We start from the raw sequence: 288,358 nt of genomic DNA, 5'->3' as shown, positions 1-288,358 counted from the left end.
TTGTTAAATATTTATAAATATTTAATTATAATTCGATTATTATTATATATTAACTTGATATAAATAAAGTAATCTTTAAGTTTTAAATTCCGAATTCGCTTTTGTATATGCAAACATGTTAAATCATTGAGGTTAAGTCTAATCTTCAAGCCTTTCAACATTTCCCTGTTTGTATTATCCTTTACGGAATGCTTCCAAAATCCCCCAAGATTATTTAGAGAATCCTTTGTCAGCTCCCGTTTGGCCATAAAATTTGGAAGTTTTTTTTTTAAATACTTATTTTTTTATTATAGATTTTAATCATTTTTAACAGATTTTGAAACAAAATCTTCAAATCCCAAAAAACAACCCTAGAGTAGTTTTCGAAGTTTTCTACTCACAAAATTTTAAATTCTTTTCATGTAAAATATTTTAACTTTCAAATAGCATTTTTTATCTCATCATTAAAAGCTCATTTTTTTCGAGTTTCAACCAAATCTATGTCCAAACAGTAGTTTAGTGAAAGTCCTTTGTCTTTGGACCTTTTATCCGAGCTAAAGGAAGACATGGAACGTATTTCAGCAAAAAATTGAGAAATATGACACTTTTTTGGGTCCTTATACAAAATTGCAAGAACAAAAGTTAACTTTTTTGTATGGTTTGGTTTGTATTTTGAACCGTATTACGCTATTTAATAATTTGATTTATCCTTACAAGTTCATCATATTGAATCAAGTCAACATACAGATCACAATTCAACATGTTTCAAGTTGTGTGTTCCATCAAATTACTGAAAAAGATTGATTTGTGAACTTATTTGGAATTCGCTGTATAATACAATCCACATTATATATTGGAGTATTTTATGGTTACCAAGCAGAGGCGGAATCAGGATTTCAAGATTATGGGTTCGGAATTCTAATCGTTTAAAGTTACTGGGTTCTAAATTAATAATTTCTACGTATTCAATAGAATTTTTAAGACAAATACAAGGTTCGAACTAAAGCTACTCGGTTCGGCCGAACCCGCTTTCAGTACTCTAGCTCCGCCCCTGAGCCCATAGGCTACTGTCTGAACTATCATCTATGTCATTTTACCCTTTAAAAATATTTCCCTCCAAAATATTTTCTTAAAAAATGAATGATTTTCTTACTTAGTTTCTATAGTTTGATTAGTTAACAAAAATATTTTTTAAAAAGATATAATCTAGACATACACTATGAAAGACGAACTGAATGAAGGCAAGCAAGGGGGAAGGGTGGGTGTGTGTGTGGGGAGGGGGGGGGTTAGGATGGGACAGAGGAGAGGGAGGAGTGTGTGGTGGGCCGAGGCGAGGGTTAGACGATGAGTGGAGGGTTCCATGGTGGGTACGATGTGGCTTAGGGTGAAGTCTGGGTGCAGGATGGTAGGTCGGGGTAACGGGCCCGAGGTGGCAAGGATGTGGATTAAGGGGTAGGGTGGGGTGGGGTAGGGTGGGGGTGGAAAAGGTTGAAATAGAATTTTGAAAATTGTTTTTCCTCCTCTTAGTATGGAGGAAAATGAGTTCATAAGAAAAATATTTTTCAAAATATTTATACCAACCAAACATGATAAAATTGAAAAATATTTTTCACATTATGTTTTCCATCATACTAAATACGCCCAAATGGGAAAAGGTCTAAAATTGCCCCTTACTATCTATATTGTTTACTTCTGCCACCCGTTATACACTTATATTATTCGTCCAATCTAGCCCCTACCCTTAATAAACTTTTAAAAATTGCCCAAAACCCTAACGGATCTACACCGTGACAGCTGACCCACTCTATTTTTTCTACCAATTCACACGACCCCGCCACATAACGACTATCCACAATGGCACCCAACCCCTCAATCAAATGGCACATAAGCGTCAATGTCACTATTTTAATATTCACTTATTTACTCAATAAAAAAAATTAAAACATATCCCACAACCTCACCCCCTCAGGGCTCCTACTTCCTCTTCTTCCATGAGTTCTTCATCTTTGCTTCAAATTTTTCAATCCAAACTAGGCCAAGTTCTTCATTAAACTGACTCAAGTTGCAACCATAACTTCTCAACATTAATATTTTCAACAAATTCCAGCTAACACTTTGCTTAAATTTAAGCAAATTAGAATACCCATTTTATGTTCTCAAGCATTCTTACAAATCCTTTGATGGTGATTTTTTTTTCCAAATCTATACTCCAGTTTTTATTTTTTTCACTCGATTTCAGTAGGAAACAAACAAGAATTTCAGATTCTTAAATCTTTTTTCAACTTCAAATTTCGGCAACCCAAAAAATGGAGTACAAATTTGTTCTTCACTTAAATCCACGAAATTAATGTTTGATTCACGATTTTAAGCTCCAAACAACAACATCCAGCTGATTTCCTCCATATATAATCAACAAATCGAATTGTCAACTTCAATTTTTCGACACCCAAAGAACACACCATAGTGGGTTTCGAGATTCTCACCATTGTTAACTAACTTGAATGACGCGGCATAGATAATGAATCAGATGCATCTACTCCTTGTAACCTAAATGATGAGCTCGCCAATGCTTCATCGACCATCGTTGCCAAAATAAGTCGAGCTCTTGGTTTCTTCCTCTTTTGGGCTCTCTAGGAGATGTTCCCCATGAATTTCTCATGAAGTTTGTTATGAAAATCCAATTTTGAGATTTAAGAATTTGTGATGTTTTGAAGTTTAAAAACTAAATGAAAATCACTTTTTGAGCTCAAACAAAATAGCCATTGCTTTTGAAGAGTTCGGTGGTTAAATTTTTCAAGAAAACCATTGTTGAAAGGTCTTGAATTGTGATTCCTCTTATGAACATTAGTGTTTCAACATTGATGATTTATTAATGGAGAAGAATAGATTTAAGTGGATGATTAAATTTAAGTGGGTATAGTTATTTATATTTAAACTAGTGACATGGACTCTAATGTGTGGCATTTTAATTGAGAAGTCGGGTGTCACTTCGTCAATTGAGGATGCAAAGGAGTTTATGAGATTTTAATTTGGCGGGGTCGTGTGACTTGACTGCTAATTTGGAAAAAATGGAGTGGGTCACCTGCCACGGTGTAAATTTATTAGGGTTAGGGACAATTTTTAAAAGTTTATTATCGATAGGGGCTAGATTTGATGAATAGTATAACGGGTGTCAGAAGTAAACAATATAGTATAGTAGACAGGCAAATTTAGGCCTTTTCCCAAAAATCATTGCAAACAAAGGACAGATACATATATTCCTTTCTACTTTTTTTACATGACTATCTTACATATCATTTCCTTTAGAACACCATACAGATTCTGTATTACATAAGAGTTCATTTCAACTCATTGTTATTCACAGCACAAAGGTGCACAAAAGTATAGTTCACTTCTTCCTGTTTCCTTTTCGCTTCTTGAACTTGCCCTTCCCTTTTCCCTGCTTCCTTCCCGCGCCCTGATCACTAACTCGGGTCTCAGAAGTACTTGTAAATGGAAGATCCGTTGTAGCAACTTCATTACTCGCTACATAAAGCATTTCCTCGCATTGGTTCTCTAATGCAACGCTCCGGCTGCTATCCTCGGGCACAATGAACTGATTCAAGAAAGCTTCTAGCTTCGGCTTTTTTGACAACAAGCTCTCTAAAAAAATTTCAATGCTTCCCCTATCCAGAGGGCTGCATAACATTAAGCACAAAACTTTAGCCCCTTGCTAATCTAGTCAAATTAAATGTGTCGAGGGGCGGGTGGAATTCCATTTTGTTGACCTAAGAGCATACTCTTAACTACAGGTAGCGTGGTATAATGCAGCAGCGTAAATTCGAAGAATACAGTGGTTAAGAACAAGATCGCACCTCGTATTCATCAATGTATGGAGTTGTATCAACTCCTGAAGCATATTACGCGCTTCCTCCATCAATTCCTCACCAGCACAAAGATTCTCTCTCGAGGACAGGTTGATTGCAGCAGTCAAAAAGTTCACATTAGCATTCATTTCCTCCTTAAAACAACAAAAGAAAAGTTTAGTAACTTAATAGAAAAAGAGAAAAGCATGGGCAGCCCGGTTTACTAAACTCCCGCTATGCGCGGCGTCAGGGGAAGGGCCGGACCACCAGGGTCTATTGTACGCAGCCTTACCTGCATTTATGCAAGAGACTGTTTCCACGGCTTGAACCCATGACCTCCTGGTCACATGGCAGCAACTTTACCAATTACGCCAAGGCTCACCTACCCGAGTACACAGTTTAACTGAGTTCTAGATCATAAGACACAGAGAATTAGGATTAGCTTCACCTTCAAATTACGAGTTGAGAAATCTGCAGAAGTTCCAGAGTCATCGCCGCCACTAGACTTCAAGACATCTGATATTTCCTGAAACAAGGCCCAATTCATTTGCATTGGTTGATTACCACAATGCGAGGAAACGTTGGCGCATGGATCAGTAATGACTTCTGTAACAGTGAAAGTCTGAACTATTGAACTGCCAGTTCTGGTCGGAAACAACAAACTCAGGATGTCTTCTCTGCTGCAGTTTGTTCCCAACTTGACAGAAATAACATTGGTATACTCAACTCCCGTAGCAATCTCACCAAGGTTGACAACCAGAAGAGCGTCACCGCCTTTTTGAAAAGCTTCTCCAATTTCATTGATCTGAAGATAGTTATTCTCCGTTCCTCGTTGAAGAATGGAATAAAGTTCCTCTGGAAGTTGGTTCCTAACATCATCGATACTGAGCACTTTGAAAAGAACATCATAGTATTTCTCACAGTTCACACAAAGTATGCATAGGATAAGAACCAATCTCAAGACCATTTGCTTATAGGACAGATCGACATTAATTTTACATCGGGAAATCCACTCAGTTGTACTAGCTTTATCATAAATGAATACTTGCACCATTGCAAGAATGGAATCAAAAAATTCTTCTAAAGGCAGTGTGTTAATTGCATGCCCGGAAGTTGGTCGGGCTTCAAACTGCTCAGAGATCAGCCATTCCACAAATGAAGATTTCGCGGTGAAGAAGAATCCACGACACAGAGATACCAAAATCAGAAAGCGCTCAAGAAGATACAAGAAGCAACAAGGAGATAAACAGTCACCTATTTTCTTCCTGTTCGCACTAAAGGTATCCTGTAAAGCTTCAAAAAATATCTGCAATAATGTAACCTCCGCAGTTTTAACTGGATTATTCGAAGATTCCAAAGAACATTCAAGATTACAGTTGCTTGATAGAACTTCTTGAAATTCTAACAATTTGCCTCCACGAAAAGAATCGCCCGACTGAAAATCTTCCAAGCCCCCTCTCCGTTTCGTGCAACTGAGAATTTCAATGAATGATTTCCACGGAACATCTGACGGGATTCTTCCAACAATTATCTTGTACAGCTCGTCGGAAATATTTCCGGAACTAAGCCATATGATCACAATCCTTCCAATCTGTCCGTAGCTAAGATGATCACTGGTGCCAATATCTTGAACGACGAATTCTTGAAGTAAGTCAGAGGAAAGCTTTGTTCTCCTTAAAGAAATCATACTTTCAACCATTGACTGTCGGGGGTCAAGGGGGAATACCTTTTCAAAGTACTTTGTAGATAGTGTCAGAAAGTTCTGTATTCTACTCTCAAAATTTTTAAAATCATGGTGTTTGGACTCACTTAAACACTTTGCAATCTCGTAAATATTTAGTAGGCACATGCTTTGACAAAATAGAGGCATGGACTTTGCAGCCAATTCATAGAGGAATGCAAGAGTTTCAAGAACATTCAGACCGACTACGAGTAGTTCTGTATGCCAATGAGTCCGAGCAGCAGAAATAAAATGCCGAGCATCAACAAATACTGTCTGCTTGTTCCGTCTAACGACAAAGTTTTGAATATTTTTGATCCATTCGGCTTCTGGATGCAGCAGAACATATGTGACGTTGAGACCATTCAACTGCTGCCTAGCACCAAAGTATTTTAAGCAAAATTCACCAACTCCCTTAAATTCGCCAAAATTTACTTCGCCGAGGCACTCGAGAGAATCAAGAACGTAAAAGACATTTTTCTTCCACGAATTCATAAACTGAACCAGCGTTCCAACACTAACCTGACAGCACGAAATCAGTTCTTCTGAACTCTGTAGATTGACCGATAATTTATCATCCCAAACATACTTCGTTGCATCATTTTGAAAATGAAAATCCAAGATCTTTCTACTGCATAAAATTTCACCTACGAGACATCTACATTCCTGAGAGGCGCTGAAAATATGCTTCAGGTCAGACCAATCACCCGACTCATTTGATAAAACTTTAATTTCAATGCTCGTGGTCTCAAAATTTGTCCCATGACTCGCAAATGACATCGCCTTCTTTAAGAGATCCTCCTTTTGCACGAACGACTTCAAAGGCCAACCTTTGCTTCCGGCCATCCATAAGGAGTGAGAGAGCACATACAAAAGGATGAGCGAGGACGCCTTATCGAAATCCCCTCCCTTCCCGGTCATATCAGCTTCACAAAGAATATCTCCCTTCAGCCGCGCGATTTCTGCAGCTTCAGCAAAGTTTCCTGACTCTTCTTCTAATAGAAGCAGCTCGTCAAGGCACTTTCGAGACATCAAGAATTTGCGCTTCATGTCCATTGATGGAAAAGCTCTGACGAATTTCATCATAGATGCTTTGTCCTTGAGCTCAAAATAATTATATGCACAATTCTCTAGGAACTCCTTCCCAATTTTGTCAATTTCAACAGCACTTTTCCCAATATTATCCCCCTGGACAGCCTGTTGCTTCCAGTACTCGATATATTTCAGACCTAAGTCATAACATTTTCCTTTGGAACAAACTGACAGACATTCTGCGAAATAATTTCCTTTTGCATAAACTCCTGCTGCCCGCTTATAGCGACCGGCCAGTAAAAAACATTCAGCAGCTTTTATCAGTTGAGATTCACCACACTTGTCCAAATAAATACTTCCTGCATATAAGATTGGCACGTTATACAGATTAACCAAAAACACCATCACATATGAGACTTATGTAGAATTAATGATGACGAGTTTATATGCATTTTATAGCACTAAATACCAGAGATAACCAACGCATTAAGACAGAAGGCTTTTACCATTTTCAATTGATTAGTGAACAGGTATACTAATGTTTTTCATTAAACTAAAGTACTAAACATATCCTGCGTCAAAGAAAAAGTCGCATTATCCTTTTTTAATTTCATTTCAGGTGGAGGAGGGAAGGTGCTAAAGCTCAAAAGTGGATGTCTAAAATTTAAGAAACGGAAGTGCAAAAATGACTTCAAAATGCAAACACAAGAAAGCTGCAGAGTTGGAAAAGAAAAGGAAAAAATCCCAATAGGTTAGGAACTCCGGGGGAAACGAGGCAAATTTACAGGAAAGATCACCATTATCATACCTGCTCTTTCATAGTCCCTCAAGTCATAAAAACATTCAGCTGCAGACTCGAACCTGCCAATAGAATAAAAGATTTCAGCAGCCTCGAGAAGATAGGTGCGAGCCTTTCCAGGATCTGAATAAAGAACTCGTTCAGCAGCTGCCCTGATACCAGCTGCCTTAGCTCTTTTTTCCCAATCCGTTTCTCCCGCTTGCTTGAAACACATTAGTGCCATCTCATAATTTTTCTCCCAAAACAGCTGCATTAGAACATCAACCACTTAATGAGGACAGGGAAAAATTGAGATGCATATTTTAATGACATAAGACTGAAAAATGGAACGTTGAATCAATGGAACAAGGAAGATCAACTTGACCTTCATTCCCCTTGATTTCCACTCCTCCGGAGTGCTAAATGTTTGCATAGCTTCTGCGATTGAATCATCTACCTCCCTTACTTCTACAAGACACAACCTTCGCCAGTACTCAAACATAGGCCTAGAAAACTCATCTACGCTTTCACATATCCATAATCTTTGCCTTGTTCGAGTAATTGCCACATATAGTTGCTTCAGTTCAGAACACAAGACATTATGTCTTGTATCAGAGAAACTTGGGAAGGATAAATCGGCTAAACTTTGTTCATTCAGGAACTCATATACGACTCTCCACTGATTTCCAAGTGGCGACGAGCTAAAAAAATTGTATAGGAGTACGTCCTACAAATGATCAATGAAATATGAACATGAGAAGAATTCAGTAAAAGACAGCAGAAATGTAATATATTCAGCAACTTTTCCAAGTAGAATTAAAACTGTAGCAAGGTAAGTTAAGTGCCGCAAACCAACCTATTCCGTCTTATAATGTATACCAACATTTCAGTCAAATGAACTTTATGTGTGTGTGTATAGTATGTATAATCTTCAGATAGTCATGAAATCTAAATCTGCATTAGTTCCAATATAATTTAGTCATATAAACCCCTTAGAATAAGGAATTTACTGTTCTAGAATAATGGGATCAAATGACAGATTTGCATTGTCTCTCTAATTATTGTACCAGATTTTATTGGCCATATGCGAGAAAAAATTGATATTATTTCTTCTCAACTTTAATTATCACACAAAAAGACACATTGCACATGAATAATACCTATCGCGGACCATTTAGAAATCACATTGCACATGAAAGTATTTTCTATGTACTTCCAAAGCATGTGTCTAACATGTACGACCACAGATTAGAGGTACTGTTTTTGGTTCCTTCAAAACAACAGAAACTTGCTAGTGTATGATAATTGCGCCACAGGCTGCCTATATTTAGGTCAAGAAAGGCAGGAGAAAGAGGTAAACAGCTTGCTATTCAAGCCTTAGAGTAGTAAGATCTCATTACTCAATTTTTCAAAAAAAGAAAGAAAGAAAGAAAGAAAGAAAGAAAAAAAGAGATCAAGCAGCTCACTTTTGGGGATAAGTATACTAATCCATGTGCATTAATTATCCGATTTGTTAAACCCTCGAGTTAAGACATGTAAAGGTTCTACACTAAGCTCTTAAATAATAGCCACGCGACAAAATTCTGTCAATTATCACTGAAACTAAAGGAAAAAAGAAAAGTGAATTCTAAGTTTAACTGAAATCTTAAGCACAACAAGCAAGCAGAAGACTTGCCTGAAATTCCAGCCCTTTGCATTCCACAATGGTCAAAACAAGAGCTTTCTGACCAATTAAACCAAAGATTTCCTTCTTAGCAGATTCATCACGTACTAATATTACCTGTTCCGCACCAAAGCCTACTATTTTGCCAACATTATTGCCCCTATTCCCAAAAATAGTTAAAATAGCATTTTCATCATCTCCGGGCTTGAGCAACACTGGAGCCGCACCATCTATAAGACTTGTCTCGGGTTTCAAGACATCTACAGATTGAGGGAAATAATGACGAAGCAGATCAATCACACTCTGAGCAAGTTTGAGTACACCAGTATGTGTGCGGAAATTTTGAAGCAACTGAAAAACACATGACAAGTGTCCTTTATCTTTTCTTTTGGCAGCTTTGTCACCCTTTGAGTCCATGACAAACTCATTGTAGAATAGATTCCTTATGTCTTCAAACCGAAAATCTATTCCCCTTGCAATTGTCTGGGCCGTATCCCCAGAGAAAACGAAGCCTTCTTCAACATTCCTACAAATGTATTTGAAAAGAGAAATCTGTCTCATTGTTAGATCCTGAACTTCATCAATATACACAAAGTCTATCTTGTCACCGTCCAAATGATGACATTTTAGCCGATGATGGAGATCATTAACTACATCAGATATATCAAATTCACCACGCTCCATCTTCATCTCTTCATAAGCTCGGAAAATATCATAAATTCCATTTCTTTTTTCCGCACTTATATTGGAGACCCGATATTCAGACATCGAAATATAGGCGTCTCTGTTTAGCTTCCCGTCATGAAAATCCCCTGCTTGTAGCCCTCCTTTTATATGAGAGATTATTTCAGTAAAGACCCTTGAAGAATCAAGATTCTTGGTCAACTGACTACTGAAGCGAGGCCAATACAAGCAACAGAAACGATCATAGTTGATCTCCTTCTCTCTTATGAAAGTTTGTAGAGCGACTGACCTCAAATTTCTATCATTGGAAAGTTTCCACTTCAAATTGAATCTATCAAAGTAGGAGGAACCTACAGTTCCATCAAGCATCATTAAGAATTTATGAAATGTGATTACAAGAGGGTATTTTTTGTATGGAATGTCAATAAAGGAATTCGGTATGTCATTAAACTGCTTCAATCCATCTAAATCATCAACTTCGAAGCTACTTTCCGCCCAAAAACTTCCTCCACAGGCAAACCTGCAGATTTATGAGTGGTAAGTGTTAGAGGAACACAATTACGATCAACAAATTTTACGCCTATCAGGAACACAACTAAACATCCATGTCACTAATATCACCTGCATCATGTAAACATTACTAAAAAAATTCTTAAAAGCAACATGCACTAAGCTAATAAGTTTGCACCATAGAACGCTATAAAAAAATAAAAAGGGGCGGCCCGGTGCTCTAAGCTCGCGCTATGCGCGGGGTCCAGGGAAGGGCTAACCACAAGGGTCTATTGTATGCAGCCTTACCTGCATTTCTGCAAGAGGCTATTTCCCCAACTCAAACCATTGACATGCTGGTCAAATGCCAGCAACTTTACCAGTTACGTCAAGGCTCCCCTTCAGAACATTATAAAAATTATAGAACACTATAAAAAATTAAAAATTAAAAATAGCATAAGATGAAGGAATTATAATGATGAATGAATTATACAAATAATGATATTAAGAATATACTATATAATAATTATCCTTTTCCTATTTTCACCTCTAACTCAAAACAAATTGCATTTGAATAGAGTAGCCAATGATTTTAAACACAATAGTTTAATCAAATTAGAAAAAAAAAAAGAGACTTGCTCAGTTATTAAAGTCCCTAAAACTGAACGTCAGATCATTCTTCCATTTTCTACGAAATTGTTAACCTGTATCATCATAACAGCAGAAACAAAACAAAAACAACAGAAAAACTAAGTTGGAGCCTTCGAGGATAAGACATGCAGCTCATTAAAAAAGGTAGTTCCACCAGGGAACTCTCGAACGCAGATTAGATCAATCACCTTTGTAGCTGAGAAACTTGTTTTTTGACAGCGTAACATAGTTTGGGACTAACTGTCACAAATAGCTGGCGCAAGGTTGTCCTGCTAGTCTCTCCAATACAGCGACTCGCTTCATTATCCTCGTATGAGCTAATTCTTGTTTCCCCTGCAAATTGACTTACCTCCTTTCCTGCCGCTACATTAAATCCTTGAACAGAACTATGGTGTTGTTGCTCCTTTTGGAACAACTTCATTGTCAACACAGTAGTTTTACCTGTGCCTGAGCGGCCAAGGATGAAACTGCTTTTACTAAAACGGATTACCTCCCTCTCTTCATTAGTAACTTCAAAAGGGATATCTACTTCTTCACCATGGTGATCGGAGAGCAAATGCGTGACAACACCAGATGACAGGGAGTAAAACTTCATTAACAATAGGCTTTCGCTCACTCTTGAATTTTCAACATAACCATTGTTATCGAGTGTACTAGTCGAATCGTGATTCAATTTGCTCTCGACATCCTTTTTATACTGAACTACATCACGATGAACCTTCCAACTCTTTGGAACTTCCAGATCCCTAAACAGAAGATGAAAAGTTAAAATTAAAGAAATTTTTAGAAAGACAATTCAGTCTATCATAATATCGAGCCCAATGGAGCGTAAAAGAGCTAGTTTACCCCTCAAAATACTTCTCCTTACAGAGGCTGATGAATTCATCGGTGTACATTAAATATATTCTATCAAGACGTCTTAAGAAACCCGCAACCTCCTCCAAAGGCAATAAATCCCAAACCTTTAGAACTTGTGTATAAAAGAACTCTTTTTGAATTTCAACTGTACAAACAACATAACGCCCTTCAACCACCTTGAACTGCTTAACCACCTGAGATGAGCTTTCACAAACTAACTCTACATTCCTTCTCTTCGGCCGCCATCCACTAGCAAGCTTAACCAGAAGAGTTAACACATACTTTCTCAAGCAGGAGGATGCCAGCTTTCGAAATGATTTTCTAAAGTTGTCGCTGAAAACGACCTGAAGAACCAGATAGAAGACAATACAGCTGAGGACCAAGTAAAAGGATTGATACAGGACTGTTTTAGAACACCACAAAAAACAAAACAAAAAACAGTAGTTGCGGGTGAATAATGATACTGACCAAAGTTATTTACACAATGAACGACGCCCACGTAAAGAATGAATAAATATTTAAAACAGAATAACAAATGTTTCAAACTATAACCAATGTAAGTTAGAACATACACCAACAGTTTGGTGAGTGAAGCTATAATGATAATGGAATGCTAATTGCTTCTACTAATGTCTAGAGATGAACCATAAGAAAGGCCACATAAATATATGAACTGTAAAAGATACATATTTCCGCGAACAAACAATCAGTAAAAGGAGGCAAGATATTTATTCCTAATGAAACATTGAATCTTCAAAGGGTTTCTTCTTTTGATAAGGTAAGATATTTTCATTAAATAACATACCAAGGAGGTAAGACAAAACTATGTTGCTCGGATACTCCAAAAATGTTGTCACACCCGTGTCGAATCCTCCAAAAATGCAGTACTTTGGAGGATCTGACATTCACCTGGTGACATTTTTGAAGAATCTGAGCAACATAGCTACAAAATACAAAAAGATATCAGCAGTTGCATTGTTACATCGTTTGGCCGTATCTTCCAAAAGAACAAAAAAATAATCCGTCCCCTTTTATGTAACTATTCTTACACCAATAATATAAACAATATAATCCAACAATTAACTACTTTCACGCTTCACTGAATTTCAGATACAACTTTACTCATGTATCCTAGAAGAAGCATATATCCTTTCTAACTGTAATGACCCAACCGGTCATTTTGACTTTTAGAACCCCGTTCCACTAAATAAAACTCCCCGTATGTCTTTTTATAAATTTATGACTTGCGGGGATGGTTGGTTCGGGATTTGGAAGTGTTCGGGTTGAAATCGGAACACTTGATTCCTTAAGTTGGCCTTAAAATGCTAAGTTTGACTTCGGTCAACATTTTGAGGAAACGACCCCGGAATAGAATTTTGATAATTCCAACAGCTCCGTATGGTGATTTTGGACTTAGGAACGTGTTCGAAATTTTATTTGGAAGTCCGTAGTTAAATTAGGCTTGAAATGGCTAAAATAAGAATTTAAGTTTGGAAGTTTGACCGGGGAGTTGACTTTTTGTTATCGAGGTCGTAATCCAGTTCCGAAAATTATCATAGCTCCGTTATGTCATTTATGACTTGCGTGCAAAATTTGAGGTCAATCGGACTTGATTTGATAGGCTTGAATCTATGTGTGATTCGTGTTTTTAGTGTTGTTGGATGTAATTTGAGGACTCGACTAAGTTCGTATGATGTATTAGGACTTGTTGGTATATTTGGTTGAGGTCCTGAGGGGCTCGGGTGAGTTTCGGATACTTAACGGATCATTTTGGACTTGGCTTGATAGCTGAAGTTCTGGTTCTGCAGGTTCTCGTTTCCTTCTACGCGATCGCGTGGCATTGTTTGCGATCGCGTAAGGTTAATTGAGGGCTGCTGATTTTTGTGCTTCGCGATCGCGTGGCTTTGATATTTTGTGACTCGCGAACGCGTGAAGAAGGTCGCGTTCGCGTAGAGTAACGGAGCAGGAGCTGGGCCACGCGCTTGATGCTTTGCGGTCGCGTGAGAAGGTTCGCGATCACGTAGGTTTGCGGAGTCAGTGCTTCACGATCGCGTGGGACTTTCCGCGATCGGGTAGGGTTATTTTCTGGGCAGTAAAAATTTGTGCTACGCGATCGCGTGAGCAAGTTCGCGATCGCGTAGAAGAAATCACTGGGCTAAGAGTTTAAGTTTTAACGATTTGGAGCTCGAATTGAGGCGATATTTGGGAGATTTTCATAGAAAATATCGGGGTAAGTGTTCTTAACTCAATTTTGGTTAGATTACCCAAATCCATCACTGTTTTTATCAGTTAATTGGTGATTTAAGTTGGAAAATTTTGAAAACCCTCTTGGATAGATTTGAGGATTTGAGGGTTGAATTGTTATTGGAATTTAGTCATTTTGGTATGGTTAGACTTGTGGTTGAATAGGCGTTCATATTTCGTAACTTTCGTCGTATTCCGAGACGTGGGCTCCACGGGCAATTTTTGAGTTAATTTCGGATTTTATTGGAAAATGTAGTATTTTCTTATGGAATTGATTTTATAAATTTTGTTGACTGCATCGAATTAATTATGACTAGATACGAGTCGATCGGAGTCGAAAAATCGAGGAAAAGGCATACTACGTGATTAAATTGGAGCAAGTCGAAGTAAGTGACTTTTCTAACCTTGTGTGGGGAAAATTTCCCCTAGAATTGATATTAATGTGATTGTTGAAACGTGTTGAAAGTCGTGTACACGAGGTGACGAGTGTGTACACGGGCTAAATGTGAAAGATTATGTTTTTAAATTGTGTACATCACTGTTGCATTTTTAATTAAATTATTAAACCTTGTTATATTCTTCATTATTGATTTAAATGTTTATGTTTTAAGTTTGCTTGACCTTTTCCTGCTAATTGTTTTACCTGTTTAATTGAAACTTGGTTTCTTTTATTCTGTGCATTATTTGAAGGTTGTTTTTCTTTAAATTAAATATTATTAATATGAGTTATTGGATATTTTAAATTTGGTATTGAAGCAACGTATTAAAATTTTGAAATATTATTTTGTTGAGTTATTTATTCCCGAATAATTTTTTGGTGAGATCTTTGTACTTATTGTGATAGAGCCGTGAGCTCCTTATTGTGGAAGAATATTATTGTTGAATTATTTTGGCATGAACCGTGAGCTCTTTATTATGGAAAAATATTGTTGTTGATTTATTTTGGCAATTTGGGCACTTGAGATGCAAATTGTGATATATTGTGATATTGATACGCATGCGATGGTATAAGGTTTGGGTGCTGAAACGCATGCGGTGAGATAAGGGGGCTTGATACGCGTGGCTAATAGGGAAACTACTAGAAGTCATGCGATGTGATAAGGATGGCTAAAACACGGGATGCTATTTCGAGAAAAATATTTTCTGTAAAATAAATTGTGAGGGCTCCCGCGGTGAGATAAGGAAATAAGATATTGTGAATTTATTTATGATTTGGGACTACGAGGCGGTACCTCAGAAGTGCCCTTGTTGATATTGATTTATGGGCGCAGTTGCCTTTGATTATTGTTGTGATTTTCTTAAAGTTGAAAAGAATTCTATTTTGTTTTCACGAGGTATTAATTTCCATTATTTGGTGTAATTAAATGGTGACATACTACTTGACTCATTTTCATTGTCATTTTATCTTATTATATTTATAAACATTTTACCATGCTATTATTTATTTTCCAGTAGGGCATGACCTGACCTCGTCACTACTTTACCGAGGTTACGCTTGGCACTTACTGGGTACCGTTGTGGTGTACTCGTACTACGCTTCTGCACATTTTTTTGTGCAGATTCAGGTACATCTTATCAGACCAGGCACCAGTAAACTAGCTGTACGAGGAGACTTCGAGGTATATCTGCCAGTCCGCAGACTCCGGAGTCCCCTTCTATCTTACTATGCTGTTTTCCTTATTTGCTTTAGATTCTGATGTATAGAGACAGAGAGAATAAATTCTTAGAAGTTTGTGACTTATCTCTACCGGGTTTTGGGAGTTGTAATTAAGTAAATTTCAAATTTATTTATTTCATATTTCTATTATTATTCCGCATTGATAGACTTACCTAGTCTTAGAGACTAGGTGCCACCACGACATCTTACGGAGGGAATTTGGGGTCGCAACACTAACGAATAAGGCCCGTGCGAACAATCAATGGGGTTCAATATACAAGAAAATAACTAAGATAACAGACAAAACGAGCTTCAAAGCCCAAAGATTCGAGTGCATGTAACATTCACAATGTCATGAATTCATTATAAAATGATCCTTCTGTAATTCTTTCAATTCCATGTCTATCCAATCTCATATCATATTCAATTACACAAAGCTGTATTCAGAAAAAGTTATGTAAAACACCAAAATATGACTTTCTCCATTTATCTATGTAACAAAAGCAAACAACAACAGCAACAAACCTAGTGAAATCCCACAAGTGGGGTCTGGGGAGGGTAATGTGTACGTAGACCCTACCCTATGAAGGTAGAGAGGTTGTTTATCACAGACCCTCGACTCAAGAACAGTGAAAAGGAAACAATGTAACAAATGCAAGAGATTAAATGTGTGTACCTTCCATCTCTGTTCTTTGAATAGAATATTATCCCCATTTAGTAAATCATCCAGTTGATCAAGTTCTTTCTTCACATCTAAAATTGTTTTCCTCATGTCAGTATCGTCATCTGCATGAAAGAAGCATTGACGATCCTTGGCATCGAGAACTAGCGCTTCCCAAATGGAGTTGCTAGCAAGTAATGTTTGCTCATTTCCCAATATCCAGAGACAATGCCTAGAAAGAATTGCATATCTTAGACATCATATTAGAACTAGAAAGATCCAATGGTGATGAAACGGAATATTAATTTGATCCATACCGAGCTCTGGTTAACGCGACATTAGTCCAATGAAGACTTGACAAGAAGCCAATGGACCCAGCGCGATTAGATCTCACTGTAGATATTATTACAATATCTTCTTCCCCTCCCCGAAATGCATCAATCACGTTCACTTTAACTTCAAAATGTGCGTTGTTATTATACTTCTGCCCAAGTCTATCTCGTATGGCTAAAACTTGAGAAGCATACGGTGCTATAACACCAATGCTGAGTTTCTTCTTGGAGGCACTCCAAGCTGCAAATTTAGTATCGGCCAAACATTAATTCAAGTGTTTGAAGACCTACTCATTGAGAGAGCGCAATAATAACAAGCAAGGAAACAACAAACCAAGCTATATATTTCAACTTGCCTAAGTTGGCTAGCGGAGATCCCGCAATCATTAGACAGACAAGCCCAAGAATAAGATCATTCGCATTTTTTGGAACACCACCATCACATCCTCATCCACAGATAAAAATTTCGATATTAGGCAATGCTTCCTTAAACGCAAGAGCAGTCGTCCGTTGGCATAATTTTAACAATATTAGTAGATGAAATCACATTAACAAGCAGATGTAGGATTAAAAACTAATTAATTAGTGTCGAGAAAGATAAATTAAGAAGGTAAAAAGACGAGGGGAGCATTCATGAAAAACTTAAACAAATGTTTTAAGTTTTCATCAATATAATTATACCTTTGAACAAGCTCTCCAGTAATCGCAGTACCAAAGCAACCTCAACTAAGTTTCGCCTGTATCCAACATTATCCAGCTCTTCTTCTCCCCACGGTACATTTATAAAGGAATACGGGCCAAAACACTGTCCCGTAAGATATATTTTCTCATAGGCTTTACGCGTTACATCAGGCGCATCAAGGATTTTCTTACGATAGAAAATTGAATTTGGGAACTGGCTTATTGACGGATGCATTCTGTACTGTACGTTAAGCAGGTGATTTGCATGACCAAACGAGACGAGTCTTTCGAATAAGCTCCTTCCAAATCTAGCTACACGAGAAATCTAGAATGGAGTAATAAAATAAACCTCTATTAATAAAAATGTGGTAAAAGTACTATCAATTGAAGTTCCTATAAATTGCACGTAGAAAAGGTGTACGTACTCTACTCTTCAATGTTGCAGACAATTGGCACTCGTCTCCGGACAGAATCGCATTCCTCAAACCTCGAAGTTGAAGAGGTATTACTGCTTCACACTCCTTCAACTTGTCGGCATCATCAACAACCAATAAGTCAAATGGCTTCGTATCCACTGAATGTAGCTTATACGACGTAGAAGCATTGCAGAAAACCAAGGAAGCCATTTGGATACAGAACTCCGTTATACGACCCTTACTCGTTGCACTAGGAAAATCCAGTTTCCCGAGAGATCGCTGAAGATCTTTCAGAAGGACAAGCAACCGGCTACAAGAACCGCGTAAAGATTTAGAAGACACTCCAAATGCTTGCTGAAATAGCATCCCCTCGAGAAAATCCAATAAGGAGATAATGTCCAACATTCTTTCAACGTTCTCTTCTCGAATAAAACATATTGGTAAATGGGTACAGATTATAAGCATGCATCTTCGGAGAGATGCAGCTGTCGAACTGAACCCTGCTCTGGCAAAATCAATCAATGAGCAATCCTCCAACAAACTGATCATAGAACTTACACAACCATTCCAGCCAGTTATTGGTTCAAAGCACTCCGACAGCCTGTCAACACGATAATTGGAGGAAATCTCCGCAATATCTTCACCATCTTCATAGTTGTTATTCCCAAACAAGAGAATTTCACCTAAAGGACAAAAGCCTTCAAATTCATTCTTAGATGACTCCCGGACCAGTTTAACCAACTTTGAAGCAACTTGGGCTGTTGCTACGTCCGTTGGAGCGCAAGTAACAGTTCTATACTTCATTTGCATCAGCGTAAAGAGCATTACACTTAGCGTCCGAGTCTTTCCTGTACCAGGCGGACCCGAAATAAGTTCAACGGAAGCCTTGTGGTGGCATTTCATAGTGGCAAGACATGTAAAGATTGCATTAGCCTGGGAATCGTTCAACTTGGACAACAGACTACCCACAACTTCTCCAACTGATAGCTCATTAGTGGATGCAGAACAAACATCGCATTTCTGTTTGATCCGTTTCTGCAAGAAGAAAAATATCAACAAAAGTTTATATCATTCTTTGGTTTCCATTTATCCAAAGATAAAGAGAGAAGAATAGAAGCATATAGTCCAAGAGAATGTGTTCTAATCCGTAAATTAACAAGGGACAAAGTGTTTTTAATGTCCACAGAATACATATTGGTGCATCAACATTGCAAGGTAATGATAAAAGAACATTCATAAAGCAAAAATACAACTTTGAAAACTCTCTCTCTCTCTCTCTCTCTCTCTCTCTCACACACACACACACACACACATATATATATAATATATACACAACTAACACCAGTTTTTCTTTTAATTTTGGAAAGAATGCTAAGATAACTCTGTTAAAAACTTTACTTATCACAATTGAGAGACAAAACCGTCACACACTAACTTGAAACTAATCATACTGATCATTTCAGACCAAGATGCCATTTTCAATTCAAAATCCACTTTATCATAGCAGCAACAAATCAAAAGGCTAAAGGGGGCATTGCTTTCATCGATATTCAAATACATATTATGAATAAGAGAGGGACCTCGAGATGAAGCTTCTAAAAGAAACTAAAAATAAGTAAATCACCAAGATTATTTACCTCGTGCACGGGGCGGAGGACTTCCTCAATTATATTCAAATTCTTTCTCATACTCAATGCATTCCATACGTTGTTATTAGGCATCACATTTACCAAAAACACTATATAGACTGCTCGTCGCATTACATTATGAGGAGGAAAGCTGACTTTAAAACTAGCTGATGCATCATTCTCATTCTCATTGACATCAGTAACATATGCAAACGTCCAATGGCATCCCGGTCGCTGCAAGTCATTAGTAGTTTCAGGTTTAACATTTGAGATAACAACAATATCTCCCGGCGACGTCCTATAACGCGTACCATCACTACATGTATTCCTCCAATAGTCAACCTTAACATCAAAAACCAATGATCCATTTGGATTTACTACATCAAAGGAGATCAACTCGGCGAAAGGTGATTCGTTTATGTCTTTTAAGGAAGCAGCAATATCTGCTCTTGTTTCTTCAAGTAAGGGGAAGAAAAAAGAACCAAGGTAATGCTCCACTGATCCAAATGATTGTGGAATCTTCTCCACCTAAACACCAACAAATTAAATTGAAAGTAAATTCACATGGTAACAAGAGCTAATGAATGAGACAATTACAAACATACTATTTACTAGGGGGCAAAAATTTACAACATTTTCAGGTTCTATCTTTAAAGTTGAAAAGCAAAGTAACCTTTTCTCAAACAGAAAAAGAGAACTTTTTGAAAGTTAAAAACTTACGCCTTGTTTGGATAGTTGTTACATGTCGTTTCATAATGTATTGGACTGTATTGTACTGCATTGTATTGTATTGTTTGATGAATATAATGTCTGGATAGATTTTATCATTTGCCGCCGTTTCATGATGTCAAACACCAACAATATGAAGAATAAACTTGTAAGATTACTAAGAAAAAATAGCATATGGAGTAGAATATTATGTAAAAAAAAATAGAGTAAAAGATAAAATATAATTATTTAATAATAAGAAAGGGCAAGATGAGAGAAAAAGTAAGGTAACGATGCCACTACACCAAATCCGTCGTTACATAAAAAGGCAATTTTTGTTGTTACGTCACGATGGATTTAACGATACGAAATAATAAAATTTAAGTAACAATCAAAACAAACATTGTATTTAAATTAACAATACGACACAATACAATAGGTAACGACCATCCAAAGTTATGCAAGGAATATAATGCATGGGATTACAATATTATGATTAATAATTCCTAGATTTTTTGTAATAGTGCCTTTTTAGATCATTGAATTGAAAATGAGATACACGGTGTATAATCCATAACACATGTTTGGTTTGAATTAACCTGAGTAAACATAGATTAATTTTTGTTTCCACTTTCAACCTTAGATATTTCAATGATGACAATGGAAAGAATCTTTGAAGGGATAATATTGTCATTTTGATAACTTTATCCCGGTATAGCTAATCTCGGTTTTATTATGAATGGCGTGGGATAAATGTGGATCGTTTGGTTTAGACATTGTTGTGCAGGGATTGTAGTATATGGATTAGTAATACATAGATTAATAATGTAAGGATATGATTGTAATGCATGACTTATTATACTTGTATTATTCCTTGTAAAAGAACATTGATGTTATTTTGGTTATTCTAGTTGTTTTTAATTCATGTATTACTAATACTTGCTTAAAACAATACATAAACTCCTGCATAGCTTATACAAATATTATTTATGCGAGCAATAGAAATGATAACCAAACGTCAGATTGGTAATGTTGAATGTAATGCCAGGTACCAAAGAGCAACCAAACGTTGTATTATTAATGCTATATTTTATGCAAGTTTTAGTAGAAATGACACCAGGTAGCCACTTTACAGGGTTGCTAACAAAAATGTCCTCAATTGTCCGGCAGTTAAGATTTTTTTGTTTAAAATTTCAAGACAAAATAAGTATTGGTTAATCTCTAAATAACATCCCTCGGAATGACTATCTATGCACTTGCCCCCAAGTTTTATCATGCCCCATGTATATGAAACCAAATGGCCCATGAATAAACTTAATCCTAAATTTTATACCGGGTTTAGAATCCTAAACCAAATAACCTAAAGGCCACTTAAAGAAAAATAATAATGAAAAAAGGAAAAGGAGATAGGCAAACAATTATATTCAGTTTTTGGTCATCTTAAATTGCATTTCATATTTCTAATCGTCTTTCTCTTTATTCAAATTGAATACACCTCTAGTTCCCTTTTAGATTACTGTTTATAAAAAGAAAACAAAAAAAAAGTGTACGAAATTACATATCCACCAACTTCGTAGTCTCACAATCACAAACAAAAAAAAAAGTACAGCATCAGTCGTGCAAAATTTTCATTTTGATAATTCCAAAATATTGCTATAAGGTTCGCCATTATTATACTTCTATAGAATACAAAAAAATGCAAAAAGACCTAATATACCACATGACTTGAAGTGGAAATAAATAAATAAATATAACTATGTATATAAGAGTTTTAAATTAATTATAGAATAAAATTTCTTTATATTGATTGTGTATAAAACTTAAACTCTACAAAAAAGAATTTATTACAAGCATTTTATTCTTCAAAGAGATAAACTCTTCCCGTGGTACTCAACTTATATACCAAACTAAAATAAGTAAACAAAAAGAAAGATGATAAAGCATTAAAAATGTACTTAATTACCTGATTTTCATATAAAGTCTCATCAAGAATATCTTTAACAGACCATTTGAAGATCAAATCAATGAATTCATCTTTAGGCCATTCTCTCTTCTTCTTCTTCTCCATAGAAGAACTCCCTCCCATCCCAATAAGAAATCACTCAAATCTTCTCAAACAAACCTGAAACACACATTTAAAGAGAAAAACAAAACCCCACATGAATATTACTGTCAAAACTGCTACATGCAAACCATACACACAAAACAAAATAGCCCGATATATAAAGTATCATGTATTCATGCAACATCGGGAAGGACCGCAACTCAAGGAAGTGGCGTAGATAACCTACCCTATGCAATAATTAGTACAATGACGTACATAGGAATTTTCTTAAACGGCCTCAATATTTGAGGAAGTGAACAAATGAATAAATTACTTTAACGGTAATCAGTGTCATTTTTTATATTTAACTATATCTAACAGGAAAAAAACCCCACATGAATGTTAGTGTCAAAAGGTCAGCCTGACATACAAAATATCCTACATTAACATAACATCCGAGTAAGGACCAAGGGTGTGATATAGACAATCTATACTAACCAGTCTAGTGGTTGCTTTTATAGCTCGAATCAGTGACATATAGTTTGCACGTAGATAACATACCGTTATTCCAAGGCTCCCGTTCGCAGACCGTACACATAGATCACTGAAAATAAAAGAAGCAAATTTCTTCGTCATGAATTGAAGCGGAAAAAAACAGAAATAACAATATAGGAGAAGAGAAATCAATCTCAAGAATATGTACCAGTAAAAATGACTGTCAAAGAAGAGATATATACTCCAAAGGAATGATAAAACTTTCTTTTCTTTAGCTTTCTTTGTATACTTGGTACTCCAACTTAACTCTCTTGCTTTCTTAACAGCAAAGGAAAAGCAAACCACAGCAATCCTCCCTTTCTAAAAGCAAAAGGAAAAAAGGAACTAGTCTAGTCTAGAGTAAAAGGACACTAGTTCTTGGAATACGAAAGGGTCGGTCTTTTCATTTTCCTGTAGATCTACTCCCTTTCTAAAAATAAAAAATTGTATTCCCTTAATCTCGTATTATCATCGGTGTTACTAAAAATAGTTGTCTAAAATTATTTGTCATTTTAAAAGTTCAAAATAAAGTTAAATTTTTTTTTTAATTTTACCCTTAGTAATAATTGTTCTTGTAGATGGAGATAACATATAAATAGAATAAATATTTAATAAAAAAATATTTTATTTTAAGACATAAATAAGGATAAAATAGTCTAATCATTTTTTTATTTAATATTTCTTAAGGGGCGTGTATAAGATAAACATGACAAATAATTTAAAACAGAGAGAGTACTAATTTACTCTTTGTTCTCATTTATGTGATGCAATTTGAATTTTAAAATTTAAATAAGTTTTTCTATCGTAATTTCTTATATGACTTTTAAATGTTTAAAGTTGTTAATTATTAGGAGTATAATTTAAAATAGTTTCTTATATAATTTTTAAATATATAATTATTTTTTAAAAAATTAAAAAGATTTATATTCAAATTTACGGATAAAATTAAAAAATTTAACTTTTGAAATTCGAGTACACATAAATTAGGAGATAGCGTTTTGAGTAACTTGCGTCCACTTTTCTTTAACCATTTTCCACGATAATATTCGTTTGATATTTTAGGTTTTTCTTATCATAACTATTTTAACATTTGGTTTCAAAAATAGTATATTTGAGTTATGGTATGAAATCATTTAGAATAAGATGAATAGTGAAAATAACTTGCTCGTTCTTTAGGGTTTACGTATAATTAATTCACACACCCCAAGTGTTCTTTTAGAATGCGACCCTTTTTCGAACTCTGCGTAAATACAAAATGAGGTGCACCAGGCTGCCCTCTAAATACCATTCAAGTACTCCTATTATTTACGACCATAGTTTATACATGTCGACCGTGGCATGTAAGAAGGATGGCCTCACTTGAGAGCCCGTTTGGCATAAGAAAAATTTTGCTTTTTTTTGAAGCTTTTTACTTTTTTACGAAATGAATGTTTGGCCATAATTTTTAAATTTTCACTTGAAGATGGATTTTTGAATTTTTCAACAATTTGAAAAATTCCAAAAAGCTATATTTCAAAATTTTCACTCATATCATTCACAAAACTTCAAAAACAACCCAAAATTATATTCATATCCAAACACAACTCTAGTTTTCAAATACCATTTTCTCTTGAAAAACAAATTCACTTTTTTTCGGATTTTTACAATTCTTATGTCCAAATGCCCAATAAGTCTCACAAGCTAACTTTACCTGTATCTGTCCATCATATCATATAAAAAATACTTATTGCGTCTCACTTTTTGCGTTATACTTTTATTTTTAGCCACATAAAAAATAGCTTATAGCCACATAATTTTTTATGACTTGTTTAGACCCAATTTCGAATTACTTTTTTTTTTAAAACTTTGTTTCTAATCAAACACAACTTCATAAATTAGGACTGAACAACAAATAAAATTTTTCTTGTGTTAATTTATGTGATATACGTTTTCCTTATTAGTCTTTAAAAAAAATGAATGACAATTTTTTATATTTAAAAATAATTTAACTATAACTTTTTATTTTACGTACTTTATCATTAGAAACAATTTATAACCACATAAATTAAAAATCATATAAAAAATTTTAGCCTTTAAATTTTTAAGACCATAAATTTTATAAATCTTTCTTTTTTCTTAAGTTTTATGCTGAATTAAACTACATTTTATTTAAATAAAAAGGGAGAAAGTGAGTGGAACAAGGCTGCCATATGTAAACTGTTATGGAATTTAACTCAAAAAAATGACAAGTTATGGGTACAGTGGATTCATATTTACTATGGGAAAGGCAGAGATATAAGACATATTGAGCCCAAACAAGCTTCAGGACTGGTGAAAAAGATATTGAAGGCAAAGCAATACATGTTAGATGCTGGTGTTAACATGACAGAGATATTTGAGAAGGAGTACATAACCATCAATAGCATACACAAGCAGTTAAGAAGTGAACAACAGAAGATGCCTTGGAGGAAACTGGTATGCAATAATGGTGGAATGCCAAAATGGACTTTTATTCTATATTTGGCTATCCTAGGCAAGCTGAATACAAGAGATACACTAGCAAGATGGGGGTGACCAATGAGCTATTGTGTCCTCTGTGCAATATAGAAGAGGAAAGCGTTGAGCAATATGGAGGAAACTACTGCAATAGATGGGTATCAATAGGCAAGCTATGAAGTAGTGTCATGAAGTAGAATGGGCATACAACAATGCAAAAGACAGATCAGCAAATGTGCTGAGATATACAGAATGGCTCTAGCGGGTTGTGTTTACTATGTGTGGCAGGAGAGAAACCACAAAATTTTCAGAGCTCAGCAAAAGCAAGCAGGGATAATGATAGAGTAAATTATACAAATGATACATGGAAGGGGCTATATGATGCCAAGACTAAGAAGAATGCTTGAAGAGTTAAACTTCTATCCATGAGCAAAAGATGAAGTACTGGCAGTTCATACAATTGATACAAAATGGACTGATAGTCACTAGGTAGTATAGGGAGTTTTTTGGTGATACTAAGGCCTAGGAAGATGTCCGGACTTGGTAATTTTTATTTGAGCCGTAACTTTCGCGCTTTGGTAATAAAATATGATAATTACCAAAAAAAATAAAAAAAAATAAAAATAAAGGAGAAAATAGTAACATGAAGAAAGAAGTTACATCGATTCTAGCAAACAAAAAAAAAGAATCATAGTATCGAGCCTATGATCACAGGCTATACATAACGTGGCAGGTAACAATCATAGTATCGTTTTGGGTTAATACATCAACCCCTTCAACTTTTTATGCACAAACCATAGTAGCTTTTGGGGTTAATTAAATCTGTTTTAACACCCTACCTATGTAAAATATTTGAAAATTATCCAACGGAGCAAAATTATGCGAGAGAATTTTAACAAAAATATAAAACAAGTAGGCACAACATTTTCAGGAAAGTATCTTTAGGATAGTAATTACGTTACACCGTGCAAAAGGCTATTTGGTTCGTTGTGTTAAAAATTATTCTTATTATAACGTATATTTCAAAAGAATTTTATTTTATTAGCAAAATAAACTGGTTATTACATCAAGAATTATTTTGTTATTTAATTATTTAGTCCATGTATTACTAATTATCGGATCCTTATTTTATATTTTATCTCGCATAAAATAATAGATAAATCTCGCATAATTTATACTGATATTTGTAATACAAAAATAAGAATTAAAATCAAACAATAATGTTCATATGCATCTGACTCATCTTGAACAAGTTTTGTAATTAGGCATATTAGTAGCTATAATTGTTTAACTACATCAAAACATGTGGCGTTTTCTGAGACCTACTGATGAAAATGTCATATTTGAAACTAAACAATTATCTGCCTAATGCCACGGATTAATGAATACTTCCTCGTTCTTTTTGTTTACATATATGCAAATATGTTGTTACCAGAATCTGCGTTTTAAAACGTAATGCTGTCGTCTAGCCAGTAGCCCCATGAATGTTTTTTTTTTTTTTTTGGGAAAATGACATTGTCTAGCCGCTCTCAAAATAATAGTTGAAAAAAATATATTTTTTGTATATATATATACATTTTGTGTGTTATATACAAAAAATAAATAAATTTTATACACTTTTCAGCTAATGAATATAAATAATTTCTAGCGCAAGCTAAAAGTAAAAAAAAACTCATGTTTTTATGCCAGGCTTTCCACGTTCACGGCCTTAGAAAATGCAGTCACATTCTTTCACTCTTGTGTTCTTTTGAAATTTGATCAACTGAAAGAGCCATAAGTATTCAGAAATAGCCTTTTCTACTTTCACAAGATAGATGTAAAGTTTGCATATACATTATTCTTCCTAAATCCCACACTGTTAGAATATACCGGGTATATTATTGTTGAAAGAACCATAAGTGTCCAAACAAATCTAGAAAATACTTCCGGAGCATGGAAACATGAAACAATAGGTGAACTTCCGATAAGCTGGGTGGCAATGCAAGTCTCAGAAAAAAAAGATCACTTTTCTATGCATATCGTCTCAGAAGGTCACTGAATTAGATTTCTCAAACTTTCGATGATCAAATACCTACTTTACCCTCTAAATTATCAACATTTATCTTCTTCTTTTTTTTTTTTTATAACTTTTTAATGTTATAATATTTTTCTCTTTTAGTCAGTATTATGAACTTACCTATATACGATAAATCATATTTAAAGTAAAAGAGTAAAAAATATTTTTCTAGGATATATAATATTAAAATAATAAAATAATTGAGCACAGTCTTATTTCTTTACTCTCTCTCACACAATCATTTCTCTTCGAGCTTGCTTCACTCATCAATGGTAGACGTAAGGTAAATTAAAATTTAACACATACAAGAATTCACGAAGACGACTTGAAAAATCTAAAAAGTCTAACAAAATTAGTAACATATAATTTAGAGATTTTTTACAAAATTAACTAATAATATACATATAAATTATACATGAATTATATGACACAAATTATTTTTAGTTTAAATGGTTGGACAAGCAGCTATTTAGGTTAATTCTTCTATAAATTATGATTTATGAACATAAACCATGTTAAGTAACTGAATGCACCAATGAAGATAGAAGCTCGAGAGAGAAGGAAATAAAAATTTGATGTTTCATTTATTTCAACTAACTGAAGAGAGGAATACAGTGTTTGACATATAAACAACTAACCGACTAACACACTTTAACTTTCAGTTGTCACCACATAATTGGACAACTAGCTAACTAACTAATTATCAACTAACTACCTACTTAATACCCTCCCTCAAGCTGATGGTTTGAAAATATCTTTCAACCCAAGCTTGGATATCAAGTGATCATGTTGTAGTTTTTCCAAACTCTTAGTGAGAAGATCATCAGCCTGATGCTCTTTTGTAGAGATATGATGAGTTTTGACAGCCTCCTATATGATATTTTCATGTACCAAGTGGCAGTCAATGTCGATATGTTTAGTCATCTCATGAAATATTGGGTTAGTTGCAATTTGGATAACAACTTTGCTATTACAGAAAAGATCTACTAGCATATTTACAATAACTCCTAACTCTTTGAAAAGTCCTGTTAGCCAAGTTATCTCAGCAACTGTAGAGGTTATGCTTCTAAATTCAGCCTCAACAGAACTCCTTGCAATTGTATCTTGTTTCTTAGATTTTCATGAGATCAAGGCATTGTCAAATTTCATTAGATAGCATGTTACTGATTTTCTGGTCTGTAGGCATCCTCCCCAGTCAGAATCACAGTAGGCTTCAAGCTTACCTGACCCTTCTGATGACATCAATAGACCAAGACTTAGAGAGGTTCACAACCCTTAAGGCAACTTCCCAATGAGACAGCTTAGGCTTGTGCATGAATTGACTAAGTACTTGTTTCACAAATGTTATATTTATCCTAGTCATTGTAAGATATATAGTAGTATCCCTACCAATCTTTGATATAAGCCTATATCATCAAACAACTTGTTTTCCGAGTCAGGCAAATTTATAGTAGTGTCATACTCAATTGAAGTGGGTTTCAAATTTGTTTCTAGAGGTGTTCCAGCAGGTTTAGCACATGCAAGCCCTATTTCAGAGATCAGCTCCAGGGCATATTTTCTTTGGCTCATGACAATTCCATTCTTGGACCTTGCAAATTATATCCCCAGAAAGAACTTAAGTTCTCCTAAGTCTTTCATTTTGAACCTAAGTTTCAGGCCATTCCTTGTCTGAGTGATCAGGTCTGGACTGCTAACACTAATAATCTAATCATCCACATAAACTAACACAACAACATGCTCATCGTGTATATTCTTTGTAAATAGAGAGTAATCAAAATGGATTTGAGTAAAGCCTAAATGCAACAAGGCATCAGTCAGTTTCCTATAACATTGCCTAGGTACTTGTTTTAGGCCATACAATGATTTATGGAGTTTGCAAACCTTGTGAGACCCTTCCTGGCTTCCAAACCCCTAAGGAACATCCATGTACACCTCTTCTAGAAGCTCCCCATGCAGAAATGCATTGTGCACATCTATTTGGAAGAGATGCCAATTCTTAGTTGCTGCAACTGCAATCACAGATCTGACAGTCACCAGTTTGGCCATAGGAGAGAAAGTTTCAGTGTAGTCAAGTCTTTTGACTATAACCTTAATCCACTAATCTGGCTTTGTATCTTTCAACATCTCCTGAGGATGTGTACTTAACTTAAACACTTATTTACATCCAATGGGCACCTTGCCAGCAGGTAGCTCCATCATAGTCCGTGTGTGATTGTCTTCTAAAGATGAAATTACTTTCATGGCTACAATCCACTTGGGACACTTCAGCTTCAGCATACGACTGAGGCTCCACAACTACAGAATAGGAGTCCGACGCATTCTCATAGGACTTAGACACATTTGCATATCTGACATGTGCAGAGAGAGGGTTGGAGCAATTTGCTTTACCTTTTGGTTTTGTGACGTAGTCTTTCAACGAGATGGGAGGTTTACTAGGACTTCCAGATCTTCTATGAGATGAGGATTCTTTCATAGGATCAACAACAATTGTAGGCTAATCAGTCTAGATCATGAGTAGGCTCAGCCACTATATCTGACTCAAGCTCAGCAACCGCTGGAGTGTTTTGATCTAGGTTGTTATGATCTATGACAGGAATAGGTAAAATGGTTTCAGCAAATGAAAGAGCAAGGAGTATATCTGATTGTATTGGTCAAATGTGAATTGAGGAACCCCTGCAATTAATCCCTGACCACCCTGACTAGTAGAAGTGAGACTATTTAGCTGAGTGTTTCCTGCAAAATTGGCTACTGCCTCAAACCCTCCATTACTTGAACCAGTGCTAGTCTGAACCCTTGGGTATTGAGATGCATTGTCAGGTCTAGGCTTTCTTTGAGGTCTGCAGGATAATCATGAATTTTATAGCAAGTGCCTTTTGTGTGACCCTTGTAGTTACAGTAGTCACAAAATAGATTGTTCTTCTTAGACTTATAGTTGGTGGCAGACTGAGAATTCCTTTTCCACTGAACATAGTTACACCTCACTTACTTTAGATGTTTGAGTGAAATTACTCTCTTCTGCCACAATCATAGAATAAGCCTTGTTTATAGTTGGAGTGGGGGCTCATCACCGTAATTTGGTTACTAGATTGAGAGTAGGTCACATTTAAGTCCATCAGAAATTGCAACAACATGTGAGTTCCAAAGTGCTCTGCATATCTCTTCGATTCTTCACATCCACAACCAGGACAAGGCATGAGTGCATCAAACTCTGCCCAGAGTTCCTTCAGTTTTGAGAAATAAATTGATATAGATGAAATGCCCTGAAATAGAGTAGAAAATTTGCCTATGTAAAAACAAAATTCTAGACCCATTGACTTTATCGAAACTCTCTCTGAGATCAGCCCACACTTTCTGAGCACTAGATGCATACACCATGCCACTTAGCAATTCACTACTAACAAAGTTCATGATCCATGACAGAACTATGGCATTACATTTTTTCCACAGTTCATATAAAGAATGAGGAAACTTCTCCTTAGTGTATCTACCATCAACAAGCTCTAACTTGCTCTTTCCAAGTAAACTAACTCGCATAGAGCTACTCCATAAAGTATAATTCTCATGTCCAGTCAACTTAATTGAAATAAGAGAGTTACCTGGAGTATCATATGATTGAAGAAATAATGGATAATGTTGATCAATAATTATAGGAGTTGTAGAAACTTCTAGAGACACTGTGTTCAAATTAGTTGTGTATGAACCTCTATTTGAGCTATTTTCTTTGATTGCCATTAATGAACAGATTAAACTCAGTTAATTGATCTACGAGAAACAGAGATTCTACTGTTCTAAGACAATTCAAACCCTAACTCGGATAAATTGAAAACACGCAGAGATTAGTGGATAATTCAGTTGTATCAATTGTGAAATTAACTCGGTTGAGTTGAGATTTGAGAGATCGGTATAGCTTGGATCAATTACGTAGGCTCTGATACCATGTTAAGTAACTAAATTCACCATTGAAGCAGAGAAGCTCGGGAGAGAAGGAAATGAAAATTTTCTATTTCATTCATTTCAACTAACTGAAGAGATGAATACAATGTCTAATATATAAACAATAATCGACTAACACGCTTTAACTTATATCTGTCACCATATAATTGGACAGCTAGCTAACTAACTACCTACTTAACAAATCAGAAAAGAGAAAATTCCATAACCAAATTCGTCCCTCCCCACCGGAACACTTGATGTCCTCACTTTATTAAGGAGTATAACATGTGTTAGTAAACAGGAACTAAATCAAATGGATAAAGAAAAATGATGTTGACCTAGAAGAAAACACAAATAGAGATAGGTCAACTGATTAATAGATATACTTGTCAAGCGACATAGACACAGGTACATAAGGAATCACATCATCACCTCCTTCTTGCTCTTTAGCTTTTTCTGAAATTGGAACAAGAACTTGAATAGGAAAACAAATAGACACACTCGCAAGGAAACCCATCTCGAAACCAACAAGTTGCCTAAGCCACTAATCATACCGCTAATAAAATTAAGTCGGTCAATACTGAGACAACTCATAAAAGTCGTTTCAGGGGCTGAGCGTACCTTCCGCCCAGGAACAAGAAATGAAGCTATTAAGTGAACAAGAATTCGTTGGTATAAGCACCCCAATAAGATATCAAAATTTAGACCACAACCGCTAAACGCTCTTTAAAGTCGAGCATCATATGTTCACGGGAAAGGAAGGAATATCGAAACAGGAGGATAAAAAAAAGGAATAATTTTGGAGATATTTGCTCACATTTTACTTCATAACACTAAGTTTTTCTGTGGTTTACAATTATTTTTACCTTCCTTATTTTAATTTCTTATAGTAATTCTATTAACCTATTTATTACTAATGTAAAATATTTATGATAATATTTCCATCTTACATTTTAAGCATTATTTTGTAGCTTATATAATATGTTCTTGTTCTATAATGTAAACTTTGATATAAAGGTGGATGATAAAGTATATCTTATGGGTTTATTCCACTAGTACTTTGGCTCAGACATTGTATATGTCTTAGAAAAATATTTAAATACTTTTGAATCCAATAAATCAAATTGGGTATGGTAAAATTCCAAACTCCAACTCCTGAAATTAAACCTGGAATCCGCATATGCTTTGGTACATATTTTATTATTCCAAGTATTTTGAGTAATGTTTCATTTTTGGAATTTTTACCTCCTATACTATATATGAAACTTTATTACCCTCCATAATCAAGTTTTAACTTAATAACATAGGCATATACAATTTACCAATTATATACAAATTAGTATCAATGAGTATCCTTTTATATTAAGAATTGAATATGGAATCAGTTATTTCTCTCTCTCCGTCTTTCGCTCCTCCTATGTTCTTTCCCCAATTTTTCTTTCTGCATTTCTATGCTTTTTATCCTTTCTCTCTCTATTAGCAATTTTCCTTCATGTTGCATAATTGGTGTTCGAATTGAAATTATCAATCAATAAATTTTGAATGTGTTTGAATCTCCACCATTGACAATCATTAAAAAGTTTCGAAACTTTGAGTTCGAATTTGGGTTTTCAAAAACTATTATTTGTTTGGATTGAGTGTTGTTACAAACAATTAGAAATATTCTTTGAAGCTTATACCTCAAATTTGAAGTTGTTTGTTGTATGCAAATTATATTTAAATTATACTCTGCTGTAATTATATATATAATTTTTTAAATATTGTGTGAAAGTTAAAAAATAGTTGGAGAGTGTATGAATCGTTGTATAAAATTTGTATTTAAGTTATCAATACTATATTTTTACATAAAGTTATTGATATGTATCTGTCACACCTCCTTTTTCCGAAGAATATGGAGTTTTTCAATTAAAGTGACATTATTCGAAATGAGATTATTTATTTAATTAGAGTCGCCACTTGGAATAACTATTATGGTGTCTCAAGTTACCGGTTTATTTTAAAATCCCAAATCGAAGAAATTGACTCTATTTATGGTCCATGAACACAGAAGATCGGGTAATGAATTCTGTTAACCCGAGAGAAGGTGTGAGACACTCCCGAATTCCGTGGTTTTAGCACGGTCGCTTTACAATTACACCTGGCTTAATTATATGAATCATTACACGTTTAAAACATTTTATGCATTACCGCTTCTATACCGATTTTAATTGAATATTTAACTGCTTTTTAGTATTTATGGAGTTATTTCTTGAACAAGTTACGATGTCGTACACTTGTCATTTTGGTACACATTCAAATTGTACCACGTGAAACGTACCCGCGATTTACAACATATTTATTATTATTATTATTATTATTATTATTATTATTATTATTATTATTATTATTATTATTATTATTATTATTATTATTATTATTATTATTTGAAGTTATGGTCAAGTTGCGTGAAACACGCACTTGAATTGGGGTTACATATCATGAATATGCCACGGGAACTATACTCATAATCACGATGATTTATTAATCGCGCCTAAAACAACTAGCGCGTGTTCATTTCCTAAAACTAATTTAAGATTGTTGTAGAGGTCATGGTTTATGGACATGGGTTTATTGAAATAAATAAGCTTATTGCTTTCGAAATGATTGTTTACGTATATTACTAATTCATTTGATAAAATGCATGAATATTTAGATAAATTAACAGGAGATGTAAAAATACTATATATTTCATGTGCTTACCTAACTAAACAATGCCTACTCCTTTAAGCCAACAACGAAAGGGAAAGAACCAAGAAAACGAAGTCTCCAGTACTTCATTAAACTCATTCAAATCAAAGTGGGCAAAATAGAAAATGCCAAAAACAGTGAAGATGGACAACTAAACATGGCATACTAATACAACAATTTTGAACTAATTTAAAACAAAATAAAATAAGGGAAACGTGATTTCAAATTAGAAAAAAAAAGAAACTTACGATTACTAACGGAATTAAATCAGTAAGAGAAATAAATGATTAACGCAACATCACAAACACGAGGAACTCACTTCACAGTTCAACCATTCATCAAATCAAAGTCATATATTAACATGCTTAAAAGTAACAATGGAGAAAATGCACCTCAAAGTTGAATCTGGACATTAAATGTTTTATAGCTCTGAAATTCAAAAGCGAACACGACTATGAATATTGAACATGAAGAAGGCAACTGTTGGAAGTTGTTTTACGGCTGAGTAGGGTGACGTTTTGGGGCTGATTTGGAAGCTTTATGTGGTGGTATTAATGGAGTTTTGGTGGTGGATCTGTTAGCTTGAGAAAGAAGAAACGGACGAGTAAAGGGAAAAATTCCTGAAGCTAATGCCTTACCCCTCTTTTGTGAGGTACGTGTTTTTGTTATTATAGAAGTATAGAACTCCGACCAGATTAATGGGGTTGGAGAACAAGAAAAGAATATTAAAAATGTGTGGTCCCTCAAAAGAAAAATGCAACAATTAACATCAAAAGGAATCAAATTCCGTTATGGATGAAATGATTTTGAGGGAGAATATGGAGGAATATCAATTTAGGAAGTGGGACCCACAAAAAAAGAATAACAGATTTAAGGAAGAACAAAATATAGGAATGGGAACCGGGTTCATTTGGAGTCAAAACACTGAAATATGTTAAATAAAAAATTGGGCATCATTTTATATATAACGCGATTATTTATCATTATATTTGAACTTAAAATGAGTGGGAGGGTATAACACGCTATACTTATATAAAAAAGCGTGTCATCTCCTTTCCCCACCAAACAATCGGTCCTCCCCTCCATTTTTAAAGGAAAAAAAACTCAGTAGAGCCCATCCGTCCACAAAAAATGTATCTTGTCCATATTGTAGCAAGCTAACACCGGATCTACGGCGTTATCATGTAGTGGTTTGCTCGTTTCGGCTCCTAAATCATCAAATTTTCACCTTTCAAAAAATTGTAAATCGAGGTATTCAGACTTTTTTTTTTTTTTTTTAATCAAAACTCATGTATAAAAAATACGTATTAGTTATTTTTTTTACTGTTGTCTATGTTTTTTATGATTGTTTTGTGATTCATTAATTTGTTATTTTTATCTAGATTAGATTTTTTGTGTGCTAAATAATTAGTGAAATATAGTAATTGTTATTTTATGAATAATTAATGTTATTAGATGTTATAAAAAATATTTATTAGTTGTTTTTAATGTGGTATATGTATTTTCGTGGTTTTTTTATGATTAAATTAATTTGTTATTTTTTATCCAGATTAGATTATTTATCGTGTAATTATTTTTTAACCGCATTTTATTATTGTACATATATTAATATATGACTTTATTGTTGTTTAGTGCCCTTTAGTGTTATGTTGTGCTCGTAATTTTAATGTAGTGCATGTAATTGTAATGTAGTGGCCTTTAGCGTAGTTAATTGTTGTAACGACCCGACTTGTCATTTTAAGAATTTATGCCTCGTTCAGCGACTTAAGGTTTCGAGCAGCTTCGTAATATGTATTATGTCCCGCGTGTGTTGTCGAGTTTTGTTTTCGGAAGATTCAGAATTTAATTTAAAGAACAATTCTAATTTTTGAAGCTTAAATGGAAAGAGTTGACCAGAGAGTTGACTTTTGAGTAAACGACCCCGGAATGAAATTTTGATGATTCCAATAGCTCCGTATGATGATTTTGGACTTAGTAGCGTGTCCGAATTTTTTTTTGAAAGTCCGTAGTGAAATTTTACTTGAAATGGCGAAAGTTAAAATTTTGGAAAGTTTGACCGGGGAGTTGACTTTTTAATATCGGAGTCGGAATCCAGTTCTGAAATTTTTCATAGATCTGTTATGTTATTTATGACTTGTGTGTAAAATTTGAGGTCAATCAGAATTGATTTGATACATTTCGGCGCAAAATATAGAAGTTGAAAGATTTGAAAACTCATAATTCGATTTGATGCACAATTCGTAATTTCGGCATTGTTTGGCATGGTTTGAAGCCTCAACTAAATTTGTATTGTCTTTTGGGACATGTTGGCATATTTGGTTAAGGTCCCAAGGGCCTCGGGTGGATTTTAGAAGGTTAACGGAATGGATTTCGGACAAAATGAGCTGCTGGAATTTTTCTGATGCATAAGCTGTTTTTGGACAGCAACTGGTACAATCGTAGAGCCGACTTTGGAAGCTTATATCTCAAAATTTATAAGGAATCTGAAAATTTTTAAAACATGAAAGTTGTAGCCCTTTGATTCAAGTTCCAGAAAGTTAAACCATTCATAATTTGGACATTTGTACAGAAAGTTATGATCGACTGAATAAAGGTTGGTAAAGCAGTTTCGCCAGAAATTTCTGATGCGTGGAGCCGACTTTGAAATCTTATATCTAGAAATCTATAAGAAATCCGAAAAGTATCAAAACATGAAAGTTGTAGCACTTTGATTCTAGTTTCCAGAAAGTTAAACCATTCATCATTTCGACATTTGTACAAAAAGTTATGGTCAACTGAATGAAGGCTGGTAAAGCAGTTTCACTAGAAATTTCTGGTTGGAAAGTTGAAGTAGGTCGCATTTTAAAGATGCGACCTACCTTGGCAGAAGCTATATTTTGGAGTTTCGGCCATTTTAACATATTTGGAGCTATGGAGCTCGGATTGAGGCAATGTTTTGGTGATTTTCACCATATGAATTGGGGTAAGTGTTCTATATCCAAAAGTGATTATATTTCATAGATTTATGGTTATATTCATCATTTATTTCGTATTTAAATGGAAGAAATCAAGATTTTTGCAAAACTTTTCAAGAACGAAAATTTTAGATTTGGAGGTCGAGTTGTTATCGGAATTTGATAAAATTGGTATGGGTAGACCCGTAATTAAATGGTTTATCGGATTTTGTGAGTATCGTCAGATTCTGAGACGTGGGCCCCACAGGCAATTTTTGAGTGAAATTTCGGATTTTGTTGGAAAATTAGTATTTTCATATGGAATTAATTCCTATAATTAGAATTCATTGAATTGAATTAATTTGGTTAGATTTGAGCTATCCGGAGGTCATTTCAAGCAAGAAGGCGATTTTGGAATATCAGCCTAACTTCAAAAATGTAACTATCTTGCCTAACCTTGAGTGGGGGAAATTCTCCTTAGGCATTGAGTCCTATGTGCAATTCGTGTAATTGAAAACCATATACACGAGGTGAAGAGTACGTACTTGGTTTATATGTACAAATTACGTTGATTAAAATCCTTAGACGCCCTTATGTATTAAATTAAAAATTATTGGCATTTATTAAATCCTTTAACTGTCTTACCTAAATCCTTGTTTTGTTGGATTTATTTTTATATGATGATTTGGTATGATTGCCACCTTGATTTTTATATGAAATATTATTTTATTGAGTTGTTCATTCTCGGATATATTTGTTAAGATTTTGTGCACATTATGGCTCTGGTCGAGCCATGGGCTCCTTATTGTGGAAAAACTTATATTTGAAAGATTTATACTTGAAGTACTTACATTGGAAAGACGTATATTTAAGGGACTTGATTGATTAGTTGTATTTGTGTTCCTTATTCGTTTGAGCAATATTTATGGTGTTCTTGTTGCCTTGTTGTTTACATCATTTATTTATTCTTGTTGCCACATTGCCATTTATTTCTATTATTATTATTATTATTATTATTATTATTATTATTATTATTATTATTATTATTATTATTATTATTATTATTATTATTATTATTATTATTATTATTATTATTATTGTTATTATTATTATATACTGCTACACTGCACATGTTAATTGATTAGTGAGTGTCTTGACTGTACCTCGTCACTACTCCACCGAGGTTAGTCTTGATACTTACTGGGTACCGACCGTGGTGTACTCATATTACACTTATGCACTTTTTGTGCAGAGCCAGGTATTGGAGATATCAGACTCAGGCATAGTTAGTGTGTTGATCACATGGATTCAAGGTAGAGCTGCTTGGTTGTCGCAGTCCCTTGGAGTCTTTCCATTTTATTGTACTGTTAATTATTATTCAAACAATATTGTATATTCAATCCTTGAGATCATTCCGTAAATTCAGTTAGAGTTCGTGACTCAGTATTACCAGTTTTGGGATATTTTTTTTAAAATTATTTCCGTTGTTGGTTTCGACACGTGTATTAAATTATATCTTTATAAAAAAAAAGGGATTGAATTTTAATTGTAATCGGCTTACCTAGTCTTAGAGACTAAGTGTCATCACGACGCATGTGGTGGAATTTTGGGTCATTACAATTGTAGTGCCCTTTAGCTTAGTATCTTAGTAGTTATTGAAATTAATTATTTAATTATATGTTAACCCCAAAAATATCTGAAAAATATGATAGTTCAAACACAGTCTCTCTCAAATTTTAGTTAACAAATATAAGAAAATAACATAAAAAATAACAATATTTGTCGAACTAAGTATTTTTATATGAGTAGTTATTAATTATATCACGTATAGTTATGAAAATTAATTATATCCTTCGCTAGTTTGGTCGATCGCAGCTTGTACCTATTCCGCCCGCTTGTCTTAGGACACATTACCGGCGGGATGATCGCTCCAAGGCTGACCAGACATACTTGGACTCGCTAGAGGCCCAGATTGAGATTTGGGACTAGAAGTATAACCTGATTCCGTCACCCCCTCCACTTGAGTGTACGGATGACGAGCATGAGTATATGGGCTGGAATCGCAGTGTTACCCGAAATCTCGTCGGGAATCTCGTTCATCGCACTGATGGTCGGTACATTCCATACGCCGGGAGGCATGAGGCACTGGTATGTTATTTGTTATACTTACTTATAATATTAAATTATCCTTCCTTAATTAATATTTGACATGTTATGCAGGCTATTGGCTTAGATCAGTTCTACCAGTTGGGACTGCAGATGCAGCAGCATACCGGCGAGGGAGCGACAACTTTGCATGAGTATGGCCGACATGTTACAGATTTGGATGCCCAGACATTGAGGCGTGCCCGAGATGATGAGCGATTAGGATACGAGGTTTCTTATGTGCCGCCAGAGGAGTACCATCGTGGGCCACCGGTAGAGCCTAAAAGTGATAGACGTAGCAGGCGTGGCCAGAGAGGAAGGGTGATCCACGAGGTCGTGGTGGTCGCCGAGGACGGGGTCCCCAACAAGGGGGCGTTGAGGCACCCGTGGAGGATATTAAAGATGATGAGCCGGGTGACCACCCTGAGCCACACGATGTTCCTCATGATATGCCTTCATTCAGCATTCAGATCTCGCTAGGGACTTCGCAGTTGACCCCGTCAGCTCTATTGTTGATCGCGGGCATGCCCATTACGCAGGAGTGGGATCAGTATTTTCCTGATCCCCCAGAGCCATCGACGGTTGCTGAGAATCGTCCAACACGAGACGTGCATAGTGGGCGACGACTCAGTTATGGATCATCATCGAGGGATGTTGAGGATCTAGCACATACTTCATCTACTCCAGTGCACCTTGATGTCCGACAGAGCATTGTGGCGCTACTCAGGCGCAAGTTTGTTTGTATTACTATTATTTTTATTTGTTTTTTATCATTGATTAGTCAGTAATATCTAAAGCGTTTTTATTTTGTTTTAAAGACATCGGCATCGCCCGTCACGGAGGCTACACTGCGCGATACTGAGATGCCGGAGACAGATGATCTAATTTAGGAGCTCGTTGAGACCATGGTATGACCATTAATTTTTTTTCGTAACACGTACGTTAGTAATTATTATTTCATATAGTAAAATATCTTATTATTTTGTAGGTTACTGCCGGCCCGACGACCGCTTCTACCGAGTCTGCCAGTCTTACCGACAATCATGCGGCAGCGCATCCTCCAATAAAGAGGAGACATGATGAGGATGATCCTGATAGCGTAGCCGGACGGGATGGGATACACCTCAGGCCAACCAATGCTTTAAAGCATGCATGTTGTGGGACACATTGATATTTATTATTATTTGTATATATGCAAGAAATATATAGTAGCAATATTATTTATGTTTTACATAATTTGCGAATGTGTTTTTATTTCTCGAGATATTTAGTAGTTTAATAGTACAAAAAAAAATGACAGATTAACATAGAATTTAAATTCGCTACGAATTAAAGATAATATATGATACGTACAACATAAAAATAAAATACTACACTCAACGCATCAATGTGTTTGTTTAGTCACTATCGCCTATTATTCTGTGTTTCAACCACTTAAATTTCTCCTCTAACCTATTTTTTTCTTCTTCTGCCTCTTTTAGTTTCTCCTGCAATGCCGCAAGTTGTTCTTGTAGCTTCACGATCTGAAATTCGTATTCACCGGTCAGATTCCAAATGTTTAGCAAACATGATTTGTCGTATTCCTGATTAATGGGTTCATCATACCATTCATCAAAACCACATTTCTTTTCGTCCTACCAATGAGAAAATAACGCAAGACTATTAATTAACATGTTATATAAAAAGTATTAACAATCATTTCTTCCAAGAATAATAACTTCCAACTCGTTTACACATCCAACGTCTGCGCCCCAATTGCAATTTGACTAACATGGCTTCAAAATCGCACGTTTGCCACAGTAACACCTTGGTACGTAATTTCGTCCAAACATGTCGTAATGCTCGAAAATGGAAAATTATTGGAAAGTTTTTGTTTTCATTTCGTTACAACGCAAATAATAACTAAAATGCGCGAGGTTTTTATAGGCAGCTAAGAGTGATTTTAGGTTACATAACGCATATTGGTGCGACGCTATGTTTCGCGTGATAATGATTCTTTCGGGTACAAGTGGGTCTAGCTTTGTCAGTACGTCAACTTTTTCAGGTCAGCAGCTTTTTCAGGCCGACATCTTTTCAGGTCAGCAGCTTTTTCAAGCCGACAACTGTCACGACCCAAAATTTTCCACCGACGGGACCGTGATGGTGCCTAACATTTCACTTGCCAGGCAAGACAATGTTAGAGAATCCTTAAACCAATTCCTTATTTCCATTCAGTAAATAACAATAATTAACTAAAATAAAATAAAATAAGTGCGGAATTTTATAAAACTGTATTAATTACTACCACCCGGATCTGGAGTCACAATTCACGAACATTCTAGAATTTACTACGAGTAATAGTCTGAAAGAAATACAATTGTTTGAATGAAAGAAAACAGTAGGACATAAAAGATAGATGGGGACTTCAAGGTCTGTGAACGCCGACAGATCTACCTTGAGTCTTCGGACAGCGGACCAGTAGCAAATATCGATCAACCTGAGCCGGTATCAAAATCTGCACAGAAAGTGCAAAGTGCAGCATCAGTACAACCAACCCCATGTACTGGTAAGTGTCGAGCCTAACCTCGGTGAAGTAGTGACGAGGCTAGGACAAGACTTCCACATATAACCTGAACAGTATAATCATGCTAGTGGCAACAACAGTAAGTAAAGCAATAACGCAAAAATAATGGGAAGGGAACATACAGTGGGGGAATACAACATAAAGAGTGAGAATAATGAAAAGACAGAATTAAACAAAAAATCCGTAAACGAATTGAGCAATTAAAGCAGCAAAGGAAAACTGCACGGCATCACCCTTCGTGCTTTTACTCTCAATCTCACCAAATAAATAAATAGAACGGCACGACATCACCCTTCCTGCTTTTAAACCTCTCATAATATACACGGCATCACCCTTCGTGCTTTACACTCTTCCGCACAATATAAATAATGCATGCACGACATCATCCTTCGTGCTTTACATACCTTCTCACAAATCACAGAATCAATAACAACGGATAGATAAGGGTATCACAAAGAAACCAGTATTTTTCCCATAATCAATAGCACAATGTAATCTCAACCTCGAATCAATATTCGAAAGTTACCAAATATGAGTCACCCAACATTTCAAATAACCCGCTAAGCATGGATAGTAGGATTTAAGGTTAAAAAATAAACAAGAATAGAATTTTACTCGCATGCTATGACTCCACAACGACGCATAGATGCTCGTCCCCTCACCTATACATCACATTTAACAACCAATCACGTAGCAAATGAACACATAATACATATTCCATCAAGCCAAAGTTAGACACGACACTTACCTCGCTCCGAAGGCCACTTAATTCTCAATCACCGCTTTTCCTTTGGAATTCACCTCTAAATCACTCGTATCTATTAAAAAATAATTCAATAATATCAAATATTGCTAAAGGAATCAATTATATTTCATAAATTAAATTTCCCAAACTTTCCTCCAAAAAGTCGGAAAAAAATCGATCCCGGGCCCGCTTGGTCAAAACCCGAGGTTCGGACCAAAATCCTTTTACCCATTTACCCCCGAGCCCAAATATGTAATTAGTTTTGGAATCCGACCTCAAGTCGAGGTCTAAATCCCCAAATTCCCGAAATCCCTAATTTCTACCCTAACCCCTAATTCTATCATTAATACTCTAGATTTTAGGTTGAATTCTAGTAAAATGAAGTAAAAGATTGAAAGAAACAAGTTAGGGAACACTTACCTATGATTTCGGGAAGAAAATGTCTTTGAAAAATCGTCTTAGGCCTCCTATCCTTTTGAAAACGAGAAGAAAAATGGCTGGAGTCCGAATTAAATAAACTCACTGCCCAGCGTCCTTCGCACCTGCGGTGCTTTGGTCGCACCTGCGCATCCGCATGTGCGGACAGTATGTGCGCTTCTGCGAAAAAGGACTGGGCCAACTGGGGCCGCACCTGCGGACAGGGTTCCGCTTCTACGGTCCCGCTCCTGCGGAGAAAAGTCTGCATCCGCGAAAAAATGAAGTCCAGGCCTGGGTCGCACCTACGGGGCTATCGCTCGCACCTGCGACCAAAGGCTCGCAGGTGCGGGTACACCAGATTTGGTGCACCAGCAGCCTTGTTGAGGCTTGAACTCAACTCGCGCATTGCCCGAATGGCACCCGAGCCCTCGGGGCTCCAAACCAAACATGCGCGCAAGTCTAAAATCATCATACGGACTTGCTCGCATGATCAAATATCTAAAACAACACCTAGAACTACGAATTTAGTACCAAATCAAATGAAATTCTCAACTGGACGTCCGAATCATGCCAAATCAACTCCGTTTCTCACCAAATTTCACAGACAGGTCTTAAATATCATAATGAACCTGTACCGGGCTCCGAAACCAAAATACGGACCCGATACTAACAGTGCCAAATATCAATCAATTCTTAAAAACAAATAATTTCCAAACTTTTAATTTTCATCAAAAAATCATAACTCAAGCTAGGGACTTCCAAATTCGATTCCGGGCATACGCCCAGGTCCCATAATTCGATACAGACCTACTGGGACCGTTAAAGTATGGATCGGGACCCGTTTACCAAAAATATTGACCGAAGTCAACTAAAATCAACTTTTATGGCAAAAATTCTTATTTTCATTAGTTTTCAACATAAACGCTTTTCGAAAACCTGCCCGGACTGCGCAAGCAAATCAAAGAGGGTAAAAATGAAATTTTTAAGGCTTAAGAGCACATATTCGAGTTCTAAAACATAAGATGACCTTTTGGGTCATCACAACAACTTTTCAGGTCAGCGGCTTTTTCAGGCCGACAACTTTTTTAGGTCGACATGACAAAACACATAGCGCATATTGGTGAGGCGCTATGTTTCATGTGATAATTATTCTTTCGGGTACAAGTGGGTCCAATTTCTTCAGCACGACAGCTTTTCAGGTCAGCAGCCTTTTCAGGCCGACAACTTTTTTAGGTCGACATGATAAGACACATAGCGCATATTTGTGAGGTGTTATGTTTCGCGTTCATACAGGTCGACATGTAGCTTAGTTCTTCTTAAGTTGAACCAAAAGATCAATACTCAAATACCATTTGAAGAACCAGAACATCATCCAATTCAAAAATGCCACTAACATTTAATAAGTGGTTTACGAAGAGGCAAAAAGGTAAAGGTAGTTCAAAAGATCCAAATGGAACACATCATAACACAATCGATCTCTACCTTGAAAACAATATGCTAGGTTGCTATACCGATTTGGTTGATGACAAGTGGTATGGTGTTCTACATCCCTAGGAAAATAAGCCTATCAATATATACACTGATCTAAAAGTTACAGGGTGTCGCGCCCCATTTTCTCGCGAAAGCGGGTTTCGACATGTGACAACTCTTTTAAAATGAGTATTAAAAGAGAAGAGTCGCCACCTAACGATTTTTAAGATGCGTTAGGACACCTATTTGTGAATAACTCTGTTTGACTAGTCAACGTCACCAAAGATCGGGTAAGGGCTCAAATTACCTCGAAAAGAAGGTGTTAGGCACTCTTCGAGGTCCACAACTGTGGGTCCTGGCAGAATTTTATGCTATGTGAGATTATTGGGTTAAACTAAGTTGTAGGTTGCTGAGTTGTGAACTAATCCTAAGTGGTCAAAGCAATTAATTAAAACTAGTAACGGAAAAAATATAAGAATTGTAAATCGTAAAAAATCCTACTTAATTACATAAAAGGGGACCTAAATTTTTAAGTTTGATGGATCAACTCCCGTGCAAAGTCTGCTAAGACTTTTATAGCCAAAAGTGCAATGGCTATTCGAAAAATTTGTGTATCATGTCCGCTACCCTCATTACTATCTTTAAGTTGTTAACTTAAGAGCGTAGTAATTAATTCTAAACCGCATCTTAATAAATAAAAAATAAAATAACTACCCGTCCCTTCCTATAGTCCAAGAGACTTTGGACACTATTCTAAAGGGATGGTTCTAGACTTAAGAAAAATCTCAGGTTTCTATTTCTGTCCTTATTAGCGTCACATAAAAGGAGCACATTGGGACTTAAACAAGTAACACATAAGACAATAAGGGCTCATGTTAGCCCCGAATTAGTTAAGTGAAATAGACTCTTAAGAAATGCGATTCCTTATTTAATATTCAAAGATGCATAACAGTCAACTTAAACATAGCATATGGGTATGTGCACGAGTAGTAAAATGAGATAAATCAAAGCTTATTCCGAGAAATAGTCCAGACCATTTAAATTGGAGGTACTGATCATTGAGATGAAACTAGAGTATCGTGCGTAGACATTAAAAGGAAAAAGAAACAGTTGCCAAAATCCCAAAGATGTATTCAAGCTGGATAAAAAAATTACTTCATTTCAAAAAAATAAGCAAATGATAATGATAATAATAATAGTGATAATAAAGTTTACCAACATAAATAGGTTTTGCTCGTCTTCTACAAGTAGAAAAGTTTAAGCCCTCGAGATTCTTATTTGAAAGCTAGTAAAGTCAAAATAATTTCTTTTACTAAAAATCGAGTACCAAAGTGACTCATCGTCGGCATCAAGCAAATAACATATGACAAATTGATCACAGTTAGTCATACCCTATAAACATGATATCTAAGAGTTGAGATTAAAAACTAAGCCAAAGCATATTGCTAGAACAATAAAGAGGAAGGCAGGAACTAAACAACTAAGACGAGATAACAGTTAGAGCATACAGTTTGCCCTTTCTCACATTACCTCCTTTTTATTGTTACAAAATCTTTATAAAGTTATTACACAACCACAAATAGATATAGACTAATTAAAAGGAACTTCAGACACTAAAGGGCAGTCATGTATCCTTGAACCATCCAATTCCCGTGCGACTCCGATATTGGCCTAATACTCGAATTAGACCTCTTGTAATCTCAAAATAACCAGAATGCACAAAGGACATATATGTCACTTTTTTGGAGGCAAATTTACATGAAAATCTATCACTTCCTAATACCATATCCATAGTAGTCAGTTATTTGATAATTAATCATGCAAGGACACATTATACATACAACTGAAAAGCTCTTATTAAAAAACAGATAATCAACCTTCAATATTAATTCCTAAAGGAAGAATCTTTAGTTGTTCATATTGTCCATAACTTAAACTAAGTAAAAGAAGGAAATAAGTAGCAATCCAAATCTTATTGATTTTAATAGAAGCATGAGGAACATACAACATACACATCTCACAGACATTTCACATAACGGATTTAAGCCTCTTACTTTACGAAATAATTACCTTGTTAATCATACAAGCAGCGATGTCTAATTATCAAATTCTGCATATCAATTAAAATTAAGAATGCCGATGCTCGAATATAATACATTAAGCAACTCTCTAGTTTTATCAAAATAATAGGTTTCAACCGCTTTAGCAATTCTCAGTCCTGCGATCATGCTTTCTAGTATGGATAGGGATCACAGAACTCGAGCAAAACACATAGACAAGAAGAGGAAGAACTGACCTACACGCTTCCTAGCAGAATGCTTTACACATTCGGGCAACTCAAACATGAATAAACTTGTGTATAGTCAAAACCGATCCTCAGTCATAAAGACCGGTCGAGACGACGGCGTTTCGATCAAAGGATATCTACATAATGAGCTTGGTCGAATTCCGAAGTAGGGACGTCGAGCTTCGAGCCAATAGACAGATCAACGACAAGACTCAGTATCATTATCGAGCCCATATCCAAATCGAACTACGAGATAATTCGTAGTTCATCGAAGATGCCTAGACCGACAAACACTCGCCCCGAATATCGATGCTCCAAGGAAGAATCGAGCTCGAACCAAGACCGGGGGCTCGATCTAATACCGAGCTCGAGCCAGTATCAAGCTCGGAGACAAGAGTCGTTACAACCGCACCAAGGGAGAGAATCTTGGCAAGAACTGAGGAAGAGAAAAATCATCATGGGTCCTCCACTATATGCATTATTTTATTATGTTGTTATAGATAAAGCAATGACCCTCTATTATAAAAGGGAGCATCCTTGTAAGCTAAAGGGACACGGCAGTAAACACATCCTTTTCTCAGATACATTGAGTTTTCTTTATGCTTGTTTCATCTCAACTTATTCAATTTACCAGTATTGTTATTTTTGTATCAAAGAAACTTGCATATCCTTAGAACTATACCTAAATTTAACGTTATCCGATTTTTCGGGTAAATAGTTTGGCGCCCACCGTGGGGATAAGGGTAACAGTGATTGTTTGATATAAATCTACAGTACACTTCAGCTTACAACTTCAAGTCAGCAATGGCCCTACCTATCGACCTTGAAGCCGGCCTTCAAGATGAAACCAACAACTTGGCGCCCGGGGCCGGAAGGTTACCTGACGATGGCAACGACGCTCGAATCGAAAAACCCAAAATTCGAGCCGAAGTACCATTGGATGTCAATTCACAAATAGCTCTGGAGGTGAATCAGCGTTCCGAACCGGAAAGAAGCATTCAAGGCGGTGCTCGACTCGTAGCCCGAGACACCCACAGCATGGGGAAAATCGGGGTTAGCTTGCGTATGATTTTCGAAATGCTACAAGCCCAACAAGCAGCGATAGCTCAGTTGTAGAGCCAAACTCATATACAAAGCTGGCCGAACTCCAATCCACTTCTTCGAGAAGTCACCCCCAGAACGGAGCCCGCCATAGTGAAATCAAACGAGCAAGAATCGGAGACCGCTCCTGAAATTGCTAAATTGCTCGAGGAACTCACAAAACGAGTCGAAGCCAACGACAAGAAAGTGGAAACGTATAATGCTAGGGTCGATCAAATCCCGGGGGCTCCGCCAATGATAAAAGGGCTTGATTCGAAAAAATTCATACAAAAGCCATTTCCCTCGAGCGCGGCCCCAAAACCAATCCCCAAAAAATTCCGTATGCCAGAAATTCCCAAATATAACGGTACGACCGATCCTAACGAACATGTCACCTCCTACACATGTGCCATCAAAGGCAACGATTTGGAAGACGATGAGATCGAATCCGTGTTGTTGAAAAAGTTTGGAGAGACCCTCGCAAAGGGAGCAATGATCTGGTATCACAACTTACCACCAAATTCTATCGATTCTTTTGCCATGTTAGAAGATTCGTTCATAAAAGCACATATTGGTGCCATAAAAGTTGCAACAAGGAAATCAGACCTCTTCAAAGTAAAACAAAGGGGTAACTAAATGCTGAGAGAATTCGTATCCCGATTTCAAATGGAACGTATGGATTTGCCACCGATCACGGACGATTGGGCCGTACAAGCTTTCACCCAAGGGTTGAACGATCGAAGTTCGACAGCATCACATCGGCTGAAAAATAATTTGATCGAGTACCTAGCAATAACTTGGGTAGATGTACACAACCGTTATCAATCAAAAATTAGGGTCGAGGACGATCAATTGGGAGCTCCGTATGGACCCGTGCATCAGAACCACACAACCACTAAAATCCAGAGGAAAATCAACAGAGAACCAAGGTCGAACAGAGACCGATATCAACCGTACGTCACAGATCGGGCGAACAATAGTTCAGCACTTGATACAGTTCAGAACAGTCAAAAGACTGATAGAGGGCAAAATTCTCGGGGACTTATGAGCAAGAGCGGCTTTGATAAATATGCCGATCCTATAGAAGTTCCTCGATTATCGGAATATAACTTCAACATTTATGCATTTGCCGTCGTGTCGGCTATCGGACGTATCAAAGACGCCAGGTGGCCTCGACCCATGCAGACCGATCCTGCCCAAAGGAATCCCAATCAAATGTGCGAATATCATGGCACCCATGGCCACAGAACAGAAGATTGTAGGCAATTAAGAGAGGAAGTAGCCCACTTATTTAACAAAGGGCACCTTCGAGAATTTCTGAGTGATAGGGCAAGGAATCATTTCAAGAATAAGGACTTCGGCAAGCAAAACGAGCTAGAAGAACCGCAACACGTCATTCACATGATCGTCGGCGACGTCGATACCCCTCAGGGACCAGTGCTTAAACGCACTAAAACATCGATTGTGAGGGAAAAACGATCTCGAACTCAAGATTACACACCCATAGGGACTTTGTCTTTCAATGATGAAGATGCAGAGGGAGTCATCCAACCCCATAACGATGCACTGGTAATATCCGTACTCATGAATAAAACTAAGATTAAGCGTATGTTAATTGATCCAGGTAGCTCGGCCAATGTCATCAGATCGAGGGTCATAGAACAGCTCGGCCTGCAGAACCAGGCCGTACCCGCCACTCTGGTTCTAAACGAATTCAATATGGCATGTGAAACCACCAAAGGCGAGATAATCCTACCAATAAACATGGCCGGAACCATCCAGGAAACAAAGTTTCACGTGATCGAAGGCAATATGAGATATAACGCCCTTTTCGGAAGGCCGTGGATCCACAACATGAGAGTTGTACCTTCGACCCTACACCAGGTCCTCAAATTCCCAACATCGAGAGGTGCCAAAATAGTGTATGAAGAACAACCGGCCGCAAAAGAAATGTTCGCCGTCGAGGAAGCAAAATCAATATCTTCGTCTTCACTGATAAAAGGAACGGGTTCAGAAGGAGATACAATCGAAGAACAGAACGCCAAATAGCAATCACAGACATCGGCTTCGACCCAGCCAGGTAAGCAGAACATCGAAGAAGATGATGATCAATGGATCCCTCGATCCTTCGTGACCCCTGATGATTCTGATGCCACTAAATCAACAATTGAGGAACTAGAGCAAATCATACTAATCGAACACTGGCCCGAACGAAAGGTATACCTGGGAATGGGTTTGAGCCCCTGACTCAGGAAGAAACTCATTCAATTTTTTATCGATAACATCGACTGTTTTGCCTGGTCCCATAACAGGGATACCACCGGACATAACGACGCATCGGCTGAGCTTGGACCCTAGGTTCAGACCGATGAAGCAAAAAAGAAGACCCCAATCAGAGGTAAAGCACGCATTCATAAAGGATGAGGTAACCAAACTTCTCAAAATAGGGTCCATTCGAGAGGTGAAATACCCCGAATGGTTAGCCAATGGGGTTGTAATGCCTAAAAAAGGGAACAAACTTAGAATGTGTGTGGACTATAAGGACTTGAACAAAGCATGCCCTAAAGATTCCTTTCCACATCCCAACATCGATCGCATGATCGATGCCACGACCGGCCACGAGATCTTCACCTTTCTCGGTGCCTATTCCGGGTATAATCAAATTCAAATGAACCCGGAGGACCAGAAAAAGACTTCATTTGTGACCAGATATAGAACATATTGTTATAATGTAATGCCCTTCAGGCTAAAAAAATGCAGGAGCCACTTATCAATGCTTAGTAAATAAAATGTTCGAAGAACACATATGTGAATCGATGGAAGTCTATATTGATGACATGTTAGTTAAGTCCCTGCGTGCGGAGGACCATTTGGCCCATTTGCAGGAAACGTTTGAGATTCTGAGAAAATACAACATGAAGCTCAACCCCGAAATATGTGCTTTCGGGGTCGGTTCAGGCAAGTTCCTTGGCTTCATGATGTCAAATCGGGAAATCGAGATTAATCCCGACAAAATCAAGGCCATCGAGGACATCACCATCGTGGACAATGTGAAAGTCATACAAAGGTTAACAGGAAGAATTGCAGCCTTAGGCCGATTAATTTCAAGATCATCAGATCGAAGTCACAAATTTTTCTCTCTACTCAAAATGAAGAATGACTTCGCTTGGACACCGGAATGCCAACAAGCATTACAGGAATTGACACGATATCTATTGAGCCCACCACTGCTTCACACTCCTAAAACCAACGAAAAACTTTACTTGTATTTGGCAGTATCAGAAGTCGCCGTAAGCAGTGTCCTGGTTCGAGAAGAGCAAGGTACGCAATTTCCCGGTTATTACGTAAGTCGGACCTTAGGAGAAGCGGAAACTAGGTATCCTCACTTAGAAAAATTGGCACTTACGCTAATAAGTGCCTCTAGAAATTTAAGACCGTATTTTAAATGTCACCCCATAAGCGTATTGACCACCTGCCCACTTCGTAATATTTTACATAGGCCCGAACTATCACGCCGATTGGCCAAATGGGCTATCGAACTCAGTGGGTACGATATCGAATATCAACCCCGTACGGCAATCAAGTCTCAAATTTTAGTAGACTTTGTGGCCGACTTCACGCCAACCTCGTACCCGAAGCCGAAAAAGAACTCCTGTTAAAATGAGGTATATCGTCGGGGGTATGGATCCTTTTTATGGACGGGGCTTCGAACAAAAAGGGGTCCGGGCTAGGCATAGTTTTGAAACCCCCCACGGGCAACATTATTAGGCAAGCTATTAAAACTATCAGGTTAACTAACAACGAGGCCGAGTATGAAGCCATGATTGCTGGTCTCGAGCTAGCTAGAAACTTGGGAGCAGAGGTCATTGAGGCTAATTGTGACTCTTTGCTGATGTTGAGTCAAGTAAACAAAACCTTCGAATTCCGGGAAAGTAGAATGCAAAGGTATTTGGACAAACTGCTTATCACTTTGCACCATTTCAAACAATGGACTCTACGGCATGTTCCGCGAGAACGGAATAATGAGGCCGATGCGCTTGCAAATTTGGGATCGTCGGTCGAGGTAGATGATTTGAACTCGGGGACTGTCGTTCAACTTTCAAGATCGGTAATAGAAGATGGGCACGCCGAGATAAATTCTACTAGATTAACCTGGGATTGGAGAAACAAGTATATTGAATACTTAAAAAACCGAAAGCTCCCACCAGACCATAAAGATTCCAGGACCCTACGGACTAAAGCTGCTCGATTTACGTTGGCCATAGACGGAACACTATATCAAAGGACATTCGATGGACCGATGGCAGTATGCTTGGGTCCGGGAGATACCAAGTACATCCTACGGGAAGTACACGAGGGAACTTGTGGGAATCACTCTGGTGCCGACGCATTAGTTCGAAAAGTGATCAGAGCGGGGTATTATTGGATTGATATGGGCAAAGATATGAAAGAATTTGTTCGTAAATATGATAAATGTCAAAGGTTTGCACTGATGATCCATCAACCCGGAGAGCAACTTCACTCGGTCCTATCCCCATGGCCGTTCATAAAATGGGGAATGGACATCGTCGACCCTCTGCCATCGACCCCAGGTAAAGCCAAATTCATTTTATTTATGACTGACTATTTTTCTAAATGGGTTGAAGCACATGCGTTCGAGAAAATAAGGGAGAAAGAAGTTATAGACTTCATTTGGGATCATATCATATGCCGATTTGGGATACCCGCCGAAATAGTATGCGATAATGGGAAGCAATTCGTTGGCAGCAAAGTCACAAAATTCTTCGAAGATCACAAAATAAGAAGGATACTATCAACACCATACCCCCCAGTGGGAACGGACAGGCCGAATCAACAAACAAGACTATTCTTCAAAACCTGAAGAAGAGGTTGAACGACGCTAAGGGGAAATGGAGAGAAATTCTGCCCGAAGTCCTTTGGGCATACCGGACAACATCAAAATCTAGTACGGGGGCGACCCCATTCTCCTTAGTATATGGTTCCGAAGCATTGATACCAATCGAAGTCGGTGAACCTAGTCCCAGATTTCGATTCATGACGGAAGAATCAAATAACGAGGCTATGAACACCAGCCTTGAATTATCGGACGAAGGATGAGAAACTGCCTTCATCCGATTGGCCGCCCAAAAGCAATGAATCGAAAGGTATTATAATCGAAGAACTAAGTTTCGCCATTTCAAGCCCGGGGACTTAGTGTTAAGAAAAGTCACCGTCAATACCCGGAACCCAAACGAAGGAAAATTAGGACCGAACTGGGAAGGACCATATCAGGTGCTCGAGAACGTCGGAAAGGGATCATACATGCTCGGCATCATAGACGGCAAACAGTTATCAAGCAGTTGGAATGTATCACATCTAAAACGGTACTACTGCTAAGGTACAACCTTTCAATATTCATTTAACTGACCCCTGCAGAAGTCCGAACAAGAACTGAGGTGGATCTTTCGCCTAAAGGCACGTGTTGCACTCTTTTCCCCTTAGACCGGTTTTATCCCAAATGGGTTTTTCGGCAAGGTTTTTTTAATGAGGCAATCATCGATCGTGATGCACTTTTAACAGTATCCGAGGCCTCTTTCCAATCGACCTCGAATACCGAGGGGGCATCAGGCCCTCAAATACATCAAGTTCAGATGCAAGAAAGTCATTTCACAACAATAGTGTTCCAACAGGAAAAATTGTAAGAGCCAAAATAGTCAAAACGAACCATGCTCATGTAGATTGGCCCGAACATAGGCGCAAAACATGACCACATGTACTGTGACTTGAGATTTATTGTGCAACCAGAATTAAGATTCACTCGACTATTAAGACTACAGGCTACTTTTATTACGAGTTCGAGCAAGCACTCACTCGACCATTACGCCTAAGGGCTATATTATTTCGAGTTCGAAAGTTCGAAACATTCACTCAACTATTAAGCCTACGGGCTACTTTTACTACGAGTTCGAGCAAGCACTCACTCGACCATTAAAGCCTACGGGCTACTTTTACTACGAGTTCGAGCAAGCACTCACTCGACTATTAAGCCTACGGGCTACTTTTATTACGAACTCGAGCAAGCACTCACTCGACCATTACGCCTACGGGCTACATTATTTCGAGTTCGAAAGTTTGAAACATTTACTCGACTATTAAGCCTACGGGCTACTTTTATTACGAGTTCGAGCAAGCACTCACTCGACCATTACGCCTACGGATTATGTTTCTTCAAAGTTTGAATCATCAACTCAACTAGCAAACCTAAGGGCTACATCACTTCAAATCTGATCGATCAGAGAGACTACGAGATCAACATTTGATTAAAGGTCTTCACAAAACAAAAACAAGTCGACCTTGTTATATATATATATATATATATACAAGATTGCCTACATGATTAATTTACAAACATGAAGAATTAGAAACTAAGCTTCCTGGTCACCCACTGGAGCATTCACTCTACTGTCGAGCTATTCCCCATCCTCGGATCCGCTTTTGCTACCATCGTCATCATCATCATTAGAAGCCAAGGCTTCAGCTTCCGCTTCGAGCTCTTTTGCCTTTTTTATCTCTTCAGTAAGGTCGAAACCTCGAGCGTGTATCTCCTCGAGGGTCTCCCTCCGAGAGCTACACTTAGCAAGTTCGGCAACCCAATGAGCTCGAGCATCGACAGTATTCGCCGCCTTTCGGGACTCCATCTGAGCAACCTCTGCATCAACCCGATATACAGCAATGGACTTATCCGCCAAAACTTTCGATGACTCAACCTCTGCCTTAGCCTCAGCAAGCCGTGTTTCAAGCTCATCGATCTTCTTAGCTTGAACCGAACCCTTTAGCTTGATGCTTAGAAATTGAACGTCGGCCGATAATAATTTTGTTGAGATGGTTTCTTTTTCCGCAGCCAAGCGATCGATAGTCTCCTTCCACCGATTGCATTCAGCTCGGATTTGATCAACTTCTTCTCGAAGTAACCCGATCTTTTCGATCTTTTGCTGCAACTGAGACAACGAAGGGTTAACTTCCACAGTTGAGTCAGACCCATACTTTAACAGAACGAGGCTCACCTGCTTGTCAAGTTCGACCTTTTCTTCACGAACCTTAATCAAATCCGCTTGGAGATCTTTTATAGCCTCGTCCTTTTGGCTGCAAAGAAGCCGCAGGGCGTCTCTCTCACTTGAGACCTTCCGGAGCTCGGCCTCACACTGGCTAAGATCGACTCGAAACCTACTAATGGCCTGCATAGTAAGAAACACAAGTCAAGAATAAAAAAAATAAAAAAATAAAAAAACAAAGAAACCAAGTGTGGAAGAATCATTACCCGAGTAATGAAACGTTGAGCCTCCTCTAATAAAAGAGAAGCGTCACCGATATCGGAAGCATCATCGACTCCAGTAAAGCAATCCCAAAAAGGGTCCCCTACACCAGAGCCTGCCCTGATATCGGGAGTCATCAATTCTCGAGCTTCCTTTAACGCCTCTTCAGAAGAAGTTGGGAGAGAAGGCGAATGACCTATTTTCATAGCCCCGAGCAAAATCACTCGGAGCACTCCGGTAAAGACTAGCGACTTTAGAACCAACCCCGACAGGCACAACCGCCATCGATTCGGTAGCTCTAACAACCTTGATGGCCTCCGCAGATCGGATTACCAAAGCCGAGGAGTTATCTTCTTCTTCTTCTTCTTCTCTCAGTCGTTGGACCGAGTCAATCGAAAGGGAAATTGATTTTCTCCTCACCCTCCGAGTTTTGGGCTTGGGGTCCTCAGACCGAGAGGAAGCTCTTCGCTTCTTACCCTTCCCCGATTGCGGAACCAGGGATTTATTTCCTTCTTCGCCGCTCGAAGGCCTCAAAGTGGCATCCCTGGTTATGCCTGCATAAGAGGAAATCGGTAACAAATAGAACGCAAAGAATACTTCGAAGGAAACAAGAAACAAACCTCACCATGGTTCTTGGCCTCCCATCTACCTTTAGCCAAATCACGCCAAGCGCGTTCGGCATAAGAGGAAGTCAAGGCTAACTTCCGAACCCAATCCTCGAGGTCAAGCACCGCTTGTGGCATCCAAAGGGTAGCTGAACATCAGGGAAAGACATTAGAAAAAATTGGAAAAGGACATGAAAAGCAAACAAGAATCACTTACGGTCAAAATTCCATTCTTCGGGGAACGACATCTTCTCTTCCGGAATAAGATCACTGGTCCTCACTCGAATATAACGACCCATCCAACCCCAATCCTTGTCTTCATCGATGCTCGACATTAAAGCCTTCGATGCCCGACGATGAAGTCTGATTAGTCCTCGAAAAATCTGAGGCCGGTACAATCGTATGAGGTGGTTCAGAGAAAAGTCCAACCCCCCGGCTTTGATAGAGAAGAAGCACAGTAAGATCTCTATACACCATAAAGAGGGATGAATTTGACCGAGGGTGACCTGATACCTTTTACAGAAGTCAATAATCACTGGGTCGACGGGTCCCAATGTGAAGGGATAAGTGTAAACACTTAAAAACCCTCCACATGAGTGGTGACGTTCTCTTCGGGAGATGGGATCTGCAATACAACCTCGGGACCCCAGTTGCAGTCTTCTCTGACGGCCTCGAGATAACCCTCCGTTATAGAGCACATGTACATCGACACGTGCTCACATCGACCCTGAACGAATGAAGGATTCTCAACCTTAAAGTCGATCTTCAGAGTGCACGAGCTATGAACATAGTCGTGAACGAACAGCTCCGCCGACGCCTTATCATTGGACGGCTGCGAGGAAGAAGCTTTCTCCTTCTGAGGTACGGTTTTTTTGAAGTTTTTGCCATTGATAGGAGAGGAAAGAATGCAAAGGAAAGTGAAAAATTGACAACACCAAAGCTCTGGTGTGGGCGGCTCTGAAGCAACGAAATGGATAGGATAAATAAGAGAATTTGGAAGAAGAGAAGGCGCAAAAGTGGTAAAGGTTGTATGGAAAGGCTATTTATAGACTGAAGCTTGACGGTTCAGTATCAGCGGTGGCCGACCACCGTCTGACATGTATTAAATGCCTCGGTAAAATCAAGCCGATGAGAAAGCTATCACATACGTCATGGTCGGGATCGAGAAAAATGATAGCATTAATTTGATCGAGCCGTAGAGAAATCATATCGTTTCCCGCCACATCCTTTTCCGAGAAACGAGGGTACTATCTGTGTACGGTCAAAACCGATCCTCAGTCATAAAGACCGATCGAGACGACGACGTTTCGATCGAAGGATATCTACATGATGAGCTCGGTCGAATTCCGAAGTAGGGACGTCGAGCTTCGAGCCAATAGACCGATCAACGACAAGACTCAGTATCATTATCGAGCCCATATCCAAATCGAACTACGAGACAATTCGTAGTTCATCGAAGATGCCTAGACCGACCAACACTCTCCCCGAATATCGATGCCCCAAGGTAGAATCGAGCTCGAACCAAGACCGGGGGCTCGATCTAATACCGAGCTCGAGCCAGTATCAAGCTCGGAGACAAGAACCGTTACAACCGCACCAAGGGAGAGAAACTTGGCGAAAACCGAGGAAGAGACAAATCATCATGGGTCCTCCACTATATGCATTATTTTATTATGTTGTTATAGATAAAGCAATGACCCTCTATTATAAAAGGGAGCATCCTTGTAAGCTAAAGGGACACGGCAGTAAATACATCCTTTTCTCAGATACATTGAGTTTTCTTTGTGCTTGTTTCATCTCAACTTATTCAATTTACCAGTATTGTTATTTTTGTATCAAAGAAACTCGCATATCCTTAGAACCATACCTAAATTTAACGTTATCCGATTTTTTGGGTAAACAAAACTAAAGCGGCTACTTTATAGAGAACTACCATATAGAGAAAAAGAATTAAAAAGATTGCATTGGCAGGAAGCTAACCAGTTCGTGAAGTGCCGAATTAATAAGAAAACCAGGAATCCAAATAAATTGCCCCCGCGAACAGAGTTTCAACAGCAAAATAAACCCAATAATCGTAGCGATGCACTTCGAACAACAATAACAACAAGAAAGAATCCGACTGTCGAGAGGAATGAAAAGCAACAAACTTTGCCTCGACTTACAGCCGGCAAAGCAAGAATAGAAAAGCAACTCGTGTGACAAATCTTAATAAGAATGTTATAATGGTTGTAAATAAGTAAATCTCAGAAGTAATTCTTCCGTCCCCACCTATTGTATAGAGCTATTGGTATTTATATTTTATAGTAGTAAATTAGACTTAAGTCGTGTCACTATAATGGAAAAGAATCATCCAAATAAAGAAAGATTTAGAATATAAAAACAAGAATTCGAGGATTGGGGCGAGATTTGAGTATTGAAATAGGGAAGAAGAGCTGCTGGTGATTATTATAACAGAAAAGGACTAAAATACTTACCCATAATCAGTGAAATTTGAACCGAAAATCATGAGAGAAATATATGTAATTGAACTTCCAAAATTATAATCCAATCAGTAACAAATGAAACGCTTACCTCAAACTTGTCTACATTCAACTGATAAGTCTGAACCTGTGAATGGGAAGAAGAGTAGGTGAATCTTCTGCGCGTCGGCGATTTTGACGAAAAATGGAGCTAATATATTGGCTCATAATTAAGGTAAAAAATCAATTGCTTTACGGATTCGATAAGGAAGATACAACAATAACAACAACAACAACCCAGTATAATCCCACTAGTGGAGTCTGGGGAGGGTAGTGTATACGCAGAGCTTACCCTACCCTGGGGTAGAGAGCCTGTTTCCGATAGACCCTCGGCTCCCTCCCTCCAAGAACTCTCCACCTTGCTCTTGGGTGACTCGAACTCACACCCTCTTGGTTGGAAGCGGAGGGTACTTAGAAAGAACATAGAAAAGGAATGAGAATATAATAAATCAAATGAGGAAGAAACGAGATGAATTTGCTGGTACGAAGGGGAATTGGAAAAGGTTGACTTAAGTTGGTCATGGGTTCTAGGAGTAAGAATTTTGAGTGAAGGGTTTTGGGTATTAATGGGTTATTAGTAAAGTGATTAATGGGTTAGGGCTTAATTTTTTGGATTAGGTGTGAGGTTGATAATTGAGCTACTATTAAATTAAAATGTCATAGTAATAATAATTAGTAAATAAAAAATGAGATACAAGAGGTTGAAAAACAACTATTATATTATATAAATAGTTGAACAAGCTAAATGTAAATTGTAAATATTTATATTTTTGAAAGTTGCTAATACGTAGTAAAAATTTATAATAATAAAGTTGTAGTACTTATAATAATACATAAAAATGCTACATATATTATTAAGACTCTTACATAGAATAGTAGTTCATTAGAATAATATGGAGTAAGGATGGATAAAATTGGGTGTCAACACAGGGCACACATAATGAAACCCTAATTTTTCGCTCTTCGGACATTATGACAAAATACAAAATAATTTAACGAAATAAATATTTCGGAAGACTTGAATGATGCTGAATGGATTTATGAATTTTTATCAAATTTAGAACTTCCTTAAATAAGAAAAAAATCAGTCCGGGGGTATTCTTTCTGTTTGGAGATGTTTCAACACTTAGTGGTATTAACATTATACAATGCTCAGTCTGGTGCCAACTAATCGACAGTTTGGTTTTCCTTCAGCTTAACAGTCATCCTTGCAGATGTGGATTCTTAATCATTTCAAGTGTTCAAACACTTTCCTGACAGAGTAGCAATTGTTCTTGTCTTGTTAGTTGGAGTCTCAAAGAAATCTCAAATATCTGTTTCCCGTATTAACAATGCTACTGGAGTTCTTCAGACGCAAAATGAAAATGTCCAAATTGATTTGATTTAAAACTAGTGGATTTATACAAACTTATTCCTTTGGATTGCAACAAATGCATGTATAATAGACGTTATATACATATGAATTATTGATGGGTCAGTTAAATACAAGTGAATTATTAATGGGGTCACATTTTATATATAGCGCGATATACCTTAACGGTACCGCACTATATATACAATGGTACCGAGTTTTTTTTAAACCTATTTATGTCTCATGAGTCCAATGGTTAGCTTTTCCAAAATATAGGGGCCTCATAAGGTGATTTACAACTACGACTATCTGATTGGTTCTCTCTCCACCTTCTTTTCTTTCATCATTGATTTCTTTCCTTTTGCCTTTACCGTTCTTTGCTTCCTTCTTTCTTTCTTTTTTAAATAAAAATAAAAGTATTATTCCTTCTTGATTAATATAGAAAGATAAAAATGCTAACTACTCAAAATTCATTTATGAAAATTCTTAACTTAAAAAAAGAGAGTAGGCTCGTTAAAATATATTTTTTGGAACTTTTTCTTTCTTTTGAAAATGGGAACACAACAACAACAACCCAGTAAAATCTCAATAATGGTATTTGGGGATGTTAGTGTATACGCAGACCTTACCCCTACCCCGAAGGAGTAGAGAGCTTGTTTCCGAAAGACCCTCGGCTCAAGAAAACAAAAAGACAAAAGGAGACAATATTAGTATCACCACAGAAATCATAGGAAAAATAGAAACAACATGAAACCCAGGAGAAAGATGCCAAGCAAAAGCGATAACTATTAAATAGGTCATGTACTGAAAAGTGAATTAGTAAGACACCACATTGCCACTAGCTATCTTAAACACAAACCCTAACAGACTAGTCTCATAATGATACGAAGTAAGAAAAAATTCAATTACCTTCTAACCTACAACCCTAATACTTTTGAAAATGGGAACACATAAAATGTAAAATTGCGGCCATTTTTGTTGTTTTCTTTTTATCTAGTGAGGTCTACTAAAAAGTAAAAATAAAATCTAAAATATCAATTAATCTAAAAGCTATTTAAATACTAAAGGAGGTAAAAAAATCATGTATGATAAAAAATTAGGTGCTCACAGTATTCAAATTGTATTAAAAGATGAAGAATTGATTGAAATTTCCGAGAGGAAGAAGAACACACCACATACAAAATATATACAAATCAGATACAAAATACATACAAAAGGCATATTATATAAAATTTGAATAAAATTATATTTAAGTTGTATGATATTATATATATATATTTAATTGGGTAAAAATAATATATAAAAGTTGAAGATAAGTTATAAATAAGTGTATACTATATAATTAGTGGTATACAATTAATTTTTAGTATGTATGTTCTTGTAGATATATCAATTTGTTTTAAATTTGTACGAAATCAATTTTTTAATTTGTATGATGTTGTACCATATATTGTTAAAGATGCTAAATTTGAATTCAAAGCTTTCAACTTTTTAATGGTTATTAATGATGAAAAATAAAATACCCTCAAACTTTATTGATCGACAAACAATTCAAACAATAATACTGCAGCAGGAAAGAAAATTGCTATAGTCATGTTTACCTATGCAAATAACTAATCTGAACGGACCAATTGGAGTCCAAGCTATTTTGGGCTTAGAAGAGCTATATGCACAAGGGCAAGGTCTTTATATTTTAATTCGAGAACCTTCATTCGTTCCTCCCTAACACCAAGAAATGCTCATTTCGTTCCTCAAGCCATGTAAATATTATGCGGTTGTGCCATCTTCCACCGGCCGCATATCTGCAATTTCATTCACAAATTTTATTGAGAGAGAGAGACGGTGAGAGAGAGTGATGAAGAAAGAAGGAAAAATTGATGAGAGAGACGGTAGCGAATACGGAAAGAGGTGAGGAGAGAAAAAAAATGGTGTAATTGAATCTCCTAATTTAAGGTACTAATAATATATTATATATAATTTATAAGTAACCCTTATTTAGGGCGGGTAATATACAAAATTAGGACAATTGTGATAAAAATTTCAAATATTGTATAAAAGGAAAAAATCCCTTATTTTTTGCATTGATTTGTAACTTTCATATCTTTTAAATAAATATCTGCAGAGTTAATGAAAAGAGTCTTGAAACTGACATTCCACCTTATATTAATTGGTAAAGTGCCTCGATCTACATCTCCTCCTTTTAAAAGAGTCAATCTTTGATTGAGAACCAATCATATTTATACGGTCAAAGAAAATATTATTTGTATCAAATGAATAACTTTTATTAATTAGTACAGTTTTATATTTGTTATGAATAGATTTGTACTTGGATTGAATGTCTATCTTTTAGAGAGTTTGTTACTTTGTGGCTAAGTCATTTTCCTCCCCATAAATAGAGAGACTTTACTCCATTGTAAATCATCCTAAAATTAATAAGAATTCTCTCACTTTTCTTTGCAATATTATTATTCTTCTTTTATTATTTTATTTTACGTTATCAGCACGAGACTCTACCGTCTCAAGAAGCTCTTTAAGAAAACTAAGGTATAGTTTTTCTACTCTTTTAACAATGTCTAATATTATGAAACGAAAGTTCGTTGCTCTTGAAATTTCGGGCAAGAACTATATATCGTGGATGTTGGATGCTGAAATCCATTTAGATGCAATGGGTCTTGGAAACGCCATTAAAGATAAAAATAACGCATCTACCTAATACTGTGCTAAGACCTTGGTTTTCTTGCGCCATCACCTTGATGAAGGGTTGAAAATAGAACATCTCACAGTCAAATATCCACTTATTTTTTGGAATAGCTTAAAGGAAAGATATGGCAACTTAAAGTTGGTCACACTTCCACAAGCACGATATGATTGGGCTCATCTGAGGCTCCAATGCTTTAAGTCTGTTTCTGAATATAATTCGGCGATGTTCAGAATTACTTCTAAATTAAAACTCTATGGAGATAGTATCACTCATTATGATATGCTTGAAAAAACGTTCACAATGTTTCATGCCTCCAATATGGTCCTGCAACAACAGTACCAAAAGAAAACTTTCAAAAAGTATTCTGAGTTAATTTCTATTCTCCTTGTGGGTGAACGAAATAATGACTTGCTCATGTAACGACCCGACCTGTCGTTTTACTTTCTAGAATCATGTTCCCCTAAATGAGAATCCACGTATGTGCTTTTATTATTTTGTGACTTGCGGGGATGGTTAGTTCGGGGTTTGGAAGGGTTCGGTTTGAAATCGGAACACTTGGTTCCTTAATATTGATTTAAAAGACTAAATTTGACTTGAGTCAACGTTTTGAGTAAACGACCTCAGAATCGGGATTTGACGGTTCCAATAGGTTCATATGATGATTTTGAACTTGGGAGTAGGTTCGAATCGAGTTTTGGATGACCCGGGAGCGTTTCAGCGCTTAATAGTGAAATTGGCTCATTGAAGGATTTATAGTTCTTTAAATTTGGTTTGGAGTAAGTTTTGGTGTTATCGAGGTCTGTTTTTGATTCCTAGACTGGGAATAGTTCCTTATGGTGGGTTAAGACTTACACATAAAATTTGGTGTCATTCCGAGTAGTCTAAGTATGATTCGGCGCGTTCGAAGCGATTTGGAAACTTTAAGTTCATAACTTGATTTAATTTGATTTTGGGGTTCGATTCTTAGTTTTGTTATTGTTTTACGCGTTTCGAGAGTTTGAGCAAGTCCATATAATATTTATAGACTTGTTGGTGCATTTGGACGGTGTCCCAAGGGGCTCGGGTATGTTTCGGACCACCCGGAGCTAAGTTGAAGAAACCAGATTTTCCAGTTCTGGTTTCCTTCTTCGCGAACTCGGAGGGGAACTCGAATTCGCGATGAAGTATTTGGGCAGTGGGGCGATTTGTTCTTCGCATTAGCAATCAGGGGGTCGCGTTCGCGAAGCTTTGAGATCCCAGGCCTACACGTTCTCGAAGGCCATAACGCGTTCGCGTAGAAGAAAGGGGTCTGGGAGGGTCTTTACCCATTACCCTTCGCGTTCGCGAAGGAGACAACGCGTTCGCGTAGGGTAGGCCAAGCAAGCCTCCGCGTTCGCGAGGCCCCTGCCGCATTCGCGAGGCCCCTTCCGCGTTCGCGATGGGTATTCTTCTGGGGCTGGGGAGCTTTGCCTTCGCGAATGCGAGATCCTTTCTGCGTTCACAAAGAAGGGACAACTGGGCAGTGCTGTTTTAAATCGGGACTTAGGCCATTTTGATTTCATTTATTACACTCTTGGGCGATTTTGGAGATTTTAAGAGGGGGATTTCAACCTAGATTTTTAAGGTAAGTAATTCCTACCCAATGTGAGTTTAATACATGAATTATGGGTAGATTTTAACGTGTAATTTGTGAAAATTATGATTTTAGATGAAAAACCCACATTTTGATAAAAGATGAGATTTAACCACGAAAATGGTTATGGAATTGAGTGAAATTAGGGGTGTTAATGAATATTTAAAAATCGATAAAACCGATAGAACCGTACCGTGCCGAATCGATTTTTAGGTTTCTTTTAATAAAACCGTAGGATTTTATATAAATCTATAATTGTACCGATAATTAGGGTAAGTTTTTTATTTTATAAAAATAAACCGAAAAAATACTGAACCGTACCGAATAAATTTACGTGTGAAAATATATTTATATATTAAGTTTAAAAATAATAATGTATTAAATTTTTTTTGGGGGCCTTGGAATTGTGAAAACAGTTACAAGCCAACACGTAATTAAACTCAAAATTCTAATTCCAAACCTATAATTTTACTTCTAATGAAACTAAATTATTTCAAGCATATTCCCTTGCAACAAGGTATTCTAGCAATTAGTAGCAAACTAGCCTTTCGTATGATTTAGATTTATCATTTTGAATATTTAATCTTCTATAAACTTTATTCTTGAGTTCCAGTTTGGTTAATATATTTTCACTCGTGTGATTTATACTTTCTTTGTCTTTGTTTAGTTTCTTTTACGCCATTGTAGAATAGTTAATGGATCTATGCTCTTGCCATCTTTCATATTATTTTAATTCATCATCCTTTAAACAGTAAAAATATCTAGAGAGATTGCAAAGTCCTATAAAAGTACGTATGTTATTGCATTCTACTTCTACTAGTGACTTTTAAATGATGCTTAAAAAAATATCGAAAATTAACCGAATTGTACCGATACCGAAGAAAAACTTACATAATTGGACGGTTTCAAAAAGTTTAATTTTGATTATACATGATAGAATAACCGAAAAAATAGTATGGTATAAATTTTAGAAAATAACCGTCTGAACCGAACCATTGACACCCCTAAGTGAAATTATATATTTGAGTTCGTGAGGTTACGGGCAACAGTTATCTTCAAAAATTTTCAGAACTCGGGCACGTGGACCCGAGGGTGAATTTTAGAAATCTTTAAATTGGGGTTGGGTAATCACTCGATTAGTTAGAATATGAATTTTTGAGCATGTATTGATTAATTTGTATAACATTTGACTAGTTTTGGATTGTTCAACACCGAGTTGAGGCTTAGAAGTGAAATTGAGGCCGGAAAGTGAGCTTTGAGACGAGGTAAGTCTCCTGTCTAACCTTGTAAGAGGGAATTTACCCCATAAGTGATTTAAATTAATATTTGCTACTAATTGTGGGGACTACGTACGCAGAGGGAGAGGGGCTACATACGCATGAGGTGACGAGAGTCCGTGCGTAGCTACTATTCATGCGAACGTCCGGGTAACTTAGGATCCAAATCATGGATTACTTGAAATATTTGCTCCCTTCTTGTTAATTTAAGAGCCCAAAATTATATTAGGACTTGTTAGAGGAATTGTAAAAGACCGACTTTCACTTACTTAAATTTTTAGTGGATTACTTGACCGTTAATGAAAATTTTATTATATTGTGTACTAGCCCTGTTATAACGTCAAGTCAATCAATTGCTTATAAAGTATTCTCTATTCTTATGGAGCGGACCAAATGCCTCGACAGTAGATAAATGTATCTATGGATCGTGTCGCACGTCCCTCGGTAATGTATACATTATTCTGAATCGGGCCATACGACCTCAGTATAAATCGTGCTAATAATACTCGGAGTCTAATCATACTTGACTTTATTTTGTGGCTTACGGGGTCACCCTTATAAATGACAGAAAATTAATTGGAATTTTGTTTTACTTTGTGAAAGAAATATTTGCTCCTTCTCGTCAAGGAATTATTACTATCATTTACATAACTCATGTTTGTCTAGAATTTCTGTATTCATATTTTTAGCCCATAGTAAGTGTCGAAGTCGACCCCTCGTCACTACTTCTTTGAGGTTAGGCTTTATACTTACTGGGTACATGTTGTTTATGTACTCATACTACACTTCTGCACTAATCGTGCAGGATCTGAGGCAGGTGCATCATGCGGTATTACCGGCAAATATCCCGAGGCCTAGTGGTGAGCTGCATTCCTGAGTCGTTCCGCAACACCTAGAGTCTCTCTTTTATATTTATTTCTATCCATTTTCATTTCAGACAGTGGTTAGAGTTTTGTATAATCTATTAGTGCTCATACACTTGTAACACCAGATCTTGGCACATACTTTGGTAGACTTTATGGGTTTTGGAGTATCTATGTATTTATGTGTACATTTAGATGCTTTCATTTTATTCGTTTGACTCTCTATTTCGCAAATGTCTAAATACATGAAACTTAAATACTTGTAACCCTGTTAAAAGAAGTAATCACGTAGTAAATTCATCGTAGGCTTCTCTAGCGGCGACGTTAGGCTCCATCACAGCCTATAGGAGAAATTGGGTCGTGACAGCTCATGAGAAATTATGATAATCTACCCACTGGGTCTACACCATTGCCTTAAGTGGATGAGGTGTATTCTCATTATGCTAAGCGTGGAAAAGGTTGTGGACCTATTCGTGGTCGTGGCCGTAGACAAGGAAAAACTTTTCCTGGTGTTAATCATCCCCTAAAGAAAAATAATCACCAAAAATGAAAAGGGAAATATGAGAAGCCAAAGATAAATAGTTCAGAAACTGAATGTTATCATTGCGGTAGAAAAGGGCATTGGAAAAATATTTATCGTACACCAAGACATTTGGGTAAGCTTTATCAAGCATCTCTAAAGAATAAAGGCCTTGGAGCTAATTTTGTCTATGACAATGAATTTGACATCACCCACTTGGATGTGGCAGATTTCTTGGAGCACCCTAATGGAAAAATAGACCACTTGATCGTTGATGGATTCGTGGTAAAAGATGATTGAGTAGTTTGATTTTTATTTTTGTATATTCGTATTAGCTAGTGAATAAACATCATGTAATCACAGTTCTTTACATGAGTAGTGGTCATTAATATCAATTCGTATTATTTATTTTATGGAATAGTCTTAGTTCATTTTGATTAAATATAGTTAGTATCCGTTTTAAACAATGTTTCAGTTTGCTTAGTTTCCAAACATTAATATATTCTTTATTAAAGTAACGTCATGATGTGAAAAGAAAATTTAACATTTGCAAATAGCCAAGTTAACAGATCATGCGAAAGCTACTTAAATATTTTCCAAGGAAATTCAAATCTTCAATTTCTTTTGTAGTTTTTTTTTCTTCCGCAACTGACATGCTAAGTTGCTAATTGTATGAAAAATTTCAGCATCACACAAAAGGCACATGTCCATGTGAACCATTACAGTTTCTTTCATAAACAAAACTTGGTTATGTCACAAACACCAATATGGATTTTCGCTCAATCAACAACAACAACAACCCAGTATAATCTCACTAATGAGATCTGGGGAGGGTAGTGTATACGCAGATCTTACCCTTACCTTGGGGTAGAGAGATTGTTTCCGATAGACCCTCGGCTCCTTCCCTCCAAGAACTTCCCACCTTGTTCTTGGGGTGACTCGAACTCACAACCTCTTGGTTAAAAGTGGAGGGTGCTCACCACTAGAGCAGCTCACTCTTGTCCGCTCAATCAATTAATCATAATTCATTCCTAAATTAGTGTCACGCCCTAACCTCAGGGAGCGCGACTGACACTCAACCGAATAGCCCGGTCAAGCAAGCCTACATTCCATCAACCTCTCATCATTACTCATGCATGATTTACCATAACATAATTAGATCTTGACTTTCAAATTGGATGCATTTGGCTCAATGACCTAAAATTCTCTTCATGATGGATACATAGCTTTATAAATAATTATGAACACAATACATGACAAAACTCAAAACTTTAAGTACATGACCCACAATGTACATGGATCTTCTATGATATTCGATACCTAAATACATAAACGAACTAGAACCAAACACCCACTGGAACTGTAGCAGGCTCACCATAAGCCGAGTAGCGAAGAAGATCCCTATCAAAGATCCATATCATCCTGTAAAAGTATACACGTATCCATTAAAAAATACAGCGCCCCCAAAAAAAGGAATGTGAATATATGTAGAATAGTACTTGTATGCAAAGCAGACAAAACAACATGTGAAAATACGGTAACTCAAATAAGAGGCAAGTAAAGTACATCAAGAAACTACGAAACATCCCATAGAATCACATTTCAAGTTTTAGTATACTTACATCATTCTGAACTTCTTTTGGGATCAATTGAGCCATATGATTTTTGCATGGGATAAAAAATATAATGCAAATGTAACGACATGTGCAAACAAGGGCAATGAAAGTGGCACCTATTGTCTGCGTTAACAATGCGTCTCACTAGACTGTCCATATCCCTCTCTTATTTTACACCTATATATTTCATATACCGTCCTTAGTATTCACATATCATATTATACACCTATGCATCTCATAAATCGTTCATAGTATTCACATATCATATTATATACCTATACGTCTCATAGACCATCCATAGTGTTTATTCATACCGTACACCTATAAATTTCATACACAATACACTTATGTGTTTCATAGACCGTCCATAGGATTCCATACACAATACACCTATGTGTTTCATAGACCGTCCATAGGATTCCATACAATACACCTATGTATTTCATAGCTCGTCCATAGGATCATATATACAATACACATATACGTTTCACAGCCCGTTCATAGGATTACATATACAATACACATATTTGTTTCATAGCCCGTCCATAGGATCGCATATACAATACACCTATGTATTTCATAGCATATTCATAGGATCACATATACAATACACGTATGCGTTTCATAGCCCGTCCATAGGATCACATATACAATACACATATGTATTTCATAACCCGTCCATAGGATCACATATACAATACACCTATGTGTTTCATAGACCGTCCATAGGATCACATATATAATACACCTATGCGTTTCATAAACCATACATAAGATTCATTCATATTATATACATATGCGTTTCATAGACCGTCCATAGGATTCATTCATATTATATACCTATGTGTTTCATAAACCGTCCATAGGATTCATTCATATTATACACCTATGCATTTCATAGACCATCCATAGTGTTTATTCATATTATACACCTATGCATTTCTTAGACCGTCCATAGGGTTCATTCATACATTACTCATATGCATTTCATAGACCGTCCATAGGGTTCATAACACATCATTATGCACATAACTATATATAAACTCAAAGCAACATGATTAACATTACATTTAAAGTCGTAATTTCCCGTATCATTAGTGTCACGACCCAAACCGATGGGCCGCGACGGGCACCCGGTACCTTACGCAACTGAGTACCAACATAACGTATCTTTTCATGTCATACTATCATAGATAACTGAGCCGGAAGGCTGCAGCGAGATAAGTAGAATACAACATGTAATACCAACTTATACATAAAACGTACATGCCTATAAGACCAAAATAACCACTCGTATACTAAACATAGGCCGACAAGGCCATACAATCTTTTACGTACATGACATCTGTCTACAAGACTCTAAGAATACATAATTTTTATAAAGGTCGGGACAGAGTCCCGCCATACCAAACAATACACGTTTAAATCATACTAACCAAACAAGCAACTCCGAAGCAAATAGAGTACACCAACATCTTCCGTTGAGCTGATAGCCTACTTGGAGGGATCACGACCTATCTATCGGGACCTGCGGGCATGAAACGCAGCATCCCCAGGCAAATAGGATGTCAGTACAAATAATGTACCGAGTATGTAAGGAATGAAAATCAGTAAATAATAGACATGAGAGAAACATGGAGTAAAAGACTCGACATGTAAGTCTTAATAACTCTGTAAATAATGAAATACTCATAATATCATGCATATGCGTATATATGTCATGTCGTACATAGGTACATATCTTCATAACATCATCAAGCCTCTGAAGGCATCCCATCATATCATCTCGGCCACTGTGGGCAAATCATCAACGAATACCAGCTGATCAGGTGGTGTCGCAACCTTTTTCCATATCCCATATACATAAATATATATATATATATATATATATACGCGTATATAACGCCATCTGGTCATGGGTCAATGTACATGCATAAATGCATGCAATGCATGAGAAGTACGTCAATAAAATCTCTCGAAACGTCATAAGACCATTATATCTCTGATTAATATCATGAAACAAACTTTATCAACTTATGTATTTTCTGAGACCCATGAACAGACGATGGAATAATTAGACATGGGAATTCAAGAACATAAACATCTCTAATATTTCTATTAATAGAGTCATTTATAGAATTTGTGCATTTGCTCGTTTCGTTCCTATCATATAGATCATGCCAAAAAAAAATAAGGGATAGCCTTAACATACCTGAACTGATTTTTTTGACAATCCCTCCAATACACGTTGATTGCGATAAAATATGTAATGGCGGATCGAAGTAGGGGAAACTACGTATGATATTCCTGAGAAATATTGTACCGTGCTCTCTCCGAATTGCATCTCACACTGCTGTTGCATTATGAAATTCATATGAATTCATTTGAGAATTCCTCCGTTTTGATCTTTGCAAGCCGTATTAAATAAGAGACCCTTAGTTGGAAGTCTCTTAAGATTGTATGCGTTTATTTTTGTCAAATCACTTCCTTTATAAGCCATTTTTTAAAAGTTGTTGGAATATTATCCATGGCTTTAGCTTGTTGGTCATATCTTATAAATGGCATTCAAGTAAGAAACCCAATTAGGCGACTTATGTCCAATTCTCTAAATTATACAAAGGAGAACGTGTAATCAAGGCAACCTTATGTCTTTTTGACTCATCATGGACAATTTGCCACTTTGGCTTGGTTTAATGCTATGTGGCAACCCCAAAAGAATATCCTTATCCACATAATCCTTCTTAATACCACAATTATCCCTACCATTAATCAATTATCCCCATAATTTAGAAATTATCTCAAATTACTTACAATACCACTTACTTTTAACACATTTTATATACCTTACTATCATGGCCATGTAGTACCTTGTGTGTAACTAGTCCATAAATATCGAGTATTTTAGCTCGAGTCGTATTTTATCCAAAATGTCAAACTTCGACGAAATTTATTTTCTTTGATTTGCTTACCCTCTCACCTTCACGAATTTACTCGTCATTTGTTTGAAATAGCATAATGCTTATAATTTCAAAATAATCCTATTCCCGAACTTACGTTGATTAACTTACGACGAAACTTTAACGTACGAAAATGCGGAATGTAACATCATTCCCCCCTTTTGAACATTCATTCTCGAATGTTGACTGATGCACTTATCATTATCATAACCTATAGCTCTTGCAAATACTTGCCATCTAGGCAACTGTTCTGTGAAGAAATCCAAAGGTCAGGGCAATACCCCCTTTAGGCCTCTTTCTCAAACCACGGTCTATGGTCGGAATCCTTCCAATCTCATAACTCTTTCTACCTTCTGTCATGCAGCCTGTGCGACTTTTTCCTTGTATGTGCGCCTATGCGACTCTTCTCTCCTTTTTCCTTCAGTTTTTAGCCAATCTCTAGGCCTTAATTTGTAAGCATATACAGAGCTTGATAAGATGTCTCTCTGGGCATCTATAGGTAATCTTAGGTTCTTTGATCGATACTTTGTTGAACTTACGAATATTGCTATATCTCATTTCATAGACCCAGTTATCTATCCGTATGACTTTACTGCATCTAGATAGGGCATATTATACCATAACTCGAGGTTACTTTCGTTGCTTGTCCCATATGTATAAATCTAAGTCCTTTAATGCTTCTTCATTACTATTTATCTTAAGAATGACGGCCTAATCTCATCTCATACTTTATAACTTTTATCCATCCATATTGATCTATAATCTACCATTGATAACTTGACCTTCTATGTAATATTGCCGCTAGGGCTCACATCTCATCGGGGACATCTGGAGTAATTAGACTGATCCACCTAGGGGCGATACTATACTTCCATAACCGTATTTTATAGCATCTCAGTGTGATTTACCTTATGTGGGTATTTTAATTCCATACAATTCATGAAATCCTCTTCAAATCATTACCCAATCGAAGCCCCGAACGTCAGCCTTTATCTATCACAATTACACCCTCATTTTACTACCAGGGCAGCATTCCACCTCTGCTACTAGTCTTAGACTCCTTTGAGTTCATTCAGGCTATACTTAGCTTTATATAACTTAGAGAAACCAGTAGCTTTCTTGTTTTCATGGGCTTAATCTTGAGGACTTATCCATTCTCATCACCGTCTCACTCGCCCTTTCTTATCCTTGCTCTTGTCTTCCTAAAGCCTTGTTGCTTTACCATACTTTAGCTTACGACCTACACATATCTATTTTTTACTCGCAACCTTTCTTCAACTTCCTTGAACCATTTATTTCCTTGTGTTACTCTGGAACATCAAGCGAGACATTACATCGTCTCAAACTTTTCTTTACTCTCTTGACTAGGCCTCTCGATACCTAGAACCAATAGGCTGGAAGATATTCCACTGACGACGACGCTACCATTCTTGCATAATGAATCCCAGCGATTCTAGCCTTCTATCCGAAGTATGGACTATTCACGATCTTCTGCATTTGAGTATCTTGTACGCTGTTCACCTTTACCTTACTTATCTTAAAATCTCGCATCACATCTTCTATCTTTTTCATGACCTCCCTTCCACATAGGTATAATTCACATCCGCGACTTGAAGCTCTATTATAATACTTGCACCTCTGGTGCATACACACTCCGGTGGGAGCTTCATATTGACTTATTATGAGGCTGGTACTCTTCTAACTAACTTTATCATAAACCATTATAGAATATGGCTACTGTACTATCTCTCTTATACCTCTGACATTAAGAGTGATCCTGCAATGTTCTCAATCACGATTTCTATAATTTTCTGGGTCCAATAATCAGACTCCCGATTTACTTCGTTGTTGTTATAACTCTTTAGTTTCCTCTTCCTTCTGATTAGCTTTTATGTAGGCTTAAGCTATCTTCTAATATGTGGCTCACAGTATTAGTTATTACTTTATCCTTTCTGATAATTCAATCCTTTGTCTATGCCCTAGGCTCAATTCTTTCTTTTAACTTATATCGGAGTCTACTACGGTTGTATGAATGTAAACATATATGGTGCATGGATATCACTCTAAAGTCTTAAGTGCATAATCCCTTTTGTTCCCTCTGAGCTTCCTTTAAACGTAAGCTATTACTTTTCCTGGTCTTCTGCCCCTTTGTTGTGTGTATACTTAGCTTATCTTAGTTCCCATGCATGCCAGAATTTTTGTGCATCTCATATTTTCTCGAATATTACTTTTGATTTTTCTTCCCGTTCCTTAGCCATGGTAGGTGCCACTTTCTCATGGAATGCATACAATGTTGTACTGAGACTGTTTTTACATGACCATTTCTTCTTTAGGTCACCGTGCTTAGGTTGAAGCCTTCTTCATTATTTTCTCAGCTAGTCTTTCATTGTAGTACTTAGGGAGGACCTTCTGACTCTTGTAAAGACGTGAGCTTATTACATCGCATACTCGACAGAATTTTGATGTCCTTCCTCATTTATAATTATTTGTAGTTACTTACCTTCACATGCATGTGCTCGTACGGTTGCTTATGAACAGAAGTTTTGACTGTCTTCCTAGTGGCATTTTCTTTTATTTTTGTAACACTCATACGGTACCTTTAACTACCCAACTACTATCTGAATATTTCTCAAGTATTACAATGTCATAACTGCGAGGCTGAATTCCCCATATTGGGGTTCATTACTTTTATCTTGCATGATCTGTTGATTTATCTGTAACCTCTTGTCTAGCCATAACTAGACTCTTCCTGAATCAACTACTAACTGCTCGTTGGTCCATTCTCATATCTATCTTCCGCGTAATCCCTCTTGGGTTATTCCCTTTGTCTTAACTTACGCCTCACACTGGCTCTTTATTTATCAATAACATCTCGGACAGAAACCCTTACTTCCTCTCCTTGACGTCGTGTTTGCATAATGTTCTGGAATTGTAGCATATCTGTAGGATTTGGGTAAGTGTAAGCTCACTCCTTTTTTATTTTCATCGCATTCTTCATTTATCATTCCATAATTACTAGAACTATTTAATTCAGACTTAATGCCACATCACTCCATATTCCCCCTTGTAGGGGAGTACTAAGAGTTGGAGCTACGACGATCTACCTATAGATGTTTTACCTCTTCATCTTTGGCATCTTTTCACATCATCAATAACCCTTACTCGCCTTGCGGTAATCCTTCTGTACCAAGGATAGAAAATTCCTTACTCGCGAGGGTGACACTTAGTATAACTGGAACATACAGTCCCTTAAGCTTAACCATTGCTTGCTCTAGAGAAGCGTCTTCCTGAATAAACTTTAAAGGTTATTCTTCTGTCGTACATTCTATTATTGCCGGAACGTAATCTCTGAAATTCTCATGATGCCGTCTATTATCAAATCTTGTTCACAAGCCCATACTGATTTCTATTACTCTGGGGTCTAACTTTTTCTTTTGGTAATCACGTTAAAGTCATGAACTTATTTCTCGAAATGAGGGTATGACTTTATGGCCTATACTCTTTTGCTGTCTCAAGACTTGTCACCTCTCATCTTTTCCTTCCCTTGACCATAGACTCTGTAATACTGTCATTTTGTTTTCTACCATTGCCATCCATGCATCACATCTTACTCATAATGCTTCATTGACCCTCTTCTTATTTTCTGCTAACATCTATGTCTATCACTTTATTCTGAAAACTCGAACAAGACATTCTTTTGCTTTTAGCTCCCCTTGCTCTATCCATGGGCTCTTTGGGTTGCCTAACATTTTTTCTTTACTAGGGACCTGAGCCACACTAAGATAATATTTATTCCTTCCAGGATTTCAGTGCCTATCTTTGTAGTACTCATATCTAGCTGTACTATTTTAAAGTGCAACATCTGGGTGTCTTACAAGGAGATATATTACCACATTTGCAATATCCTTCAGAAATGTCAACTGACACAAATAATCCATTCACCATTTTGGGTTACTCTAACCCCATCCGGATCCTGATATCCCGTCCTTCTCTTAAACTACACATGCCAGCCCCCATAGGGCATAACTGAAATAGGTGTGATCAATTGTATATATCTCCGTTACTGTTGAAAGTAACTCAGAATGCTTACATTTCTATGCTTGAATTGTAATTACTATTAACCTTCATTAACTGGGTACCTTGTACCCTTCTTCACCTTGCTTCTTTTGCTTGCTGAAACTTGTATTTATCTTCTGAATCTCTTATTGGTCTTTCACCATAAATGTGGATAGATATTCTTGCCTTAAAGCTCCTTATCAAGAGGCTTACACATCTTAGTACACACATGATCTACTGAAGACCTTATATCTACTCATCAGAAGCATGACGCAAAATCAAGTTCCTCTGACTCAACTCTTCCACGGCCATATGCAATCTCTTACAAACTGTCTTTCTGGATGTAGGTATCGTCATAATATAAGTGAGATAGAGTTTAGGAAATTGAGTTCTTATAATTGAGCTCTACCACACGATCTAGAGTAGGAATAAAGAGTGACAATCCTAAATGCCTCGTAGCCTCCTGCTTATAAGTGTGGTGCACGACACAACCATAACCAAGACTCTACTAGACACGACTTGTAGTCCCTAGGACAGAACTGCTCTGATACCACTTTTGTCACGACCCAAACCGATGGGCCGCGACGGGTACCTGGTACCTTACTCAACCGAGTACCAATATAACATATCTTTTCATGTCATACTATCATAGATAACTGAGCCGGAAGGCTGCCGTGAGATAAGTAGAATACAATATGTGATACCAACTTATACATAAGACGTACGTGCCTATAAGACCAAAATAACCACTCGTACACTGAACATAGGCCGATAAGGCCATACAATCTTTTACGTACATGACATCTGTCTACAAGACTCTAAGAATACTTAATTTTCATAAAGGTCGGGACAGAGTCCCACCATACCAAACAATACACGTCTAAATCATACTAACCAAACAAGCAACTCCGAAGCAAATAGAGCGCACCAACATCTTCCGTTGAGCTGATAGCCTACTTGGAGGGATCACGACCTATCTATCGGGACCTGCGGGCATGAAACGCAGCGTCCCCAGGCAAATGGGACGTCAGTACAAATAATGTACCGAGTATGTAAGGAATGAAAATTAGTAAATAATAGACATGAGAGAAACATGGAGTAAAAGACTCGACATGTAAGTCTTAATAACTCTGTAAATAATGAAATACTCATAATGTCATGCATATGCGTATGTATGTCATGTCGTGCATAGGTACATGTGTTCATAACATCATCAAGCCTCTGAGGGCATCCCATCATATCATCTCGGCCACTGTGGGCAAATTATCAACATATACCAGCTGATCAGGTGGTGCCGTAACCTTTTTCCATATTCCATATATATATATATATATATATATATATATATATATATATATATATATATATATACACACGCGTATATAACGCTATCTGGTCATGGGTCAATGTACATGCGTAAATGCATGTAATGCATGAGAAGTACTTCAATAAAATCTCTCGAAACGTCATAAGACCATTATACCTCTGATTAATATCATGAAACAAACTTTATCAACTTACGTATTTTCTGAGACCCATGAACAGACGATAGAATAATAAGACATATGAAAATTCAAGAACATAGACATCTCTAATACTTCTATGAATAGAGTCATTTATGGAATTTGTGCATTTGCTCATTTCGTTCGTATCGTATAGATCATGCCAAAAAGAAAGAAGGGATAACCTTAACATACTTAAACCGATTTTCTTGACAATCCCTCCAATACACGTTGATTGCGATAAAATATGTAATGGCGGGTCGAAGTAGGAAAAAATTCGTATGATATTCCTGAGAAAGATTGTACCGTGCTCTCTCTGAGTTGCGTCTCACACTGCTGTAGCGTTATGAAATTCATTTGAGAATTCCTCCCTTTTGGTCTTTGCAAGACGTATTAAATATGAGACCCTTAGTTGGAAGTTTCTTAAGATTGTATGCGTTTCTTTTTGTCAAATCACTTCCTTTATAAGCCATTTATTAAAAGTTGTTGGAAGATTATCCATGGCTTTAGCTTGTTGGTCATATCTTCTAAATGGCATTTAAGTAAGAAACCCAATTAGGCAACCTATTTCCAATTCTCTAAATTATACAAAGGAGAACGTGTAATCAAGGCAACCTTATGTCTTTTTGACTCATCATGGACATTTTGCCACTTTGGCTTGGTTTAATGCCACGTGGCAACCCCAAAAGAATATCCTTATGCACATAATCCTTCTTAATACCACAATTATCCCTATCATTAATCAATTATCCCCATAATTTAGAAATTATCTCAAATTACTTAAAATACCATTTACTTTTAACACACTTTATACATTTTACTATCATGGCCATGTGGTACCTTGTATGGTATAAGTCCATAAATACCGGATATTTTAGCTCGGGTCGTATTTTATCCAAAATGTCAAACTTCGCAAAAATTTATTTTTTTCGATTTGCTTACCCTCTCACCTTCACGAATTTACTCGTCACTTGTTTGAAATAGCATAATGCTTATAATCTCAAAATAATCTCATTCCCGAACTTACATTGATTAACTTACGACGAAACTTTAACGTACGAAAATACGGAATGTAATAATTAGAATACTTCATGTTCATTCTCATCATGGAGAAACACAGCTCATTACATTAGCATATGCATGGTGAATAAATAAGTCAATTTCAATGGCCCATGAGCCCAATTACTTTTCTTAAGATTCATCATTATTTAGCATAGGACATCTCCCTTTCATCTCGTTATTCACTCACTTGTCATCTTGATTCTTGGGGACTTAACATCGAAGTCATTTGCATTTATTATTTTAGAAGCATACATACAATGATTGAAATCATTGAAACATACAACGCCTCATAATTCTCATTTTGGAAAACGGCCGCATTTTATGTTCATACTATTACTTACTTGTACTTGACATGAGTGATCATTGGACATTAAGAATATTTAAAACATTTAGGAACACCATAGCCTCTTCTCATGAGGGCGTAGGAGCTTATAGAATATTGGAAATATAAGTACGAATATGTTCATCTCATAGCCTTTCACACCATATATCACTTCATTAATACTTTTAACTACTTACAACATCATTATTTCATTGACTCTCTTGGTCATACATATGATTCTTCTTTCATGGCACAATGACCGTATTTCATATTCCACACTTTCATATATTTCCTTTCATGGATCATTATCATTTATATCAACATATAGAATATTCCAAAAATCACAACTTTAGGTTCATTAGTAATGAAGGCTTCAAATACAATAGATTTTTTTCCAAGAAGTGGAGTAAAATGATTGGCAATCGAAGCGTAAGTTAAAATCATAAACGAGTAACATGCCATTTATTCTTGAAATACTTTTTCCCAAAAGGGCAATACACAATTTTAACACATGATTATGTAAGAGCTCAAACCACATTGGAAATACTTACAAAGCATAACATTAGTTAAACAACCACATATGGGCATGACTTGAGCACATAAGCTTTTAGGCAAATTTATTTTCGAAGTCAATTTGGAACAGTTGAATCGAGGCTCATTTTCTAACTTTTGTCACATCATTTCATTTCATTAACACCATTGGCCACAAATATAACTTTCATTATTGGCACGGTAGTCATACTTTACATCTCCAACCCACTTCTTTCACTTTTCATCATCTTTATGGGTTATCAAAAATTAGTCATTTCTAATCAAGACCTTAGGTACACATATGAACAATTAAAAGTCTTAAGCACATCGAGTTTTTCTCACAAAATTTAGCATCATAACTTTCATTTGAAACCCGACTCAAAGCCATAATATTTTAATACACAACCCATACTTTGAACACATTTCCGAAAGATAACATAACATGATAAGAGCATTGGGAACACATATTGAACATATCTTTTTCGGCACAAAGCTTATTTGGAATAGTCAATTTATAATGAACAACTCGGGACTTACAAGAACATTATAGGATTCAATTCTAGGAGAGAAGTTTAGCCAACATACCTCGCTTTGAGCTTTATTAAATTTCTACAATATTCCAGAAATTCCAACAACTTCAATCTATTTAGAAACATAACAAAATTAAACAATAATTAGGAAGAAGTTCATGGTCCAGCTCATTTAAGCATTTTATCAAACACTATGTGTGCAAATTAGTTACAAGGTCCTTCTACAAGATTTTCTTCACCCCACAACCAACTTAATACCAAGAGTACACCCATACTAGTTCAGTGATCTTTCCACAACCCTTGATAGTACATGCATACATAAATAACACTCCCACACCCAAGATTCATACTTTCCATTAACCATCTTCCACCCCAAATTCAAAATTAAAAACTAGAGTATGGAACCTTACCTCTTAGATAAAAACCTTGTGAATTGTCCTTGTGAAATCCTTGAGCAAGAATTGATGAAAATAATGGTTAGGTCTTCTCTTTATCTCTCTAAGATACTCTCACCTCTCTTTAAAAATATCATATGAAACTCTTAAAAATGACCCCAAAGCCTTTTTATAAAAATGGGATCGGAAAAATTTTTTAAAACTTAAACTTGCCTAAACCGGGTCTGCAGTCGCAAACCATACTGCATAATCGATATGTAGCCCGCAAAATGGGCTGCGAAAATGATGCCCAAAAACTGGACTTATCTGAACCAGTATGCGGCAGTTCTGCGGTCCACAGACCTATTCTGCGACCGCATACTGAACCGCAGAATTATCTTCAAGATTTTCTCATGCCAAGTCTACGACTGAAATGCGGTCCTCGAAGTGAATATGCGATCGCATAATGGACCGTAGAAATGACCTTTAAATTCAACAATCTTTCTACTCAACTATGTGATGGATATGCGGCCCACAAACATGTTCCGCGGTTGCAAACTTAACCGCAGAATCACCTTCTCTTGCTAAAATTTCTATCAACTTCTCAGTGCATTCTTCAACCCAAAAAAGTCCGTATCGCGACGAGCTTGCGAGCCACGAAGCATTTCTATAATCCTCAAACACAAAAGCCTACCTCGACACCACAAAATCTTAAATTCCTTGGCGAAATGTTACGGGCCTTACAATTAGCGTATGCCAGTTTGATTAAATCTGACACATTTGATCAGTCAAAATGCTACCAATCGAATAAGTGATTGAGTGTCAAACTTAAATTTTAGTATTTATTTTCTAATTAAATTGTCCAATCAAAGAAAGTGTCTTACAAAAAGTTCGAAGTACTGATTATCGACACATTAATTGAACAAGTCATTGAATATATTTTTAAATGATCCAATTTCCTCTGTGTTTTCTTATTGTGAAAGACTATTAAGTTATTCAATGAAAAGCATAATTATTTTATTTTTATTTGCTACGTAATTGTTTGTATAATAATCATAGTTTGCTCGAAATTGCATTAAAATATTTAATTTTATTTTATTTCTTTCCCCCTTTTTCTTTGAAAATACTAATGTTTATTCGTATATTTTTTTTTGTATGTCAAACCATGGGAAGCAAATATGAATATCTCACAAAGTAAACTTGGATCAAAATTCAATTGTAAAAATATTTGTTTAGTTGATTCATGTACGACACATACAATATTCAAAGAAAAGAAATATTTCTCTCATTTAAGTATGTATAAGGCAGATGTTACTATAATTTCTAGTAGTAGTAATCTAATTGAAGGCTCTGGAAGAGCTACTATAACTCTGCCTAGGGGAACAATACTTATCATAGATAATGCAATGTTCTCCTCCAAGTCCAAGAGAAAATTGTTGAATTTTAAAGATATCCGTCGAAATGGATATCATATTGAGACTAGATGAGAATAATCTTGATATCTCATCGTTGCCAAAAATATCTCTAGCCAGAAAAGGGTTATTGAGAAGTTCCCATCTTTATCTTGTGGACTGTGTTGGATAAGAATTAGTACAATTGATGTACATTCTATCATAAACAAAAAGGTTACTGATTCCAATTTTTTTGTACTTTGGTATGATCGATTGGGACATCCTAGATCAATTATGATGAGACAGATTATAAAAAAACTCAAATGGGCATCCATTAAAGAATTTAAAGGTTAGGTTTGAGTCCCCTGCATTTTTTGAACGTATACAAGGGGACATTTGTGGATCTATTCACCCAACTAATGGGTCATTTAGATATTTTAAGGTCTTAATATATGCATCTTCTAGATGGTCTCATGTGTGCCTATTGTCATCGCAACCTGGCATTTGCAAAATTAATAGCACAAATAATCCTATTACGGGCACAATTTTCTGATAATACAATTAAGTCTATTAGACTTGATAATGTTGTTGAGTTTTCATCCCAAATATTTAATGATTATTGCTTATCAATTGGGATAAAAGTGAAATATCATGTAGCTCATGTTTACACTCAAAATGGCATTGCAGAGTCTTTGATTAAACATATGGAATTGATAGCAAGACTGTTACTCATGAAAATGAGGTTACCTACTTCTGTTTGGGGTCAAGCCATTTTGCATGCAGAAATTCTAGTTCGTCTCAGACCGACAAATTATCATAAATATTCCCCGTTGTAATTAGTTTTGGGTAATGAACCTAATATATCCCATTTAAGAATTTTTAGTTGTGCAGTATATGTACCTGTAGCACCGCCATATCGCACCAAAATGGGTCTCCAAAGAAGGTTAGAAATATATGTTGGGTTTAAATCGCCCTCCATTATTCGCTACCTCGAAACATTAATGGGGGGATTTGTTCACTGCTCGATTTGCTAGCTATCGATTCGATGAGACACTTTTCTCAAAATTAGGGGGAGAAATTGGTGAAACAAAATGGAAAATTTTGAGGAAAAATTTATCATTGTCTCATCTTGATCCACGTACCTCTATTTGTGAAAAAAAGGTGCAAAAGATCATTCACATGCATAAATAGTAAATCAAATACCGGACGCATTTACAAATCTGAAAAGAATAACAAAATCATATATCCCTGCAGAGAATGTTTGTCATGACCCAAAAATGACCGTCGTGATGGCGCCTATCGTGGAACTAGGCAACCACAACTCGACAATTTTAACATAGTAAAATACTCTTTTAGAAATAACTGGACTGAAAGGTAGTGACGAACTCAACAGGTACAGATAAAATGGGAATAACTTTGCATAACGTAGGCATGCTCTCAAATCACATAGGCAACTCAAACAGTAAAGTAAAGCAGATTCGAATAGTGTAATGAATATAACTATGTTATCTCTACATGACAATGCACATACTGTAAGTGATGCACCATGCTGACAGCCTCAAGTGCTCACACTCTCAGTATCTCAACCATTCAGTATTGTATATGGCCCACACGGCCCAGGGAAGATCCATCCCTCAATAATATCAATCACGCTCACTGGGGGTGTGTTACAGACTCCGGAGGGGCTCCTACAGCCCAAGCGCTATCATAAAATCAGTATAACCGCTGCGGCGTGCAGTCCGATCCCATAAATGTCACTCATAATTAGGTTCTCAGCCTCACTCAGTCATCAATCTCTCCAGTCTCACTCACGGGCTCACAATACAGAACGGTATTCCGGGATATACCCCTGCACATTTACATTTGGGACTGCGAGACGGTATCTCGGGAGATCTCCTGTTGTTATCACTGTGTTCTGAGCTGTTGTCTTTCATTGATTCTATTCCTGTTAGATTTTCGTATTTATTTTACTATGATATTTCATTCTGTCTTATTTCATTATATCTATACCAGTAGAGCCCCGACCTGATCTCGTCACTAATCGACCGAGGTTAGGCTTGGCACTTACTGGGTACCGTTGTATTGTACTCGTGCCCTTTCCTGCACATATTTTTCGTGTATAGATCCAGGTTCATCTTACCAGCCTCATCACTAGTTGTAGTCGCTACTTCTTATTAGAGACGTCAAGGTATATCTGCTCGCGCTCGCAGATCCTCGGAGTTCCCCTCAATCCCCCTATGTTCATTTTGCCTTCTTTCTATAGAAATGATGTATAGAACGGTTAGGACTTCTTAGTAGCTTGTGACTTACGGTATTCCGGGTTTTGGAAATTGTTTTGTACATTTTGAGAGGTGATAATTGTATATGCCGAGTGGCATTCATTTGCTAATTAGATATTTGATACTGTTAGTAGTTAATGTTCGTGTTTTTGTTTCATTTCCGCAAAGTGTTAGGCTTACCTAGTCGTAGAGACTAGGTGCCATCACGACGGTTCACGGAGGGAGAAATTGGGTTGTGACAAGTTGGTATCAGAGCTCTAGGTTCATAGGAGTCGTTAGTCACAAGCCAGTTTATTAGAGTCTCACAGATCGGTACGGAGACATCTGTACTTATCTTCGGGAGGCTACGGAACTGTTAGGAACAAACATACTTCTTTGATTTCCTTGTCGTGCGAGTTATTGGCATCAAATTCTAAAAATTCTCTATTTTATTCTTTCTCACAGATGGTGAGGACCCGTACCGGAGGATTTGATGACCAGGTGCCCGCGCCCCTACTAGAGCCACTAGAGGCCGGGGTCGGGGTAGAGTACGGCCACGCGGTGCATCCAGAGCACCCGCGCGAGCTGCGACAGAAGAGCCCCACCAGTTCGAGCTGGAGGGCAGGCACCGGAGGTTCTTATTGCTGCACCAGCCCTCCAAGAGACTCTTGCCCAGTTCATGAGCATGTTCAGCACCTTAGCTCAGGATGGATTTTGAAAACTAGCCCGAAATAATTATATGATGTATCAGTAAATAACAACTGAGACTGAGATATGATATGAAATGCATGAACATGACTGAGTGCATAATATTAATGAAATCAGTGATATGACAGCAAAAACGACCACTAGGGGTCCCAACAGTACCGGCATAAAGCCTAAACATGATATCTAGCATGATTGATAGCTCAATTACTTTATCACAAGATGAAAACACGGATATCAACAAAATAGAGTCACTATACAGTGCCATGAAATCAACCAGGACACAATTCTCACGGTGCACGATCGCACGCCCATCACTTAGCATGTGCGTCACCTCAATACCAATCGTAATACACATAGTTCGGGGTTTCGAACCCTCAGAACCAAGATTGAAAGCAATACTTACCTAAACTGCGCAAAATCCTACTCTGAAATGCCTTTGCCCCTCAAATCAATCTCCAAATGCCCTGAATCTAGCCACAAGCAATACAAGGTAATTAATATTGGCTAAAGGAATCAATTCTACAAGAAAACTACTAAATTATAGCCCAAAATCTGAAATCGGCTCAACCCGACCCCCCGGGCCCACGCCTCGAAATCCGACAAAAGTCACAAAACCCGAAATCCCATTCACTTACGAGTCTAACTATACCAAATTTATCAAAATCCGACACCATTTGTTCATCCAAATCCCCAAAATCCACTCTCCAATTCTCAAGTCCTAAACTCCCAAATTTCACTTCAAAATCTCACTAATTAGGTGGGGAAATTAGTGGAGAAACAAGATTTCTGATCAAAAGCAATTACAAGAAGCTTACCTCAATAATCCCCTTGGAAACCTTCTCTAAAATCGCCTAAGTATGAGTCTCAAATGGTGAAATAAGACTAAAATCGTAAACCCTTGCTTTTAAACCTTCTGTCAAGAAGTTTCTCATCTGCGGACCTATTGTCGCACCTGCGGAAAATCCATCGCAGGAGAGGATTCCACTTGAAATCCCAGATTCCGCTCCTGCGACTACAAGATCGCATCTGCGCCCATCGCAGGTGCGGAAACCCATCGCACCTGCACCCAGCTACCCATTTTTTCGACCATCGCAGGTGCGGGAAAATCTTCGCACCTACGACCTCTTTTAAACCTCACTTTTCGCACCTACGACCCTTGCTTTTAAACCTTTTGCCTAGACTTTTCGCATTTGCGGGCCTATTGTCACACATGCGGAAAATCTATCGCAGGTGCAGATTCCACTTGAAATTCGAGATTTCGCTCCTGCGGCTACAAGACCGTATTTGCGCCTATCGAAGGTGTGGAAACCCATCGCACCTGCAGCTAAAACTCACACCTGCGCCCAGCTGCCCGCTTTTGCAACCATCGTAGGTGCCGGAAAATTTTCGCACATGCAAACTCTGTTCGACTCATATTTGGCCGCTTCTGCGGTTCCTTCCCCGCTTCTGCGGGCTCGCAGCTGCGGTGCCCACTCCGCAGGTTTGGTCAAACCAGTAGCAGCAGCACTTCAACTGCTTCATCAACTCAAAATCAAGTCTGTTAACCACATGAAATCAACTTGAGACCCCCTGGGAACTCAACCAAACATACAAACTAGTCATATAACCCAATGCGAACTTAGTCGAATCTTCAAACCACCAAAAACAACATCGAAACACAGATTACAACCGGATTCAAGCCTAAAGAACTTCCAAACTTCCAAATTCTGCAAACGACGCCGAAACCTATCAAACCACATCCGATTGACCTTAAATTTTGCACACAAGTCCTAAATGACATCACGAACCTACTCCAATTCCCGGAAACTAAATCCGACCCCGACATCAAAATTTCCACTGCCTGCCAAATTTGCAAAATTCCAACTTTCACCAATTCAAGCCTAATTCTACTACGGGCCTCCAAATCACATTTCGGACACGCTCCTAAGTTCAAAATCACCCAATAGAGCTAACGAAATCGACGGAACTCCATTCCGGAGTCGTCTTCACACAGTTTCGACTACGGTCAAAACCCTAAGACTTAAGCTTCCGTTTTAGGGACTAAGTGTCCCAAAATACTCAAAAATCAAAAATAAAACTTCCCGGCAAGTCACATAAGAAGAAACAGACACGAGGGAAGCAGAAAATAGGGGATCAGGGCTATTACTCTCAAAATGACCGGCCGAGTCATTACATCCTCCCCCTCTTAAAACAATCATTTGTCCTCGAACGAGCATAGAGACATACCTGAAGTGGTGAAAAGATGAGGATAACGGATGCGCATATCATGCTCAGTCTCCCAAGTCGCCTCCTCGATCGGCTGTCCCCTCCACTGAACCTTCACAGAAGTAATATTCTTCCACCTCAGCTTTCAAACCTGCCTATCCAAGATCGCCATCGGCTCCTCAATATAAGATAGATCCCTGTCCAACTGGACTGAGCTGAAATCCAACACATGAGACGGATTATCGTGATACCTCCGGAGCATAGAAACATGGAATATTGGTGAACTCCCGCTAGACTGGGAGGTAAAGCAAGCTCATAAGCAACCTCCTAAACTCGCAAAAACACCTCAAAGGGACCAATGAACCTTGGGCTCAGCTTGCCCTTCTTCCCGAACCTCATAATGACCTTCATAGGCGAAACTCGGAGCAAAAACCGCTCTCCAAACACGAATGCAACATCGCGAACGTTTTGATCACATAACTCTTCTGTCTGGACTGAGTTGTGCGTAGTCTATCCTGAATCACCTTAACCTTCTCCAGAGCATCCTGAACCAAGTCTGTACCCAATAATCTAGCCTCGCCCGGCTCGAACCAACCCACTGGAGACCTACATCGCCTACCATATATAGCCTCATATGGTGCCATCTGGATGCTCAACTAATAATTATTATTGTAAGCAAACTCCGCTAGAGGCAAGAACTGATCCCATGAACCCCCAAACTCTATCATACACACACAGAGCATGTCCTCTAATATCTGAATAGTACGCTCAGATTGTCCGTCTGTCTAAGGGTGAAATGTTGTGCTCCACTCCACTTGAGTACCCAACTCATGATATAAAGCCTGCCAGTATCGTGATGTAAACTGTGTACCCCGGTCAGAGATGATAGATACTGGTACGCCATGAAGCCTGACGATCTCGCGGATATGCACTCGAGCCAGCTGATCGGAAGAATAGGTAGTTATCACATGAATGAAATTAACTGAATTGGTCAGCCTGTACACAATCACCCAAACTGCATCAACAAAATCCATAGTGATATGCTCATATTTCCACTCCAGAATCTTTAACTTCTGAAGCAACCCACCTGGCCGATGATACTCATACTTCACCTACTGGTAATTTTGACACCAAGCCGCAAACTCTACTATGTCCTTCTTCATTCTCCTCCACCAGTAATGCTGTCTCAAGTCCTGATACATCTTCACGGCACCCGAATGAATAGAATACCGCGAACTGTGAGCCTCCTAGAGAATCAGCTCATGCAAACTATCTACATTAGGCACATTTGCATCACCGTGCTGGACCGTGTCCTTAAGGATAAGCATATGGGGGTCATCACACTGACGCTCCCTGATACGATCATAAAGAGAAGACCAAGAGACCACACAAGCCTAAACTTGACTCGGCTCAGAAACATCCAATCTAACAAACTGACTGGCTAAGGCCTGAACATCTAATGCCAATGGCCTCTCTACTGCTGGAAGATATGCTAAGCTCCCCAAACTCTCCGCACGACGACTCAAGGCATCAGCCACCACATTGGCCTTCCTAGGATAGTACAAAATGGTGATATCATAGTCCTTAAGAAGCTCCTACTACCTCCACTGACGCAAGTTAAGATCCTTCTGTTTGAACAGATGCTGCAAACTCCGATGATCAGTATAAATCTCACAATGGACCTCGTACAAATAGTGCCGCCAAATCTTCAAGGCGTGAACAATAGCTGCTAACTCAATGTCATGGACAAGATAGTTTTTCTCATTGAGCTTCAACTGGCGTGAGGCATAAGCAATCACTCTACCCTCCTATATCAGAACACACCCAATACCGGTCTGCGAGGCATCACAATACACTGTATAAGAACCATAAGTTGATGGTATAACTAGAAATAGAGTCGTGGTCAAAGTAGTCTTGAGCTTCTAAAAGCTCTCTCGCACACCTCTGACCACTTGAAAGGAGCACCCTTTTGGGTCAATTTAGTTAATGGTGATGCAATAGATGAGAAGTCCTCCACAAAATGACGGAAATAACAGCCAAACAGAGAAAACTCCGAATCTCCGTGGCTGAGGACGGTCTGGGACAACTCCGAAATGCCTCTATCTTCTTTGGGTCTACTTGAATACCCTCACTGGACATCATGTGTCCCAAGAACGCCTCTAAACTGAGCCAAAACTCACACTTGGAGAATTTTGCATAAAGCATCTCCTCCCTCAACTGCTGTGACACAATCCCGCTGTAATATAATCCTTAGATGCTGGGTATGCTCCTCCTGGTTACGAGAGTACAACAGGATGTCATCAATGAATATAATAACGAACGAGTCAAGATAAGGCTGAAACACATTGATAGTTTTTCTTGTGGAATTCATTCCATTAGCATATATTGATGGTATTGTACTGATTGTGAATAGATTCAGAGCATTTGGAGGCCGAGTCGAGAGGCAAGAGCATCGCGGAGTAGAGATTTGATTGGTTTGAGGTAAGTAACGATTGTAGATCTAGTCGTGAGGGTATGAAACCCCGAATTTCGTATCATTCTACTATTTTGAGGTGACACACATGCTAGGTGACGGGCATGTGGGCGTGCACTGTCGGGGATTGTGACTTGGTCCGTACCGTAGCAACTGTAAAGTTGCATATTTTGCTAAAACTATATGATACTTATATGTTTTAGAAAGTGTTTCTGTAAATTGGGAAGAATGCCTTGTTTTGGGCCTTGTGCCAGTGCTGTGTGGACCCTTAAGGCCTTTTCTTGTTATCCTATCGTTGTTTTCGTTTTTAAATCTATACTCAGTCATGGTTATACTTGTTTACTGCATAACTCGGTTTTTTCTTACTCTATTTTGATGCATATAAATGTTGTTTTGGGCTGAATACCCTGATTTTACTGAAATGCCCGAGTGACTTGAGAGGTTTATGACTGAGTGAGGTCGAGAGCCTGATTTGTGAGGATATTTATGGGATCGGGCTTCATGCCGCAGCATGTTTGATATAGGTGGAGGGCCTGAGTGATTTATGCCTTGATATAGTGCTTGGGCTGAAGGAGCCCCTCCTGATTCTCTACACACCCCCAGTAAGCGCAGGTACATACTGAGTGCGAGTGCCGAATGCTGAGTGACTGGGAGGCATGGGTGATTGTGAGGTATGCCCGAGTGGCATGAGTGATTGTGAGGTATGCCCGAGAGGCATGAGTGATTGTGAGGTTTACCCGAAGGGCTGTATACAAGTGACTGTGAGGTTTGCCCGAGGGGTTGTATATGAGTAATGTTTTGCCCGAGGGGTTGTCTATGACTTTATCATTTTTGATCGTCTTTGCATTGAGCCTCTTGTTGAAAAACTGTTGAAAAATATCTTTAAATGATTTTACTGGAACTGGGTTTAAACGAGATGTTTTGATTCAAACCCTAATTTTAAAAGCAAGTGGTATTTTACTGAGATTTCATGATATGAACTTTATATGCTTTATTGCCCTTTCCTACTGCTCAGACTTTATTTATTATTGTTACTTACTGAGTTGGCGTACTCACGTTACTCCCTGCACCTTGTGTATAGATCTAGGTGTAGCTGGACACGGTAGCGGTTGTTGATTATTCTGGTTGCAGAGTCTTTTCTCGGGGATAGCAAGGTAGCTGCTTGGCGATCGCAGCCCCTGCTCTTCTCACTCTTATCTTCCTTTAGTTGTATTTAGCTATTTTCCAGACTATGATAGTCTTGATATTGTTAGAAAAATTGTAGTAGATGCTCATGACTAGTGACACCCCGATGTCGGGCTTTTCTTTTCCGCAGTTTTGTTTGGATTTGAACTCCTTTACGAAGGTTTTTATGTTAATAGCCTTGAGATTTTCCCTTGAAATGAAAAATATCGGTTTGTTTTGGAAATGAGTCGTCTTGCCTAGTTCCACGATAGGCACTATCACGACAGGGTTAGTTTGGGTCGTGACAGATACCCTGACCGCAAATCAATCTTGGAGAATAACCTCTCTCCCTAAAGTTGGTCAAATAGATCATCAATACATGGCAAAGGATACTTGTTCTTGACTGTGACCTTGTTCAACTACCTGTAATCAATGCACATCCTCAGAGTACCATCCTTCTTCTTTACAAATAGAACCGGTGCACCCCAAGGTGACACGCTAGGCCGAATAAACCCCTTATCAAGGAGTTCCTGAAGTTGTTCCTTCAACTCTGCTGGTTCCATACGATACGGTGGAATAGAAATGGGTTGAGTGTCCGGCACCAAATCAATACCGAAGTCAATGTCCTTGTCAGGCGACATGCCCCGCAGGTCTGCAAGTAACACATCCGAAAAGTCACACACCACCAGAAAAGAATCAATAACAGGGACCTCTGCACTAACATCCCTCACAAAAGCCAAATAGGATAGACAACCCTTCTCAGCCATCCGCTGAACCTTCAAGTATGAAATCACTCTACTGGGAACATAGTCTATATTACCGCTCCACTCAATTCACGGCAACTCCGGAATCGCTAGTGTCACAGTCTTAGTGTGACAATCTAAAACAGAATTACATGGAGACAACCAATCCATACCCAATATCACATCAAAATCGACCATACTAAGCAGTAAAAGATCTACTCTAGTCCCCAGACCCCCAATAGTCACCACACATGACTGATATACATGGTCCACAATAATAGTATCGCCCACTGGAGTAGATACATGAACAGATAAAACTAGAGACTCACGGGGCATATCCAGAAAATGAGTGAAATACAAGGTCACATATGAATAAGTGGATCTATTGTCACATAATACAGAGGAATCTCTATGGCAAACTGAGACAATACTTGTAATCATAGCATCCGAAGCAATGGCATCTGGTCTGGCAGGAAGAGCGTAGAAACGGGATTGGACGCCCTTTGATCGGCCTCCCCCTCTCGGGCGACCCCTAGCTGACTGGGCTCCGCCCCTAGCTGGCTGGGCGGGTGGTGAAGCAACTGGTGCTGAAGTCAAAGGTTGACTCCTCTATTGAGATGAACCTCATGAAAAGCGGGGACAATACCTCTTGATATGACCCAAATCTCCACACTCAAAGAAACCCCTCTCTGCGAATGGCGGTGGGGACTGAAGGGAACCCCAAGTTCCGGAATAACTGCTAGAAGGTCCTAACACAGATTAACCCTGAGCTGATGGTGCATGAGACAAATTTTAGTTGGTAGTGCACTGAATGACGACTGGCCCTGCTGATAACAGTATGAACCATGGCCAGATGATGCAGCACGATGAACTAGGCGAGTTATCTGAGCATGTCTGAATGGACGACTCCTACCGTGTTGGAATTGACCCCTAGAAGGAACACTACCAAATCTGCCCTGGCCATGAGGCCTTTTGGCCTCCCTTTCAACCCGCTCCTGGCTGTGAACCATCTCAATCTGACTAGCAATGTCGACAACCTTATCAAAAGTAGCACCAGACTCTCTCTCTCTGGTCATAAGCAATCGCAGCTGAAAATTGAGGCCATCTATGAACCTCCTGATCCTCTCCCTATCTATGGAAGCCAACCAGATAGCATGAAGGGACAACTCTAAAAATCTCATCTCATGCTGCATCACGGAAATATCACCCTGACGAAGCTGCTCGAACTGCCTGCGCACCTCTTCTCTATAGGACAGAGGTACCAAATTCTCCACAAAGAGAACGGAGAACAGTTGTCAGGTAAGGGATGTTGCGCCGACCGGCCTACGCCTATCGTAAGCCTCCCACCAAATGAAGGCAGTCCAAGAGAACTGAAAAGTAATGAACGAGACCCCATTGGTCTATAGAATACTGGCTGGGCAGAGTATCTTTTGACACCTATCCAAGAAGCCATGGACATCCTTTCCCGCTGCACCACTGAAAGATGGAGGCTAAAGCCTCCCAAACCTCTCCAATCTACGCTGCTCATCCTCAGGCATAAGAGAAACCACATAGTCCTGAGCAGCTCCAACCGACTGGGCTCGTGGTGACCCCGATTTCTGGAGTCCCTGTATCACCTTCTCTGGTGTGCGGGCGGCAGGAGTCTGAGCACCTCCTCCGGCCTGAGAAGTGGCTGTTGCGGCCGGAACAGAGACCGCCTGAGCAAGACTGGTGCATATGGTCAGAATCTGAGCTAAGTCCTCCTAAAGGACTGAAATCACAATAGGCACAGGTGGTGCCTGAGCTGGTCCCACAGGCTTATCCACAACTGGAGCATGTTCCTGAACTGGGGCAACTGGTGGATCTGCAGGTGCTGTCCTAGTTGTGGTGCGAGCTGCACCTTTGCCCCTACCGCGACCTCGGCATCTTGCGGCCCTGACTGATGGTACTGGTAGTTATCCATCCTTCCCCATAGCACGTGTCCTCGCCATCTATTAGAGAATTAGAATAACAAAAATTTAGTTACCAGAATCAAAATATTCGCACGACAAGAATTCAAGAATGTGAAATTTCCTAAGGGTTCGGCAACCTCTCGAAGATAAGTACAGACGTCTCCGTACCGATCCGCAAGACACTACTAAACCTGCTCAGGACTCGTGGTCATCCAAATCTCCAAAATCTACTCTCCAATTCTCAAGCCCTAAACCCCCAAATTTCACTACAAAATCTCAATTATTAGGTCAGGAAATCAACGGAGAAACAAGATTTCTTATCAAAAGCGAGTACAAGAAGCTTAACTCAATAATCCCCTCGAAAACCTTCTCCAAAATCGCCTAAGTCTGAGTCTCAAATGGTGAAATAAGACTAAAATTGTAAACCATTGCTTTTAAACCTTCTGTCAAGACTTTTCGCATCTGTGGACCTATTGTCGCACCTGCGATGCTGCACCTGCGGAAAATCCATCGCAGGTGCAGATTCCACTTGAAATCCCAGATTCCGCTCCTGCGACTACAAGACAGCATTTGCGTCCATCGCAGGTGCGGAAACCCATCGCATTTGCGCCCAACTACCCGCTTTTTCGACCATTGCAGGTGCGGGAAAATTTTCTCACCTACGACCTCTGCTCAACTCATATTTGGCCGCTTTTGCGGTTCCCTCCCCGCTTTTTCGGGCTCGCACCTGCGGTGTCCACTCCGCAGGTGCGGTCACACCAGTAGCAGCAGCACTTCAGCTGCTTCATCAACTCAAAATCAAGTCCATTAACCACCCGAAATCAACCCGAGACCCCCCGGGACCTCAACCAAACATACCAACTAGTCATATAACCCAATTCAAACTTAGTCGAATCTTCAAATCACCCAAAACAACATCAAAACACAGATTACAACCGGATTCAAGCCTAAAGATCTTCTAAACTTCCAAATTCTATAAACGAAGCCGAAACCTGTCAAACCACATCCGATTGACCTCAAATTTTGCAAATAAGTCCTAAATGACGTCACAAACCTACTTCAATTCCCGGAAACCAAATTCGACCCCGATATCAAAATTTTCACTGCCGACCAAATTCGCCAAAATTCCAATTTTTGCCAATTCAATCCTAATTCTACTACAGACCTCCAAATCATATTCCAAACACGCTTCTAAGTTTAAAATCATCCAACATAGCTAACGGAATCGACGGAACTCTATTCCGAAGTCGTTTTCACATAGTTCCGACTATGGTCAAAATCCTAAGACTTAAGCTTCCGTTTTATGGACTAAGTGTCCCAAAACACTCCGAAACTAAAAACAAAACTTCCCAGCAAGTCACATAAGCAGAAACCGGCACGGGGAAAGCAGAAAATAGGGGATCGGGGTTATTACTCTCAAAATGACCGGCCGGGTCATTACATCCTCCCCATCTTAAAACAATCATTCGTCCTCGAACGAGCATAGAGACACACCTGAAGTGGTAAAAGGATAAGGATAACGACTGCGCATATCATGCTCAGTCTCCCAAGTCGCCTCCTCGACCGGCTGACCCCTCCACTGAACCTTCACAGAAGCAATATTCTTCGACCTCAGCTTTCGAACTTGCCTATCCAAGATCACCAACGGCTCCTCAACATAAGATAGATCCTTGTCCAACTGAACTGAGCTAAAATCCAACACATGAGACGAATTATCGTGATACCTCCGGAGCATAGAAACATGGAATACTGGTGAACTTCCGCTAGACTGGGAGGTAAAGCAAGCTCATAAGCAACCTCCTAAACTCGCAACAACATCTCAAAGGGACCAATGAACCTTGGGCTCAGCTTGCCCTTCTTCCCGAACCTCATAATAACCTTCATAGGCGAAACTCAGAGCAAGACCAGCTCTCCAAACACGAATGCAACATCGTGAACATTTCGATCCGCATAACTCTTCTGTCTGGAATGAGCTGTGCGTTGTCTATCCTGAAGCACCTTAACCTTCTCCAGAGCATCCTAAACCAAGTCTGTACCCAATAATCTAGCCTCACCCGGCTCGAACCAACCCACTGGAGACATACATCGCCTACCATACATAGCCTCATACGGTGCCATCTGGATGCTCAACTGATAAATGTTATTGTAAGCAAACTCTGCTAGAGGCAATAATTGATCCCAAGAACCCCTAAACTCCATCACACACGCACGGAGCATATCCTCTAATATCTGAATAGTGCGCTTAGATTATCCGTCCGTCTGAGGGTGAAATGTTATGCTCAACTCCACTCGAGTACCCAACTCATGTTGTATAGACCTCTAGAACCATGATGTAAGCTGCGTACCCCAGTCAGAGATGATAGATACTGGTACGCCATGAAGCCTGACGATCTCGCAGATATGCACTCGAGCCAGCTGTTCGGAAAAATAGGTAGTCAGCACAGGAATGAAATGAGCTGACTTGGTCAGCCTATCCACAACCACCCAAACTGCATTAAACTTTTGTTGAGTCCGTGGAAGCCCAACAATAAAATCCATAGTGATTCGCTCCCATTTCCACTCCGGAATCTCTAACTTCTGAAGCAACCCACTTGGTCGTTGATGCTCATACTTCACTTGCTAGCAAATTAGACACCGAGCCACAAACTCCACTATGTCCTTCTCCATTCTCCTGCACCAATAATGTTGTCTCAAGTCCTGATACATCTTCGCGGCACCCGGATGAATAGAATACCGCAAACTGTGAGCCTCCTGGAGAATCAGCTCACGCAAACCATCTATATTGGGCACACATAGCCTGCCATGCATCTTCAATGCACCATCATCCCCAATACTGACCTTCTTAGCATCACTGTGCTGGGCAGTGTCCTTAACGACAAGAAGATTAGGGTTATCACACTAACTCTCCCTGATATGATCATAAAGAGAAGACCGAGAGACCACACAAGCCTAAACTCGACTCGGCTCAGAAACATCCAATCTAACAAACTGGCTCGCTAAGTCCTGAACATCCAATGCCAATGGCCTCTCTGCTGCTGGAAGATATGCTAAGCTCCCCAAACTCTCCGTCCGGTGACTCAAGGTATCGGCCACCACATTTGCCTTCCCAGGATGGTACAAAATTATGATATCATAGTCCTTAAGAAGTTCCAACCACCTCCGCTGACGCAAGTTAAGATCCTTCTGTTTGAACAGATGCTGCAAACTCCGATGATTAGTGTAAATCTCACAATGGACCCCATACAAATAGTGCCGCCAAATCTTCAAGGTGAATAATAACTGCTAACTCAAGGTCATGGAAAGGATGGTTCTTCTCATTGAGCTTCAACTGGCGCGAGGCATAAGCAATCACTCTACTCTCCTACATCAGAACACACCCAATATCTGTCTGTGAGGCATCACAATACACTGTGTAAGAACTAGAAGCTGATGGTAGAACTAGAAATAGAGTCGTGGTCAAAGCAGTCTTGAGCTTCTAAAAGCTTTCCTCGCACTCCTCCGACCACCTGAAAGGAGCACCCTTTTGGGTCAATTTAGTCAATGGTGATGCAATAGATGAGAATCCCTCCATAAAATGACAGTAATAACCAGCCAAACCGAGAAAACTTTGAATCTTCGTAGATAAGGACAGTCTGGGCTAACTCTGAACTGCCTCTATATTCTTTGGGTCTACCTGAATACCCTCACTGGACACCACGTGTCCCAAGAACGCCACTAAACTGAGCCAAAACTCATACTTGGAGAACTTTGCATAAAGTTTCTCCTACCTCAACCACTGTAACACAATCCTCAGATATTGGGCATACTCCTCCTGGCTATGAGAGTACACCAGGATGTCATCAATGAATACAATAACGAACGAGTCAAGATAAGGCTGAAACACATTGTTCATCAGATGCATGAACATTGCTGGGGCATTGGTCAGCCCAAAAGACATCACAAGGAACTCTTAATGGTCATATCGGGTCCTAAAAGATGTCTTAAGAATATCTGAATTCCGAATCTTCAGCTAGTGATACCCTGACCTCAAATCAATCTTGGAGAACACCCTCTCACCCTGAAGCAGGTCAAATAGATCATCAATACGTGGCAAAGGATACTTGTTCTTGACTTTGACCTTGTTCAACTGCATGTAATCAATACACATCCTTAGAGTACCATCCTTCCTCTTTACAAATAGAACCGGTGCACCCCAAGGTGACATGCTAGGCCGAATAAACCCTTTATCAAAGAGTTACTGAAATTGTTCCTTCAACTCCTTCAACTCCGTCGGTGCCATACGATATGGTGGAATAGAAATGGGCTGAGTGCCCAGTACCAAATCAAAACCGAAGTCAATGTCCCTGTCAGGCGGCATTCCCGGCTGGTCTACAGATAACACGTCCAGAAAACCACACACCACCGGAACAGAATCAATAGCAGGGACCTCTGCACTAACATCCTGATAGACAACCCTTCTCATCCATCCGTTGAGCCTTCAAGTATGAAATCACTCTACTGGGAACATAGTCTATAGAACCGCTCCACTCAACTCTCGGCAACCCCGGCATCACTAGAGTCACGGTCTTAGCTTGACAATCTAAAACAGCATGACATGGAGACAACCAATCCATACCCAATATCACATCAAAATTGACCATACTTAGCAGCAAAAGATCTACTCTGGTCCCTAGACCCCCAATAGTCACCACACATGACCGATATATAATGTCCACAATAATAGTATCGCCCACCGGAGTAGATACATGAACATATTAAACTAGAGACTTACGGGGCATATTCAGAAAATGAGCGAAATACGAGGACACATATGAATAAGTGGATCCATGGTCAAATAGTTCAGAGGCATCTCTATGGAAAACAGAAACAATACTTGTAATCACAACATCCGAAGCAATTGCATCTGGTCTGGCAGGAAGAGCATAGAAACGGGCTTGACCGCCCCCTGATTGGCATCCCCCTCTCAGGCGACCCCTAGCTGACTAGGCTCCGCCCCTAGCTGGCTGGGCGGGTGATGAAGCAACAAGTGCTGAAGTCGAAGGCCGACTCCTCTGTTGAGATGAACCTCATGAAAAGCGAGGACAATACCTCTTGATATGACCCAAATCTCCACACTCAAAGAAACTCCTCTCTGTGAATGGCGGTGAATAACTGATAGAAGGTCCTGACACAGATAAACCTTGAGCTGATGGTGCATGAGACGAACTCTGAGCTGGTAGTGCACTGAATGACGACTAGCCTTGCTGATAACAATGTGACCCATGGCCAAATGATGCACCACGGTGAACTGGGCGAGCCATCTGAGCATGTCTAAATGGACGACCCCTATCGTGCAGGAATTGACCCCCAGAAGGAACACCGCCAAATCCACCCTTGCCACGAGGCCTCTTAGCCTCCCTCTCAACCCGCTTCTGGCTGCGAACTATCCCAATCTAACCAGCAATGTCGACAACCTCATCAAAAGTAGCACCAGACACTCTATCTCTGGTTATAAGCAATCGCAGCTGAAAAGTTAGGCCATCTAGGAACCTCCCGATCCTTTCCCTGTCTGTGGAAACCAACCAGATAGCATGACGGGGCAACTCTAAAAATCTCATCTCATAATGCGGAACGGACATATCACCCTGACGAAGCTGCTCGAACTGCATGCATAATTTCTCTCTACAGGACTGAGGTACGAACTTCTCCACAAAGAGAACAGAGAACTGCTGCTAGGTAAGGGGTGATGCGCTGACCAGCCTACGCCTCTTGTAAGCCTCCCACTAACTGAAGGCATCCCCAGAGAACTGAAAAGTAGTGAACGAGACACCACTGGTCTCTAAAATATCGGTTGTACGGAGTATCCTCTGACACCTGTCCAAGAAGCCTCGCGCATCCTCTCCCTCTGCACCACTGAAAGATGGAGGTTGGAGCCTCCCAAACCTCTCCAATATATGATGCTCATCCTCGGGCATAGCAAGAACCACATAGTCCTGAACAGCTGCAAATGGCTGGGCTTGTGGTGCCCCAGGTGTCTGGAGTCCCTGTACCCCCTGCTCTAGTGTGCGGGCAGCAGGAGTCTGAGCACCTCCTCCAGCCTGAGAAGTGGTTGTTATGGCCGGAACAAAGACCGCCTGAGCAATACTGGTGCATATTATCAGAATCTGAGCTAAGGCCTCCTAAAGGCTTGGAATCACAACGGGCACATGTGGTGCCTGAGCTGGTCCCACAGGCTCATCCATAACTGGAGCCTGCTCCTGAACTGGGGCAGCTGGTGGATTTGCAGGTGCTGCCCTAGCTGCGGTACGAGTTACACCTCTGCCCCTACCGCGACCTCAGCCTCTCGCGGTCCTGACTGGTGGTACTGGTGGTTGTCCATCCTGCCCCGTAGCACGGGTCCTCACCATCTGTGAGAGAATTAGAACAACGGAAATTTAGTTACCAGAATCAAAATATTAGCACGACAAGAATTCAAGAATGTGAAATTTCCTAAGGGTTCGGCAGCCTCTCGAAGAATGTGAAACCTATGTAACCTAGGCTCTGATACCAACTTTTCATGACCCAAAAACGACTGTCGTGATGGTGCCTATCGTGGAACTAGGCAAGCTACAACTCGACAATTTCACGACAGTAAAATACTCTTTTAGAAATAACAGCGAAATAATTTATATTAAAGAAGAAGACATTTTAAAACAGAATTTAACCAAGATACAGTACAATCCATCCCAAAACTGGGGTATCATTGAGTATATGAGCATCTAAAACTAGTATACAGTCCACAACAGTATCTAGAGAATAAAACTGAAAGTGTAGATAAAATAAGGAAGGGAAATTAAGGCCCTCAAACACCATGCAGCTACCTCGATAGTCCTCGAACTATGATGCCTCAATCAGCAGCAACCGTCGTGACCAGGAACGCCTGGATCTGCACACAAGGTGCAGAGAGTAACGTGAGTACATCCAACTCAGTAAGTAACAAGTTCAAACTTTAGATTGAAAGGTAGTGATGAACTAAACTAGTACAAATAAAATAGGAATAACTGTGCAAAACGTAGGCATGCTCTCAAATCACATAGGCAACTGAAATAGTAAAGTAAAGCAAATCCAAACAGTGTAATGAATATAACTTTATTATCTCTACATGCCAATGCACATACTGTAAGTGATGCACCATACTGACAACATCAAGTAGTCACACTCTCAATATCTCAACTATTCGGTATTGTATATGGCCCACACGGCCCAGGGAACATCTATCCTAAAACATATACCACACTGACCATATGCCACCCAGTACTGAGGAAAGGCCAATCCAGTCCTGTGGAGAATATATATCTCCAAGTGTCAAGTACTTCGGACAAGATCCATGTCCAGGGAAGATCCATCCCTCAATAATATCAATCGCGCTCACCGTGGGGTGTGTTACAGACTCCGGAAGGGCTCCTACAGCGCAAGCGCTATCATAAATTCAGTATAACCGTTGCGGTGTGCAGCCCGATCCTATAATTGTCACTCATAATCAGACTCTCAGCCTCACTCAGTCATCAATCTCTCCAGTCTGACTCACGGGCTCACAATATCATGAAAACTAGCCCAAAACAATGATATGATGTATCAGTAAATAACAGTTGAGACTGAGATATGATATGAAATGCATGAACATGACTGAGTACATAATATCAATGAAATCAGTGAGATGACAGCAAGAAACGACCACTAGGGGTCCCAAAAATATCGGCATAAAGCCTAAACATGATATCTAGCATGATTGACAGCTCAATTAATTTATCACAAGATGAAAACACGGATATCAACAAAATAGAGTCACTATATAGTGCCATGAAATCAACCAAGCCAAAATTCTCACGGTGCACGCTCGCACGCCCGTCACTTGGCATGTCCGTCATCTCAATACCAATCATAAGGCACATAGTTCGGGGTTTCGAACCCTCAGAACCAAGTTTGAAAGCGTTAGTTACCTCAATTGCATAAATTCCTACTCTGAAATGCTTTTGCCTCTCGAATCAGTCTCCAAATGCCCCGAATCTAGCCACAAGCAGTACGAGATAATTAATATAGGCTAAAGGAATCAATTCCACAAGAAAACTACTAAATTATACCCCAAAATCCAAAATCGACTCAACCCAGCCCCACGGGCCTATGCCTCGAAATCTGACAAAAGTCACAAAACCCGAAAGCCGATTCACTCACGAGTCTAACCATACCAAATTAATCAAAATCTGACACCATTTGGTCATCCAATTCCCCAAAATCCACTCTCCAATTCTCAAGCCCTAAACCCCCAAATTTCACTTCAAAATCTCACTAATTAGGTGGAGAAATCAGTGGGGAAACAAGATTTATGATTAAAAAAAACGAGTACAAGAAGCTTACCTCAATAATCCCCTCAAAAATCTTCTCCAAAATCGCTTAAGTCCGAGCCTCAAATGGTGAAATAAGACTAAAATCGTGAATCCTTGCTTTTAAACCTTCTGCCTAGACTTTTCGCATCTACGGACCTATTGTCGCACCTGCGATGCCGCACCCGCGAAAAATCCATCACAGGTGCAGATTCCACTTGAAATCCCATATTCCTCTCATGCGGCTACAAGACCGCATCTGCGCCTATCCTGGTGCGAAAACCCATCGCACCTGCGGCTAAAACTCGCACTTGCGCCCAGCTACCCGCTTTTGCGACCATCGCAGGTACGGGAAAATCTTCACACCTGCGACCTCTGCTCAACTCATCTTTGGCCGTTTCTGCGGTTCCTTCCCCTCTTCTGCGGGCTCGCACCTGTGGTGCCCACTCTACGGGTGCGGTCACACCAGTAGTAGCAGCACTTCAACTGCTTCATCAACTCAAAATCAAGTCCGTTATCCACCCGAATTCAACCCGAGGCCCCCGGGGACCTCAACTAAACATACCGACTAGTCATATAACCCAATGCAAACTTAGTCGAACCTTCAAATCACCCAAAACAACATCAAAACATAGATTACAACCGAATTTAAGCCTAAAGAAATTCTAAACTTCCAAATTACACAAACGACGCCGAAACCTATCAAACCACATCCGATCGACCTCAAATTTTGCACACAGGTCCTAAATGACGTCACGAACTAGTCTAATTCCCGGAAACCAAATCTGACCCCGATATCAAAATTTTCACTCCCGGTCAAATTCGCCAAAATTTTAACTTTCGCCAATTCAAGCCTAATTCTACTACGGACCTCCAAATCACATCTCGAACACGCTCCTAAGTTCAAAATCACCCAACGGAGCTAACAGAATCGACGGAACTCCATTCCGAAGTCGTCTTCACATAGTTCTGACTACGGTCAAAATCCTAAGACTTAAGCTTCTGTTTTAGGAACTAAGTGTCCCAAAATACTCCGAAACCAAAAATAAAACTTTCCGGTAAGTCAAATAAGCAGAAACAGACACGGGGAAAGCATAAAATAGGGGATCAGGGCTATTACTCTCAAAACGACCGGTCGGGTCGTTACAATATTCCAATTCTTATTGATATTCCTATTGGACAATCTTCTAGTGTCATAGCTAATAAGTCAAAAACACGCCTAAAGCGTGGAAGCCCATTGGTTTCTAAGGATCAAAATCCTAGAAAAAGAAAAGGAAATGATCAAGATGACACTACGAAAGAGTCTCATAAAAAAATCCACGATTTAACCAATCCTGAGATTCATGATGAAATCATTGAGCATGAGACTTAGGAAAATAAGGAACTACCAATAAATCTAATCGATATTGAGACAAATTTGAATCATTTGGATATAGTGGTGGATTATGTATTTTCATATAATGTTGCATCTAACATTATGAAAGATAGCGAGAATCTTGAACCTCAATCTGTTGGAAAATGCAGATAAGGACGTGATTGGCCAAAATGGCAAGAAGCAATCCAATCCGAGTTGGATTCACTTGTGAAACGTGAAGATTTTGGGCACATAGTCCAAACACCTAATGGTGTTAAGCCTGTTGGCTATAAATGGGTCTTTGTACATAAAAGGAATGAGAAAAATGAGGTACAGAGATATAAGGCACGCCTTGTTGCACAAGAATTTTCACAAAGACCTAGTGTCGACTATGAAGAGACGTATTCTCCTGTTATGGATGTTATAACGTTCTGTTATCTCATTAGTTTTGATGTCCATGAAAAGATTGACATGCATTTAATGGATGTGGTTACAACCTACCTTAACGACTCACTTGATAATGAGATATACATGAAGATTCCCGAGGGATTTAAAATGCCTGACGCACATAATTCAAAGTCCCGAAAAATATTTTCAATCAAATTGTAAAGATCTTTGTATGGTCTAAAGCAATTAGGAAGAATGTGGTATAACCGCTTTAGTGAGTATTTATTAACGAAAGGTTATATAAATGATGACATTTGTCCATGTGTTTTTATAAAGAAAACAACATCGAAATTTGTTGTACTTCCGTATATGTTGATGACATAAATCTTATTGGAACTCCTATAGAACTCCAAAAATCAATTGATTATTTAAAGAAGGAATTCGAGATGAAAGATCTCGAAAAGACAAAATTATGTCTCGGTTTGCAAATTGAACATTTGAAAAATAGATTTTTTTGTTCATCAATTTGCCTACACAGAAAAGTTATTAAAACGGTTTTACATGGATGGAGCACATCCATTAAGTACTCCGACGACGGTTCGATCACTTGATGTAAATAAGGATCCGTTCCGACCTCAAGAAAAAAATGAAGAGCTACTTGGTCCTGAAGTATCTTATGTTAGTGCAATTGGTGCACTAATGTATCTTGCTAATATTACAAGATCTGACCTAACTTTTTCAGTTAATGTCTTAGCAAGATATAGCTCTTCTCCTACAAGGAGACATTGGAATGGAATTAAATACATATTGCGGTATCTAAAAATGACTACCGATATGGGCTTATCTTATAGCAATGAATGCAGTCCCGATCTTGTTGGTTATGCCGATGCTGGGTATTTATCCGACCCACACATGGCTCCATCTCAAACAGGCTATGTGTTTACATGTGGAGGCACTGTCATATCTTGACGATCGATTAAGCAATCAATCGTGGTTAGTTCATCTAATCATGCTAAAATAATTGTTATTCATGAAGCAAGTCGAGAATGTGTGTGGTTGAGGTCTATAATACATCTTATTCGAGACAAATGTGGTTTGAAATGTGACAAACTACCCACGATTTTGAATGAAGACAATGCAGCATGCATAGCCCAATTGAAGGGGGAATTCATAAAAGGAGATAAGACAAAGCACATTTCACCGAAGTTATTTTTCACACATGAGCTTCAAAAGAATGGTGATATCAATGTGCAACAGATTCGTTCAAGTGATAATATGGCTGATTAGTTCACCAAATCTCTACCGACGTTAACCTTCAAGAAGCTGGTATACAAGATTGGGATGCAAAGGCTCAAGGATGTGAATTGATGCTCTCATCATTGGGAGTTAATACGTGTTGCACTCTTTTTTCCTTACAAGGTTTTGTCCCACTGGGTTTTCCTTGCAAGGTTTTTAACGAGACAACCAAAAGGCGTATTATTAAACATGTGTACTCTTTTTCCTTTACTAGAATTTTTTTTCCACTGAATTTTATTTTAGGTAAGGTTTTAACGAGGCACATTACCTATTGAGTAGACATTCAAGGGGGCATGCTAAGAATAGAATTGTACTTGGAGTGAATGTCTATCTTCTAGAGAGTTTGTTACTTTGTGGCTAAGTCATCTTTTTCGCTATAAATATAGGGGCTTTACCCCATTGTAAATTATCCCAAAATTAATAAGAATTCTTTCTCACTTTTCTCTGCAATATTATTCTTCTTTTTTTATTGTTTTATTTCAATATACCCATTTTTCTCCATTGAAAGTTGAAATATGACCACTAACATTAGAAGTTTTTTTTTCCATTTAATACAGCAGAAAATAAAAGGCTTGAGGCTTCCTCGTCTGTTAATTAGACAACAACAACAATAATAGACCCAGTGTAATCCCACAAGTGAGATCTGGGGAGGGTAGTATGTACACAAACCTTACCCCTACCATCAAGAAGGCAGAGAGATTGTTTTCGAAAGACTCTCGGCTTAAAAAAGATAAAAGGAAGGGCAACAACAATCACACCAGTTATAATACCACAAAAATACAAAGATACAAAACAAAAACTGAATATTGTAATTAGAAGGTTGAAACGAAAGCAACGACAAGTAATCACATAAATCAAGGAATACGAAAGTATATAAATAACGCTGACTCATGTACTAAAACTACTGTTACAGACAAGGACAACGCTAGGCGACCTATTCTAATCCTTTACCTTTATTCTCAACCTCCACACCTTCTTATCTATGGTCAAAAGTTACTGTTAGAAAGAGAAATGTATATTTTAGCCGTTTTCAACATAATAGCCGATATATATATATATATATATATATATATATATATATATATATATATATATATATATATAAAATGCAATTAGATTCGACGGAGCGACCAGTTCAGTATTTTGCGAATGAGGGACCAACCAGGATTGTGTCGGATTTATATTTTATAATTGAATACTAATATGAACTCATTTATTTATGCATCAATGATGATAGATGCATTCGTTATGGTTTTAGCATTAACTCGATTTACTTTCCAAATGTAATACTTTGTGACGGGAATCTAAATTTATTTAGGACCCATACGAATGTCGAATATAATAAAAAAAAGTAAAAAATAAGAATAATGGGTCCCAAATAAAGAAAAGTGAGAAAGTGTAGACAGATCAAAATCTTATCCAATCAGACGATAAAAGAAGGATTCGCTGACTAGCAATCGTGTCAAACCCAATTCATTGTGTTTTTAATGTTATGGATAAGCTCTACTAATAAGTGGTGACCAATTCCTCGTATTTCCCACATACTCAACTTTTCGGTCTTTTTCTCGAAAGTTTATTAAACAAAATCCCTTTTTTCTCCAACAACAATCTAACAACCACGATCCTTTTCTTCGTTTACGTATGTATATCTTAATGTACAAAACTTAAGGGTGTAAAATAAATGTCTCAATTTTATGGTCTTGAATAAATAACAACAACAATAATTTAGTAAATTTTTACAAATGAGATTTGAGGAGGATAGTTGTGTACGTATATTTTATCTTTACTTCCGAGAAATAAAGAGGTTGTTTCCTATCGTCTTAAATATATCTACTAAAATATATTTTAACTGTTACAATCTTAAATATATTATCTTATTTTTATATGAAATTAAGAATAAAATATTAAATATTAAAAATTTATGCATTAAATATAAAAATACATTATTCATTTTTAAAAATTATTTTCATGTGATATATAAGTTACGGGTTCGAATCGTGAAAATAACGATAATATTTGTATTAGACTAAGTTGTCCACATAACGCTCTAAGCTACAACCCTTTGCCGAATCATGTGTGAATATAAATAACTTTTGTTCATCGAGTTGCTTTTTGTTTAAATAATTCAAAAAAATAAGTCACGTAAATTGAAATGCCAAGAGTATTATATTACCAGTCACCTTCACCTCAAATAAAAACCATTTAAAAATTTCAGGTCTCCTGAATTCAAGAATTGATTGGCAGTAAAATCTTCTTACCAATCACAAAATTTAGTAATGGATAATGCTGACACCTCTGTCTCTTCTTATCTTTCTATCTAATCTTCTTTACCTATAAATACTCAACAAATTCACACACCCCATCTCATATTAATTGACTGGTTTCTGTCTTTGTATATTACATTGTTTTTGTTAGATCTCTGTATTTTCCCATTCAAAAAAGGCAAGAAAAAATGTTGGCAATATTCAAGAAAGGTGTTGTTGATCCACCAAAGGAATTGCAGAGTCCAGCCTCATTGCAAGCATCAATCAAAGCTGCATCTCCTGAAGAAACTATGAAGAATTTCTTATCTGCAAATCCAAATAATGGATTTTCTATTGGCTTTATGGATAAGGCATTTTTGGCCTATTCTAATCGTGCAAGTTCATATAACACTCTTCAAAGGTATTGATCCTCTCTTCTACAGATTTTATCATTTACGCCAAATTAATAAATGCATGATAGGATTGTTTGCGCATGTACTTTTCTTATTTGATTATGGTTAATTATAATATATATTTTCGCCTCAATAAATTACTTAATCATGCAGAATGATATGGTTTGGTAAAAATATTATGGATCTTTATAGAAATAGCCTGTTGGATTCACTTTTTATATCTTTCTAGCCATTAAACAATGATTATACATGATTATATAAATATTATATATGTATAATATAATATATACATCAATCAGTTATTTTTAATTTATGCGGTTGGGTGGTGGCTGGGACGAGTTAAAATTTGGGTTGGCTGAGTCTTCACATGCAGTGGCAGAGCTAGAAGCCTGAATGCAAGTTTGGCCGATCCCAGTAGCTTTTGCTCAAACAATATATTTGTATTAAAAAATTCATTAAATATGTACAAATATTAAATTTAGAACTCAGTTAGTAGCTATTAAAATTATTGTTCTGAAATCCAGAACCCATAAAGTTAAAAATCTAGTTTCGCCTTTGTTTACATGCTTTGTCTCGACCCGTCTCGCCTCGTTTGCCATCCCTACTTCAATAAGAAAATTTTGATTATCTGTTCTTGAATTCTCTAAAGTTTGTAATTTTCAGCCTACTAATAAGGGGAAATAATGCAAATTATTTGAATTTTTTTTGTAGGTTGTTCTGTGGTGTGAATGACATATACTGCATTTTTTTGGGAAGTTTGAACAACTTATGTGCTTTAAACAAGCATTATGGCCTATCAAAGTGTACTAATGAGGCTATGCTTGTAAGTGAAGCATATCGGACTCTCCGCGATAGAGGCCCATACCCGGCCCATGAAGTTCTCAAGGATCTTGAAGGTAGCTTTGGATTTGTGATCTATGATCACAAGGCTGATACAGTCTTTGTTGCCCTGGTAAGTTTATTTATTGTGAATATAGAAATATATGTTGGGGCGGAGCTAGAGTTTAAGTGACGCTTCCGTTGTATTCAGTAGTTTTGGTCTAAACTTTGTATTTGTCTTAAAAAATTTATTGTATATGTACAAATTATTAATTTAGAACTCAGTAAGTATCAGGATTTTGAATGTGTAAACTTCAAATCCTAACTTGGCCTTTTGAATATATTTTTGTGTCACTAATTAATATCATGAATGGTGTTTTATGGATAGGGTGCTGATGAAAAGGTGAAGCTATTTTGGGGCATAGCATATGATGGATCTGTTATGATATCTGATAATGTGGATCACATTAAAGCAAGTTGTATCAAATCATTTGCTCCCTTTCCTGCTGGTATGTAGCTCAAATTCAAAAGTATTTGCCGAGATTTAGTGGGCGTTTGGACATAAGAATTGTAAAATTTCAAAATAAGTGAGAAAAAATTAAAGTGAAAATGTTATTTGAAAGTTAAAGTTATGTTTAGACATGAATACAATTTTGGGTTGATTTTGAATTTTTGTGAGTGATTTGAAGTAAATTTTGAAAAACGGCCTTTTGAACTTTTTCAAATTTTCGAAAAATTGCTGAAATTCATCTTCAGGTGAAAATTGAAGATTTCATGGCGAAATGATGATTTCGAAAAAAAATAATTTTTTTTTTTTGAGAAAACTGAAAATTTTCGTACGGCCCCTTAATCACTAAGCTACAAAAACAAAAATTAAATTGTGCAAGCGCTAGGGCTTTGGTTATTTGGCAAGGATGCAACGGCTGTTGTGTAAGTCAAGCGCATGTTACATGTTCAAACTTTGTCGCGGACAAAGCCCAGTAGAAGTTGGGAGGAGGGTAGAGGGCGGGTCCATATTTTTCGTAATTTCTAACCTTTACACCAACTATAGTCAGGACAAAAGTTCACAAGAAATTTCTCAGATATAAAAAAAATTAGATTGCACAACTAGAACTAATCGGGGACGGAGGTAGCATATAAGCTATGAGTTCGGACGAACTCAATAGCTTATGACGGAACCCTATATATGTGCTAAAAATCTACAAAATACATACAACTATTAGGTTTCGAACCCAGTAACTCAAATAATCAGTACTCTTAGTGACATTCTGAATTCATAAACTTCTAATTCTAGCTTCGCCTCGGAAATTAATAGTTGTAAAAATATTAAGCTTGGGTTTGATTGATGTTTGGTAGGGTGCATGTACCATAGTGGAACAGGATTAAAGAGCTATGAGCATCCAAGTTACAAGATGAAAGCAATGCCAAGAGTGGATAGTGAAGGGTCAATGTGTGGAGCTTATTTCAAGGTTGATGTCTACTCTAAAGTGAATAGCATGCCAAGAGTTGGAAGTGCAGCAAATTGGGCAACTTGGGGCCAGTAGACATGATTTATTATCTTTGTTAATTGCTGCTGTTTAATTCGTTGTGTTTCAAGTTCCAAATGGACCTCAGCTTTGTAAATTGACTTGAGGTTCCTAAATGGGAAGATTGTTTCTTTTTTAGTCTTTTTGTTTTTTTTCCTTTATTAAGTTGTAGTAATCTTTTTGGGGATTAACCTTTTGTATAGATCGAGGAGACTCTTTCTTAGTTTGTCATTTGCTATCTTCAGTACAACTCTTCACCTTCTTCTATCCTTCTAGTTCCCTTTATTTGATTTTTTTTTTGGCTTTTTTCACACTGATTAAAAAATTTACTCCCTTCGATTCATAATAAGTGACTAATTTGTTTTGGGCACACCCATTAAGAAAATGTAAAATTCTAGACAAAAATAGATAGTGTGACTAAATTATCCTTAATTAAATGTTGCAGCATAGTTAATGTGATAAGTAAAAGACTTATTAGGGATACGTACATAAGAGTAATTTTGGAAAAATAAATTGAATTTTTTCTTGATTATATAAATGGACATTTATTTTGGACCAAAATAAAAATGCAAATTGGTCACTTATTGTGGACCGGAGGGATTACAATTTAACGTTAATTGACAATGAAATTGATCATATTAATCTTAATTTATTCATTGAAAATATAACAAGCACCCATAGAATCTTTACTCCAAAGACAATTTTGAAACAAAAAAAGTTAATTACTTCTTGATATCTGAAAAAATTAAATATTGTGGATCATAAAAAAAACTACAAAATCAATTAAAGTAGATAGGGGAAGTAGTACACTGAACAAATAAAGAGTATTTGTGAAATAAAGTTTTGTTTCTTTTCGTGTAAATATGATATAAATTAGTTCGTCCATTTTAAACTCTATGCTTTCTTTTGCTTTGGCCCCTCCCACAATATGCTTATTTTTTTCTATGAAACTCTTAATCTACTGCATGTCCTTCTCATTCAGATAACCTCATCGTAATATCGTACCAATTGGTTTGTTATATTTCTTATTTTCTCGAGGAACGAAAATTGTAATTTCACCGTTTATCAAACTAAAAATTATGCTGATGGACCTTTTCTTTACATTACTGTTTATATTTTGATCTCGTTAAAAACAAATTTGGAAAAATAATCGCGAGTTAGAATTTTAAAATACGCTCGCCAGAATTTGAAGCACCTGCCAAAATTTTGAAGTACCAGATTTGCACCAGAATTTTGAAGCACAAAAAAATATGACGGTCACCAAAATTTTCAGGCACAATACTGAAAAATTCTAGTAATCTGTCAGGACTTCTCGATGATCACCATATAATATTTTAATTGTTATTGTTATTTTGCCTGAATTACCATAATGTTTTCCCTTTGTGATCTATTTTGCTTTATAATGACGTTAACTTTTCCCTATTAATCCGGTAATACCAGAACACATTCAATTTAATGAGATTTTCACTTCCGTTCATGCTTAGCTTATGGATTTTTAACTTGAAATACAAGCATGATAATTATTAACTATACTTTCTGGAAAGAAGATGAATAAGGTATTGAAGTAGATCAGAGAAAAATAAAGTTTCTTCGAATTTTCTAGGGAAATGCATAACTACCCCATGATCTATAACCGGATTCTCAACTATACACTTTATTTTTGCGAGTCCACCCCTTGAACTTTTTTTAAATGAAATTAGTATATTGATGTTGCAGTGTATATATCTCCCTCTTTGGGAGAGTAAGAAAGAGAGAGAATGTTGAAATTTTATTTTTATAATATTTTTATAAAATATTATTTTCCTATTTTTTCTTTTTTTCTTGTTTTTCTTTTTCTTTTCCTTTCCTTTCCTCCAGTTTCGTTTCTTATTGACTTGGTCGGATTTTGGCATTCTCCATATTCTCCGGTGAGATCGAGTTCAGATTTTATTCTTTAAATTTTATTTGTTGAAGCAGAATTTTAAATAAGGGTTTTATTTAATCAAGTGTACTAGAAGAGACTGAAAAAGAAGAAGGGGTTTTGATTGTTGGTTGCAAAAACTATTCGCGCCGTGCTCACCCTTTTCTAATCGGGGCCTTTGGCCTTTCAGTGCTTCAGGTAGTGAGGTAGGGGAGGGGAGTCCTATTTTTTTAATTAATCAAATTTACAAAAAAGAAAAGAAGAGAGAACGAGGAAGAAGAATTTGGTTGTTGATTGTTGATTGCCAGAAAGTTTTCTAACAGCTCATCGTTATTCAGTCTGTCACCGAAAATATTTTTCGCACCGGAAAGAATAGAGTCCTCGAAATTTTGACCACCATTTTTCAGCTTATATTCTTTCTTTCTTTCTTTCTTTCTTTCTTTCTTTCTTTTTCTCTTCCTTCCACACATAAATCACACTTTCAAGAAAAAAATTATACATAAATAAAGCAAAACATACTCAGATCTGTGCAAAAAAAAACTGTCACCGGAAAAGTTTTTCGCAGAAAAAAATTGAGTCCTTGGAATTCCGACGATCACCATTTTATGAAATTGTGAAATCGTAAAAGAAGAAAAAATGAATAACATCACCTTAAAGAAATCAATTTTTTATCATAATTCTTTCTTTCTTTCTTTCTTTTTCTCTTCCTTCCACACATAAATCACATTTTCAAGAAAAAATTATATATAAATAAAGCAAAACACACTCAGATCTGCGCAAAAAGAACTGTCACCGAAAAAGTTTTTCGCAGGAAAAAATTGAGTCCTTGGAATTCCGACGATCACCATTTTATGAAATTGTGAAATCGGAAAAGAAGAAAAATGAATAACATCACCTTAAAGAAATAAATTTTTTATCATAATTCTATTCCATTCTAAGTATTTGTTCTTATAAAATCTAAAAATAATATATCTAAACTTGTCTACTTCCCTAACTAAGTGGAGTGTTGAATTGTTAAACAAGGATCAAAGTCTATCTCTATTGTTATGCCGGTGACCAAAATAAAAAGAAAGAGAATGAAAAAAATGAAAACAATAATAGAATGATAAGAAATAAGATAAAAGGAAAAGAAAAGGAAGAAAGAATAAAAAAAAGTACTAAATATATATGTGGCAGTGCATGTAGTTCACAACTTGTCAAGAATTTGGTTATCTAGCTTTAAGGTGGTATTTATTTCGTGTGAAAAATATTTCGGGGGGGGGAGGGGGAAGGGGGGAGGGGAATAATAGGAGCCCCACAAAGATAAGGTGTGTAGTTGAAAATTCGATTATAGTAAGGGGAAACTAATGCATTCGTATCCCTTTGACCTAATTTACGTGGCGAGTTTGACTGTTGTTTACCCGTACAATGGTACAGCTGAATTTATAACGTGGTTTATAGACAAGCGAATCGATTTGATCCCAAAATGATAAATAAACTAGTATACCTACCCGTGCTTCGCACGGGTGTGAAAAATAATTCAAAGTTCAATTGAATATTGACGTCACAAATTTTGTAAGAGAAAATAAAATCTTTTTAATCAATAGTTTAATTATTCTACGGAAAATGGCCAAAAATGCCCTTGAACTATTTGAAATAGCTCAAAAATGTCCTCCATTTGTTTTTGGTACCAAAAATATCCGTGCAGTCTATGTTTTTGACCACAAATGCCCTTAAACCGTTAGCCTTGCCATTGAAGGTGACATGACAATCCAACTGGGTTAGATTTGCTTACATGGCCATCCACCTAAGCAATCGAGCATGGCAAAATTATTTTTTCAGAAAAAATATTTTTTCTTAAATTTTTATTAAAATACAAAATCACACTTATTCCGAAAAAAGTAAAAAAATTCTGAAAAAACTATTTATTTCGGAATTTTCTATTAAAATATAAAACCAACACTTATTCCGAAAAAAGTAAAAGAATTCCGGAAAAGTAAATATTTGGGGGTTATTTTTACGGAAAGTTCTTACCTTTTTCGGAATAAGTGATGATTTTGTATTTTAATAAAAATTTCCGAAATAAATTTTCGAAAATTATTTACCTTTTTCTGAATAAGTGTTGATTTTTTATTTTAATAAAAATTTTCGGAAAAATAGTTTTTCCGAAAAAATAATTTTGTCATGCTGGGTTGCTTAGGTGGATGGCCATGTAAGCAAATCTAACCTAATTGGACTGTCATGTCACCTTTAATGGCAAGACTAACGGTTTAAGGGCATTTGTGGTTCAAAATATAAACGGTAGGAATATTTTTGGTATAAAAAACAAACTAAGGACATTTTTAAGCTATTTCAAATAGTTCAAGGGCAGTTTTGGCCCTTTCCTATTATTCTACCATCTTTCATAATTCTCTTAACTATCTATATAAAAAATTATAATAGAAAAAATATTTCAGGTTAATATAAAATAACTCTTTAGATCAATATTATGTATCTTGAATATAATAAACATAAAATAAATAAATAAAATATGAAAAAGAGGAAAAACTATCTTGGGAATACAAGTCCGAGATGTCGCCCGTTTTTTCTTTTATTTTTTCTTCCTCTCAAACCTTCTTTGTATTTTGTTTCTTAATTATAAATTATTGACATCTATGTTTCATGACATAAATATTCTCTTTGTTCATCTCAAATAACAATTTAAAGAAAAATCAAATGGAAAAAATAGAAATAAAAAGAAAAGAGATGGAAAAATCAACTAAATATGTTCCGTCATTGACGGGATCAAATCCCCTAGTTTCTACTACTTGCCTTTTTTGTTTTCTTCTAATACTTGCCTTTTCGTTTTTCTTTTTCTTTTCTTCCATTCCTTTCTTTAGAACATGTAGATTTTGTTTTTTTACTTAAATTTATAATCTCAATAACTTAAGATGTCTCATTTTTTAAAGGATTCACACAATAAAATCAAAAAAGTACTACTACAAAATAGTTTTGTTATGTCTCATGAATTTAATATTAGTTACCAATTTATGAACATAGAAATATTAGATGGCAAGAGAACGTCAAGTTGTTTAAGATTCTTATTGTAAAAGTTTTTCATATACTCTATTAAAGAAATAAAATTGAAATAAGATCCAATTTGTATTTTTTCTCTCTTACTCCTATTTTTTTATATATTTTATTTTACCTTTTTTCCTCTGTTTCTTTCTCTTTTCTTAAATCAGGCCTCTTGTCTCTATTTCATGCTACGGCGTGCTTCTTTTTTTTTCCTTTTTTTTCTCTAATTATTTCTTTTATTTGTCCTCCTAATTTCTTGTAAACTTCTTGCAATTTTCTCTCTCTTGTTAACTTTTCTTAACATTTTAAACCGAACACTACATACTCTCTCTATAAACTCAAAGGAAGGAATAAAAATGACACAGTTTGAAAGGTAACATACAGAGTGTTGTAATGTTGCAGTGTTGTTCATCGTTATTCTTGGTTGGTTTAGTTTCCGTGCTTATAAGCCACCCTGATGCCGTGGTAATTACGTTCCTTTATACTCCACCCATCGCGACTTCTTCAAGGCTTATTTCTTTTCCTTTCACTGTGTTTCTGCACATTGACAAAGTACTACAGATCATGTAAATGCGTTTCTTAAATCATATGTGCATATTCACCAAAAATAAATGCAGAATTTTGTAAAACATAGAAGCCAATCTCCGTGTAATATGGCCAAATTTTCATGACATTTGTCATGACATAATATCCATTATAACAAATTTGTAGTTCATGACATTTGTCATGACATAATATCCATTATAACAAATTTGTGGATCATGACATTTGTCATGACATAATATCCATTATTAGGCTAAGAATTTCTTGCTATAAATAGAGGAGTTTCTCCTCATTTGTAAACACATCAATTCAAGAGTTTTTCACTCTTATTTTTCTTTCTCCTCCTTTATTTCATTATAGAGTATTTTGTAAGAGAGTGAGTGTTGGGAAACACTTGTGTGAACCCTTTCTTTGGAGTGATCTTGTGAGGTTATTCTCTTGGGGTATTTGGGATTAATTAGAGTATTTACTCTAATTTTGTACTCTCTTTTGTACTCTTGTTGGTATAGTAAAATTGCTCCTCTCCGCTTGTGGACGTAGGTCACCTTGACCGAACCACGTTAAATTTGTGTCTTATTTATATGCTTTAATTGCCGTTATTATAAACTTCCATTATCTTTGTTATTGTCATTATACCGTTGTTTGGCTAAATTCCGCACTACTCGGGTTCCCGATCCTAATAAATTGGTATCAGAGCCAGATCTAACCGGGTTCGTTTAAATAGCCAAAATGACTATAACAAAGTCTTATGTTGAGAAATTTGACCGAAGTGCAAACTTCGGAATGTGACAATTAAAGATGGAAACTATCCTAATTCAGGATGGCTTAGATTTGGCACTGCAAGGAAAGGAGAAGATGCCGGATAAAATGACTGACGAGGAATTTGCCGTCATAGACTAAAAGGCAAAAGCAGGTATTATTTTAAATCTTTCAAATGAGGTTTTGCGTGAAGTTGCAGCAGAAAGCTCAGCCAAAGGCATATGGGGAAAACTTAAAGCCCTATATATGAAAAGAACAGTAGAAAACAGACTTTACCTAAAGCAAAAACTCTACACTTTTCGTATGGCTGAAGGTACCTCTATACTTACTCATCTTGATACTTTTGATTCTCTTCTTATGGATTTAAGTAACATAGATGCTGAAATCAAAGATGAGGATCAAGTTGTGTTATTGCTTGTTTCCTTACCCAGTCGTTTAAACATATAAGAGATACTATGCTTTATGGAAAGGATAATATCTCTTATAAAGATATCAAATCTATTTTGAAATCAAAAGAATAAATAGATAGAGATATTATTAGAAAAACTAGTGGGAACCAAGGGGAAGGCTTATTCATAAGAGGTAGATCCAATAAGAAAAATTCAAGTAGTGAGAAACCTAAATCAAGGTAAAAATCCACATATAGAAATGTCATGTGCAAATATTGTCATAAGAAAGGTCACATTATTTCTGAATGCTTTAAATTGAAAAACAAAGAAAAGCATACAGAAAAGAAAAATGAGCACAAAAATACTGACACTGCCGAAGCAAGTGTAGCTGCTGATGAGACTGAGGGAACTATTTTTTTAGCAACTAATAATAGTTTCAAATCTAATAATGAGTGAATTTTAGATTCGAGTTGTTCTTATCATATGTGTCCCAGTCGGAATTTATTTACCACATATGAATCTACTGAATGTGGAGTTGTCTTGATGGGCAACAATGTTGCCTGCAAAGTTATTGGAAAATGTACAATCCGAATCAAAATGCACGATGGTGTGGTGAGAACTCTCACCGATGTTAGACATGTTCCTGACTTGAAGAAATATCTCATCTCTTTGGGCACTCTAGAATCTCTTGGGTGCAAGTACACAGGTGAAGGTGGAGTTGTGAAAATTTTTCATGGTGCTCTTGTGATCATGAAAGCACGCAGATCTGTTACGTTGTATACTCTTTTGGGATCTACTATTACAGGTGCTGTTGCAGTTTCAATATTAGATAAATCAGATTCTGACATCACCAAGTTGTGGCATATGCGATTGGGGCATATGAGTGAAAAATATCTTTTCATCCTCAGTAAAAGAGGTCTCTTATGTGGCCAAAGTGCCGAAAATATAGAGTTCTGTGAACATTGTGTGTTCGGGAAGCAGAAAAGAGTCAGCTTCAAATCTCCAGCGATTCATAGAACAAAAGGTATTTTGGATTACATTCATTCAGATCTTTGGGGTCCTTCACGTACCCCATCAAAAGGTGGTGCCAGGTATATGTTAACTTTCATTGATGATTATTCAAGGAAAGTTTAGGTTTATTTCCTAAAAAATAAAAGTGATGTTTTCTTAAATTTCAAACAATGAAAAGTTTTGATTGAGAAGCAAACAGGAAAACAGGCTAAGCACTTAGAACAGATAATGGCTTGGAATTTTGTAATGATGAATTCAACGAATTTTGCAAGAATGAAGGAATTGCTCGACATCGTACTGTGAGAATGATACCTCAGCAAAATGGTGTGACAGAAAGGATGAATAGAACTCTTTTGGAATGGGCTCGTTGCATGATTTCAAATGCTGGGTTGACAGATGCCTTTTGGTCAGAAGCTATTTCTACAGCTTGTAATATTGTCAACCGAGCTCCTTCTGCACCTTTGAACTTTAAGACTCCAGAGAAAATGTGGTCAGGTACTCCTGCTAATTATTCTGATTTAAAGATATTTGGTTGCCCTGCATACATGCATGTAAATTATGAAAAATTAGAGCCAAGGGCTAAAAAGTACATTTTTCTTGGGTATGCATCTGGGGTGAAAGGATACCGACTATGGTATCCTGATTCCACGGCACCAAAATTTATAATTAGTAGAGATGTAACCTTTGATGAATCCTCTATGTTATATTCTAGAAAAGAGTCGTCTAGTTCTTGTAATACAGATAAAGGAAAGAGTACACAGAACCAGGTGGAGATTGAGATTGGCATTCCTTCTGAGCCAAGCTCATCAACTTTGGAGCAAAATACAGTTGAAACTCCTGAAGTTGAGACAGAAGTTGAAATTCCTGAAATTGAGACTCCTGAAGTTGAACCAGAAGAAGAGGAGTATTCTATAGCCAAACATAGACCAAGAAGAGAAGGTAAACAACCATTAAGGTTTGGAGATTATGTTGCATTTGCTTTTTCAGTTGCACAGGAAACTGAAGAAATTGGAGAACCATCAAAATATTCAGAAGCTGTTTCTGGTGCTGACTCAACCAAATGGCTGATTGCAATGAATAAAGAAATTGAGTCTCTCCACAAGAATGGTACTTGGTCTCTTGTAAAGCCGCCATCAGGAAAAAGAATTGTTGGTTGCAAATGGGTCTTCAAGAAAAAGGATGGTATTCCAGGGGTTGAAGATGCGAGGTATAAGGCACGATTAGTTGCAAAAGGCTATAGTCAGGTACAAGGAGTTGATTTTAATGATATTTTCTCACCTGTTATTAAACATAGCTCTATTCGTGTCTTGCTTGCCTTCGTTGCCATGTATGATTTGGAATTAGAACAACTTGATGTTAAGACAACTTTCTTACATGGCGAACTTGAGGAACAAATATACATGCATCAACCCGAAGGATTTGAAATTGAAGGAAAAGAAGATCATGTTTGCTTGTTGAAGAAATCCTTGTACGGATTAAAGCAATCTCCAAGACATGGTATAAAAGGTTTGATTCCTTTATGTTGGGTCATGGTTATTCGAGGAGTATGTATGATTGTTGTGTTTACTTCCGGAAGTTAACTGATGGTTCATTTGTGTACCTATTATTGTATGTTGATGACATGCTCATTGTTGCTAAGGATTTAACAGAAATTCACAATTTGAAAAGTCAGCTGAAAAGTGAATTTGAGATGAAAGATTTGGGAGCAGCTAAGAAATTCCTTGGCATGGAGATCAAAAGAGATCGAAAAGCCAACAAGCTATTTCTGACCCAGAAGAAGTACTTGGAGAAAGTCTTGGAGAGGTTTGGCATGAAAGATGTTAAACCAGTTAGTACCCCTCTTGTTGATCATTTTAAGTTATCAGTTGCTCAGTCCCCGCAGTCAGAGGAAGAAGAGAGGTACATGGCACATGTTCCTTATTCCAGTGCAGTCGGCAGTATTATGTATGCAATGGTTTGTACACGTCCAGACATTTCACAAGCAGTGAGCTTGGTAAGCCGGTATATGGCTTGCCCTGGTAAAGCATATTGGCATGCTGTGAAATGGATTCTCAGATACTTGCGAGGTACTTCAAACACATGTTTGGAGTTTGGGAGAAATACTAACACTTTGGTTGGTTTTGTAGACTCAGATTATGCAGGTGATCTTGACAAAAGAAGATCCCTGACAGGCTATGTATTTTGCATCGGTGGTTGCGCTATTAGTTGGAAAGCTACATTACAACATGTAGTAGCTTTATCTACCACCGAAGTAGAATATATGGCAGTGACCGAGGTGACCAAAGAAGCTTTATGGTTGAAGGGTCTATTTGCGGAACTCAGTTTACACCAAAGTGGTATTACCATTTTCTATGATAATCAAAGTGCCATTCACTTGACTAAAGATCAAATGTATCATGAGGGGACGAAGCATATTGATATAAAGTATCATTTCATCCGAGAAACCATTGCTGAAAGAAAAGTCTCTGTTCAGAAGATCAACACTAGAGACAATCCTGCTGACATGTTCACAAAACCTCTTCCAGTGTCCAAGTTCAAGCTTTGCCTGAACTTGATTGGCATTTATGAAGAATGATTTTGCCCATTGGGGTTTTTGCGGAGAAGGTGGAGCAAATTTACTATATATAAGCCGAAACTAGGCCAAGGTGGAGATTTGTAATATGGCCAAATTTTTATGACATTTGCCATGACATAATATCCATTATAACAAATTTGTGGTTCATGATATTTGCCATGACATAATATCCATTATAACAAATTTGTGGATCATGACATTAGCTATGACATAATATCCATTATTAGGCTAAGGATTTCTTACTATAAATAGAGGAGTTTCTCCTCATTTGTAAACACATCAATTCAAGAGCTTTTCACTCTTGTCTTTCTTTCTCCTCCTTTATTTCATTATAGAGTATTTTGTAAGAGAGTGAGTGTTGAGAAACACTTGTGTGAACCCTTTCTTTGGAGTGATCTTGTGAGGTTATTCTCTTGGGGTATTTGGGATTAATTAGAGTATTTACTCTAATTTTGTACTCTCTTTTGTACTCTTGTTGGTATAATGAAATTGCTCCTCTCCGCTTGTGGACGTAGGTCACCTTGACCGAACCACGTTAAATTTGTGTCTTTTTTATATTCTTTAATTGTCGTTATTATCAACTTCCATTGTCTTTGTTATTGTCATTATACTGTTATTTGGCTAAATTTCGCACTACCCGAGTTCCCGATCTTAACACTCTATAAACTGAAATGTGAGACAATGGCCCCATGCAAGATCCAAATAACTGTATAATATCGTAGTCCTACGAAATAGCAAAGAGTGAGAAATCTTGATATTAAGATGTTTTAGTATGTTCCGACATCAATAGGTGCAGGAGGCAGTATCATTATCCGGCTTCAAGCTAAATCTTATTTGAAAACAAAGCAGAGATAAAATATGAGGCAAAGAGAGCACTGAAACTACTTTCAACCGTTACAATTTTTAAGGAAGAAACCGAACAGGTGGGAGAAAGAAGAGGGACAATAAGAAAATATAGGAAATTGTTTTTGCGTGTTATTTCACGGGGAAGCAATTAAAGCCTTACATATTTTGGAATGGTGCCTTTGTGACTTCTATGGAGGTGTAACGGTGAAATTAAAACCTGATTTGTTTTTTAAAATTTAATTCAATAGGAGAAAAATCCCCAAAAAATGAGAAATTAGATAAATGCATTTGCTAGTTTATAATAGGTGCCACATCACCTTGTCAAGTCCCTCCTTTATATATATATATATATATATATATATATATATATATATATATATATATATATATATATATATATATTGAAATTGCTCCTCTCCGCTTGTGGACGTAGGTCACTTTGACCGAACCACGTTAAATTTGTATTTTTTTTGTATTCTTTAATTGTCGTTATTATCAACTTCTATTGTCTTTGTTATTGTCATTATACCGTTATTTGGCTAAATTTCGCACTACCCGAGTTCCCGATCTTAACACTCTGTAAACTGAAATGTGAGACAATGGCCCTATGCAAGATCCAAATAACTGTATAATATCGTAGTCCTACGAAATAGCAAAGAGTGAGAAATCTTGATATTAAGATGTTTTAGTATGTTCCGACATCAATAGGTGCAGGAGGCAGTATCATTATCCGGCTTCAAGCTAAATCTTATTTGAAAACAAAGCAGAGATAAAATATGAGACAAAGAGAGCACTGAAACTACTTTCAACCGTTACAATTTTTAAGGAAGAAACCGAACAGGTGGGAGAAAGAAGAGGGAAAATAAGAAAATATAGGAAATTGTTTTTGCGTGTTATTTCACGGGGAAGCAATTAAAGCCTTACATATTTTGGAACGGTGCCTTTGTGACTTCTATGGAGGTGTAACGGTGAAATTAAAACCTGATTTGTTTATTAAAATTTAATTTAATAGGAGAAAAATCCCCAAAAAATGAGAAATTAGATAAATGCATTTGCTAGTTTATAATAGGTGCCACATCACCTTGTCAAGTCCCTCCTTTATATATATATATATATATATATATATATAAAAAATAAAATGCAAGACTTAGCGTTGAAATCGAGATAAGATCACAAACAGCTTGGTTCCGCGAACAAGGCTTCCGAAGACACTAGTAAGAATATTGATAGACAGAAAATAAAGTATTATTTAGCTTAGAACAATGTATAACATAAGTTTGTCAGAATTTTTGTGTGTTACAATAGCTGTTGAAGTCACTATTTATAACTATACCTAGGCAACAAGGTCCCAGGATCAAGCCTCTCTTAAATGACAATAATGGGGGCCATTGATGAATATATAACGGCATGTTATGAATGCCAAAATTCTCTGTAACGGAGTGTGTATTTAATACTGAGAAATATTCTTTATTGAATGCCATCGAGTGGTAAATATTTGTTTGTCCTTGTTAACAAAGTTTCCTTCGGGGACTGCCCGGTGCCAACCGAAGCTGCTGTCCTCGGTCTTGGTTTTCACTTGCTTCGTCCTCCGTCTGTCTCCGATTCTACGTGTCATTCTATCATTTGAGTATTTAATATAACCCGATTTTATCCTATACAGATAGTCCCCCTTCTTTCCGGTGGCACATCTTTGTGTCATCGGGAAGTTGGTGAAGATTCCTTTCTTGGCAAAAACTTATCTGAACCCTTCTGAAAAAGTTTCTGACGCTTGATTTGAATGCGCATCTCTCTGCATTTAATACTCCGAACACGTGTCACTCCACGATTTAGCAATATTTTCACCGGTTCTTGAGGTAATCATGACCACGATTTTAGCCGCCTATTTATTTACTTATACGCCTCATTCTTCTTCTTTTACACTTCACAGTTCTACAAACTCTCTGAACTTCTTTACATTCAACTCTTTCCCGCTTTCACTCTTCTTTAATCTTATTCTTCAAAGAATTCTTATTACCTTCTGCCGATCATGGCTTCTTCTTCCAAGAACTCAGTTTCTCTCATCGGTGGGGGTCCGAATGAGAACAAAAACAAAATAACCACTGTTGATACTGACCCCCCTACGGTGAGCACCATCATTCCCAAAAGACTCAACACAGCCAAGGACTTCAAAGAAAGTTTTCTTCAAGCTCTCGAACTTGGGCTGTTGGCATATACCCTTCTTCCATTCGCCCTTCCAGCATTCCTGCTGTGAAGGAGGATTGTGATTGCCATGATTTGAACATCATTGCTTCCGAATTGGTAGAGCGAGTAACCTTCCCTAACAATGGCTTCATGTACATTTATATGTACCCATTTACTTCGGGTGCATTTTCTTTGAGCAGGGGAATTGATCCCGTGATTTTGGAGCTGTGCCACAAATATCATATTTGGTTGGCATAGGTGGGTTTATCGGTGTGGCGAACAATGGCCTATCTACGGCGGCTGTGCCAGGAGACGAAAGAGGAGCTCACCTTGGCTCGCATGATGAATCTCTACTCCCCCAATATTTTCCGTGGGGGTGGGGGTAATAAATTTTAGCAAACGTAGCCACCATGCTTTAATCACAAGTATGAATGACGATAATGACCATGGATGGATGAAGAGGTTTGTTGTTGTTTCCACCAGGGATATCATCTCAGCCATAACTTCATCTTTACCTGAGTCCTGGACTCGTACACGTAAGTTCAAAGTTTGCTTTTTTCTAAAAAATGTTGTTTCATGTTGTTGCTGATCCTTCCCTTTTTCTTATTTCGGCAACTCGGTGGACACCACCAAGCTTTGAAGGCTTGGACCAGTGGGTTTAGAATATTCTGGACATTACCACGCCTGAGACCCGCCGGTGGAAAGAACTGGCCCCCAAATATGGGTGGAAGGCCAAAAATCATGGTAAGCTGACTCGTAATACTACTTTTGTCCTTATCTCACTTTTGTACTTAAGAAAATTGGTTAACCTCTTTTTTCGTTGAATACAGGTCTATCGCAGGGCTTTGTTACCATCCCTAAGGAGGATGTTTTGGCTGATCCCACAGAGGCTGCGAGGTTGCTGAAGGAGGCCTTCACCCGAACAGGCACCATCAGATTCGCTTCCGGTGCAAGTACTTCCTCTCGGAGTCCCCGTCCGGAGAGCAAGCAACCAAAAAGGTGGCGCTCTTCCTCATCCAAGGGCAAGAATAAAAAGGTGAAAAAAGTCGCGCCCGAGCCAGCCGCAGTCACTGTGGGGATTAATGATGATGGGGAAGCCAGTGATGAATGAGCTTCCCTAAAAAGGAGACAACGACCTTCATCAGCTCAACATAATGCTCAATCTGAAGAGCTTATAATCCCAACCAGGGACGATGCCCAAGTGCTCTAGGGAGAGTTAGACTTGGTGGAGAATTCCAATTCTCCCTTTTCAGTCCCAGTTGTTGCTCCTGGTACTTTGAGGTTGAGTACTGGCCTCTTTCGTCTTCAGTTGGTGAGCAACCTACAACCACCACTGCCTTTGCCGCAGCTGCTTCTCAACCCACAACACCATCGGCTTTATCTCCTTCCACATCAGTCATACCTTCATCAGCAGCAACTTCTACATCACCCCCACCGGTCGTAGACACCCGAGAGAAGGATGTCCCTCCTCCCCAGTCCCAGACCATGGGAATTTGGTGCACAACTATTTGCCCCCTTTTCTAGATCCCTAGAGGAGGAGGAGCGTCTTTCTCTCAGTCTCTACCGAGTGCCATCTGCTGTCCGGGCCGGTGGAACTCGCCAATTACCTGAAGCCACTGGCTTCAGAGAAAGACAAGAAGAAAATACACTCTCTTTAGGGGGAGTGTATGATAAATAATGCCATGCACAATGCAGCAACGATAACATACTTATTGTTTTTACTGTCTGTTTCTTCTTGATTTACTGTTACAAAGTTTCTAATTTGGGTTTTTGCTTCTCAGGACAATTTCCTTACTTGCGAGGGCCTTCAGAGGATGATCCTTGATAAAGAAAAGCTTAAGTCTGAGCACGATCAACTGTTGGCTGAGAAGGACCAAGTTGTTGCTCGCCTTTCTGTACTGGAAGCACAAGCTGCTAAAGCCGGTGAGTTGGAGGCTCGGTTGCAGCAAAGTGAGTAGGAAGTGATGGTCCTCAGCCAAGAAGCCTCCTAGTTAAATGTACAGTTTCAAGAAGCCAAGGCTAAATGGTCTAAGATCCAAAAATGTTGTACTTGCTGCTGCCGAGCGCGAGACTGCCTCTATTGAGAGATTGAATAACTTGGAGGTAGCCTTGAACTCCAAAGCTGAAGAGGCTCTACTACTAAGAAGAAGTGTGCCCAGATAGAGAATAAGTATAAGAGGGTCATGGAACACAATAAGGTTCATATAATCACTATTTGTGACCTTGATCTCAACCTTAGGGCCACAAGATCTGAGCAGGATGGCCTTTTGATCGAGGTTGATCGTCTTAAATCAGAATTCCGGTGCCGAGCGGATTCCCTCATTATTGAGAAAACACATTCTATGTACATCATGAGGAGGAAAACCTTGAAAGAGGCCAAAACGGGCGTCATTGATTTTGATGTCGAAATCGCCAAGGCCCAAGAGCTGGAGTTAACCGCTCGAAGGCGCCTCCCAGCTCGACCCGATACAACTGACTCTTTTGGTTCTGGTTTTGAGTTTTCGGGAATCGAGGATGAACTTGAAGAGGATAATGATGAAGGCCAAGATCCCGAGCCGATGGCAGATCCGCCTACTTCTCCTCATGGCGCAAATGCTTCTCTTCCCTCGAGTTTTGGAGGTGTTGTAGTTTAGTGTTTTGCTTTCTTTTCCCTTTATTGTTTTCTTTTTGTGTTTTTGTACTTGTGCTACTTGGCATGTTTTGATAAATAAAAGTGCTTTTGTTTAAACATTGCACAAAGTTTACTTTTTTGCGTCTAATTATGCAAGGCTTTGGGTGAATTTTTCCCCGATAGCATTTGGGTTCCGGGTATAAACTCTTCCGGAACCAACCCTTTACTGTGAGATATTCATAAGAGAGGGCCCTCTTATGTTTACGGTGCTCTTGAAGAGGATGTCTCATGTTCATTCCGGCACTAGCATTTGAAGTACTTGATTAACTTTCAAATGATAAAATCAATTCATCGTTTGGACAAAAAACAAGATAAAAATAAAAGGACTTTATTTTCTTCCTTCTATCTTTAAAAGTGCATAGGTTAAAAGTGCATAAGCATTGGTTTTGCTGAAACATAAATTGCCATTACTTGCGGCTAATTTGTACAACTTATTTCTACAGGGCTGGATGTGCAGACTCCGGTCCCAATGAGGCATATGTTTTATCAGACTTGGTAGTCTCAGTTTCTGTTGCAATGGGGTTTCCGTATTCTCATATCATTCCCCCAGTGTTCGAATGCGAATTGGAATACTAAAAGTATTGATCCTTTGAGGATTCCACTAGTGAATGGTTGGATACTCTTTGGTTCGGTAGCAAGCTTTGTTTCCCGTTAGGAACTTTGCTACAGAGCCAAAGATTATCTAATCACCCCCTAGTGGCTTGTAGGGGAGGAGCACTCGTGAATGGTTGAATAGCATTTGGTCTGATAGCAAGCTTCGTTTCCCGTTAGGAACTTTTGTATCGAGCCAAATACTATCTAACCATCCAGTAGTGGCTTGTGGCTTTTATGCCTTGTTATTTAAAGGTCTTATTTCTGTCGATGACATTTCCTTCGTAGTATGTTTTCCGTTATTGCCTCGTTAAAAACTTGCCAGAAAAATCCAACTGGGACAAAAACTGGACAAAGGGGAAAAGAGTACAATACATACTTTCAGTATAGGTGGTGCTCATCAGCAATAATACCTTTTGAGATGAGTTACATTCCAGTTGCTCAGCAACTTGACTCCATTCTGGTTTTATAGTTCATATGATCCTTTCTCGGTGCCAGTTGAAACCTGGTAGGGCCCTTCTCGTGTCGGACCCAGCTTTCCTGCGTTGAGCTCCCAGGTGTTCTGAGTCACCTTTCTTAAAACCAAATCTCCCACTTTGAAGTAGTGAAGATTGACCCTTCGATTATAGTACCTTTCCATTATTTGTTTTTGGGCCACTATTCTTATGTGCGCTAAGTCCCTTCATTCGTCAAGCAACTCCAATTTGACTAGCAATGCTTCGTTGTTTGTTTTTTTGTCCGCCCAGAAGTATCTTAAGGTGGGTTCTCCTACTTCCACCGGGATCAGTGCTTCTACTCCGTATATGAGAGAGAAAGATGTCTCTCCCGTACTTGACTTAGTCATTGTCTGGTATGCCCATAACACTCCCAGTAGCTCTTCGGGCCACTTGCCTTTCGCTGCTTCCAATCTCTTTTTTTAGATTTTGAATAATTACCTTATTTTTTGATTACGCTTGGCCATTTGCGCTTGAATGATATGGTGAAGATTTGATTCTTTTGATTTTCAAGTCTTTAAGGAATTTTATGACCTTTACGCCTATGAATTGTGGCCCGTTGTCACAGGCAATCTACTTTGGTATTTCGAACCGGCAAATTATGTTCTCCCACAGGAAATTGACCACTTCGCGCTTGCTGATTTTCTGACAAGGACCTTCTTCAACCCACTTAGAGAAGTAATCAATTAAAATTAAAAGAAACCTTACCTTATCAGGAGCCGGTGGCAGCGGACCGACTATGTCCATCCCTCATTTCATGAATGGCCACGGGGATAGTACCGAGTGCGGTAGCTATGGCGGTTGGTGCACTAACGGTGCATTAGATTGACACTTGTCACATTTCTGAACGAATGCCTTAGCGTCTTGTTCCATTCGGGGCCAGTAGTACCCTGCCTAACTAATTTTAACACCAATAATACCTGAATGATTTTCACACATTCCTTCGTAAACCTCTCTCATCACGTAATTGGCCTCGGAGGCTCCTAAGCATCGGGCCAATAGGCTTTGGAATGATCTTCTGTATAACTGTCCTCCCCAGAAGTTGTAGCGAGCTACTTTGATGCAAAGTGTCCAGGATGACTTCGGGTCTTCGGGAAGTTTGACATGCTCCAGGTAGTCGATGATCTCATTTCTCCAGTCCCAGACCAAGTGGGTCGCATTTATGTTACACCCTATATTTTTGTACGTAAAAGTGCGTCATAAGCAAACTAATGTAGGACCCAAAATGAGATCATCTTTGAAAGTATAAAAAGTAAGTTAATCATGTTTCCTCAGAGGTAACAAATATTGAAGATCATGAACAACAAGTACAAAGGGGGTTGGAAGGTTCAGAAGCTAAATGAATTGAAGAAAATAATATTTCGTCGAAAGTCGACAAGTTGGGAATGTTATAACATGTACTTTCGGAGTGAGACTAGGGTGCTTAAAATGATAAGGAGGTTATGTTATAAGTTATGTTAGTTGTATGATAGTCGTATGTTATGTTTTGAAGTCAAGCAAGTTATGGAACAAAAGTCGATGAAAGTCATCACAAGTTACGTTCATACGTTTTACTGAAATTTGGTTCAAATGTAACTGCGATTTTCTCCCAATATACTTAGAGTTATGGGGTGTTCCATCCATAAAATTGAATATCTATGAGTCTATTTTCTAACACATTAAACCATTTATCAATACAACATTAGAGTAGAGAGATATATGCATTTTTGCGAGACTGCATAAGCTGCTAGGTGACAATTAGGTGTGTCACCTACTTGCTTAAATGAGAGTCCGAAAATGGGCCAGTTCGGGTCGTCCAAAGAGGCCTTTTAAAGGCATATTTCCTTCATATATTAGACTGATAATAGGGAATAATAACTAGACATAAGCTCTGCAAATATCCTCCCAACATTTGCCCACAAACCCTAATTGATTTTCTTTCCCTTTCAAGTTCTAATTGGAGGTAAAACCTAGAGTTTGAAGAACCAAGATAGGAGCTGAGTTATCCAACAAATAAGGTAAGTTTACTACTCTCTTTAATCCATTTTTTCTACTGTAAATGCATGATAAGTTGTTCTATATTTGTAAGAACTCACGGGACGGTGATCGGAAGCTGTGAGTTCGAGTTATTCACTTGTAGAGGACTGTTTTGTGGACTATTTTGTGGTGTTGTTGGGATGCATATTTTACTACTATTTTGTGGAGTTTTGGAGGAGGAAGGGTGTGGATAAACACCACACACATGCAGGGTGGTGGGTTGGTCGTTCGTCGTAATATTTTTGGGTTGTTTGACACTACTACGATGGTCATTTTGTGTATGAAGAGATTGGGGTATGTTGGGCTGTTTTGTAGTATTTTTTGGTGTATATAAGGTTGGAATATAATGTATATATGTTGTTATTGTTGTGTTCGTGTGTTGTTGGTATTATCTTGAATTTGGAGGAAGTAGGGATTATAGGGGAGATGCTGCCCGTTTTAATACAAAATAAGCTTGTCGTTCGTTGTGCGATAGTTGTACCTTTCGTAACTTAATGATAGTATTATTATCGTTGTTGTAGATTAAGGTGCGAAAAGGCGAGTTCAACTTGGTGATTGGAAATATTGTGATAAGGTATGTTAAGGCTAACCCCTTCCTTCATTTTGGCATGATCTCGTAACTACATGTGTTTGATAACGAGGCATAATGAGAAGTTCATACTCCCGAATTTATATACATTATCCTAGTCTCATAAGTTACAGTATTCTCCCTTATCGCAACTTTATATTCAATTGAGCATTGTCTTCTTCCAGTCAAGAGAGCAGAGGGTCTATATATATATATATATAATATTACAGTATTTTCACCACCACCGAGCTATAATCGGTGGGCAAGCCCCTATTGGGCAACCTCTAATCAGATGGTAAGTTATATACCGAGCCTACTGTGGCCGAGCACCTATGAGCGAGCCCAAAATGGCCGAGATACCTATCCTAGTATGGCCGAGCGCCTATGAGCGAGTCTACTATGGCCGAGCAGTTACACGTACCGAGCCTTATAGGGCCGGACATTTATTTTACTTACTATAGTGAAGGAGTTGAGTCTGTATCAGCAGGTAAGTATATCTACAGATCATCTTTGACTCCCAGTTCCTTTCAGTTAATATATTATCAGTTCAGTTTCAGCTTTAAGTTATTTTATTGTCTTACATACTCGATACTTTATTTTGTACTGACGAACCTTTTCTGGGGACACTGCATTTCATGCGTGCAGGTTTAGATAGACAGACGGGTAGACCTCCTCAGTAGGTGTTTCCCGAGTTCAGCCTGATCAGTAAGCTCCACGTCCTTCGGAGTTGCCGGGTCTAGGGTTTTGTGTACATCTTCTGTATGTGTGTGTGTGTGTGTGTGTGTGTGTGTGTGTGTGTGTGTGTGTGTGTGTATATATATATATATATATATATATATTATGGGTAGGTCGGGCCCTGTTCCGATCACAGTACATCCATCAGTGGAGGCTTTTAGACATATCCTGTCAGTTAGTGCAGTATGTTGAACTTGTAGGCCTGGTATGTATATTTTGTTGGTTTATCAGCTGTAGTAGTTATGACGGCCTTGTCTCCCAGCTTTATATTGATGTTTAGTCAGCGCTAGTCTCCGTTCAATTTTATATTTTGCTTCGCAAATTGTCCTGCAATGTGGTCCCATGGCCAAATTATGACATTATATGTTCATAGTTCCTTAGTCGCAAGTTGGTACGCTAGGTTAGGTGAGGCACCGGGTGCTGGTCTCGCCCCCCAGGTTCGGGGCATGACAAACTTGGTATCAGAGCAGTTCTGTCCTAGGGAGTCTACAAGCCGTGTCTAGTAGGGTCTTTTTTATAGATGTGTTGTGCACCACATTATATAAGCAGGGAACTACATGGCATTTAGGAGTTGGTTACCCTTCTTTCAAATCTAAATCATGCTGTAGAACTGAGTTATAGGAAATTTGAGTTAAACTTATGTGTTGGTATTTGCATACATAGATGACGGTGACTAGGAAGACTACGGCTAGCAAGAGGAGAGATACAACAACAGGTGAGGGGACCAGCAGGGTACCCCCAGTAGATGGGGCCCAGTCTGACGCCCAGGGTGAGACCCCTACTCAGCCATTACCAGCTCCTCCACCACCTGAGGAGATTCCTAGGGATAGCGCACATCCAGTTCCCCCTCCACTTCTATCAGATCAGGACTTGAGGAGTGCAATGTATTTGTTGACACAGTTGGTAGCTACCCAGCAACAAGCTAGGGCATCAGCTAGTGCAAGATCTTCTAAGGGGTCTGAGAGTTTATTGCTTTGAGTCCCCCAGAGTTCACGGGGACAGATTAGAGAGAGGACCCGCAGGATTTCATAGATCAAATTCACATGATCTTTTTGGTTATGCATGCCACGGAGAAAGAGGCAGTTGAGCTAGTAGCTTTTCGACTCCGAGATATAGCCATCCTTTGGAACGAGGGATAGGAGAGGTCCACGGGACGTGATGCAGCTATAGCTATTTGGGAGAATTTTTCAGATGCCTTCCTTGACCAGTACTTACCCTAGGAGATCCGACAGGCTCGGGTCGATCAGTTTCTAGCCCTCAAGCAGGGCAATATGAGTGTTCGATTGTATAGTTTCCGTTTTGACTCATTGGCCAGATATGCACCATCCATATATGCTACTATGCGGGACAAAATCCACATGTTTATAGCAGGGTTGGCCCCAGAGTTGACCGAGGCATGTGCCACCGCTGCATTGCAGGATAGTATGGATATCTCTTGGATTCAGGCATTCGCCCAGAATATAGAAAGGAGTAGGCGTCGACAGAAGGGTACAGAGAGGACTGAGAAAGGGCAGTGTAAGAGGATGAGATTTCCCAGGTCTCAGGAGCAGTCTCAAGGTAGTTATAGGCCCCAGTACTTCGGACGGACACCTAGGCCTCAGCCACATCAGTTACAGGGTTACAGGTATGACCGCTATACTCAGTCAGGACCAGGTGAGAGCTCACGATGTTGGGTTTACAGTGACAGTGAGGTTCAGGGCAGACATGGTCAATTCTACCGCAGTGTGACATCTGTGGTAGAGGACACTTTGGCCAATGCCGAGCAGGTTCCGATGCTTGTTATACATGTGGGCGTCTGGGGCATATGATGCGAGATTGTCCAAAGAGAGATTCTGGGGGTATGGCATAGCCAGCGAGTTCAGCAACAGGATCGTCTATGTCTGTGTGTCCTTCAGGGCGCGAGTCTCAGTCTTCGGCTGGTAGAGGTCGAGGCAAAGGTAGAGGTTCTAGTTCAGGTGGTAATCAGAACCGTATCTATGCTTTAGCGGGTCGACAGGACCAGGAGTCTTCACCAGACTTTGTGACAGGTATATTGACCATTTGCTCTCACAATGCTTATGCCTTGATAGACCCAGGATTTACTTTATCGTATATTACCCCATTTGTCGCGGGGAAGTTTGGTATAGTGCCTGAAATACTAAGTGATTCTTTTGTCGTATCTACACCGGTCGGAGAACCGATTATTGCTAGACGGGTTTACCAAGGTTGTACGGTGATAGTTTGTAGTCGTCAGACCTCAACCGACCTAGTTGAGCTAGAGATAAAGGATTTTGATGCTATCATGGGCATGGACTGGTTGGCAGCTTTCTATGCCATAATTGATTGCCGAGCAAAGGCAGCAAGATTTCATTTTCTAGGTGAGCCAGTCCTTGAATGGGTAGGTAATACAGCGTCACCCAGAGGTAGGTTTATATCCTATCTGAAGGCGAGGAAAATGATAGCAAAAGCGTGTATTTATCATATAGGTTTATATCCTATATGCTGAGATACCTACACTTCAGTCTATTCACGTAGTCAAAGAGTATGCAGATGTGTTTCCAGATGAGCTTCCAGATATTCTTCCAGAGCGAGAGATTAATTTTAGCATCGATTTGCTTCCGAAAACTTAACCAATATACATCCCTCCGTATAGAATGGCACCTGCCGAATTGAAGGAGTTTAGCAGCTAAAAGATTTGCTGGATAAAGGTTTCATCAGGCCCAGTACCTCACCTTGGGGTGTACCGATACTATTTGTATAGAAGAAAGACGACTCGTTGAGTTGTGTATCGATTGTAGGTAACTGAATAAGTTAACTATTAAGAATAAGTATCCACTTCCAAGGATCTATGACTTATTTTATCAGTTGCAGGGGGCTAGATGCTTTTCAAAGATAGATTTGAGGTCGGGGTACCACCAGGTCAGAGTTTGGGAGAAACATATTTCGAAGACAGCCTTCAGAATACGATATGGCCACTTCGAATTCCTTGTCATGTCCTTCGGGTTGACGAATGCACCCTTCGTATTTATGGACTTGATGAATAGCCTATTCCGGTAATTTTTAGATCTATTCGTGATAGTATTTATTGATAATATTCTGGTTTATTCACGTTTAGAGGAGGAGCATGCGGACCACCTACGAGCGATACTCCAAACCCTCTGTGATCGTAAGTTGTATGCTAAGTTTTCTAAATGTGAGTTCTGGTTGAAATCTGTAGTCTTCTTGGGGCATATTGTATCCGATGAAGGTATAAAGGTAGACACTCAAAAGATTGAGGCCGCGAAATCTTGGCCTAGACCTACCACTCCGACAGAGGTTCGTAGCTTTTTAGGCTTAGCAGGATACTACCGGAGGTTCGTAGAGGGTTTTTCTTCCCTTTCGGCACCATTGACAAAGTTGACACAGAAAGAAACTAAGTTTCAGTGGACGGAGGCTTGCGAGCGGAGTTTCCAAGAGCTTAAGAACAGGTTGACCTCAGCTCCAGTTCTAACACTTTCGAAGGGTCCAGAGGGTTATGCCGTGTATTGTGATGCCTCAGGTGTTGGGTTAGAATGTGTCCTGATGCAACATGGGAAGGTAATTGCGTATGCTTCAAGGCAGTTGAGGAAGCACGAGAGGAATTATCCGACCCTCGACCTCGAGTTAGTTGCGGTAATCCATGCACTTAAGATATGGCGGCATTATTTATATGGTGTTTATGTTGATGATCTGACAAGGTGGGTTGCTCTGATGGTAAGCACCCTCCACTTCCAACCAAGAGGTTGTGAGTTCGAGTCACCCCAAGAGCAAGGTGGGGAGTTCTTGTAGGTCAGGATGCCGAGGGTCTATTGGAAACAGCCTCTCTATCCCAGGGTAGGGGTAAGGTCTGCGTACACACTACCCTCTCAGACCCCAATAGTGGGATTATACTGGGTTGTTATTGTTGTTGTTTATGTTGATGTATTTACAGATCATAAAAGCCTACAATATATCTTCAAGCAAAAAGAGTTGAATTTGCGACAGAGGCAATGGCTAGAGTTATTGAAAGAATATGATGTTAACATTCTCTACCATCCAGGGAAAACTAATGTTGTAGCATATGCCTTAAGTCGCCGATCTATGGGTAAATTAGCACATGTAGAGGCTGAGAAAAGACAATTAGCTATTAGATTCATCAATTGGCTTGTTTGGGGGTTCGATTAGTAGATTCTGACGATGGTGGAGTTGTACACCAAAACACTGCAAAATCATCTCTCATAACTGAAGTCAAGGAAAGGCAGTACGAGGATCCATAGTTGATCGAGTTGAGAAAGCGAGTTTCGCAGCAGAAGAAGCCATTTGTTAGAGGTCAAGGAGATGGGATACTCAGATATAGGGGTCGTCTATGTGTTCCAGATGTAGCAGGGCTACGAGACAGGATTATGTCAGAGGCACATTATTCGTGGTACTCTATTCATCCTAGGTCGATGAAGATGTATCATGACATTAAGGATGGGTACCGGTTGAACGATATGAAGAAGAACATTGCTACATTTGTCACCCAGTGTCCTAGTTGCCAGCAGGTGAAGGTTGAGCACCAGAATCCCGGAGGGCTAATGTAGACTATAGAGATCCCGGCATGGAAATGAGAGGCGATAAACATGGACTTCATCACAGGTTTGCCTCGTTCTCATTGTAAGTTCGATTCTATATGGGTAATAGTCGATAGGCTCACTAAATTAGCCCATTTCCTACCAGTAAGATCTACATATACAACCGAAGATTATGCGAAGTTATATATTAAGAAGATAGTGCGGCTACACGGAGTACCAGCATCTATTATATCTGACTGTGGGCCCCAATTTACAGCACATTTCTGGATGTCATTTCAGAGAGGTCTAGGGACTCAGGTGAATCTCAGCACAACTTTTCATCCACAGACTAATGGACAAGCCGAGCGCACAATTAAGATGCTCGAGGATATGTTAAAAGAAGTTGGAACGAACATCTACCTCTTCTCGAGTTTGCATATAATAACAGTTACCACTCCAATATCCAGATGGCTCCGTACGAGGCTTTGTTTGGGCGAAAGTGCATATTTCCTATAGGGTGGTTTGATGTTGGAGAATCTGGGTTGCGGGCTGTAGAGAAGGTAAAGCTTATCCAGGAGCGATTGTTAACAACCCAGAGTCATCAGAAGTCATATTCTGACGTACGGCGATGAGACTTAGAGTTCGGGGTTGATGACTGGGTGTTCTTAAAGGTGTCGCCTATGAAGGGCGTGATGAGGTTTGGCAAGAAAGGAAAGCTTAGCCCACGGTATATTGGTCCTTATAGGATCATTCGGAGAGTGGGCCATGTAGCTTATGAGTTAGAATTGCCCTTAGAATTAGAGTCAGTCCATCCGATTTTTCACATATCTATGCTATGGAAGTGCACTGGCGATCCTACCCGAGTGGTGCCCACTGATGATGTACAGATTACGGATGACTTTCCATATAAGGAAGTTCCAGTTGTCATCCTAGACCGACAAATCCGTAAGCTACGAAATAAGGAGGTAGCCTCCGTGAAGGTTTTATGGAGAAGCAATAATGTGGAAGAGATGACGTGGGAAATGGAGGAAGAAATAAAGTCTAAATACCCCCACCTATTTCAAACTGAAGATATGGCTCGAGATGGGATACATCAGCACAACTCTATTCAGGCCAGTAGGTCATCAGGTAAGCTCTTATTTTTGACTTTCAGTATTTATGATTGACGGCCGTGTGAGGCCAAGTGTTGCTATTTATAGACATTGGCCGTGTGTGGCATGCATAGTATGTTTTCTGGCTGCGTGCAGGTTGGTTTTAGTCTAGTGTATGGAGAAAACTCTAGAAATATTTTTCAAAGTCTCTAAGAGCAAACATTCGAGGACGAATGTTCCCATGGGGGAATGATGTTACACCCTATATTTTCGTACGTAAAAGTGCATCATAAGCAAACTAATGTAGGAAGTAAAATGAGATCATCTTTGAAAGTATATAAAGTAAGTTAATCATGTTACCTCGGAGGTTAAAAATATTGAAGATCATGAACAACAAGTACAAAGAGGGTTGGAAGGTTCAAAAGCTAAAGGAATTGAAGAAAATAATGTTTCGTCGAAAGTCGACAAGTTGGGAATGTTATAACATGTACTTTTGGGGTGAGACTAGGGTGCTTAACATGATAAGGAGATTATGTTATGTTAGTCGTATGATAGTCGTGTGTTATGTTTTGAAGTCAGGCGAGTTGTGGAACAAAAGTCGATGAAAGTCATCACAAGTTAAGTTCATAAGTTTTACTGAAATTTAGGTCAAATGTCTGCGATTTTCTCCTAATATACTTAGAGCTACGGGGTGTTCCACCCATAAAATTAAATATCTATGAGTCTATTTTCTAATGTATTAAACCGTTTGTCAATACAACATCAGAGTAGAGAGATATATGCATTTTTGTGAGACTATGCAAGCTGCTAGGTGACAAGTAGGTGTGTCACCTACTTGCTTAAATGAGAGTCCGAAAATGGGCCATGTTGGGTCGTCTAAATAGGCCTTTTAAAGGCCTATTTCCTTCATATATTAGACTGATAATAGGGCATAATAACCAGACATAATCTCTGCAAAAGTCTTCCCAAAAATTACCCACAAACCCTAATTGATTTTCTCTCCCTTTCAAGTTCTAATTGGAGGTAAAACCTAGAGTTTGAAGAACCAAGATAGGAGTTGAGTTATCCGACAAATAAGGTAATTTTACTGCTCTGTTTCATCCATTTTTTTCTATTGTAAATGCATGGTAAGTCGTTCTATATTTGTAAGAACTCACGGGACAGTGATCGGAAGCTGTGAGTTCGAGTTATTCACTTGTAGCGGACTGTTTTGTGGACTGTTTTGTGTTGCTATTGGGCTGCGTGTTTTATTACTATTTTGTGGAGTTTTGGAGGAGGAAGGGTGTGGAGAAATACCACATAAATGCAAGGTGGTGGGCTGGTCATTCGTCATAACATTTTCGGGCTGTTTGACACTACTATGGTAGTCGTTTTGTGTATAAAGATATTGGGGCGTGTTGGGTTATTTTGTAGTATTTTGTGGTGTATATGAGGTTGGAAAATAATGTATATATGTTGTTATTTTTGTGTTCTTGTATTGTTGGTGTTATCTTGAATTTGGAGGAAGTAAGGATTATAGGGAGATGGTGGCTGTTTTAATACAAAATAAGCTTGTCGTTCGTTGTGCGATAGTTGTACCTTTCGTAACTTAATGATAGTATTATTATCGTTGTTGTAGATTAAGGTGCGAAGAGGCGAGTTCAACTTAGTGATTGGAAAGATTGTGATAAGGTATGTTAAGGCTAACCCCTTCCTTCATTTTGGCATGATCTTGTTACTATATGTGTTTGATAACTAGGCTTAAAGAGAAGTTCATACTCTCGAATTTATATACATTATCCTAGTCTCATAAGTTACAGTATTCTCCCTTATCGTGACTTTATATTCAATTGAGTATTGTCTTCTTCCAATTAAAAGAGCAGAGTGTCTATATATATACAGTATTACAATATTTTCACCACCATCGAGCTATAATCGGTGGGCAGGCCCCTATTGGGCAACCTCTGATCAGATGGTAAGTTATATGCCAAGCCTACTGTGGCCGAGCGCCTATGAGCGAGCCCAGAATGGCCGAGATACCTATCCTAGTATGGCCGAGCGCCTATGAGCAAGTCTACTATAGCCGAGCAGTTACACGTACCGAGCCTTATAGGGTCGGACATTTATTTTACTTACTATATTGAAGGAGTTGAGTCAGTATTAGCAGGTAAGTATATCTCCAGATCATCTTTGACTCCCAGTTACTTTCAGTTATTATATTATCAGTTCAGTTTCAGCTTTAAGTTATTTTATTGTCTTACATACTCGGTACATTATTTCGTACTGACGTCCCTTTTCTGGGGACGCTGCATTTCATGCGTATAGGTTTAGATAGACAGACGGGTAGACCTCCTCAGTAGGTGTTGCCCGAGTTCATCCTGATCGGTAAGCTCCACGTCCTTCGGAGTTGTCGGGTCTAAGGTTTTGTGTACATCTTCTGTATGTGTGTGTGTGTGTGTGTGTGTGTGTGTGTGTGTGTGTGTGTGTGTGTATGTTATGGGTAGGTCGGGACCCTGTTCCGATCACAGTACATCCATCAGTAGAGGCTTGTAGACATATCCTGCCAGTTAGTGCAGTATGTTGGGCTTGTAGGCCTGGTATGTATATTTTATTGGTTTGTCAGTTCACAGTTATAGTAGTTATGACGGTCTTGTCGCCAAGCTTTATATTGATGTTTAGTCAATGCTAGTTTTCGTTCAGTTTTGTATTTTTCTTCATAAACTATCTTGCAATGTGGCCCCATGGCCAAATTATGACATTATATGTTCAGAGTCCCTTAGTCGCAAGTTGGTATGCTAGGTTAGGTGAGGCACCGGGTTCGGTCTCGCCCCCCAGGTTCGGGGCGTGATAATTTACTTCATAATAATCATCCACATCCAATATCGAGTGCATAAGCTGTATGATCGTATCTGAATTTGATCCCTTCATTTCTGTGAACGAGCCTAGATTGGCTAGTGAGTGTACTTCTGCATTTTCTTTTCTCGGGATGTGAGTGATTGACCATTCCCTGAACCGTGCGAGCAGAATTTGAACGTTCACCATATATTGTTGCATGCGTTCCTCTTTGGTGTTGAAGATTCCGTATACCTGTTTTACCACTAGTTCGGAATCACATCTGATTTCAATAACCTCGGAGTCTAGTCCCCGGGCTAGTTCAAGTCCTACAATCAAAGCCTCATACTCGGCTTCATTGTTAGTCAAGGGAACAGTTTTTATGGCCTGCCTCAGGGTTTGTCCCGAGGGCTTAATTAATATTACCCCGAGTTCGGAACCTTTCACATTGGAAGCTCTATCCATGAACAAGGTCCAAACTCCCAATGTCATTTTCGACGCTATCATCGCTTCTTTAGTGGCCAAAAACAGCAGCCCGAGACTGAAATCAGCCACAAAGTCGTCCAAAACTTGTGATTTGATCGTAGTCATGGGTTTATTCTCGATGTCAAATTCACTCATATCGACTGCCCACTTGGCCAGTCGACCTGACAATTCAGGTTTGTGGAGAACATTCCGCAGGGGAAAAGTTGTCACAACGGCTATCGAGTGGCATTGAAAGTAAGGCCTAAGTTTTTGAGCGGCGACTACGAGAGCTAAGGTCAATTTTTTGAGGTGCGGGTAACAAATTTCCGTTCCCGTTAAAATTTTACTAACATAATAGATAAGAGATTGTGTACCTTCATTTTCTCGGACTAGAATGGCACTTACCTCTACCTTCGAAACCGCTAGGTAAACCAGCAATTGTTCGCCTTCCTCCAGTTTTGATAGTAATAGAGGGCTTGATAAATACCGTTTCAGGTCTTTTAGGGCATGTTGACATTCCAAAGTCCATTCAAAGTTGTTCTTTTTCTTCAGAAGTGATAGCATTTCCGAGGACCGAGAAATGAGCCTTCTTAGAGCGGTCAGTCTTCCTGTTAAACTTTGGACTTTTTTAAAGTTTGTCAGCTGGTCTGGAATGTCCTTGATGGCTTTAATCTTGTCGAGGTTGACCTCGATCCCCCTTTGTGACACCAGAAAACCCAAAATTTACCGGAGCTGACTCCGAACGCACACTTTTCGGGATTGAGCTTCATGTTTTGCTTCCTTAGGATGTCAAAGGTTTCTTGGAGGTGTTTCAGATGGTCACCTTCATTCAAAGACTTAACCATCATACTGTCTATGTAAACTTCCATTTTTTTCCCTATTTGCTTTTTGAATATTTTGTTCACGAGCCTCTGGTAAGTGGCTTCGGCGTTCTTAAGCCCGTAGGGCATCACATCGTAGCAATATGTGCCAAAGTTCGTTATGAACAAAGTTTTTTCCTGATCCTCCGGGTTCATTTTGATCTGGTTGTACCCTGAATAGGCATAGAGGAAACTCATCAACTCATGCTCGGCCGTTGTATCAATCATTTTATCAATGTTTGGCAATGAGAATGAGTCTTTTGGGCACTCCTTATTCAGATCCTTATAATCTACGCACATGAAAAATTTATTATTCTTTTTTGAAACTACTACTACGTTAGCTAGCTAGTCGGGATACTTTACTTCCCGGATTGAACCGATATCGAGCAATCTAGTTACCTCTTCTTTGACAAACCTGTTTCTAACCTCGGCAATCGGGCACTTCTTTGAAATCGCATTCATCTCCCTTGTCGCCGGTGGATCTCCTCCTATTTGTTTGATTCCCTCTAGAGTTGAAAATTTTAGAAGTCAGTGGTATGTTGATGGCACGACCTTCATCTCGTGTAGCCAAGGTCTGCCAAGAATTATTTTGTAGCCCGTGCCGCCATCCACTACTTCAAACAAGGTAGTCTTCATGACCCCTTCGGCGTTCGTGGGCAGCAAGATCTCCCCTTGGGTTGTTACGCTTGCCAAGTTGAACCCGGCAAGGAGCATTGTGGCCGGAATGATGCTTCTGGTTAGCTTGGCTTGCTCCAGCACTCTCCATTGAATGATATTGGCTGAACTTCCCAGCTCCACCAAAACACGTTTAATTTTAAAATCCAAAACATTAAAGATAAATTACCAAGGTATCATTGTGTGATAGTAGAACCCCATCGGCGTCCTTTTTTGTTAAGGTGATATCTTCCTCGGCGACTTCCCAGAGTCTCTTGTTGTGAGTCACCGATACCTTTGTATTTTTTGCTACCGAAAAGGTTATACCATTAATCTCGTTCCCCAAAAATCATGTTGATCGTTAGTCGGGGAGGATCTTCCCCTATATTCAAAGGCTCTGCATTGTCTCGGTTGCAGTCGTAGTTTTATTTAGCACGATCGCTTAAGAACTCTCTGAGATAGCCGTTTTTCAGCAACGTCGCCACCTCCTCGCACAGATGTCGGCAGTACCTAGTCCGGTGGTCGTTATCCCATGATACTCACATCATAGATTAGGATCCCTCTTGCTGGGATCAGATCTCATTGGCCTCGGGAACCGTGCTTCCTTGATATTCCTCATTGCCGATACCAGCTCTACTACGCTGATATTAAAATTGTACTCGGACAACCTGTAATAGGTGGAATCCCGGGAACCCTATGTCTCTTTATCTTGTAATGAGTTATTATTCCAGCCGCGATCAGTTCTCCTATCGAGAGCGAACCTATTCGCCGACCGGAGTCCTCTGCCACGTCATTCGGCCCTTTCGTAGGGCAAAAATAGGCCCTTAGAAGATCGTCGATCTGTGTCAAAATCATCCTTCCACTTATCCCTGTTCTTTTTTCGATCCCGACCCTTGGTTGATGCCGGGAACCCGAGCTGATCATCTTCTATTCTTATCTTTGACTCGTAACAGTTATGGACATCTGCCCATGTAGTTGCTTGGAACTCGAGCAAGCTTTCTTTCAGTTTTCGGGAGGCGTCGGAGCTCCTCAAGTTCAGCCCCTTAGTAAATGCCTCAGCTGCCCATTCATCTGGCACGACCGGTAGCAGCATCCTTTCCTTCTGAAACCTGGTCACAAACTCCTGCAGCAATTCAGACTCTCCTTGCATGATTCTGAATATGTTGGCTTTACGGGCATGTACCTTTGTAGCCCCGGTATGGGCCTTGATGAAAGAATCTGCAAGCATCTTAAAGGAATCTATTGAGTTCTCGGATAAAAGTGAATACCATGTTAGGGCCCCCTTTGTGAGGGTTTCTTCGAACTTCTTCAACATGACTGATTAAATTTCATGTTGAGCTAAGTCGTTTTCTTTCACCGGCATTGTATAGGTGGTGATGTGCTACTGAGGATCCGAAGTCCCGTCATATTTTGGTACATCTAAAATTTTAAACTGCTTCAGAATCAGCTCTGGTGTTGCGGTCGGTTTGAACGGAGCTGGGTATATTTCTTCGAGTCCGGGCCCTTCACGCCGGTGGTGCGCCCAGAATTTTGTCCATACGAGGGTTTATTTCCTTTATAAACCGTATGAGCTCAGTTTTAAAGTGATTATTACCGTTGTTGTTACCAGATCCGCTGTCGATCCCGGCCCCGTCGAAGCGGACCTCACCCCTCGGGGTTATGTTATCGACCCTTTGTGTTATTTGGTTTGCAGGAGCACCGGGAGGAACTGGACCTCTTCCATTCGCGTTGTTGGAAGCACCCGACATCGCTTGCCTCAATTCTGTCATGGCCTAGTCTTGCCATGAGAGATGGCCCATGATGTTGTTCTCTCAGGATCCTTACCGTTTTCGCAACGTGCTCGTCATCAGGAGTCGCCTTCCGTACGTGCCGTGGATATTGCACGCTATGAACCGACGTGGCTACGTCCTCCTCGTTGCGGGTATCACTGATCGAATCTTGGTGTTGAGGCAGATTTTCTTTGGCCTCAACGTTGTGTGCCATGTTGCTATCGTTAGGTGCCATTTTTAGGATTTTTTGCTAAGAAACAAAGAATCAAACAGATTAGTAATAGATACAAGGATCAACTCAATTATGTAACTGTCTAAGCCCCACAGTGGGCGTCAAACTGTTTACCCGCAAAACTCAATTTTGCGAATTGATTTGATCCCAAAATGATAAATAAATTAAATTAAATACAAGACTTAGTATTGAAATCGAGATAAGATAGCAAACAACTTGATTCTGGGAGCAAGGCTTCCGAAGATAGTAGTAAGAATATTGATAGATAGAAAATAAAGTATTATTTAGCTTAGAATAATGTGTAGCATAAGTTTGTCAGAATTGCCGTGTGTTACAATGGTTGTTGAAGTCACTATTTATAGCTATACCTAGGAAACAAAGTCCTAGGATCAAGCCCCTCTTAAATGACAATAATAGGGGCCATTGATGAATATATAATGGCATGCTATGAATGCCAAAATTCTCTGTAACGGATTGTGTATTTAATACTGAGGAATATTCTTCATTGAATGTCATCGGGTGGCAAATATTTGTTTGCCCTTGTTAACAATGTTCCCTTCGGGGACTGTCCGGTGCCAACTGAAGCTGCTGTACTCGGTTTTGATTTCCACTTGCTTCGTCTTCCGTCTGTCTCAGGTTCCACATGCCATTCTAATTCGAGTATTTGATATGTATCGATTTTACCCTATACAACTGCGCATAGAATTTCAGAAAGAAAAAAAAGACTTTTAAAACTTGTGGTCTAAAACAAACCATAAATACTTATGTGATTATAAATTTTCTCATTAAGATAAATAATTTTTTTCAGACAGACTGAAAAATAAAATATAACAGTTAAATTGAAAAAGAAAAAGTATTTTTAAATAAATTGGGATGGATGTACTGATTTTTAACTAAAGAATAAAATAAATAAATTCAGATGCTGAAAAAATCAACACCCTTAATCAGATTTAGACATAATATTATCTTTATATATTCAAAATGGTTGTTGTTGACAAAAAAAAATGAAGATAAAAAAAAACAAAGAGGAGTCGTGCAGAGGGAGAATATCCTAAATTAGTTGAGAATACAGCGTTTGACAGAATGGCAAAGTAGAACTGAGCATCGTTTTCACAGTTCAACCTCACCAAATGAAAATGCTACTACAGTATGAAAAAGCAAAGGTATAATAAGTCTTCTTCTTCGTCTCATTTCCACACGACGTCGTTTTCCCCTGTCGTATCTCCCAATCAGTTGCGGAGTTAGAGTGTCGGACCAGTCGTCCGAACCCAATAACTTTGATTGTGTTATTAATATTAATTTTGAACCTAATAATTTTAAAATTAAAATACCGAACCAACAAGCTTGAAATAGTGTAACCTACGCGCCTATTTTGTCCCCCTCCTTCTGCTTCTTCTACTCGCTCTGTTTTTTCCAAATTCTAAGGTACCTAACGATTCTTCTCTCTCTCTCACGCACACCCACACCCACACCCACACTTTGAGTTATTATTCAGGATTTGAATTGAGTTAGCTACAATTTGTTCTCCTGATTTTGGTGAATATTGTTTTTTTTTCACGCTCCTGTTAAAAATTGCTGGCTTTGTTGATCAACAGTAGATAAGTTAATTAGCTTATGATCAGATGAGTTTGAAGTGATTAAGCTGAATCTGAGGTAGAGGTTTTAATTTAGAGCAAATTGCAGAATGGTGATATGATTAGTCAAGAATTTTGATTTTTGGTACATTTGCATAGAATACTTGAAAACTTTAAAATATGCTAGTGACTCTGTTTATTTGAACCTATTTCTGTTTTTAATGGCAAAAAGAATAAAACCATTCCTATTAAGGAAACTCTTAATTTTAGGATTTCAATATGACCTTTAATGATAAGCTTTTACAAACACACAAATGTTATGTTATATTTTACACCACAAGTTTCAAAAGATTTAGTCACAATTATGTTAATGACATGTGTACAACCACAAGTTTCAAAAATCTTGTGCCCAGTCAAATGTATTCACATAAATTGAAGCGGAGATATTAAATATAGGGCGTGCTCATTTATTTTTAGATGAAAAAAACTTATACATGATGCATTTATTTATCTTTTTAGGGTTCAAAACCGATCTTATTAATAAATCATTTTCGTAGGATGTGATGCATATGCATATATGTACTTTATTTTTATTTTTTTTGTTGGTACCGGGAATTTTGAATTTTAGCTAATTGTTTCCTTCGTACTTAATTCAAAAGAAACTTAATACAAAACTTAATATTTTTACTGTAGAATGCGTAAATTTCAATGGTTTACCTGAGTAGCAGAGCCATAGCATTTGGTTATAAGATGTGTTTCTTTTAAAATTGGTGTACGCCTCAATTACAAACTAGTTGGTGTTGGTTATATGAATTCTATATCCATTCTGCTCCATTTGGTCCGGTCCATACCCCTACTCAGTTTTTTTAAAGCAAAAGAACTGACAACATTTTGATTTGAATATATCTCTAAAACAGTGCACATTTTCATCTGTCACAGAAAAATTGGGGAAGGCTAACATGTAATTCACACGTCAGGAGGCATTATCGGTCAAGTAAGAAGATTGTCCTACTAAAGTACGGATTGAAATGAACTGCAGCTGCTTTGGTGCCTCAACTGTGCGGCAGAAAAGGGGTGTTGATCATGTTCATAGAGATACACCAGACACTGGAGGTTAGTACATAGTTGGAACTTGGATTTTAGCTGATCAGTTTTTCTCAGTTGCATGATTTATTTAGTCGTTTGATGAATTTTTCGCAACTTTATTGCCTTCAGCATTAACCCTCATACTCCTACATAGCTGGTTGGTCTGGATGTTGCATTGTCATTTTATCATGGTGGTTGCAATATTCTGTCGATAATTCCAATTCATTCTTCTCTTTCCTTTTTCTAGTTATCAAATTGTTTATAATGCTTCTGCCTTTGTATACTTGCTATTCTGAAATTCTCTTACACCCAATGTTAGTGGATACAAGCTGTTTAACACCTCCAGTGCACTTATCATTACTTATTTTGAGCTAATTGACATGCTTTCTGTAATTTATGGACCAGATTGAACAAGCGTTGAGCATAATTTATTTTGTTGCAATATTAAAAGTCAGTCAGCCTTTATTTCCTTCCCACTTGAAGAAATTCATGATGTGTAATGAAGGGAGTGATTTCTACAAGAATATTTTGGTACTTGATAAATATAATTAATATGCTTGCTATATAGATAATGACATGTTCTAGAAGCAGTTGGTGTTTGGATTGAGTTTGCTCCAAGGGGCCAATTTGTACTTGGCCCTTGATCCCAAAAGAAAAGAAAACGTCAATTGATCAACTACACTTCAATCCTAGGGTTGAAAATGTGGAGAATTCATTGTAATTAGACTATTTTTACGTTGGTTGCTAGGTGACTACAACCCTTCTCATTTATTATCCGGCTTGGGACACGGTATGCTTTACAAGGCCCACAGAGGTGGATTTCAAAGAAAAACACGATTTCATCTTGTTCCTAATTAGAACTAAGAACAGGTCAAATTTGTTCCAGGATCTGAATAGTGAGTAGTTGCCGAACATGAACTGATGTGGTAGGTTTAATCATAGAATAGCATTATAAGGGTCGAGAGGGGAAACTTTGAGTATTCCCTGCTCACTAGCTTGCTCAGGTATCTGTCTAAAATCATCTTATAAGTGGTTAGGATAAGAGGCAGTCAGTCAAGTGGCACAACTATTACTCCCTCCATGTCACTTTATGTGAACTTGTTTGACTGGGTACGGAGTTTAAGAAAAAAATGAAGACTTTTGAAACATGTGGTCTTAAACATGCCATAACATTTGTATGGATATAATTCTTTTGAAACTTGTGGTCTTAAATATGTTATAGCATTTATGTGGCTCTAAAAGCCTCTCATTAAGAGTATAGTAGGAAGTTTAAGTTAAATTATTTCCAAATTTAGAAATGGTTCATTCTTTTTGGAACGGACTAAAAAAGAAATAGGTTCACAATAAACGGGAACAAAGGGAGTACTTTTTATGATAAAAAAAGTTCACTATACCAAGTGATATGGGAGAAATTATACAGAGCCCTGCATCAATGATGACACAGTTGAAGGATGAAAAAGTTCCTTCTAGTTTAGTTTTTGGGGCAACCATGAAACTTTTATTCTTGGTCAAAGACTTGACGCATCACATTTTGTTGCTGAAAATTTCCTTCTATCCATCTTTTTTCTGCAACAATTTAATCATTTCCTTTTGTTCTTCAATTTCATGTCCACACTAATATTTCCTTTCTGTCAGGCTGCTCCACTGCAAAGACAAAGAATTTTTCATATAGTGAATTAAGAATAGCAACCAACAACTTCCATCAAAGTAACAAAATAGGGCGAGGAGGTTTTGGGACAGTATACAAGGTTCAACTCTATTCTATAAATACTTCTCTTCCTTTTCATGCCCGAGCTTTATTACACGAACAGCTTGCATTTGCTCGTAATTTGCATGGGGCTATTTACAGAATTACATTGCTGGAAGGCCTGGAACTGTTAGACCTTTGTGTTATTAATTATAGGTAGAGATATATTATCTGCAATTCTTTAAATTTTGCATCACAAACTTGTAATTATGTTATTTGATTTTCACATTTTCTGCCTCTTAAAGACAGTTATGCTTTGTAAACATTTTACTCTTGTAAGTTTCGGTTCATGGTTTTTGGCATATATGTAATATGAGATCAAGACTTTTAGAGAATAACAAGGTCCTTGGACTTAAACTCTTGTGGTGCATTCACATATTAGTTGAATGGTTATTAATTTTAGTGCAACTTTGTAGGGAACTCTAAAAAGAGGAGTAGAAGTTGCTGTGAAGACACTTTCTGCCGAATCAAGGCAGGGGTTGCGTGAGTTTTTGACAGAGATTGAAACCATATCAGATGTCAGACACCCCAATCTAGTTGAGTTGATTGGATGCTGTCTTGAAGGAAGTAACCGGATCTTGGTCTATGAATATTTAGAAAATAGGAGCCTCGATCGAGCACTGTTTGGTAAATTTCCTAGAAATTAAAAAAATACTTCACCATTTATGAAAGGGTTACTGGAAATGATGCTTGCTTTGCAGGTTCCAGCACTAGGAATGTTAAATTAGAGTGGGACACAAGGGCTGCTATTTGCTTGGGTACCGCTAGAGGTCTTGCCTATCTACATGAAGAATTAGTGCCGCATATAGTGCACAGGGACATCAAAGCTAGTAACATACTGCTTGATAAGGATTATAAGCCAAAAATTGGAGATTTTGGACTTGCAAAGCTTTTTCCAGATAATATCACTCACATCACCACGCAGATAAAAGGAACTACGTATGTCTCCTGAATTTATTGTTGAAGCTTCAATGTTTTCCGTTACTTGAAATTGGACTTTGTTTAACAGAGAGATTTAGTATAGTTAATACTTCCTGTGGGATGCTATAACCTCTGCAGTTGTAGCTAAAGTGAAGAAAGGAGTGCAAGATAGTGCCTCAATACGAGTGTCCCCAAGCATATAGATTTGCCTTGGGGTTTCAACGTGTGCCATTTTTCTATCTGGAGTCTTTGTCTATGAATATTCTTGTAACTGCTATAGGATAGAAAATTTATTACATATGATTTGTGAGAAGTGTAGGTATAGGGAGTACTTCCTATGGATAGAAGCTGGGGTAGGGTTGCGGAATGGAGTCTAGAGATGGCAATTTCCACTGTTCAAGGGACTATTTGCCCCTGCTCTACTGTACCTTCATGATGGGAAAAGTACTTCGGGAAAATTGGAGGTTGATATGGGGAAGATAGAATTTGAACTTCACGAGGAGTGGCAATTTTGGATTAGGCATTCACATAAACATTATTGTTCCCACAGTACACTAAATATTATTAGCTTTGTTTACCATACAATTATAGCTTACATATATTTTCCACTCAAGGTTCTTCCCCTGGTTTCTCTAATTTCAACTGCCTATCAGTATCTCTCAATTGTTCTTGTTTATTTTCTCAGTATTTGTTGGCGTATTTGGTAATCAAGTGCTGTTTGACCTATGAGCTTAGTGGATGTAAATCAAGAAGTAGATAACAAAATTATTGTGGATGTCAATAGGAAGGGTGCACATACACATGGGTAGAGCATTAGCTAGCAAACTTGAAATCACCATTCATCCGTGAGTACGGTGAGCGTGAGTGTGGAGGATTGTAGAATTTGGGTGTCTTTAAAAATTGTTTAGATAAACCTGTTAAAAAATTTAGAAGGCATTTTTACACTCACCGGTACCTCTCCAATTGCCATATCTAAGTGGATTCTCCTTTTTAAAGAACTAGCTTGTCTGAACTGTGTTGCTTATATTGTACCTCTTCCAGTGCAGAAGAATTAAGGGTACACGTTCTTCATAGCGTCTTGCTACCCTTGCCTGATAAATATGTGTATTTTTCCTGAGAATTCACTATTGTTTGCCCTATTATTGTACACATTGTGTCTACTAGAAAGGCAGCGGATTATCTAGCATCTGGCTCAAACTAGAGTGTTTTGAATGTTCTGTGTTATGGTGTAGATAGGTCTCCAACAGATGTCCTGCTTTAAAATTTTAAATGGTACCATGGGGTAACTGAAAGCAGTGTTCTTACTTCTGTACCTTTTTCTCTTCCACGCAGTGGCTATTTGGCACCCGAATATGTAATAGGCCGTCAATTAACATCCAAGGCTGATGTTTACAGTTTTGGAGTCCTAATACTTGAAACAGTAAGTGGCAGGAGCAGTGGCAGCGGTACATGGCAAGGGCAGAAGTTACTCCTGGAATTGGTGGGTAGAATTTTTAAATTCCTTAATTTCTTTCTAGATCTACCATTCATTTTCCCAATAAAATCAACAGTCTATTGCATGGTTTGTTTACTTGCATTTGCAACTAGTATTTACATATATTGATTAGTGCTATTTGAAATAAGAAAACTGCCAGGCACATCAAGATGTGATTCTGTAGAGAATAGAGGTGAATCCATCTCTGACAAGTATATATCAACCAATAAATTAAATGTGCCTCAATCTCAAACTAATTTGGACGGTTATGTGAATGACATATGGATATGCTCTATCCGGACACATTTTACTCCTCTACTGTAAATAAGTTGTCTTGTGAAAATCTCTGATTAAGGAGTAAATGATTATTCTTTTCCTTCTCCCAGAGTTGTGCAAAGTTAACAGTTGTTGGACTTTCACCTATATCAATGCGGTTTATCAAGCAAAGTATTTACATAGCCAAATACAAACTAGTCTGAATTAAGGTTTAGTCGTTATTACTCTTACACTATGTTCCTTATAAAACAATTTACACTTACTTTAGTTCCATCGTTTACCAGTTAGTCTTGTAGTCTTTGTCTTTTAGTCTGATTAGAGATTTGTATGTTAGAATAAGGATAGGTGTGAGATTTAGAGAACCTCTAATTTACCAGTAGTGGAATGCATATAGAGAATTAATATACTTCAACCTAAGGCATAGTTGCTTGAAAGAGTCTCAAATAAAAATGTGCAAGATGAGATTTTTAGATTCAGTGGGCATTTGGACATAAGAATTGTAAAATTCCAAAAAAAAGTGAAAAAAATGTTCACGTGAAAATGGTATTTGAAAATTAGAGTTGTGTTTGGACATGAATATAATTTTGGATTGTTTTTTAAGTTTTGTGAGTAATCTGAGTGAAAATTTTGAAAAATAACTTTTTGGAGTTTTTCAAAATTTCGAAAAAATTCCAAAATGCATATTGAAAATTTTATGAACAAACGCTGATTTCGGAAAAAAGTGAAAATTCTTTGAAAAAAAGGGAAAAATTTCTTATGTCCAAACGGGCTCTCAGCATGGGAAAAAGCATGAACAAGACAAGTGTATTTGAACCTGTTTCGTCCAATTTGGATCATGGCAGAGAGACAATTAGAAAGTGCTATTACAAAGTTGAGCTGATCCAAGAAGGTACCCATTGGTTAAAGATGTTGCTTACCCAAGGGTATGACCCAATGGTCAATAAACTGGGAGGAGAACCATGAGGTCTCAGGTTTAAATCCCAGCCAAAAAAAAAAGTGATTTCTTCCCATTTGCCTAAGCCTTGGTGGTCAGAGTTATATGGTACCTTTGCTGGTGGGAGGTAGCAGGTGTCCGGTGAAATAGTCGAGGTGAACACAAGCTGACCGGGATGCATCTGTCATAAAATAATAAAAATAAAAAGATGCTACTTTACAGCAATAAGAGATTGTGCTGAGTATGAAGGATTCATGTTATTCTGGGACCTGCCAGAGGATCTAAAGTCCAACAGTCCAAATTGTTGCCTCAGATAGGTGCTGTACCTTCATGTGATTGTTCACAAATGTGGGTCTGTGGTGTTGTTGAGGAAGGCTGCAGAGAGGCATTTCGATTTTCAAAGTCTCAAAGATGAATATTTGCTGAATTTAATTTTTCTTGTATGAATCTGTTTCTTTTTGCTTCTCAATGTCTCCCTTTGATTAGCTTATACTTCCATAATAAATTAAACTGCTAACATCATAACTGGAGTAGCGTAAAGACTGAAAGTCGGGAGGCAGCCATATAGTTTTCTTGAGCATCATTGACCAGTCATTCAAATAAACAATGGGCAAGCAACACCAAGAAATGTGAAAAAATATACCTAGATATGTTGAGATTTTTCTAGTTTTCAGGCTAAAATAGTGAGGAAACTTTCAAGGTAATTATAGCAAACATAATTTGTTCCTTTCCCTTTTTGGCTTCTCGTGAATCTATGAAACCAACTCTTGAAAATACAACATTCTAACATTGTTTTAACTGTCCAAAGTTTCTTTATTTAATGACAAACTTGAAATTCACTGCATCAGGCCTGGCAGCTCTATGAAGAGGAAAAGCTTTTGGAATTAGTTGATCCAGAACTGGGAGATTTTCCAGAAAAAGAAGTCGTCAAGTACATTAAAGTAGCTCTCTTTTGTACACAAGAAAATGCAAATCGAAGACCAATGATGAGCCAGGTTCTTGAAATGCTCACAAGAAACATCAAGCTAAATGAGAAAGAACTCACACCACCAGGATTTTTCCAAGATTCAGGCGGGGTTAGTGGTACGCAATCTAAGCTGAAGTCATCTGAAAGCAGTACAAGTTATCAAATGAGTTCTGTCCCCCTTACAATCACTCAGGTGATCCCTAGATAATCAATTTATCAATAGTGAATGACACTTGAACTTTTCATCGAGAATGAGTTGACCGCTTTAGTTTACTTAAGAAGAGGAAATGAGGAATATAGGAAGAAATTATTGCCAGCGGGGTTTTGGTTCAATGATAAGGATGCGGCACATTATGTGGGGGTTGGCACACATCATGAGTTTGACCCTTTCACGAACAAAGCCTGATATTTAAGTTGGGAAGAGAGTAGAGGGCACGCCTATACTCCTCGGAGTTTCAAATATGTGCACCAATTGGAGCTGGGGCAGAAACCATAGGGAATTTCGTTAGTATAAAGAAAATTAGGAAGAAATTATTTCAATAAATCATATTCTCTATTTTTCTAATTATTTGGTTTTATCCCTAAAGTAGTTCACTTTTTCGTCAATCTACGTTGTCCAACACTTTCTTTCTTTTTTTCCTTTTACTGAGAGTGAACATGGTTTGGAGGCTAACAGCCTAACAGTCTCTTGTATCTACTAGATTGATCAGACAAGTCTTATTTTAAAAAGGGCAGTCGGGTGCACAAGAAATCCCGCATTAACGCATGGTCCGGAGAACCACCGCATCCCAAGGGGTGTGATGTAGAAAGTCTACCCTAATGCAAGGGTTAGTGGCTGCTTTCACGGCTTGAACCCGTGACCTATAGGTCACACAGAGACAATTTTACCGTTGCTCCAAGGGTTCCCTTCCGAGAGAGGTCATATTGTATAATATTTAATTTTTAAAATTTCTATCTACTAGATTGATCAGACAAGTCTTATTGTAAAAAAGGCAGCCGGGTGCACAAGGAATCTCGCATTCACGCAGGGTTCGGAGAACCACCGCACCCCAAGGGGTGTGATGTAGACAACATACCCTAATGCAAGGGTTAGTGGCTGCTTTCACGGCTTGAACCCGTGACCTATAGGTCACACAGAGACAACTTTACCTTTGCTCTAAGGGTTCCCTTACGAGACAAGTCATAATGTATAATATTTAATTTTTAAAATTTCTTTTACCTTTTCTGCTGTATTTCTCGTCTTTGTATTTTATTTGGATTCTTGTTCTAATCACTGCGCTGGAAAGAAAATAAATTTAAAAAGAAAAAAAGAAGAAGGCTCAATTCCTTTGCATGCAAACTTATATAAGTGTGCCCAGTGAGGGATCCACGTTTCAAATGCTCCAACTTTTGATGTTAGTTATACCAATTCCTTACCAATGTCAAAGTAAGCTTTTCAAAATACGTTACTTCGTGTTAACAAACACCATGGTACCTGCGAAATACGATTTGTGTCAACAGCGGCATATATAGTGAAGAAGCTACTTCTTCATAGACTGAGACGGACACAAAAGGAAAGAAAAATTACAACAGCAACAACAACAATCCAGCGAAATTTCACAAGTGGGTTTGGGTTTTGAGAGGGTATTGTGTACGCAAACCTTACCCCGAGGGATAAAGAGGTTGTTTTCCAATAGACCCTTGGCTTAAGAGTACGAAAAGAGACAATAGATAGCAACAGAAAGCAGAAAAATAAAAAAACCCACAAGAAAAATTAAAGATAGATAAAAGATAACATGAGAGAGAGAGAGAGCGCTTCCTTATGAACATGAAAATCGTCTGGACTCCAATAATACAATAAAAGATTCTGATATTCAGAAAAACAAAATGCAGCTGCAGCTACCTCGAACCAATGGGATGTAAGAAAAGGACAGAATATCTAGTGTCAAAAAAATCATGACCAAGAAAGAAATTTGCAGAGGGAAAAACACAACACATTATACAATCGGATAAAAATTAGGTTGCATTTTGATCATTCACAGCAGCAGGTTCTTCTGATATCTGAGGAGTAACACTTGAATCACTAACAACAGGTGCATCACCAGCAGCCGATGCTGTTCCATCAGCTGCTGCACCTTTAGTGTTCTTGACATCTTTCCCACCCTTTGCATCTTTTCCGTCCTTCCCGGCTTTGCCATCCTTGGCAGGTGCAGGAGGTGGTGGCAACATATGAGGTGGTGGGTTGTGCTTAAGCTTCACCAAGATGTGTCGCATCCTTGAAAGATCGGTAGGTTTTCCAGGTTTGGGCCCTTGGACGACTGCAATGGATGGCTTCTTCTCTTGATCCTTCTTCCGTCCCTTCTTTTCAATATTCGGAACCTCATTAGGAATGAGCTCCGCTATGGCTTTCCAATACTGTTTGTCAGCTTCTTTATGGAACTTTTCTTGATTAATTGAGTACAACTGCCACAAGAAAAAAAGAAAAAAAAAAGGAAATAAGAAGTCAAATTTAGAGAAACAGGCAATTTTGTAAGATGAGTATTGTGGATCTAACGCAATTCCCAAAAGACTTACGTTCTCTTTGTCTCGGTTATTGGTCTTATTGGTCTCAATATTGAGCTTTCTTTTCTCATAGAATGCTTTCTTAAACTCTTCACCTTCCTCAATAATTTGGTTTCTGATTTCTTTTTCCCTGTTCTCATTCTCCTCAAGACGGATAGCGTTTTGCCTGCATCCCCAACCAAAACACAAATTATAAGGACTCTATGAAAGGAAAGTATAATTTCGAGTACCATTACTATTTCACAACAAATATGAACTGTTATCTGAGTAGGAACATGAAAAACTGATTTAAATCCAGCCAACACCGCCAATGGACTCCGATACTTATCATATCAACCTGACCCGTCACCCATACTTTTCCTTTCTTTTTTTTAAATTAGTCTGAAAGATCAAAAAGATAAGAGGCTTTTGCATATTGGGTCTTTATTTTGGACTGTGACACGCTTATATATTAAGAAAAGGTTTTGCAATGTGTAACAGATGCTACTTTTGCAACAAAGAAGAAGAGAATGGTAATCATCTATTTTTGCACTGCTGGATTGCTAAACGACTATAGGATCTGTTCCTTAGCATGTTTGAATTGAAATAATCAGGACAAACTCTCTGAAGGATCTACTGCTTGGTTGGGGTCTCAAAGGAAGAAACAAGTCTCTGAAAAAAATCTGGAAAACAATCTCTGCTTGTGTATGTTGGGTACTCTGGAAAGGAAGGAACTCTAGCTTTTTGGGGGGCAAAGCAATCACTTTAAAGGAGATGAAATATAGATGTTTGTGTATGCTAGCCGTTTGGTGCAATTATCAGGACGTATATGAAATAGACAGGATGATAGATTTTATTAGCTCGTTTCAGGAGTAGGATCTTTTGTATAGAGGCACTCCCTTTCTTTCTTTCCTTTTTTGTTTTTTTTTTGCGCATTGGGGACTGCCCGTTCTTGTACATACCAATCACCTTCTTGGTGTCTGGTTTTATTATATTAGTAATATCTCTTGTTTACAATAACAATAACATACCCAGTATTATACCACACCGTGGGGTCTGGGGAGTGTAGTGTGTACGCAGACCTTACCCCTACCTTGTGAGGATAGAGAAATTGTTTCCAATAGACCCTCGGCTCAGGAAAGTATAAGCTGTAATATCTCTTGTTTACTGATCTCAAAATAGAAAAAAGTAAATTACTGGGCCCAGTGTTTTAAAAAGCGATCGCTTCGTCGCTTTAAACGACGCGAAGCGATGGCGGCTCGCTTTTCCATGCCTGAGGCGACTCGACCAGATGAAGCGCTCGCTTCAGTCGAAGAAGCGCGAAGCGACTTTGAAGCGTGAAGCGCAGAAGCGCTCACTTCAGTCGAAAGGGGTCATTTTCTAAAAAAAATTGGGTCTGTTTTTTTATTATACAAAACAGACCCCTAAGACCCAATTGATCGACCATTTCTCTCTTCTTCCCAAAATCAATTGTTGCTGCTAGGGTTTCAGTCGCCAGAGACTTCCTCCAGGTAATTTTTCTTCTTTCTTCTTCTTCTCCTTTTTTTCTTTCTTCTTTCTTATTCCTTCTTTCTTCTTCTTGTTCCCGTCCAGGCGTCTGCTCACCCTAGTATTTTATCTTTTTTTCTTTCTTCTTCCTTCTTCTTCTTCTCTTCTCTTTTTCAGTTTTTCTCGTCTAGCGTCTGCACAGCTAGGGCAGGCGCTGGTTTTCTTCTTTTTTTTTCCCTTTTATTCTTCTTATTTATTAATTTTAATATGTATTTTAGTTTATAAAATTAATTATTATATATATATGTTATATTTTTCAGTTTATTTGATTTTTTTAATGTGTATTTCAGTTTATAAAATTAATTATTATATATATGTTATATTTTTAGTTTATTTGATTAATTTTATATATATATATATATATATATATATATATATGTTATATTATTTTGATATCAAGAGAATTAATATGTTCACCCAAAACTTAAACATATAAACTCAAATAATTATTTTGAGAAATCAGTTTATTAATTTCGGCGATGCTGACTGCAGCAACATCTTCTTCAATAAATTTTTGAAATGCAGTGAAAGTAATACCTATATTATTAGGTAAAACAAAAGGTGCTTGAGGTGGGTATATGGTTTTTAAAATATTACCACTCCCATCTTTATAAGATCTTTCTAAAACCTTTATGTATAATGGTAAATAGGTGACTATAAACCAAGGAACAAAATACACAATTTGATTATGTAAAGCACAAGTTTCATAAAACTCTTGTGAAATATTATTCAAATCTTCTTTACTATAAGTGTCAAAAAACCAAGTTTTAAACCGGTTCCATTTATCACTAAAGAAATCCCTTTGAACATATTTTCTTGCCTGTGACCCTGGACTAAAATCAATTTTGTGAGGAATCATTTAAACTTCATTTGGGTCAAAATCCATTTCGGATGCAGAAGGAATATCCTTATCAGAAATATTATCATTATCCTGAACAATATTTGTTTGAGGGTTAATTTTAACCCTTTCAACAGGCTTATCATTGGTTTTAGTAGAAATAGTGTGCAAAGATGCAGCACGATTTCGAGCTGGTCCATAGACTGGTTCAACAGGAGACATATGTTGAATAGCAGGCAACAGTCTATGATTAGAAAATGAATGCCTATTATAATTAGGACTAATAGCAGGCAAAAGTCTATTATTAGAAAATGACTGCCTATTATAAGTGGAACTATTATCATCAAATTGAATGCAAATCCTACCGTCCGGATTTTGAGTAATATGAGAATATTCAGTATTAGTGACAGCATTTGTTATTTGACTTGGGGATATAACCGAATCCAAAATCCAAGTAGTTGGGAAATTAATTTCTTCCCACTTAATAGGTCTCCTCATGGTGACCTTAGACTTTGCAAAATTGGTTTCCACCAATATAGTCTGATCGGATGTATCATATAATTTACATCTAGGGTTTAACGTAGATAGTAATTTAAAATAAATTCTATACGATAAACATATAAGTTCAGATCCAGGCGCATAATTATAACCATGCGTTTTCACATTTAATATCAATGCATCAAGTATATTAACATCAGAAAGAGATAATTGAAGATTGGGTTGAGTATTAAAATATATTGGACCATAGGCCACAGTAGATTCAATCGAACCCATCAAAGACTGTTTAAATTCAAGTTTCTAGCATCTTTAAGAGCAGCCAAAAATGTCTTTGGTAACCCTTTAAGGGTTAATTGTTTAAAAGCAATTTGAACCATACCAACATGCAGATAATTATACTGATTTTTATATAAATCAACATCTTGTTTGTTTAACAAACGAATAGTCTGTTCAGACGAGTTTAAAGCTAAAGATTGCTCAATAGTTTTTACCAGTTATTTTGTAGATAATTTATCAAACCATCCATAATCATAAATTATTTTTATCGGGACTTTAGGAATTGTCCATTTATTTAACAAATCAAGATTTTAAGGTATATCTACCTCTTCAAGTCTAGTATTTTTCGTACTAGTTTCTCCCAAATTCATATTAAGAAAAACATATCTATGCTGAATACTTCAGATCTATCTCATATATACCATGAAAGTTCCTAGGCTCTGATACCAATTAACAGGATCGAGTAGGCGGGCGGTAATCCGCACGGCCATCCAGATCTAGCTAAATTTAGCACCCTTTTGTACTAGGACATAAGAACCGAAATATACAAGAATTATTTTATAGCTTAATGACTGTATGGAAGGATTATCCTTTTACCCAAGCAAGGGACTTGTCCAGATCTAATACATACTCTTATTGAGCCCATGTGTCTAGCGGTTCTAACCGTGAAAAAGGACGCCCTTTCTTAACATTTTAACGGGCTTAGGTCCACGGCTTGCTAGACGGAGCCACTAAGGCAAAGCCAATAAGAGTAGTACTAGATCCGATTGTACCACCATCTCGGAACCAAGTCAAGAAACTATATAAAAATTCCTTTATATTTTGATAGAGGCCAGATCTTTCATGGTGTATATAGGAGAGAAGTTAGATATTCAACATAGATATGAAATCTCTTAGCCGGACATAGTCACGGCTAGAGAGGAGAGACTTGAAATATCTAACAAAATAAAATAAATACCTCGTAAGGCCGGGATGCAAGGCCTGAGCCCGATAAACGGGGGATTTTATTTACTTCAAGAAAAATAGATACAAGAGAGAGAGAGAGAGAGAGAGAGAGAGAGAGAGAGAGAGAGAGAGAGTCTAAAGGTTGGTGCCTTCTCTCAAATGAATGCGCCTATAAATAGAAAAAAAAAATCTTAAAACAGTAAAAAAGGGTCCCACATTCTGGGTCCCTGTTCTTACCATATTAGAACATTTCAATGGTAGGACCTTAGGTGAGTTTAGATGGTATAAAGATACCTTTATGAGTAGGGTTATGGAATTACCCGATAATAAGTATGAACATTGGAAAGCTAAGTTTATAGATGGCCTTCCCTCCTTATTTGCTGAAAGAGTAAGAAAAACTCTAAGAGGTAGTTACGGTAAAATTCCCTATAAGGATTATACCTATGGAAAACTGATAGAAGTCTGCACACAAGAAGGATTAAACTTGTGTAATGAGTTGAAATTGTCTACACAACTTAAGAAAGATAAGCTTAAGGAAAAATCTCAATTAGGAGACTTTTGTACCCAGTTCGGTTTACCCGAGACTTCTGCTCATAGTAAGAAGAAGAAACACAAGTATCATAGATACCCTAACCTTGATAGTCCATATAAGAAAAAGAGGTCTAGATATAGATCTAAGGAAGAACGTGATGCTAGAAAAAGTTATCGTAAGTCAAAGAGATTTACGAAAGATAGGTCTAAAAAGGATCTTGCTGACCTAAAGTGTTATAAATGTGGAAAATTTGGCCATATATTTTCAAATTGTAAGCTTCAAAAGTTGAAAACGTTAGAGATTGACAATGAATTACATGATAAGATTTATGGTTTGTTATACACATCTGGTTCAGAATCAGATTATGATTCTTATTCAGCATCTGAAGATGAAGTTGATTTGCTTGATTTATCTGATAGTGATAAAGCTTAGATAATGCTTGCACAACTTGCCAAGGTAATACATGTACTTGTAATGATGATGAATTTTATAAATTACAATCACAATTTCAAGATTTTAATATAAAAACTATCACCTCTTATAATGTGATACAACTTTTAAAAGAAGTTACTAATAAAAAACTTCGAGAAAAAATTATAAATTTGGCTGCAAGTAGTTCAAGTTCTTCAAAACCTTTTGAAAACTCAAAGAACGAATTTGAATATTCTGCACCTTATTCTTTATTAGAGGTTAATAACCGTCTTATAACTAAGAATACTACTTCAGCAAGAGATTCTTCTTTCGACCATTTAAAGGTTAAAATTGAAAATTTAAAAAAAGAGATCAAATCTCTTAAACAAAATCAAATAATTTGTGATCATAGGATTACTCAGATTGAGAAAATCAATTCTCCAGCTGAGAAATCTAATGACAAAAACAAAGGTATTTCTGAAAATGATATTGAGGAAGAACCTATTAGTCTTGATCCTAAATATGATATGTTTTTGGGAATGATGCAAATTATTACTGCCCATAAATGGTATATTAAATGTACTATTTTAATTGATAATAGTTTTTCTATTACAAATATTGCTATGATTGATAGTGGAGCTGATGTTAGCTGCATTCAAGAAGGTTTAGTACCTACTAAATATTTTCAAAAAATTACTCATATGGTTAAATCTGCAACAAGACATGCTTTAGTTATAAAGTATAAATTGCCTAATACGAGTATTTGTCAGAATAAAGTCTGCATTCCTCATTTCTTTTTCTTGGCTAAAAACCAGTTATATCCTCCCATTATACTTGGAACACCTTTTATTAACGCTATTTATCCTTTTACTAGCATAGACTCGAAAGGTTTTACAGCTACTTATAAGGATAAAAAGATAAGTTATACTTTTGTTACAGATCTCGTAACTAGAGATATAAATGCTTTAATTGATATGAAGCAAAGACATTGATTCTTTACAATTAGAATTATATAGTATGAATATATTTGATACTTTAAAATCCACTAAAGTACAGAAAAAGATTAAATTGATTTCTGAATAAATTGCTATTAATATTTGTACTGATCATCCTAGTACTTTTTGGAATCGAAAAAAGCATATTGTCACTCTTCCATATGAAGATAATTTTTCTTAGGATGATATCCCTACTAAATCTCGACCTTGTCAGATGAATGCTGAATTAGTAGAATTTTGCAAAAAAGAAATTGATAATTTGTTACAAAAGGGTTTGATAAAACCTTCGAAATCTCCATGGTCTTATACCGCTTTTTATGTTAATAATGCTGCAGAAAAGGAACGTGGCATTCTTAGATTGGTTATAAATTATAAACCTTTGAATAAATATTTAAAGTGGATAAGGTATCTTATCCCCAACAAAAAGGATTTGTTATCAAGATTATATGACGCCAATATATTTTCAAAGATTGATTTAAAATCTGGTTATTGGCAGATTCAAATATTTAAAGAGCATACTTATAGAACTGCTTTTAATGTTCCATTCGGGCAATATGAATGGAATGTTATGCCTTTTGGTTTGAAAAATGCCCCTTCTAAATTTCAGAAAATCATGAATGATATATTTAATCCATATCTGGATTTCATTATTGTTTATATTGATGACATTTTGATATTCTCTAAAACATTTGAAATGCATACTAAGCATCTAGATATTTTTAAAAGAATTGTTATACAAAATGGTTTAGTTATTTCAAAACTAAAGATGAGTTTATTCCAAACTGATGTTCGATTTTTAGGACATTATATTTGTCAAGAAAAATTAACTCTGATTCAAAGATCTATTGATTTTGCATCAAAATTTTCTGATATTATTACTATAGAACTCAGTTACAAAGGTTCTTGGGAAGTTTAAATTATATATCCCCATTTTATAAAAATTTGTCTCGTGATCTAGCCCCATTATATGATAGGGTAAAAAAGGATCATAAAAAACCTTGGACTGATAGTCATACTACTTTGGTTAAAAATATTAAGCAAAGGGTTAAAGTTTTACCTTGTTTAACTCTTGCTAATCCTGCATGGCAAAAGATTGTCGAGACAGATGCATCTAATATTGGTTACGGAGGGATATTGAAACAAATAAATCCTAATGATAATTGTGAATATTTGATAAGATTTCACTGTGGAAAATGGACTGAAGCCCAGAAAAAATATGCTACTGTGGCTCATGAAATGTTAATCATTGTTAAATGTGTTTTAAAATTCCAAGATGATTTATACAATCAAAAGTTTTTGATAAAAACTGACGCTCAATTTGTTAAATATATATTTAACAAAAATTTTAAACATGATGCCTCAAAGTTAATATTTGCAAGATGGCAGGCTCAATTAGTCCCTTTTGATTTTGAAATTCAGTATAAAAAGGGAATTGATAACTCTCTTCCAGATTTCTTATCTCGTGAATATTTGCAGGATGGATCCTCCATGGGTCAGAGGTAGAGGTAGAGGAAGGGGAAGATCGTCCCCACATTCCCAAGGGAGATCATCTCCGTCATACTCTCAAGGATCGTCATACGGATCCTTATCAAACTACCCAGTTATACAAATGGGAAAAAAGAGTTTAGTAAATGAGAAGATATCTCTCAAAGGCGAATATTCGTCAGGTCCATCTGTTCATCTGGAAGATATTCCAAAAGATAGTCCGTTATACGCACACTTGCAAGCATATTTGGCTGCTCAAAAGCAAAGTGATACTTTTACTTCAATTACCAAAGAGGACAATGAAGATATTAAGTCCTATGAAAAATTACTTAAAAAAGAAATGATATTTCTTTTAGAAAATACTGAGATTCAGAGGAAAGAAGAGCCATGGAAGATATTCCAAAGGTACTTGATAAATGGATTATATTATCCGGGTGAGTCATACAAAACCCGTTTTTACTATGAGACGATTCTCACCAGTACAGGCAGTGCAGAATTTCAGCACTTTTCCGGTTATAGCACGGACGAGAATGTTTATAACTTCTCAAAAATTATTATCAAACAGATTATATCAGTTGAAGATTGGGGTATATCTACAATGAAAGAAAGGCAGATAAGCCTTAACAAATCTCGTATGAATTTTACTTATTGGGATTATATCCAAGCTTTTGATAAAGTGCTCTATTATAATAATGATAGACATAAGCACACATGGTTCATAAAAGTATGTGCAAAAATATCTTCTGAACCAATTCCTAATTGGTTTTTAAATTGGTGGTCATACCACGGTCCAACAGTCAGAATATTACATGATTCATTTCTTATGTTATACAAAGAATGGATAAAAGTTTCACCAAATTTAAATGAGTTATACCACACAGATCATATCTGTTATTTAGAAAAAATTGACCAAATATATTTCTTTCTAGAATTCTCTATTCCATGAATTCATAAGTGGACTCCGGAGTTGGGATTCACTGAAGAACAAATTCCTTGTTTATACAGTACTTTTTATATTAATTTCTGGGATAAATTGATGAAAAAAGATCCCAAAACAAAGATGTTATACGGTCAAGAACTCTTGGATTCCATTAAAGCAAAAATCCAAGAATATTCCAACAAACCCCAAAAGGAAAGAATTGATAATAGCTCAGTTCGGCACATTGCCAGAAAAATCCCTTTTCAAGAAGGAGATAAAGATGAAATGATTAATGATTATCTGGAAGAAGTAAAAAGACATTTGCTTCGCTCCATCAACCAATATGAAAAATCTGACACTTCGATGAAAAGTGAGACTAGCAACGATGATATTGCAGATGATTCTCAGCCTATTGAATCAGAAAAGATATTATCTGACGATGCCAAAAAAAGTGCGGAAGAATTCCTCCAAAGGATGAAGGAATTAGAAAAACAACCTGGACTGTGATATTTGTGGTCAACTACAGTAATAGCCGCCCGGGACCTACAGCACAGTGAAGCCACCGGGGACCCCACTCAATAGTAGATATACTGTTTCAACAGTAGAAACACTATTTGTACAGTAGAAACGCTGTTTTTTGTACAGTAACCCAGAATGTGGGACCCTTTTTTACTCTTTTAAGATTCTTTTTTTTTTCTATTTATAGGCGCATTCATTTGAGAGAAGGCACCAGCCTTTAGACTCTCTCTCTCTCTTGTATCTATTTTTTCCTAAAGTAAATAAAATCCCCCGTTCATCGGACTCAGGCCTTGCATCCCGGCCTTACGAGGTATTTATTTTATTTTGTTAGATATTTCAAGTCTCTCCTCTCTAGCCGTGACTATGTCCGGCTAAGAGATTTCATATCTATGTTGAATATCTAACTTCTCTCCTATATGCACCATGAAAGATCTGGCCTCTATCAAAATATAAAGGAATTTTTATATAGTTTCTTGACTTGGTTCCGAGATGGTGGTACAATCGGATCTAGTACTACTCTTATTGGCTTTGCCTTAGTGGCTTCGTCTAGCAAGCCGTGGACCTAAGCCCGTTAAAATGTTAAGAAAGGGCATCCTTTTTCACGATTAGAACCGCTAGACACATGAGCTCAATAAGAGTATGTATTAGATCTGGACAAGCCCCTTGCTTGGGTAAAAGGATAATCCTTCCATACAGTCATTAAGCTATAAAATAATTCTTGTATATTTCGGTTCTTATGTCCTAGTACAAAAGGGTGCTAAATTTAGCTAGATCTGGATGGCCGTGCGGATTACCGCCCGCCTACTCGATCCTGTTAATTGGTATCAGAGCCTAGGAACTTTCATGGTATATATGAGATAGATCTGAAGTATTCAGCATAGATATGTTTTTCTTAATATGAATTTGGGAGAAACTAGTACGAAAAATACTAGATTTGAAGAGGTAGATATACCTCAAAATCTTGATTTGTTAAATAAATGGACAATTCCTAAAATTCCGATAATGATTATGGATGGTTTGATAAATTATCTTCAAAACAACTGGTAAAAACTATTGAGCAATCTTTAGCTTTAAACTCGTCTGAACAGACTATTCGTTTGTTAAACAAACAAGATGTTGATTTATATAAAAATCAGTATAATTATCTGCATGTTGGTATGGTTCAAATTGCTTTTAAACAATTAACCCTTAAAGGGTTACCAAAGACATTTTTGGCTGCTCTTAAAGATGCTAGAAACTTGAATTTAAACAGTCTTTGATGGGTTCGATTGAATCTACTATGGCCTATGGTTCAGTATATTTTAATACTCAACCCAATCTTCAATTATCTCTTTCTGATGTTAATATACTTGATGCATTGACATTAAATGTGAAAAAGCATGGTTATAATTATGCGCCTGGATCTGAACTTATATGTTTATCGTATAGAATTTATTTTAAATTACTATCTACGTTAAACCCTAGATGTAAATTATATGATACATCCGATCAGACTATATTGGTGGAAACCAATTTTGCAAAGTCTAAGATCACCACGAGGAGACCTATTAAGTGGGAAAAAATTAATTTTCCAACTACTTGGACTTTGGATTCGGTTATATCCCCAAGTCAAAAAACAAATGTTGTCAATAATACTGAATATTCTCATATTACTCAAAATCCGGATGGTAGGATTTGCATTCAATTTGATGATAATAGTTCCACTTATAATAGGCAGTCATTTTCTAATAATAGACTTTTGCCTGCTATTAGTCCTAATTATAATAGCCATTCATTTTCTAATCATATACGGTTGCCTGCTATTCAACATATTTCTCCTGTTGAACCAGTCTATGGACCAGCTTGAAATCGTGTTGCATATTTGCACACTATTTCTACTAAAACCAATGATAAGCATGTTGAAAGGGTTAAAATTAACCCTCAAACAAATATTGTTCAGGATAATGATAATATTTCTGATAAGGATATTCCTTCTGCATCCGAAATGGATTTTGACCCAAATGAAGTTTAAATGATTCCTCACAAAATTGATTTTAGTCCAGGGTCACAGGCAAAAAAATATAATATATATATGTTATATTTTAGTTTATTTGATTTTTTTAATGTGTATTTCAGTTTATAAAATTAATTATTAAGAATTGCGTTTCACTTCAATGAAGCGTGCGCTTCGCTTTTGAAGCGAGGCGAGCCCCTGTCGCTTTTTTGCGCTTCTCGCTCTCAAAAACACTGATTGGGCCAAATGTAAAGAGAGGATGTACTTATGACCGGGCAAATATACTTGCCAAAGTTTGGCTTGTGAAAAATCTAAACAATCCAAGCCAACCTTAAGATAAGGATTGAGTAGTTCAAAACCATTATAAACCCCTCTAAAAAGCATTATACAATCAATGTGGGACCTTATATATCTCTTACCACCTTCTAACAAACATAACCTATTTAGTGTTACTTAAAAACATCATGAATGCACCTTTGCACGCGTTTTACTTAGTTTTGTACTATATGAAGTTAGCCTAGGATCTCATGCCATAAAAGGCGTATTTCTAACTCAGACCGGTCCAATCAGCGTATAGAAGCCTTCTGATGATTTGAAGTGGTAGGAGGGAGAAGTTAAAAATTCATACAACTTTCACTTTGTTTATACTTCACACGGTCACACCAACCATCATAATTCTTCCCTCCGATATTTCACCACAGCACAAAACACTTCATATAATCTAAATTTAATGAGAATTTTCTATCTACTGCAAGGTTTCTTGCTAGCAATATGATTAAGGAAACAAGATCTCAAAATCTGACTAACAATTATGAAGACCAAAACTTCCACCACTTCTAGATACGTCTTTCATTTCTAGAAGATCTACTAGTATCCAAAAACAGATCTGCTAACTTTTCTCACAAAAGAAATAATTAAAGAAGTGGTGAATCAAATCACAATTTTGGCAACTGATTAGTCCAAACAACTTAAACTTGCTAACTAAGCTCACTCTAGATATCTAAAACGGAAAAATAAAGCCTATCTTACTATATCCTTGTCAGTTCTAACATTACCAAAAAACAACAGATCAAATAATACAATTTATATCTAAGGAAAGCATATGCAGAACACAATCCAAATCAACACAAGAAAATTTTAACCGCATACAGGGGCGAGTAGAGTTATAGGTCCAGGCAATAACTTTGGCTCAAACCCTTATATGTGTTTAAAAATTCACCAAATAAGTACAAATATTTGATTTAAACCCAGTAAATCAAATGAATTGTGGTAGAATCCCGAACTCGAAACAATAAAGTTCAAATCTTGGATCTGCTTCTTATTGCAGAAACTTTTTCAATCAAAAGAATACACAATAAACAGATATTCACTTTCTGAATAATAATTTAACATGACGTTCCCTTGTGAAAAACAACATTCATCAGATATTATATTAAGGATTCATATAGTTGACTCTAACCAGTTGGGGACCAAGAAGTAGTTATTATAGTAGTTCCTCCGGCCCAATTTATGTGACTTTTCTTTTTTAGTCTGTACTATAATAATGTCACATTTCTATATACAGAGGCAGAGGCAGATATGAAGTACGAGTTGGGACGAACCCGGAACTCAGAAACTTTTGCTTAGATTATGTATTTGTATTAGGATCCATTATTTAATTACGAACTCATTAGCAAAGACGAGCTATCGATTCGATGGAAAGTTCAAAACTAATAAACTTCAAATCCTGTTTCGGCCTCTATAGCCATTTATCTATGGCTTATTTTATAACACATACTTTAAAAGTCTATTTTTTTAATCTCCGTGTCAAGTCAAACACGGTCACGTGAATTGGTCGCAAAGTAAAAAGGAAAACTAACCTTTGCCAATCGCGTAAGGCAAAGCCTTCCTCACGCATTTCAGTAGGAGGAGGAAGTACCGGTCCATCGGAGCTGAATATTCCATCGCCGAGATCGTGGGCCCCACTATTTCCGTTGGAGATCGGAACATCGGAGGAGGTGTCGTCGAAAGGAGTTGATGATTGGTTCGGGTACGGATTCGACCCGAACCCGTAGGGATCGACCTGATCCACTGTAGCTTCCTCATAGCTGCCGTCCATGTTGAATGAATCAAACGAAGCCATTATTTGGATCTCTTCTTATTTATGTGTTTCTTTTTCTGTTGTATTTGGATCTTTGCCTTTTTATATACTTTACTGCTTGAAAAAAAAAGAAAGTAACAAAGAAAGTGATATTACTGTGTTTACACTGTTAGAAAATGTTTTCTGTTTTCAATTTTGGGGTTTTAAATGATTTGAAAAATTTTACAGCTTGTTTTACCGGTTGTTACCTATTACATTATATCGTATTATTATTTTAAATACAATATTTATCTTTATTGTAATTTAGATTTTATTATATTATATTATTAAATTCATCGTTATGTATCGATAAAAAATGCTACTTTATGTAATGACCGATTTGGCATGGTCGTGTCGTTATTTTTTTTTCTTATCTTGTCCTTCCTTATTATTAACAACAACAATTATAACACACCCTGTGAAATTTCACAAGTGGGGTCTGGGGAGGGTAAATATGACGTATCGTGTGGTCGTGTCGTTATCTTATTTTTTCTCTTCTTATCTTGTCCTTACTATTAACAACAACAACAACAATAACACCCTATGAAATTTCACAAGTGGGGTCTGGAGAGGTTAACGTGTGCACAGACCTTATGTTGTTTTCGATAGACCCTCGGCTCAAGAACAGTGAAAAGAAGCAATAATCAATTAATAGCAACAACAAGGTAAAAGGCACGAGAAGCAAATGGCAAAACATGTAATAACCAAGATCAAGACTAGTGCCAACTACTGGTAATAACTAATTATGACGTATCGTGTAGTAACAAGGAACTAGGAATAGGAAAATATAAAACTAGTGCAAATACTACTAGTAGGACAAGGAGAAACTCTCGATTATCTGTCAACTCACAACCTTAATTCTAGACCTCCACACTTTTCTGTCGAGGGTCATGTCCTCGGTAAACTGAAGTAGTGTTATATCCTGCCTAATCACCTATCCTCGGTACTTCTTAGGCCTCCCCTCTACCCCTCCTCTGACCCACCACGATCAACCTCTCACACCTCCTGATCGGGGCATTAGAGCCTCTCCTCTTTACATACCCGAATCATCTCAGCCTCGAATCCTGCAACTTGTCTTTCACATGAGCCACACCCACCTTGTCCCTAATAACTTCATTTCTGATCTTGTCTTTCCTGGTATGCCCCACACATCTATCTTAACATCCTCATTTCTACTACTCTCATCTTCTGGACATGAGATTTCTTGACTGGCCAACACTCGGCTCCATATAACATAGTCGGTCTAACTACCACTCTGTAGAACTTACCCTTAAGTCTTGGTGGCACATTCCTATCGCACAAGACACAAGATGCGAGCCTTATTAAATAATCTTAATTTATCTTTTATCCTACATTTTTATATAATAATTCTAGCTCGTACCCTACTTTTTCTTTGTGATATTACAAGTTTTTTCTTCAAATTATTGGGGTGTGACGTCATAAAACGATAGCAAACAATACAATCTATCCAAATATTGTATTCAACAAAACAATACAGTATTATATAATATAATACAATACATTATGAAACGATATCTAACAACCATCCAAACATGACGTTAGTCTTACTGATTGTGTTTCCATCAGGATAAAATATGAGATTGTATTATTTCATGTTTGGTATAATTTTTAATTTTGAGATTAGTAATTTCGGGATTGTTATAGTTAATATAGAGTAGGATTTCCAGAGTGAACAAATTAGGTTAGAGCATCAATGCATAGAGCACAGACTTCACTTCATAATATTGTTTTAAACACCCAAAAATTTAAAAATATGGATTTTAAAAAGGTGGATAAAGAAATAGTAAAGGGACTAATGATGTAAGTAGGAAATGAGGTCAATATTCTTAACACTGGCCAAACTTTCTGTACTATTTTCTTATGTGAAATATTTGAATGTTCTGCAATAAAAATATAAGCAGACTATTATATTGACGGAGAACAGGAATAAACACATTTGCAAAGCCAAAATACGATTTATAAGTAACAGTCACTGAACGCGATTTATAAGTTGCATTAAATGCGATTTATAAGTAATAGTAATTTCGGGATTGCTATGGTAAGTATAGAGTAATAAAAATAAAACAGACTATTAAAAGTCAAATCCAACATTTTTAATATTTGGCCGGTGTTAAGAGTCTTGAGATCATTTCCTACTTACACCATTAGTCCCTTTAATATTTCTTTTCGCACTTTTTAAAATCCATTTGTAGTTTAAATTATTGGGTGTTTAAAACAATATTATGAAGTCTGTGCTCTATGCATTGATGCTCCAACAAATTAATTTTACCTTTAACTCCAAATTTCAAGGTTTACAAGTCACAGAGAAGAATTGAAATGTGTTGACAAGAATCAGATTTTTTCTATATGTCCTTTTTGTTTAGTCGAAAAAATTGTGAAAAAATGAAATTTGAAAGGAAAGAAAATAAGATAAAAGGAAGAATGAAGTTATTCAAATTACTATATAAATATATTACTAATATGTTGGCTGAATTGGTTGGGTGCGCGGTTTCCCACAGAAGACCGGGATCGATTGGGATTCCCTTGAAATTTTCCAAAAAAAAAGTCCAATTCCATGTACTTTCTTTATAAATCAGCAAAGAAAAGATAAAAGAAGAGTTCAAATAACTATCCCTCGTATGGTATGGAATATACAAACTCAAAAAGAAAAAATAAAGGGAAACATTTTCTTCTTAGCCCACAAACTTTATGTTTACAAGGTTAAGACTTGGTTTTCTTCACTTTCTCCAATTCTTCAACCAAACAACTTTAAACTTTTTCTCCCTATCATGTTTTCTCTTTCTTTCTCCTCAATCCATCCCTTTTTCCCCTTACAGCTTGTTTGGATGATTGTTATGTATCGTTTCATAATGTAGCGTATCGTATAAATACAATATTTGGATAAATTGTATCTTTTGTCATCGTTTCAGGATATCACGCACCAGCAATATGAAGAATAAACTTACAATATTATAAAGAAAAAATATGATACATGGTAAAATTATTATATAAAAAGGTAGGGTAAATGATAAAATAAAATTATTTAATAATAATGAAGGGTGAGATTGAGAGAAAAAGACAAGGTAACGAAGCGACCACACCAAATCGATCGTTACATAAAGTGGCACATTTCGTCATTATGTAAAGACGGATTTAACGATACGATACAATAAAATTTAAGTAACAATCAAAACAAATATCGTATTTAAAGTAACAATATGATACAATACAATGGGTAACAACCATCCAAACAAGATATTATTCTTATCCACAAGGAGTTCATAACTAATTTTTTTTTTATAACGGTGATGTTTGGGTCAGTTTGTGCGTACCTCGACTAATTTCACGGAATACCTACCCCTTCCACCAGGACAAATATTGGGTAATTATGTTCACAAAAACTTAAAAAGATAAGATGAACTAACCTAATATTTTTTTATATATCTCTACCCACGTAATTGGCCATTAGGCTACACTTGGGTGCCGGAATTCATTAACTAATTAGTCCCCCTTCCATCATTTTCTAGCCTTCTAAAGTTTTCTCCAACATAAATCTAGCTCATAATTATTAATAAGAAAAGGAAAAAACAAAAGGAATTTACTAACAAAATTGGGAGAATCCTATAGTTGGTGCAAGTTCTGATCACTTAAATACTAAGGAATGGAAAAGTGAAAAGAGACCTAAACCCATAAAGTCTAAAGTAAACATGTATCAAGCTTTTATACTCAAAATAATATTCTCTCAGTTAATCTGAACTTGTTTCTTTTTTGGTCCGTTCATAAAAGAATAACCCCTTTCTAAATTTTAAAATAATTTAGCTTAAACTTCCAATTCCACCCTTAATGAGAAGCTTTTATAACCACACAAATACTCTGCACCCCTTTTTGATTTGTTTAGGACCACAAATTCAAAAAATCTTCACTTTTTCTTAAACTCTGTGCTCAATCAAACATGTTAACATAAATTGAAACAGATGGAGTATATATTACCATATTCTTGATATATACTCCCCTATTTATTTTTTCTACTAGTCTTATAGTACGCGTGTTGCGCGTGTGTCTCGTATCAATGAATATAAATTTTATAAAAATTACGTAAATATTTAATTTTTATTAAATAAAAATTAAAGAAAAAAATAAGTTCCTACAACAATGATGAACATTAATCCTTAATTCTTAAATTGAATATACGAAAGTCCTCATATACTTTGTTATTTGGACTTTCTTTAGGGATTTAGGTTCTTTTCATTATCATAATAAAGAGATTATACATGCTAATATAAATACTCTTATTTTCTTTAGCTCAATAGTGATAGATAATATCAGTCAGCCACATATCCCTACTTTAATATTTGCTTGTTACATGCAATAGCTATATGCTAAATGGATTTATCGATAGTAGAACAAACTACGAAAATTCTATCAAAATTTTCTTAAAAAAGAATCACTTGAGTCGGTAATAGATATTAGCATTCTGAAAATAATCATGAGCTCTTGAGTATGATTTCTACACAATTTGCTTTAAATATTTGTCTTTTTCTTCTACAATTGACTTGCAACTGGAGTTTCTGGTATCTCAAAGTGAAAAACTTCTAATGTCACCTGAATTATTATTGTTCCGGAAGAAATAATTTTAAAATTACAATTTATTTTGAAAATAATTTTACTCGACTTACATAACTTATTTTGGTAGGATAAATTCCTAAATATTAGGAGTTTGTATATATTTCAAATAATGAAAGATATAATATTCAAACCATTAGTTAGTTTTAATGTCCTAAATATTAGAAAATACTAATCAAAGGATAAGTTTATCCGATATAACATTTATTTTTAAATGATAAAAAGGTCGATCAATTTAGTTTTAAAGTTTTGTGCTTTTATAATAATATAGATTGAATGAAGAAGAAAAAAATTGAAAAAAGAAGTAGAATTTGCCTACATATTTAGTAGTTTTAGTCTCACATGAATTTACCACATAATCAGAGTACTAATGTAATTTATTGAAAATATTAAGTGTAAGTAAAATTGTTGTTCAAAAAAGTTATTCATAAATATTAAAAAAAAATTGCTATATAGAACTGTTGCAAAAAGACGTATTCAATTTTTGTACTAACATCTCAAATAGTTGACTTTTTAAATGATTTAGTTAATATAAAATTATAATTGGTTCTAAAATCCTAAATTCTAGGTACATAATTTAAATAAGAAAAGATTTAATAACCAAATTTTAATGAATTTCTAAGTCCTAAATATAGAAAAATAATTAAATGACTACTTTGTCTAGTATAAAATATAATTTTAAAGGGTAAAAAAAGCGAACGATATTTCGCTAAGGGGTTTCGTGCTTTTAATATAGCCAGTTTTAGGATACGCGCGATGTGCGTGTACCCTATATCGATGTGTATAAAATTAAAAAAAAACATATAAAATCTTGAAAATAAAATTTTAAAATATATAAGCTCTTGAAAATGACGAATATTGATCCTATTTAGTCAAAAGTAGCGAATGACCTGGTTAAGCATGAAAACAACCAAGATAATCTTGAAAGATCAATGTTCTATTATGTATCCCTTTTTTGTTTTAATTTTGTATCAAAATGATCGTCTAGGTACTTATTACATACATGTCAACTTCAAAAAATAAAATAAAATAGTGATGGACCAACTATGTAGCTATATAATAAAAATTCATATTCCGTGATAGAATTAGTAACATGTTATAAGAATATCTTATTAGTTATATAAGATGAATTTTGTAACTAATTCCTATTTTGTAAAGTTAAGTTATGAAATAAAATTTCTTAGTAATAATATTAGTTTCTTTTTTACCAAAAAATTAATAATTTAGGTACTTCTGTAGATTAATTATGGTAATTAATTTTTTATCATAAATTAATAATTCATGTAATTATCCAACAATAATTACTATTTTAAAACCTAATATCGTATTAAATTTTAAGAATAGAAACAAACAGATTTAACAACAAAGCATCTACATGTTTTCTCCAACAATAATTACTATTTTAAAACCTAATGCCGTATTAAATTTTAAGAATAGACACAAATAGATTTAACAACTAAGCTTCTAAAAAAATACATCCTGGAATCTCCTTGTTGGAAAAGAAACTTTTTTCCTACTTTTTTGTATTCTTTTAGTGTCTTAATATTTTATATCCTTGGGAGAAGATATCAAACACTAACTTTTTTTATTTAGAACTCCTAAATATTAGGATTTTCATTTTGATTTTATCCAATGTAAAGTGTAGTTTTAAAAAGTAAAAAAAACAAACGACATTTCACTAAGGGCCTTCGTGCTTTTAATATAATATAGATAGATATAGATTAAAAGCATAATGTTCCCGTTTTGTTCATAAATTAGTTTGCATAATTTAAAATACTCCAAATACTATTTTAAGCCAAGAAAATTTAAGACAATTCAGTTCAACATAGATATCCCTGCTATAATATATCAATTTCAAGCCATTCATTACACTTCAAAATTTCTACCAGAATTCCAAATTACATACTGCTAAAAGCTATGTTGCTCGGACTCTCCGAAAATATTGCCGGATGCATGTCAGATTCTCCAAAAGTAGCATTTTTAAAGGATCCGACACGGGTGCAGCGGCATGTTGGAGAGATCGGGCATCAACATAGGCTAAAAATGCAGATATCATTACACAATGGTTTCTTGGCCTCATACATTTATCACATAGACAAACAGAACTATGATAATATGACCAGTTAATAGTCCAAACTAATAGAGATCAACAACCAAATCGTAAAATGCATTTCGAGAAATCTTCATTGAAGGTTTTACGATTAACTGTTGCTGTGAAGAAAGTTGAGGAGAAGTTGATTAACCTCATCAGGCATTTGTTCTTGAACGAAATGAGTTCCTTCGGGCATAAAGATTATCTCCAAATTTGGAACGAAACTTTTCAGTTTTTCGCTCCTGGTGTAGTCTTCGATTCCTGGAAATTTGAGGACGTAATCCTTCTCGCCCATTAGCAGCAGTGCTGGAACTTGAATTTTTGGATCTGCAGTTAGGTTCGGTTGTTCGCCCATCGCCCTATAGCCAAAAAGAAGTTCATACTAAACCAAATTAAGAAAATATCAGTGAATTGTTTAATAGCTAACCAATTAGTAATGAATCCCAAAGTTGAATCTGCTGTGACTTCCCCTGCCATTATCTACCTAGTACAAGCTGCGAGAACAATTTGCATAAAACAATAATATTTGTGACAACTGAACATCTCCAACTGTCAGTTTCATGGATCCAGTTATGATTGTGGCATGTCATTTAGAGGCGAAGCTAGAAGCCCGAATATGGGTTCGGCCGAACCCAGAAGCTTTTGCTCAAATAGTGTACTTCTGTTAAAAAAACTCATCAGACATGTACAAATACTAACCCAGTTATCAGTTTTAGTTTAGAGGTGGATCTAGAGTGAGTTGTGCGATTGAACTCGTTTTTGGTCAAACAATGTATTCACTACGCAGAAATTTTAAAATGGATACTTAATAATAAGATCACCTTATATTGAACTCACCGACTCTAGATCCTACCAAGTCATAGGAATACAAGCATTTCGGTACCTATAAGGAACCTGCAAAGCAGTCCGGAATCCAGATTTCTCGTATAAAGCTCCATAGATCGCCAGGTCTTTTTCGCTGAACCAAAAGGGCAGAGGAGTACTTGGTTCAACCAAATCCAAGATTTCCTGATTTTCATCAGCTATTGGTATTTCATTTCTAGAGAAGAGTATGTAGATTTTCCTTACAACTGTTTTAGCATCAAATCGACCAAAATCAGCTTCAGCTCGCCCAGGCTCCTGGGAAAAAGAATCTCAAATAGATGTTGGACGCAGCTAAAATAGGTTATTTTGAAGGAAGCACAATATCATAAAGGAAAAACCATACCCTCCATCTTGAAATATAGAAGCCTTTGCTAAGGTATTTGTCGTAGTCGGATGGACCTGGGAGCATAAACGGCACCCCCATGGTAACAAATCCAGAGACCCTCTCCTCGTGCAGAATGACAAATAAGGAAATAACAAAAGCTCCAAAATCTTTACCAACGAGAAAAGCCTACATAAACGCACGAGCACATACATTTGTGAGGATGAAAGTGAGAGGGAGAGAGAGAGAGAGAGAGTATGAGAGCTGAGTAATTCACTTTACAAAGTATTACTCCTGCCAATATTGGTTAGTACAACAACAACTACGCCTCAATCGAAGCAATTTGGGGTCGGCTAACATATCTCATTACAGATATTCTACATAACAAGCACGGAGTCACCAAGTTTTTGACCGACAAATGTTGATTCCTAGGAGAGACTAGTCTACTTAAAGACAACTTTATTTCAAGACACCCAATCTTTGAATTTCTAGGAATCATAAATTTGCAATTTTTCTTCACAAGCAAAACTTGAACATCCTTATTTCAAGAACGCTGAACTAATACAAGATGAGTTTGAGTTTTATTCACTGACAGCATAGAAAATATTTACAAAATCAAGCCGCTTACAAGGTAATTGGTAATCTGACAAAAATGATAACTAACCTGATATAATAGGTTAAAATACAATGTTTGTATCAAAAATTTTTATCCATCCTCTGCGGACTTAAATAAAAAAATTACTAATTGATTCAGCTGAAAATAAATACTCCTAGCAAAAAAGAAAGGTTACACAAGGAAGTTCATTATTTCATATTTTGATCCATAAAATATCTTTTACAGTGAGGGAACCTTCAGCCTCTTCAAATACTATCTAATACCCCTATATTTCCTCATTTTTGTATTTCTTTTAACCTGTTAACACTGACCTCACAAAGCCACCCCACCCTACCCCCACCCCCCCCCAAAAAAAAAACCCTTTTTATCTCTCTCCCATTAACAGATTTGAAGGACCTGAGTGTTTGTTGCAGCTAACACGGTCTAGATCCATTCTATTAAAAGAAATTTACTCTAGAGTTGACTTTTTAACACGTACAATCCGGTGTATTAAGCTCCCGATATGCACAGGATTTGCGGAAGGGCCAGACCATAATGATCTATTTCACGCAGTCTTACCCTGTATTTTTTGCAACAGGCTGTTTCCGTGGCTCAAATTCGTGGCTCAAATTCGTGACCGTTGACTTTTAACACATAGAAAAGTAAAAACAAGATCTTTCATAGTTGTAACTTGTAACCAGAGAAAGTTCCCCTTAACCAAAGGTCTCACACTCGAGCCCGAAAATAAAGTAACTCCTAGTAGGAAAGTATTAATCTAGATTAACTGCAATAAGATATAAGAAAGATGGTACCTTTGGAATGCTAAGAGCATCGAGGAGTCCAAGGAGGTCATTGTCAAAATCCAAGAATGTTGTTTTTTCAGGTTCTTTTGGCTGTTTGGACAAACCATAACCTCTGTAATCAAAAGCAATGGCTCTAAAACCAGCTTTGGCCATGGCTATCATTTGGTATCTCCAAGAATACCATATTTCAGGAAATCCATGTAAGAATACAACAGCTTGAGAAGATTCACTTCCAATTTCATCTACGTGAAGTTTCAGTCCATTTACTTCTATGAATTTATGCTTTATTTCTTCCATTTTTTCTTGCTTCCTTTCCTAGTGTGTGTGTATGAGAAGTGAGATGGCAATTACTCTCCTTAATTATTATCGGACATTACATCATGGATTGCCACGTGGCAGGCAAAAAACTACTAATAAGAGGCGTTACGTACAGATATTATTAGCTTTACTACAAGTAGGTAGCTACTTTAGTATGTTCCAATTTATATAGGAGTAGTTTTTAAAGTTGTTATCAATAGTTAGATAGACACTATATATCTTTAATTATTATGTATGACTAAAATATGATAGATATATTTGTTTGTATATATAACTATATAAGTTCTTTATTTGTGAGGATAGAGTCAACATACACCAACGTACATCGTTAGCCTGTAAATCGTTACTTGCATCGTGAGATGCAGGCTCCGGACGAAAGGGACGTCAGTTGTAACGACCCGATCGGTCGTTTTGAGAGTTATAGCCTCGTTCCCCTATTTACTGCTCATTTGTATACCTTATATTTGTTATGTGAATTGCCTGGGTAGTCGGTTCGGGTCTAGTGTGATTTCAGAATGAAATGAGACACTTAGTCTCAAGGTTGAAAGCTTAAGTTGAAATGATTGACCAGATGTTGATCTTTGAGTAAACGACTCCGGAACGAAGTTTTGATGGTTCGGTTAGCTCCGCTAGGTGATTTTGGACTTAGGAACATGTCCGGATTGTGATTTGGAGGTCCGTAGGGGGAATAGGCTTGAAATGGCGAAAGTTAAAATTTTTGAAAAGTTTGACCGGGAGTGAACTTTTTGATATCGGGGTCGGATTCCGATTCTGAAAGTTGGAGTAGGTCTGTGGTGTCATTTGTGACTTGTGTGCAAAATTTGGAGTCAATCGGATGTGATTTGATAGGTTTCGGCGTCAGTTGTAGAAATTAGAAGTTCAAAGTTCATTAGGCTTGAATTTATATGCGATTCGTGTTTTTGATGTTGTTTGAGGTGATTTGAGGGTTCGACTAAGTTCGTAACATTTTTTAGGGCTTGTTTGTATGTTTGGTTGAGGTCTCAAGGGCCTCGGGTTGATTTTGGGTGGTAACAGATCAAGTTTGGAACTTAGAGAATTGCTGAAGTTGGAAGCTGCTACTGTAATCGCACTTGCGGAAGTCTCATCGCATGTGCGAGCTTGCAGAAGCGAGCTCTCCATCGTAGATGCGGCCAGGCGTGGTTGGGGCTATGATCTCAGAAGCGGTAGGTGGACTGCAAAAGCGATCCCGCACTTGCGGGCGTTTGATCGCAGAAGCGCAAGGGCATTTGGTGAGGAAGTTTTGCAGAAGAGGACAGCCCCTCGCAGAAGCGTGTCTGCAGAAGCGGACTGGTCTCCGTAGAAGCGTTAGTGGTCGTAGATGCGGCTAAGTAAACCGCAGAAGCGGTTTAGCTGGACAGAGTTAAAAATACAAAGGGTTCGCGATTTTTCTCCATTTCAAATATTTTGAGCTCGGTCTAAGGCGATTTTGTGCTCGTTTTTGATCAACAATCTTGTTTTCCCACTGATTTTCCCCCAGTTGATGTGTATTTAAGATGTAAATTGGGGGTTTGAGGCTAGGGATTTGGAAGTTTTGATTTGGGGATTTGGGTGACGATTTGGTGTCGGATTTTGATAAATTTGGTATGGTTAGACTCGTTGTTGAATGGGCTTTCGGGTTTTTTTGACTTTTGTTGGATTTCGAGACGTGGGATCGGGGCCCGGCTTTGAACCGATTTCGGATATTGATTAATAACTTTATATTTTCTAGTGAAATTGATTTCTTTAGCCCGTGTTGATTATATCGCATTGTTTATGGTTAGATTCGAGGCATTCAGAGGCTGTTTCACGAGGCAAGGGTGTATTGGAGTAGAGATTTGCTCGGATTGAGGTAAGTAACAGTTCTAAATTTGGTTCTGAGAGTACGAAACCCCATATTACGTGTCATGTGTTTGGTTTTGAGGTGACGCACATGCTAGGTGACACGCGTGTGGGCATGTACCATAGGAATTGCGACTTGGTCAAATTCTGTAGAACCGTGTAGTTGTATAATCTTTTGTTATTTGTACATTCTCCATGTATTAGAGAAATAGAACCACAAATCATGTTTAAACTATGTGTTGGCATTGTAGGGACCTACAGAGGTCGTATACATGTTACATTATCTGCTAAACTACTGTTTGTACTCAGTCACAATTTATTTGTATATTACATCTCAGTCTCTATTGTTCATTTTTATGCATCATATCATTGCTGTCTGGGCTGCTTATTATGATTTCTGAGAGCCCGAGAGACTGGAGAGGTTGATGACTGAGTAAGGCCGAGGGCCTGATTGTGAGGTATTATACTATATCATGTGAGTTTTTCGTGCAACAAGTGAGTCGTCCGTGCGGATCCAGATATTATACTATAGCACGTTAGTTGTCTGTGCAGCACGTGAGTTGTCTGTGCAGCACGTGAGTTGTCCGTGCGGATCCAGATATTATATTATAGCATGTGAGTTGTCCGTGTAGATTATAGCGCTTGGGCTGAAGGAGCCCCTCCAGAGTCTGCACACACCCCCAGTGAGCGCATGTACCTACTGAGTGCGAGTGCCGAGTGTTGAGTGAATGGGTGGGATGAGTGACTGTGTCCATGAGAGGATGCGTTTGATTTCATACTTGTTGCACTTAGCTGCCATGTATCACTGTCTTGATAATTTCTGAAGGATATTGCACTCTCTTTTAGTTGAACTTGACATGAAATTATTGTTTTGGCCTTAATTGTTGAACTTGAAGGCATGCCTACCTTTCGTGTTAAAATCATTGTAATTGAACTATAATTGAAAAGCTCGTCACTACCTTCAGTTCTTTATTTAGTATTGTTACTTGGTCAGTTAGTTGTACTCATATTACACCTTGCACTTCGTGTGCAGATCTAGGTATTTTCGGACACATTGGGTATTGATTTCCGTGCCTAGTTGATCTTCTGGAGATTTCGAGGTAGCTGCCGGCGTTTCGCAGACCTTGTTTCTCCTTCCCTATCTTTTCACTTATTGTATTTGATTTCAGATTTTCATAGACAGTATTTTCCGGACTTGTGATGTATAGATATTTATGTACTCAGTGACACCCCGATGTTGGGGATTTCCGCGTTGTATTTTGGATTTTCTAACCTGTTTATGAGAAGTTGTTATCATTTAAACTGTTTTAAATCCTTTTTCTGTTAAGCGTTGGAGTTATTTCATAAATGTCGGCTTGCCTAGTACCACGATAGGCACCATCACGACATGTTAGGATTTTGAGTCGTGACAAGTTATTATCAGATCCCTAGGTTCATAGGTCTCACGAGTCATGGGCAGGTTTAGTGGAGTCTTGCAGATCGGTATGGAGACGTCTGTACTTATCTTCGGGAGGCTGCCGAACCCTTAGGAAATTTTACATTCTAGTATTCTTGTCATGCGGATTTGTTGGTTTCGGTAACTAAACTTCTGTATTCTATTCTCTCACATATGGTGAGGACACGTGCTACCGGACATGATGGACAACCACCAGTACCACCAGTTAGGTCCACGAGAGGTCAAGGTCGCGGTAGTGGCCGTGGTAGGGGTAGAGGTGCAGCTCGTTCAGTAGCTAGAGCAGCACCTACAAATCCACTAGTTTCTCCAGCTCAGGAGTAGGTTCAGATGTAGTTGAGCCAGTGAGGCCAGCCCAGGCACCAGCTGTGCCCATCGTGATTCCAGGCCTTCACGAGACTTTAGCCCAAATATTGACAGTTTGCACTGGTTTTGCTCAGGTGGTTTTGGCTCAGGCCGCATCATCCACTTCTCAGGACGGGGGAGGTACTCATACCCCCGCTGCTCGTACTCTAGAGCAGGCGGTGCAGGGACTTCAGACACCTGAGGTACTACCCGCCCAACCGGTTGCAGCGGCTCAAGTTTCGATGGTTCCAGTTATGACTGATGATGGGTAAAGGAGACTGGAGAGATATTGAGAGGCTTCGCCCTCTATCATTTAGCGGTTCTGAGTCGGAGGATGCCCAGGGCTTCTTGGACAAGTGTCAACGGATGCTTCATACAACAGGTATTTTGGAGACCAGTGGGGTCTCGTTTACTACTTTTCAGTTTTCTGGGGCTGCCTTCGGATGGTGGGATGCTTATGAAGGCGCAGGTCGGTCGGTGCAACACCACTTACATGGCAGGAGTTCTCTATTCTCTTTTTGGAGAAGTTCATGCCGCAGTCTCGTAGGGAGGAGCTGCGCAGACAGTTTGAGCATCTTCGGCAGGATGGTATGTCTGTGACCCAATACGAGATGAGGTTTTCTGAGTTAGCTCGTCACGCAGTTTGGTTGGTTCCCACTGATAGGGAAAGGATCATGAGGTTCATTGATGGCCTCACGTATCAGTTGCAGTTGCTTATGACTAAAGAGAGGGTATCTGGTGCCACTTTTGACGAGGTAGTTGACATTGCTCGGTAGATAGAGATGGTTCGTATCCAGGAGCAGGGTGAGATGAAGGCCAAGAGGCATCGAGGTTCGGTTGGTTTCGGTGGTGTGCCTTCTGGGGGCAGTCCTACCACAACAGGGATCGTCCTTATAGGCCTACTCAGACGACTCATCCAGCTCATCGTGGCGCATCAGCTAGCCACGGTTCTTACAGTGCTCATTCAGGCCAGTCTTCATTCACTGCACTACCAGCGCAGAGTTCTCACCATGCCACATCCGCGCAGGCTTCTACAGGTAGTTCCACGGGTTATCAGGAGCAGCAGTTACGTCACAGGATGGGTTGTTTTGAGTGCGGAGACTTTGATCATATCAAGAGAGATTGCCCTAGGTTGTTGAGTGAGGCTCAACAACAGAGTTCTCGGCTGATGGCACCAGCACCAATAGTTACGCCACCCATTTAGCTAGTTCGGGTGGGGCCTAAGAAGCTAGAGGTCGCCCTAGAGGGGGAGGCTGAGCAGGGAGCGGTCAGGCCTGATTCTATGCTATCCTTGCCAGACCAAATGATGTTTCCTCTGATGCAATGATCACAAATATTGTCTCAGTATGCCACAGGGATGACTCTGTATTATTTGACCCTTGTTCCACTTATTCATATAGATTGTCATATTTTGCTCATTATCTAGATATACCCTGTGAGTTTTTAGTTTTATCTGTTCGTGTATTAATTCCAGTGGGTGATACTATTATTATGGACCGTGTATATCAGTCATGTGTAGTGATTATTAGGGGATTGGAGACTAGAGCTGGCCTCTAATATCTTAGGATGGTAGACTTTAATGTGATCTTGGGTATGAATTGGTTGTATCTATGTCCTGCTGTCCTGGATTGTCACGCTAAGACCGTCACGTTGGCGATGCCGGGGTTGCCAAGGATTGAGTGGAGCGGTTCTCTAGACTATGTTCCCAGCAGAGTGATTTCATATTTGAAGGCCCAACGAATGGTTGGGAAGGGTTTTTTTAATCTTATTTGGCCTTTGTGAGGGATGTTGGAGCTGATACTCATGCTATGGATTTTGTTCCGGTGGTGTGAGATTTTTCGAACATGTTTCCTGTAGACTTGCCAGGCATGCCGCCCGACAGGGATATTAATGTTGGTATTGACTTGGCGTCGGGCACTCAGCACATTTCTATTCTACCGTATCGTATGGCACCGGCGGAGTTGAAGGATTTGAAGGAGCAGCTTCAGGAACTCCTTGATAAGGGGTTTATTAGGCCAGTGTGTCACCTTGGGGTGCTCATGTCTTGTTTGTAAAGAAGAAGGATGGTTCTATGCAAATATGTATTGATTATCACCAGTTGAACAAGGTTATAGTGAAAAACATGTATCTATTGCCACGTATTGATGACCTATTTGATCAGCTTCAGGGTGCTAGGGTGTTCTCCAAGATCGACTTGCATTCAGGATATCATCCCCTAAAGATTCGGGAGCCAGATATCCCTAAGACTACTTTCAGGACTCGGTATGGTCATTACGAGTTCCTTGTGATGTCATTTGGGCTGACCAACGCCCCAGCAACATTCATGCACTTGATGAACAGTGTATTTCATCCATATCTTAACTCCTTCATTATTGTGTTTATTGACGACATTCTGGTGTACTCCCGAAGCCGGGAGGATCATGAGTAGCACCTGAGGACTGTGCTCCATACCTTGAGGGAGGAAAAGTTATATGTAAAATTTTCGAAGTGTGATTTCTGGGTAGATTCAGTGGCATTTTTGGGCCATGTGGTATCGAGTGAGGGGATCAAGGTAGATCCGAAGAAGATAGAAACGGTTCAGATTTGGCCCAGACTGTCCTCATCTATAGAGATCCAGAGTTTTCTTGGATTGGCGGGGTATTACCGTCGATTTGTAGAGGGTTTCTCATCCGTTGAGCACCTACGACCAGATTGACCCAGAAGGGTGCTCCGTTCATGTGGACCGAAGATTGTGAGGAGAGCTTTCAAAAGCTCAAGACTGCTTTGACTACTACCCAGTGTTGGTATTGCCTACTGGTTCGGGTTCCTATACCGTATATTATGACGCGTCGTACATCGGTCTCGGCGTAGTGTTGATGCAGGACGGTAGGATGATTGCCTATGCATCTAGACAACTCAAGGTGCATAAGAAGAACTATATTTTCCATGACCTCGATTTAGCAACCATTGTTCAGGCCTTGAAGATCTGGCGGCACTATTTGTATGGTGTTCCTTGTGAGGTTTTCACCGATCACCGGAGTCTATAACATCAGTTCAAATAGAAGGATCTTAACTTGCGACAGCAGAGATGGTTGGAGCTGCTTAAGGATTATGACATCACCATCCTCTATCATCCCGGAAAGGCCAATATGGTGGCCGATGCCTTGAGTCGCAAGGCGGAGAGTTTGGGGAGTTTAGCATATCTACCAGTAGCAGAGAGGCCTTTAGCCTTGAATGTTCAGGCCTTGTCCAACCAGTTTGTCAAATTGGATATTTCCGTGCCGAGCAGAGTTTTGGCTTGTGTGGTTTCTCGGTCTTCTTTATATGATCGCATTAGAGAGCGCCAGTATGATGACCCTCATTTGCTTGTCCTTAAGGACACGGTTCAACACGGTGATGCCAGAGATGTTACTATTGGGGATGATGGGATGTTGAGGATGCAGGGTCAGATTTGTGTGCCTAATGTGGATGGGCTATGTGAGTTGATTCTTGAGGAGGCCCACAGCTCGCGGTATTCCATTCATCCGGGTGCCACGAAGATGTACCAAGACTTGAGGCAGCATTATTGGTGGAGAAGAATGAAGAAAGATATAGTGGGGTTTGTAGCTTTGTGCCTCAACTATCAACAGGTAAAGTATGAGCATCAGAGACTGGGCAGATTGCTTCAGAGGTTAGAGATTCCACAGTGGAAATGGGAGCAGATCACTATAGATTTTGTAGTTGGGCTCCCACGGACTTCGAAGAAGTTCGATGATATTTGGGTGATTGTGGATCGGCCGACCAAGTCTGCGCACTTCATTCCAGTTGGGACTACTTATACTTTGCAGCGGTTAGCTGAGATTTACATTCGAGAGATTGTTCGCCTCCACAGCGTGCTAGTATCCATCATTTTAGATCAGGGCACGCAGTTCACATCGCAGTTTTGGAGAGCCGTGCACTGAGAGTTGGGTACCCAGGTTGAGTTGAGCACAACGTTTCACCCTCAGACGGAAGACAGTTCGAGCGCACTATTCAGATATTTGAGGATATGCTACGCGCTTGTGTCATTGATTTTGGGGGTTCTTAGGATCAATTTCTGCCACTCGCGAAGTTTGCCTATAACAACAGCTACCAGTCAAGCATTCAGATGGCTCCATATGAGGATTTGTATGGGAGATGGTGTAGATCTCCAGTGGGTTGGTTTGATCCTGGGGAGGCTAGGCTATTGGGTACTGACTTGGTCCAGGATGCTTTGGATAAGGTTAAGATGATTCAGGAGCGGTTTTGCACGACATAGTCTAGACATAAGAGTTATGCCGACAGGAAGGTCCGTGATGTTCCTTACATGGTTGGGGAGAAGGTACTGCTTAAGGTTTCACCCATGAAGGGTGCTATGATGTTCGGGAAGAAGGGAAAGTTGAGCCCTCGGTATATTGGGCCATTTGAGGTACTTCAGAGGATTGGGGAGGTGGCTTACAAGCTTGCCTTGCCACCTAGTTTGTCGAGTGTGTATCCAGTATTTCATGTATCTATGCTCCGGAAGTATGTCAGTGATCCGTCTCATGTTTTGGATTTCAGCACAGTTCAGTTGGATGGTGATCTGACTTATGATGTGGAGCCGGTGGCCATTTTGGATCGGCAGGTTTGAAAGTTGAGGTCAAAGGACATAGCTTCAGTAAAGGTACAGGGGAGAGGTCAGCCAGCTGGGGAGGCTACTTGGGAGACCGAGCGGGAGATGCGGAGAAGATATCTACACCTAGTCGAGACTCCAAGTATGTTACTAGATACGTTCAATGACAAACGCTTGTTTAAGAGGGGGAGGATATAACGACCCGATCGGTCATTTTGAGAGTTGTAGCCCCGTTCCCCCATTTACTGCTCATCTGTATACCTTATATCTATTACGTAAATTGCCGGGGTAGTCGGTTCGGGTCCGGTGTGATTTCAGAATGAAATGAGATACTTAGTCTCAAGGTTAAAAGCTAAAGTTGAAATGATTGACCGGATGTTGATCTTTGAATAAATGACTCCAGAAAGGAGTTTTAATGGTTCGGTTAGCTCTGTTAAGTGATTTTGGACTTAGGAGCGTGTCCGGATTGTGATTTGAAAGTCCGTATTGGGATTGGGCTTGAAATGACGAAAGTTAGAAGTTTTGGAAAGTTTGACTGGGATTGGAATTTTTGATATAGGGGTCAGATTCCGATGCCGGAAGTTGGAGCAGGTCCGTGGTTTCATTTTTGACTTGTGTGCAAAATTTGGGGTCAATCGGATGTGATTTGATAGGTTTCAACGTCCGTTGTAGAAATTGGAAGTTCAAAGTTCATTAAGCTTGAATCTATGTGTGATTCCTATTTTTGATGTTGTTTGAGGTGATTTGAGGGTTCGACTAAGTTCGTAACGTGTTTTAGGTCTTGTTTGTATGTTTGGTTGAGGTCCCGGGGGCCTCGGGTTGATTTTGGGTGGTAACAGATTAAGTTTGGAACTTAGAGAATTGCTGAAGTTGGAAGCTGTTGTTGCAATCGCACCTGCGGAAGTCTTATCGCAAGTGCGAGCTCTCCATCGTAGATGCGGCCAGGTGTGGTTGGGGATATGATCGCAGAAGCGACAGGTGGACCGCAGAAGCGGTCCCGCACCTGCGGGCGTTTGATCGCTGAAGCGCAAGGGCGCTTGGTGCGGCAGTTTTGCAGAAGCGGACAACCCTCGCAAAAGCATGTCTGCAGAAGCGGACTGGTCTCCGTATAAGCGTGAGTGGTCACAGATGCGGCTAAGTAAACCGCAGAAGGGGTTTAGCTGGGCAGAGTTAAAAATACAAAGGTTCGCGATTTTTCTCCATTTCAAATATTTTGAGCTCGGTCTAAAGCGATTTTGGAGAGGACTTTCGAGGGGATTCTTGAGTCAAGTCCCTTGTGCTCTTTTTTTATCAACAATCGTTTTTCCCCACTGATATTTCCCCTAGTTGATGTGTATTTAAGATGTAAATTGGGGGTTTGAGGCTAGGGATTTGGAGGTTTTGATTTGGGGATTTGGGTGACGATTTGATGTCGGATTTTGATAAATTTGGTATGGTTAGACTCGTTGTTGAATGGGCTTTCGGATTTTTTGACTTTTGTCGGATTTCAAGACATGGGCTCGGGGCCCGACTTTGAACCAATTTTGGATTTTGATTAATAACTTCATATTTTCTAGTAAAATTGATTCCTTTAGCCCGTGTTGATTGAATCACATTTTTATGGTTAGATTCGAGGCATTCGGAGGCCGTTTCGCGAGGCAAGGGTGTATTAGAGTAGAGATTTGCTCGGATTGAGGTAAGTAATAGTTCTAAATTTGGTTCTGAGGGTATGAAACCCCATATTACGTGTCATGTGTTTGGTTTTGAGGTGACACACATACTAGATGACTGGCGTGTGGGCGTGCACCATAGGAATTGCGACTTGGCCAAATTTTGTAGAACCGTGTAGTTGTATAATCTGTTGTTATCTGTACATTCTCCATGTATTAGAGAACTAGAACCACAAATCATGTTTAGACTATGTGTTGGCATTGTAAGGACCTACAGAGGTCGTATATATGTTGAATTATTTACTAAACTGCTATTTGTACTCAGTCAAAGTTTATTGTTCATTTTTTATGCAACATATCATTGTTGTCTGGGATGCTTATTATGATTTCTGAGAGCCCGAGAGACTGGAGAGGTTGATGACTGAGTGAGGCCGAGGGCCTGATTATGAGGTATTATACTATAGCACGCGAGTTGTCCGTGTAACACGTGAGTCGTCCGTGCGGATTCATATATTATACTATAGCACGTGAGTTGTCCGTGCGAATCCAGACATTATATTACGTCACGTGAGTTGTCCGTACGGATTATAGCGTTTGGGCTGAAAGAGCCCTTCTAGAGTCTGCACACACCCCCAGTGAGCGCAAGTACCTACTGAGTACGAGTGCCGAGTGTTGAGTGAATGGATGGGCTGAGTGACCGTGGCCATGAGAGGGTGCATTTGATTTCATACTTGTTGCACTTAGCTACCATGTATCACTGTCTTGATAAATGCTGAAGGATATTGCACTCTGTTTCAGTTGAACTTGACATAAAATTACTGTTTTGGCCTTAATTGTTGAACTTGAAGGCATGCCTACCTTCCGTGTTAAAATCATTGTAATTGAACTATAACTGTAAAGCTCATCACTACCTTCAGTTTTTTATTTAGTATTGTTACTTGCTGAGTTGGTTGTACTTATACTATACCCTGCACTTCATTTGTAGATCCAGGTATTCCCGGACACAGTGGGTGTTGATTTTCGCGCCCAGTTGATCTTCTGGAGATATCGAGGTAGTTGCTGACATTTCGCAGACCTTGTTTCTCCTTCCCTATCTTTTCACTTATTGTATTTGGTTTCAAATTTTCATAGATAGTATTTTCCGGACTTATGATGTATATATGCTCATGTACTCAGTGACACCCCGATGTTGGGGATTTTCACGTTGTATTTTGGATTTTCTATCCTGTTTATGAGAAGTTGTTATCATTTAAACTGTTTTAAATCCATTTTCTGTTTAAGTGTTGGAGTTATTTCATAAATGTCGGCTTGCCTAGTACCACGGTTGATGCCAACACGACAGGTTAGGATTTTGGATCGTGACATCAGTACATTTGAATTGCACTAGTATGTAAAGTAATTGAAAGAATGAACTGTAAATGCTGAAACTGAAACTAAATTGATAACTGATAACTGAAGTGATAACTAGTATCTAATAACTGAAAACTGAAATTATAACTGATAATTGAAATGATAACTGATAACTGAACTGAACAAAGGAAGTAAGGATATGAATACTCCCTTTTTTGAATGACGAATCACCTGTTTATCTGAATAAATAAACTGCAGCCTCAGCCTCAATATATATATGCACAAACTGCGGCCTCGGGCTCAAGTACACGTATACATAATTGTGGAATCAGGCTCAAAGATGCATAAAGCATTAATTGCAGCCTCATGCCCAAAGATGCATAAAGCATTAACTGCAGCCTCAGGTCCAAACATACGTAAAGCATAAACTGCGGTCTCGGGCCCAAATATAGGTGTTCAACATTCAGGGATTTAAAAATAGGAACTGAGAATTGTACTGTAATACGTGATGCTGAAATACTGAACCATACTGAGTTACATGATACTTGAAGGCTGAATAGAACTAGACTTAGATATGTATTCATGAATTGATTATGAAAACTGAAACTTCAACTGTTTATGACATGCTGATTAATCTAGACTGAGGCTCATGGGCATCAAACCCAAGTCTATATTGATTATGCACTGATTTCACAACGTTCAGAATGAAAGTCATGAACGAGTTATGAAGCTAGAGAATAGAAGTTCTATAGTTATTCAAGGAACTATGCATAACTATATTTCTGAGGTAATTAGTAACGTTATAAAAGAAACGTAGTGTAGGGAGAATCATTAACATTCCTAAACATAGAGAGTTAGCCTCACATACCTTAACTTCCTACTCTTGAGCATAAAACAACATTCACCAACCCTTTCATCTTTATCAATACAAGTCAAAGGGATTCCATATTAGCAATAGTAGTCATGTTTTGGTCACTTATGCATTTTATCAAACACTTGGTGGGTATAAAGCTTCATAGCCCTTATTAATAGTGTTGCTACACCCAACAACCCATTCTCTTGCTCATAGATAAATTCTAAAATCTCAAATTATTATAATCAATATCATTCTTCATCACCCATAAGATAAACAACACCCTTGACCAATAATCAACAATCAACAACACAAACCTATAATCATTCATTCTTTTCTATCAAACCTATCAACTCATATCTCATTACCTTAGAGACTATAATCATTTGTCCAATGCTATAATCAATTAGAGGGTGTATGTCACGGCCCAATTTTTCCTCCATTGGGTATCATAATGGTACCTAGTCTTAGGGACTAGGTAAGCCTAACATTTACTGAATGACAACCATAATAAATAACATCTAACAACTTGAAATGAAATTCTTTATAAAAATTTACAATTCCCAAAACTGATAGTACAAGTCATAAGCTCTACTGAGTTACTAGAAAGCCTATAAATATAACTGTTTTGAAATAGAGATAAAACAGTGCAAGTACAATATTAGAAGGTGACTCCGAAGCCTGCGAACGCAGCAACAGGTTTACCTTGAGTCTCCACAGCAAGATCCGTACTGCTAGCGATCGATCAACTGACTCCACATTACCTGGCTCTGCACAAAAATGTGCAGACGTATAGTATGAGTACACCACAGTCGGTAACCAGTAAGTATCAAGACTAACCTCAGTGGAGTAGTGACGAGGTACAGTCAAGACACTCACTAGTCAAATAACCTGTGCAATGTAGCAGTATACAATAGTACTGGAAAATAACTAGCAATGATAACAAGAACATCATGATTATTGCTCAGACAAATAAGGAACACAAATACAACTAATTAATCAAGTTCTTCAAATTTAAATCTTCACATATTATTCTTTAAGATAAATATCTTTCGAATATACTTCTTTTGAATAAATATATTTTCAAGTAAAAGTCACCACGTGACACCTCATTTCAATATCATAAAAATTACGGGTCTCAGCCCACTTTCATATTTTTCCCGGCACCTCATGCCCATATTTCTTTCATAACCGCACGGACAATTCACGTACCAAATATCAATGTGTATAGGATCCACAGGATCAATTTATTTTCAATAAAGTAAGTTTACAATTTTTGAACCAAGTAAGAATTCATCAAAAAAAATGAGTTTATTTTTGAAATAGTTTGAGTAAAGAAAAAAATGACATTTCAATTTAAATAAAGCATCATATAATCTCTTGCTTCGGATGCAGAACTTATTAGTTTAAAACATAATAGTAACTTCTTTTATTTAAAATAATTCAGTCATCAAAAATCAGTAAAAAATAGGAATATATCTTCAGAGTCTCGTACTAAAAAGCCCAAGTCAACACAATACAACAAAGAATATAAACACATAGCAAAATCAAATAATACATCACGACAGATCACAAGGATTGACCTATCACAGAAATACAAAATAACCAAAGACAAGTGCAACCATAGAGAGATGTCAACAAGAGGGCACTCCCGAGATACCGTCTCGTAGTCCCAAAAGTAAATACTCAACAGGGGATCTCCCGAGGTACCGCCTCGTAGTACCAAAAGTAAATATGCAAGACAGAGGGATCTCCTGAGGTACCGCCTCGTAGTTCCAAAGTAAATATGTAAGGCAGGGGGACCTCCCAAGGTACCACCTCATAGTCCTAAAGTAAATATGCAAGACAGGAGAATCTCTCGTGGTACCGTCTCGTAGTCCCAAAGTAAATATACAACAAATAACAATGCCCCCAGGCTATCACAAATAATCACAATTCAATTTCCGACATAACCCATCTTGTCTCGCCACGTACGCAATAATAATATAAATGCCCGCCTTGTCTCGCCACATGCGCAACCCCCTACCCTCCCCCCACATATATATATATATATATATATATATATATATACCTGCCTTGTCACACCGCATGTGCATAAATCAATAGTAATAATAGCACGGCAGAAACCTCGTGCAAACACCCGAACAAAACTTCCCAACAATATAACGTGCCAATATTACATCTCATAAATTGCACCTCAAGTGTTCAAATATTACAACATATTACAGATTTGCACATCAAGTACTCAAATATTATAATTTATCACAGATTGTAAATCAAGTACTCAAATATTACAACTCGCCACAAATTCAATAATACATTATTTTCAACAATAAGGAGTCCATGGCTCGACTATAATATGCACAAAATCTTAACAAATATATCCGAGAGTGAACAACTCAATAAAATAATATTTCACATAAAAATCAAGGTGGCAATCGCATCAAATCATCATATAAAAATAAATCCAACAAAACAAGGATTTAATAAGTGCAATAATTTCCAATTTAATACATAAGGGCGTCTAAGAATTTTAACCAATGTAATTTGCACATATAAACCAGGTATGTACTTGTAACCTCGCGTACATAGTTTTGAATTACCCAAATTGCACATAAGACTCAATACCTAAGGGTAATTCCCCCACTCAAGGTTAGGCAAGATACTTACCTTTTTGAAGTTATGCCGATATTCCAAAATCGCCTTCTTGCTTGAATTGACCTCCGGACAGCTCAAATCTATCCAAATTAATCATACAACTTCATTAAAATTTATCGAAAATAATTCCGGATAATAATACGTTGACTTAAAAATTTATTCCAAAAAGTCAACAAAAGTCAACGCGGGGCGCCCCTCTAGGAACCCGACATAATATTTACGAAATATGAACACCCATTCCAATACAAGTTCAACCATACCAATTTCATCAAATTCCAATAACAAATCGTCCTTCAAATCTTGAATTTCCATTTTCGAAAAGTGTTTACAAACATTCTCATTTCCTCTATTAAACTCGAATTAAATGATGAATATAACCATAGATTCATGAAATATAATCACTTTAGGATATAGAACACTTACCCAAGTCAAAGTCTTGAAGAACTCCTCCAAAAGGTGGATTTCGGAAGGTTAATAGAGCAATTTCGACTCGAAGGAAGTTACTGGAAAATGCCAGCAGCTGTTGGAATAGCACCTGCGGAATTTTGGGCGCAGGTGCGACCATCGCAGAAGCGAGATGAAGCTCGCAGAAGCGAAATTGGCTAGTCTAGATTAAGGTCGCAAGTGCAAAGAATTTCCCGCACCTGCGTGATCGCAGAAGCGGGCAGAGGAGGCGCAGAAGCGGAACCCATCGCAGGTGCGCACTGGCCATCGCAGAAGCAATGTGCGCAGATGCGGCATTTTGCTCGCAGGTGCGAATCTGGGCAGAGTGTTAAGGACCAAAAATGGTCATTTCGTCATTTTTAATTTTGGATTTTTGAGCTCGATTTTTTGGTGATTGGCCCCCGAGACCTCAACCAAATATACCAACATGTCCCAAGATACAATACAAACTTAGCCGAGGCTTCAAACCACGTCAAACAATGCCAAAATTACGAATCGCGCATCAAATCGAATTATGAAGTTTTCAAATCTTCCAACTTCTATATCTTGCGCCGAAACATATCAAATCAATTCGGAATAACTTCAAATTTTGCACACAAGTCATAAATGGCATAATGGAGTAATTCCTAGTTCCGGAATCAAAATTCGACCTCGTTATCAAAAATTCAACCTTCGGTCGGACTTTCCAAAAATTTTCTATTTTCCAACTTTCGCCAAAATGCGTCGAATTGTCCTACGGACTTCCAAATCCAAATCCGAACATATGCCTAAGTCCGAAATCATCATACGAAGCTATTTCAATCATCGAAATTTCATTCCGGGGTCGTTTGCTGAAATTTCGGGGTCGTTTGCTCAAAAGTCAATTCTCCGGTCAATTCTTTCTATTTAAGCTTCTAAATAAGAATTGTTCTTTTAATTTAATTTTGAATCTTTCAAAAATAAAACTCGACCACACATGCGGGTCATAATACATATTACAAAGCTGATCGAGACCTTAAGTCACTAAACGAGGCTTTAATTCTTAAAACGACAAGTCGGGTCATTACATTCTCCACCTCTTAAATTTATGTTCGTCCTCGAACGTGCCAAGAATCTTTCTGAGGATATTAAATTACTGAGTATATTCTTACACACATACGCGCGGGTGATTCTACGTTCTTGCAATTTAATACAGGTCTGACAACACCATCTCAATTGAGATTGTTTCTTTTATCCATTCTTATAAGCTTTAAAGCCAATTCCTTACTCTCCAATCAATTTCAAATGCCTGATTTTTCATATTAACACATTGTGTTAGTCTCAACCGGCTGTAGCAATTTCGTGCCCCCACTCACATTATACGTATGCCCATAATCACATATCTGATCATAATAGTTGTTCATAATTAATTCCAGTATCATCAATTAACCTCATATTAACCAAAACCCTGTTTCGAATTTTTGCAATACTGACAACAATATGTGAGGCATGAAGACCTCATAACGATTTACCCGACTTAACAAGTCGCATTCAACGCCGCCTGGGAACTCACCTCGTAGGCTAAAACTCAATATTTGCCTCACAATTATGGATAAATATTCACAGAAACACATAAAAGAATTATCAAATAAGCCTAACAGGCATGACTTCCTATCAATACAATAGTACAAATTTTTAATTTCACAAAAGAGAGAATTTAAACTCATAAAGTTTTCACCACAAGGACCTCGTCCTTATATAACTTCCATCGCAGCTTGTAGCCCAGTTTAAATGTTTCACATCATAAAAAAATGCGAGGATCTCGTCCTCAACTCCGAATTACAAGTATTTTGCACATCGTGCCAACTGAAATTTTCAGTTTCCTTTCTTTCTTCTTTTCAATAAATTTCGTAAGCAGTTTTCACAACACATAATGAACACTCATCCAGGTAGGGTATATAATTCATAAAATTGAATTCAATTATTCTGAAATCACATCAAAACCCACTATAGTGAGAAATAAAAAGTCACATTTGGACTTATAGCCCTCAATGGTGTATACAAATAAAAATGATAGACACGGGCTAACATCATCAAATCTCTCAACAGGGATAACATATAAGGGGGTCACAAAGCTATGAAACTCACCCATAAGTGGAGCATAATAAGAGGACTCGCCTCGATATCTAGAAGCGAATCAAATTAAGGAGAATTATCATTTTATAACAAATCAGGATCGTACCTGTAACGACACTATTTGGTGTATCGGCCTCAGCCAAATCATAGCAATTATATCAACGGGTCGGGCCTCCACCTCTTAGGCGCTACCTACCCGCCTGTTCTCCACCCCTAACTGGCTATGCACGTGGAGTATTAACTGGAATAACCACTTTAAGAATCTTGTGCTGGTGGTGCACTAAAAGTATTAATTGGAGCACTATGAGTACTCTGAATTGCGGGCTAGGCTGACCGACTGCCTGAGCCTCCGCCATGACGATTCATAACTGCAAAGTAGAATCTACTAAAGTCTCCAGAGTTCCGATACCTTTTGGCCTCTTTTTCCTCACTTCGAACATGTTCTAACATCCTGGCAGTCTCTACTACTTGCTGAAATATAATATCAGTTTGCGACTCTCGAGCCATACATATGTTATAATCATAATCGAGCCCTTCAATGAATCTGCGGACTCGCTTTCTAACTGTAGGAACCAAGATAGGTGCATGACGGGCTAATTAAACCTGATAGCATATTCTGACACTGTCATAGTGCCCTAACGCGACCGTTCAAACTCTGTGCGCCACACAACTGGGAGAGTCATGGGAACAACTCTTTCAAGAACATTTTCGAAAATTAAGACCAAGTTGGTGGTGTTGCATCGGCTAGTCTACCTTCTTCATAAACTTGCCACCACTGATACGCTGATCCTGACAGTTTAATCTCTCAAGTCTCTTTTGTTCTTCTTTTGACATCTCTGGCCTGACCTTAGGCTGAACCGGAATAACAGGCTGTACCGGTTCTATACTCGAAACCTGACCAATATGAACCTGCTGCTCTGGAGTACGGACGATAGGAGTTTGAGCTCCTCCCCCAATCTGTGAAATATTTGGTGCAACGGAGATCCATCCCGCCTGAGTTAATGTACCAAACATGCTCAGGAACTGTACTAAAGTCTCCTGAAGTCCGGGAGTAACGACAAGTATTTCTGGTACCTGTCCCCCAACTGGAGCTATTGGTGGATCCTCAACTACTGTTCTGACAGGTGCTCTAGCTGCAACACGTGCCCTTCCTCGGCCTCTATGTCACGACCTAAAATTCATAAAGGTCGTTATGGCGCCGGACTCCACTGTCAGGCAAGCCAACACTAAATAGTTAATTAAATCCTCATTTTAATATTTTTGAAATCGTAAATTTACTTTAATTTGTCTAGTAAAAGATGAATTTACAGAATAAATAACAATGTTTTCCAATTGCAATAGTGAACACCCCATAATCATCCCATAACCCGGTGTCACAAGTGCATGAGCCTTTTCTAGAAATTTAAAATAAAATACAATAAGTGTCCGGAATACAACTTGGACAGGAAAGAAAACACAATACTCTGAAGGAGACTCTGCTGGCTGCGGTGCATCGAATAGAAAGCAGCTCACCTAAGTCCCCGCCATAATTGCGCCTCTGCGCTCACAAGGCCGCTAAACATATGTGTACCTGCACAAAAATGTGCAGAAAGTGTAGTATGAGTACGTAAATCAACGCGTACCCAGTAAGTATCCCGCCTAACCCCGAAGAAGTAGTGACGAGGGATCGACTTCGACACTTACTATGGGCTATAAATGGGATGTCAATGATATAATTAAGCATGGATTATATTAACGGTTACAAGCTCAATATTTTAATGTAAGTAAGCAGTTCTTTCATAATTAAGAAATCTCCAAATTTATCTCCGATTATTTAACAATTTAACTCAGGTCGAGGATGCAATATCATTATTTGTAAATTTCAAGGCAAGCAATACAAGCATGCGCAAAACATGTCGAGGTCGTACGACCCGATCCAACAAATATTTAAAATGTGCACTGCCAGAGGGTCGAATGGCGCGAACCATAGATGCATCTTTTTAATTTGCTGAGGCGTTCGCCCGTTCCACAAAGATAAACACATTCAAACAGTCAATCAAGACTTCATCAAGGGGGAATTATCCAAGAAAATGGCAATTTCTCTTTTAACAGTCAAGAAATGATGTTTTGCTTTTTAGAAAGTTTATTTACCAATTTCGATATGATTTAGGCATTTAAATTGATAACAAGGTTGTGAATATTACAAGTAGAGCATGCTTTTGAGTCCTAGACTACCCGGACTTAAGCATAATAGTAGCTACGCACGGACTCTCGTCACCTCGTGCGTACGTAGCCCCCACAAATAGGAGCACATATTGATTTATTTCACCTATGGGGTAAATTCCCTCATACAAGGTTAGAAAGGAGACTTACCTCACTCCGAAATTCCATAATCGGCTCCAAAGCCTTTCTAACAACTCAAACCGATGCCTGTCGCTCCAAAACTAGTCAATAAATATGCAAATTCATAAATATATACCCTAATACTCATTATAATCCTATTTACAACAATTTCCAACTCCACACGAAAAGTCGATGAAATTACCCTGGGGCCCACGTGTCCGGATTCCGAAAATTTTCAAAGATAAACTTTACCCATAACCCCACAAGCTCAAATATATAATTTATTTCCAATTCCTTGCCCAAATTCGTGGTCAAAATCCTAAAATACCAATTTCTAGGTTTTTCTTCAAAATCCCAATTTTTCTACAAATTTTCCTTTTAGATTCTCATGAATTTTGATGTTAAATCTAAGGTATAATCACAAAATATAATTGAAAATTGGTTAGAGACACTTACCCAATGATTTGATAAGAAAATTCTGTCTCAAAATTGCCCACTCTCGGACCTAGGGTTCAAAATATGATAAAATGAAGCAAAAACCCGAATTACACAGCTGAAAATAAGTTGCAGATGTCGCATATGCGATCCTAGGGTTCGCACAAAAACGAAGAAGCCTTCGCAATTGCGAACAAGAAGAGGGCTGGAAAGGGTTGCATTTGCGACAAAAAGTTTTCAATTGCGAAGTGGGCATCGCAATTGCGATAGAAATGTTCACAATTGCGACCACACCAGAAACCAACAGTTTTTCCCGATATGAAAATGTGCATCTCTCTCTCATACGATGTCTAAATTCGACGATTCTTTTTGCTATGGCTCCGTAATTACGATACGGATCTAATGGTTCAATCAAATCATAAATCAAAGGTCATTTGCTCAATATGGTACACTTTATGTCCAAAGAAACGACGTTGAAGCATCAAATAAGAGCGCGATACAACCCGAAACACACCCGAGGCCCCCGGGACCCTGTCCAATCACACCGACCCGCTCCATAATATAGCACGGACCTGCTCAAGGCCTCAAATCATACCAGATAACATCAAAAATACTAATTGCACATCGATTCACGCCTAATAAACTATTGAACTTCTAACTTCCACATCCGATGCCGAAACCTATCAAATCACATCCGATTAACCTCAAATTTTGCACACAAGTCATATTTGACATTACGGACCTACTCCAACTTCCGGAATTGGAATCCGACCCCGATATCAAAAAGTCCAATTCCGGTCAAACTTTTAAAAAATCTTCAAATTTCTAACTTTCGCCAAATGATCCCAAAATGACCTACGGACCTCCGAATCCACTTCCGGACGCGCTCCCAATACCAGAATCACCATACGGAGCTATTCCCAGACTCGGAATCCCAAACGGACATTGATAACATTGGAATGCACTTCTACCCAAATTTATGAAATTCTTCCAAAATGCTAACTTCCATAATAGGCGCCGAAACGCTCCCCGGGTCATCCAAAACCCGATTCGGGCATACGCCCAAGTCCAAAATCATCATAAGAACCTGTTGGAACCTTCAAATCCCGATTCTGAGGTCGTTTACTCAAAAATCTAACCTTAGTCAATTCTTCCAACTTAAAGCTTCTGAAATGAGAATTTTCTTTCCAAATCAACTCTGAACTTCTGAAATTCCAATTCTGACCACGCGTACAAGTTATAATACCTGAAGTGAAGCTATTTATGGACTCAAACTGATGAACGACACTCTAGGGCTCAAAACGACCGGTCGGATCATTACATTCTCTCCCACTTAAATATACGTTCGTCCTCCAACGTGTTAAGAACTGCTATGGGGTTGTCCAAAATCATTGTTTAACACCTCGTGCACCTACCCGTGCCACCACAACCCAGTTGAGCACATTAGCTCGAGCAAACCTGAAAATCCTCCCTTTTTATCTAGTCAAATAAGCCTTAGAGCCAAAATCCAACATATGAAATTCTCTACCAGGTCTGTTTCCAACATACGAACACCGTAACCATCACTACATGATGTATCAACACATGATTGTACACCCTTACGGAATTCATACCATGTGCCGTGTAACTCACATGACCATAATAACATCCTCTGACAACGATAGCCGAAATCCCCCGAATCTGATGCTCACAACACAACTCATGACGAATTAAGCCTTGCTTTAACTCTCACAATACTGCTACGACAGAGAAGATGTGTAAAACTCATAACCACCTGCCGAATCACAATTTATGGAGTCTTTCCTCCCGACAAGAACCATTACCTCATTTGGGACTGAATAACAATATTTACTATTTAATATGATTCATATAAATCTTATCACACTAATCTCGGGTCCAATAATCTAGTCTCACCCAATAGAAGTTGCTTAGGCAATAAGCCACCTCATACACTGCCAAAAGTCTCATATGATGCCACAATGTGTCAACAAGCTACAAACTCGAATGTGATGCATAAGGAATTGAACTCTGGAAAGAACTACTCAACCCACGTAACTAATTCAAACAACCAAAAGGATGTTATGAACCTTCCTCAGAAAATGAGAAGCAAAACACACGATAGTAGATATGGGAAACTATACTCAATATCACACTGTTGCGGCGTGCAACCCGATCTAACCATGATACCCGTGGCGGCATGCCACCCGATCCACACATAATAATCTAAAGAAACTCACATCGAGCCATAATGCTTATACTCATGAATGCCCGAATATCAACCACAAGCATGCCAAGTGCATAATACAAATCCTGGGGAGATGGATAGCGCCATACGCTATGAAACTCAAGCACAACTAAGGTGCAATAAATGACATGTATCTTGAGAGCCTCCCTGTTCTCACAACACCATAATTTATACGGGATCTCAATACGAGTGTGAATAATCAAACTGCCTCATGAATCACATGGCACAATAGGGACTACACGGAAAGGCCGACAATAGAAATATCATGTAAGGCCCGAAGACCCCTCCGAAAATAACGCAATGCTGAAATGAACACATTCGGCCCGATATAGATCCCACATTCACATTTAGGTCCATCCACGGGCCTCAAGCCGATTCTGATCGTACCGCATTGGGCTAATAACCCTTCAAGGAACCACAATGACCTATTCACTACACATAAGAACAACCGTCAAGTCTGAAACAAACTTCCATAGTTCACAACCAAATGAACCGAGTGCCCTTCAGGTATGAATTCCCACATTAGCGATAGTACCACAATCTCCATACTTGGTTTTAAATCTTTAATCAATCCAGTGACTACATGTCACACTTATACAATCTTCCCGTGGGATATACACCCACGACCTTCCGCACCAGGTAATAAGTCTGCACATCCATACCACCGGTCATACTAAGGCTGTAAAGCAAATCGAAAATCTGCAAATCAGAACACATAACCCCTTACACAAGACACCGATCTCAGGTGATGCTAAAGGCAATACCAGCTCACTCTAAACATCTGAATTCTTTTTCTGCTCATCCGAGCTTGTGACATTCTTGTCAATCACCGAACCACAACCTCGATCCTCAACTCCCAATTCCCATGCTACTCACTGCACTTAACATGCCAATACGCGACAGTACAAGGATTTCACTATAACTCCTGAACCACTAATAGAATAAACACTTCACTTTGTAGAAACCTTCCACTTTACTTGTTTCAGGAGAATCATTGCAACACATGACTGAATTCTCATAACCGTAAAACACACAAATCCTCAAGTAGTGGTCTAAACCACCATAATTCTTCCGGGATCCATCTACACATTATAGGCCATAATACTCGAATGCTTCCAAACAAAATCAATCTCGGTGGTCGTCAAGCCTCGCACGTACCGCCACAAATCATATGTATAACTTAACACGCTGAAGGAACTGATCATTGCCACCATCATGCCAATTCAACCATTGCTAACCGATCTAACTTCTTCTAATTTACTCCGGACTTGCCTTAGTAATAATAATAGCTCCATTCAAAACATAACGAATCCCAAATCCGCAATTGCCTTGGGTGAACTTATTTCACGAGACCGCGTTATCTCAAAACCCACGAATCATCTCATACCCCTCCTTGTGCGCACATTCGCATCTTCAACTGGTACACCCATTCTGATAATTCCTCTATGAATCTGAACTTACGTTCTCCCGTTCCTCCAATACTGCACCGCAGACCAAAGATAACATAGAACACTCCAAGCCCCTTTTCATAATCTGCAAAAGCTTGATACTCAACCATACTACTAGCTCGAAATCCTTAGGCACCGCACTTTAAAATTTTTTTTTGAACCCACTAGAATAATTGCTGTGAGTCACCCACTCCGACCTGGTCCCGAATATAATCAACTCCAAGGCTCTTATAGCACATGAACACTCTCTTATTAAGCACCTGACTGAATCGCTTTCCTTGTACGTCATATCTACACAATACATAAACGCTGAGTTTTCCCAAAGCCTGAACATGAATCGATAAGGCCAATTATAGTACACATTTCTCAAATTCTTTGCCCAAATCACCACTGATGACCCTCTTCCTTAGTCATAATATCCCACCAATATGTCGATAACCAGAAATCTCACAATTAGCCAACCATGCAATCCAACCGTAGGTGGTGGAACTCTCCCACTTAGCTTGAAGCTACCATTGCATAACTCAGGAACCCACCAAGATTCCTTATCCCCCATTGACATGGTCTTGCATAATCAACCCACCAAATTCCTCGAAATCCTTCTGTTAGCATTTCATGAACACTCTGAATCACTAACCACATTTACATATTCGACCTCATATCGGATAGCCAGTGGAATTCTTCATAGAAGCTTCGTCAACCATGCGACTACTGGCCTGCTCACAAAAGATAACCCAACTGTGGAAATTACATGCCGACATCTTCCAACGTCGCTGCACTGGGTATAGTTACTACAAAATCAGTAACCCATCCTGAGCCCATGCTCATTCACCAGCTATATAAGTCCGTTCACTCCTCATAGACATCAACTAAAGGTGCGACAATACATTCTAATCCAAACATGTTGTATCCTTCTTCATATTAAGCAACTCCTTTCTGTCGTATCCAATCTCCCGTCGTATAATAGCCAATATACCAAATTAAGTCCGTAGACCTAGTCACTGTCCACCATAAATCCCAAATCACTCTAAACTTTTCTCACGGTGTGTAGTCATCCTACCACATAACCCATATGCTACTCTGCCACTCTTCCACTTTGGTCAAACTCACTCCTATAAGCAACTATTCGACTCTTGTTTCTCACTTTTGGCCCTCTAAAAGTTTAACCATCGCAAGACTCCTCCCACATGTCTTTCCTCATCCTTCGCTGCCCAGTTGTTGCCGTAAATCAAAATCTATCTCTGTAGCACTTAAACTAATAAATTACCATCAACTCTAAACCTCGTAGAAGATCATCCATCTCGAGTCATCAACACGAGGAACACCGATTCGATCCTGAACAACCGCACACTGCGATATCTCATAGCTGTTTCTCCAGCACCATTTCACAATACCCTGCTCTGACGGAAAATTGATGAAGACCATAACACCGGCGAGCTTAACACATCCAACGAGGACAACGACACCACATCACAGATGAAAAGTCCACCACGCTCGAAAATACCAAGTCTCGTTACTCTATCAACCCAAATCTAAAACTTTTTAGTTTGATTGTCTCTCCTATGCTGGAAATAAAGCATTGAATCTCCGAATCATGCACTGAGTAAACCTCCTTCCAAGTCATTCACTGCTTTGACGCATAGACAAACATCCTACCATTAGACCATCACTATGCGATAACAACACAAATCGTCATAACAATCAATGCCAAATCTCAAAACTTTAGGTGGTACTGATACTAAGCTGAAACAATAGAACGATCTTCCGCAAGGCGACGATAATAGCCCAATCAAATGCGTAGGGAGAAACATCCTGCACCACATCTGTAGTACCATTACAATTCCTCAATTCCCGATTTATAACAAGCGCTTTAGGTCGCATAAGATTGAATAGGAAGGAAATGAAGGCATAAGCCTCAAAGGAATCAAATCGCACGATAAGGAATCAAGAAGGGAATTACTCTTAACAGTCCTGTAGCCTCTCGAAGATAAGTACAGACGTCTCCGTACTGATCCGCGAGACTCTACTAGACTCGCTCATGACTCGTGAGACCTAAGTGAACCTAGTGCTCTGATACCATGTTGTCACGACCCAAAATCCATAAAGGTCGTGGTAGCACCGAACTCCACCGTAAGGCAAGCCAACACTAAATAGTTAACTAAATCCTCATTTTAATATTTTTGAAATCGTAAATTTACTTCAATTTTCTAGTAAAAGATGAATTTACAGAATAAATAACAATATTTTCCAATTCCAATAGTGAACACCCTATAATCAACCCAAAACCCGGTGTCACAAATGCATGAGCCTTTTCTAGAAATTTAAAATAAAATACAATAACTGTCCGGAATACAACTTGGACAGGAAAGAAAACACAATACTCTGAAGGAGACTCTGCTGACTGCGGTGCGTCGAATAGAAAGCAGCTCACCTATGTCCCCGCCATAATCGCGCCTCTGCGCCCACAAGGCCGCTAAACATATGTGTACCTGCAAAAAAATATGCAGCAAGTGTTGTATGAGTACGCAAATCAACGCGTACCCAGTAAGTATCTCGCCTAACCTCGAAGAAGTAGTGACGAAGGTTCGACTTCGATACATATTATGGGCAATAAATGGGATGTCAATGATATAATTAAGTATGGATTATATGAACGGTTGTAAGCTCAATATTTTGAAGTAAGTAAGCAGTTCTTTCATAATTAAGAAATCTCCAAATTTATCTCCGATTATTTAACAATTTAACTCAGGTCGAGAGGCAATATCATTATTTATAAATTTCAAGGCAAGCAATACAAGCATGCTCAAGTCATGTCGAGGTCGTACGGACCGATCCAACATATATTTAAACTGTGCACTACCAGAGGGTCGAATGACGCGAACCATAGATGCATCTTTTTAATCTGCTGAGGCGTTCGGCCCGTTCCACAAAGATAAACACATTCAAACAGTCAATCAAGACTTCATCAAGGGGGAATTATCCAAGGAAATGACAATTTCTCTTTTAACAGTCAAGAAATGATGTTTCGCTTTTTAGAAAGTTTATTTACCAAGTTCGATATGATTTAGGCTTTTAAATTGACAAGGTTGTGAATATTACAAGTAGAGCATGCTTTTGGGTCCTAGACTACCCGGACTTAAGCATAATAGTAGCTATGCACGGACTCTCGTTACCTCGTGCATACATAGCCCCCACAAATAGGAGCACATATTGATTTATTTCACCTATGGAGTAAATTCCCTCTTGCAAGGTTAGAAAGGAGACTTACCTCGCTCCGAAATTCCATAATCGACTCCAAATCCTTTTCAACAACTCAAACCGATGCCCGTCGCTCCAAAACTAGTCAATAAATGTGCAAATCCATAAATATATACCCTAATACACATTATAATCCTATTTATAATAATTTCCAACTCCGCTCGAAAAGTCGATGAAATCACCCTCGGGCCCACGTGTCCGGATTCCGAAAATTTTCGAAGATAAACTTTACCCATAACCCTTCAAGATCAAATATATGATTTATTTCCAATTCCTTGCCCAAATACCACTTGTCAAAATCCAAAATACCAATTTTTAGGGTTTTCTTCAAAATCTCAATTTTTCTACAAATTTCCCTTTAGATTCTCATGAATTTTGATGTTAAATCTAAGGTATAATCAAAAAATATAATTAAACATTATTTAGAGGCACTTACCCAATGATTTGATAAGAAAATCCTCTCTCAAAATCGTCCACTCTCGGACCTAGGGTTCAAAATATGATAAAATAAAGCAAAAACCCGAATTACACAGCTGAAAATAAGCTGCAGATGTCGCATTTGCGATTCCGGGGTTAGCAATTGCGAACCCTCGCAAAAACGAAGAAGCCTTCGCAATTGCGAACAAGAACAGGGCTGGAAATGGTCGCATTTGCGACAAAAAGTTCGCAATTGCGAACTGGGCATCGCAAATGCAATAGAAATGTTCGCAATTGCGACCACACCAGAAACCGGCAGTTTTTCCCGATTCGAAAATGTGCATAACTATCTCATACGATGTCTAAATTCGATGATTCTTTTTGCTATGGCTCCGTAATTACGATACGGATCTAATGGTTCAATCAAATCATAAATCAAAGGTCATTTGCTCAATGTGTTACCCTTTATGTCCAAAGAAATGACGTTGAAGCATCAAATAAGAGCGCGATACAACCCGAAACACACCTGAGGCCCCCGGGACCCTGTCTAATCACACCGACTCGCTCCATAACATAGCACGTACCTGCTTGAGGCCTCAAATCATACCAGATAACATCAAAAATACTAATTGCACATCGATTCATGCCTAATAAACTATTGAACTTCTAACTTCCACATCCGATGCCGAAACCTACCAAATCACATTCGATTAACCTCAAATTTTGCACATAAGTTATATTTGACATTACGGACATATTCCAACTTCCGGAATTGGAATCGGACCCGGATATCAAAAAGTTCACTTCCGGTCAAACTTCTAAAAAATCTTCAAATTTCTAACTTTCGCCAAATGATCACAAAATGACCTACGGACCTCCGAATCCACTTCCGGGCGTGCTCCCAATACCATAATCACCATACGGATCTATTCCCAGACTCGGAATCCCAAACGGACATCGATAACATTGGAATGAACTTCTACCCAAATTTATGAAATTCTTCCAAAATGCTAACTTTCACAATAGGCGCTGAAACACTCCCGGGTCATGCAAAACCCGATCCAAGCATACGCCCAAGTCCAAAATCATCATACGAACCTGTTGGAACCTTTAAACCCTGATTCTGAGGTCGTTTACTCAAAAATTCAACCTTATTCAGTTCTTCCAACTTAAAGCTTCCGAAATAAGAATTTTCTTTCCAAATCAACTCTGAACTTCCGAAATTCACATTCTGACAACGCGTACAAGTCATGATACCTGAAGTGAATCTACTCATGGCCTCAAACTGATGAACGACGTGTTAGGGCTCAAAACGAACATTAGGGTCGTTACACTCTACCTCGGCCCCGGCCTCTTGCGGCCCTAGCAGAATGTGCGAGTGCCTGCTCAGCTGACCCGGTGGCACGTGTCCTCACCATCAGTGAGAGAATAGAGATACAAAGGCTCAAATTCCAAATTCAACAAATTCCGCACGACATGAATGAAAGAAGTGAAAATTTCCTAACAGTTTTGTAGCCTCTCGAAGATAAGTACAAATGTCTCTGTACCGATCCGCAAGACTCTACTAAACTCGCTTATGACTCGTAGCACCTATTAACCTAGGGCTCTGATACCAACTTGTCACAACCCAATTTTCCCTCCGTTGGGTATCGTGATGGCACCTAGTCTTAGAGACTAGGTAAACCTAATATTTACTGAATGACAACCATAATAAATAGTATCTAACAACTTGAAATGAAATTCATTATTAGAATTTACAATTCCCAAATCGATAGTACAAGTCATAAACTCTATTGAGTTACTAGAAAGCCTATAAATATAATTGTTTTGAAATATAGATAAAACAGTGCAAGTACAATATTAGAAGGTTGTCACGACCCAAACCTATGGGCCGCAACGGGCACCCGTTACCTTACTCAACCGAGTACCAACGTAACGTATCCTTCTTATCGTACTATCATTGACAAATGGGCCAAATGGGCCGTCATGGGCTAACCAGAATAAACATAAGGGAATACTCAATATAAGACGACCCAATTAGATATAAAAACTTATACATTTGACATACTGGTCTATAAGACCAAAACGATCACTCGTACACTGAACATAGGCCGACAAGGCCATATAATCTTTTATATACATGACATCTATCTACAAGCCTCTAAGAGTATATAAATGTCATAAAGGTCGGGACAGGGCCCCGCTATACTAATCAGTACATGTCCTAATCATACTGACCACATAAGCAACTCCGGAGCAAATGGAGCGCACCAACACCTTCCGCTGAGCTGATAGCCTACTTGGAGGACTCTCGACCTGTCTATCAGAACCTGCGGGCATGAAATGCAGAGTCCCCAGGCAAAATGGACGTCAGTACGAACAATGTACCGGGTATGTAAGACACATAAATAAGTACATAATAGACATGGAAGAAATGTAGAGTAAATGACTCGACTTGTAAGTCTGGATAACTCTGTAAATCATGAAATAATTATAATATCATGCATATGCGTATGAATGTCATATCGTGCATAGGTACGTATTTCATAACATCAACAGGCATCTGAGGGCATCCCATCATATCATCTCGGCCACTGTGGACAAAATCATCAACGTATACCAGTTGATCAGGTGGTGGTGCGTATATAACGCCGTAACCTTTTTCTCATATCCCATATACATATATATATATATATATATATATATGTATATATATATATATACACACGCCATCTGGTCATGGGTCAATGTACATTTATAAATGGGTCAATGTACATTTATATATATATACACACGCCATCTGGTCATGGGTCAATGTACATTTATAAATGCATGAAATGCATAAGAAATACGTTAATAAGATTTTCTCGGAATGTCATAAAAATAATATGCCTGTCGGATACATTTTATCAAATACGTATTTTTCTGAGACCCATGAACAGAAGATATAATAATAATTCACGTGGGAAATCAAGAATATAGACACCCATAATATTTCTATGAATAGAGTCATTTATGGAAGTTGTGCATTTGCTCATTTCGTTCGTGTCGTATAGATCATGCCAAAAGAAATAAGGGATAGCCTTAACATACCAGAGCCGATTCTTTTGACAATCCCTCCAACACACATCAAATGCGACAAAGTATGTAACAGCGGATCGAAGTATGGAAAAATCCGTATGATATTTGTATACATAGGTTGGATGAAGAAGGAGAAGAGAACAAAGTAGTGTCAACTATGAGTTCAAAATATTACTGCTCTTGCCAAACATAAGTAGATTATAACTACTGTATTGAATAAAGGCACATCTGAAAGAAAGAAAAGACACATGACCTCATCAAAAGCTTAAAGAAAGGCCTCAAATGGCTTGCCTTTTGAATAAGGCAAAGCTCCAAAACAAAATTACTGTGTGATGCCCTATGGTGCAGCACAAAAACTACGCTTCCAAGAATATTGATTAGAAAATAATAATGTTTGCAGGAATCGGTGGGAAGAAATTGTGTTGAAAATTTATTAGTATTGCTAAGATTGTAATGTCTTGAGAAGGAAATTTGTTGAAACTTATCAGAATGGCTAACGTCCCCCACTTTCCATTGTAGTGTCTTTGATATGGAAATTATTAAGAATGAAATGAATGTATAAAACTTCACATTAGTTTGCCACCTAATAAGAAATGACTAAGAGTCATTTCTTTAGGATGTGGCCTGCTGCCACGTGGGGATGGGGGTGGAAAAGTTTAATCTTTATCCACTTATTAGGTAATATCCTGTTACCTGGTAATTAACCAACTACCCGCATAATTAAGAATTATCTCAAATTACTTAAAATTCTACTTATTTTTAATACACTTTATACATCCTACTATCATGTTCATGTGGTACCATATAAAATAAATACATACACTATTATTTCATTAAAACATCCATGCAAAAAATACATATATTTTCTCAACTTATAATTTTCCTAATCTCATATAAAGAGTAAAATTTTCGTACGCTTAATTCTTAAAATGATAAAAAGATAACCTTCTTTTCTTGTGAGAAAATAATTTCTATCTTTACAATAAAGAAAATCTCATAAACTTTCTCATATTATGTGTGTAATTGAAAGTAGTAATATTAATAACTATATAAAATCATATTTTTCAAACTGTTTTACAAAAATATTTCACTCAAAATACCATATCAAATGTATATAATAGTATCAAGGTTATTAAAATTACGGGGTCTTATAGTCACAAATCTTTTATAATCTTATTAATTTTCTTAATCCCTTCAAGCTCATATGAATTACTACGACTTATCTTAATATTAAAGTACGAGGTGTAATATCCTTCCTCCCTTTAGAAACATTCGTTCTCGAATGTTAACTCTTTGAGATTTTCAAAACTTTCGCTAGGGTCTCCTCTGTATACTTAACTAAAACCCAAACTATATCTGAAGTCTCGACTATTCACAATCTTTTATACTTGAGTATCTCGTATCTTCTTCACTTTTACTTTACTTACCTTTAAATCTTGCATCATATCTTCTGTTTCTTTCATAACTTCCCTTCCATATAAGTGGAAATTATGCATTAAGGCTTTACTATAATACCTGCACCTCTGGTGCATACAAAACCTGGCGAAAGCTTCATATTGACTTCTTACGACTCAGCTCTATGGCATGATCTGGAAACAGAAGATCCACCTAGGGATGATACTATACTTCCATAACCGTATTTCATAGTATCCCAAAGCGATTCACCTTACGTGTGTATTTTAATCTCCTTCAAGTCATTACTCAATCGAAGGACCATGCGTTATTCTTTATTCATCACACTTACACCCTCATTCTACCACCAGGGCAGCATTCCATTTCTTCTAAATACCATTAGTCTTAGACTCCTTTGAGTTCATTCAGGCTATACTAAGCTTTATATAATTTAGAGAAACCATTAGCTCTTTTTGTTTTCATGGGCTTAATCGTGAGGACTTATCCATTCTCATCACCTTCTCACTCACCCTTTCTTATCCTTATTCCTCGCTTCCTAAAACCTTGTCGCTTTACCATACTTTAGTTTGCCACTTACACATATCCATTTATACTATTCGCAACCTCCTTTCAACTTGCTTGTACCATAGATTTCCTTTTGTTTATTCTGGAACATCAAGTGAGACATCGCATCGTCTCTAACTCTTCTTTACTCTCTTGTACCTCTAATATTAAGAGCGATTCTGCAATGTTCTTAATACGATTTTTATAATTTTCTAGGGCCAATAATCAAACTCATGATTCACTTGGTTGATGTAACTCTTTAGTTTCCTCTTCCTTCTGACCAGCCTTTATGTAGGCTTAAGCTATCTTCCGATCTGCAACTCATGGAATTTAGTTATTACTTTAGCCTTTCATGGATGCTATGGAAAACCATGATACAATCTTGTAATGATTCAATCCTTTGTCTATGACCTGGACCCAATTCCTTTTTTTAACTCATACCAGAGTCTTTTACGGCTGATCATTAATCGAATAATTCCTTTCGTTCTATTTGAAATTTCTTCAAATGTAAGTAGTTGCTTTTCCTGGTCTTTTTGCCCCTTTGTTGGGTGCATACTTAGCTTATCTGAGCTTAGGTTGAAGCCTTCTTCCTTACTTCCTCAAATAGTCTTTCATTGTAGTATTTAGGGAGGATCTTCTAACTCTTGTAAAGCTGTGAGCTTATTACATTGCATACTCGACGGACCTTTTGATGTCCTTCTTTGCCTATAATTATCCGTAGTTACTTACTTCCACCCCCTTGTGCTTTGGTTGCTTCTGAACTTGATATTTTGACTAACTTCCCAGTGGCACTCTCTTTTATCTCTGTAACACTCATATGGTACCTTTAACTATCCCAACTCCTATCTAAATATTTCTCAATGATCACGATGTCATAACTCCGAGGCTGAATTCACTATATAGGGTTTTACTATATTTATCTTACACGATCTGTTGACTCGTCTGTAACCTCCTGTTTAGCCATAACTAGGCTCTTCCTGCTCAATTACTAACTACTCGTTGGCCCATTCTCATCTCAATATTTCGCGTAATCTTTCTCGGGTTATTTCCTTTGTCTTAACTTACGTCTCGCACTGGCTCCTTATTTATTAATAATAGCTTGGGCAGGAACCCTTACTTCCTCTCCTTGACGTCGTGCTTGCACAATATTCTGGAATCGTAGCATATCTACAAGATTTGGGTAAGTGCCATCTAATTCCTTTTTCATTTTTATCGCATTCTTCCTTTACCATTCCATAGTCACTGGAACCACTTAATTCCGACTTAATGCCATATCACTCCATATTTTTCCCCCCCTTTAGGGAAGTACTAAGAGCTGAAGCCACGAGGATCTACCTGTAGATATTTTACCTCTTTATCTTTGGTATCTTATCACATTATTGATGACCCTTACTCGCCTTGCGGTAATCCTTCTGTATCAAAGATAATAAAATTCCTTACTCACGAGGGTGACACTTAGCATAACTGGCACATACAGTACCTTAAGCTTAACTTTGCTTATATTATTTGCTTTAGCGAAACGTCTTCCTGAATGACTATTCTCTGAATTTCTCATGAATCTTCCTCTGTTGTCCATTCTATTATAGCCAGAATGAAATCTGAAATTCTCATGATGCCGACCATGATCAAATCACTCAGTCCCTAATTCATGTTTAGTTTATCTTGTTCACCAGCCCATACTGATTTCTATTATTCTGGAGTCTAACTTTTCCTTCTCGTAGTCGCGTTAGAGTCACAAACTTATTTCTCGAAATGAGGATATGGCTTTATGGCCTATACTCTTTTGTTGTCTCAAGGCCTGTCACCTCTCGTCTTTTCCTTCACTTGACAATAGACTCTGTAATACTGTCGTCTTTTTGATCTACCGTTGTCATCCATGTACCATATTTTACTCATATTGCTTTATTAACTCTCTTCTTATTTTTCTGCTAACATTTCTGTCTATCACTTTATTCTAAAAACTTAAACAAAATATTCTTTTGCTTTTAGCCCCTTTTGCTCCATCCATTGGCTCCTCGAATTGCCTAACATTCTCTTTCTACCAGGGATGGGAGCCACACTAAGGTAATATTTATCCCTTCTAGGCTTCCAGTGCTTATCTTTGTAGTACTCATATCTAGCTGTACTATTTTAGGGTGCACCATTGAGGTGACTCACAAGGAGATCCATTACCACGTTTGCTCTATCCTTCGGAAACGTCAACTAACTCTACCAATCCATCTACTATTTTAGGTTACTCTATCCCCAGCCGGATCCTGATAACTCGTCCTTCTCTTAAACTATGTTTGTTAGCTCCCATAGGGCATAACTTAGATCGGTGTGGCCGATTGTACATACATCTGTCACTGTTGAAGGTAACTCAAAATGCTTATATCTCCCTTCCTGAATGGTAAGTAATAATAATCTTTATTAACTGGATACCTCGTACCCTTTTTCATCTTGCTTCTTTTACTTCTTGAAACTTGTATTTATCTTCTGAAACCCTCATTGTCTTTCACCATAAAGGTGGATAAATGTTCTTGCCTTAAGGTTCCTTATCAAGAGGCTTATACGTCTTAGTGTACACATAATCTACTGAATATCTCATATTTATCCACCATAAGAATGATGCAAAAATTGAGTTCCTCTGACTCAACTCTTCCACAGCTATATCTCTTACCAACCATCTTTCTCGATGTAGGCATCGTTGTATTACGAATAAGATAGAGTTTAGGAAATTGAGTTCTTACAATTGAGCTCTACCACATGATCTAGAGTAAGAAGAAAGAGTGACAATCCTAAATACCTTGTAGCCTTCTGCTTATAAGTATGGTGCACGACACACCCATAAACAAGACTCTACTAGACACGGCTGTTAGACTCCCTAGGACAGAACTGCTATAATACCATGTTTGTCACGACCCAAACCTATGGGCCGCAACGGGCACCCGGTACCTTACTCAACCGAGTACCAACGTAACGTATTCTTCTTATCGTACTATCATTGACAAATGGGCCAAATGGGACGTCATGGGCTAACCAGAATAAACATAAGGGAATACCCAATATAAGACGACCCAGTTTGATATAAAAATTTATACATTTGACATACTGGTCTATAAGACCAAAACAATCACTCGTACATTGAACATAGGCCGACAAGGCCATACAATCTTTCATATACATGATATCTGTCTACAAGTCTCTAAGAGTACATAAATGTCATAAAGGTCGGGACAAGGCCCCGCCATACTAATCAGTACATGTCCTAATCATACTGACCACATAAGCAACTTCGGAGCAAATGGAGTGCATCAACACCTTCCGCTAAGCTGCTAGCCTACTTGGAGGACTCTCGACCTATCTATCAGGACCTGCGGGCATGAAACGCAGCATCCCCAGGCAAAAGGGACGTCAGTACGAATAATGTACCGGGTATATAAGGCACATAAATAAGTACATAATAGACATGGAAGAAATATAGAGTAAATGACTCAACCTGTAAGTCTGAATAACTCTATAAATCATGAAATAATTATAGTGTCATGCATATGCGTATGAATGTCATATCGTGCATAGGTACATATTTCATAACATCATCAGGCCTCTGAGGGCATCCCATCATATCATCTCGGCCACTGTGGGCAAAATCATCAACGTATACCAGCTGATCAGGTGGTGGTGCGTATATAACGCCGTAACCTTTTTTTCCATATCCCATATATATATATATATATATACACGTATATAAAGCCATCTAGTCATGGGTCAATGTACATGTATAAATGCATGAAATACATAAGAAATACGTTAATAAGACTTTCTCGGAATGTCATAAACATAATATGCATGTCGGATAAATTTTATCAAATACGTATTTTTCTGAGACCCATGAATAGAAGATATAATAATAATTCACGTGGGAAATCAAGAATATAGACACCCCTAATATTTCTATGAATAGAGTTATTTATGGAAGTTGTGCATTTGTTCATTTCGTTCGTGTCGTATAGATCATGCCAAAAGAAATAAAGAATAGCCTTAACATACCTGAGCCAATTCTCTTGACAATCCCTACAACACACGTCAAACGCGACAAAGTATGTAACGGCGGATCGAAGTATGGAAAAATCCGTATGATATTTGTATACATAGGTTGGATGACGAAGGAGAAGAGCGCAAAGTAGTGTCAACTATGCGTTCAAAATATTACTGCTCTCGCCAAATATAAGTAGATTATAACTACTGTGTAGAATAAAGGCACATCTGAAAGAAAGAAAAGACAGGTGACCTCATCAAAAGCTTAAAGAAAGGCCTCAAATGGCTTGCCTTTTAAATAAGGCAAAGCTCCAAGGAAAAATTATTGTGTGATGCCCTATGGTCCAACACAAAAACTACGCTTCCAAGAATATTGATTAGAAAATAATAATGTTTGTAAGAATCGGTGGGAAGAAATTGTGTTGAAAATTTATTAGTATTGCTAAGATTATAATGTCTTGAGAAGGAAATTTGTTGAAACTTATCAAAATGGCTAACGTTCCCCACTTTCCATTGTAGTGTCTTTGATATGGAAATTATTAAGAATGAAATGAATGTGTAAAACTTCACATTAGTTTGCCACCTAATAAGAAATGACTAAAAGTCATTTCTTTAGGATGTGGCATGCTGCCACGTGGGGATAGGGGTGGAAAAGTTTAATCTTTATCCACTTATTAGGTAATTAGGTAATGTCCCGTTACCTGGTAATTAACCAATTACCCGTATAATTAAGAATTGTCTCAAATTACTTAAAATTCTACTTATTTTTAATACATTTTATACATCCTTCTATCATGTTCATGTGGTACCATATAAAATAAATACATACACTATTATTTCATTAAAACATCCATGCAAAAAATACATATATTTTCTCAACTTATAATTTTCCTAATCTCATATAAAGAGTAAAATTTTCGTACGCTTACTTCTTAAAATGGTAAAAAGATAACCTTCTTTTCTTGTGAGAAAATAGTTTCTATCTTTAAAGTAAAGAAAATCTCATAAACGTTCTCATATTATGTGTGTAATTGAAAGTAGTAATATTAATAACTATATAAAATCATATTTTTCAAACTGTTTTACAAAAATATTTCACTCAAAATACCATATCAAATGTATATAACAGTATCAAAGCTGTTAAAATTACGGGGTCTTATAATCACAAATCTTTTATAATCTTATTAATGGTCTTAATCCCTTCAAGCTCATATGGATTACTACGACTTATCTTAATATTAAAGTACGGGGTGTAACAAAGGTGACTCTGAAGCCTGCGAATGCAGTAACAGGTTTACCTTGAGTCTCCACAGCAAAATCCGTACTGCTAGCAATCGGTCAACTGACTCCACATTACCTGGCTCTGCACAACAATGTGCAGAAGTATAGTATGAGTACACCACAGTCGGTACCCAGTAAGTATCAAGAGTAACCTCAGTAGAGTAGTGACGAGGTACAGTCAAGACACTCACTAGTCAAATAACATGTGCAATGTAGCAGTATACAATAGTATTGGAAAACAACTAGCAATGATAACAAGAACATCATGATTATTGCTCAGATAAATAAGGAACACAAATACAACCAATTAATCAAGTCCTTCTAATATAAATCTTCACATATTATTCTTTAAGATAAATATCTTTCGAATATACTTCTTTTGAATAAATATATTTTCAAGTAAAAGTCACCATTTGATACCTCATTTCAATATCATAAAAATTATGGGTCTCAGCCCACTTTCATATTTTCCACTGAACCCTCTGCCCATATTTCTATCACAACCACACGGACAATTCACGTGTCAATAATAAAATCATCATATTTTACCTGGCACCTCATGTCCATATTTCTTTCATAACCGCACGGACAACTCACGTACCAAATATCAATGTATATAAGATCCGCATGAGTAATTTATTTTCAATAAAGTAAGTTTATAATTTTTGATCCAAGTAAGAATTCATCAAAGAAATGAGTTTATTTTTTGAAATAGTTTGAGTAAAGAAAACAATGACATTTCAATTTAAATAAAGCATAAGATAATCTATTGCTTCAGATGTAGAACTTATTAGTTTAAAACATAATAGTAACTTCTTTTATATAAAATAACTCAGTCATCAAAAATCGATAAAAATCAGGAATATAAATCTTCAGAGTCTCGTATTAAAAAGCCCAAGCCAACATAATACAACGAAGAATACAAACACATAGCAAAATCAAGTAATACATCACGACAAATCACAAGGATTGACCTATCACGGAAATACAAAATAACCAAAGACAAGTGCAACAATAGAGAGATCTCAATAAGCGGGCACTCACGAGATACCGTCTCGTAGTCCCAAAAGTAAATGCTCAACAAGGGATCTCCCGAGATACTGCCTCGTAATCCCAAAAGTAAATATGCAAGACAGGGGGATCTCCCGAGGTACCGCCTCATAGTCCCAAAGTAAATATGCAAGACATGAGGATCTCCCGAAGTACCGCCTCGTAGTCCCAAAGTAAATATGCAAGATAAGGGAATCTCCCGAGGTACTGCCTCGTAGTCCCAACGTAAATATGCAACAAATAACAATGCCCCCAGGCTATCACAAATCATCACAATTCAATTCCCGACATAACCCACCTTGTCTCGCCACGTGCACAATAATAATATAAACACCCGCCTTGTCTCGCCGCCCGCGCATAATAATATTCCCACCTTATCTCGCCACATGTGCAACCTCCCTCCTCCCCATATATATATATATATATATATATATATATATATATATATATATATATATATATATATATATATATATATAGTCCGCCTTATCACGCGGCATGTGCATAAATCAATAGTAATAATAGCATGGCAGAAACCTCGTGCAAACATCCGAACAAAACTTCCCAACAATATAACGTGCCAATATCACATCTAGTAAATTGCACCTCAAGTGCGCAAATATTACAACATATTAGAGATTTACACATCAAGTGCTCAAATATTATAATTTATCACAAATTGCACATCAAGTACTCAAATATTACAACTCGCCACAAATTCAATAATAAATTATTTTTCACAATAAGGAGCTCATGGATCGACCATAATGTGTAAAAAATCTTAACAAATATATCGGGGAGTGAACAACTCAACAAAATAATATTTCACATAAAAATCAAGGTAGCAATCGCATCAAATCATCATATAAAAACAAATCCAACAAAACAAGGATTTAATAAGTGCTAATAATTTCCAATTTAATACATAAGGGCGTCTACGGATTTTAACCAATGTAATTTGCACATATAAACCAGGTACGTACTCGTCACCTCGCGTGCATGGTTTTCAATTACACAAATTGCACATAAGACTCAATGCCTAAGGAGTAATTCCCCCACTCAAGGTTAGGTAAGATACTTACCTTTTTGAAGTTATGCCGAAATTCCAAAATCGCCTTCTTGCTTGAATTGACCTCCGGACAGCTCAAATCTATCCAAATTAATTGTACAACTTCATCAAAATTCATCCGAAATAATTCCGGATAATAATACGTCGACTTAAAAATTTATTCCAAAAAGTCAACAAAAGTCAACGCGGGGATCGCCTCTCGGAACCCGACATAATTTTTACGAAATCCGAACACTCATTCCGATACAAGTTCAACCATACCAATTTCATCAAATTCCAATAATAAATCGTCTTCAAATATTGAATTTCCATTTTTGAAGAGTGTTTACAAAAATTCTCATTTCCTCCATTAAACTCGAATTAAACGATGAATATAACCATAGATTCATGAAATATAATTACTTTAGGATATAGAACACTTACCCAAGTCAGTCTTGAAGAACTCCAAAATCGCCCAAAAACCGAGCTCCAAAATCCAAAAACGAAAATGACAAAATGACCATTTTTGGTCCTTAACACTCTGCCCAGATTCGCACCTCCGGGCAAAATGCCGCATCTGCGCACATCGCTTTTGCGATGGCCAGTGCGCACCTGCGATGGGTTCCGCTTTTGCGCCTCCTCTGCCCGCTTCTGCGATCATGCAAGTGCGGAAAATTCTTCGCACCTGCGACCTCAGTCCGGCCCAGCCAATTTCGCTTCTGCGAGCTTCATCTCGCTTCTGTGATGGTCGCACCTGCGCCCAAAATTCCGCAGGTGCGATTCCAATAGCTACTGCCATTTTCTAGCAGCTTCCTTCAAGTCCAAATTGCTCCTTAACATTTTGAAATCCACTCGAGGCCCCCGGGACCTCAACCAAATATACCAACATGTCCCAAGATACAATACGAACTTAGTTGAGGCTTCAAATCACGTCAAACAAAGCCGAAATTACGAATCCCGCATCGAATAGAATTATGAATTTTTTAAATCTTCCAACTTCTATATCTTGCGCCGAAACGTATCAAATCAATCCGGATTGACTTCAAATTTTGCACACAAGTCATAAATGGCATTGTTAGTATGTATAATGTAGTCTTGTCCTACATTGGAAGAGGAGTAATATCTCCTTGTAGTGTATTAGAGCATTAGTGAGAAACTCGTCGCTGTGCATCATTCCAGCGACTTCCGGGAAGAAAAACCTCTTCGCCGTGTAATTTTCCGGCCACTTAGAAGGTTGTCCGTAAGCAAATCACTTTTTGTTAGTGTTGTGCAAATACCAACATCACCACAAGACTCCTCAGGCTCCGGCGACCAAACCCTAGTCAATCCCACTGGAAAACACACGTCCACGCGCCCTCACGTGCCTGGAAAAGAAAAACATTTTTGGCGAGATCTGACCCACGCGCCGGCACGTGAGCACTGTTCCGGCCAGAATTTGAAAAAGTTCCAGTTGAACAGTAGGATTTCCTGGTAATTTTGATCCTACCCTCACTGGTTTTGCTTCATTCCGATCACTTTAAGTTTTTTCGTCAACTACAGTAGATTCCGGTGAGCTACAATATTTCCAGCGTGAACAGTGTTTCCGGCGCAGAACAATGTTCTGCTTTTCTGCTCTAAACAGTGTTTTTCAAGCTATTTTTTCAGTTTTCTTATCGGAGTTACTTAATTCCACTATTTCAAGTTAACCCTACTACTACAAATTGTAGCGATATGGGAACCGATGCTTTGAATAGTCGGATGGTTTCTTTAGTAGATTATATTGAGTTCCTTCAGTACAAAGCATGTAAGCAGGCATCTCGTAGCGACATGGGAACTGATGCTTTGAATAGTCGGATGGTTTCTTTAGCAGAGTATATTGAGTTCCTTCAGTACAAAGCATGTAAGCAGACATCTTCTGAGGTACTACCAGTTTCATCTTTTGGAGATTCAGGCACTCCAGCTCCACCACCTACAGCTCCAGTTATAGCTCCACCAACTATAGCTCCAGTTCCACCACCTACAGCTCCAGTTGTAGCTTCACCACCTATAGCTCTGGTTCCTCCACATAATCCAGTTTAACCTTCTGCAACTCCATCACTCTTGACTTATCATCGTCGTCCACATCCAGCATCAGGCCCAGGTGATTCACGCCCCGCATCAGATTCTACACCTACTGTGGACTTGTCTCCTCTTAGTCAACCAATTGCACTCAGCAAAGGTGTACGATCCATACTTAATCTAATCCTCACTATGTCGGTTTAAGTTATAATTGTCTGTCGTCACCTCATTTTGCTTTTATATCTTCTTTGTCCACTGTTTCTATCCCTAAGTCTACATATGAGGCACTATCTCATCCAGGATGACGACATGCTATGATTGACTAAATGTCTGCTTTACATGCGAGTGGCACTTGGGAGCTTGTTCCTCTTCCTACAGGTAAGTCTATTATTGGTTGTCATTGGGTTTATGCAGTCAAAGTCGGCAAGGATGGCCAGGTTGATCGGCTTAAGGCTTGTCTTGTTGCAAAAGGATATACTCAGATTTTTGGGCTTGATTATAGTGATACTTTCTCTCCCGTGGCTAAAGTATCATATGTTCGTCTCTTTTTGCCATGGTTGTTGTTCGTCATTGGCCTCTTTATCAGTTAGACATTAAGAATTCTTTTCTCCATGGTGATCTTGAGGAAAAAGTTTATATGGAGCAACCATTTGGTTTTGTTGCTCAGGCGGAGTTTAATGGTTGTGTGTGCAGATTGCGCAGGTCACTATATGGTTTGAAACAATCACCTCGAGCTTGGTTTGGTAAGTTCAGCACAATTATTCAGGAGTTCGGCATGACTTGTAGTGAGGCTGATCACTCTGTGTTTTATCGGCATTCTGCTCCTAATCTGTGTATTTATCTAGTGGTTTATGTTGATGATATTGTTATTATTGGCAATGATCAGGATGGTATTAGTAATCTAAAGCAACATCTCTTTCAGCACTTCCAGACTAAGGATCTGGGCAGATTGAAGTATTTTCTAGGTATTGAGGTCGCTCAGTCTAGCTCAGGTATTATTATTTCACAGCGGAAGTATGCCTTAGACATTTTTGAGGAGACTGGAATGATGGGTTGCATACCTATTGACTCCCCTATGGATCCAAATGCTAAGCTTCTGCCTAGACAGGGGGAGCCTCTTAGAGACCCTACGAGATATAGGAGATTGGTTGGCAAATTGAATTACCTCACAGTGACTAGACCTGACATTTCTTTTCCGGTGAGTGTTGTAAGTCAGTTTATGGATTCTCTCTGTGATAGTCACTGGGATGCAGTTGTTCGCATTCTTCGGTATATAAAGTCAGCTCCAGGTAAAGAATTACTATTCGAGGATCGAGGCCACGAGCAGATTGTTGGGTACACAGATGCTGATTGGGCAGGATCATCTTTTGATAGACATTCTATGTCTGGATATTGTGTTATAGTAAGAGGTAACTTGGTCTCATTGAAGAGCAAGAAACAAAATGTAGTTGCTCGATCTAGTGCCGAAGCCGAATATCGGGCCATGGCTATGGCGACGTGTGAGTTAGTTTCGGTCAAGCAGTTGCTCAAGGAGTTAACGTTTGGAGAAATCAGTAAGATGGAACTAGTGTGTGATAACCAAGCTGCTCTTCATATTGTGTCAAATCCAGTGTTCCATGAGAGGACAAAACACATTGAGATCGACTGTCACTTTGTCAGAGAAAAAATACTTTCAGGAGATATTGTTACAAAGTTTGTGAAGTCAAATGATCAACTAGCAGATATTTTCACTAAATCTCTTACTGGTTCTCGTATTAGCTACATGTGTAACAATCTCGGTACATATGATGTGTATGAACCGGCTTGAGGGGGAGTGTTAGTATGTATAGTGTAGTCTTGTCCCATATTGAAAGAGGAGTAATATCTCCTTATAGTGTATAGCTATAAATAGGGACCTCTTGTATTGTATTTATCATCTAATATCAATAACATATTTTCTTCTGTGCCTTCTCACAGGCGTAATGGAGTTATTCCCATTTTCGGAATCAAAATCCGACCTCGTTATCAAAAATTCAACCTTCGGTCGGACTTTTCAAAAATCTTATATTTTCCAACTTTCGCCAAAATGCGTCGAATTGTCCTACGGATTTTCAAATCCAAATACGAACATATGCCTAAGTCTGAAATCATCATACGAAGCTATTGCCATCATCAAAATTCTATTCTGGGATCGTTTGCTCAAAAGTCAACTCTCCGGTCAACTTTTTTCATTTAAGCTTCTAAATAAGAATTGTTCTTTTATTTAATTTTGAATCTTCCGAAAATCAAACTCGACCACACCCGCGGGTCATAATATATATTATGAAGCTGCTCGAAACCTTAAGTCATTGAACGGGGCTTTAATTCTTAAAATGATAAGTCGGGTCATTATAGTAAGGATATTTCCTTTTGACGTTCAATCCTCTTGAATTCGAGTTCTAGGGTTTTTTCTCTCAACAATGATGTACCAATCGAATATCTAAATGATTTGAAGGGTTTACCCATGTTAATAAGGTGTTGGAGAATTGAAATAAACTTAGGATCACTATTAGAACTTAGGCTAAATACATCATCAGCCCCTTAAAGTTGTCCACACTTTTTACTTAGATACTCCATCTTAAGTCCGTTTCAATTGAACACTCCAACCACATCCCAAATGTGTCATTTAGACACAAAATTGATAGGCAATCAAATACAAAAGAAGCGTGTATTTCACACACCAAAATGACGAATAAGACGGGGACAAGTATATATGACTTGAACAAATTAAAAACAAATTGAGAAAAGAAAAAAAAATTAACGAGAAACAAGAACCCATACCACCCCTTTGTCATCTTCCCCAGTACCCAAACGACTCCCCTTCCCTTCTTCTGTCTTCTTCTTCCAAAAGAAAGAACAGAGGTACAAACTCACTCCCCTGCCACCACTTTTTTCCTTCCTAATCTCCACCTCCAACCTTCTAAATATTAAGAACATGCATAAGACATAGAAATTAACTAATAATTTCTTTGTCACGGAGGATTATGTAAACATAAACTTAATTCATACCAATATCTTGAACATGATAATCTTACATAAAATTGTTACAGAAACATACCTAAATCGTAAGCCATTATTACGAAGCGGAAGCGTTAATTGGAATGGATTTCTTGCCCCTTGCCCTAGCTTTCGTTACCAGAGACTTTAGTGATGGAAGATAGAATAAAAAAATACGGTAACCCTAATGGGTGAGGAGAGGACTAATTTGTAGAGGTTCTCACTTAATCCGGTATATCCATCAAATTACCGATCAGACGGATGAGATTTGCTCATTAATTAAATATTAATTACGGACCTTAAACCTATTGTGCCACCAATATACGTAGAAAAATTTTTCATTCTCCCACTTGGCCCAATAATCACATAATATTAATATTTAATAATATAAGAACATTAGTTGTGCATAAGCAAATCTCTTCTATAATGTCTACCATAAATACCATAATACGATAAACTACTAAATGTGAGTTATGGCGATTATATATATAATTTATCTGCATACTCCCTTCCATATACTACAACATTAATAACTCATCGTATCAGGTCCATAAACTATAAAATATTATGGTTCATAATAATGTCTCATTGAGACTTATCCTGTAATATCTCAAAATAATATTGTGCACCCCATTATGAGAAACAGAAAATCATTAATGTATTTCAGAAACACATAAATGAGCTCAGAGTATCAAAACATTATAAATACATTAGTCATAAATACAGCCAAGACCCATTCTATATACATGTTCTTTAAATATCTTTGGTTGTAAACCTTTCATTAACGGATATGCAACCATGGGATCAATTCTAATATGCTCAAGTGACACTCTTTGTTTCTGAACTTCCTCATTGACGGTAAAGTACTTTAATTCCATATGTTTGGCACCTTTGGAGTAATTATTATTCTTGGAGAAAAATACCGCTGCAAAATTATCACATTAAATTTTTAGATGCTTGGTAATGGTGTCGACAACCCCAAGTCCTGAAATAAAGTTTCGCAACCATAATGCATGAATTGTGGCATCAAAACATGCCACAAATTCTGCTTCCATCGTGGATGTAGCAATGATAGACTGTTTGGCACTCTTCCACTCTATTGTTCCTTCAGCTAATTGGAACAAATAACCAAACGTAGACTTTCTAGTGTCAATACATCCAGCGAAATCTGAATCCGAGTATCCAACAATTTTCAAATGCTTGGATATCCTATACATGAGCATGTAATCCTTCGTTCCTTTCAGGTACCTCAAGACTTTCTTTGTAGCTTTCCAGTGATCAATTCCTGGGTTACTCTGAAATCTTCCTAGCATTCCAACCGCAAAACTAATATCCGGTGTTGTGCAAGTCTGAGCATACATCAGGCTACCAACAATAGAAGAGTAAGAAATTAATTCCATTTCTTTTCATTATACATCATTCTTTGGGCATTGCATGAGACTAAATTTGTCCCCTTTTTGAATTGGAACAATTCCTGCTGAATAATTGTTCATGTTAAATCTCTCTAGAATTCTTTCGATATAGCCTTTCTGAGACAATCCCAATAATCCTTGTAATCTATCACGGAATATTTCTATTCCTATCATATAGGATGCCTCACCCAAATCTTTTATTTCAAAATTCTTAGAGAGAAAATATTTAGTCTCACACAATATGCCTAAATCATTAGCACCAAGTAGAATATCATCAACATATAAGACTAAAAATATAAACTTGCTCTCACTGATCTTTTGGTATATAAACCGATCAACGATATTTTTCACAAATCTAAAAGATGTTAGGGTATCATTAAACTTTATATACCATTGTTGTGAGGCTTGTTTAAGTCCATATATTGACTTTTTCAGTTTACACACCATTTGACCTTTTTCTTTAGTTTCGAAACCCTATGGTTGGTCCATATAAACCTTTTCCTCGAGGTCTCCATTAAGAAAGGCAGTTTTCACATCCATTTGGTGTAACTCTAAATCATAATGAGCCACCAAAGCCATAATAATTCTTAACGAGTCTTTATTTGAGACCGGTGAAAAAGTCTCTTTATAATCAATGCCTCCTTTCTGAGTATAACCCTTGGCAACAAGTCTGGCTTTGTATCGTTCAATATTGCCATTCGAATCGCATTTGGTCTTAAAGACCCATCTTCACCCCATTCTTTTAGAACTTTCTGGCATTTCAATGAGATCCCAGACTTTATTTTATTGCATGAATTTTAACTCTTCTTTCATGGCATCAATCCATTTGTCAGACTCGTTACTTTTTATGGCTTGTGAAAATAAAATCGAGTCTTTATTAAGACCAATGTCAAAATCTGACTCTCTCTTGCAAACCACGTAATCATCCGAAATAGCCAATTTTCTAACTCTTTGAGATTTTCTTAATGGCATTTCTTGTGGTTCACTTGTATCAGATATTTGTGAGTTAGTTTCTTCATGAAGTATTTCATCCAAATGTTTCTCGGTGTTGTCAAAGTGTTCTTCAATAACTGGAATAATATTTGATATTTGTGTGGAAGTAGGCACATTCGTGGGTAATGGAAAATTGACCCTCACCTCTTTTATTTCCACACTTTGTTAATTCACCATTCTCAATGAATCTTGTATTGCCGGTTTCAATAATTCTCGAACTATGGTTTGGACAGTAAAACACATACCCTTTAGATTTCGAGAATCTAATTTCTTTTCTTGTGGATTATAATCTCTAGCTTCCGCTAGGCAACCCCAAACATGCAGGTGCCTTAAACTGGGTTTCCTTTCTATCCACAGTTCAAAAGGATTCTTTGGAAGTGCCTTACTAGAAATCCTGTTTAATAAATATACAGTGGTTTTAAGAGCATACGTCCACAATGATTTGGATAATGAGGAATTACTCATCATGCTCCTAACAATATCCATAAATTTTCGATTACGTCTTTCTGCAACACCATTTTATTGAGGTGTTCCTCGCATAGTATACTGTGCACATATGCCATGTTCCTCGAGGAATTTTGTAAATGGACCTGGACATTGTCCTGATTCATTATATTTTCCATAATATTCACCATCTCTATCTGACCTAATGATTTTTATATTTTTATCTAATTGCCTTTCAACCTCATTAACAAACACCTTGAGAGCATCTGTTGCTTGAGATTTTTCTTTCAGCAAATAGATGTATCCATAACGTGAAAAATCATCGATAAAAGTGATAAAATATTTTTTTCCACTAAAAGATGGAACATCAAAGGGTCCACAAATATCGGTGTGTATAATTTCAAGAAGCTGGGTGCTTCTTGTGGCACCTTTCTTACTATGCTTGATTTGCTTTCCCTTAATGCAATCCAAACATATATTAAGATCAGTAAAATTTAGATTCGGAAGAATCTTATTCTTTACTAATCTTTCTTTGGATATATGACCCAAACGTCTATGCCACAAGTGAGCAGAAATTTTATCTAGTGAACTACGTTTAGTTCCAACATTATATAAACCATCACTAAGAATACCAGAACCATAAAAAACAGCATTCTTATATAAATTAAAACATCCATTTCCAAACTTTAAATCAAATCCAGAAACATCAAGTCTTGAAAGAGAAATCAAATTTTTAGAAACTGAAGGTATATAAAGAGTCTGTAATAGATCAAGGTGACGTCCAGTCTCCATGATCAATTGATAAGTCCCTATGCCTTCAATTGGAGCCTTCATACGATTTTCCATGAACAAGAAATCCTTATTTGGATTTGTAGTTTGGATCGTAAGGAATCCCTGCAACATAGTAGATGCATGAGCAATTGCACACCAAGTATTATTAGGAACTTCTATTAAATTTGATTCGAAACATACAAAAGCACGAAATGTACCTTTCTTTTCAAACCAAGCTTTACGTTTCATGCAATCTTTCTGATAGTGTCCTTCCTTGTTACAGAAATGGCATGCATCTACCTTATGTTCCTTTTTAGCATCCTGTGGAGCTTTAGCATGTTCTTTCTTCTTCTTGAACTTGTTAGCCTTCACTTCAAGTCCTTTACTAGCTCCTTGACCCATGAGGTTAATTGAATGACTCCCTTGTTTCTTAAGTCTTGACTCCTCCTGAGTAAGCATACTGGACAATTCACAAACATTCCACTTATCCTTAATAGTATAATAGTTAATTTGAAAAGGTCCATACTCAGGAGGCCACGAGTTCAGAATAAATTGAACCAAGAAAGAGTCATCAACTTTCATCCCCAAGGTCTGAAGTCTTGCTGGAATGTTAGTCATCTCAATGATATGATTTTGCATACTACGCAACCCATCAAATTCCATGGTCGTGAGTTCAGCCATTAATGTATCAGCGAGAGACTTATCTGCAGAACGAAAATGTTCTTCCACAAACTTTAGGTATTCCCTGATACTTTCTATTTGTGGAATAGTACTATAATGTTGTTGGCAATACTCATTCGCATAAACATAAGGCTCAGCATGTTAGAGCATTCCCATGCTTTATGGAAAGACTTCTCATATGCACTGCTCGTATCAGTAATGGCAGCGGGCTTATCATTCAGCAGAGCCAAGTCAAGATCCATTACACCTAAGTGGAACTGGACTTATTCATGCCATTCAGAGAAGTTCAATTCATTGAACACAGTAACAGACGAAGCATGCAAATGAAGAGGAATAGCTGTAAAATAGAAAATACATGCTCACAAATCAATATGGATTCAGTAAAACAGTTAAAGCATATCGCAATTCTCCTTTGGGTAAATACTACGATACATTATCATAATTTAAATATCATTTAGTCTTTGATAGGTAATTAAAAAAATTTTAACCAAATATATATGCCATGTTTGGAGAGACAATATATATTTGGCTAAAGAATACTAATTTTACCTCGTCATATTCACTATTCGTAGAATAATTGATTCACCATTTGGTAAATCCTTAAGTTCTAGCAATAGTGAAATTCAATTTATTCATTTATTTTCAATCACATGCATTTCATTAATCTCATGGATAAACTATAATTTTTATGTATGCGTAATTTCATTAACATACTAGTTTGGCCACTTTGGCGACTAACAAACTATATAAACATAAATGCATACATAAAATAAATATCAGAAAATTTTATGCATGTGAATATTTTAAATAATCTAGTTTGATCACCTTGGTGACTAACAAACTATATAAACATTAATCACATACATAATATAAATAATAAATGGCTTTATCAACTAATAGTTCAAAATAAATTATTTTATGGCTCAACAATAGATACAATTAGTTTTACGGCTTATGCGGAAGAATCATGAGTTAAAACCTTATAAGTATCAAATAAACGACATCCTTAAAGGAATTAGTCATTCCTATTGGCCTCAAATTGGACTTCATAATTAATACATAAATTTCAGGTAAAATAAAGAAGTTAAACTGAATAGGCAGAATTGTGTGGGCTTAAGACAACTTACTGCAGTAGGGCATCTATAAACAATATTACTGATTCATCATATTCTTGCACATTAATGCAACTTCTGACATTAAAATTGTTCTATTACTAGAAAAATATTTTCAAGCCACTTTTGAAAACTAATAACAAATGTCAAGCTTTAACCAATTAAAACAGTAAACAACAATGGATTATGATGGTTTGGACTTTTGTTATTCGAAAAGAGATCATCGAAAATTAGTCCAAATTCACTTATATACTAAAGACACATGATTACAAACCTTTAGTGTTCAAACCTCAAATTTGTTCAACTATAGTGAAAATATTCTCAAAAGGGACTTTGAGATTTGAAGCATTAATAATGTTTCAACATTTTCGACGAACAGAAAGCCAACAAGGATGATAAAATATTTAAAGACATGATTTCGTAATTGTCGAATGATAGCACATGATTTCTGAAGCGGTTCACGAATATGTAAAATTTGTTTACGAAGACTATCAACTCAAAAATCCAGGCTAGTGATACCACATGTAAACATAAACTTAATTCATATCAGGATCTTGAACATGATAATCTTACATAAAATTGTTACAGAAAACATACCTAAATCGCAAGTCATTATCACGAAGCGGATGCATTAATTAGAATTGGTTTCTCGCTTCTTACCCTAGCTTTTTTTACCGCCGACTTTAATGATGGAAGATAAAATAAAAAAATACGGTAACCCTAATGGATGGGGAGAGGACCAATTTATAGAGGTTCTCACTTAATCTGGTACGTCCATCAAGTAATCGATCAGACGGATGAGATTTTCTTATTAATTAAATATTAATTATGGGTCTAAAACCTATTAGGCCGAAAATCTAACAAATTAATCCCAGATTGTCAGAAATTACACCCACCATAACAAGCTATCGAGATCTTCTGGAATCGAACAATGCACATCAAATAAACCAAATATTTTGTCATGGAGCAATTTCTGTCAAAACTTTTCTTCTTTTTTTATTTTTGTTGAAAGTTCCTTCTTTTAGTAGTTGTTTGAAATCTTTGATCAAAAATGATTCCCTAGAGATCGCTTCTGAAATTTTAAATTCCTATGAATATGAGATTCTTAAAACTCTATTGGTGTTGGTTATTAACAGTTTGTTAGTTATTCATATATGGTGTTTGGATTGAAAATTTCGGACAATTTTGTTGGGTTTAGAGATCTGCTTGAATCTCATTATTTGGTTTGAAAACTTTCGGATCTGACTCTGAGCATACGAATGTTGAAGTTTGAGGTTCAAATATTTAGCGGAGAAGAAACAAAGAAGAACAAAATATTTGAGGCTTTTTCAGGTGATTTCCATTTATTCTCGCAATGAAAACTAGAATAGTAAGGTGATGGTGGTGGACTAGTGGAGGGAGAGAGGAAGGTGGTGACCTGGACTAGTGGTGGACTAGTGGAGGGAGAGAGGAAGGTGGTGACCTGGACAATGGCGTGTGAAAGAATAGGAGGAAAATAAAAAAAAGGAAAAAATTATAAAAGGTAAAATTGAATTCTCACGCTCTGAAAAATTATAATGACCAGGCCAGTTGTTTTGAGTATTACAGCACCGTTTCCCCATTTATAACTTAATTCGTACTTTAGAGTTATTATGTAACTTGCCGGGGTAATTGGTTCGGGTCCAGTGAGGTTTCAGAATGAATTGAGACACTTAGTCTCAAGGATGAATGCTTAAGTTGAAAAGGTTGACCGGATATTGACTTATGTGTAAACGACCCCGGAATAGAGTTTTGATGATTCCAATAGATCTGTATGGTAATTTTGGACTTAGGAGCGTGCCCGAAAAATTATTTGAAAGTCCGTAGTTAAATTAGGCTTGAAATGGCTAAAATAGAAATTTAAGTTTGAAAGTTTGACCAGGGAGTTGATTTTTTTATATCCGGGTCGGAATCCGATTCTAAAAATTTGAATAGGCCTGTTATGTTATTTATGACTTGTGTGTAAATTTTGAGGTCAATCGGACTTGATTTGATAGGTTTCGGCATTGAATGTAGAAATTGAAAATTGTTAGTTTTCATTAGGCTTGAATTGGAGTGCAATTCGTGTTATTTTTATGTTGTTTGATGTGATTGAGGGCTCGACTAAGTTTGTATCGTGTTTTAGGACTTGTTGGTACATTTGTACGGGGTCCCAAGTGGCTCGGGTGTGTTTCGGGGTGAATTTTGAGCGAGTCTGGGCATTTTGGCACTCTGATGTTGTTCTGGAACTTTGAAAATATGGGGGGCACATTTTGGAGTACTAAGGCAAAGCCTCAGGTGCGGACCGCAGAGGAAATGTGCGGACCGCAGAAATCCTCTCGCGGCCGCAGAAAGAAGATTATGCAGATTTGATGATCCGACTTCGGAAGCTTATATCTTTTAATCTACAGGAAATTTGGAGATAATTCAAAAACGAAAGTTGTAGCCCTTTGAGTCTAATTTTCAGAAAGGTATACTTTTAATCATTTGGGTATTTATACAGAAAGTTATGATCAATTTACTAAAGTATGGTAGTGCAGTCACTACTGAAGTGCGACCGCACAATTTGGATTGCGGCCGCGGAACTTGGAAATGTGCGGACCCCAATAAAAATGTGCGGTCAGCACAATGTGAGATCAGAATGTTGTACCTTATAAACGAGGATTAGAGTATTATTTCATATTTGGACTTTGGGAGCTCGGTTTGTGATGATTGTTTGTGGAATTTTCAAGAAATTCATCAGGATAAGTGATTCTAACTCGGATTTGGTTAATATACATGAATATATCATTGTTTTCATCATTTAATCAGTATTTTGAGATGAAAATTTGGGAAAAATTGTAAAAATTTCATAAATTGAATTTTTCAGATTTGAATGTTGATTTGGAGTTGGATTTGAGTGAAACTAGTATGGTTGGACTCGTAATTGAATGGGTTGTCGGATTTTGTGAGTTTCATCGGATTCCGATACGTGGGCCCCACTGCCGACTTTTCGAGCGGAGTTGGAAATTTTTATAAATTGTTAAATTATAAACATTGAAGTATATTTTGATTAATTTGCACATTGTTTGACTAGTTTCGAATCGTTTGTCTTAGAATTGAGGAGATATGAAGGCGTTCAGAGGTTGATACACATGGAATGGAATTTCCGGAGTATTGATTAGCTTGCTCGGCATTGGATTCGATTGTTAGAGGTTAGTAACACTTCTAAACTTAGAGCTGAGGGTATGAACCCTGATTATACATGTTATATGAATTGTTTGGAGGTGACGCACATGCTAGATGACGGGCGTGTGGGCGTCCACTGTAGAAATTGAGACTCAGTCGATTCCGTAGAGTTGCATAGTCAATTAACTTATATTTTTCCATGTATTTTTATGTGTTAGGGAAACTGAGTTGTGACCCATGTTAGAAATTATGCTTAGGCAAATGTTGGTGTTATTGGGACTCACTGAGGTCATTTCTGCTGTCGAATTATATGTTTAAATTATAATTTCGTACTCAGTCATGTTCATTCATTGCATATCATATCTCAGTCTCTATTTCTATTTATTGACACATCATATCATTATTTTGGGCTAGTTTCATGACATTGTGAGCCCAAGAGACAGGAGAGATTGATGACTGAGTGAGGCCGAAGGCATGATAGTGAGTGATATTTATGGTATCGAGTTGCACGCCGCAACATGTTTTATTTATTTATGCCTTGATCTGGCTATTATAGCGCTTGGGATGAAGGAGCCCCTCCGGAGTTTGCACCCCCCACAATAAGCGCAGTTGATTTTATATTGAGGGATGAATCTTCCCTGAGCATGGATATTGCCCGAATTATTTATATTTTTGGTATAAATTTTCCTTGGACATGGATCTTGTCCGAATAATTTATATTTGGGGATGGATCTTCCCCTGGGCGTGGATCTTCCCCGAATCATTCATATTGAAGGATGGATTTTTCCTGGACATGGATTGTCACACCTCCTTTTTTCCGTGGGGGATATGGGAGTTTTTCCAATTAAAGTGACAATATTCGAAATGGGATTATTTATTTATTTCAGAGTTGCCACTTGGAATAAGTTATGGTGTCCCAAGTCACCGATTTATTTTAAATCCCAAATCGAGGAAGTTTGACTCCATTTATGGTCCGCGAACACAGAGAACCGGGTAAGAAATTCTGTTAACCCGGGAGAAGGTGTGAGGCACTCTCGAGTTCCGAGGTTTTAACACGGTCGCTTAACAATTAATACTTGGCTTAATTATCTGATTTATTACATATTTGAAACCTATTGTGCATTTTATCTTTTACCGTTTTTAATTATTTATGGAATTATTTCTGAAACAAGTCACGATGTCGTACACTTGTCATTTTGGCACATACCGCAAACCGCGCCACATGAAATGCACCCGCGATTTACGACATGCTTATTTCATTATTGTTCGAAGTTGTGGTCGAGTCACGCGAAACGCACACTCGAATTGGGGTTACGTATCATAACTATGCCACGGGAACCGTACCCATAGTTACGATAATTTATTAATCACACCTAAAGCAAGCTGCGACTGTTTATAATTCTGTTATCCTAAAGTTTGAGATTTGCATGTGAGTTTCAAATATTATGGTAACATACATGTGGGAATCAGCTAGTTCTTTTTAATATAAACAAAATTCTATTAGGGAAGAATTTGAAGCAATTATTTTACCAATATCGATTCCACGTCTGTCCAGTTATAACCCATGCGAATTAAAGAGCTAAATGAAACATGGGTTTAGAACGAAAACAATCCAAATTGCAATTTCCATTACTAGCTTAGGGTCTCTCATAAGAGTTAATCTCTTGATCAATTCAAATTAATAAATAACAGAAAAGAACTGAACAAGTGACTATCCCAATTAAAGTTTCCATACACTAGGATCAGTGATGGGTTCAATAAGTGAACTGGGCCGAATCTAAATCGGCTCAAAAAGAACACACGTTGGATTTTAAGCTCAATTTTAAAGGAAGTTCCTTTCACAGACTTAATCAAATGCTTGCAACATTATTACTAGTCCAACTACAACAAAATTACATTCAGTATATATCATAAAGATTATTCATTTCCATAGAGGCTACTGAGATATACAACATACTCCAAAGACAAACTTCATCAAGCAATTAACATCAACTTGCAAACTACATGGTTAACAAACAAAAATCATCTGACGAAGTACTAAAATGAAAACATATATGCAGATTTCATAGCACTTTGAACATCCAGCAGTAATCATTTTATAAAAAAAGACTGTAAACATATACCTTGACAGCAAAAATACAACTCAAAATTAGCCAAATGAAGCTGAAATGGAAGGGTAAAGCTTGAAGTGATCAACAGAATACTCAAAAGCAGTGAAAACATCGACTTCCTCTAGTATAACAGCTACGAAAGACCAGGAGATAAACACAGCAAAACGAGTAGAAACTAAGAGCAACCTGACTCTTTTTCTTTTGGGGTTTTCTGCCTTTATTTGAAATTATTTTTCTGACATAACAAGTGCAGTAGACTAGAATTGCGATTCAACTACGTTTCAATACAGTAACCAAACGAGAGGTAGCATGGTGAATATCAACCAATTTGGCAGATTTGAAACAACACCACGTATGAACAGATTTGCCTTATTCTCATTCAAATAAATCAAAGGTTTATATCATTCGATTAAAATGATACCTGGCCACAACAAACAAATGGGAGAAATGAACCTCTAACTTGGAAGGAGAGGCAGTAACTAGGATTAAGAGCTCGGCTCTTAGCCAAACAAAGCAAAAGGAATAATTTTCAGTACAGAACTACAACAAATAGCCATAAATTCGAGATTCAACAGCCTTTTATGGATCCAGGGAAGAGTTCAAAAATTCAGCAATCAATTACTCCCCAAATCCTCTCCGAAATCTCAGTTTTCTTTTGGTTTTCGAGCTTTTGTGATTTTCAGAACTTCATTTGGATTTTTTTTTAGTTAAATGAACAACATAAACATGTCGATAAGAGAAATCAAAATCTACGGCATGACTGTTGAAAATAAACTCATCCATTCAAAGTTCAAAAATATTCAAAACATCGCCATATATGCCAAGATATAGAAATAAGAGAAATTAAGCAAATAATACCAATATTCATGACACAGAATCTGTAGAACGGAAGAAGAATAGAGTTTAAAATGTGACCTCTTAAATGAACAGCAACTTCAATAGATCATCGTGGTAAGCAGAATTACAATGAAGAAAATGACGTCCAAACAAGAACTTCAGCAAAACCTTCTCGAGCAGCAGCGAACTCAACAACTTTCCAATCGAATTCCAGTTTTCAACTCAAAATCCAGATTGGAAAAGAAGGGACGGAATATATTTTTTCGAATTTTCAGACAGTAATTGAAATAAAATGGAAAAGAAGAAGACTGAACATGTTTTTTTTTTGTATTTTTCTTGTTCTGAAACTAAACCAAAAAAAATCAAAAAGAAGATCAACCACTGAGAAGAAAAAGAACGTTTTTAGAACCCTAGCTTTTCTTTCCGATTTTTCCTCTCTGAAATTTTTGTTCCCCCAAAAAAAACTCTCCCCAGAAATCTCTTAACATCCCTATATATACCAGAAATTTTCATACCTTTTTTTCTTTCTTCAAGTCATGCCCCAAAATTTCTCTTTCCGTCCGAAAAATCCGAGAGAATCCGATTCCCTTTCTTGTGAACCAAATCGGACAAATGGAGGTCTAGGATCTTGAATCCCTCAGATCCTACGACCACCATTCATCCGAGATTGTTCTCAATACCAAGAGCGTGTGAAGCCTAAGGGAGAAAAGAATCTTTTCTGTCAGAGGTCGTTATGGGACGGGTGACGTGGAGGAGGGAGGGTGAAGGAATCACGTGCGTGAGTTAGAGGGGGGGTGAAAGGGGGGGGCGTTTGGGATGGGAATTAGGTTTAGGGTTTCGGGGAAGGAGGTGTTATAAGGGTCCTTTTATATGGGCGTGAGAGTGGGCTGCGTCCGTTGGATGGAGATGGATTGAAGGGTCGAGATTGATTCAGCCAAAATGACGTCGTTCGCTTTTAGTCGCGTGACTGGACCGAGTGAGGGGGTTGGGCTTGGCGGACTTGGGGCGATTGTTTGGGCCAAAATTGTTTTGGCCCAAATTTGAGACCAAAAACAGAATTTTTTTTCTTTTCTTTTCTTCTTCTTGATTTTAAATTCTTAAAAATTAATTAAAATCTAAATTAAGTCTTAAATCAATCTAATTTGTAGAAATAAATCTAGTTATCTATTATACTATAATTAATTAATTTAGACTAATGAAGGAAGAATTACTAATTTGTAATTTAAAGCTAAAAATATAAAAATGACTCATATGTATATATATTTTTTTTGATTTTCGTTTAATAATGCAATTAACTCATGCAATTAAATCCTAAATGCAACTAGTCCTAAAATGTTATGCACGAAATACTTTAGACATTTTGGTATTTTTTTTATGATTTTAGAATGTTAAATATGCAACTAAATGCAAGCAACTTTTAACCAAAATTCCTACAAATTCTATAAAACTAAAAACAATTAAGAAAAATCTATATGTGAATTTCTATAGGAATATTTTAGTCGGGCAAAAATCACGTGCTCACATGGATCTTGTTCGAATCATTTATATTTGGGGATGGATCTTTCCCTGGGCTGGATTGGCCTTGTAGAGTACTGAGTGACTGAATGTCAGATATTATGTATATTGTTGATACCCAATTTTGCCCTCATATTTTCTCAAATAATATATATACTTTCAAAACATCATTTTTTGGATCATTATTTAACTTACAAATCTATACGAGCATTTTCTATAATGTTCCATAATTTTTAGAGTTTTTAAATTGATTTTCCTGTACTTAAATTACTTGAATAATTATTAATTACTCCTTCAAATTATTTTGTGATGACCTAGTTACCTAAAATTATTATTTTGCACCTATAATACATGTTTCAAATATTTTTACTTCTTTTTTTATATATAATTACATGTTTCAATTCTATAATTTTTATAATATTAAGTTATTATTTTTAATTAATTTTAGTGCATAATAATATTCTTATTTATTTATTAATCATTTTTATAAGTTACTTTTGATAAATAATAGCCCAGATTTAAACTAATTATTTTGGACCAAAATTGGCCTAGTATCCTTAGCCCAACCCCCTGGCCCAAGATCAAACGACCCCTTTAGTTATAATTCGGTCGGGACCCGTTCCGCGACCCGCCCGCTTCTCCTATAGTCCTGGCCGTTATAGCCATTCCCCCGTTTTAACTAACCTAACCCGCCCCAAACTTCCTCCCAGACGCCGCCTTTGAATCCTCTCCTCTCCTCTCCTCAGAAATCCTAGCCGACCTCTTAATTTTCTCCAAATCCGTCTCAATCATAGATTCTTTCCATGATTTCTGTACCTTTTAGGTGTTATCTCGGTACTACTTGCAAGGCTATGGTATCACTTAGTACTTGCCTAAACTTTACAAGTACTATCTCTTAGATTTGGGTCTGTTCAACTTCAATCGCTTCAATTTGGACATTATTTAGTCCATATACATCATGAGAAGGCTATATGGATCCGATTAGCTAGGATTTCCCAATTTCTGATTTATGTCAACTAGGGTTTACCTATTTTATTCCTAATCCGATTTTTATTGATTCTGCATGTTATTACTTCCTTATTTATGTTTGATTTTACAGTATTTCCTTGTTTACTTGTTCGATTTCTGTCACTATATAAACCCCTCCCCATTCCCCTTTGAGACAGACCTTAATCGCTAGACTTTCACTAAAAATTGGAGCTATCACTTTATTGTTCTCTCGTTCTTTTGTTCTATACCTTGATTCTTGGCCGGCTGAAAGCCAAGGCCACCGGGATTTAACATTTCAATCTTTTCTTGGTGCGAGCACTGCCCGGGTTCCTTTGAAGCCCTTAGGAACTTTGACGTATTGAGATTCTGGGTTCTTGTTCTTTGTTGATATTCAGAAACATTGTGGAATTTATTCTTCCTTATTGTCCGTTTAACTGGTAAGTCACTTGGCTTTGCAATTTCGTTCTTATGTGTTTATGATTCGCACATCCTTACCTCTGAAATTCATGGCTTAATGTATTTCTGGACTACTATTGTGTGCAACTTTGATTAGTTTTGCATTTTTTGAACCTCTTTAGTATTTAATTATACCTAATGTTGCCAGTTCTCAGAAATGTTTATGCCTAATTTGAATAATTTGAACCATTTTAAGTTTATTAGTCTACTATGTCAATACCTGAATGCCTATGTTTGCTATTTGACATGAGCTTGCTTTCCCACTCTATTCTGAATCTCTGTAATGACATACTTGCATATGCAATGTGTTCTAATCTATGTTAAGACCATTTTCTATCAATTATGATCTGCTTCCCTATTAATATGTCTCACAACATGTCTCTGTTTTGCTTAATCCTATATCCTTAGTAACTATTTGAAACCTTTAGAATAGTTATCTTAGTTTGTTTTTCCATACCATGTTTGATACTTTTTTGCTTCATGATATAAGTTAACATGGTTGTCTTATGATATTGTGATGAATCCTTAGCATAATTTGGACCTTTAAGCTTTAAACCTTTTAAGTTAGCGCCCCACTTAGACTTGTTTGATAATATGCACCTTAGTATGATAATCTGGTTGATCTTGTAATCTCAGGGAACTTGATTCTCCTCCAACTCCCAATGTGCTTTCTGCCAATGTATTATTTTGCTAAGTGTTGCACCTGCTTCTAAATCTTCTCGACCTTTTTGATTAACTGTTATGTATTATCAACTTTGCTATGTCTGCTTTCTAAACTATAAGTGTATTTCCTTAACTTCTGTCCCTTCACCACTGTCTACTCCCTCTCATTTATTACCTGTGTTATTCTGAACCTATCATTCTTGGCCGGCTGAAAGCCAAGGCCACCAAGACTCTTACTACTGATCTCCCTAGTGTGAGCACTGCTCGGGGTCCATTTGAGACCCTTGTGAACTCTGACACACTAGGATTTAGGGTCTTTTAGCCACTCTCTTTAATACTGAGACCTGGGCTATCTCTGACACTCAGCTCTTTGTTCCTACTGTCTACTGAATATGTAAACTGGTTGGTTTAAGTGATTTCAATGTCTGGGTAATATTGGTTAATCTATGGCTGTTTGGTTTGGCTTGAGTTCTCCTATGGCTTCTGGGTTGTGCTGATGAATATAGTTCCCTGTTGGGAATCTGGTGTGCTATGTGAGAGTTGTTGAAGGCCCATACAATGCAGGGTATTTCCTTTTGGGCCCGATGTGGCCTATTGTCATTGCTTGTATAATGTTTTGTAATTACATTTATCATTGGGTCTGTAATAACTCTGTAATGAACAATTGGGGTGATAGTGAAACTGGGGAACGGGTATATTCTGATATTTGCATGCAAGGGTAGAAAATATCCCCATAGGATTCATGTGATTTACTTGTTATCCAACTTGCCGTATATGCCAGTTAACTTCCACTGGTAGAAATCATGCCTTTAAAAAACTCACACACTCACATAACTTGTCCACCATCAAAGCACGGTTGTAAACCCCCAATTTATTCTACCGCTATGTTCTATTAGACAACATACAGGAAATAAATGTCAGTGAACTTTCTTTCGATTTGTATGATTATAGCATATTCATTAGATACCCTGCCTATAGGATCTCACTAGCTTATGTTCTATTTTCACCTAGAAATCATGCCTATAGGACCTTGACTAATCAATTAGCTATTGTTATTGTTATTGCCCCGCCTAGATAACCTGCTCATAGAGGTAAAGTGTTATAAAATCAAGGTTCGATTGTCAATTGTTAGAGATCTTGCCTATATGATACTGTCATTCGCTTAATATTGTTTATCCCCTTGTCAAGGCTAGGTTCCCAGAACTAATTTCATTTTCTTAACTATGCCACTATTAGATATCATGTCTGTAGGACAATGTCACCTTTCTAAAACTGGTATCTAAAATCAGCGTTAACAGCAAATGGTTTACTGCTTCCTCGTCTAAGCCACTAGAAGCAGTAATGTCATATATGCATGTTTGAATCCAAGGTTACATAGAAACCATGTCTATATGGCTTAATGATTTCTAATTAGCTTCAGTTCTGAAACTGTCCAATGCTCAATGTGAGAACCTATTTTACGTGCATTTGTTGTCTAAGTGTGGAGGCTAATTTGAGCCTTAACTGCCCATATTTGAAGTCCAATATGTGTTTTATATGTCGCCTAGTTTTGACATTTCTGAGCCACCTAAGTAAGGTCTAGAACCACCCTAGTAGAGGTCCAATACCTCCTGGACTATAGGAATGGGACGGGTAGTGCAAGCATAGAGCACAACTTAGAATTGAATTAGTGCGCTTTAGGTAAACAACTTTAACATAGTAATCGGGTAGTAGGAGATGATAATCTGTGCCCGCTGAATAATATGAGTAACTCCCTATCTCAAGGGAGTTGCGAAGTATTATTTATGTTGCACGGGGTGATCCTTTAGGCTAAAAAACTTAGGACCCCCACCCCTCTTTTATATGTTGTTATTAGATCCAAATGGTTGTATCCCTATATACGTACTAAGATCTATACTAATCATATTGTAATGAAATTCTTTGACCTTTACATTCGCTTTGTTTATTTGATCACTTAGCCTAATTGTAATCCACATAATCTTTAAGTTTGGTCGGGACCCACAGTTGTGGACCTCAAAGAGTGCCTAACACCTTCTCTTTGAGGTAATTTAAGCCCTTACCCAATCTTTGGTGACGTTGACTAGTTAAACAGAGTTATCTACATAATAGTTGCCCTAACGCACCTCAAAAACCGTTAAGTGGCGACTTTTCTTCTCTTTAGCACTCTATCTTCTATCCAAAAGGAATTGTCATAACGTCGAGGCCCGATTTTGCGAGAAAATAGGGCGCGACATATATATATTGGGATGGATCTTCCCTGGGCTGGATTGGCCATATACAGTACTGAGTGACTGGAGTGGAAATGCGAGATAGTGAGATTGAGTACTCTAAGAGTGTGAGTACTTTAGTTACATGAGTTCATCACTATGTTGCATTGCATTATACATGCATATTTGATATGTAGGCATAGAGAAGTATTTTTCCTCATGCCATTTGATAATGAGACTTCTTACCTGTCATTAAAGTTTTTGAGAAAAATCACAGATTTCAGACTTACTCTTATTTTCGATGACTTTCGGCAAAAGATTTGAGTTTTACTGTTATACTTGAAAAGAAAATGTTTATTTTCCAGAACTATATACGAGCTGAGCATGTTATTATTGAGTTATTACTAGTGCTGGTTTAAATTATATTGTTATGAGATATTACTGGTTATTGATGTGGACTCTGACCTTGGTACAAGCTCGTCACTGCTTTCAACCTAAGGTTAAGTTTGTTACTTATTGAGTACATGGGGTCGGTTGTACTCATACTACACTTCTGCACCTTGCGTGCAGATTTCTGATGCTGATGTTGCTGCGTACGGCGGGAGCTGGATCTGAAGATGTACCTGCATTTCAGTCATAACTGCCTTTTGTTCTAGGTAGCTTTAGAATTTTTAAATCTGTTCATGTATATTTCAAACAGATGACATATTATTATTTTACATCAGTTTTGTAAATTCTAATCTTAGAAGCTCATGATTTGTACTACCAGTCCTTGGGGAGTGTATTAGAGTCAGTTAAATATTAATTGAATCGGATTATTATTATTTGGCTTACCTAGCAGGTGAGGTTAGGTGCCATCACGGCTAGTTGAATTTTGGGTCGTGACAAGTTGGTATCAGAGCCCTAGGTTCATAGGTTCTACAAGTCATGAACAAGTTTCTAGTAGAGTTTCGCGGATCGGTATGATGACGTTCATACCTATCTTTGAGAGACTATAGAGAATTTAAGATAAATTTTTCATCTTCCATTCTTTATCGTGCGACATTGATTCAGCTTGAAGTGTAACTCTTTGAATTCCTTCCATGCATTCGTATGCGCATGTGAGCGCTCGGTATCAACCGTGCATCGCCGGCTTGTGATTCAAGGGATGAGGTACGAGATGTGATTTCTATGTTTTGGTGATGGGCCAGTCGGGAGGACTTGAGGCCAGGTTTAGACCGCAGCTTAGACTCGGTAGTTTAAGTTATGAGAACTTGTGCATTCGGACTCATATGTCCGGTAGTGTCCCTATAAGTGGAATTTGTGACTCGATGAGCAGTGGACTGGCTATATGATCAGATGGCTTGAATGTGACGAAAAATAGACTATTGGGTGCTTGGTGTTGTCTTGATTTGACGTATAGTCGCGAGTTATGAGTGTGTTGAAGAATCTTTCATATTATTTAATTATGGAACGAATTAGGTTTTCCACTCTTGTTGATAAGTTCTGCCTCAGAAGGATTAAGTGATTACGTAGTAGCTGTGGCTGCGAAAGGGTATATCAAGATGCCAATTTAAGGCTAAGTATGTGATTTATCTCCTGAGGAGAAATCTACGTAGGTGTGTTCCTTATAATGTTGTGTGAGGAGTTTCTTTTCTGCCAGTGGGGTGTATGTGTTGAGATTGAATTTGGATTGGTTGAGAAAGTTGACTTGACTGCCAAAAGAATAAATGCGAGCTTAGCGGATGATTGAGGTATTTTATGGTTGGTGTTATATGAGCTTATGAAGGGTTTAGTTGAACTTCGGTGCAGGATTATGGCAGTAATAGAGTATCAGTATTATGAGTTATCGAGTGTCTTGTTCCATGGCTTTGAGCCAAGTGGGGGAGTCTGCTATTGACGATTTGATTGCGTGGTTATGTGTTGCACTGGTTTCGGTTTGAGGCATACTTATGAATCGGTTATGACTTGCAGAGATCGAGATCGAGGATGACCCGAGTAAGAAAATTCCTGGATATGGGTTATATTGCACTTTATGAGTATATAAAAATCATGGGATAATCGAGTTGTTATTGTGAAGGATATAGTACGCACGAAGTATGAATTTGATTTGTGGTGTTAAGGCATGGTTACCTCTTTGAATGTTGTTAAGCTAAGGGGGCACATGTCTTTTGGCCCGTTTGGGCGGTGCAATTTAGATTTGAGTAGAGTGGATGACTCTCTAGAAGGTTCTAATGTGTTCGAGATTTATATATAGCAGTTGAGAATTTTTCCGGACTTGTGTATGGATAAAATCTGAGATTTGCAATTGAAGGTGCCGGGACTTGCGGTAATTTTGCATGACTATGGATTCTACATTTCAGTATAAGAAAGGAAAGAGGAACAATTTTTAATTCACATAAGGTATTTTCAGAGTGAGTGTTGCGGTTGTGATATTTATGGGGGTAATTATGATGTGGTGAGACTTTACAGATATTTTGGTGGCAATGTTCTTGGGTTTGGTGACCTGTGTGGCTTGGTCGAGTTAGAGGGATTCAGTTCTGATAGCTTAGTGATGTGCAAATGGATTACAAAGTGTTCTTGATGGTTTCTACCATGGTTTGAATCGGATATTTTCTACCGGTGTGGGGAACGTGTTGTGTATTATAATTTCCTCCTGGAAGGAAGCAAGAAGAAGGTTACTAAATGACCATGTATGTAATTTGCTGGTTACCCGGAGGCGATAATGAGATTCTTGTGCTTTTCACATGATGGCATGATAGAGGTGGTGTATTGTGCGAGATTAAGATTTACATGTACAAGGTGGCAGTTCATTCCTGAAGGGAAGGTCATGAATTCTGGACAGAATGGTCAGTTTCAGATCTTTAGATTAATGTTATAATTGCTCGGTAATCCCTGAGAAGGGTGCGTATTTTAGAAGGCGCATTGTGTTTTGACTTACGGATGTTCATCAATATTGCAGTACTCACATGGTTGATAGAATGCTGATATTCCCATTTATTGCTATGTGGCACAGAGGAATTATGGAAGTGTTTCTCGTGGGATGATCGTCCATGAAAGATGTGTTAGTCATTCGAGTGATGGAGTTGTGACCAGTTACAGTGATTCATGTATTCTATGAATTTGGAGAATGGGAGTTCTCAGAAGCATATTATTTCAGGGTTGCAACCTGTTGAGGTAAGTATTTTAGTTAAGCTCGGTGGAGGCACTAGTTGCGTTAATTATTTGTGATAGCTACACGCTACAAATGAGATATATGTGAGGTTTGAGCCCATATGGGGGCATGGGGGCAAGTATTCATACTCGGAAGAATGCTTAGGCTATGATATGCCTAGAGTTGACTGGTAAGCGTAAAGTTATAACGTTTCTCATATTTGTACCTTTGTTGAGAACTATCTGGGTTATACTTGAGGTTACAAAGAGGCTAATTCCCTGAGTAAACTTTGTAGTTATTATTTTTGCGTTAACTTGCCAATTTGAGTAGTGATAGCAGACTTTGCACATGCCTACACTATGGCGTGTTATTTATACCAGTCCAGGAGTATGAGAATCTTATTTCATTACCATATACATGTGTACTTGTTTAATTGCCCGTGTATGATATGCTGGGACTGGAGGCATGTGACCATGCTAGGCGATTTATATTATTGGCACGTGAGTTGTCCGTGCGGATCTACATATTGGTATAATTGACACGTGAGTTGTCTGTGTCGCACGTGAATTATCCGTGCAGTGTATGGGAATTTTATTTCCTTGATAATTTATCTGATTTCATTGCTTTCCTTCCTCTACGATAAAAATTACTTGAGCAGCGTATTTGAAGAATTGTGCACATATGCCTACGGTTATCCTCTTCACAAAATTTGAGGACTTGGTTGTAAATATTAGGTTGTGGTGGTGCTAGCTGAACTTGCGAAACGATTATTTTCTTTGAGATATTTTCCATATTTGGGTACGGATTGCATCGTTATGGCTTGAGTTATATTGGTGTGGCATGTCTGTGGGATAGTTGTGTTTAATAATATATGATCATTAGACCTAAAATTGGGTACTATCAGATTTTATTGCGGTATATTTGGGAGGATAATATTGAAAGTCATCTTAGAAAGTGATTATGGTTTTGATTGGGGCGAGAGAGCTCCATGACTTGTTGATATGATAAGGGGTTTAATACTAGTATCGGGTTGGTTTGGAGTAGTTACTGTGATCGGGAATAGTGCTGCGAGCATGCAAGTTATGTAGTATGTTAGGTGATTATATCTGGAGTTATGGTTATGGCTTTATACAGCTTGTTCAGACTTATATAGTGTGTAGATGTGAGATTCGAGTCTTGAAAAGAATTTTGGATGTTGGAAATTTGGGCTCTAAGTTTTTACGGACTAAAGGTAAAGTAATGATCTTCAATTATGTTGTATTGTCGGGCCTATATGGAATAGGGTGGCGTGGGATCACCCCCGAGTATGTGTGTGGTGAGGTGGAATAGTGATGTGATGGCTTGAAAACAACTCTTGGCACATTCGAGGACAAACGTATGTTTAAGTGGGGGAGAATGTAACGACCCGGCCGGTCGTTTTGAGTATTATAGCCATGTTCCCCCCATTTACTGTTCAATTCGTACTTTAAAATTGTTATGTGACTTGCCAGGGTAATTGGTTCGGGTCCGATGAGGTTTCAGAATGAATTGAGACACTTAGTCTCAAGGATGAAAGCTTAAGTTAAAAAGGTTGACCGGATGTTGACTTATGTATAAACGACCCTGGAAAAGTGTTTTGATGATTCCAATATCTTCGTATGGTGATTTTGGACTTAGGAGCGTGTCCGGAATATTATTTGGAAGTCTGTAGTTAAATTAGGCTTGAAATGACTAAAATAGAAATTTAAGTTTAGAAGTTTGAACAGGGAGTTGACTTTTTGATATCGGGGTCGAAATACGATTCTAGAAATTGAAATAGGCCTGTTATGTCATTTATGACTTGTGTGCAAAATTTGAGGTCAATCGGACTTGATTTGATAGGTTTCGGCATTGAATGTAGAAGTTGAAAATTGTTAGTTTCCATTAGGCTTGAATTGGAGTGCGATTCCTATTTTTTTATGTTGTTTGATGTGATTGAGAGGTCGACTAAGTTTGTATCGTATTTTAGGACTTGTTGGTACATTCGTACGGGGTCCTGAGTGGCTCGGGTGTGTTTCGTGGTAAGTTTTGAGCGAGTCTGAGTATTTCGGCACTCTGATGTTGTTCTGGAACTTTGGAAGTGCGGAGGGCATATTTTGGAGTGCTGAGGCAAAGCCTCAGATGCGGACCACAGAGGAAATGTGCGGAAGCAGAGGAAAAGTGCAGACTGCAGAGGAAATGTGCGGATCGCAGAAATCCTCTCGCGGACGCAGAAAGAAGATTATGCAGATTCGATGGTCCGACTTCGGAAGCTTATATCTTTAATCTTCAGGGAATTTGGAGTTAATTCAAAAGCGAAAGTTGTATCCCTTTGAGTCTAATTTTCTGAAAGGTATACCATTAATCATTTGAGCATTTGTACAAAAAGTTATGATCAATTTACAAAAGCATGGTAGCACAGTCACTGCTGAAGTGCGACCGCACAATTTGGATCACGGCCGCGGAACTTGAAAATGTGCGGCCCGCAATAAAAATGTGTGGTCAGCACAATGTGAGATCAGAATGGTGTACCTTATAAACGAGGGTTAGAATATTATTTCATATTTGGACGTTGGGAGCTCGGTTTGTGGCGATTGTTCGTGGGATTTTCAAGAAATTCATTGAGGTAAGTGATTCTAACTCGGATTTGGTTAATATATATGAATATATCATTATTTTCATCATTTAATCAGTATTTTGAGATGGAAATTTGGAAAAAATTGTAAAAATTTCATAAAACGAATTTTTGAGATTTGAATGTCGATTTGGAGTTGGATTTGAGTGAAACTAGTATGGTTGGACTCGTAATTGAATGGGTTATTGGATTTTGTGAGTTTTATCAGATTCCGATATGTGGGCCCCACTGTCGACTTTTCGAGCATAGTTGAAATATTTTATAAATTGTTAAATTATAAGCATTGGAGTATATTTTGATTAATGTACACGTTGTTTGGCTAGTTTCGAATCGTTTGGCTTAGAATTGAGGAGATATGAAGGCGTTCAGAGGTTGATACACGTGGAATAGAATTTTCGGAGTATTGTTTAGTTTGCTCGGCATTGGATTCGGTTGTTCGAGGTAAGTAATACTTCTAAACTTAGAGATAAGGGTATGAACCTTGATTATACGTGTTATATGAATTGTTTAGAGGTGACGCACATGCTAGGTGACAGGCGTGTGAGCGTGCACCGTAGACTCAGTCAATTCCGTAGAGCTATATAGTCATTTAACTTGTATTTTTCCATGTATTTTTATATGTTAGGGAAACTGAGTTGTGACTCATGTTAGAAATCATGCTTAGGCAAATGTTGGTGTTATTGGGAACCACTGAGGTCATTTCTGCTGTCGAATTATATGTTTAAATTATAATTCCGTACTCAGTCATGTTCATTCATTGCATATCATATCTCAGTCTCTATTGCTATTTATTGATACATCATATCATTATTTTGGGCTAGTTTCATGATATTGTGAGCCCGAGAGACTGGAGAGATTGATGAGTGAGTGAGGCCGAGGACCTGATTGTGAGTGATATTTATGAGATCGGGCTACACGCCGCAACATATTTTATTTATTTATGCCCCACACTGAGCATAATTGATTTTATTGAGGGATGGATCTTCCCTAGGCATGGATATTGTCCGAATTATTTATATTTTTAGGACGGATTTTTCCTGAACATGGATCTTGTACGAATTATTTATATTTGGGGATGGATCTTCCCCTGGGCATGGATCTTGCCCGAATCATTCTTATTGAGGGATAAATCTTCCCTGGACACGGATCTTGTCCAAATCATTTATATTTGGGGATGGATCTTCCCCTGGGCTGGATTGGCCTTGTACAGTAATGCGTGACTGAATGTCAGATATTATGTATATATATTGGGATGGATCTTCCCTTGGATGGATTGGCCATATACAGTACTGAGTGGCTGGAGTGAAAATGTGAGATAGTGAGATTGAGTACTCTGAGAGTGTGAGTACATTAGTTACATGAGTTTATCACTGTGCTGCATTGCATTAGACATGCATATTTGATATGTGGGCATAGAGAAGTATTTTTCCTCATGCCATCTGATAATGAGACTTCTTACCTGTCATTAAAGTTTTTGAGAAAAATCACAGATTTCAGACTTACTCTTATTTTCGGTGACTTTCGGCAAATGATTTGAGTTTTACTGTTATACTTGAAAAGAAAATATTTATTTTCCAGAACTATGTACGAGCTGAGCATGTTATTATTGAATTATTACTAGTGCTACTTTAAATTATATTGTTATGAGATGTTATTGGTTATTGGTATGAACTCTGACCTTGGTACAAGCTCGTCACTGCTTTCAACCTAAAGTTAGGTTTGTTACTTATTGAGTACATGGGGTCGGTTGTACTCATACTACACTTCTGCACCTTGCGTGCAGATTTCTGATGCTGATGTTGCTGCGTATGGTGGGAGCTGGATCTGAAGATGTACCTGCGTTTCAGTCACAACTGCCTTTTGTTCTAGGTAGCTTTAGAATTTTTAAATTTGTTCATGTATATTTCAAACAAATGACATATTATTATTTCACACCAGCTTTGTAAATTCTAATCTTGGAAGCTCATAATTTGTACTATCAGTCCTTGGGGAGTGTATTAGAGTCAGTTAAATATTAATTGAATCGGATTGTTATTATTTGACTTACCTAGCGGGTGAGGTTAGGTGCCATCACGACTAGTTGGATTTTGGATCGTGACAAAAATGGTGTAATACACGCACTATGCCACATCATCAAATTGTATCTAAATAACACATTTGGGATGTGGTTGGAGTATTCAATTGAAACAGACTCAAAATGGAGTGTTTAAGTGAAAAGTGTGGACAATTTTAAGGGGCTGGCGATGTATTTTTGTGTGGATAGACCTTTGAGGAGTTAGATTCTTGAGATTTTTCCTTTTTAGAGCAAGTTTTTGTATTTTGGGGTGTGGAGGACGAAGTAGGGCTTTTAAAATAACTCTCGGGGTGGTGGAGGGACCTTTGAGGAGTTAGGTTCTTGAGAGCTTCCCTTTCTAGAGCAAGTTTATGTGTTTTGGGGTATGGAGGACGAAGTAGGGATTTTAAAATGACTCCTGGGGTGTGCTCCCGCGCACCTGAAGGCCCAACCGCGCACCGGGACACGCATCATGGCAGTAGCACTGCCACAAGTGCGCGGCCGCGCACAGGACCATCTGGGCGCGCATCTAGGTGCATATATTGCATATTGTTTAGTAAAACGCACATAAAATTTTTCTCAAAAATCCGTCCGAGCTCTACAATATACCTTTGGAAAGATAATTCAAAGGACTACAACTTTTAAGTTTTATGTTTTTCCAAATTCTAAATGAAACTTTACGAAATCTTTTTAGAGGATAGACCTTTCATAAACTTAGTCGATTTTATTAAATTTTATGCACCTTACTCTCCGTTTTGATTCCACAACAACTATTTTTACCCGTACTCATCCCGATAGGACTTCATATGTCTAAGATGTCATATTAATACTCATTTAACACGTCCACACCTAGTCTGAATATACTGAGTGTTACATATTAACCGTATAAATCATCTAGGTTTTCTTCCCTACGTTTTCCTCAATATTCTTCCTTTAATTACTTATAAAATTTCATATGAATTTCTTTTTGGTAAGTTACCTACTTATGATCATTTACATTTTTTGGGGTGTTCTTGTTATTCTAATTTAGGTGACTACTGCAAATATAGATTAAGTTCACGTCTTAAACACTGTAATTTTCGTGATTATGCATTAATTTACAAAGGTTTTAGGTGTTTTGATCCCTTGAATAACTAAGTCATTGTAAACTTTTTTTCCTTATTCTTATCTCACCACAAAATTTACTAACTTTATCGTCGCATCTCTCTTCAAGTTTCTTAACAAATTCGGGACCCGTTTATCCATACTATTTTTTTTTCGAAAGTCATCTTCAACATATTGCTTGGTTAATTATACATTTCACTGAATTTAAAAAAAAAAATTGGAGATGAGTTTCAAATTTTGAAAAAGTATTTTTTTGTCTCTTTTTCTAGCATAACAATATTTTTCTCTATAAAATTGTAATATTTTTTCAAGTGATATGCATGTCCAAACATAATTTTAATTTTCAAATATTTATTTCAACTTAACTTCAAAAAATAATATTTTTTAATTATATATTTTTTATGTCCAAACACTAAATTTCTCTTTGCCTACGCCAGCTTGCATCCTTCATGCCTCACGGCAGCCACCTCTTCATTCAAATTCTTCCTTAATTATTTCTATCTTCTAATTCCAATTTTTTTGTGATCGTAATAATTCTTCTCATATCCAACTCAACTACCATGCACCAAATTTAATTCAAACTCCTCAATTCTAGCAACCAAATTCAGAATAAATTTTCTTACCATATATAGCTTTTCTATCCTTTGAAAGAAATGACTAACATATTTATCATAATTGATTTTTTTTTTTAGGAAAAAAAATTATAATTCTTTTATATTTGGCTAGTCTCTTTTCTTGGAGGAAAAGGTTTGGACTTCTATAAATTGAGGATCGTTCTTTCTCATTCAGCAGCATCCACAATGTAGCTATAAGGGGTTTGAGAGTCTTGTTTGGGAGGAGGGGGGAGGGGAGGGAATTTTCGGGACAAGTGTTAATGTGCCACTTGTGTTTGCCTCTTCGTAATGCTGTTCTTTCGATATTTTGTACTCTCTTTTATATAGTGGATTGCTCATTTCTGCCCGTGGACGTAAGTCAATTGACCGAACCACGTTAAATATTTGTGTCTCTTTTGGTATATTTCTCTTATGTTGTCTGATTTATCATCGTTCAAGTATTGCTTTACTAACTTCCGCATGACACCTAATTATTTCGGTCCTAACAATGCACCTATATGATCTTCCTCATCTTTAGCCAACCACTAACCAACTTCCTTTTCTAATAAGATCTAACTTTAGAAACGATGTTAGGATTTCAACTTTATGGGTTATGGATTTTGGAACCACGACTTCAAGTCATGTTAATGACTGAGTTCTAGATTTAATGTTTTATACATATTTCATGAATTCAAAACACCAAATATATTGTTCGAGCGAAAAGCTATTCGATTCGACCGAAGTAGGTCGGTTTGTGCCTCCGCCCCTATCTAACTTCACACTCCTTTGCCAACATTATAGTTAGAGTTCCGCGAAATTCAATAGCTTTAACTTAAATTTGGTATTTGTATCATATAAATATTTCTCATCTCAAAATTCATCGCCAACTACGTTTACCTCACATTTTCCTTTCCATAAAAACCCAATTCGAGATACGTTTCCAAGCCCGCAAAATCCTCTTATAATCCATGTTCACGGATCTTCTTTACTCCAATTCCAAGTTAGCTTATTGTCCTTAGATTCATCATATGGTTACTCGCAAGCAAACTGAATTTTGAGATGAGAGATAAGGTAAGCTAGAAGTATGCAGAGGCGGGTTCAAGATTTTGTTTTGGACTATAATTTTTTATTGCCAAATTTTGAAAAAAGATATTTTTTATATTAAATAATTTTTTAATATAAATATAAGATTTGAGCCAAAACTGTTGGAACTAAAGCTGGTATACTACCGAATCTAATAGATAATATTTTTGGTAACAACTGTAAATATTACCATTAATTAACAAAAACAACACACCTAAAATCTAATAGGTAGTTGAGTTGGATAAAAAAGAATTATTAGGATCATGATAAGAATGGGAATTAAAAGATAGAGATAATTAAGGAAGGATTTGAATGAAGTGGTGGCTGTCGTGAGGAATGAAGAATGCAAAAACTTTTAAGCAAAGAGAAATCTAATTTGTTAAAAAACTTGAAGAGAAGAACACAATGTTTAGAAAGTGGCTCCCTATTTGTAGTAAAGCTAATAATAATATCGTACGTAATTGGCTCCCTTAGAAATAGAAGTATCACATCCTTTAGAATGTCACAAAAGGAAAATTAATACTCAATTCAATTTATACGAACATATTTGACTGAGCACAAAATTTAAGGAAAAAAAATACTTTTAAATTTTTGGTGTAAAATGAGACACGCATATTTTTTGTAGATATAAATAATAGCATAAAAGTAAATTGTTTTCAAATACGAAAATGGATTTTTTTTTTTTTAACTGACTAAAAAATTAAATAAATACATGAAACGTAACTCTTCTTATTATAGTCAGATTATTAATAAAAATTGTCTTGCCCGTAAGGGTTGACTAAGTTGGTTGGGTAAGTATTTTCCACATGAAAAATCTAAAATAAATTCCCCTCACCAACAATCTTATTAGTAAGAACTCGTTGCATCGAGTTTGCCTAGTGAGATTTATATTTTATTTGGTTTGCGAGCTATTTAACCGCGAACAGATTACGCAGTCCGCGAGTTTCATGGGAATTTTCCAAAAATAAAAATAAAAGATGTCTTCTTACCAAACAAGTATGCTACGTGGCAAGCCATGATGTAATGTCCGATAATATTTAAGGAGAGCAATAGCCATCTTTCTCTTACACACAGATACACACACACTAGTAAAGAAAACTGTTTCACTTTAAAAGTTAAAAAAAGAATGGAAGAAATAAAGCATAAGTTCATAGAAGTAAATGGACTGAAACTTCACGTAGCTGAAATTGGAAGTGAATCTTCTCAAGCTGTTGTATTCTTACATGGATTTCCTGAAATATGGTATTCTTGGAGGTACCAAATGATAGCTATGGCTAAAGCTGGTTTTAGAGCCATTGCTTTTGATTACAGAGGTTATGGTTTGTCTGAACAGCCAACAGAACCAGAAAAAACAACATTCTTGGATTTTGACAATGACCTCCTTGGACTCCTCAATGCTCTCAGCATTCCAAAGGTACCATCTTTTTTCTGATATTTGAACCCTTTTAAAAGAGGCCGAGTAAGAATTTTAACTTTATGGATTCTGGATTTTAGAACTACGACTTCAAATACTTATAACTGAGTTCTAAATTTATTATTTGTAAATATTTAATGATTTCTTTTAATATAACTACATTGCTTGAGCAAAAGTTAGTGGGTTCGGTCGAACCTGTACTCAGGCTTCTAGGCTCTAGCTCCGCCCCTGCCTTTTCAAAGGTTAAAAATGATGCAAGATGATGGAATTTAGAGGTATTTGGTAGTGCTTTAAGAGATCTATTATAATACGTTAGTTATCATTTTTTGTCAGGTATATTTTAAAGATTTTAAGTTCCATGAGTTGAGGGTAAAATGAACGTTTTAAAATTAAATTGTTATAAAATATAGAAAGATGTGTCAGGTTACCAATTAATGCATATCTTATAGATTTTAAGTTCTATGTGCTGACAGTATATATCGAATTGGTTGAATATTTGTGGTGAGATATCTTAGCCACAAACGAACTTACTTTCTTCAGCTTCCTATATAGCATATTTGTGTCCTTTTTAAAGGTGAGTAATTAAGTGACAAATTTTCAAGGTCAGTTAAAACTACACTGTGAATGTGTGTTCACCTAGAACTGAAATCTTTCATGGTAGTTCCAATACAAAATTTCAGTTAGCACTAACCAAGATAGAGAACTGGGAGTGCTTTTTATATTTATTTTGTATAATGTTGATCTGAGATGAGTTTTAATGGCGCAATATGGTTAGTTAGGATACATATATGAGATTGAGGCGTAGTAGTTGTTGTACTTAACCAATATTGGCAGGAATAATACCTTGTAAAGTACATTACTCAGCTCTCATACTCTCTTTCTCCCTCTCTTTTATCCTCACTAATGTGTATGCTCGCGCGTTTATGTAGGCTTTTCTCGTTGGTAAAGATTTTGCTGCATTTGTTATTTCCTTATTTGTCGTTCTGCACGAGGAGAGGGTCTCTGGATTTGTTACCGTCGGGGTGCCATTTATGCTCCCAGGTCCATCCGACTACGGCCTTCCAGAAGGTTTCTATATCACAAGATGGATGGTATGGTTTAATTTCCCTTATGATCGGGAGCAACGGTAAAGTTGTCTCCGTGTGACCCATAGGTCACGGGTTCAAGCCGTGAAAGCAGTCACTAATGATTGCATTAGGATAGGTTGTCTACATTATATCTCTTGGGGTGCGGCCCTTCCCCGCACCATACGTGAATGCGGGATGCCTTGTACAATGGGCTACATAAAAGTAAAATTGTAGCTGGCCTCAATATCAATTTGAGATTCTTTTTTTTTTCTTCGCAGGAGCCTGGGCGAGCTGAAGCTGATTTCAGTCGATTTGATGCCAAAACAGTTGTAAGGAAAATCTACATACTCTTCTCTAGAAGTGAAATACCAATAGCTAATGAAAATCAGGAAATCTTGGATTTGGTGGAACCAGGCACTCCTCTGCCTTATTGGTTCAGTGAAAAAGATCTGGCAATATATGGAGCTAAGTACGAGAAATCTGGATTTCAGACTGCTTTGCAGGTTCCTTACAGGTAACAAAATGCTTGTATTCCTAATGACTTGGCAGGATCTACAGTCAATGAGTTCAGAATGTGTGTTCTTCATTATAAATATTCAATTTAAAATTTTTTCGTGTATGTATGCATCGTTCAACCGAAAGCAATGGGTTAAGCAGAACCCGCTCTAAATTGAAACTGGCATGCCTCAATAATAACTGGATCCGCGAAACTGACAATATTATTGTTTTATATGCAAGCTGTTCTCGCAGCTTTATTACAACATGTTTCTTATTCGTAGATTTCTAGTACTACCTGATATTTTTTCGCTTCGACTTTTATTATCTTGTTGTTGTTACTGCTTGTTGCTACTCCTTCTTTTATCATCTTTTCTTGAGTCGAGAGTCTATCAGAAACAGTCTTCTATTTTCTCAAGATAGTGGTAAGGTTTGTGTACACACTACCCTTCCCAAACCTCACTTGTGAGATTACACCCGACTTGTTATTGTTGTTGTTTTCGCAGCTTTAACTAGGTTGAACTTTCTTATTTTGATTTAGTTTAAACTTCTGTTGGCTATAGGGCAATGGCCGAACAACTGAATGTAACAGCACGAACAGTTCAAGTTCCTGCAATGCTGATCATGGGTGAGAAGGATTACGTCCTCAAATTTCCAGGAATCGAAGACTATATCAGGAGCGAAGAACTGAAAAGTTTGGTACCAAAGTTGGAAATAATCTTTATGCCTGAAGGAACTCATTTTGTTCAAGAACAAATGCCAGCTGAGGTTAATCAACTTCTCCTCAGCTTCCTCCTTCACAACAAGAGTACTTAATCAGTTAAACTATGATCTTCTGAAATGCAGTTTAAGCACTATTATATATCATAGTTCTGTTATCAATGTGATAAGTGTGTTATATATCTGCACTTTTAGCAGTATATATATCTGTGTGTAATATAATTATCCTAAAATTTATGTAATTTAGATTTCTGGTACACGAAGGTTGAAGTGTAATGAATGGTTTGGTTACGTTGCAAAATCTTGAAAATGATTAATTATAGCAGTGATATATATATATATTGTGCTTTGAACGGCAATTCGGTGTACGAAACATCCAGCGTTTTCACAGGATCCAGGAAAGGGCTGCATCTCAAGGGGGTGCGATGTAGGCAACATACCCTAATACAACATCGGTGGCTGATTTCAAAGCTTGAACATTGTGCTTTTAATTAGAGAAAATAAATAGAGGAGTATCGAGAATATAGAGAAGAATTTGGAAGGTAAGAAAATGATGGAAGGGGGACTAATTAGATATGAAGCCCTTGTGGATAAGAAGAGAGAGGAAAGGAGAGGTGAAAATAAGGAGAAAGAAACAGAAAACCATATGAGAGAAAAATTGAATAGAATGTGAAATAGTGTCAATAATGACAGATTATATAAGAAGCTGAAATAAGCACATGAAAAATATAATATTATTAATATTCTAAGGATATATACGTTAGCACTATCTTTCTACAGTGGTTTGAATATTTTCATTCTTCTTCTTCTTGCTTCTTTTCCTTTCCCGTTTTATGTAGTTGTATTGGTAAAATATGTGGCAAGCATTTTAAAGTCAACTCCGAGTCAAGGTTCGGATCCAGACGGTCACAAACGTCTGGAAAAACACTTTTTTGTAGGGCGATCAAAACCGAACCGAAATTGAAAATCGAAAAACAAATCCCAAAAGTGATTTAGTGGCTTATTTGTATTGGGTTAACGGTTTAACGGATGGGGAAGAGATTAAAATTTTTTTTATTAACGGCTTATCGGTTTGGGGTGGATTATTCAATTTTTTTAACGGATAATCAGTTAACCCGTTAAGAATATATATATATATATATATATATATATATATATATATATATATATATATATATATATATATATATATATATTAACGGCTTATCGATTTGGGGCGGATTATTCAATTTTCTTAACGGATAATCAGTTAACCCGTTAAGAATATATATATATATATATATATATAAAATTTATTTTTATCCATATGTTACTATGTATATTAAATAATAAAAATCCCTTCCACACTTCCATTTCCAATACTGTCACTGTATTACTCCCACTTCCAGTACTGTCACTGTATTATTCTATTAGACATTTAGACTTTAGAAACCCTAACATCTAAAATTCTTAATTTCCCTTAGAAACCCAGCGGTCAGCCCTCTCGCCTCTCCGTCTCGCCTCTCCCTCTCGCCGACTCGCCGTCTCGCCTCTGTTTATGTCCTCACAAAGTGATCAGTCATCTTCCTTCCCTATGATAATTTTTCTCAAATTTCATACAGTATACTACTAGTATTTAGGCAGAATAGTATCTGATTCCTTTTCTTTGACCCAATATACTGCAAAAGAAATTGAAAAAGCAAGATAGTGCCTTGCCGGTACAAGGGTGGCCTTTCAGTTTAGAGCTCTGTGAAGTTGTTTGACAGGGGAATTAGTTAAGTTTCTTGCAAGGGATTTCAAGTTTCTTCCTGTGTTATTGAAGGGATCAGCGGAAAAATGAAAATCTGAGCCTTAATGCATTATGCATGTGAAAGGATGTTGTAACCGCGATTTGCTTTATACTTATACTGTCTCTATGATTTGCTTTATGACTACTTTGGACAGTGCTTAGTTAAAGCCACTCAAATACTTTATTTCCTTCTTGAGGTTCAGTCACATGTTACTCTCTAGTTTTATGCTAATTAACATTTTGGTGTATTCTCACTTAAGACATAAAACTAATGTGATTTTACTGTGATTATCTTCTTAGATCATTCACAAGGTTCTACACCCTTCGTTAACAGTTATATCATTTAGATTGCAGTTGATTAGTCTGCTTGTTCATTCGATTTGTCTGTGTAACATTATACTTCGTTAACTAGAACATTCACAAGGTTCTACACAACTTTTATGAACTGTGATTCTGTCATTCTGTGAACAAGACCAACAAACTAGCTATCTGAACTGTAACATTATGCTTGGTGTTTCCAGTAGCCCTTTTATTTAATTTTAGTTCGGTCCATAATAAAAGTAGTCCGTCCAAACAGGTTTTTAATTATCGGGTGGCCCGATAACCGCCCGATAATAGCTAAACCGATACCAATCCGCCCAATATCTTATCGGGTGACTAGTGGATTAATACATAAGCCGAACCGTTAAGAGTAATAACCGCCCAATAAGCAGCACTACTTTTCTCGAACCAACAAACACCAGAATATTCGGAATTCTCAATTAACCACGTCCTGCAGTTATGCCTAAACTAGCGTAACGGACGAAATTTGCACTTACTGTAGATAACATATGCAACGTGTGGAAGAGATATTAGGGACGATTACGATTAGGTTATTTTATAAATACCATTTTTTCAACAATTGTATCATAATCTAATTCTCATTCTTACTCCCACACTCGATAATAAAATTATAGTAGATTCATTGTGCTCATTGTTATTATTTCTCACAGATTTCATCAATAAATAAGAATCTCTGCCTCTTGTTATTTATGTTTTTCATTCAATTGTTCACCTTGTCCACTTTGTTACGTTATTTTTATAATATTTATATCAATAAAGTTCAATTACATTGGTAGATCATACTTTTGAGTTTATCATTATGGGTTGAAATTATTTTTCTTTACTCCTGTCTAACTTTTAACTTCATATTACTTATTTCAAAGAAGATTTAGACATTATTATTACTTTTTAGGATTCAAAAGTTTTATCAAAACACTCTCCCATTTGTTGATATTATTGTTTACCCGAAAAATCGGATATAGTTGAATTTATAAGTAGTTCTAAGGATATGTGATATAGCTTGACATAAATCGTACATAAAAGCGGAAATGTTTAGATTCTTGGCTATAGAAACAGGATATAAATTATTGAACAAGAAGAGTGAGTATGCTGAGTAAAACAAGCTCAAGAGATTTATTCTTCAATAAATAGTAGTCTTTTCTTACAATGTGTGAACCCCATTTATGCTTACAAGGATTCCCCCATTTATAGTAGAATGATCTTACTTTATTTATAATAAAAAATATATAGTGGAGAACCCATGATGAATTGTCTCTTCCTCGATTCCCGCCAAGATTCTCTCCCCTAGTGCGGTAGTAACGGCTCCTGTCTGCGAGCTCGATACTGGCTCGATCTCGGTATTGGGTCGAGCCCTCGGCCTTGGTTCGAGTTCGACATTCAGGGTGAGTGTCAATCGGTCTGTGCATCTCCGACAACCTTCACGTTGCCTTGCGGTTCAATTTGGTCATGGGCTTGATAATGATACCGAGCCGATTCCTCGATCGGTCTTGGAGCTCGAGGCTTGTTTGTACTATCCTCGGAACTCGTCTCGAGCTCTCACTTCGATCGCTAACCATTCGAACTCGATCAAACGTACGGAGGCCGAAATCTATTCCGACCGTATACAGATAGTCCCCTCGTTTCTCAGGAAGAATGTGGTGAGAAGCGATATGATTTTCGATGGCTCGATCGGATTATAAGCTGACGTTTTCACTGGGCTCGATCATGACGTATGTGATAGTTGTCCCATCAATTTAGTCTTTCAAGGTATTTAATGCACGTCAGACGGTGGTCGGTCACTGTTGATACTGAACCGCCACGGTATAAACCTATAAATAACCCTTCCATTTATCATTTACCATTTTTACATCTTCAATCTCCCAAATTCTCTTACTCTTTCTGCCTCTATTTCGCCGCTTGTAGAGCCACCTTCATCAGCGTTTGACACCATCAACCTTTCATCTTCCTTTGCTTTTCTTTCTCTTACATCAATGGCAAAAACTTCAAAAACCGTACCTCAGAAGGAGAAAGCTTCTTCTTCACAGCTGTCCGGCGACAAGGCGCCGGTGGAGCCCTCCCCCCCCCCCCCCCACGAGTATGTTCCTGACCCATGTACTCTGAAGATCGATTTTAAGGTTGAAAATCCTTCGTTGATTCCAGGTCAATGTGAGCATGTGTCGATGTACATGTGCTCGATAACATAGGGCCATCTCGAGGCTGTGAGGAAAGACTGCAACTGGGGCCCGAGGTTGTGTTGCAAATTCCCTCTCCCGAAGAGAGCGTCATCACTTATGTGGAGGGGTTTTTAAGTGTTTATACTTACCCCTTCATGTTGGGTCCCGTCGACCCAGTGATCATTGATTTTTGCAAAAGATATCAGGTCACCCTCGGTCAAATTCATCCTTCTCTATGGCGCATAGTAACCTTACTTCGCTTCTTCTCCAACAAGGCCGGGTGGGCTGGATTTCACCTTAAATCACCTCATACGATTGTATTGGCCTCAAATCTTTTGAAGAGTAATCAAGCTTCATCGTCGGGCATCGAAAGCTTTAATGTCGAGCATCGATGAAGACAAGGATCGGAGTTGGATAGGCCATTTATATTCGGGTGAGGACCCGTGACCTCATTCCAGAAAAGAAGATGTCGTTCCCCGAGGAATGGAATTTTGACCGTAAGTGGTTTTCATAAGGCGTTGCTTTTCGTATCTTTCTCTGATTCTATCTGATAGCTTTCTCCGATATATAGCTGCCCTTTGGATGCCACAAGCGGTACCCGACCTCGAGGATTGGGTTCGGAAGTTAGCCTCGACTTCCTCTTATGCCGAACGCGTTTGGTGTGATTTGGCAAAAGGTAGATGGGAGGCCAAGAATCATGGTAAGGGTCACTTCTCATGTTCTTCGAAATGTTTTTTATGCTCCATTTGTTACCGATTTCCTTTCATGCAGGTGTAACCAAAGATGCCATTTTGAGGCCTTCGAGTGGTGAGGAAGGAACCAAGTCCCTGGTCCCAGAACCGGGGAAAGATAAGAAGCGAAAAGATGTCTCTCGGCCAGAGGACACCAAGCCCAAAACTCGAAGGGTGAGGAGGAAGGCAATCGCTCTTTCGACGGACTCGGTCCAACGACTGAGAGAAGAAGAAGAAGAAGAAGATGATGATGATTCTCCGGCTTTGGTGATCCGATCTGCGAAAGCTATCGAGGTCGCCAGATCTTCTGAGTCGATGATGGCTATACCGCTCGGGGTCGGTTCCGATACCCCGAGTCTCGATCAGAGCGTCCCGAGCGATTCGCTTGGGACTATGATAGTAGGTCATTTGCCTTCTCTTCCGACCTTTTCTGCGGAGGCGTTAAAGGAAGCTCGAGAATTGAAGACCCCCGATATGGGCGGAGGCTCTAGTGTAGGGGACCCTTTTCTGGATTGCTTTACTGGAGTCGATGATGCCTCTAATATTAGTGACACTTCTCTTCTCCTAGAAGAGGCCCAATGTTTCATTTCTCGGGTAATGATTTTACTGTGCTTGGTTTTTTCGTTCTTTTCTAAACTTGACTTGTGTTTTTTCCCTACTGTACAGGCCATTAGCAGGTTTTGAGTCGACCTCAGTCAGTGTGAGGTCGAGCTTCAGAAGGTCTCGGGGGAGAGAGATGCTATGTGGCTTCTTTGCAGCCAAAAGGACGAGGTTACAAAGGACCTCCAAGCAGATTTGGTTAAGGCTCGTGAAGAAGAGGCCCAACTAGATAAGCAAGTGAGCCTCGTTCTGTTAGAGTATGGGTTTGACCCAACTGTGAAAGATAACCCTTCGTTATCTCAGCTGCAGCAAAAGATTGAAAAGATCGAGTTGCTTCGGGAAGAAGTCGATCAAATCAAGGCCGAATGTGACCGGTGGAAGGAGACTATCGACCGCCTGGCTGCAAAAAAGAAACCATCTTGGCCAAATTATTATCGGCCGATGTTCAGCTTCGAAGCGTCAAGAAAAAATATTCAGCTCAAGCCAAGAGGATCGAGGAGCTTGAAACAAGGCTTGTTGAGGCCAAGGCGGAGGTTGAGTCGTCGAAAATCATGGCGGACAAGTCCATTGCTGTGTATCAGGCCGATGCCGAGACTGCTCAAATGGAGGCAAGAGAGGCAGCGGATACTGCCGACACTTGAGCACATTAGGTTGCCGAACTTGCTAAGCGTCAGTCTCGGAGGGAGACTCTCGATGAGATACACGCTCTAGGTTTCGACCTTGCTGAAGAGATAAAAAGGGCTAAAGAACTCGAAGCTGATGCTGAAGCCTTGACTTCTGATGGCGATGATGATCATGATGTGATGGTAGCAAGAGCGGGTCCGAAGATGGGGTGGAGCCCGGTAGAGAAGAGACCGCTCTCGATGATAACCCAGAATCTTAGCCCTTAGCTTCTTCTATGTTGCATTTATTTATGTAAACCATCTTTGTATATCTATACAAATATCTTTTTCTTTTACTGACTTGCTTCGTGAAGATTTCATTCATGCCTTGCGGATGTTTTCATGAGGATTTAGGTGATTTCATCGAATTCGGCCTTCGTAGCCTTTATGGCCGAGTGAGTATTTGCTCGAGCTCGAAATAAAAGTAGCCCACATGCTTAGTGGTCGAGTGGGCGCTTGCCCGAACTCGAAAAATAAAAGTAGCCCACAGGCTCAGTAGTTGAGTGAACGTTTTGAAATCGAAGTAAGATAGCCCTTAGGCTTTAATAATTGAGTGAGTGATTGTTTCGAACTCGAACTCAAGGTATATTAGCCCGTAGACTTTTATGATCGAGTGAGTGATTGCTCGGACTCGAAGTAAAATAGCCCTTAGGTTTTAATAATTGAGTGAGTGATTGTTTTCGAACTCGAACTCAAAATATCTTAGCCCCTAGGCTTTTTACGACCAAGTGAGTGATTGTTTTCGAACTCGAACTCAAAATATCTTAGCCCGTAGGCTTTTTATGACCGAGTGAGTGATTGTTCGAACTCGAAGTAAGATAGCCCTTAGGCTTTAATAATTGAGTGAGTGATTGTTTTTGAACTCGAACTCAAAAATATCTTACCCCGTAGGCTTTTTATGACCAAGTGAGTGATTGCTCGAACTCGAAGTAAGATAGCCCTTAGGCTTTAATAATTGAGTGAGTGATTGTTTCGAACTTGAACTCAGAATATCTTAGCCCGTAGGCCTTTATGATTGAGTGAGTGATTGCACGAACTCGAAGTAAGATAGCCCTTAGGCTTTAATGATTGAGTGAGTGATTGTTTTCGAACTCTAACTCAAAATATCTTAGCCCGTAGGCTTTTTATGACCGAGTGAGTGATTACTCGAACTCGAAGTAAGATAGCCCTTAGGCTTTAATAGTTGAGTGAGTGATTGTTTTCGAACTCGAACTCAAAATATCTTAGCACGTAGGCTTTTTATGACCGAGTGAGTGATTGTTTTCGAACTCGAACTCAAAATATCTTAGCACCTAGGCTTTTTATGACCGAGTGAGTGATTGTTTTCGAACTCGAACTCAAAATATCTTAGCCCGTAGGCTTTTTATGACCGAGTGAGTGATTGCTCGAACTCGAAGTAAGATAGCCCTTAGGATTTAATAATTGAGTGAGTGATTGTTTTGAACTAGAACTTAGAATAACTTAGCCCGTAGGCCTTTATGATCGAGTGTATCAAAAATCCCTTTGATGGTGGTTGGCCTTTAAGCCTGTTTGAATCATGAAGCAGGAAAATCTTTTCAAAGTGTGAGATGTCTGAAAAAGAAGTTCTCTTTTATAGGTCATTACACATGTGTTTGTATCTTGTGCCAAAGTTCGAGCAAAACTATGTGGGCATGGTTCGTTTTGACAATTGGCCCTTACACTTTTCTCTATCGAGACCCCGTTCGACATGAATTTGATATGGAGCAACTTTCTTGTGCCGAACTTGATTTATTTGCTTGGTATCCCCCAGTATTCGAGGTTGATTATGAAGGAGCCTCGGATACTATTGATTAGTCCCCGGGTAAGCACATAGTTGTTGTCTCGTTAAAAACCTTGCCGGAAAAACCCATTTGGGATAAAAGCCGAACTTAAGGGAAAAAGAGTACAACGCGTGCTTTGAAACCAGAGGTCTTGATGTTTTTCGTCAAATTCCTGCAATGAGTTAGTGTCGAATATACGTATATAGACGATGGAGAAGAGAAAATAATACCTTAACAGTAATATCGTTTGAGAAGCGATATGTTCCAATTGTTTGGTAGTGGTTTTCCATCCATTGCTCCAAGTTTATAAGACCCTTTTCCCGACTATATCGAGGACTTGATAGGGTCCTTCCCAATTTGGGCCGAGCTTCCCTTCATTAGGATCTCGAGTGTTGATGGTGACCTTCCTTAGGACCAAGTCCCCGACCTTGAAATGGCGGAGGTTGGTTCTTCTGTTGTAGTACTTTTCAATTCGTTGTTTTTGTGCAGCCATTCGAACCAGTGCCGCTTCTCATTTTTCATCTAATAATTCGAGGCTAGTATTCATTGCCTCGTAGTTCGATTCTTCCGATGTATGTCGGAACCTTGCGCTTGGTTCCCCGACTTCGACCGGAATTAGAAATTCGGAGTCATACACTAAGAAAAATGGGGTCGCTCATGTACTAGATTTAGATGTTATCCGATATGCCCAAAGGACTTCGGGCAAAATTTCTGTCCACTTTCCTTTGGCTTCGTTCAATCTTTTCTTTATGTTTTGGATGATAATATTGTTCGTTGATTCGGTCTGTCCGTTCCCGCTAGGATGATATGGTGTAGACAATATTCTTTTTATTTTATGGTCTTCGAGGAATTTTGTCACTTTACCGCCGATAAACTGTCTACCATTGTCACATGTTATTTCTGCTGGTATCCCAAATCGACACACAATGTGGTCCCAGATGAAATCTATAACTTTTTTTTCTCTCACTTTTTTCGAACGCCTGTGCTTCAACCCATTTAGAGAAATAGTTAGTCATAAACAAAATGAATTTAGCTTTACCCGGTGCCGATGGTAGAGGGCCGACGGTATTCATTCCCCATTTCATGAATGGCCATGGAGAAATGACCAAATGAAGCTGCTCTCCGGGTTGATAGATCATCGGTGCAAACCTTTGACATTTATCACATTTTCGAACGAACTCCTTAGTGTCCTTCTCCATGCTATCCCAGTAGTACCCTGCTCTGATGATTTTGCAAATTAATGGTCCGGCGCCGGAGTGGTTTCCACAAGTGCCTTCATGGACCTCTCGTAAAACATAATCGGTGTCTCATGGTCCCAAACATACTGCCAGTGGTCCGTCGAATGTCCTTATGTATAATGTTCCATTTTTAACCAGCGTGAATCGAGCAGCCTTGGTTCGTAGAACCCTCGATTCTTTATGGTTCGACGGGAGTTTTCTGTTCTTTAAATATTCAATATACTTATTCCTCCAATCCCAGGTTAGGCTCGTGGAATTTATTTCGGCATGTCCATCCTCGACTACAGATCTCGAGAGTTGAACGACAGTCCCCGAGTTGATCTTATCTTCCTCGACCGACGACCCCAAATTTGCGAGTGCGTCGGCCTCACAGTTTTGTTCTCGAGGTACATGTTGTAGGGTTCATTCTTTGAAACGGTGTAGAGTTACCTATAATTTGTCCAAATACCTTTGTATCCTATCTTCTCGAACCTCGAAAGTTTTGTTTACTTGGTTCACCACTAGTAAAGAGTCACATTTGGCTTCAATGACTTCTGCTCCCAAGCTTTTAGCTAGCTCGAGACCTGCAATCATGGCCTCATACTTGGCCTCATTGTTAGTTAACCTAGTGGTTTTGATGAATTGTCTAATAATGCCACTTATGGGAGGTTTCAGTTCGATGCCAAGCCCGGACCCCTTCACATTTGAAGCACCATCTGTGTAGAGGGTCCAAACCCCCTACGACGTACCCGATTTTAACAAGAGTTCCTTTTCAACTTCGGGTACGAGGGTTGGCGTGAAATCGGCCACGAAGTCCGCTAAAATTTAGGACTTGATGGTCGTACGGGGTTGATATTCGATATCGTACCCACTGAGTTCGATGGCCCATTTGGCCAATCGACCCGATAGTTCGGGTTTGTGCAAAATATTGCGAAGTGGGTAAGTGGTTAAAATGCATATGGGGTGACATTGAAAGTATGGTCTTAGCTTTCTAGAGGCGCTTATTAGTGCAAGTGCTAATTTCTCTAAGTGAGGATATCTAGTCTCTGCTTCCCCTAAGGTCTGACTTATATAATAAACAGGAAACTGTGTACCTTGATCTTCTCGAATTAGGATGCCACTTAGCGCGATTTCCGATACCGCCAAGTATAAGTACAACTTCTCATCTGTCCTCGGAGTGTGAAGTATTGGTGGGCTCGATAGGTACCGCTTCAATTATTTTAGTGCATGTTGGCATTCCGGGGTCCAGGCGAAATCGTTCTTCCTTTTGAGTAGAGAGAAGAATTTGTGGCTTCGATCTAATGACCGTGAAATGAATCGGCCTAAGGAAGCTATCCACCCAATAAGCCTTTGCACTGCTTTCACGCTATCCACTACGGTGATGTCTTCGATGGCCTTAATTTTGTCACGGTCCGATTCGATACCATGAAACCAAGGAACTTGCCCGATCCAACCCCAAAAGCACATTTCTCGGGGTTGAGCTTAATGTTGTATTTCCTTAAGATCTTGAACGTTTCCTGCAAATGAGTCAAATGGTCCTCTACGCGTAGGGACTTAACTAGCATGTCATCAATGTAAACTTCCATTGACTTACCTATTTGTTCTTCGAACATTTTATTCGCTAGGCATTGGTAAGTAGCTCCTGTGTGTTTTAGCCCAAATGGCATTACATTATAGCAATAGGTTCCGTACTTGGTGATAAATGAAGTCTTTTCCTGGTCCTCCGGGTTCATTCGAATTTGATTGTACCCGGAGTAGGCGTCGAGAAAAGTAAGGATCTCGTGACTGGCTGTGGCATCGATCATGCGATCGATGCTTGGCATTGGAATAGAATCTTTGGGGCATGCTTTGTTTAGATCTTTATAATCTACGCACATTCTAAGTTTGTTCCCCTTCTTAGGGACTACAACTACGTTGGCTAACCACTCGGGATATTTTACTTCCCGAATTGACCCTATTTTGAGAAGTTTAGTTACCTCATCCTTTACAAATGTGTGTTTTACCTCGGATTGAGGTCTTCTTTTTTTGCTTCACCGATTTGAACCTAGGGTCCAAGCTCAGCTGGTGCGTTGTTATCGACGGTGGGATCCCTGCCATGTCTAAATGGGACCAAGCAAAATAGTCTATGTTATCGATAAGAAATTGAATAAGTTTTTTCCTAAGTTCGGGGGTCAATCCCGTTCCCAGGTGTACCTTTCTCTCGGGCAGATATCCGATTAATATAACCTGCTCCAGTTCTTCAATCGTAGATTTGGTGGCGTCGGAGTCGTCGGGGATGATGAAAGATCGAGGTGTCAGAAACTCTTCCTCGTTACCCTCTATTTCCTTTTCCACCGGTTCGGTCGAGACTGGTGGTTGTGATTGCTATTTGGTTTCTCGTCTATCTTTAGTGCTCGATCTTTCTGAGGCCGATAGCATTGGTATCGATGTTACCTTATCGACCGCAAATATTTCCTTCGCAACATATTTCTCCCCGTATACTATTTTCACACCGTCCGACGTAGGGAATTTCATTACTTGGTGGAGGGTCGAAGGCACTGCCTTCATATTGTGGATCCAAGGCTTTCCGAGTAGGGCATTGCACCTCATATCCCCTTCGATCACGTGGAATTTGGTATTTTGGATGGTTCCAGCTACATTCACTGGTAGAGTAATCTCCCATTTAGTCGTTTCATTGGCCATATTAAAACCGTTCAAGACCCGAGCTGCGGGCATGACTTGATGCTGCAAACCGAGGTGCTCTACTACCCAAGATCGGATGATATTCGCAGAGCTACCTGGATCCACTAAAACACGCTTAACTTGAGTTTTATTTAATAGGATAGAAATTACTAGAGCGTCATTGTGAGGTTGAGATATGCTCTCGGATTCTTCAATTCCGAATGACAAAGTGCCATCGGGTACATAACCTCGAGTTCGTTTTTCCCGTATGGCCGGTATCTTGCCGTACTTGAGCACGGGTCCTTGTCGAGTATCGACCCCACCGATGATCATATGAATGATATGCAGAGGTTCTTCTTGTTTATCCTTTTTGCTGGCGTCCCTTTCTCTGAAGTGATGCTTGGCTCGATCACTGAGGAACTCTCGAAGGTGGCCCTCATCGAATAGACGGGCTACCTCTTCTCTTAATTGTCTGCAATCCTCGGTCCTGTGGCCATGCGTACCATGATACTTGCACATCAAATTCGGGTTCCCTTGGGAAGGGTCAGTTTGCATGGGTCTGGGCCACCTAGTATCTTTGATTCTTCCGATCGCCGATACAATGCCCGATGCGTCGACTCTGAAATTGTACTCCGATAGCCGAGGTGCCTCTATAGGATCGCCATATTTATCGAAGCCACTCTTGCTCATAAGCCCCCGAGAATTTTGTCCTCGATCACTCCTTCGATTGTTCCGAGCGGAATTGCGCGCTGAGCCGTTGTTCATTCGATCTGCGACGTACAGTTGATATCGGTCTCTGTTCGACCCTCGCTCTCTGTCGATATCCCGATGGTTTTTAATAGATGTCCTATTCTGATGTATGGATCCGGAAGGAGCTTCCAACTGGTCGTCTTCGACCCTGATTTTTGACTGATATGGGTTATGTACATCCGCCCAAGTTATTGCTGGATACTCGATCAAATTTTGCTTCAGCCGACGTGATGCTATTGAACTTTGCTCGTTCAACCCTTGGGTGAAAGCTTGGATGGCCCAGTCGTCTAAGACCAATGGCAATTTCATGCGTTCCATTTGAAATCGGGACACGAACTCCCTCAGCATTTCATTACCCCTTTGCTTTACTTTGAAGATGTCTGATTTCCTTGTTGCAACCTTTATGGCACCATCATCTTCCTTTACAAATGAATCCGCTAACATGGCAAAAGAATCGATGGAATTTGGTGGCAAATTATGATACCAAATCATCGCTCCCTTCGAGAGGGTCTCTCCGAAGTTTTTCAATAACACGGATTCGATCTCGTCGTCTTCCAAATCGTTACCCTTGATGGCACACATGTAAGACGTGACATGTTCGTTGGGATCGGTCGTACCATTATATTTGGAAATTTCGGGCATACAAAATTTTTTGGGGATTGGTTTTGGGGCTGTACTTGAGGGAAAAGGCTTTTGGATGAATTTCATCGAATCAAGCCCTTTTATCATTGGTGGAGCTCTCGGGATCTGATCGACCCTGAAATTATATGTTTCTATTTTTTTATCGTTAGCTTCGACTCGTTTTGTGAGTTCCTCGAGCAATTTAGTAATTTCGGGAGTAGTCCCCGATTCTTGCTCGTTTGACTTCACTATGGCTTGCTCCGTTCTTTGGGTGATTTCTCGAAGCGGATCGGACTCCGGCCTGCTTTGTACCTGAGTTTGGCTCTGCAACTGAGCTATCGCTATTTTCTGGGCTTGTAACATCTCGAAGATCATCCGTAAGCTGACTCCGATCTCCTCCACGTTATGGGCGTCTCGAGCTACAGTTCGAGTACCGCCCTGAATATTTTTTTTCGGTTCGGAACGTTGGATCGCCTCAAGAGCCACTTTGAATTGACATCTAGCGGTACTTCGACTCGGATTTCAGGTACTTCGACTCGAGCTTCAGTGACATCGTTAAGTGGCCTTCCGGCCCCAGGTATCAAGTTGTTGGTTTCATCCTGAAGGCCGGCTTCGTGGTCGATAGGTAAAGCCATGAATCGAGGGTTTGCCATTGCTGATTCAGAGTTGTAAATTGTTGCGTAATCCGAATTTGTATCAAACAACCACTATTATCCTTAGCCCCACGGTGTGCGCCAAACTTTTTACTCGAAAAATCGGATATAGTTGAATTTATAAGTAGTTCTAAGGATATGTGATATAGCTTGATATAAATTGTACATAGAAGCGGAAATGTTTAGATTCTTGGCTATAGAAACAGGATATAAATTATTGAACAAGAAGAGTGAGTATGCTGAGTAAAACAAGCTCAAGAGATTTATTCTTCAATAAATAGAAGTAGTCTTTTCTTACAATGTGTGAACCCCCTTTGTGCTTACAAGGATTCCCCCATTTATAATAGAAGGATCTTACTTTATTTATAATAAAAAATATATAGTGGAGAACCCATGATGAATTGTCTCTTCCTCGATTCCCGTAAAGATTCTCTCCCCTAGTGTTGTTGCAACGGCTCCTGTCTGCGAGCTCGATACTGGCTCGAGCTCGGTATTGGGTCGAGCCCTCGGCCTTGGTTCGAGTTCGATATTCGGGGTGAGTGTCAATCTGTTTGTGCATCTCCAACAACCTTCATGTTGCCTTGCGGTTCGATTTGGTCATGGGCTTGATAATAATAACGAGTCGATTCCTCGATCGGTCTTGGAGCTCGAGGCTTGTTTGTACTATCCTCGGAACTCGTCTCGAGCTCTCACTTCTATCGCTTACCATTCGAACTCGATCAAACGTACGGAGACCGAAATCTATTTCGACCGTATACAATTATTATTAATCTTTAGTTTAAATATTCTTTTAAAAATATTTTCCACTCACCAATCAAATACAAAAAAATATTTTTCATTAAAACATTCAAAGAAAAATATTTTTCCTTAAAAATCATTCCAATCGCATGAAACACATCCTTAAGGTCATTTGGTACGCGAGATAAGGTGAGATAAAATGTGGTACTAAATTTATACTATATTTAATTGACAGATAGATTTATACTGTCAACCAAACATATTATAAACTTAGTATTATTTTATCCTAAATTAATTTTGGGATTATAATCCCGGAATAATTTAGTCTGGCTATCCACCTTTCTGATATTTTCTATTTAGTTCTTCTTATTCCGAGATTCGGTTGTTTTAGTCCCTCCACTATTTTCCCTCTTTCACTTCTCGTCCAAAACAGCTGGAGTATGACGGTTGAGGTAGCAAACGGGGTAGCAAACATCGTCGGCCATTCCAACGGCGATACGAAAACTAACCCTAACGACGTCTCGAGGAAATCAAAGGAGAACGAGCGCCGCCGTAGGCGGCGAAAGCAGAAGAAAAATAATAAGGTATCGTCTCACGGAGAAGACAGTGACACCGCCGCCGCCTCTGCCGCCGCTGACGCTAATGGCGTTGCTGATGAGAACTCCGATTTTCAGAAGGTATTATTTCCAGATTATCTTAAAGTGTAATTGATGAGTAATTGTTATGGTGGAGATATACTTTTTACCAATTATTTAAGCATTTATTTTGATTTGCCGATGAATTAGGGTTTTTTAAATTGGGAATGATGAACATGAAAATAGTAAGAGTATGCATGCCTTTCAATTTTTCCTTGTTCTTAATTTTAGAATGCATTAGAAAAGAGTTTACGTTTTATGCATTGCGGTGTAATAAATATGTACATAATCAGGTGACTTGATTAGGTATTTACAGCTAAATCTCTTAATGAACAGTACCCATTCTCTCTCGATTTATCTTGACAAGGTGGGGTTGCTCTGATAGTAAGCAGCCTCCACTTCCGACCAAGAGGTTGTGAGTTCGAGTCACCCCAAGAGTAAGGTGAGGAGTTTTTGGAGGGAAGGGTGCCGAGGGTCATTTGGAAACAGCCTCTCTACCCCAGGATAGGGTTAAGGTCTGCGTACACACTACCCTCCCCAGACTCTACTAGTGAAATTATACTGGGTTGTTGTTGTTATTTTTTCTTTTTAGTCCGTCAAAAAAAGAATGATATTTATTTATATTTAGTCAAAGTTTAACGGTAAACTTTCAATTTTACCCATGATGAGATGATTTATTGTCACAAAAAGTTTTATGGCTTATTTTAGACCATAAGTTTTGTCTCTTAAACTCCCTTCCAAGTCAAATACCCTCACATAAATTGGGAGTAAATGATAATTGATAATTTGATTAAAATGGTAAGTAACCTGCTATCACGGGTTAAAATTTACTGATAGCGTAAAAAAATCTTTATACTTATCCGTGTATGTTACTTAAATCCATTAGAAAAAGTACATATTGAGCCATATCAAGGCTTGATATAAGGGTAAGCTATGTTGCTCAGACCGGGGTGTAGGTATTCGATCTGGGTGCAGCTTTAGAGGTTGGATTCTTTGTCACATAAATTTTAGGATTCAGAGGTATGAATTCGAGTGCGGATACGAGTGCTAGGGCCAATTAATGTATATTATGACATATAAAGTATATATTTCGGTTAGTTAAAGTTATTGAACTAAAATTATTAAAACTTTATTCTCTATAAACACTAATATTTTATTCATAAGATATCGCGCATAATATATATATATATATATATATATATATATATATATATATATATATATATAAACCCTAGGTGATTTCTTCTCATCTGTTCAAGCATTGGTAGACAAAGTTATATGGTACCTGTTGCTGGTAGGAGATAGCAGGTATCTTGTGGAATTAGTCAAGGTCCGCGTAAGCTGGTCCGGACGCCACAATACGTGTAAGCTGGTCTGGATGCCACAATTATAAAAAAAAGACATAAACCCAAGAATTAAACCAAATGCCCAATCAATCTATACTTCTCGGTCATAGAATGGAATCAAAGTATCCAAGGTAAGTTGACTAAATCCGCTATGGATCCCACATCCTCATCCATATACCTATGTCGTGTCGATAAGGGTGCAACAGGAATTTTGAAGAGTCCGCCCAATATAGAGGGTAAGTCAATAGCGAATAACCTTTTCTTCCCTGCCTCCTCGAGCTTCATTCCCATCCCAAAGTGACAATGGCCGTAGTGGAAGAGGGTAAGATTTCTATGTGGATTGGACATATCAACACCTTTTGCATCTTTTTATTTTAAAGGAAATATGTAAGAATAATATAGTGTTGGGTCCTGAGAACCGGGATGGCCGAAGATCAAAACCTAAATGTGGCACGGATTGATCATCGAAGCCTAGGCAATAACAATTAAGGAATTTGAGCTCTATGTAGCTAAGAGCTACCTTCATAATCAATTCATTAGGGTTGTCATCTTATACCCGGAAAAGTATCCACCGTTTTCTTTATCTCTTGAGCCTTATAGCTATGGGACTTCACTTTTTTCTGAGTAAGCAATCAATCTAAGTTCTATGCATTGACAGTGTAAAAACGATTTACACTGTCTGGTTATTTAAAAGGTAAGTTCTACGCGTTGATAGTGTAATAAGATTTACACCATCATATTATTTAAAAGGCAACTGCAGCCATTTCTTCATACAAATATTTGGTAACATAAAAAGAATGGGAAGCAATCCTCTATAACATGTCAAAAATATACTGACAGTAACAACATCTTACATTCTTTTTGATAAGGTAAAGTTTATGCTGGCAATGTATATAACTTGAATCTATATGCGATATAGGTGGCTATCTAATGTGCCAGCTTGAGAACAGCTTGGTAAGCCTGCTTATCAGGGTTACAACAGATGGGCTCACATTCAAAGTTTCGAACTAAATGAGTTCTCTAAGTCTTACTCCTAAGCATCAACCGCTCAGCCATTTCGTTGGGGACTACTATATGGTTGCATATGTTAATTATGGGAAATGTGATTTATGCAAATGTTCTCTCTTTTGACTATCTGTAAGGAATTTTCTCCAGAAAATGACTACTTGCTCTTCTTTGAAATTGTTTTGATCTAGTGGGCTTCTTACGGACTGGTGGATGTTGAGTTTGTATTTTCTGACAATTCTCGTGTTTCATAATTATGTCATGTGAGGGTTTTATCTGGAAGATCCTATTAATTTCTTTGCATCAATGATCTCTGTGCGTGTACATTTTCGTAGGGTTAACTGGAGCCATTTGACATAATTATTACCGTGTCTAAAAAGTGACTATACAACAACAACAACCACCCATTAGAATCCCACTAGTGGGGTCTGGGGAGGGTAGAGTGTACGCAGACCTTACCCCTACCCGGAGGGGTAGAGAGGCTATTTCCGGGAGACCCTCGGCTCAACAGACGAGACAATAAAAAGTGACTATATACGCCTGATATATACCTTGCTAATGGATATGGTTTTCTTTATTTAGAAGCTGCAGGATAGTTTGGTACTGTCTAGTACCTTTGATTTTTGCTATATCTTGTCATACTATAGCGTAAATGTTGTGTTTGTTGATTTTTTTTGGGCATGGTATAACGTGTATACAAGTTGATTTTTTTTGAATATCCAAGGTCCAGCTAGTAATGAAGAAACAATGTTCATCTATTTGTCTTTCTAAGGTCATAAATATCATAGCTTGGATAAAGTTAATTTGTTTTTTCAATTGAAATGATGATGTGCATGAGCTTCTATTTTGACATGACTCATCTCTTTCCAAACAGTAACTTGTTTTTGCAATTGAAATAGTGATGTGCATGAGCTTCTATTTTGACATGCCTCATCCTTTTCCAGAGACTGTTTGTTATATGTTGGATTCTTTCCCAGAGCCATTATTGTATAATGAAATGAGCACTTTCTCTAAACTATACTTTTATTTTTGTTGTGATGTTTTTTGTGACATTGTTATGCATTTTATGGTGTTTAGCTATTGATCTTTACCTTGCTTCGTTCTGATTCTTCAGTCTTTGGAGCAAGTTGAAGTGGAATATGTCCCAGAGAAGGCAGAGTTAGATGGCGAGTTGGATGAGGAATTCAGGAAGGTCTTTGAGAAATTCTGTTTCGTCGATGCTACTGGTTCTGAGGTATAAAGTGCTTCATTGTTGGTATATGATGCTGTGTGAACTAGTTTCAACTGAACTATGTTTTGCCTTCGATCTTCTTTATCGTTCAAGGTGTTGAAATTTATTCCTGACATCAGTTCTCATTTTTTACCATTTGCATAACTTTTTCTTGGAATATCAGGAGAACGATAAGATGGACGAGAGTGCTGCTGATGCAGCCTTAAAGAAAAACCCTTATTCAGATTCAGAGGAAGAGCAGGACGCTCAGCCGAAGGAGAAGGGTATTTCTAACAAAAAGAAAAAGGTCCATCTCAGCTTCTGTTTGCTGATTTTGTTAGTTACTTCTATTTGCTTACCTCGAGTAGATTTAAGACTGAATTATTTCTCCCTGATAAAAAAAAAGACTGAATTGTTTCTCTATTTCAGCTTCAACGTAGGATGAAGATTGCAGAACTGAAACAAGTCAGCACGCGGCCTGATGTTGTTGAGGTATGGATAGTCGAACATTATTATTATTTTGTTCTGATACACGCCAACAATACATTATGATCATTTATCCTATGCAGTTTGGTTTCCCTGCAAATTTCTCTGCCTAAAAAGAGGTTGTACCTCTGGTGGGCAGTCCATCATTGAGGGTTTCTTGTTCTTATCCTTTCAGAGTTATGCTGGCGCCGCCAAGTCCCTTGGAGTTCCTTGTCGTGCCTTTTCTAATATCTGCTTTGTCTTTGGCCGTGCTTCAATTTCTATGCTTTAGAACATTTCGCAAACGTGAAACTTTATAGATATTATTGCTATGAAACAAGTTGAAATGCTCACCCATAAGGTAGTTGATATTATCCTCTTCGTAAATTTGTCTTGGGCAGGCCAAAAGAAAATCTTATTTCTTTCCATTATCCTCCTATTAACTGACCCCTTGTCCGAAGAGTCGAAGAATCCTACCTAAAAGTTGAACAGATCTGGGCATGAACCTCATACCAAGACCTTTTCCATAAATAGTCCCGATTGAAGGGTCAGCATAACATGGAATGAGATCTTCTTATGATACTAAGTCTGCTCTTGTTTAATGTCATAACCATCTTCATGGAACCAGCCTTTGCATGAGTAATGCAGGTTCTTTCCCACTCTTGACAGTGTAACATTGGTTTCTCGTACATCCGGCATCTTACTCCTTTCTATTATCCTCCTACAGTATACTGAGCAATTGCCCACACGAGTCCCTGAATCCTACCAAAAGTTGACCAGATCTGGGCATGAATCTCATACCCATACCTTTTCCATACATAGTTACAATTAAAAGTTCACGTAAAGTAGATGAAATCTTGTTATGATAATAAGTCTGTTGTTTTTTAATGGAGTTGCCATCATCGTCATCATAATCATCTTCATCATCTTTTCCTTCTCCTCAGACTGGAATCAGTCTTTGCATGATCTGATGCAGGTTCTTTTGCACTCTTGGATAGTTAAACATTGATTTCTCGTGTATTTGGCGTCTTGCTCGTCTTCATCTGACTACTGCCATCCATTTCTGTATGTAAATTCCAGTTCTAACTGATGATTATTTTACTTATTGATGTGTTATATGTCGTTTAGGTATGGGACGCTACTGCAGCAGACCCTAAGCTATTGGTATATCTGAAATCTTACCGAAATACTGTTCCTGTTCCACGACACTGGAGTCAAAAACGAAAATTTTTGCAGGTCAGTCATCACTGCTAATTCATATATTTAGGTTACCAAAAAAATTATTTAGGTTCCCAATGATAGTGCAGATATTTTGTACCTCTTCCACTCATGTAACAATAAATAAGGATAGAACTTGGTTAAATAAGAGGGTTTGGTTTGGGAAGGGGGTGACGGATAAAATCAATGAAGTTTGTCTTATATGTATATATGTGGTTCTTGCAGGAGAGCGGCCTTGACACTGGTGGAGCCTCAACATGTAGGTCTTTGACAAATGGAATCTTCATGATTCTATCTTTGTGTATATTTTGTGGGTTGGGGTTGTAGGGTTTCTCTGTTTATTGGTGTGGGTTGGTCAAAAGATATTTCTTTCACTTTTCAACAAAGTGTTTCGAAAAGTATAGCTGCATTAAGTACCTTCAAGTTCGAGTAACTAAATGTTCCCTCACTGCAGAAATCAAATTATTTTAGCTGTCTTTGCATTTTTCACGGCTTGAAGTGGCTAAATGCCTAAATCTATTGCTATTATCAGCCAGTGTGGTCATCTAAGCCATTCACTAGTCCTTTGGATACGCTATTATTAACTTCTCTTTCTTGTATTACATTTTTATCTCATCAAGCCTTGAATTTGGTTTTCAGGGGAAACGTGGTATCGAGAAACAGCCGTTTCAACTGCCTGACTTTATAGCTGCAACAGGAATTGAGAAAATTAGACAAGTACGGTGAAATTTGCGCCATTACTTATATATTCCTTGCTCAGGTGGCCTCGTGAAATAGGAATATGTTGTATAAATTAAACTTATTTTAGATGTTAATACCCAAGGTAGAAAATTCTGAGGGTCGGTATTAATTTTCTGAACTTTTAAAAACTACTGGCATCAAGAAATGATGGCCTTCATTTCAGCATCACATCAAGACGTGTGATAATGAATGAATAATGTCAATGACTCAGTAGCTATATAAAATCCATCAACGTATTTGTTGTTGAAATAGTGTAAAGATAAAGCATAATTCAACAAAAAGAAGATGCTGTCTACAAATTTCTTGATGATATACTTTCTTATATTGACTGCTCTTGGTATGGCCCTAGAAACCCAATTCTTTTAATTTGAAAAAGATAGGCTCCAATTATGTTAGTAAACAGATATGAAAAGTATTTACCTGGAACGACACATCGTGTTTAAAAATATTTTTGTTTGAGAAGATGCAGTAAATGATTATTTTCTGCTAGTATGTATTGTTCATTGTTTATGCTTGACCTTGTTTGATAATCTTGTTTGTTCTCTTTGTGTAGGCTTACATTGAAAAGGAAGACAGTAAGAAGCTTAAACAAAAGCAGCGGGAACGAATGCAGCCAAAAATGGGAAAGATGGATATTGATTATCAGGTTTCCCAATTTTCTTTAATTCCTTGATGATTACTGAACCTGACAAATAATTCATGCCGTGTCAAGTGCATGGAAACTTCTGGTTAAATTGTTAATTGCTGTACTATTCTGCTGAGTCTCCAGATCATGTTATGTAGGTTCTCCATGATGCCTTTTTTAAGTATCAGACTAAACCAAAGTTGACTAGCCTTGGGGATCTATATTATGAAGGAAAGGAGTTTGAGGTACATAATTTCTCTTTCACATTGTTGAATCGACTTATGCCTCTTTCATGTCTTGCTTGCTTACAGCTTTGATCATTCTCTGCCTTCTGGTATTTCATCAAATTCCTGAGAATAGTAATGCCACAGTTTTTGTTGATGTACTCTTATATGACCATGTTTGATGCTTGATTCATTGGGCTATAATGTGTTAGATTTTTTTCCGACATCTGCATCATATCTTGATTTCTATATGCAGGTGAAGTTGAGGGAGATGAAACCTGGGACTTTGTCTCAAGAACTGAAAGAGGCTCTTGGTATGCCTGAAGGCACTCCTCCTCCTTGGCTGATCAATATGCAGGTAAGTTAGTATAAATTGAATCGCTGTTTTATTGGGGGTGATCATTTTTGTTCCCCTTAAGTCTATTGTCTTCTTGCTAGTTCGCTTTGCTAACACTTTTCTTCAACTCACAATTTGCTGTTGCAGAGATATGGTCCTCCACCCTCTTATCCTCAATTGAAGATTCTTGGACTCAATGCTCCTATTCCACCAGGAGCCAAGTTTGGCTATCACCCTGGAGGTTGGGGTAAACCGCCTGTTGATGAGGTAAGTTCCAAAACCTTTCAGTTTATTGGAACATTTTATATCCTCCGTATCATATTGTGAAAGATGGTGTCTTTTGCTGTAATTGTTTATTGTTCTTGACATTTTTTCCCTTATTTGTTTGACATAGTATGGGCGCCCTTTATATGGAGATGTCTTTGGTGTGCTGCAACAAGACCAGCCCAACTATGAGGTATGCCTACTTGTATTATCTTTGCTGGAGTTATTTCTTTCTGGAAGTAAGTTCCTGGCGTAACATTTTGCTTCAATGTAGTTCCAGACCAACTAAAATGCAAATCATTACCTATAAATAATTATGTATTTTTGGAAATGCACCAATTTAAAGTTTGTGAAACTTACCAGAGGTGTTGGTAACCATGAATAATTTTGAAGTAGCTAAGAAACATCGCATGTAGGAGTGCTTGATATTTCATGATTTTTTCATGAAATTCAAGTATGTGGTCCTTGTAATTGGTGTAGCCATGTGTTCTTGGATCCTATTTTTTGCTTGATGTGGTCTCTAATTACGTTTGTCGTGCCATTTATGGTCATGCTTAGGATGAACCTGTTGATAAGACTAAGCATTGGGGTGACTTGGAGGAAGAGGAAGAAGAGGAGGAAGAGGAAGTGGAAGAGGAGATGGAGGAAGAGGAACTGGAAGATGGTATTCAGTCTGTGGACAGCCTTTCGAGGTAGTACTTGATCCAAACCTTTTTTTAATCATACAAAATCTATAGAAAACTTGTATTAGCTCAAACTGTCACTGTTCCCTTAATTTTCTATTCTCCTTTCTAATCTGTACATGCACTGTGAAAGCAGTCTTTAAGAGCCTGTTTGGAAAGCCACCTAGGAATTGGATTTGGGTGTAATTGGGTGTAATTACACAGTTTGACATGTTTGTTTGGCCAAGTAATTACTTGGTCAGCATGGAATTGGTGTAATTGGTTGGAGGGGTGTAATTACACACTCCAATTCTCGGGGGAGGTGAGAATTGGTGGTAATTACCTCGTAATTACCTTGTAGTTTCTTTCCTTTTTGTTTTTATTTTAATTTATTTTCTTTATAACTTTTTATTTCTATTTTTTAATTTTTTTTAATTTTATTTTACTTTTTAATTTCTTTTGAAATTTTTAAAAATATTTTTCTTTATTCATTATTTATCGTTTATTTCTCTACTTTTACTTGTGATTCCATGTAATTGCTTATATTTTATTTTTTATTTATTTTGTTATTCTATTTTTGAAATTACACCTCATAATATTAGAAATAACGAGTCATTAACAAACTTGGCATATAATGAGTGATGCAATTAAAGTGAAATTTCGTTGTTGAATGTGATTATAAACTTATTATGTTTCCTAATCTTAAGTTGTAGTGGAATTTACTATTATTATGTTGGAGTTTGACATATGCTAAACTTTTTTTTTTTTTGGATTTTGAAATTGTGTTATATTCATGGTCCCAATTTACTTGTTCTAGTAGTATTGGCTCACATTGCATGTTGTTCATTTTTTAGTTAGAATTGATAGATTAGTTTTGTCAAACATTTGAATTATGTTATGACATTATATTTATACATATTAATTTATTTTACCAAACATGAATTCTATGATGTTTTTACAAAACGTATGTTTTTAGTTTTTGTAAGTATCTAAACTAAATATTATTAATTTGGAATATATATATAAATTATTTTTACAATATTAGTTATAAATATATGATTACTAATTAATGTATATTCACGAAAAACTATACATCTTAAATACGGAGTAAATATAATATCATTTATACGTACAAAAATTTATAGGCATACATTTATTATATTAACTTTTAAGTTTTGATAATTACTTCATTTAAAATTTAATCTAATCGAGTAATTACACTTGTGCAACCAAACAGTAAACTTGTAATTACACTATGACAAACAAACAGGTCGTCGTAATTATACAACTGTGTAATTACTAGGCTGTGGTAATTACACTAATTCCAATTACCTGGTGGCTTTCCAAACAGACCCTAAGTTTTTTTAATTACATTTGAGGTATCACATTTCAATGTCTTTGCTTGTTCATGTAGTACTCCAACTGGAGTTGAGACTCCCGATGTTATTGACCTTCGGAAGCAGCAGAGGAAGGAGCCTGAGAAGCCTCTCTACCAGGTGAGAGCACTATATGTGGATACTGTTTTTTGCATTCTAATAGACAAATGTTATCTCTTTGTCAAGAAACTCACTTACATATACTTGTTTTTGAAGGTGCTTGAAGAGAAAGAAGAAAAGGTAGCTCCAGGAACTCTTCTTGGAACAACTCATACGTAAGTACTTGTTTAAGCTTCTGCAGAGAGTTGTATCTGGCACCTCTCCCTTTTCTCCACTGTGTGACTGATTTTCCTTTGGCTGTACAGGTATGTGATTAACACTGGCACTCAAGACAAGACTGCTGCCAAAAGGGTAATTGAATGTTTTTGTCCTCTCTCCTTGTATGCTGCATTTACATGCAAATTTCATGTGGTCGTTGTCTCGTTGAACATTGACTTTATGAACTGTTGAAAGCAGAAAGCAGTGCATTATGATTGTTCTGTTGTTATCCTTCATGTGAAAATTCTCACAGGAGTGAAGTGTCCTCATCCTATTTATGGGGTTATTTGAACCCTGGTAATGAAGTGGTATTATTAGATTTCATGTTCACAAGAATGGATTGCTCTCATCCTGTCGTTTGGACCATATTTTCCCCGAGTATGTGACAGTAGTTTGTTGTTTGTGAACTTGATGCTATGATCAGTGGATTCCACTTGCGGTTTCATTTGGCTTCTATAATTATATTTTGCATCTGATTGATCTTGTTCTGCTTGTTTGAGGCTTAGTGACTTGTTTGTGAAAGATGGAAAGAATGTATTATCATTGATAGAATATAAAATGGTGGATTTTTTTTTTTTGAAAAGTATTTGGTAGCTAAGTGGAAATGCATGAACTGAAGACCATGATATGCCACCACAAGATATCTTGTTATTTCTTTGCCCAATGTCAGATTTGGTATTTCATGATTGTTTCTGTTTGGTCCCTATTATTTTATTTTCTTTATTTTTGTGGGGACACTTTGATTAAAATTTTGCTTGAAAGCAGGTCGATCTGCTTAAAGGTCAGAAATCAGATAGAGTTGATGTTACTTTGGCACCTGAAGAGTTGGAACTGATGGACAATGTCCTGCCAGCCAAGTGAGTAGCAACATTATTAATACTGTTTAAGTGGATTCCATATGATTTTTTTCAGAATGTACTGAAAACTTTGTCTGCCTTTCTATAGATACGAAGAAGCTAGAGAAGAGGAGAAGTTGCGTAGTCAGAGAGAGGACTTCAGTGACATGGTAGCAGAGGTGTGTGATTATTTCATCTTGTCTCTTTCATATAGTCTTTCTCAGTCGGCCTATGCTTCTTGTCATTGGTATTTTTAATGCATACTAGTTCTGACATGGTCAAACTGCTGCAGAATGAGAGGAAGAAGAAGCGCAAGATGCAGGAGAAAGAGGGCAAGTCGAAGAAGAAAGATTTCAAGTTTTGAGGGGGATCTTGCATTTTTTAGTCTATACCATCTAAGATAAGATATTTTAGGCCAGCAGTGGATCCAGCTAAAGGGCATCCGACCTTGCAAAGTACGCGCATTCATTAGTCATTTTGCACTATATATGTACGCTTGTAATGGCTTAATGAAGTGGTATCATTTTATGTTTAGCACAGTGAGGTTTTATTCGACTCTTCTCACTGATGAATGTTAATGTACGTGCTATGGCAGAGCTTGTTTATAATGGACTAATATTTCAGCTTGATGCTTGAACTTGAACATCAACAATTTCTTTTTCCTAGCTGAATTTACTCCTGTGAGCAAAAGGTGGTGATCAAGAAGTGCAGTCTGCTTCCTAGCGTGAGGCAAAAATATTGGGTGATTACCCCGGACATGTCCAAGCCTTTGGTGGATAGAGTTACCTGATATCTGAGTTGTTGGATAGAGTTACCTGATACATGTGTTAGTGAGAGGTAGCCGGTACCTTGTTGAATTAGTCGAGGTACGTGCAAGCTTGCCCGAATATCATGGTTAGGGGTGTACATGGACCGGGTTGGTTCGTTTTTTATCAAAACTAAACAAAACCAACTATATCGATTTGGATTGGTTCTGTTTTGGCGGATTTTTTGGGTTTTTTGTTATTTAAATATTGTTTCAATCTTACTTTGTTAAATTTTTTATAAGTAAATATATGTTTAGTAAAAATTTAAAAATTGATACGCATTATTTATTAAATATTCTTATGGAAGAATCTACTTATTAACACATGATAGTTAGCTTTTTAGTCGTCCGACAATAATTTTTTGTTGATGTACACTTTCAAGGTTAATCGAATTTAGTAATTGAACATAAAAATCAATATGATACCTAGATAATAATAATCACTTCAAATTAGAAAAAGATATAAGAATTTAATAGATCTTGACATATGAATATGGAAGAAGTGAAGAACAAAGAAATTGACACATTTTTGTAACACTTGATAAGAAAGTGATCATACAATCCATTATTTAAGGTTAATAAATATGAAGCACTTCATATTTTATTAAATATTATATCCCGTAAGAGAATCTCAGAAATTTCTAGACATTTTTTTAAAGAAAATTCTATATAAAAATTCTATATCTAGGTTTGCTTCAGGTTTTTTAACTCAATACCAAAACAAATCACACCAAACCTAGTCGGATTTTTTAATCGGTTTGGTTTGACTTTTCGGTTTGGTGCGTTTTTCCGATTCGGTTTGTACACCCCTAATCATGATTATCAAAAAAGAAAGTGTAGTTTGCACCTTTATTAGCCTCTGCCAGCCTTAGATTACCATATATTCGTTTACAAAGCTGGAAGTATTCATTCATTGTTCTCTCTAAAGTCGTCTAGCAGCAGAAGTTTAGCACATCCATCTTGTCTAATGATTCCTCCCATAAATTAATTAGTTAGTTAATTACTAATGATAACAACAATTAACAGCAACTCAAGTAGCAAAGACATGAAAATGACAACGATGCTGGCCACCCTATGAGTTTTCGTCGAGATATAACATTGGCAGCCCGATACACTAAGTTTTCCTGTGCGCGGGGACCGGGGAAAGTCGAGATGATAACATTTAAGTGTCAAAAACCTTTATGTCCTGTTTCTACACTTCTGCAAATAAGATAATTACGCCTGTACTTCATTCTTTCTTTTCTTTTTGTAGGTAACTTTTGTTCAAAACTTGTGTTATATTTGGAATTATTTTACTGAAAAGTTGTTCTTTGCCCCACGGTTTGTGTTAATCATGCATGTTGTCGTTTTTAATTTTCTCTTAAAGAATTGCTTAAACGATGGCCAAGAAAGAATATGGCCAGCTGATTATGAACACACCTGCAGGTAAATTCTTTCAGAAGATACGAATTTAATAAATCCAAACTAAGTGATCGGTTATATGTATCCCTGTTATGTTTTGATGATCTAACAAACTTAATGATAAGAACCAGATAAGGAACCTGTTACACATCCTCAAATACTTAAAGAACGACAAGTCTCAAGTCGGGGATGTGGTTCAACTCTTCAGAGTCAAAGGAACAACAAAGGGAACAAATGGCCACCAGTTTCCTCAGTGACGATACAAGTCAACTTCTCACAACTATAAAGTTGCTGCCTGCACACGCAACAGTGCAAAAACAGTACACCAGTCAACTTTATGGGGAATGCCCTTTACCTAACTTGCTTGCATCATCCAAGTGATGTCACAAATGAATTACTAACATCAAGCAAAGGCAAAACAAAACCTTTGCACATTCAGAATCGATCAAGCATTCTCTCAAGTCTGTGTCAATCTTGCAAGTGATTCTCAAGGGCATCAAGAATAAAGAACAACATAACGAAGGACTTGTTTCCTGTATTGAGTCATTACATGTCCTTAGTTGTGTTGCACCTTTGTTAAAGCACTTTACTTATAATTTCTACTTAGCTTAGTTAGAAGCATTGCGTAGGAAATCTTTGTAAAATCATAAGCCTTGTGTTTGTGTCTTGGCTAGAGTTAGTCGAGTTGTAAATCTTTGTAATAGAGTTATTACAAAGTGGCTTGTAATAGAGTTGTTACAAGTTAGTGAGGGATTACAGGTGAATTTCTAGGTTACAATATGTTGTAATCTAAAGTTTGCTCAGTAGTGAAGTTGAAATCCTACAAGGGTAGGTCGTGATCTTTAATCCCGTGAGTTGAGAGTTTTGCACGTAAAATTCCATTGTGTCATTTACTTACTGCTGTGTGCGTGCGCTCTGTGGGAACGTATAGAGTACCTGCTTCTCTACATAGTTTGGTGGACCCTTAGTTTTTATCAATTGGTATCAGAGCGGGTTCTTTCTAAAAGGTTAACACCTAGAAAGGATCTTCATCATGGCTGCTCCACCAAACTTCGAGGAAGGACAATTAACGTACAAACCACCTAGATTTAATGGCCAATACTATGGTTGGTGGAAAACAAGAATGCATGATTTCATCATGGTTGAGGATTCAGAGTTGTGGGATGTAATCTGTGACAGACCTTTTTGTTCCCGTGAAAACTGTTGATGAGGGAACAACTACAGTCTCAAAATCGAGAAAAGAGTACAACGATGCTGACATAAAGGCTATTGAGAAGAATTTCAGGGCAAAATAGATTCTTGTCTGTGGCATCAGACTAGATGAATACAACCGCATCTCAGCTTATCAGAGTGCTAAGGAGATCTGGGAAGCTCTTCAAACAACACACAAAGGGATAACTCAAGTCAAGCAGTCGAAGATCGATATGTTGACAACTGAGTATGAGCTCTTCAGAATGAAGGATGGCGAATCCATTTAGGACATGCACACTCGCATCACCTCTATCATGAATGAACTTCACTCACTGGGAGAAATCATTCCCAGGAACAAACTTGTCAGGAAAATACTTAGTGTGTTACCTGGTTCCTGGGAAAGCAAGGTAAATGCCATCATAGAGGTAAAGAATTTGCAGAAGTTGACCATTGATGAACTCATTGGTAATCTAAAAACTTATGAAATAAAGAAGAAGAAGGACAATGAGAGAAGATAGCCCAAAATAGAGAAGAACCTAGTCCTCAAGACAGACAAAAATGACTCAAGTGGTGAGGATGCCGACATGGCTTACCTGACAAAGAGATTTCAGAAAATAGTTCGCAGAAATAGAGGTATTCCAAAAAGGGGAAGCTCTAGCAAGCCAAGAGGCTATGACCTATGTCATAAGTGTGGGAAACCAAGACATTTTATCAAGGATTGCCCCCTTCTTAAGCAAGATCAGTACAAACACAACACAAATAAAGCAGTCAAAAGGAACCAGGTTCCTGACAAAAAGTTCAAGAGAAAAGATGTCGCTGACAATGTTGTGAAACAAGCTCTTGCTGCATGGGGAGACTCCTCCAGCGAATCTGGAGATGATGATGATCAAGGTGACAACTCCATGATGGAAGTAGAAAGTGAAGCAGCTGAATACGATTCCATATTTACTCTAATGGCTAAATCAGACGAGGATGAGGAGGATGACGATGAAGATGAGGTAAACTTTCTGGATGTTCAAAGAAATCTGAAATCCTATTCTCAAAAGAAGCTTATATCTTTGGCTAATATTTTAATTGATGCTTATCACAGTCTCATTAATGATAAAAATGCGCTAACCACAGAACTAGGAGAAATAGAACACGAGAGAGATGATCTAGTGGTGGTTGTAGTTGATCTAAGAGAGACCATTGAGAGTTTAAAAAGGGGAAATGATATTTTGATTGAGAGTCTGAGAGTATTGCAAACATAGAGCATGAGAGAGATGACTTATTGGTAGTAGTTGTAGACCTAAAGGAAACAATTGAGGAACTAAGAAGGGAAAATAGGCCTATGAACACTCAAAAGGGAAAGTGAGTTACAAGTGAGGCACACCTTAGGCTTGAAAATGAGCTAAAATCAGTAAAATCTAGTTTGTGTGCTGAGCTTGAGAAAAACAGACAACTTCAGGAAGATCTAGGCAGAGTGAATAATGACCTAGAAAAATCTCTTAAGTGGACCTAGTCCTCTGATGCAATCGCTGCTATGTATACGAACAGTGGGGGGAACATGCAGGGAATCGGGTTCCAAAAAGAAAAAACCCCTTACAACCCACACAACAAGTATGTTACTATTCCTGATAACTGGCTCTGCACTCACTGTGGTAACACTGGACATTTCAAGAAAACATGTAAATTCAGATTCCAGTCCCAGCAGAAAAATAAAGTTTTTGCTAAAAAAGTAACTATTGCAAAAAAACCTGCTCCCTCATATAACAAACGTATATTTCCTGCTTGGACAAAAAGAACTTTGATTCACCCGTTTCCTCATTACAAGGGACCCAAACTTGTTTGGGTTCCTAAGTCTAATCCTTGATTCTCTTGTGCAGTGAGCAGTGAAAGGAAGCAACCAAAGATGGTACATGGATGCTCGAAGCATATGACTGGAAGCACTAATGATTTTCTTTCACTCAAAGCCCTGCAAGGAGGGAGTGTATCCTTTGAAAATGGCAAAAAGGGATACATTCTTGGAGTAGGAAGCATTGGGAAGTCTCTCACTCACTCAATCGAAAATGTGTATTACGTGAATGGCCTGAAGTACAACTTGCTGAGTGTCTCTCAGATCTGCGACAAAGGCAACAAGGTGGAATTTGTGTCAAAAATCTACAGTCACAAATCTTGTGACTGGTGATGTGATCCTGATGGAAAAAAGATACAAGAACATCTATGTCACTGATTTTGAGTCATTACATAATGAGGATCTCACGTGTCTGAGTGATGTGGATGATGACGCAAAACTATGGCACAGAAGGTTGAGCCATGCAAGTTTTACATTGCTGAACAAGTTGGTCAGGAAGGACCTGGTTCGTGGATTGCCTAAGTCAAGCTTCAAAGATCACAAGGTGTGTGATGTATGTGCAAAAGGAAAGCAGATCAGATCCTCATTCAAACCCAAAAAGGAAGTAAGTACCTCAAGGCCACTAGATCTCCTCTATATGGATCTATGTGGATCTATGAGAGTGCCAAGTAGAGGAGGAAAAAAGAAGTTTTCGTCAAGCAACCGCCTGGTTTCGAGTGCCATGAGCATCCTGAGCACGTGTTTAAACTTGACAAGGCATTATATGGACTGAAGCAGGCTCCTCGTGCATGGTATGAAAGGCTATCCAAATTTCTTCTAGAAAATGGCTTTACAAGAGGGAAAATTAACAACACTCTATTTCTGAAGAAACGGGGGAGGAACCTGCTCATAGTGCAAGTCTATGTTGATGACATTATCTTCGGAGCAACAAATAACTCTTTGTGTGAGGAATTTGCAAGACTCATGGGAAGTGAGTTTGAAATGAGCATGATGGGGGAATTGAATTTCTTCTTGGGTCTACAAGTCAAGCAAACTCCTAGGGGTACAATGATAAGTCAGAAAAAATACATCAAAGAGCTTCTGAAGAGATTTGAGATGGAGAGTTCAAGGATCATTGATACACCTATTGCCAATGCCACTCGCCTGGATATGGATGAACCTGGTTCTCCTGTAAACGAGACTATGTATAGAGGCATTATTGGGTCACTTCTGTATCTCACAGCAAGTAGACCATATATTGTTTTCAGTGTGGGACTCTGTGCCAGGCTTCAATCCAATCCAAATGAGTCTCATCTAAAGACTGCAAAGAGAATTCTGAGGTATCTCAAAGGAACACAGGACCTGGTTCTCTACTATCCCTCTGGAGATAACTTTCACTTAATAGGGTATGCTGATGCTGACTATGCTGGTTATCTGGTGGATAGGAAAAATACTTTTGGTATGGCACATTTTCTAGGTTAATGTCTAATCTCATGGGGCATAAGAAAACAAAACTTAGTGGCCCTTTCAACTGCTAGAGCTGAGTATGTGGCAGCTGCCTCTTGTTGTGCTCAATTGCTGTGGATCAAGCAGCAGCTAGAAGATTTCGGTGTGTTTTCTAATTATGTGTCCTTACTATGTGACAACACTTGTACTCTCAACATGGAAAAAACTCCAGTTCAACATAAGAGAACAAAGCATATTGATGTGCGACATCATTTCCTCAGAGACAATGTTGAGAAAGGGCTCATCTGCATGAAGTTTTGCAGCACAGAAGATTAAATTGCAGATATCTTCACGAAAGCACTGAGCAGAGAGCACTTTGAAAAGAATTGCTTGGCACTAGGGTTGATGAAATCTAGCTAGGGACCTGGTCCCTCGATTATTGGCTATGAAAGAAATGTACAGGTAAAATAACTAAAAAAGTATTTTCTGGCAAAGTCTAACTCATCTCTATACCATTGCAGGTAGGCACGCATGACGATTACAAAGCAAACAAGTAGCCAATGATATCGCATTTCAGTCAAAAGGATGAAGTTCACATTTACAAAATCTGTCATGGAACCTGGTTCCTTTGACACATGTTAGTAGTTTCTATGTACTCTCATCTACATCTTTTTAACGGATGAAATGATGCCACGTCATTAAAATGTCAATCCTTCCCTTCTCTCTTTGGAACTCAAGCGTCCTACATGTTATGAAACGACCCGTCTACCCAACTTGATATCCGTTCATAACCGGTCCCTCACCCCTCTTAAATAACCTCTATCACGGTCACTATCATAATTGTTCACATCAAAACCAAAAATTTCCTTTTTCCTTCAAACCAAACACTTTCCTCTTCCATCAAACTCTCACTATCCTCCACCATGTCTGAAAATCTGGAGACTCAGACTGTTCCAAGAATCGTCCCCACTGTGTCATCACCCATTGAAACCCCAATGCTAGAACCTATAATCCCTACACCATCTAGTCCAAACCCTAAGCTAGAGTCACAACCACCTACTGGTTCCTCTCCAACTCAGTCGAGCACTGGCTCTCATAGGAGTCATAAAACCTCTACTTCCAAGAAATTTGTGGTAGCAACCTCTCCTTCTGTCTCGTCGAAAAAAATGGTAGAAGCAGATACACTGGTGGAAAAAAACAATCAGGAAATTCTTAGTCGACCAGTGAAAGAATGTTCTGAGATGCAAGGAGTGGGTTGTAACAGTGATGAATCGGCAAAGACTACCTAGGTCTTTATTTGAATATCGCCGAGTTTACATGTAATGCTCTTCTTATGTCTTATGAGTTTACTTTGGGTTTGCAAGAACAAGAGGCCATAAAGAATATGTTGTCAATCGTTGCTGAGGGATGTGTAGTTGGTGAGTATGAAGGCGTGTCTAAAACAAATGGGTCTAAAGGGGAAGGTGATAGTCTACTGGTGGAGGAAAGAGAACTGGTGCCTGTCAAAAATCTGGCACCAAACAGTACTACTGGGGAACTTCCTGAGGGATCTGATCCCTTCACATAAGAGGAGCACTATGCTCCTACTTGGGATGAAACTCCCTATTCTTCTAAAGAACCCCAGGTCAGTACTGATCCCTTTCTCTCTCCTCATTTCTATGTTGAGCCATTGACCATTGTTCCTCCCGAGATGAGATCTCTGTCTGAGGAGGAAAACGAAGGGAGTGAAGATGACTATGACAATGTGGCTCTTGCAAGCTTCATCAGGGCTAGGAGTAGTCAGGAAACTCCCCAAGAGTCAACTTCTAAGAGACATATCACTAGGTTGCAGAAGAAGGAAAAATTGAGTCAGTTTTAAGGAAAAGCAAAAAGGAAAAGAAGAAGAGGAGATTGGTGAAAGATGGAAAGGTTGTAAATGAGAAGGTAGTGCCTCCTGCACTAGTGGTTGATGTTGATGATGAGGTAGAAGAGGAACCTAGTTCCTTGGTTCATAAGTCCTCAAAGAAACTTACTGTTCCAAAGTCCAAAAAGGAGTCATCTGTGAGTGGAATGTACTTGAGCAAGGTTGAGGGTGAAAAGTCTTGTGAGAAAGTAGGTGAGAAATCTGGTAAAGAGTTGGTTGAACAAGTGTCTGAGAAAAAGGTGTCTGAGAAATCTGGTGAGAAAAGAAAAAATGCAAGACAATTAGTGAAAAGGAAGACTAGTGCTAGTGAAGAACCCGGTTCCTCCAAGAGGGCCAAGGTTGGTTCAACCCAGGATGCTGGAAGGGAAAAACTGAGAATCCAAAAGGTACCGTGGGGCCATACATTTGCCCCCGATATTCTGGATATGTAAGGAATGTGTCAATTGGTGGAGATCTATGAATTCAAATAATGGACACATCTGTTCACAACTGACAATCCCAAGGTATATGAGGCAGAAGTGCGTAGCTTTTATGCTGACTTCTTCACAGTTGTGGATGATAACATTTGTCTGAAAGTGAACGATGTTGATTTTGTGATGGACACTAGTGTACTGGAGCCATTTTGGGTGTGTCCACTGATGGGATGTCATCCATTATGTCATCCATTGAGAGGGTCTGCTCTACAAATTTCAGAAACGCCATTGTGAAGGATAAGGCAGTACAACAAGGGGAACGAGTAAACAAGAAGGCCCTCATTCTAGTGTACCAACTGCTGTTCGAAATGGTGAACAAAGTTATTCTCCCACGTGCTGAAAGATGCTCCATTACATCACGAGCAAACTTGGTTCTCATGGAAGCATTGGATGGCTACACCATCATAAACCTGCCTGGTCTTAATTACTATTATGTGCTACTAAAAAAAAAGAATACTCCCATAAGAATATATTAATAGATCGTATGTTTGTTAGCTTTTTAAATTTTTACTAAACATATAATCACTTATCAAAACTCTGCCTACAACTTTAATAAAGTAAGATTGAAATAATATTGTGTAACGAAAAAATCCGAGAAACCCGAAAAAACCAACAAAACCGAACCAATCCAAACCGATATAGTTGGTTTGGTTTGATTTTGATAAAATTCGAACCAACCCGGTCCATGTATATCCCTAATTGCAGGCTAATAATATGTGTGGTATACACATTCATCTGCACTTAGCTAGTAGTAATTATAAAGCAAGATTATGACTTAGTATAGTAAATGATAATACAAAAATATCAAGTTAAACATTTCGTAAAGTAACTTCTAAGAGTAAATGCATAGATTATATCTTATCTAAATTTGTTTTTCTATAGCTTATAAGGACCCTATTAGATATTACTAAAAACTGCTTCGATTAGATATTTGTAGTAGAATAGCATTTCAAAGGGACTGGCTCTTTTCCACTTTTGAGTAAGCATCAAGTATAAAAGTTGAAACAGTCAAAAGTTAAGCATTTTAAATTATGGAATAAATTTCTGTGGAAGTAAATGCATTATCTTATCAAATTTTAATGCCTTACAGGTATGAACCCTATTAGAATAGGAGGGGTTAGGATTTTGAGTTTGTAGGTTTTAAATTTTAGAAATGACAAATGAATTTATGATCATATCAAATGGTGATGTAATTCGGTAATACTTTCTCCAATATCCCATTTTAATTTTCGCTTTAACTCAAAAGAATTGCCTCAAATATTGTCCCATTAGGAATTCAAGACTAAATTTATTATTCCTTCTAGTTTACTTTAATTGATTTTTCAGGTTGTTTTCACGCATATTAAAGAATTTACCTTTTAGCATTAATTAATAATAAAATTGACCATATTAATCTTAATTTGTTCATTCAAAATACTAAAAATACTCCTAGGCTCTTTATTCCAAGGGCAACTTTGAAAAAAAAAGTTAATTTCTTCTTGATATCTGTAAAAATCACATGTTGTGAATCACAAAAAAAGGTCAAAAAGCCAATTAA

The 288,358-nt window shown here is 37.8% G+C and overlaps 9 protein-coding genes and 3 long non-coding RNA genes across 22 annotated transcripts; 4 read left to right on the top strand and 8 right to left on the bottom strand.

The window, feature by feature from the left end:
- Window positions 1–3,195: 3,195 nt before the first annotated feature.
- Window positions 3,196–34,431, bottom strand: LOC104085437 (uncharacterized). 3 transcript variants are annotated; one of them, XM_009589456.3, is made up of 16 exons: window positions 34,188–34,431; window positions 22,632–22,674; window positions 21,990–22,148; window positions 19,328–19,846; window positions 17,700–18,725; window positions 17,275–17,599; window positions 16,579–16,834; window positions 16,277–16,493; window positions 11,688–12,043; window positions 11,030–11,587; window positions 9,030–10,221; window positions 7,740–8,081; window positions 7,385–7,622; window positions 4,273–6,935; window positions 3,834–3,979; window positions 3,196–3,656 (listed from the first exon to the last, which is right to left on the bottom strand). In XM_009589456.3, the coding sequence occupies exons 3-16, from the start codon at window positions 22,110–22,112 to the stop codon at window positions 3,368–3,370; spliced, it is 8,250 nt and encodes a 2,749-aa protein (XP_009587751.1). In that variant the 5' UTR covers window positions 22,113–22,148; window positions 22,632–22,674; window positions 34,188–34,431; the 3' UTR covers window positions 3,196–3,367. The 3 variants fall into 3 exon arrangements, with proteins under 3 accessions (XP_009587751.1, XP_009587754.1, XP_009587752.1); XM_009589459.4 differs by lacking the exon at window positions 34,188–34,431 and adding an exon at window positions 22,774–22,899 and having other exon boundaries at window positions 22,569–22,674; XM_009589457.4 differs by lacking the exon at window positions 34,188–34,431 and adding an exon at window positions 22,774–22,899.
- Window positions 34,432–41,167: 6,736 nt separating this feature from the next.
- LOC138899435 (uncharacterized) lies at window positions 41,168–58,391 on the bottom strand. Of its 2 annotated transcripts, XR_011411053.1 has the most exons (4): window positions 57,925–58,391; window positions 42,185–42,254; window positions 42,052–42,098; window positions 41,168–41,367 (listed from the first exon to the last, which is right to left on the bottom strand). It is a non-coding gene; the product is annotated as an uncharacterized lncRNA (long non-coding RNA). The 2 variants fall into 2 exon arrangements; XR_011411052.1 differs by having other exon boundaries at window positions 42,052–42,254.
- Window positions 45,557–57,916, bottom strand: LOC138899434 (uncharacterized). Of its 2 annotated transcripts, XM_070185815.1 has the most exons (3): window positions 54,754–57,916; window positions 54,500–54,670; window positions 45,557–54,433 (listed from the first exon to the last, which is right to left on the bottom strand). In XM_070185815.1, exons 1-3 carry the CDS (start codon window positions 54,952–54,954, stop codon window positions 53,906–53,908), a joined length of 900 nt encoding a protein of 299 aa, XP_070041916.1. In that variant the 5' UTR covers window positions 54,955–57,916; the 3' UTR covers window positions 45,557–53,905. The 2 variants fall into 2 exon arrangements, with proteins under 2 accessions (XP_070041916.1, XP_070041915.1); XM_070185814.1 differs by having other exon boundaries at window positions 45,557–54,670.
- Window positions 58,392–69,088: 10,697 nt separating the features above from the next.
- LOC138899617 (uncharacterized) lies at window positions 69,089–70,232 on the bottom strand. Its single transcript, XR_011411362.1, has 2 exons — window positions 70,025–70,232; window positions 69,089–69,340 (listed from the first exon to the last, which is right to left on the bottom strand). It is a non-coding gene; the product is annotated as an uncharacterized lncRNA (long non-coding RNA).
- Window positions 70,233–75,657: 5,425 nt separating this feature from the next.
- LOC138899616 (uncharacterized) lies at window positions 75,658–205,192 on the bottom strand. Its single transcript, XR_011411361.1, has 2 exons — window positions 204,990–205,192; window positions 75,658–75,770 (listed from the first exon to the last, which is right to left on the bottom strand). It is a non-coding gene; the product is annotated as an uncharacterized lncRNA (long non-coding RNA).
- LOC104093179 (stem-specific protein TSJT1-like) lies at window positions 105,745–108,663 on the top strand. The gene is made up of 4 exons (XM_009598899.4): window positions 105,745–106,059; window positions 106,763–107,003; window positions 107,259–107,379; window positions 108,227–108,663. The coding sequence occupies exons 1-4, from the start codon at window positions 105,848–105,850 to the stop codon at window positions 108,412–108,414; spliced, it is 762 nt and encodes a 253-aa protein (XP_009597194.1). The 5' UTR covers window positions 105,745–105,847; the 3' UTR covers window positions 108,415–108,663.
- Window positions 142,263–150,707, top strand: LOC104101518 (cold-responsive protein kinase 1-like). 4 transcript variants are annotated; one of them, XM_009608979.4, is made up of 7 exons: window positions 142,263–142,285; window positions 143,636–143,809; window positions 145,418–145,530; window positions 145,946–146,156; window positions 146,231–146,468; window positions 147,783–147,930; window positions 149,983–150,707. In XM_009608979.4, the coding sequence occupies exons 2-7, from the start codon at window positions 143,725–143,727 to the stop codon at window positions 150,307–150,309; spliced, it is 1,122 nt and encodes a 373-aa protein (XP_009607274.1). In that variant the 5' UTR covers window positions 142,263–142,285; window positions 143,636–143,724; the 3' UTR covers window positions 150,310–150,707. The 4 variants fall into 4 exon arrangements, with proteins under 4 accessions (XP_009607274.1, XP_033513350.1, XP_009607273.1 ...); XM_009608978.4 differs by lacking the exon at window positions 142,263–142,285 and adding an exon at window positions 142,448–142,547; XM_009608977.4 differs by lacking the exon at window positions 142,263–142,285 and adding an exon at window positions 142,545–142,775.
- On the bottom strand, window positions 151,873–165,802 carry LOC104101519 (clathrin light chain 1-like). The gene is made up of 3 exons (XM_070185813.1): window positions 165,440–165,802; window positions 152,655–152,808; window positions 151,873–152,543 (listed from the first exon to the last, which is right to left on the bottom strand). Exons 1-3 carry the CDS (start codon window positions 165,700–165,702, stop codon window positions 152,097–152,099), a joined length of 864 nt encoding a protein of 287 aa, XP_070041914.1. The 5' UTR covers window positions 165,703–165,802; the 3' UTR covers window positions 151,873–152,096.
- LOC104090238 (uncharacterized) lies at window positions 172,142–175,347 on the bottom strand. Of its 2 annotated transcripts, XM_009595296.4 has the most exons (4): window positions 175,008–175,346; window positions 173,622–173,789; window positions 173,298–173,533; window positions 172,142–172,773 (listed from the first exon to the last, which is right to left on the bottom strand). In XM_009595296.4, exons 1-4 carry the CDS (start codon window positions 175,293–175,295, stop codon window positions 172,524–172,526), a joined length of 942 nt encoding a protein of 313 aa, XP_009593591.1. In that variant the 5' UTR covers window positions 175,296–175,346; the 3' UTR covers window positions 172,142–172,523. The 2 variants fall into 2 exon arrangements, with proteins under 2 accessions (XP_009593591.1, XP_070041913.1); XM_070185812.1 differs by lacking the exon at window positions 173,622–173,789 and having other exon boundaries at window positions 175,008–175,347.
- Window positions 205,193–221,140: 15,948 nt separating the features above from the next.
- LOC138899294 (secreted RxLR effector protein 161-like) lies at window positions 221,141–221,599 on the bottom strand. Its single transcript, XM_070185448.1, has one exon. It carries the CDS (start codon window positions 221,597–221,599, stop codon window positions 221,141–221,143), a length of 459 nt encoding a protein of 152 aa, XP_070041549.1.
- Window positions 221,600–249,228: 27,629 nt separating this feature from the next.
- LOC104090237 (uncharacterized) lies at window positions 249,229–252,190 on the top strand. Of its 2 annotated transcripts, XM_009595294.4 has the most exons (4): window positions 249,229–249,568; window positions 250,498–250,659; window positions 250,914–251,149; window positions 251,694–252,190. In XM_009595294.4, the coding sequence occupies exons 1-4, from the start codon at window positions 249,281–249,283 to the stop codon at window positions 251,944–251,946; spliced, it is 939 nt and encodes a 312-aa protein (XP_009593589.1). In that variant the 5' UTR covers window positions 249,229–249,280; the 3' UTR covers window positions 251,947–252,190. The 2 variants fall into 2 exon arrangements, with proteins under 2 accessions (XP_009593589.1, XP_009593590.1); XM_009595295.4 differs by lacking the exon at window positions 250,498–250,659.
- A 14,715-nt stretch (window positions 252,191–266,905) lies between these two features.
- Window positions 266,906–278,432, top strand: LOC104090236 (uncharacterized). 2 transcript variants are annotated; one of them, XM_033654564.2, is made up of 19 exons: window positions 266,906–267,204; window positions 270,628–270,747; window positions 270,908–271,030; window positions 271,153–271,215; window positions 272,317–272,437; window positions 272,631–272,665; window positions 273,046–273,123; window positions 273,701–273,793; window positions 273,931–274,017; window positions 274,253–274,354; window positions 274,481–274,600; window positions 274,728–274,790; window positions 275,156–275,289; window positions 276,674–276,755; window positions 276,852–276,910; window positions 277,001–277,046; window positions 277,719–277,810; window positions 277,899–277,968; window positions 278,082–278,432. In XM_033654564.2, the coding sequence occupies exons 1-19, from the start codon at window positions 266,968–266,970 to the stop codon at window positions 278,151–278,153; spliced, it is 1,797 nt and encodes a 598-aa protein (XP_033510455.1). In that variant the 5' UTR covers window positions 266,906–266,967; the 3' UTR covers window positions 278,154–278,432. The 2 variants fall into 2 exon arrangements, with proteins under 2 accessions (XP_033510455.1, XP_009593588.1); XM_009595293.4 differs by lacking the exon at window positions 272,631–272,665 and having other exon boundaries at window positions 272,317–272,424.
- The last annotated feature ends 9,926 nt before the right edge of the window (window positions 278,433–288,358 follow it).

Source organism: Nicotiana tomentosiformis, chromosome 9 (assembly GCF_000390325.3).
Source record: "Nicotiana tomentosiformis chromosome 9, ASM39032v3, whole genome shotgun sequence".
In the NCBI taxonomy this organism is placed as follows: Eukaryota; Viridiplantae; Streptophyta; class Magnoliopsida; order Solanales; family Solanaceae; genus Nicotiana; species Nicotiana tomentosiformis.
This window is presented reverse-complemented; position numbering and strand designations above follow the sequence as displayed.

Bases quoted from the DNA above. Each gene is read 5' to 3' on its own strand.
- LOC104085437 (XM_009589456.3), bottom strand. From the start codon at position 22,112: ATGGGAGGGAGTTCTTCTATGGAGAAGAAGAAGAAGAGAGAATGGCCT. The intron at 16,835-17,274 runs GTATAATTATAT...CTAAATTTGCAG, and splicing joins ACTGGAGAGCTTGTTCAAAG to CTTGGAGTGCCTCCAAGAAG. The intron at 6,936-7,384 runs GTATGATAATGG...TCTTATATGCAG, and splicing joins GAGGGACTATGAAAGAGCAG to GAAGTATTTATTTGGACAAG.
- LOC138899434 (XM_070185814.1), bottom strand. From the start codon at position 54,954: ATGAAAATAGGTCATTCGCCTTCTCTCCCAACTTCTTCTGAAGAGGCG. The intron at 54,671-54,753 runs GTAATGATTCTT...CTTACTATGCAG, and splicing joins CTCAACGTTTCATTACTCGG to GCCATTAGTAGGTTTCGAGT.
- LOC104093179 (XM_009598899.4), top strand. From the start codon at position 105,848: ATGTTGGCAATATTCAAGAAAGGTGTTGTTGATCCACCAAAGGAATTG. The intron at 106,060-106,762 runs GTATTGATCCTC...TTTTTTTTGTAG, and splicing joins TCATATAACACTCTTCAAAG to GTTGTTCTGTGGTGTGAATG. The intron at 107,380-108,226 runs GTATGTAGCTCA...GATGTTTGGTAG, and splicing joins ATTTGCTCCCTTTCCTGCTG to GGTGCATGTACCATAGTGGA.
- LOC104101518 (XM_009608979.4), top strand. From the start codon at position 143,725: ATGAACTGCAGCTGCTTTGGTGCCTCAACTGTGCGGCAGAAAAGGGGT. The intron at 146,157-146,230 runs GTAAATTTCCTA...CTTGCTTTGCAG, and splicing joins CCTCGATCGAGCACTGTTTG to GTTCCAGCACTAGGAATGTT. The intron at 147,931-149,982 runs GTGGGTAGAATT...TCACTGCATCAG, and splicing joins AGAAGTTACTCCTGGAATTG to GCCTGGCAGCTCTATGAAGA.
- LOC104101519 (XM_070185813.1), bottom strand. From the start codon at position 165,702: ATGGCTTCGTTTGATTCATTCAACATGGACGGCAGCTATGAGGAAGCT. The intron at 152,809-165,439 runs GTTAGTTTTCCT...TTGGGGATGCAG, and splicing joins GCCTTACGCGATTGGCAAAG to GCAAAACGCTATCCGTCTTG. The intron at 152,544-152,654 runs GTAAGTCTTTTG...TTCTTGTGGCAG, and splicing joins ATAACCGAGACAAAGAGAAC to TTGTACTCAATTAATCAAGA.
- LOC104090238 (XM_009595296.4), bottom strand. From the start codon at position 175,295: ATGGAAGAAATAAAGCATAAATTCATAGAAGTAAATGGACTGAAACTT. The intron at 173,534-173,621 runs GTATGGTTTTTC...TCTTTTTCCCAG, and splicing joins TCTATATTTCAAGATGGAGG to GAGCCTGGGCGAGCTGAAGC. The intron at 172,774-173,297 runs GTACCGAAATGC...TTTTGGCTATAG, and splicing joins GCTTTGCAGGTTCCTTATAG to GGCGATGGGCGAACAACCGA.
- LOC138899294 (XM_070185448.1), bottom strand. From the start codon at position 221,599: ATGGAATTAATTTCTTACTCTTCTATTGTTGGTAGCCTGATGTATGCT.
- LOC104090237 (XM_009595294.4), top strand. From the start codon at position 249,281: ATGGAAGAAATAAAGCATAAGTTCATAGAAGTAAATGGACTGAAACTT. The intron at 249,569-250,497 runs GTACCATCTTTT...GCGTTTATGTAG, and splicing joins ATGCTCTCAGCATTCCAAAG to GCTTTTCTCGTTGGTAAAGA. The intron at 250,660-250,913 runs GTATGGTTTAAT...TTTTCTTCGCAG, and splicing joins TCTATATCACAAGATGGATG to GAGCCTGGGCGAGCTGAAGC.
- LOC104090236 (XM_033654564.2), top strand. From the start codon at position 266,968: ATGACGGTTGAGGTAGCAAACGGGGTAGCAAACATCGTCGGCCATTCC. The intron at 273,794-273,930 runs GTTTCCCAATTT...CATGTTATGTAG, and splicing joins AGATGGATATTGATTATCAG to GTTCTCCATGATGCCTTTTT. The intron at 276,756-276,851 runs GTGAGAGCACTA...TTGTTTTTGAAG, and splicing joins CTGAGAAGCCTCTCTACCAG to GTGCTTGAAGAGAAAGAAGA.